Genomic DNA, 263,041 nt, shown 5'->3' on the forward strand with positions numbered 1-263,041 from the left:
CACCCAGTGAAAAAGTGGAGGGAGGGAGGGAAGGAAAGAAAGGACAAAAGAAAAAACGCAGTCATACTCTCCTTAAATGCTGGCTGGGCGCTTTGCCCTCGCCGCATCCGCACCCGTCCGTCTCGTGTCGGCCGCTCATCACGGGCGAAGGTTGGCTCCCCCCACGGCCGGTATTCGACGTTTGGACTCATCCTCCGCCTTGTGCCACTGCAAAAAGAAAAACGGCTCTGTTGCATGCGGTTCACTTCTGTGGACGTACTCATTACCTGTCTATTAAAGCTTGCTCCTATTTTAAGCTCCCTTCATTAATAGCGTATGCACACATGAATGTTTTTGTTTTCTTTTTATGTCTGTTCCTATATGAAGAATTCAATGCTTATAATTTCTTTCTTTGTCGTAAAGTGCTTTGAGCTGCATTTCTTGTATGAAAGGTGCTCTACAAATAAAGTTTTTTATTATTACCCTCTGGTCTCGCGGTCCTGTCCAGTCCCTCTCTGTGCAGGCACTCGTCCGATCCAGTGCCCCAGCAATCCTGAAAGGCAGACATATTGTGTTGGTTTTGGCAAGGGGAAAAATTCCCCCAACCTAGACTAAGGTAAGTTTGAATCAGGTAACTAGCGGCACGCACGGGCTGGCGCATGTCTCATACGGCCCTCCCGCATTGGAGCAATCCGGGTTATGAAATGTTTAACCCCTTACAAAAAGGGAGGGAGGGAGGAAGGGAGGGAGGGAGAGAGCGAGAGGAGATGAAAAGAGGCTTTGGTGCGCACTTAAGCGCAACCGGCCAGTTCCCCCTGAGTAGAGCTGGCTTGGCCCCGAGAGGAAAAAAAGAGGAAAACGTGACGTCACGGAGAGCGTCACGGAGAATCTCCTTGTCCTCGACACCGTCGACGACACTGGGACCCAGTCTGGCAGACATTATACCCTGGTATTCCACAAAGGGCAAGGTATAGCCACGTTCCACCCTGAGTGCACCAGGCCATGCAGGTACTGCCGGGCGCGTTGGAGAAAGAGAGCGAGAGAGAGCGAGAGAGAGAGCGAGAGCGAGAGCGTGAGAGAGAGCGAGAGAGAGAGCGAGAGAGAGAGCGAGAGAGAGAGAGAGAGAGAGAGAGAGAGAGAGAGAGAGAGGGAGGGGGGGCAGGGGGTGTCTACTTTGCCGATTCGTATCTAGAGGGTCACAGCAACCCAAATGCCCGTGCGTGCTACTAGTTACCCTATTCAAATAGACAGGGGTAGGGAAAGCACAAAAGAAAAACCAAAGTCATACTCCCCGAAACACTGGCTGCATCTGCACCCATCAGTCTCGTGTGGGCCGCTCGTCACGGGCCAAGGTCCGGGTCTGCTCCGGCCGGTGTTGGACTCGTCTTCCGCCTCGCACAAGTGCAAAAAGACAAACGGCACTCAGTTGCATGCGGCTCACTTGTGTCAACGTACTCATTACCTGCCCCCTCCCTGGTCTTGTGGGTGCAGCCCAGTCCCTCTCGGTGCAGGCTGGCCCTCGTCCCATCCGCCGCCCCGGCAACCCTGAACGGCAGACAAATAAGGAAATCAAATTAAAACCAACACTGTGTACACTACGCTTGCAGATTGGATTGCCATGTCACCGCCTCTGGCCAGCCTTGGCCAGTCGTGCATCAGGCTCCTCTTCAACACTTGGCGACTGCTTTCTTTGGGTGATTCCTTCCTTTGCACCCCGCTCACCAATCGCGGGTCTGGTGGCCTCCGTCCACCGGCTCTTCGTTTCATACATCGTCTCTTCCACCTAGCAAGACAAGCACAAAAGTCTCGCTGCGCCGTCGCTTGCGCTTGCAGTCGCTTGCGCTTGCAGTCGCTTGCGCAGTCGCTTGCGCAGTCGCTTGCGCAGTCGCTTGCGCAGTCGCTTGCGCAGTCGCTTGCGCTTGCCGGCGCTTGCCGTCGCTGCGCGGTCGCTTGCAGTCGCTTGCGCTTGCCGTCGCTTGCGCGGTCGCTTGCAGTCGCTTGCGCTTGCCGTCGCTTGCGCGGTCGCTTGCGCTTGCCGTCGCTGCGCGGTCGCTTGCGCTTGCCGTCGCTGCGCGGTCGCTTGCGCTTGCCGTCGCTGCGCGTTTGGCACTCAATGAGGGCTGCACAACATTTTGGAAAATCAATGATATGGCAGTATTGGGCCAGACCACTGCATTGAGGCAAGTTGTGCAAAATTCTTGGATGGAGGTTAACTATTTGATCGCAATGAGATCAGTTAGATGAGTTAACTTTAACTTACATCAATGACTTATCGTCTTAACTCATTACAAATAGTTAGGCAAGAAAGCATGTTTCATTTGAGACATGAAAATAAAAAATTCTTTGCTGTCTTAAAGTGCATGTCAATAACCTAGACCACCATATGGCAGTTTTCCAATACACGTGCAGCCCTACACACACGTCACCATTGGTGTCCAAATGGCAGCCTCGGGGCAACTTGATCAACACACCACACGACTGAACACGACACTGCTTTGTAGCACTAAATATCAATGGCAACATTTCGTGATTGATTTAATGAATTTGCGTCAAAGAATTCAGAATTTGTTTCAGTATGCAGCCCTCAAGCAGACATTGGGACACCGCTGGTGTAATTTAAATAAAAAAAAAAAAAAGAAAAAAAGAATCCATTTCACACGTTGAAGCTGCGCAGGTCGACGCCTCCAGGGAAGCGGGTCTCCCTCACAACTCGGCGACGTCAGAGCGATGCCACAGTGGTACGTTCACCTCTGATCAGATCGTGTCACATCCCGGTCGCCATCTGCAGAAAGAGAAACAAATGTTAGAAACACAAACAGCACCCCAAGTTGTCGGTCACTTGCTTACTTGATCCCAGCGGCTAGCTACGATTGGTGAGCATCGCCCGGTCGGGTCGGGCCGTGCGCCCCCCCCTTTCGCGTCCGGCCTGCAAATGGCAGAACATGCAATGAGTTGGGCGCTGCTCGCATCATTACGTCTTCCTCGTGGACCGGCTCGCCCAAACACCGCCCCCTACACCTAGAGAACAAAGGACACACAGCTTAGATCAAGCACGACAGTGGTTGGTTAGAAAAAGACACAAAATGTTACCGTCTCGCTCCAATGCTGCCCTACACCTAAGGGGAGAACAAAGAACGCAAGTACCACAGCGGTGGTAGGTTAGGGTTAGATGAAGTGCAACAGTGGCAGGTTAGAAAAAGACAAAATGGTACAAGTCAAATTGCAAAATTGGACATTCGGGATCGGCTCGCTCCAACGCCGCCCTACACCGATGGGGGAGAACAAAGAATGCAGCAAGTACAACAGTGGCAGGTTAGAAAAAGACAAAATGGTACACATCATATGGCAAAATTGAACATTCGGATCCACATCAAAGTTTCGTTTTGTCTCCGTCCACGTAACCACGTCCTCCCCCAAGTGAGCCGTCAATGGCAACAAAGCACAAGACAACGCTGGATCCAGACAAGCCACAACCACAGCACACCTCTTAAGCAAGACCAACCATCACAGCCCCAAACACTGGCCACACCTGCAACCTTTCCGTCGTGCACCCATAACCAAAGGCAACCACACTGCCCCCTCCTGGGCACATGATCCGCAAACGTCGACTTTTGCAGCGTGCTGCTTGATTCTTGACTTGATATAGCATTGCTCTTTTGGATAGGCCATTGCCCCTTTGGATAGGCCATTGCCCCTTTGGATAGGCCATTGCCCCTTTGGATAGGCCATTGCCCCTTTGGATAGGCCATTGCCCCTTTGGATAGGCCATTGCCCCTTTGGATAGGCCATTGCCCCTTTGGATAGGCCATTGCCCCTTTGGATAGGCCATTGCCCCTTTGGATAGGCCATTGCTCCTTTGGATAGGCCATTGCTCCTTTGGATAGGCCATTGCTCCTTTGGATAGGCCATTGCTCCTTTGGATAGGCCATTGCTCCTTTGGATAGGCCATTGCTCCTTTGGATAGGCCATTGCTCCTTTGGATAGGCCATTGCTCCTTTGGATAGGCCATTGCTCCTTTGGACAGGCCATTGCTCCTTTGGACAGGCCATTGCTCCTTTGGACAGGCCATTGCTCCTTTGGACAGGCCATTGCTCCTTTGGACAGGCCATTGCTCCTTTGGATAGGCCATTGCGCCTTTGGATAGGCCATTGCGCCTTTGGATAGGCCATTGTGCCTTTTCATATGGAATTATACTTTTCCCATTCGGCTCCTCTTGCAGCCTACAAAAACACACAGCCATTAATTGTGTGCTGGGAAGCTAAAACTCGACAACCATTGTGTGTTGGGAAGCACAAACTCACCTGATTTAGGACTACTCTTCCTCAGTGTCCTCAACATCACTGAAAGGGCTCCTTTAAGAGCCTCCTGCTTGCTTTGTATAGAGGGATGCTGGCTGGGCGGCCTTTTTAAGTGCTACAAAAGACAAGCAAATTATTGCAACAAAAATAGACATTGAGTAGAGTGCCAATGGCATGATTTTTTTGACCAACAATTATCCATACTAGGAGTTTTACATTTGAAAAAAATTATTATATTGTAGTAAGTTACGATAATTGATCAAAATTGTAGTTAATATTTTAATTTGATACATTCTAAGTAGAGTTTTACATTTGAAAAAATATAGAATCATTACATTGTGGTAAATTACAAGAATTATTAAAGATTATAATTCGTATTTTAATTTCATCATCTACAACTCACCTCACATTGGACAGATGATCCAGGTTGGCGGCGCTGCGTCCAAAAGGGGAGAAAATAACCCACGCAAATGTTTGTTGCGTAACGGAACGAGCGGGCGGGCGCCATCTTTGAATGGATTTGGTCCGATTTGGACATGACGTAACACATACGTTGCATTCACCAGTTTGCATGACACGGAAATGGCACACGGATAATACAAAATAATAAAAAATGGTTTAGTTGACTAGAGTCAAACTAACATTTCCTATAGTCCGACAAACACGCGCTTATCGGCGGCGTCATTTGCGAACCTTCTACAGACAAACGAATGAAAAAATGCTGGCCAGCATTAAAAAAAACAACCGCGAAAGACATTTAAAATACCACCAAAACGCGCAACGACACGACGCAAAGTGGATTGTGGCGTGCCGTGCCGTGCCGAAACCTCAAGCACTCCCTAGACAGCGAAAATCCTGCAAGAAACAATAAATGGCATCGTAAGAAACTGCAAACATTTGCTCACGGGCTAAATGGCCTGCGGCCTACAATTTACCTCCAGGTGGACGTGACGTGGCCGAGTCACGAGTACGACAAACAAAACAAACAAAAAAGGCTTGTGAGAAAAGGCAACAAAGCATGCCAATCGTGCAACAAACACGGACGGCGTCCGTCGTGAAAAACGGCAGGAGACGACAAACATTTGCTAGCATGCTCGCTTACCTGAGAAACCAAACGTCCGCCACGCGCTCGGTGGCACCTGCATATGATAACTCCCCTTGAGCGAGCACACCTGCCTTCAATTGACCTAAAGACCTGACGTCACATCCGTCGATTCAAATCTTCTTCTCCTGATCGTCCAACGGCGCTCGGCACACTGACGCCACCGGGTGGTCGCCTGTCATGGTGACTACTGTGGAAAGGGTGGCTTCGGATGAATGACTATCCGTTGAAACTTTGAACACCCAACATGTTTGGATGGAGGATACCCTATCAATAGGACCAAATCTCCTTTTGTTTCCGAGCAGGCTCTGGTCGAGTGGTTAACGCCATTGCCTTCAATCAAATGAAAATATTTGTATCGATAGTTCATCCTAATATGAATTGTTCTTGCAAAAATTCTGCCGCCGTTGCAGTGCTCCCGTGGACTCAGTTTCAATTCGGTTGTTAAGAGACACCACAACGTTGCACAGAGACAATTCTTGAGTCATAGCAAATCAATGATTTTCAAACGGGTCCAAACAAGTTTTTCCGTCATGGCTACAAAGATCTTTAGATCTTTTCGTTCACTCTCGTTCACTGAAAACATTCGTTCTTTTGAACCCATCGTTCACTCACGAGCCAACACTACACTGCAGTCGTGATACACACACACACACGCACACACACACACACACACACACACACACACACACACGCACACACACACACACACACACACACAATGATACGACAAACACGATGATGCGACTTTTCACGCACCTGCACTTAACGAGGGAATATTGGAAAACTTGTTGGAACGCGGCCCCGAGGACTGGCGCTTGACACGTGTAACCTTTGACCATGATATTTCCCTAATAAAGTGGCCTGTTATTAGGTACACTTGAAAATGGCGGTGTACCTAATGGAGTGTCCGTGTGATTCCCTCGTTAAGCGCACCTGCGTGAAAAGTTTTAGCTCCTGCGGAACGTGAAAGTGACCAAAAACTTTTCACGCAGGTGCGCTTAATGAGGGAATAACATGGACACTCCATTAGGTACACCGCCATTTTCAAGTATACCTAACAACAAGCCACTTTATTATCTTGGAAAACATGTTGGAATGCGGCCCCGAGGACTAGAGCTTGACACCTGTGACCTTTGACCATGATATTTCCCTAATAAAGTGGCCTGTTATTAGGTACACTTGAAAATGGCGGTGTTCCTAATGGAGTGTCCGTGTGATTCCCTCATTAAGCGCACCTGCGTGAAACGTTTTAGCTCCTGCGGAACGTGAAAGTGACCAAAAACCTTTCACGCAGGAGCGCCTAACGAGGGAATAACATGGACACTCCATTAGGTACACCGCCATTTTCAAGTGTACCTAATAACAGGCCACTTTATTATCTTGGAAAACATGTTGGAATGCGGCCCCGAGGACTAGAGTTTGACACGTGTGACCTTTGACCATGATATTTCCCTAATAAAGTGGCCTGTTATTAGGTGCACTTGAAAATGGCGGCATACCTAATGGAGTGTCCGTGTGATTCCCTCATTAAGTGCAGGTGCGTGAAAAGTTTTAGCTCCTGCGGAACGTGAAAGGAGCTAAAACTTTTCTCGCAGGTGCGATTAACGAGGGTAACTTGGAAAACATATTGGAACGCGGCCCCTCGAGGACTTGAGGACAACACCCCTGGTTTAAGTGAAAGGTGTCACACCCGCCCTCACCCCCACTTTCTGATTGGCTGTTTGATCTGTGACGTCACACGGACACTTCATTTGGTACACTACCATTTTCACGTGTACCTAATAACTATGCATTTTTTGGACGTGTCAAGAATGTGTAGTTGACTACTTGCTCTTTATTTTGGAAGACACCAACACATGTTACAGAACGTAAAAGACATATACATATTGTCATACAAAGCAATTAACCAAATGTCAGATTTGTTTTCATGCCGAAAAAAATAAAAACAAAGAATAAAACACCAGACAAGTTTTAACAGCTTTTAATGTTTATTAAAATAATAATAACAAAAGTAAATTGCAAACCAGCAATCTAACATAAATGTTTATTAAAATAATAATAATAAAAGTAAATTTCAAACCAGCAATCTAACGTGAAATTAGAGTAGATATATTGGATAACAATATTTAGGCGTATTATGCATACACGTTATTTTCAGTGTTATAAAATCAAGATTACCCAAAGAGAAGCATAATCTCCCCGTTTTTGCATAACGGCGCATGCAATGAAGTAAGCATAAAACGTGCATAAAAGAAGTGGTGTTTCAGTGAGTGGTTCTTTCTTTCCTTGGCAAATCGAGATCCTGGCATCCATAGTTCACGCCAGGAGGGAGACGACGCAACACCTTCGAGGACTGATCCGTTGATGCACGGGGGGAAGGAAGGCAGTTCACCCATCAAGTCGTTCGCAAACGAGAAAGTCAGGATTCCTCCCCTCACTGATCCGTCGGTCTCGTGATGAACTGGAAATGCAAATCACTCACTCACTGACTCGTTCACGCACAAACGCGTTCCGTTGGTAAACGGGAAATGCAATTCACGACTCGTTTGTAAACAGGAAGTTACGTCATTTTCTTCTTTGTTTTGTTTTACGGCGAGGTGGCACCAGCTTCAATGCGCATTACTGACGGCTACTGGTTGAAGTCATATGAACTAACCCTAACCCCCCCAAATGTATGTTTATTATCAGATGTCGCCTGAGCTGTGATTGTTTTTCCAACCACCTCAGATCAAATTTGTCAAATGGAGGTGGGGCCGTACAGGCCCAGGATTCAGGCCGCCGCCCGCCAGCTTGTTGGGCAGCTTGACGGAAGGGCGAGAAGACTTGCGGCTTTGCCACGGACGGCGAGGCCGGCCGGGAGCTGCGATCGAGACGAGGAGCCAGCCGATGGAGGAGAGGGACGGCGTGGCGAGGGAAGCATGCCTGCTACATACCTTGAAGGGGTGCTCCACACTCGTCTACAATCCTCAATGGAATATTAGCAGGGGAAAACCAATCATAAGACACAAGATATGCAACATCTTAATATAGCTACAAGATATATTGTGTTTTTATGATTGAATATCTTGCTTAATTAGCTGGGTGGCAAAACGCTCGCTCTTATTTCACTGATGTTTTAAGATGTGTAGACTTTCTTTAGTCACCGCATAGAACAAAGGGCAAAACATTTAGTGACTTTTTTTAATAAAACAAAGTCCCTCATAGTGACTCCTTAATATAGGTAACATAACTGGTGACTTTTATGAGGCCCTATAGAAACTGTATTCATGTATACAAAAGAAAACAAGGGTCAAGTTTTTACCTTTTATTTCTCAAGACCACATTTGAACATTTGAAGCTGACCAAACCTAAACATCTTCAGCCTTCCATCAAAATGAATGGATCAAACGGAAACCAGTATTTTTTTTTTTTTACAGCAAAATGAGCAAATCTTAAGCTCTACGTGGAGGGGGGGGGGGGGGGGGGGGAGGGGGGGGGATGAGCCATGCCCCGCCAACATTTTACATTATTCAAAAGTTTAAAAAAAAAAATCATCAGAAAGAAGTAGGACGTCACCTGACACACCGAAATAAACTACAAGTATTGTTTTCCTTCTAAGAGGTATTAATAAATGCAAGTGGAAAAGGGGAGATTGTTTTGAAAAAAAAAAAGAAAAAAAAAAAAGGAAAGGGTGAAGTCTGCCTACCACTTTTGGTATTTCGGGTGAGGTCCGACCGATGTCGAAACCCCTCCAAACACATATTCGATTAACCACAACGACTCATCCAACTATGAGATCACCAGAGACACGAAAACCAATGGAGTCATATTTTCCTCCCTCTTTAAAAATGTATGTTCTTGATTTGATATAAGCAAGCCACTACGCATATGTGGATCACCTTGTTTATAAGCTGCGACGTGCCAGGATCCAAGTGAGGCTGGGGTGACCTCCTCTTCTTCCTCCAATTGATATCTCCTGTTGGACAAACATGGTCATAAAATGGAATGTTAGTAAAAGAGACCAGCGACGGCTTTTCAAGAAAACAACTGGCTCAGCAATAACAGAAAGAACATGGCACAAAAAAAAAAAAAAAAAATTACAAAGTTCCTCTGACGCGCCTTGTCATCATGGTTTGCCTGAAAATGCTCACCGACTGTCTACAAAGTTGGACGCCGCTTTGAAATGACATCATTTTTGTAGTTATGGAAGTGAACAGATGTGACAAACACATGATTCAATGACGTCTCTCTCCAAAAAGTTGATGATGAAAGCTAAACAACATACAGATTGACAATCTTGGCAACAGCATTGACAAAAGGATGTGGGTAGAGAAAGGAGTACCTGGGGTGAGTACCTGCACACTTTGACAGTCAGAGAGTATCCTTCATTTTTAATTTGCCCTTTTCACATGTGGTCTCGCTCACAACACCAACGCTGTGAGGTGTGGAAGTCAGCTGCAAATTATGCCATAAACCCTAGCCTCCAGTTAGTAAGGTACGTTGTCCGTGAAAGGCTCCTAGAACTACCCCAACCAACCACCACCATCAGCCCACCCCGCAAAACACACACTGCAAAGCATTGTCAGGCACATGAAGGAATTGCATGGCATTTGCTGGTCTGTGAGTGTGTTTCTATTTATTATTTAAAAAATAAAAAAAATCATCCCACCTAAGGGTACATATAAACACACGTTTAGCCAATTGTAAACTATGTCGAATCAATACTGCCAAATTGGTGGAAAATGACAGGAAGGAAGGTGAACTGGATAATGTCATCTTTTATTCCAGCTCCTTTAGACATCTCGAAAAGCAATACAAAACGAGGGGTACCTCTGGGCATGTTTGCTCAGGGCTACACTGGCCTTTCCCTCTTGGCTTGCTTTGTGTGAATGCTTTCTACCTTCTTCCCATTCATCGGGCCTAGTTCTTCGTCTTCAGTGCATACTTATGATGCAAAAACAGGATATGGTACATCAGACACACATTTTCAGCGTTGAAGTGAATGCAAAGAAGGAGGCAGGGAGGGAGGCAGGGAGGGAGGCAGGGAGGGAGGGAGAGTGTGTGAAGGGTTTGGGGAGTCAGGGGGCGAGGAGAAGGACACACTTACCTGAGTCTGATCTGAGGTCCTATCAGATCAGTTTTAATTGGACTGAGTGTCACCTTCAGAAAGGAGGAGCTCTTGCTGGCCGTTAAGGAGAGGCGGGGAAGCCGAGGCAGGAGCCTCCGCCCCCGCCTCCATCGGCTCCGCATCGGTGGAAGCCTTGACGGCGGCTGCTTCGCCGTTAGAGTTCTTGTCTTTCTTGGAGTTGCTGCTCTTCTCCTCTGACGTCTTACGTTCTGGAAAAAAGAAAAGCATCACCGTCATTGGCGTCGATCATTTGAAATAAAAGAGTTACGTCACGTGCCATCACCTCTTTCTTTCGATGAGCGCTCTTTGTCTCTCTCCCTGTCTTTGTCTCTCTCTCTGTCCCTGTCCCTCTCCTTATCTCTCTCCCTGTCTCGGTCCCTGCTGCGGCTGCGCTGGCGATGAGATCGGCGCTCAGAGCTTCGCGACCTCCTCCGGTCGCGGCTGCGGGAGCGTCGCTTCCGGTCAGGGTGGTCACGGCTGCGTCTCCTGTCCCTGTCCCTCTCTCTTTCTCTCTCTCTCTCCCTCTCTCGATCTCGGCTTCTGCGGAAGAAGAAAATGTCGGTTTTGCCGGACGTATTAAACAGCAAAGAGACCTGACTCTTGAGTGTACAATTTGGGTTACCTGCTCCGTCTGCGCTCACGATCCCGGTCTTTGTCTCTGCTCCTGGACCTCCGACGATCCCGGGAGCGACTTCTTTTCCTATCTGACGCTCGGCTGGAGTGGCGGCTGTTAGATTGGCTTCGCCGTGCCCGCCGATCTCGATCCCGGTCCCTGTCACGTTCTCTGTCCCTGTCGCGCTCCTTCTCACGTTCGCGCTCCTTCTCCTTTTCTTTCTCGCGTTCTTTCTCCTTTTCCTCCTCTTCTTTGCGCTTTTTTTCTCGTTCCTCCTTCTCACGCTCTTCTCGGTCTTTCTTAACGGCCGGGTTTTCCCCCTGTGGGTCCTCTGAGCGACGTCGTATTTTCTCCTAGTGGAAGTCAAACAGAGTTCATTCCAAAACGCGATCGGTGATAAGTATGAACTATGTGCATGATGTTACTTCCCATAATCTGCCAAATTGTGGCCAGATTACCTTGAGCTCCTCGACAGTGGATTTGATCTTGGCGTAGCCCATATGCTGCTTTCCCATCAAGTGGTCATCCACCCGAGACTGAGCGTCACCCACAATCAGGAAGGCTCCGCACACCTCGCACACTTCCATCTGTTTCTCCTGGGCTGCAAAGCTCTCGATTGTCTGAATGGAAAGACAGAGGATAACATGTCGTATTTTGTTGAACAAAATCCAACATTGTCCCTTCAACTACGATAAAAGAGACAGTAGACGTCGGCCGACGAGGCTCAGTTAGATGGCTCACCGACGGATTGGCGCTGAGCAGTTCCCTCTCCTCCTTGAGCTGCTCAACCAGCTTCATCATTCCTTGCGCCTCCTCCACACGGCCCTCCGAGCCCAGCTCCTCAATCTACGCAAAACAAAGTACAATGCTAAATCAGCCGCGCGAGTGAAAAAGAAAAGAACAGCATCACTTTCAACCAACCTGTACGACTAAATCTTCAATCTTCTCTGTCAGAACCTGAGCCTTCTCCTCATTCTTTCCTACTGGAGCAGGAGGTTGCTGTGAAGAAGAAACCAACCGTACCTTAGCAGCGAATGATAATAACTCTGGCTATAATTTGCACATTTACAAAGACAAAACAAACCCCTGCATTCTGCTGAGCTTGGGAAAGTGCAAGTCGAGCGTGCCCTCGACGAATTCGCCGTTCCACTTCGGCCAGGAGCGACTGGAGATAGCGCAGAAAATCCCGCTCATATCCCTCCTTCATGTAACGTGAGCTCTTTTCATATCTGAACAACACACACAAAAATAAAGGACACAATATTAATAACTAGCAGGTAAAGGAAAAGACATTGCACAATATTTTAAGACACAGGACGCAATGCTTACACTTTGCGAAGATTTTCGTCGTGGATTTTCTCACAAGGGCCTTCGAAAAGAAAATGGAAATTGTTAATCAGTGACAGTTCGATTGTCATTGTTGCGATTGTACACATCAATTAGAGCTTGTCCTACCCAAATCTGAGCGTGTGTTTGTAAATAATTCCGCTGGACAGAAGCCACACAGATAATATCGACATACCTAGAAACACATATGAGACATATTATTTCAAGGTCAACAAATTATAGCCCGAGTTATCGATCTCGACAGGTGAGCTAAATTTAAGTGAAACATATTTTCGGGTTAAGGGTTCCGATCTATTCGCAATGCATGCAAACGATGCCTCATTGTGAGGTCCATCATTCGCAGGCTAACAATGGTTCAACGTGTGTGGTTTCATTTATGGCACTGTGGGCCACCGATATTCAATCGAGTGCATATTTACGATTGTTTTATGGAACAATTGCACGAATAACAAATATTCAAAGACTTCAACAACGCGATTATGCTCCGCAAACAAACGTTCAGTTACGTTAGCGACGTGCACACGAGGCTAAAATTAGCCAAAAATGCTATCTTACGCTCTCGTCGTCCCATTTGACGTTACATCTCTTCTCGTCAGGGGCCAAATTTCTGTCTCGGCCCATTAACTCATCGAGCAACTGAGCTGCGGAAAGCATTTTGCTCAGCTTGGAAGTATTGGCGTTAAACGCAACAATATATAGCGGAGCTGCAGTTCACACCATCCCAAAGCGCTCAAAGTACATTGAAACAAAATGGCAGCTACGGTGACGTCACTCCTGACGAACATCCGAAAGTGAATTCGACTTTTGACCCGGAAATGCAACTGCAGAACAATGGAAATGCACACATACATCATAAAGTTAGTTTGTATGGCCATTATGATAGTGCACTTTATTTATTATACACGCAACATACATAAATCCCCCCTTGTTTTTTTTTTTTCATTTTTGTGGTCACGTTTTGCTTTATCGATTTGATTTATTTATAGTTTATTTCAACCCATGTCAAAATAGAAATTACATTTTGGGTTTTTTTGCTACTGTTTTGAATCAAGGGGGCATATCTTTAAAAGGTGTGCTCTTGTATGTATCTTGGTATGTACTCTTTTTAGCAGCATTTCAGTCAATTGGCCACATTCAAGATGACGGACGTACTGCCGTATTGCAGTAAGAGATCAAGGCGCTCAATGCGGTCTGAGTAGTCGTTGTAACGTCCAAAAGTGTCCCCCGCGATGTGGCGGTGCTTGTGGCAACCCGCACCGAAGGAACGCAGACAGCGCCTCCAAGATTGCCTGGAAATCGGGTGTTGACTGTAACAGTACAAACGGAACCGAATGCAAACGAAGAAGCGACTTCTGTAATCCCAAAGAATCTGGCGGCTAAATCGCATGAGCGGAAGCAGTTTGTTATCACCACCCAAGATTAGCACCAAAGATTGCAGTGCTGTCACCGAGTCAAGCTAGCAAGCACAGTAGTTCATATTTAGCCCGGTGGACTGGTTAATGCTGTTTGGCCAATATTGCTCGTCAGGCTAACTCATGAGGTTTTAGTTTCTCTCATGAACTCTGAAATCTGTGCAAACATGTCCACCATTTCGTTGGATAAAGAACTCCAGGAGCGACTGAGAGAGGCGTCTGCAATCGGGGACATCGACGAAGTGCGGACATTGGTTGAGAGTGGAGTAAACGTCAATTCACAAAACGAAATCAACGGATGGTAAGTTTAAGCATCAGGTTCAGTGACGTCACAAGCCACCAAATCTGTTTGCCTTCACTTATTGTAAAGAACAGACAACTTCAAGAAGTTGCTTGGTGAGTTACATGGCTTTGTGATATCCAATTAGGGGAATCACGGTTTAATCCTTAGGTGCTGCCTGTCGAAAATCCCTTTAGTGCTTCATCTAGGGCTTCAAACAAAAGCAAAACAGTGAACAAACAAAATATGAGCAGGCACTGCGCATTGCCAATGATGAATGTGTCTTATTTGTTTTAGAAACACTTACTGTCATTTGAGTCTGCTCCTCGCAGATGATGTTTTTGGCATCTTGTCTTGAATCTCACCAGGACTTGCCTGCATTGGGCATGCAAGCGAAACCATAAGCAGATCGTGTCCTACTTACTTAGTAGCGGTGCAGACAAAGACATCCTCACAGCTAAGGAAGAGCTGGCCTCACAGCTCACATCCAAACCGGAGATCAAACGGCTTTTGGGAGGTAAACCACAGTGGCTGTCATTGTTTTTGACTGGAACATTTTGAGGCCGAACACAGACAAACGCTCTTTTCCTCCTTCTGCCTACAGTCGAAGTGGAGGACGTGCCCGAAGTCAAGGAACCCGAGTTGCCAATCATCCCCAACTATTTGTCCAATCCTCCCTTCTTATACTCAAAGATGGATAACAAGATGGAGCTCCTCCTTTCTCAGCACCTGGCACAAAACGGATCCACGGAACACACCGAGTCCATGGACAGCACTTCGGCTCCACTCTCTCCAACTGGGCACTTTAAGACCTCGCAGAGCCTGCCGTCTGACGACCCTGTTCCACCCACAAACTCCGTCGCTCACAGCCAAGTTCAGAGCCGGGAATTTGTTCCGGCGGCCGAGCAAAACGGCGCGCCGCCCGGTTTGGCCAACCACACGGTCGTAAACTGCACCGTGCCCGTGGATCTGTCGGTGGAGCCGCATCTCGTCAACCACGCCGTGCAGCACAACGGAAGCGTGCGCTCGCCCCCTCTGGCCTCACCCGGCCCGGGTTTGGCTTGCGGCAACGGCGCTCAGGTCCAAGCTCCGGTGACCAACCCCAACCCGGCAGTGAGCAGACAGCAATCCGTCCCGCAGCAGATCGGCTACAGTCAAGCGGGTGGACCTTTGCCGGCCTTCCAGCCGTTCTTCTTCACGAGCACCTTCCCCGTCAATGTGCAAGGTGAGGGTAAAGTGACTGACAATATTTGGACCATAGCACTGAACGAGTGTCCCCACCTCTCTGTAGAATTAGTACTGAAGGTGCGCATCCAGAACCCAAACGCCCGTGAGAATGACTTCATCGAGGTGGAACTGGATCGCCAGGAGCTCACCTATCGTTCTCTGCTGAGGGTCTGCTGCCGTGAATTGGACATCAGCTCTGAGCACGTGGAGAAGATCCGCAAGCTACCAAACACCATGTTGAGAAAGGTAACGGGCATTTGAGTCAAATGTTTGCTGTTGTCAAATGCGCTGTACGTGATTTTTTTCCCCCCCTCCAGGACAAGGATGTCGCCCGGCTGCAGGACTTTCAGGAACTGGAGGTTGTGCTGGAGAAATCCGAGGGCTTGTCCTTGTTCTCCGGGCCGGGGGGTCTGACCGACAGACCCTGCTACAACATGACGGCCTCGCGCCTCACCTACTAGACACCCCGCCTCCCAGATTTCCCTGCTTGGTTCGTTTCCAGTTCTCGAGCTCTTTGTCCTGATCCGGGCCCTTTCGCTGCTTTGGTGTTCCTAACTTGTCGTCAGAGATGACGAGAGATGACGTACGTGGGCCCCTTCTCTCCTCCGCCTTGTGCCAAGGCTCCAGGGGAACCACCACAACAACAGGCGGGTGGGTCGGTCGGGGGCATTAGCTGGTCTTCCTGGGGTTTCTGCAATAGCCTTATATGGACATGTGCATCTACAAGCAAGTTGTCACGCACTATTTGCTAAGCCGACCGTAGGCTGGAAGATGTTCCAGCTTGCTTACACACCTTCGCACATGCTGTCGCTTCAACCTTGGTGTCTTGGAGTCGCTGGGATGAATGGGTGGTCGGTCGCTTTTAACTGCTGTCTGCACACAATGTGGAAAAGAAAACTTTGAGTCATTTTACTTTCCCACCTGTATCAATTGAAGTTTGTTTTCAAATCCCAGATACCTCACCACCTCTTTTTTTTTGTTTTTGTTTGAAGTTACTATATCAGTAATGAGGCCGGGCAACTCCTTGACTAACAAGGTAAAGGCCGCACGTGATTCTACCTTGGATGTTGCAACTTTCTTTGTACGCTACAAGGAAGTGTGCTCACAACTAAGCTTATTTCACCTGCTGGTGAGCAAACTACGGAATCTCTCTGCATCACAAATGAATGCAGCTCAACAAGTTTGTTTGTTGGCTCAAGTGGAGAGGAATGAAAGTTCTTTTTTTTTTTTTTTTCAACGACAAAATGGGGTGTTGCCTCCTTATTGCACACCTTTTTCAATGCCTGTTTTTTTTTTGTTTCGAACGGTAGCTTTATGAGATAACACAAGTCTTTTTGACCTAACTAACCTAAAACTGCACTAACAAGCTGACGTTTAATATCGTTTTTTGTCCTCTGTTAAGAGCCTTGTGTCAAATGGAAATGTTAATGCTGCTCTTCTATGTACCATCGTGTTCCATTTGCTGACAGTGGTCCCACAATCAAAAGGTTTCTTAGCAAGTTCTAACCGTTTACTTTTCAAAGGTATACCAGAAGCTCTTACTTTATGAAATATATTTTTTATTAACAAGCATAGTTTTGGTTGCTTTTGTTTTTAACCAAATAGGCCTGTTGTGTTTGTGTCAAAAACGTTAATTGCCAGAAGTTCATGTTCACGCACGGTGTGAAAGAAAGTGCAATGAGACAATGTTAAAGACTTTACGAAGACGCGGCTAGACAGGGTGAGAGCGTCGTGTTTAAAAATGAATGAGTTTATGGCTCATGTTTGCTTCTGTGAAAAGGAGACTAACACTATCGGTGGCTTTGTTTAGTGCTCTAGACTTAAAGCAGAATACAGTTTGACTTAACCTATGCATCCAGAGTCTGATATTTTTATAAAAGATGTGTCCTGTTGTACTTGCAGAAATAATCGTAGGCACTGTTGAAGGTTTTCTTTTGTTTTGTTTTTTTAGTTTTCTTCTGGAGACCTGTTTATGTTCTTTGATAAAGCATGGTGAATGACCTCATCTCTTGTCTGGCTCCATCATGATTCGAACACACTTGTCCCGTCTGACATGAGATAACAGCCTCTGACACCGTTGAAATGTAACATTAAAAACACTAGAGGACGCTAGAGTCAATATTTTGTTTTCTTTGCTATATTAGACTACACTATGACACCACCTGGGCGCCAAAACTTGGCTAGTTTTGTTTTTCCCCTTCCCCACATCCAGCTGTACATTGTTATGTGACCCAGGTTTGCACAACAAGCCACTGTAGTACATTTTGTTATGAGCCAAAACATCAAGCCCCTTTGTTCTGTTCCCTTTCTGATGTAAAGAATATAAACAAGCACCGAGTTGTGGTTGGACTCGTACGCCTTGCGTATCTGTGACGCCTCTTGAATGAATGAATACAACAAAGTCCCATGTGGTGAGCAGATGTTCAGGCAAAGCAAACCAAGGAGCACCAATACTACATCAGCTCCAGGGACAGTGCAGGGATAAACCACGTTTACGATATACTGTACTGTGTGCTCTTCAGCTTGAGAGGACTGTCAATGTTCGAAAGTGATCAATTCAATCATCTTTCGTTTAACTCATGTCATTAAAAGCAGAAGCATAAGACTTCCTGTTGTTCTTTCAAATTGAGTCTTCAAGTTTGTTGCTGTCAGCATTGGAATGACAGCCACTATAATTGAAAGCACGCAATAGAGTTGTTACAATACAGGCGCTTTGACCGTATGACGTTTTTGATAGTCGTTCTTAAAAAAACATCATACTGAGGCCAGTAAGGGTACATTTCATTTGTATGCATCGATCAAGCGGTATTTTGCGTCTAGACGTGTGGAATGGGCTTAAGGCCCCGCTGTGGCTGGACACCTTTGTTCTCCGGTGGGACACACATAATGAGCTTAAGATAAACAGCCCCTCATTGTTTTAAAGAAACTCTCGTCGCGCCTCTGCGGTGGGCAGCAGAGACTGTAGGTAGTAGCTCACGAGAAGATTTGAAAATTAGCACAGCTTTCCTGCAGCACTTTGAATGAATTTCTTTGTTTCAAACATGTAAACTATACATCAATCAATCAAATGAAGACCAAATAATCACGCATAATAGGAAGTTCAACGCATGCCCGTGTGTGTTCAGAACTGGACGGAGACTATGCAGGTCCAGCCTGAAACACATTGGGCCTCTTTTGGCTCAGCAGGGACCCAGTTTGGGAAGAACAGATTCCAGTCGCGCGCGCGCGCGCACACACACACACACACACACACACACACACACGTAGAACATAGTTGGCTTTTAGTGTTCCGCTAAAGACAGACTGGCTTTTGAGGTCAGCAAACAGAAGACTATCACTGTTTGGAATACCACCAAATGTGTTTGAAGGGAACATTCTCACATTGTGCTGGTATCATTTTTTGTACAATCAAGCACTAAGTCGTCATTCTATTCTATTCTATTAAGTACAGCCTGCCGAGAAAAGTGCGTTTAGCGCCATCGTCTGGTGTAGAGAGAGATGACAGAATGAGTCAAGCCTTCGCGGTACAATTATTTTGACCGCAGTCTAAACACTTGTAAAGAAAGGCGACAACTGCAGCTCGTGGGTTGAGTTGGTTATATTTAACACGTATCAAATTCAAAATATGTCCTATTTTTTCCTAGAGAAGTGACTTCAATTTAATAACAGAGAATTATTAACTCTGATTTGATGTGGCTGTGCGGTTAAGTGAAATGATATGCTGGGCTGTACTACCCAATTAAGAGTTCGTTTTTTTTGACGTTAAAATAAATCAACTAATTTACAAGGGAAGCCTTTCCTTTTTTTAATTCACATTGTAGACTATGTGTTTGCGGCTTGCATGCGAAGGGTTAAGGCGTCCAGTGTGCGTGTGCGCAGGTGTCTCGCTGGAGCCTGCAAACGTGCAGAATTAAGTTGATCCCAACTGTAAGTCACTCACCCACTCGGTTGGCTGGCTGGCTGGCTCTTGGCGCCCCAGTAATTGATGGCGTTAGATCTTGGAGTGGTTCGCACGCAGCAGCGCTAATCTCCCTGCTGGCCATATTGAGCGTATAGTGCGTGCGTGCGTGCGTGCGTGCGTCAGGCAGGCAGGCAGGCAGGCTGGCTGGGCGAGCAACTTACATGACTTCCTAGCTTCCGTCTACTTTGCACTATTGGACAATTTGCTTTCGGAGCTTTTTTCACCGCCGTGGGATTTCTTGTTCGCTTCTTCTAAGGGTTGAATCTGCCGCGCTGTTACGCACGCTATGTGGTGGATGCTGTTTCCGCGATGGATTTGGTTTCTTTGGGGCTATTTGTACACTTTTGTGCTCTATATGGACAGGGTGGGGGCGATGCCGATGTCCGTGGCTAAAGTGGTGTATTCTCACGCGGGTCTGTGCCCCAATGAGCTCAACCCCAACCTGTGGGTGGATGCCATGAGCACCTGTATCCGCGAGTGTGAATCCGACCAGGTGAGTAGATCTCATCCATCTATCTATATTACTATTATCATTTTTAAGAAAGTGAAAATAGCAACAGTGGTCGATATGCTGCTGTAAAATTAGTTCACGGTGGAAAGTACATTTTAATCTGAAGGGTGCAACGCGTCATTGGTTACTAACTTGTTTGTCAAAGTCAAACATTTTTAGGGCGATCAAGAAATATACGTTAACTGTATACAGCAGCAGCAGCAACAACAAAAGAACACCCCAGTACTGTCAGACCCCAAGCCCATATGAGCTTTAGAGAGTCGACGTACACCCCAAACTGGTTGCCAGTCAAACTCAGGGCACATAAAGGCCATTCGCACCTATGGTCAATTTAGAGCCATCGATGAGCCCAATGTGCACGGACGGAAGCCAGAGGAGCCCCGCGAGCACATGAAAAGTCCACTGTGGAAGGCATGAGCCAAGATTGTAACCCGGAACCTTGCCACTGACAAGAAATCCTATTTCTCCTGCTCTTTGCAGGACTGCGAGACATTTGAGAAGTGCTGCCTCAACGTATGCGGCAACAAGAGCTGCGTGGCGGCGCGCTACATTGACATCAAGGGCAACAAGGGGCCCATCGGAATGCCCAAAGGAGCCACCTGCGACAAGTTCATGTGCTCCCAGCAAGGTTCCGAGTGCGACATCTGGGACGGGCAGCCCGTGTGTAAGTGCCGGGACCGCTGCGAGCGAGAGCCCCACTTCACGTGCGCCTCTGACGGCATGACTTACTACAACAAGTGTTACATGGACGCCGAGGCGTGCTCCAAGGGTATCTCCATCTCTGAGGTCACCTGCAGGTAACATGTTAAGTATTTTCAATCTTTTTCAATCGCTCACTTTTGATCAGGTGATGTATTCCAAATCCAAACTTGATTTTCTTTTTTTTTGGGGGGGGGGACAATTTTTACACGGCACAGAGAATTCCCGTTTTGACTCGCTCATCAACTCTCCTACAGGTACCACCTGACGTGGCCAAACACCAGTCCCATCCCGGCCGAAACAACTCTCCGCCCGACCACGGCTCTTCAGACCACCCTTCCGGCGGACATCCAGACGCCCAGCATACACAGAGGCCCCGGCGTCCAGCAGCAGCAGGCCGTGTTTGTGGGCGAGACGGCCAACTTCCTGTGCGAGGTGACCGGGAAGCCGCCCCCGGAAATCACCTGGGAGAAGCAACTGAAGGGCAAAGACAACGTGGTCATGCGTCCCAATCACGTCCAAGGCAACGTGGTGGTCACCAACATCGGCCAGCTGGTCGTTTATAACGCGCAGCTTCAAGACGCCGGCATCTATACGTGCACGGCCAAAAACGTGGGGGGAAGTGTATCTTCTCACTTCCCTTTGGCAGTCATCAAGAGAGAGGCGAGGGGGAAAGAAGCCCGAGGAAACCATACGAATCTGCCTTTCCCGCCTGCAGAGTGTCTGAAAAGTCCCAACACGGACGACTGCGGAGAGGAAAGCATAAGCTGGTACTACGAATCCAGCCGCAACAACTGCTTCACCTTCACTTACGGCCAGTGCGATAAGAACCGCAACCATTTTGACGCCTACGACAGCTGCATGCTGTCATGCGGGGGGGAGCTGGCGGCCCCTTGCAGCCTGCCCAGCCTCCAGGGGCCGTGCAAGGCCTACCAACATCGGTGGGCCTACAGCCAGGCCCTGGACAAGTGTCAGTCTTTCGTCTACGGGGGCTGCGGCGGCAACCAGAACAACTTTGAGTCCAAAGAGGCCTGCGAAAGCATGTGCCCCTTTCCCAAGAACCACAACTGCAAGGCGTGTAAGCCTCGAAGTAAGATGGTGGCCAGCTTCTGCAGGAGCGACTTTGTCATCCTGGCGCGGGTCACCGAACTGACGGAGGAGCAGGAGTCGGGTCACGCTCTCATGACGGTGGAGGAGATCCTGAAGGATGACAAGATGGGGCTCAGGTTCTTCGGCAAAGAACCCTTGGAGGTGACCCTCCTGAACATGGACTGGAAGTGCCCCTGCCCAAACATCACCGTGGCCGAGAGTCAGCTCATCGTCATGGGGGAGGTCCACAACGGGATGGCCGTGCTGCAGCCGGACAGCTTCGTGGGCTCCTCCAGCGCCCGCAAGGTCCGCAAGCTTCGCGAGATCTCCGGCAAGAGGAGCTGCGCTTTATTTAAGGAGTCGCCCGGCACCCCATAGAGAAGGCGTCGAGCCCTCTGATGTCGGTCGGACTGGATCTTCTCACAGGAGCCAATTGTGAAATCAAAGACTGAAAATGTGATCAGATCCCAGACAGCGTTTGGTAGAATTCAAATGTGACGAAATTGACATTAGAGTCCGTCCGTCTTTAACTTTAGCCTCCTAATAACTAATACGTGTTGTTCTGTCCATATTTTATGCGGCTGTGACACCTCCGTTTTGTCGACCAGAATCAATAAGCTTTCGGGTTCCTGTCAGGTGGAATCATTTACAAAATACTCTATATTTATTTTATTTCGAATAGTCTACAGTAGACGGAATCGTATCTAGCATTCCATGTTATCGTTGACACGGAACGCCGATGAATGAATAAAGATGATTTTAAGACGGCATTACGGGTCCTTGCCATTTTGAACGAACGTTTGACTGTGAAGGCAGTTGGCGCTCCGCCGCAGATTGACACACAAGCACACAAACCGGGCCTTGTCTGGCCTCCAAATCTGAAGCGGGTCACATTCCAGCCCAGCCCAGCCCAGCCCAGCTGTGGAGGCCCCGTGGAGCGAGCTGTGTGTTGTGTTGTGTCTGGGTTTGGCTTTGGGGCCCTCGCATTGCACACACCCCACTGGCCATCCTTTGGCCTTTCATGTGCAAGAGGCCGGCCAGGGTGAAGGGGAAAAGACGGATGGATGTTGGCTGGCTGGCTGGCTGATTTACTCCCTTTGGGCCACGTTTAGGAGAAGAGAAAGGAAACTCAACTGGTTGAAACTCAACAAGGAGCTCTGTATTTGGATTGCTGGCTGTCCTTTGTAATATTGAGCCAAGACGTCGTGGGGGACCAGATGAGCTCATTACAAGTCGCCAACAAAACAAACGGAAAGCAGCGTAATCTCCCCTGTCTCATCTTTGAATATTTAGCCCCTTCCCCCCTCCCTCCCTCCCTCCCTCCCCCGCCTTTACTACGTCCCACGCACTCACCCGTCTACCCTCTTAGCTCGTCAGAAAGCCAGCCTCCGGCGACGACCTCTGACCCGCCTAATGAAAATGAGGCCGCCCAGAGAAGGGCCACTTTCATTCGAGCTGCTGACAAGTGAGTGGCTAAGCTCCACACAAACCCCTTGATGCTCAACTCCTGGCTGACTTCATCACCAAGTTCACATGAAGACCACCAGCTAGGCCAAGCCAGACAGACCAGAATAACGAGCGTGACAAGTGCAGACGGAATGCCCTCGGTGACACCCAATGGAGGAGGAACTTGGACTTTGAAGGTCATTCTTGATACACAGAAGCAAGTGGCGTCATGAATACTACAAATGAGGGATTGATATTGTATTCCGATACTCGATTGTGTAAAGTTGTTTTGTTTTTGCTTGATCGAGTATCCAAAAGCTTACCATCCTACAGCCACGCTTGAAAAAATATAAATAACTGCAACGTGCAATGTTGTCCGCTAGAGGGCAGCATTTTACATCAGTTCGACTGAGGGCAGCGCAATATAAGGCAAAAAGTAAGTTACAGCTTACTCATTGACTTGGGTGAAGATTAAACAAGTAGTTTTGACACTTGCAATTCGGAGTTGAGAAATGAATAAGAAGAAAGATCCATTAGAATATTCAAATCTGGGAACTTCAATTGTTCCTCGTATTCGTTCATATTCTGGCCTCACTGGAGTTTGAAAGTAGCATCCGGTCTCAACCAGGCCTTTCCTCATTGAACCAAAGCGTGCAGTCCCTCCCTCTAAATAGAATTCTTTCTGCTCTCGGCACAATGACCTCACAGGTCCTGTTGCCGTGGCAGCAGCTAGACAGATTGGACCTCCTCCCTCTTTGGGAAATGCTATGAAGCTCCGCGGACGCTGGAGGGAGTCCCAACTTAAAGGTTGAGTCTAGAACTAGTCAGCGAGTCTCCTCCAAGGTCAGTTTGGACAGACGCACACACAAAAAAAGGATCTTTTTGAGCTAGATTGCTTTTACAGCGTCCACTATAAAAACGGGTGAAGGCGAGCGAAGACTTCGACACATATGTGTGTGCCGACTCGCACTTGGAACACAATTCTGGGTTTAGAGGAAGAAGCTGACAACTATTGTGGGTTCTTTGTAGTCTTGTGAAACCAGTTCAGCGCAAATCAAGCTCGTCTGTTGCACACGCTGATCTAATCTGAGCACATCATGGGGTCATGTACATTTTCCAATGACATTTCTGCATTAACATAATGATTATCAGCAGCGTTAAATTGTGGCGGGGGCGCTGTTGATGCCCGTGACCTTTGGGTCGAACATTTCATGACTCAGATGTCCTCTGGGGATGTCAGGCTTCTTTGTTTACATTCTAAATAGAATAGTGAGCGCCGTGGGAACAGGTCTGTTAGATGCCGGAGCCTTTTTTAAAAGGGAGTACGGCGTCACTGCTCATCACGTGAAATGGAAGGGAATGCCTGCCCTGCGCCTCTCCCTCAAACACATTACTAGCTCGTCTGCCTATTTTTGGATTGCGGTCAGGCTTGTGCGTCATGAGAGTATGAAAATCATTCATTGTTTTCACGGTGCGTTGCGGAGAGCTTGGTCGCATGCTTGCATGACGACCGGACCTGTTTCTTATGATGAGAAATGAAGCTTACTGTGGTGTGTAGCAGCAGTCAATTAGTTGCAAGCTTTGTTTGGAGAGAGGGTGCGACGCCTGATGAGCGATCAACAGGTAAGTGGGAAGATTAATCGCTGGGGTGTACAGATGGCTCGCTCTCTGTGAGGGCCCACGTGTGTTTATATGAGCGGGCAGCCAAGCAAATGCCGCTAAGCTGACCTCGGCCGAAAGCCTCACGTGCGGCTCATGTGTGTGCGCGCGCACGTTTGTGCATTCAACCTGAGCAGCTTCGGCAGCATCACATGACATTTGACCTCTGGCCTTTCCAGCTCAACTCATTTTGAATACATTTTTAGTCAGAGATACCCTGAAACGTTTCTAGATAGGTTTTTCCCTGATTCCCAATCTGCCATTGTTTTTTTTCTTTAGCACATTTGGTTTTGCTACTCTAATAATAATAATAATACCATAACAATGTGCAATACCAATGATTTAGGAATGAAGCAAGAAAGCATGAGAGACAGACATGAAATTAGCATTTAAAATATAGTTTCAGGGTCACATCTCTAATTCAAATGTTCTTCTTATTAAAAAGGTATACGGAAATAAGTATACTTCCGGAAGCCCTGAGGGACTGACGGACGAACGAACAAACGGAGCAGAGCCCACGCTTATTAACGAGGTCCAGAAGCGGGCAGCACCTGCCGACTGACCATTAAGGAGGCTGCTTGAATAAGACTGGCGCCGCTGCTGCTACTGCATTGGGGAATCACAATGAAAGCTAGCCCGAGGACATCACTACGCCTGATCTGTTGCCATAACAACTGCAGCTCCAGCCGGACGGAGCACGGTGAAAAAGTTGCTGAATTCACTCTGGGATTTAAAGCACGAGTGACAGACATCTTAAACATCCATCGCGTACAAGGCCATGCAAAAGTATGAAGCGTAACAAAACACAACTATATTTCCCACCACATAATGCATGACTAGTTTTTATGACTGAAACACAAACAATCATAATGCGAGTGTGCATACATGGCAGCTGTGAACGACCCCCCACTCCTTTTTTTTTTTAGCTTACTTGTGGACACGCACAACAGAGGCCCACACTCCTCCTCATTTTACATACAGTGCAGTGCTGTCTATACTTTGCCAAGAAACAAATACTCAAGGGTGACATAAGCTCCAGCTATAGAAACAAAAGAACATTACACGTTATGCAAGTAGCACTCAGTAATATTTTCAATTTGCCGAGCAGAGAAGCGTGAGTCAAAGCAACCTTATTTCCATAAGTATTTGTGAGCGTGGCACGTCGGAGGCAGATTATTCATTTTTTTTTTAATTTTGGGTTATAATGAATCTAATTTCATTGCCCTGTATTTGTTTTTGTCCACATTATTCTTATTATTTGTTTGCGTTCTAATGAGACCATCCACTCCCCTATCCTAAAAGCTATAATGGTACGATCCAGGAAACGTCCTGCTAACATACAGATGGGCAAGCTTCACCCTCGGTAGGGGGGGTCCTACATAGCGAGCGCCGTTCCTATTGCAAGGGTGCAAACAGACATAGACGGGATCATTACGATGATATCACATTGCGTCACAATTCATTTTCGAGTCCAGTCCCATGATGTTCCAAAGCGAGTACTCGGGATGGGTCGGTCTTTTCCCGTTTGCGGCAGAACCAACCCGTGGCTGGGGTATTAGGTGCAACTCTTTTTTTGGACTCCTAATCAATAGAGGTTGTTAGGGCCTCTCTCTGTCTCCATTCCATTGTAATGCAGCACAGAGCAGTGCACACACGGCTTTGACAAAGCCTGCTTGTACTCTTGCAAACCTTGAGCTGGAAGCCTTTGCGGCTAAAGTCTATGACCTCACTCATTCTCTTTTTATTTGGACCCACAAAAGCATACGAGGGGAAGGTTCACCGTCGTCGTCGTCCGTGCGGGAATACAATTATATTTACGGGCGTAAGATAGTGTTCTGCGGCAGGCTCACAAAGTGACTACGCTCCAATTAAGGTTGTCACAATGCTAATGGCCTTGGTACGGCTCGGCTAAAGCGGCAAAGCCGTGAAGCGTAGTACGTATACGCGGTTAGCAACAAATCGACTATTAAATGAAGCTGTCAGTTTGTCACCATCAAGACTAGAAGAACAGAACAGAAGTGGGCTTTCGCAATAATGCCTCTGTATGAGTGCGTATTGGTGCGTGCGTGTGTGTTTGTGTTTGGATGTGTGAGCCTGCTGAGCCAGGCCTCTCATTATGTGCAATGTAATCTGAGCTTTTGGGGCCCGCTCAGGCCCACCGATTGAAGTACACGGTGGTCGAGCACTGGTGCCCCCCCCCCAGCCCCCCCGCACTGTCTTTCCTGTGCTTTCACTCTGCTTAGCTCGGCAACTCTGATTATGAAGCCAAGAGGGTGGGGTGGACCTTTATTATGGAGGTGTGGTGGAGGTTTGGTTGGATCGGAGGTGAGAGGGTTGCAACTACACTACGCTAAGTTACATTTCAAGTTACATAAAGCCGCATATTAGCCAGGACGCATAAAGGCGCAATTTAAAGGTGGACGTGAGTGAGCCCTACTAATAGACATATTTGGAAATACTTAGCTTAGCATGTTAGCACATAACATATAGGTACTAAACTTTGTCGACATAACAACTGTACACGCAAAATGCAAAGTTTGATGATGAAGATGTATGCGAGCGCTTCTGGGTTTAATCTAAAGGAGCATTTGAAGTATATTTTTATATCATTCGTGGCTTTGGGTAGCTAAGAGGCATCTTGAAAGGTGACCTTGTTTCGCTTTAGCACAACTGGGTCTGTCTTGCACAGAAGTGAGCGTTTGCATGTTGCCTGCCTATTATATTGCGCAACGTGTCACGTGGCTAAGAGGAGGGGGGGGGGGGCTGCTTGTTGTACCCCAGGGGAACTCGCCACCTCTTTTCGCGAGCTCCCGTGTTCACGCTCTTTCCGCAACGTGTAATTGGAGGGGTGACTCAGTGCGAGCGAATTATTAATTTGTTGCCGCTCGGCTCGCTGCGGTTTTACTTCAAAAGCGGCGGCGTGAGAGACTTTTTGAGCGCTGTTTGCTTTGTTTATTTTCCTCAATCCTTTGGCTGCGTTTAAATGGAGCCATTGTTGAATTCCAATTGGGATTTGATGGCGTTTCATATTGTCTTGCTTTCCTCCTCACCACACCTCGGAACTGGCGTGTGTCTGTGTGAGTGCGGGCGGGCGGCAGTTGGCAAAGCGGGTTGTTTGTGAGTCAGCTGAATCTCTTTCACTTGGCACAGCGTGACATTTAAGGGAGAGAGGGGCAGGAGCCTGGCTCATGACACAAGCAAAGCAGAGCAGGGCCAGCGCTCCACAACTCTTGATGGCTTTTGCTACCCAATCGATCAATGTTAAAGCATTTCTTGTACTTTCAGGTGATGGCGCTCACATACTATCATCAATGTTGTGGTCATGATAAACATTAGATTTGTACAAAGGTAGACAGAATACACTCAGAGGCATATATTCTTTATCCTCTTGCAGAACAGCACTAATCACCATTATAGTACACTTAAATGGTAAAAATCAAGTGTGACTTTCCTATCTGCACACACTCCAATTGTTTCCCATCTGCCACTTTAGGTGCTTGCATCAGTGTGTCCATCTGTTCACCTTTCCCCGCACTGACTGAAGCTGTCTGCCTGCATTTCTTCACTCAGATGACTCCCAGGCACCAAAACGCAACATATCTGGACCACGACAAATGACGAGTGAACGTGCTCACGCGTTGCATGAGAGGATGTGAGTGAAACTTTCCGGATGTGAGAGAAAATGCTATTTTTATGTGTTGGCCAGCATTCCTGCCTGCCTGCCTGCGTGCCTGCGTGCGTGCATGCGTGCACCTTTGTTTGTTTGCCTCTTCACAGCTGTGGACACAAGTGAAAGCCAAACCACATGCAGCATATTTTCTTTCTCTGGGTTATTTTCTTCATCCTCCCTGACAATAGGGTAGCTGATGATTTGCACGCTACTATTTTTAGGAGAATATACAGGCTCATCTAACCTTACTGCAGCTGGAAAGGGAATTTGAGAGGAGCTGAGGAGAGGCGGGGGTACTGGGGATCCAGTGTGCGTGTGTGTGTGTGTGTGTGTGTCCTCCGGGTAGATCATGTCAGATGGGTTTGACCTGCTTCTTCTTTTTTTTTTTGTGTAAATGTTGTGCAATGTCTTGTGAAATGTTACAGCCGCAGAGGTTTGCTCTCTTAAAGATCAGGAAAAACCCCGATTCAAGTTGTCACTCTGGCCTTTTGTTTAGAAAAGCATAATAAGAAATAAAAATAAAAATGATCATAAAGTCTATAAAAGGATATCAAATGTATGGATTGAGTGCTAATTGTTGTTATCGTCAGGAACACAGTGCTCTTGACCTGTGTCCCTGTTGTCCCTTGCCTGCTTTTCAATATCCTTTTAAAGTGGTTGGCTGCAAGCTATATCAGTATTTCTCCAGGGACAAGCACTCCTGATGCTAGTAGGTGGTTAAGAGGTGAGGGAGAAGGAGCTGCCATCGATTTCTGCCATGCATGAAAACAATTCGGGCCACTCGCAGGCTGCTCAATTGTGGTCGAAACCAATCAGCAAAACCCAACGTTGGGGATAAAGGTTATCTTGTCATATGTTGTGCTTATTTTATGCGCAAAAGAAGCTCATGAAAGATTGGATTATTGGACAAAGAATCAGTGTGACGTGATGTTTGCTCGTTTGCCACCTACTGCTTTTTATGACCCCCCTCCCCAACACACACACACACACACACCTAAAATTAGTCAAAGTTTTAAAAAAGGGATCCATAATTTTGTCTAATGACACCCAAGTACACGCATCAAACAAATAAATAGCCTATAATTAGTGTCTGTGGTTTCCTTGCGTAGGAGGGGATTCTACCAAATGATCATCCTTGTGTTCTGGTTCAGCGAGAAGCCTGCGGTCTCGAGGCGACGTCGCTCGCATATGTTTCTATTTTGCGCTGCGTCAGCCTCAACCCGACCATTAGCACGTCTCGTGCGCGGCTGTCCGACCGCCGCCGATACGATTGCAGGGAGGGAAGGAAGGAAGACAGCCTAGCAACAGCATTACATTTTCATCTGGTGTTTACAAGCTGACGTCAGGTCTGATAATGGAAGTCTTTTTGTTTTTGTTTTTTTGCAATGCAATATTTGAGGTTTTGCCTGCAGCCCAACTATTGCACCCTCTCTCTCACCATCTGCTTTATTCAAAGCACTCGTCCCAGCGAGCTGCTGACGTCTGCAGTCGAGCTGGAGCGTGGCCAACAGCGCCACTAAATCAAACCCATTTCCAATAAGATGCACGCGCATATGAAACTGACATGCTTCCACATAACACCCCGTCAGCTAAATGCTACTCATAACCAGTCCAAAACAACTGCAAACTTTATTTTTTTTTCTTTTTCTTTTCCAAATGTGCATGCAAAGGAACCCCGTCAAGGAGGAAATGAAAGCAATCTGCCACCTTTGATACAATCTGAAAGGCCGCGTGTCCACTTGGCCTGCTCCTCCGTACTGTTTACATAAAAGACATCCATCTGTTCTTTTCCCTCTTTTTATCCTTCGCACGTGGCCTGCTGTTTGGCCAAAATCCGCTCTTAAAAACACAATCAGCAGTCAACAAGACACACCAATGGCTCCATATTTTTGGACGAGATTCATCAGGATGAAGCTTTCCTGTTCTCATTAGATTGAGGTTTTGCAGGCAGGCAAGGCAGGAAATGAACAAGGACAAGGTGTCACTGTTGGTAACCTCCCTCTTAGGGCCCCACACAAGCGGCGGCTGCTGCTGCTGCTGCTGCTGCTGCTTGCTGATACTGGTCCATATCAAGGACCCAAATGTAACCCGATGCTACAATGACACGGGCGGATTTCAAGAGCCCCCTTCTGGGGCTCCTTGCTGACAGGCTTGAGTGTGTCACGAGTGTGGCAGCTCCACCCTTATTTGCTGAAATAAAGGCCGCCTCTCAACTGGATACAAGACATTCTTTGCACTTAAGTGACTACATCCTCCCAGCTAAGAATAATGACCATATTATGAGGAGCCAGCGAGCCAGCCAGCCGGCCGGCCAGCGCACGTCTTAACGTGTATAAGAAGCACATTGCAATGGCAGAAGTCGCCCTTCTCCTTATTTGGATCCGAGCGACTCCAATATTCCTCCGACAGAACTCAATCACACCGCCCGATGGATGTTTTTCGGGCCGACTGCGAACCGCTAGCACGATGAACAAGTGTGGAAATAGAAATGAGATAGAGCATGCTGCTGTGTCGCTGCGTGGCCATGCATGGAGAGGAAGCTACCTGCAGCTTTTCTTTTTTTTTTCTCTCTTTTTCCACTCTCCAGTAGTGTGGGTGTGCGTGAGAGGCATTCAAGGCATTGAGCAGCAGGATCATTCCTTCTTATCCACAGATGTTCCACTAAAGTGCTCTGTGGAGGCTGTTAACATGTGCCACCGCTGTGAAAGTATGATTGAGTGAAAAGCAGCAAACACGTGCATTTGCTTCGTTTATATTATGATTCAAAGAGCTTGAAATCCAAACGGACTTATTTTTAACATTTATAAAATAGAATCTAACCCAAACTTTGGTTCATTGATGGTGTTCCTAAGTATTGTGGACTCATCAGAGCATCCTACGCACACAGCGAGCGTGCCTGCCTACACACACACACACACACACACACACACGGAACGGAGTAGCTTGAAGCATCTTGCATTTTGTGTGGGAGAGCAGTGACATCATTTAATCCACCGGCAATCTGTGTGCAAAGCAAACATTTGCGGATAAATACACCAGCGTGTTGTTCGACCATGATGCATCTTCGGTTTCATTCCGATCTCAATCGCACAAAAAGATATTATTGTTCAAAAGGACTAAAAGTGCGAGCTGCGAGGAAACAAAATCCGTCCGAAGCCACAAAGTCCCAAGATTGTGTGAAAAATGGAGAAATGGGCTCTTTCCATTTCAAACGAAAGCAAGCGAAAGGACCTGAAGCGTCACACCGTGAGCACATGCACTTCAATCAATGGCTCCGCTCTCCAGCAGCAAGTGTGCGTCATACGCCAATGGCCTGGCTCCAATCTAATGTGCTCTATTTAAGTGGGCCTAATAGTCACACTGCACGGTAGCTTTTCCCTATCCAAAAACACGCAAAGGTGACTGAGCAAAAGAGACCACATACTTCCTTTCGTTCTGAATGAACGCTTGTGTTCATGACAGTCAAGAAACGTCATCGACAACCAGTAGAATTTGGGACAAATTGGTGTATTTTTTACTACCATGTGTGTTTTGTTCTCCTCATAAAGTCGCTGACATCTGCTGCTTCAGGCAACTTTGATGACTAATCTCTTTTTCTTTTCGTCTTTCGTTTCTACGCAAACACCGAGTCACGTTTTTACTGTCAATGGCAATAAAATTCGATTTGCACATTTGCTTATGTAAATTGCCATTGAAATAGTTACAAGCAGCAATGAAACTTGCAATATTTCCCTCAATACATTTGACAAAGTAAAGTAGCAGGACACAACTCCAGTTTTGAACATTTTCTGAAGCTTTGGTCCAAAGTGAAACGACTAAGGACTGTGCTTGGGCTTGCGCACGAGCGTCCCGGGAAGCTTTCTTGTGGAGATAGCTGAAATTCCAGAGCCTCGCATTTGCTGTTCCAGCTGTGGCGACATTCCCTGAACACTTTCACAAAAGAGATCCAATCACAGGCTCTGGCCCAGGTTGCTGCTTGTGCTCTCACTCTATCATTTTCCAATCCAATAACCCCAGTCAATCTTCATAGCAGGTCTCAAGGACACAAAAAGTCACATCCTCACTGAGCAAATTCTCGTCCACATTATTAACACAAGCAAGGAAACCATTTCAAGAGAAGTCGGACATTTCTCGGCCCAGCCGCTTGACTCTCTCTCCCGTAAGGGAAGTGCAAATATTATTCATGGAGCCTTCAAAGCATTCTGAGGTATGTGTCAGGTAAATCCAACTTGACTCTAAGTAGACAGAGGAAAGGTGTTTCAGAAGCATCAACTGGAGAGAAAACTTTGCCGTGACGTACGTACGTGAAAGATAGTGCGGATGGATTAAAGAGTTGCAGGGAGAAACTTTCAATGGCTTTTTGTCTTTCTGCTGAGAAATGGAATTCAAGTGCAATGGCGGATCAAAGTATCGCCATCTTAACACGTTAACAACAAGCTAGCAGCTCGCCAATGAGCTGCCGGTTAGCAGTAATGTTGGTGGCCTACTGGACAGTCTTCGTTTCCTCAAGCATTCTTGTTGAGGCTGATCACAATTTGTTGTTATAGTTATGATGCTATTAAGGTAGCAGCAGTTGCTAACGTCAATGCACTTTTGAGCAGTCTTTTTCTTTTCACACATCAATCTCGCATGTAAATCCAGACTTGGAGTACATTTGCCACCTGTGTCATCTTCAACAAAAGTGCACGCTTCTATTCTGTCCACGCACGGTGCGCACAATTTAGCAATGCTCGCTATCGTGGCTGCAAATCAGCCTCTTGTGAGCATGAAGCTTGTGAGGGACAACAAAAGACTCCTTTGTTGCTGCACCGTCCTATCTCCTTCTTTCTTTCAACACACACACACACACACACACACTTCGAAGTGATGGATAGCAGGTGCCCCCCCCCCCCCTTTACCTTCTTTCCCCCCACCAGCGGCACCGGTGCCACTGATCTGCAGATTGCACTGCACTGATTAATTCCCGCATGGCAAGCGGTGTTTCATGTCACTTGGAAACTACTGAAAGTATCTCCTTTCCCGGAGAAGTTAATAGCAGAGGGGTGGGAACACAATGGTCTTTGTAGACTGTTGAGAAGTTCAAAAATATGATATTTTAGCTACAACTAATGGTACCATAGACACAGTATGGCCAAAGAGTCTTAATGATTTCAGCGCTGATCAAGCCCAACCCCGGGTTGCTTTTGAAAAAGACTTTTGCCCTTGTCGCCTTTCTTGGGAGCTCAGCAGCAGGTATGGGAGTGGCGTGCTAGCTTGATAGCGCTGGAGGCCAAAAATGAGTCAAGTGTAGACTAGAGGTAAAAGTTAGGGTGGGGGAGACCGCAAAGTCTGTACTGTATTTGTTTTTCGGTTCCCTCTGCGGATAAGATCATCTGCAGTTTAAAGGGCTGGGCGCGCACTAACACACACACACACCCACACCCCCGCACGCACGCACACACACACACACCGACACGGGTGTCTGCTGGGGAAATATTTGAGTGTACAGAGCAAAGCAGACAACTCCCACAATGCCTCATAAATGTTAAATAGAGAAAGTACAAGGAGATAAAGCGGACGTGTAATGCATCTAAAATAAGCGGAAAAGCGCTTTCCAAGTCATCACTGTTTGGAATCTCATGCCTCCATCTGCATATACTAATGCCAGTTTGCAGCTCCAGGGGGGGAATTCAAATTGCATATTTGAAGGGATGCAAAAGTGTTTGTGCCCACCGGCCATTACTGGTGTGTTCCAACTGGGTGTGAGCAACTGTTTGAAACTGTGTCAACACCCCGAGCTCCTCGTCGGACTCGTCGGGCAATGCGCTTTATCATTTGCTCGAAAATAAAAGAGGTCTAATATCCCCAGCCAAGGAGCCAACGGATCCTCCTATAGTTTCTCCTGTGCAGTACAGATAAGGTGTGGTGAAGTCATGTTAATAGCAAAGCAACATTCCCGCCAGCTTATCGTTGCTCAATCAGCTCTGCCATGCTTCCAGAAATAGATGGGCTGAGCTGAAAGCCAAGGCAGGCCAATGAAAAGCCATTAAGTGCTTTTCTTTTTTTTTTTTTTGCTGAGGAGGGTAACATTACCATAAAGTCTTGTCAGCTGGCACCCACCACCAGCGCCATTGAGCTGCAACGTCTTTTTATGGGAGGCGAAGGGCAGACTGGCAGCCTGGCACAAGATTTGCCTTCTCCTCATTTCTATCTTTAGTGCGTGGATGTTCATCTATATCATCCTGGCTAAAATGACGTATGTCAATTTGAAGGAAATAGATTTGGAGGTGAAGGGTCACAAGGCCTTTTGCAATCAGTCCGCTCTGACGGTTGTCTCAAATGAGTCAAAGTCAAAGTCAGCTTTATGATTTACTTGATGTCGGAAAGAACATTCCCATGGAAATGAATTGTTGTTTTTGTCATTAGCAGTCTCGCCACATAAGTTGCCTCAGATTCCGCGGAATTTCAAATGACACGTTAAAAGGACACAAAGAGGTTTCCTTTGAACTATAAATGACTGCTTTGGCTTTTAACGCTTTGATTTCTTTGAGATGATGGCCAAATCCCAAAATCAAAGATTGCCACTGTAGCATATCAATGGAGACATGCCTCCCTCGTGCTGGGGAAAAATACTGCTCAATACACTTCTCGACTTTTTCTTAGATTTTCAACTCAAGTCTCCTGAGAATACAGTCAGATGCAGCGGAGGACATGACCTGCTTATTAAATCCAGAGTAATATACTTATTTTCGCCCGTCTCGTACTTATCGAAGGACTTTTCACGGAGCAGTCAGTGAAGGAAAATTTTCCAAGTTATTACATAACAGCGCTCGACTCACGTACACATGCGCTCCGGTCGCTATCTTTGGCCAAAGGACACGACCGGTGAAGTCGATAACCGTAATCGGGTTACATTACTATGAGAACGTACACTTTCAATCATGTAATTGTCATATGTATAAAAGTAAAGGCCTCGGCTCCATAGATAAGGTACTGCAAAAAAAAAAAAAAAGAGTGCAAAAAGCAGCGGGGAAGCATTCAAGACATTTGAAGCCTGACCTTCCCCTGAGACATTCACCCCGATGATGATAAACAAACACACACTCTGTTGTGCACACAGTATCAGCACACAAACACTCACGGTGAACTTTACAGAGCACTATCAGCACCACCCCCCACCTTCGTAAGGGTATCAGGGGACACGCAGACAGTCAAGTGACGATGAGGCGGCCCCCAGAGGGATCATGATACACCACGAGGGTTATTTTAGTCTCGAACATTTGGAGATATGCGGCGACGGCACAAACGGGATGCTCTCAAAGGTTGCGGCTTTTCATTGAAATTCTCCGCAGTGTTTCTTTGAGTGCAACAACACAGGCACTTTTATGAACAAGGTGTCCTCAAAGCCTTTGGAGCTTGTTATCCATTTACAAGGCACAGTGTTCCAAATCACTGGGTGAATTGGAACGAGCCGCTTGCCCAGAACATTTCAATTCCGTTTTGCTACTTTGGCAAACAGTCCTTCTCTTTGTCAACATTGGAATATTTGGGCTTTTTGTTCATTTAAAGGAAAAGTCAAGCGAAAGAATGGCTTCAATGTGTCCGCGCGAGTCTTAACACGGCATCCGGATGAATATTGCATTTACGGACTATGAATGAAGCAGCCAAATGAAGCCATTTTTTCAGCCCGCTCGGGGGCGGCCATTTTGCCACTTGCTGTCGACTAAAAATGATGTCACAGTAGCTCAAGGCTCCGAGCGCAACCAAGAATGACTCGATTGTTTGGATTTGGTCACGTGATGTTTGCAAGAAGAGTCGTTGGGCACTGTGATGTCATTCTCAGTGGACAGCAAGTAACAAGATGGCCGCCCCCTGACATGGATTCAAATGGGTTGATTTTGCTGTTCTAATGTTTGATCATTTCAAATGTACGTTTGTGAACTTTGTCTCTCACTAACGCTGCAGTCAACTGAATATTTGATGATGATAAGTGGTGCCTAAAAGCTCCCAAGCGCTTGGAACTAAAATGTGGCTTGGACATCCCCACAAAGACCCAAGTGAACCAGCTGTTATTTTCAAGCCTTTTAATACAAACTTAATAAACTATCAGTCCCTGTTAACATGTAAGACACTGACTCCGAATACTTTGTTATACCGTTTTGTTTTATCAAGTATTGCACAATGTAGGTACAAAATTAATATACGATTACATTTTGTCCATAATATAGCAAAAATCTTTTTTTTTTTTTACTCTTAACAGAAAATACAACTATGTGTTTTTCCCCCCAAAATCAAATATTCTTAAATCCCACCACTACGGAATAATCTGTACACAGTCTTTAGAATAGTCAATGTCTTTTTTGAAAGATGGATTCATTTTTTATTATATAATTTCAATAAAAAAAGAAAACAAAGTTGCTGCAGCCATCACAGATCACTGGAGTAGTAAAAAGATATAAATGCAATACCGTGTCGTAGAAACAATAGATACTCTGATATTTTACAAACTCTGTACTAAATTAAATTATACAATTAGAAAAAAGACCAGAAAATCCCACTTAGCTTTGCCAAATTCTTGAAGGATTGGCAATGTCCAGTTCTGTCAAAATACTGAAAGAGGCCATGACTCGTGGTGAAGTTTGTTTGTTTTTTTTGTCTTTTTCGTTTAAATATATCTCAAACAGTAACATAAAAAAATAGTTTGTGCTTGGTTGGCAAATGAAATAACAATAATGCAAGTTGAAGTTTTGGATAACCAAGCTCGGACATCTCGTACAACAAGCGTCACCACTGAGGGGAGGTAAAAAGAAAAGTTGTAACTCGAGGGGGCAAAGTCGTTCACCCTCGGGCTCGTATTCTTAAGACTTGTGACTGAGATCTTATAGCCGACCGACGCTGTCACTTCTCCTTTTAACCTTGACATTCGCTTCGCTTCTCTTCTCCTTTTTTTTTTTTCCTTTTTGTTTTTCTAAATGTGCATTTGAAGTTTGAGACCTCCTCCTCCTCCTCCTGCTCCTCCTGCTCCTGCTAGCGGTCACATTATCTGGTCGTTAGTACTAGCTCAGGGTACTAGTTGGCCATGACTGGCTGGAATTGCTGGTTAGAATGCTGCATGTTGCTCAAGCTGAAATTCAAGCCGTCCATCAGGGACTTGTCGTTAAGGCCGCCGTAGGCCGCAAACACGTCGAAGGCGTTGCCGTACGGAAGCGGGCCCGGGCCCAGACCCAGCGAGCTGTCGGCCGGGAAGAGGGCGCTCTGGCCGCTCAGGCCCTGCAGGCTGGGGAACACAAACTCCTTGGCGTTGGGGGACAGGGCCGAGGGCTTGGCCTGCTGCTGCTGCTGCGTTCCCAGGCCCAGTCCGTAGAGCGAGTGCATGGAGGTGGAGATGGCTTTCTGCTTCAGGAGCGTGTTCACATTGAGGCCCAGGTTGGTGGGCGAGGTGCGCGCCGCCTTGCCGCCAGCGCCGGCATTAGTGCCGTTGTTGTTGCCGTTGCGCCCGCTGCTCTTCATCTTGGTGGAGCCGAACTTGGTGGCGGCGAAGGTGGCGGTGGTGAAGGTTAAAGGCTGCGTGCAGCGGGGCATGAAAGTGGGGCTGACCGCCGCCGAGTGGCCGAAAGGAGGGGAGGGCGAGCTGGAGCCCGGCGAGGTGCCGCCCATGGGCTCGTTGATGGGCATGAAGACCTGCGCGTCCGGATTGAAACTGTTCTTGATCTCCTTGTCCAGGTCCAGCCCCCCTGCGCTGGCCGCGCTCTCGTTGCTGTCGTCGACGTACAGCACTTTGACGGGGCCCTTCTCCCCAATCTGGTAGGACACCTCGTAAGGGTCGATCCAAACGCTGAGGTCCTGGGGAAGGTTGTGGCGGACGTCGTTGATGTCCAGCCCGCTCTCTTTGGCTGCCTTCTCCACCACGGGGTCCACCTTCTCCCCTACGTGGATGCACCTGAAGCCCGAGCCCTTGTACGGCTTGTCCGGGTACCAGTGTCCCTCGTATTTCTGCTTCAGCTGCCGCTCCAGCTCCTCGCCGAAGATGTTCACCCGCCGTCTGGGCAGCTTGTTGTACAGGTACGAGATGATGAAGTTGAGAGCTACTTGGATTTCAAGCTGCATAGCTAACTGCTGAGGTTGACCAGGTAAGCGGAGACCGGGCGCGCGTGAGTGACAATGGCTCGACTGGCTCGGTTTTGTTTAGCCGTGGTTGACAACGCGGGTGCGCTTCAGGCAAAATGGCCGATGGGACCAAAGTGTGGGCTCGCTCGATCGTGTTCCAAGGGCAAAAGTGCTGGATTTGAAGAACTTTCTTTCCGCACAGTGTGAAACTTTCTGGAAAGGAAAAGAAAGGCATACAACTGTGAGTCAGATTAAAGATTGATGAAAAAAAAATTGAATACAAATTAATGGGAATTCAAATGCATGATACAATCCTCCGTGAAAACAAAAAAGCAGGACATAGAATTGACTGAGTCAATAATGTCTATCCAATGAGTGTGCGGCTATCTGCAACACCCAAAACAATGGCTGCACCCGTCTACCTACACAAACAGCAAAAAGCAAATACGTCCTCTCATTTGACAAATACTGTCTTGAATATAAGCGTGCAAAGGATTTTAATCCGCTAATCGACATTTTAAAAAAAGGCTTGGTCAACGGAGGCACACAGAAACTCATCTTTTTGTTGTTGTACTCAAATATTTGTCTCCTTGGAAGGGAGGGCGGGGAAAAAAAACGCCGTCACGGAACCAGCCCCCTTTGTGGTAAATGTACAGCAAAGTATTGCGAAATGACACATTCTGCCTTATCAGCTTAGCAAAGTTCGAGCAATACGCTTACAATAGTGGCGATCTTCTGGCTTTCATCGATCTCATTTACGAGTGGGAGAAAATCGCGCCGACAGACGACAATTTCTATTCCCCAACGCGTCATTCGAAAGCTATCATAAAGAAAGACATCGTTTTGCAGAACAAACTAGGAGTCGCACCATCTAAGCCCACACCCATACAAACGAACCTTTAACTTTCGTGGACTGACGCAGCAAATCAGCTTAGTAAGAGTTAACAGAGCTTTCAGCACGTCAAGCAGCCAAAATAAAGCCTCAAGAGCAGCTAAACGTAACGCGTTACCACCAGGGCTGAAAATACTCACTTTGGTTGAAAAATCTCGATTACAAGGATTCTCAGTAGTTCTCGAGTACTGCTAGTGCAAATAGTGAACAAAGTACTGATACTTTCTTCACCTATAATATATTAAGATTTTTTTCTTAAAAAAAAAAGGTATTCCGGTAGATGAAAAATGTCTGAGAATTGCCGATTGCTTGAGTTTCTGGGTGTGAAGGTGATTTCGAGCGTTTTTCAGCAGGCTAGGCGGAGTAGCTCCCTCCTTCTCGGGAGTTCTGCGACTTCGACTCCGCCTGGCTGATGACCGCCCTTATTTATAGAGTTCCTCCGCCATGGGCACGAGGTAGGCGGTGATACGGTTACAGAGGTCAAAACAATATAGGTGGCTTCGGTTGGCTGGAAACGCAAGTCCCGCCCACAGAGTAGCGCCCGTATCGTTTGTCCATTGGTCGATGCGCGCTATCAATCTAGAGACATTTGATTCCGCGAAATGGGAGGGACGCCTGTGACGAGTGCTTACGTCAGAGATAAGGCAGGGCTGCTGACAGCAAATGGTTCACATGCCGAAGCGATGCCGTCAAGCGCTACATTTTAAGAATAAAAACAAAAATAGGACAATAAGGAGCGCTTACCTGTTTTCTCTTCACGTGCCGTTGCCACAGTTGCTTGTGAAGGGATTGCGCTTGAGTGGAGATTCCCTGCTGCTGAACAATCGTCCCAAAGCGAGCAGCAGCAAAGTGGCTGCGTGGGTGGTGTCGAACGCAATGTGGAAAACACCGCCGTGATTGGTCCAAAACGGGGCAGGATCCCTATAGTGAGTGGCGAGCCCGTATCCAAGGTGCTGATGTAGTCTGCTGACGTCACGCTCGGGCTCCACGCAAGCCGCTGTTGCCAAATTTAAAGAGCACCAACATACGCAGGGAGCCCCCCATATATACACACACACACACCGTATATGTATATGTATATACATTCGTGGCGTTATGTCATCGTTTTACAAAGTCGCTCACTAGGTTACTTTCCGTAAGTCAACCATGCCACATGAATCCACATCATGTGACCTGTGGAGTACAATACCGAAAGTGCGCGCAATCTTGTTTACTCTCTTTTGGTGCCGTGAAGGCTCCTACATTTGTAGCTTTGAACCTTGAGCCACAACTCAGGGTTGGATTCATGCATAGGCGTGCACGGACCGAAGCCCGGACGGGGGCCCACTCGCACAGCGGGGCCTCCGAATGGCCTTTGAAAACAACATGCGTACTGTGTATCGGTTGGAAAAACAGAGCCAGTGGCCCATAAAGCCCATTGGATAGACTTGGAAAGTTAATTTTGTCAATTACAATCATTAGAAGGTGGACGGCTACATACAGCGTATCCTCGTGGTCTTGACTCTTATTAATTTATTCTTAGTACAGACCAATAGTAAGAATGTTCTTCAGGCGACCGAAATTGATTTCTATGAAATCATTGTAACTTTAATGTACTCCATGTTTTCAACAATATTCACCAGTCATTCCTATTCCTAATTCAGAACAGCCTGCATACGTTTTTTTTCCCTTTCTCTTTTTTTAATAGTCAATGTTGTGTGTCATGCCTGCCGATGGGCAGGGTGGACTTTCAGACATTCTTGAAGCACTTAGTTGTGCCGAGCACGGTCATGTGCCGGTTGCAAAGCTGCGAATACATGCGAAAAAGTTTCCCATGCAAAGCGCAGCGGGGCTCACCGATGATAGACCGGGCAGTAGGCAGGCCAGCACCCAAAGATTAGAAGGTTTGAGAAAGCCCCGTGGATTCAGATTAGAGTGCAAGTTAGCGCTCATGCGGCTCCGCGGCTTGTTTTGACTGTAAACAGCTCAGCCCAACTTAATACTATATGGAGTGTCCTCTAGGGCCAAAGTCAAAACTGCCACTTTACATTCTGTGCTGATGCTGGTGCTTTTTTTAAGCACCGCAGTATACAATCTGCGTGTATGCATGCCTGTGGTATTTACAGTTCTAAAAGACAGATATCAAGTGACGGAGAAAGGTCAGCAGCCATAACAAGGCACGCTAAGACTGCTTGCTATATTGTCTTAGGGCGTAATCCCCAAACGTATCCTTCAGTCCGGTGCCAGTTCTGTCACTTGTCTTTACCGAGAAGCGGAGACTGACTCGCATCGCACAGATGGGAGGGTACTCTGAATGTTTTTTGTTTTTTTTTAAATGTACAACTTTGGTCTAGAGGAATAACTATGCTAATATTACATAAGCAGCACCGTGGCGAATGCGCAGTGTCCACATATAGGCCGAGAGGTGCCAGGAAGAAAAATGAAGGCGAGCTGACTGTCAGTTTGTTTTTGAAAGACTATTCAAAGACTTGTTTGTCTGCGAGGCGTTATCAAGCAAACAGACGAGGAGCAGCTGACACACATGCAGATTCTCACACGCTGTTTCCAGCGTTTGCCTCCCCTCCTCCCTCGCTCTCCTCCAATCCCGTTGGCGCCGCAATCCTCGCCCGCCCTCCCTCCCTCCCTCCCTCTCGCAGCTCAGACGGAGAGCCTTTGACGTCACGCCGTGTTATTACTTAACACAAGTCTGCACAGCGCCCGGGGCAGCAGCGCGTAATACACAGATGCCTGCCTGCCTGCCTGCCTGCCTGCCTGCCTGGCTGCCTGGCTGCCTGGCTGCCTGGCTGCCTGCCTGCCTGCCTGCCTGGCTTTCCCTTTGAAGAATAAATGAGGTAGAGTCCGTCCGGAATGAGGAAAGGCAGCGGGAATGCTGTTAGCACAGCAACTAATGCATTTACACTCAAGTGACAAGCCTATAACTGTTGCTAATAATAAACACGACGGCAGGAAGGTTTTTCTGTTTGGCCACAAACGGATTATAGTGCAGGAACAACTCAAATACATTCATATCATAGGACAGACACCGAGGCACATATTTTCTATTAGAAAAATCGCAAGTATTTTACTTTAATGGTGCTACTGCTGCCATCTAGCAGTAAGGCGTATAATTGCTTTACCTGTCACTGTACGTCACAAGCATAAATAGGTGAACAAAATCAAATGACTGTTAAATGTTGGCACAACTGACAAAATACTTGCTCCGGATACAAATGGAACATTTTGGGGGGCCAGGGGAAAAGGGAAATAAGTAGAAAAATATTCAAGACTGAATATGGATTATGACGTTTACTGTAAAAAAAAAAAATACAATAAAAGGGAGATATGCTACAGGTAGGTCATGCACAAACAAAAGCGCCTGGATGGGCACGATAAGACAAGTAGCTGATATCTCTCAGGACAGTATGTTCCCGTTGGTCACATGCGCACTTCATTCTACACTTGGCTTGATTGTGTTGCTCCCACCATTAGTCCCAGTCAAAGCCAATAGGCTTTGCGAGCAAGGCCAAAGAGGCACAAGGCTTGTCAATTGCACTGCCGTGCTTGTGGAAATACACACGTACAAACACACACACACACACACACACACACACACACACACACACACACACACTTTCTCCACCACTGGCCTTTTTGCCCGTAAACTGTCTCCAGTGACAAAACGCCTTCCTTCTCCTGTGCCTCAAGGACATAGAAGGGAATCCATTTGGTAATGAGACGTAGATGGAAAGATGAGACAAAGTATATTTGATGATCTGTGCATGACAAGACTGGAGCCATCACTATGTTCACTATTTGTTATTCCACCATGAGAGACAAAAACCACAGCAAGCATCATCATGGTTTAAATAGAAGCGTAATTAGTCCCACATGAGGGAAACGTTTCCTCGACTCCGGATGAGTCTTGACACCTCAAGTTTACGATCTAAATAGTAAACAGAGCCGAGGCCCGAGCACACACTGTCTCATCAATTACTGTCTGGGGTTTACTGCAGCTCCGGCTGGCAAATTGTGTCGAGCTTTGCAAAACAAAACGCAGCGCAATGCATTGAAAATAGCCATAGGAAAATAAACAGGACGCAGATCGTGAGTGTCGAGAGATTTACATTAAAGGTGAACTCGCTTCAACCGCGGCTACCAGATGTCTGGGAAGCAAAAGAAAACAGCTCGGAAGGAAGGAAGGAAGGAAGGAAGGAAGGAAGGAAGGAAGGAAGGAAGGAAGGAAGGAAGGAAGGAAGGAAGGAAGGAAGGAAGGAAGGAAGGAAGGAAGGAAGGAAAGAAGGAAGGAAGGAAGGAAGGAAGGAAGGAAGGAAGGAAGGAAGGAAGGAAAGAAGGAAGGAAGGAAGGAAGGAAGGAAGGAAGGAAGGAAGGAAGGAAGGAAGGAAGGAAGGAAGGAAGGAAGGAAGGAAGGAAGGAAGGAAGGAAGGAAGGAAGGAAATCACTTCAAACTAACTGTGTAAAAAAAGTGACCCATTAAGATTCACACAGAGAAATTAAAAGCAAACAGTAGGCCGATAGGTCGCTTGACAAATGAGAGGGTGGATCGATGGAGACAGTAAGATGGAGGAAAGAAACTGAACTAAATAACCTGCTTTATGGAACAGAAAGCAACATTTCAGCGTCCGTGTCTGGGGGATGAAGAAGAAAAAAAAGAAAAAAAAAATCACTCACTGGCATTCCCAAACACATTCAGACGTCCTGAATATGTAATTGCATCCAGCTGCACGGAACCCTCGGACGTGCTACTTTCAAGCGTTCAATAGATAATCTCGTCCTCATCCAAATGAGATTCCTGCTCTCTAAACTACAAAGAAAGTGTTTTCTTCCACAGCGCATTGTCACAAGAAAGCAGCTGCATCTCATCCATTCATCATTTATGCATTTCACATCCAGCACGACGCTGGAACATATATTGCTCATGGCAAGATCGGGGATGATCAATGGAAGGAAGGAGAGGAAGAATTGATATATGAAAACCAACGATCATGAATGGATGAATGACGGACTAAGTGGACCAGTCGATGCCGGGCTGACAGCTCAATCTGGAAGGGTGGATGGATGGATGGATGGATGGATGGATGGATGGATGGATGGATGGATGGATGGATGGATGGATGGATGGATGGATGGATGGATGGATGGATGGATGGATGGATGGATGGATGGATGGATGGATGAAATGGCAAATATGGAAGGAAACAGAAATAAAGAAGCAGAAGGGAGGAAGGAAAGATGATGGATGGAGCGGTCGGCTTGACGAATGTAACGCATGGACGTTAGTTAAAGGGGGAAAAATGACGAAAAGATGACAAATGGCTAAGGATGCGCGGATCGATGGAGGCGCCATGGATGCATGTTGAGTGGGCGTTCAAGCTGTGTATCATCCATGCATGTCCAAATAAAAACCCAGCATGATCTGATTTAACATGGAAAGACTGACTGCAGGGTCATCAAAGATTTACATGACCGCTGAGCACGTCTGCTGCTCACAGAGATAAGGGCGGGCCGTTGTGCAGGTTCATATTCCACATCCACATCGGCAGCACGGTGACAGTGAAAACTTCCTGTCCCCCGCCATGCACACGACCCGACTCGAAATCACGTCGTCTCGCTCACCAATAAGAACACCAATATGCTTGACCTTTGCCTTCCGTTCATGTCAACCGTGGTTCTCCTTGACTGAAATACGAGACATGTCCCGAAAGCGACAATTTCCTGGAGGAATTGTGCAAGGACGGCGATCCGAAGTGAGATGGCTTTCCATATCTCCAAGTATATGACAAGCCTTTATCTGTGGCTGCAAACACTTTGCCCCCCACACTGCGTGGATGTATGGATGTACTATGTACGTGTATGTAGCACATCAAATTCACAGTCCATAAAGCGCCCGCTCCGCTGCGGGCCTTCCAGACATGCTGTCTCGGTACGCTTGGTGTTAATATCGGTGTTTGTGTGTGCCGCTGCTCCTTCAGACGTCCAGCTGCCTTATCTTCGAGTCATGTGCAATCATAGTAACACACACATGATCAGCGGTAACTGACTCCTCGCAGCTATACCTGTTTTGGAAACAGATATGGTATCATGGAGGACTTGATGCATAGCTAAAATGAGTTCAGCACATTATCCTTTTCTTTATTTAGAGTCTGTCCTGCAGAGCGTGCGAGGTGAGCCAATATCACATCGCCGCGGTCCAGCGCTCACGTTTGACTTGTGCGTTAATGAGCAACTTGCGGATCACGCAAAGTCAGCTGCTGTAAATCGTGCACCTGTGTATCTTTGATTTGCTTAACTTGGTCTGTTCTATTCTTGTTGACAACGTTTTGTCAAACGACAAAGTCGCTGGTCAGATCTTAGGGGCAACTGATGTCAATGCAAACTTAGCAAATAACCGGAGGCCCAAAACAGATCAAGCCTCTCGCGCGCCTCATGAAAAACACGGCTACAATACTTCAAACCAAAGCAATCGTCTTTTCCTTCATCTTTTGAAGAGGAAGCACCCAGCCGCTCACTACTCTTCACACTTAACGTATTTGAAGGCCAAACTCAGCCAGACAGTCTTCTTTGATTCTTTGTGAAAGGCAAACGGCATCCCCCGAATATCTACCGTGTCAGTGTCATCTATTCTCCCTTGACCTTTGACTTACTGTACCTATCTATCGCCTCACATAGACACAAATCAGCTTTTGACATAACGGTGTCAGAGATTGTATATTTGGACCGGCGATGATTGGCAGAGCCAGGAGTGTGTGACAAGGTCTGGAAGAATTCAGAGAAATCCAAGGAGAGTCACGCACATACCAATTTGAGGTGCAACAAACAGTGGAAGGTTGGGGGCAACACAACATTCGACTAGCTAAGCGACGAGCAATTGCTACTCCTCATATCAAAATCATAAAATGCATCAATAAACACTCGGAACTCCATTCCCAAAGAATACATTTGCGTCATGCTAACTGTAATGCGTTTTGTTTTGCTTTGCTTTGCGTGGGTTTCCCTGCACTTGTCCTTAAAGCTCAATTCAAATGACGCCGCTGCCAGGAACACACAGTTCACGCGCACTCTCTGATATTTGACGCCCACCTCAGACACGGAAGTGATGAACAGGGTGCTACGACTGACAACAGCCTTCCTCGGCGTTACACGCCGTCCCATCCCATCCCATCCCATCCAGTCCCATCCCGTCCCGTCCCATCCCATCCCGTCCCGTCCCCCCTTCTGTCACATTGCAACTGTTGTTTTGCTTTCACCTCCGCATAAAGTCCCAGTGAGTGCGCAGTTCTTCACTCGCAGTCACCATGGGAACAACGACAATCGAGTCACACGGGGAGGATGAGTGATGAGTGAGCAGACAAGTAGGGGGGGTATCTTGTTTGGTAACGCCACGTTTTCATCCAAAACGTTGCGTCTCCCATCTTCACAATCTGTACTTTCCTCAATCTGTATTTTGCTCCGAGTGCAACAGATGAAGGCCAAACTATGTCTAGAATTGCAAATATACGACTCCTCGGAGAGCAAGCCTCCACGGTCGCCAACGTCCCCAATCCAAATCTGATGAAAATAAGATTTCTGCTTAGCATGCAAAATCGGATCCCCTGTTGTTTTTCCAGTTGAACTCCAAACAGATTTGACTCTTTGCTTTGGAGTCCAAGAAAAAAGGTTGCATAAATGTCTTACTGTATGGAATGAATTAGAGATGGCCCACTTATGACTTTCAACCAGAGGCTCAAAAGTGCTCGCTCAACATATCGCATGCCCGTGTGGACCGACTGCCATTGATCAACCTCTCTCTCCTCTCGCTTGCTCGCGCATATTCGCTTATTATATAAGGGCAAAGGTTTATTTTTAGAGAGCGCGATACGGCGACTCGCCCCGAGGCCTTTGCTGGATCTATCAGATGTGAGAAGGACAACATCTGGATGGCGGTGGCTTCACCATCAGGGCTGGGAATACTTTGTACAAGGGACACCTTGACGCTTTCCGACCAGAGCAGACCAGACACAAGCCACTATTTGCATTATACAAATCATACAAATCCACTGCGGATGTTTCTCAATTTCAAAATCAGCACACCATCATCCCCCCGTAACAAGTCCACATCCTTGTTTTTTTTAATTTCCTTGTTTGTTTCTATGCAAAGCCGAGCGCCGCGCCACGCCACGTCACGGAGCGGTCATCCAGAGTGCAGGTCAGCGCGACTGCACAAATGTGTTATGTCACTGCGACAAACACGAAGCGGGTTAGCAATATTTTGGTCACAACAGTCTGGAACTTGCAAAAACAAACTAGGGATGAAGACAGAGGAGCGGCGCAGAACGCAAATGTCTGCTCAGAGCTTGGAATTGAAGGGATCGAAATAGCATTGAACTCTTACAGTGACAGTAAATTCAATTAAAAGACTTTCCTTTTTTTGCCAATCAAAATAGGCAAACTATTGCCAAGCTGCAAATATTCTCACTTTTGTTGCTTTGGGCCAGGAGAGGAAAAGGCCTCCGAGACGAGCAACGATATGAACGCTCGCAGAGGCGGATAATTGAGGTGATGCGCAGCCAAGGGTCATGTGAACACATTCCAGTCATTAAAAACTTTTGGATTGGAACTATAGTATGTATGAACTCTTCAACCTAATTGCTTTTTCTGTCTCAGTGTCTTGCTCGGGGTTCAGACAAACAAGTGCCGAAAAAAAATCTATTTGGCCAAGATACAATAACGGTTAAAGAAAAAGTGTTTGTGGGTCCATCCTGTGTCGTTCTAACCTTACGCCCTGCCCTCCCCAGTGTGGTTGGGTCCCACCCCCTTGTCAAATGGCAGCCCGACTGGCGGGCCCACCTCGCCCCGCCCCGCCCCTCCCCTCCCCTTACTGCACCACTCAATAGCCTCCTTGTTCCCAGCTAGTGTCCTAGAAGTGACGCTTCGTGGCGGCGACAGCATTTTCAAATGTGCTCCTTTGTGCATAAGCATGCGAAGATGCAAGTGAAAGGCCACACAACTGTGCAACTATAGAGGAGGAGGAGGAGGAGGAGGAGGAGGAGGAGGAGGAGGAGAGGTCATCGCTAGTTGACCGACTGCAGTCCTACAAACATGGAAAAGCACTAGCGGCAGCAAAGATAGGATGAGGAACACGAGAGGGGGAGCCGCTGGAAAAATCATTAGGTGAGCTCAGAGGGTTGCTTCTGATCACTTACTGGAAAAGAAGTCAGGGACCGCACTTAAAAGACAAACGCCGACGCAAATGCAAAACTCCGCCAGCATTAATGTCACGGTTAAAATGCAATGAAATGAACAGTTGAAAGGAGTTTTTGTAAATCGGGCCCTTAGCCTAGAAAATAGCTACTAAAAAAGCACAGGAAATGTATGCCATTAATTTAATGGAAACAGTTAGAGGTGCACCCATTTCTGTCACAGTATAACTAAGTAGCGTCCAGAAAGGAACAGCTGCCTGAGTTTAGCGTGGAACAGCCTGGAACAACCTGGAACAGCCTGGAACATGGCCTGAACGCCGTGCCCTCTCATGCGAGAACATTCGCCAAGTTACTCACAAATGTTCTGGATAAATTCCATATTTTTTTTGCCTCGTTGTTATTCCCAGTGTACGTAACTGTCAAGAATCCAAAATACTTTGGGGGTCCAAACAAAACTATGTACACCCTGCAGATGAACTTGTACGGCTAAAGTCATGTGGCTCACCTCCAACTTGTCCCACATCCACACACACACACGTATAAAGATTCGATCAATAGAAAACTGAGCTATATTGCTAAAAATAAGTGACGAGAGGCAAGCAGCTGAGAGATGACTTCTGAGGGCTGGAAATTGGAAAAAAAAAAGGAGGTCAACGTTAACGGTGGCGATTACTGAACTGACAGCACAATCTCACATTTCCACGGATGATTTTACATGCCAGTCCACACGGACGGACGGGCAACACACGGAAGCTTTGATGTACTGCCGAAATGTGAAACTCAAATTTCCTTGCGGCAGTGTCGGATAAAGCCTTAGCCTCAGTGTTACTGAATCCGTGGCTATTTCTGGAGAAAACACACTTGCATACGCTACAGCTATGGATCCATCTAAAATAGTCAATACTGCAATGCTGCAAGTCAATCTGTCGGTGTAGCTATCTAGCAAGCTAGCTTTCTCGCGATCATGTTGTCGGTGTCCACGTACACCTGACCGGTGTAGCATGAAGTCTTCACTTACGGTCTTGTTGGAGTCACATAAAGTGCTCAAAGTGTGATCTAACACTTTTGTGTAGTCTTTCCAAAGACATCATTGCGCCATGGAGATGAAATGTAAGCTAAAGTGCAGAGCAGCCATTATTGCTTTTAGTATCTTCCACGCCGCTTCCCATAAAACTGGACAGGGACCAAAGTGGAAAGGCAGATGATCCGAAAACAACGAAAGGATGGAGGAGTTGGAAAAGTGTCGAGTCATGAGTGCCCTCTAGGAATTGCGTACACATAATCGATACGACCGAGAAGGCTTCAGGCAGCAAATTGCAACCGGGGCCAGTCAGAGTCTGCTGAACCAGGATTCGAAATAACCACGTAGAGGATACAAACTATTTCTAAAGGTTGCATAAAGCGCAACCTACGATGAATAGAAATGGAATGACGGCTGCGTGCAATATTGTTTGCTTGGTGTGCTGGGAAATCAGCTTTGTGTATCTTGGAGACACTGCTTCGGTTTGTCAAATGGTGGTTTCCATGGTTCCAATTTGACACAAAGGTAGTGTGAAATCATGGCTCACATGAAAATGTGTGTCATCTATCTGTGCTGTCAATTGGACACATCTGAGGAGCATCTATACATACTACGTAGGCTATTTTGTTTCTTTTTTTGGAAGTAGCTATACCTTTAGCATTTTGTTTCCAACGACTGTACTTTTACATTATGGATTAGAATGACAAAAACTAGGACTCGGCTCGGCGGCCATTTTGTTTCTGAAGTATATCTTTTTACTGAGAGTATTTATTTTCCAACAACTGTACTTTGACAATCCGGATTAAAATAATCAGATTCTGGACTCGATAGGTGTTTGCTGATCTAAATCATTGGAGTTTGCGGCGTGCTGAAAGTGTTGCAAGCGTGATGTGTCACGTGTTGCACTTTTCACTCACTTCCTCCAGTCATGTTGCAACTTTTCTCGTATCTGACCTCTAATGTCAGAGTGGATGCGGCCTGGCTCGAGGGCAACGTCAAGTGCCAGCTTGAGTGTTTACCAAGCAAATAACAAGCCCGGCCGGGTGCACGCTGCTCCTCAGGCGTACTCGGAGAGCACCAGAGTCCGAAAGTTAATATGCTAAAGAGTAGAACGGCCCGAAACGCCAGTTAACAAAGCAAGCGAGACTGATTAGGTAGGGACATTGAGTCATCGATTGAATTAGTCCAGGCAAAAATAAGGACACGCGTGTGTCGGGGTTGAGCCGCCCTGCACCTCACATCCTGTCTAATCAGATATTCCACGTGTGTGAAAGATGTCAAGATGTTGTGTTTGGATTAGGTGTCAAAGCGGCCTCTGCATCGACACTGCAAAGAATTCCTATTGGAGTTGCATTCGATAGCTTGCTCAAATTTCGATAAGGAGCCCAGTGTTGGCAACCTGAGGGTGGGTACCTTTGAGGAGGTAAAGCAAATGTTTGGCAAGGAATCACTTGGGAGACTTTTTGGACTTTATAATTAATTCTGAAGTCTGCCGCTGCCGAAAACTTAAAGCCCTGAGGGGTTCATTTGCATTTGCCTGTCTTGGTTTTCCCGCCTGCTGCCCGTGCTGTGATGTCTTTGCGGAATTAAAATCGCTCCAACAGGTTTTTCTTCCAATGGAAACGTGGCATGTTTGACTGACTGATTAAATATTGGCGTTGCCATTTTGAGGCTTCTGTCTGCAGTTTCATCCATTTGCGGTGGATTCATGTTCAACTTCCATCCATCCGTTGAGTATCATGGCTGAGCTCGAGCCTATTCCAGCAGGATTTGGGTTAGTTGTCGTAACTAAATATAATGATGAAAACCAAGTGTAAATATTTTGCAGCGTGGCCATTATTTCCTTCCTGTTTATGCACAAGTCCTATTAGCGTGATTATTTGAAGTTTTTACGGCTGACGCAAACCAACAGAAGCACCCAAATAAACCATGTAATGTGTATCAAGTGCGGATTGAAATGTTCCCTGCATGTGTGTGCGTGCTCAGCAGTTGCTGTTACTGCCTGAACTATTAACGTCCACGCTTACTTAATGAATGATTTACAGTGTGAGCGTGAGAGGAGGTGTCAACACCCAAAGCAGATGTTCTGGGAAATGACGGCCGGTGTTCAACATCCCAGCAATATTTTCAAGGACAAAATGTTCACTCTGCATTACGAGAGAATCTATTAAAAGGTGAACTATCGTATGAGAAAGCCTGCAGCGGAGTCTGCCAAAAAGGGCAGCGTGTCGTCGTAACTCTGGAAAAGAGGACGTGAGCCGCCGGTGTGAGGGTGGACAGAGTGACGCTTGTTTCTTGCTTTCACATCTTCATTTGTGTGCGTTTGCCTGCAGTTAAATACACACAGTGACAGAACGCCCCTGCCCGCCCGTAAAAAAGCTTGCGTGCTATTCATGTTTTGCTCACCGTGCCGGTCGCTCGGCCAAATTCCTCTAAATAAATACGTTCTCCGGCCTCAATGCATACACAAATACATCCTGTTTTTTGACCCTTTTTTTGTGTGACAAGGATTGCTCAATCCATGCACAGGACATTTGGTGATCATCTTTATTCTAATCCACCAGCAGTTGTAACAGTTTGTCATTCCGACAGAGCAGAATGTTTTGTATTGTGTTCTGTTTGTACCTGCAATAAGTGACTAAAGTCTTTGGACCAGGATGTACCCTGTTAGTCTGCCTGTGTACACTTTACAGTAACTGTTTGGGGAGAAAGCAGTGGCAGTCTGTTGCCGGGTAGAAGTACGTCTCCACCCCACGCCGCCATTGGCCGATGCCTCTCGGAGGCTCCGCCATCTGTTACAAACGGGCTTGGAAAGCGGGCCAGCAAAGAGGCTAAGTGACCAGGTGGATGTGATTTGTCGGTGGCTCAAACAACAGAACGGGAGCCATCGTGTAAGTTCCGTGCAAGTTTTCAAAGTCATCTCCGTTTTTCCTCTCTACGCTCACACCAGCTCTGTCAAAGTTGGCGGTAGCGTTCAAGATTTGCCCCAGAGGACAGACACGTTCTCAACAGTGAGGATAGCTAGACGGATTACGTGATCCAATAAAAAGCACTTGGAAATTGCAATTCCCTCAGAAATGCAATATGCTGAGACTTGCTGGAGCCAACAGGACAACTAATGCAGGGGAGGAGGCGGCGGCGGCGACAGCGGCGGCGGCGGCGGCGTGACCGAGGGGTGCTCGAGCTACCCCAGGAATACCCCAAACAAATTTGTCATCTGATATGTTTAGTTGGCCAAACTTGTCATCAATCTGTGGTTGAGAGTAGTCGGTGATATAAAATGAGGGGTCTCTTGGTACCAACAAACTAAAGACTTGGACCAATCTGGAATAGCAAACATGCTGGATCAGGGACTCCATTACTCCTCAACTCAGATGTCTGTTGACTTCGTGAGCACACTCACCTCACCAGAGGGGTGGATGTCCCTGCCAAAGTAAGTCATTCAATGTCTGGAATCTTTAACCGAGATTTGGACCTTTGCTAACTCGCCATCGAACGCGAGCGTTCTCAGCAGATGTCGTGAGCCGCTTTAGCACGTTGAGCATATTCAAGCGTTTGCTTGCGCTGCGCCAGCTGGAATAGAAACACGAAAGCAGGTGTCGCTTACACCGCCGCTTGACACGTCCAAATGTTCTGCGACAGGTGTAAAATGCGGGCAGCCGTTCAGGGGCGCCGAGCAAGCCGACAGCAGCCCGAGTCGGCAAAAACCGGAGCGCACCCGGTCGTGGGGTTGCGTAAGGGAACCTTCCCTCAAAGTGCACGCACGGGGTGGGTCCTTTTGGGACGGGTCGGCTGCATTGGACACCATCCGCCCCGCCGCCGCCGCCGCCCATCCAGCCACAAAGGAGCTCGCTTTCATCCTAATCCCTCGCCATCTCGCTCTGTAATTAGTTGGCAGGGATGCGTGTGTTGTATCACAGGCAAACTGGAGGGAGGCTGTTTGTTGATGCCATCCCAAATTCTGATCCCTCCGAATCAGGACATTTTGATTCCAAGAGCTGATAATCCTCTTACATCATGCCATAAACAGCCCGCCTTTCTTTTTCAAAGATGCGCTTTGACTACGTTTCTTTCACGAAGCAACAAGCAAAGCAATTTCCTGTCTTGTATCATAGCAGAGGTAAGAATTGGCACCAGAATCAAAGCCAATCCGCTCTAGGCCTTTGCTACTCAGCCATACAGCCAGAGCGAACAAAAATGATATTTTAATTATCTGTGTCCCAAAAAGGGTTTTGTCGAGTTTCTTTGTAAAGGGAAAAAGAGCAATTGTTGAGATAGAACAGTTTCCGAGAACAAGCTGCCCGACTCCAAATAGCCTTTTTTTGTGTCCGGTCTGTTCAATGAAGCCATCGACATCGACTTACTTTCTGGATTCAAAGTATCCGAATCAAGAGTCGTAGAATGGACACAGGTACGAAAAAAATGAGAGGTACCTTTATGAAAGCACAAAAGTACTTCATGAATCCAACCATTTTTGCCCCCCGAAACTGATGAATAAAATGTAATTTCTTCATTTGTAACGACACAGCAAACAGTCAATACTTGTTCGCAATACACCTTTGAAATTATAAACTGACTCATACGATCAGATCATAAAAGTGACTTGTTGATTTTGCGAGAAAAGCCCGTACGTTCATCTTTGTCACGATCGGAGAGCAAACGTCATTTTGCCACATTTGCGTTGATAGCTCTCACGTGGATAAACATGCTAATCCTCATTTTGCTGTCAGGGAAATCTCAGCAAGCGGCCGGCTTGCCAAACAAGACTGTGTAAATGCAAGTTGTTCCCTGCTGATGCTTCTTCTGCCTCTCTCGCTCTCCAAATGGATGACGGCCAAAGTGCTCAGCATCCCCAACACACACACACACACACACAGCCAGGATGCAATATAAATAACGTCACCTGGAGAGCGACCTTCTGCTCGGCATCCAGGCAACAAAGCCAGAATGTAAAAGTGTCTGAAGCATCACGGTGGAGATGCAATCACTCTGGGTGAAGACAGAGGCAGGCAGGAAGCTTGCACAGCTCGAACTAAACGCATCACCTTTATCAGCCTAATGCCGAGCGAAGCACGCCATGAGGACGCGCCGATAACACCGCCAGCGCCAGAAAAGAAATTGCGCACGTCGCCCCGAGATGCGGCAGAAAAATCGCATGAAAATTCAAACGAGTCAAGAAGGGACACACATCCAGATGAACTTTGACCTCTGCTACCTCAGGCTTCTTAGAGTGGAAAGCATCAGTGAAGCCGGCCCCTCCCTCCGGAAAATACTTCATGTGTTACAATCTGAGCCAGTAATTGAAGGTTTGGATTTCGATATGAAACAAAGGTAAATAAATCTGGCTTTCTCTGTGTATCGTGTCGAAAACAGTCGAGAAAAACATCGGGGGGGGGGGGGGGGATTCTCAGCCGTCCACGACGAGCTGGGTCAAAGCTTTACAAGGGTCACCGCTGTGTTATCAGAGGTCAGACAGAGCAGGCCGTCCGGGTTCCGTGACCACACCGGTACACTTTGGCCCCGCCCTGGCAGTGAGACGCACAAGCGCCGCCCTTTGCCCTCCATCTGCCGCCATTCTCAAAGCGAGGAAACACAGAGAACGCACGGAGACGGAAAAATATGTCGAGCGGGGAAAAATAAACAGAGCCGCTGAAAGAAACAGGACAAATGATAAAAAGATTCCCAGGAAAAAAGTTTGCTGTTGGGGCAACATGAGCCACCCTCTTCATGTCCAAACACAAGTGACCTGAATCAACATGGCTGCATCCTCATGTCAGAAAAATACACATTAAGGTCACAGGCTCGATCGCTTTTGCCATTTTTTTTTCTCTTGATTGACATTCGGCTGTGCTATCTGATGGCAATCTGTCATTTTTTTTTTTTTATGACTCAATCTGAGGAAGTGGCTCTTTCCATTTTGTTTGGTTACTGCTCTGCATCAAACTTCTTCATTCACACAGTAAGACAAAGTCTTTAGTATCATGCTTAAGAGGATTAAAAAGGAACCGAGAGGGACTCCCGTCTTCCAATTGCAATCATTCTAATTTAACACGCAAGTGATGTTAGCCACCCAGTGAAAATCCGACTGCTGGAGAGTCCACTAATTTCATCCCGCTGTGAGTTCGGGTGGGCATGGGAGTGATGGAGTTGCTGGATGTGAACCAGAGTGGACATAGATCACATCCCCATGCTGTCTGCACTCCAACTCTGATTCATATTCCAGTCATAAAGCAGCCAGGGGCATTTTCAGACAGCAGCGGTATAAATCCCACTGCCACTACCGCCACCACCGCTCGTGGAAATAAAAAGTGCTGCATACTCAAACACAATTCATCAAAGGCTCCTGTACAATCTTCTGACTTGTCTCTTTCTATTTGGGGCCGAAGCGCTCACCAAAAGTTTCGGCCGTCGTGTTTTTGCATCGCCGTCCGGTCAGGGCGTCTGCTCTGAGCCGACATGCTGACCTTGGCGTTATTAGGGCGTGTCCGTGCAATCTTTTAGCCTCGCGTCGTAAAGCATACGCTGCTCTGACACCGCTGGGTGCAAGAGTTATGAGGCGCTGTAAAAACTAGTTTAAAAAAAAAAAAAAAAAGATCAAAACACAGGCTAGGGTGCACTGACTAACTGCACGCTGGCATCACCTTCCAACTATCGCATACACAAACTCATTATTCACCGACAGTCGGAACTTCAAGAAGTCCAACACGAGTCGTGGCGTAACGCTGGTCTCCAATTTGTAAACGTTTGGATGAGCGAGAATCGACAGACCAAGGTGCAACAAAAAAGTCGAGCGGAAAGCAAAACACACATGCAGGGTGGGATGAAAGTGAAATCAATCATACAATAATACTCTTACATCATCCCTGCAAGCATTTGCAGCCATTTGTGTTCTAACCTACTTGCGAGTCTTACACAACAGTGCATCAATTCCCAAATAGCTAAAAATGATGATTCCAAAACTCTTTTCATCAGCCAGGCTATTCCTATTTTTATTCCTGGATGGGAAAATGCTCATTGCGGAGCGTTTCAGCTCATTTTAGCTTTCTTAATGAAGCACCGGCAGGAAGGTATAATCACAGGTAATTAAGAGGGCAACCTGGCCGTGACCCCGCGCGGCCAATCGGAGAACCGCCGCCGCTCTTTTCAGGGTTGAACCGGCATAAAACTGGACTGAAAATATGGCTTTATTTTCAGATGGCAGCTGTGCTTTGCCGTGTGCGTGCGTGCACGGAGGCAAGGAAATAGAAAGAGGGGAGAGGATACTGTTTGGGATTCACAAAGAGTGCAAGTGAAGGAAGAAAGGAAGAGCCAAATCCACTTCTTACTCGGCGGTTGATCACGGCTAATCTGAGGATGGAGCTTAGTTAGCCGCTAATAGCTCTTCATTTTGACACCTCCCCAAACGCTCGCAGGCCGACAAGTCCGAGTTTTAATGGCGCCAGATGAACCAAAGAGCTCTGGCGATGACGTAAAATACAGAAGAAGCATTGTTCAGCAAATGTGTACAAAAATCAAATCCTGATTACGTCTTAAAAATTTTCAATTGACAAATTTCAGGGCAATTTCAGGGGTGAACATTGAAGGTCACGTGTCACTGGGATTCATTGGGTCATGAGGGAACTGCGCACCAGTGGGCAGTATTTGATTTGATTTTTCTACCATTCTCCACTGGCCGGCCTATCAAGGAATGAGCGAATGAATACTGCGACCTTTTTGCGTTCACGGCCAAAGAATCAAAATACACTCAACTCATAATGTGAACTACCTCCATCTGTCCAAATATGGTCAAGGACATCTTTTTTTCCCTCCCATAAATCCACACTATTCATCTGTCCTCACATCATCTGACATTTTTCCGCATGAACCTATTCAAAGCATTCTTTTAATTCTGGAAAGATTTCCATTCGCCAGTGTTTCTGTCAACGCCTCCTGCAAGCCTCAATCTCCTCTCTTGCTCCCTTTCCCTCCTTTGTCCAACACCAAAAATAACTCCTTATTCCTCTTGTATAATAAGCTGGAAGTAACTTTGGTAGCACCTAACTGACCTCAATCCTCTCCCCCTCTGGGTCACTGTCCCACCCGACCGAGGAGTTCTTGTGAATCTTTGCGCCAATCCGACATATTCTTAGCCCCTGTGGCGAGTTGGGCTCGACGTGGTGATAATCCTCGCTATTCATACCCGAGCCAACTCTTACAAGATCCACTAAAGCTGCTGGCAAGGATGTGACGGGACAAATTAGCTGGACAGCGAACGCACCTTACTTAGTGAAGGAGCTGCCTTAGCCACATTGTTCACATACTAATCATGATTGCTAGTCGAAAGTTATTTTTGACATTGTGATTTTTGTAGAGGAGTGCCAGAACTTGAGATTTCTGGATTAAAGGTGAAGCCTCTTCAAAAATCAAGAAGCCCAATTACCGTCGAATCATCTTTAGCGGATAACCACACTAGAATGCTGATAAAAGTTTTTTTTTTTATTTGACCTAAGATGCCTTACATATCTGGCCGCTGACATCAACAGACTTAATTGGGCTCTTGCTTTTGTACAGTACGGCAAAGTACCCTTTGAAACCGCCCTCGTAAATTAAGATTTGAAGTTTGACCTCAGCTATTCCGAGAAGTTTACAAGAATAACGTCTGAATCGATTCTGATTTTGAACAACACATACGTACGTATATGTGTCATTAGTTTTCTTTTCGGCAAGACCGAGCGCTCTTTTGTAAATATCGGGAGTCATTCCAGATGATTAGCTTCCTTGATCAATAGTCCGTCAACGCTTCAAGACGAATAATTGATAAGTGTGTCGGGAATCGACGTCACAATCGTCTGTCCGTCAACCTTCCCATTGATGAAGACGGACCGACGAAAGCGATTTGTTCGTCCGGCATGGATTCCGACAAATTTAAAGAGAGCGCAGATGTTTGCTTGTCACTTCCATCCAAGGTCAACCATCCTTCGGGATGACGCTACGCTTGGTACATGCTCTAACTCGGGATGAAACGGAATCCAATTATTCTTCCATATTCGGCGCAGCTCGTGATCTGTCATTGTGCTCTATTGATTTCCAGTCCATCATCCATCTTATCTTTGCCATCCCATTAAAGCGCCCGATGCCCTCGTAAAGACCAAGGCGATACGTCACATAAAACAGGGAGGCCCGTGCGAGCGAGCGAACACTTCTGAAATCTGCTAGTTCCTCCTAGAGAATGATGTTCTTGCCAAAAAAAAAAAATTCCAGAGGTCAGAGAGCTCCGCCACTGAAAGTCAACCTTGGCAAAAGATTAATAAATGTAATTCCTTTGTGTCCTCCCCTGTGCGCCTTTGTTGGCGAGAGACAACAACGAAAGAAAAGGCGGAGTTCATTTTGCTTTGTCATTCATCAGATAGTAAACCAGGTGCCTAAAAATCCAGTCTAAGTCGACTTTCCCTTGGAGGTACATAGCACATTGCGTGATTAGGACTGCTCTCTAAAAAAAAAAAAAAATAAAAATAAAAAGCTTGCCATCATTTGATATGTTGACAACCAAATACTGGTCAGGTGTTACTTCCTAATCACTCTGAATTGCTAAGTAAGGGTCCCCAACTAAAGATAAAATGACTCATAGCGAATGAGTCATTTGCTATTTTGCTGGTCTCGTTATTGTGAGGAAAAGCACTTGCATTACCTTGACATGATAATGGCAAGAACGAGCCAGCCGCTTATCTGACTATGGGGCCTGCAAGGACGCACATCACGCCAGGAAGGCTGAACACAAGATGATGGACTGCACTCTCCTTCACGCTGACATCACCGTGAACCTCTTTGATTGAGCAAACACACCGCTCCACCGCGCCGTCAACACGGACATTGGCATTGTGTCACGATTCCGATCATTGCCGGAAGTACAATACTCGGCGGTAAACACGGCTATCGAATTGTATCTCAAAAGACGGCGGCAGCGCACGTGTACCTAATGTTGTGGCCGGCGATGGCCAGAAAAGGCGAGCGTCGTGAATAGAATTGAAGCTGGAGGCCGCGTTCAAGGACAGACGCTAAATTAGTTGCTCTTATAAAGGAACACATTTGCATTTTAATGAGCCATCTCATGGCGGTGACTGAGGGAGGAGATCTTTTCACATTCCATTTCTCATGTGGCCATGCAGCAGAAACATAGATGAGCCCGCCGCACACACTTGCTGGAAAAAGACTTGCACTTGAAGTATTTATGTTACGACTTCACGGCTGATGCTATATTGAAATGCAAATAGCGTAACAGCACTCGCTTGACATCAGCAGCTACTGTAATGGCATCCTGCCCATCAAATGTCAGAACATTCTTTACGCTTTCAAACTGGACACACTCAAATGAGAAATTCAGAATCCTGCTTTCAAAGGATGTCGTATGTAAAAGCTCGCATGGCACTGAGAAATACAAACTTATCAAGTCATTGCTGCTGTTTACAAAAGGAGAGGATATAAAAGTGAGCCGATCCACGGCCAAAAGCCAAAAGTGTCCCTTCCTTCGGGGAGGAAAACGGCTGCCGGCGCCACCAATCATAAAAGTGAAAAGCTGTCCATCCAAAAACACGAAGCCGGGGAGGGCAACAACAGCGGAGGGAGGGAGGGCCCACGTCATCAGCGAAGGGGTAGCGAGACCCCGAGGGACGGGGAGGATAAATATAAAGGAGCGCGGCGGGCGAGGTCCGTGGCTAACGTTACAGCGCGTCTCTCGGCTGCTCGTGGCCTGGCCTTGCCTGGCCTGGACGCCTGTCATGCTTCTGGCCGGTGATGTCACCCAGACTGCAGAGAAGCTCCCTCGCGCATCCCATAATAGACGCGCTCACACAAACAAGAGCCGCAAAGGGCACACAGGAACACGCGCATGCTTCGTACGCCCAATCGATTCAATGTATTCATACGCTTTGGCCCGATAGGGAAGCGATTAGTATTTCAAAGGCCACTTCGGTGGGAATGACGACAAAGACTCAATATGAGAGCTGGAGTGCAAATGAGTAACTCATTTTAAGCGTGTGCTCAAAAAGTACATTTGTGTTTGTGTACAAGGTGTGCATTGCATTTCTTATTACAGTAAAAAAAAAAAGATAAGGATGTTCAATAGCACTATTTTTTAGACCGATAGCAGTACAAGTACCGGCACTCAAATCTTGAGTAGTCACCGAGACCGATATCGATGACAGATACCACAAGTACTTTGGATACACACAAAAAACAATGACAGATCATTTGCATGAAATGAATGGCAATTTTCTATTCTTCTCATGTCTAAACAAGTCCAAAGATCATTTTTGACACTTACCTTAGGGACTGCTTTTTTTACCCAGAAAAATATGCCTAATGCTAACAAACAGGTGTTGGTGCACTGTATCCAAATGAAATCATTTCTCTATTGCAAGTAGCTCAACATTTAAATAATTGCTGGTTTCCTCACAGCCGATAAGTGTTACGCTTCCCTTTCATAGGAGACACTGAAATGGGTCTTACCTTGCCTCCTGGACTTCTGTTCTTTGGCTACTTTTGTAGCTACGCATGGAGGACAAAATATGACAAACAGGATCTTGCCGGTCTTCAACAGCGCAGTGATCTACACCATCACAAACAAGAATAATGAATATATTGTTGTTTAATTAGAATGAAACAGATAGAAGCAGAACTATCTTAATTAAAATCAGCAAATAAAATGGAACAAATTTCTTTGGAAATGAACGTTACACTTGTTATGCATCTCACTAGCAAACGTTTTGGCAGAAGAAGAGAAAAACACTTTAAAAATAGGAAGGGACAGAAGACGATCATTCATATCGACGTGATAGCTTGCGCACGGTGTCACATTTATTTGTCCCTGCTTTCAACCCCGCTTCAGCCTCCTCAGCACTTTGGTCAGGGGCTAAAAATAGACACGTGGACGCACATAGGCCGCCGCTGCCGCTGCCACCGCCGCCATGGCACCCGTATTGTCTCTCTCCCAACCTCTGTTTACTGAGAAGTAACAAACATTTGAGTTTGTTGCTTTGCCTGCAGGCCTTTTTTTCTTTTTCTTTTCAACGTGCTCACGGCGTGCTGCAAATATCCCAACACGCTTTGTTGTACTGTCTCGGAAAGTGCTTAGGCCAGCCCGTTGGTCACTGTGAAATAGTGCACACCTCTGTGGGAGACCAAGGCCACTCTCACTGAGACTAAAGAAGGCTTTTAAATCACATGTGATCATGCATTGTGTCCGTACATACATTACAGGCACAGGCACAGCCACACCCACACGAAGGAAGCAGAACACAAAGACACGCATGCACTCAATTTCCATCCCATCCTCTTCTTGCAAGAGTTATGTCATTAATTCAAAGCCTTGAAAACACATTCTCTCCTCTATCTCTCTTTTGCCAGATGTCTCTGGTGGATTAAAACATTCCTCTGCGTTGGTGACACAATAGCAGCTGTCGGCTTGCCTCCAAACACTCAACGGCTGAGAAAAATGCAGAAAAGATGGTGGAATAAAGTTTGTGCATCGAAGCAGATAGAAGGGAGGAGGGGGGAAAACACACAGCTAATTCAAGTTCAGGTAATTCAACCATCAGGACTCACCTGCTTTCTAACTTTGGTCCCGTGACATTTGCAAAATGAGCCCTTCGGCACAGTGATGTCATTTGTGGTCGGCAACGAGAGGCAGGACGAGACAAAATGGCCGCCCCTGAAATAGACAGACATAAACAGACAAAAATCTAAGTAAACCTCCGACGTGGAAGCAGGGCAATTTAGTCAAGAGCTAAACATTGATTGATTTGACTTTTTCATGTCTGTCATTTGCTGAGGCTGAAAGACCTTTACCATGCTACTTTGAGACATTTTCTTTGTCATTTTTGAAGGATTCAGCCTCAGTTTCCATCATATGTAGGGAGTAAAGGGTAAAAAGTTGCCAGAAACAACTTGCGAGGGGAGACTTTGGAGAGCACAAAGCAGATGTCTCCTTATCTCTGCCATATTTTTCACTTTACTGGCAAGCCTTTCGTCTTTTTTAGACTTGATGGGCTCTCAGCATTCACCGCCAGCCAAGCAAATAATCCCAAACAAGATTGAATGGGCAGCTTTGAGTGAGGTGTTTTTAAATGGAAACCATCTTGAAAAGGCATTGTTGTTGTTATGTTTATGAAACAGCCCTGTCGCTGGCTGGCTTCTCTCCTACGAAGGGCACCTTTTTGCAGATAACAGAGACAGGTGACACCTTGCTCCTAGCACAGGACAAAGAAATCATCCTGAATAAAGTGACATATCGTTATGAATGCGTAACTACAATAACTTATGAAGGACAGACACCGAGGAGGCTATCTCGGGCGGATGTTATACAACAACGGAACCTGCACATACTGTCTGGCTCATCGCATGAACAAAAGCCATCAGTTTCATTGTGAAGTACATCTTTTTTTGCTACCAATCCCAGCTTTGGCACAGGAAGTTGGGTTTTTTTTGCAGCATGTCAGCTGTAAAGCATTACAATCCTGGCATGTTGTGTTCTCAGAATCCCCTGTATGGGCGACATCATACTGTGTGACGTCAAAAGCCTCAGCGTGTGAGCGTGCGTGGGTGGGTGCATCAGCCCCCGCATGCTTTAAGCAGAGGGGGGCGGGTGACGAGAGCTGGAGGAAAAGTGAGGAGGCGGAAGAAGGGCTTTATGCTGTGATGTAATTTCATGGATTTTTTTTTTCCTTCATTTGGTGATGTTGCATCTAACCTAAGCCTGAGCCACACCGTCCCCTAACGTTTAAAGAAAGTATAGCAGCAACAATAATGAACACCCAGGAAGTTGCTACCCAGGTTCCTCACCAACCAAGCCTGATAGTAGCATAAGACCAGGGTTTAGGCAAACAATTGTACAGCTGCAGATGTTGTCAAATGTGATTTATAAATAAAGTTGTATTGTATTGTATAAGATACCTTTGGGGAAGTACACCAAAAAAATATCATATGTGGATTTTAAGCAGTTTGAAATATGTATTGGACACTTTTTCAAATAAATGCATGAAATGACAGCAGACAACATACAAGCAGTAAAAATTGTGAGCTTGCTGACACGATTGGATGTTTGCGTTTTATGAGCATTTCATGAGGTTATTTTATGACCATCGCTTAGCAACATGATTCGGTTAGCAAGCTGACTGTTACTGTTCAACAAATCTGTTCTATTTCAAACTCCTGAAAGGTGCGAAATAATGCTGGAAAGAGATCAGACACTTTCAACCATTCAGTCTATTCAAAAAGGTGATAAATAAAAGAGGGGACAACGGCAAGATCTTGGTGAAATTGAATTTAATAGATTGTTAAAAATAAGGCTATGATGTTCACTTAGCAAACACTGACCAAGAGGAGAACTGTCATGGCATTTTGAGATTCCCCCCCCCCCCGATGTAAAATACACATTAACACTACAGGACGCAACGCACGCACACACATGGACGGCCAAATGCAGTTTGCATCCAAACTCACAAGCACATTTCCTCACACACACACACACACACACAGTCACTCACATCCACCCTACTCAAAATGGTGGCACTAAAGAGCCAATAACATTGCAGTGTTGTCTTAAAAAACATGCATAGCTTAGTACATTGATGTCAAAACGTTTTGTTACTGTTGGCAAAATGTGATCTTGTGACTTGCTAAATATTCAAATGAAAAATAAAATGTTTTTTGTTTTTTTACTGCTTTAAAATGAACAATCATGTAAACTCATTGCACTGCATTATTCACAATAGTCCGGTTTGATAAAAAGTTACATTCGGAACCAAGGTAGGCTCTGTTAAAAACGTAAATAAATATTGGAATGGTAAAAACGCAAGATAATGTCATTATTTTGAATGCCGGCAAAGGACAGAAGACCAGACTCGGCCTGACCTTTTCAGACATTAAAACTATTCCTGCAAGCATCGGATGCCTAAAGCAAACACCACAATAATGCCCTGACGGAGGGAACCGTGTTGCACACTAGTCTCTTTAGTGACGTGTGCATTTCCACTAGAAGGTGCCACATTCAAATAATACACTCAGTCAAAATGTCCTATTCAAGTTGACACAATTAAGCACGCAGACCTTTTTAAATATTCAAAACGATTAAATTCCTTTCCACCTTTGTCCTTCAGTCATCATTTGGTTATTGGGATGACACCTTATCGGCACGCAGAGCAGTTGTGTTTGTTTGTTTGTTTGTTTGTTTGTCCAAGCAAATATGTCATCTAGTCTATCGCCGCCATAAAGTGCCCGTGAGTGAAAGAGGAATGGAAAGCACCAAGATTGTGGCACTTTTACCCTCGCCCAAACGAAAAGATACAGTCAGTTGACTGTGACGGAGAATTGTGAACAAAGCTAAACTGACAGACACACGCACACACAGACACACACAGACACACACACACACCTGAGCTCTCACACAGAGATGTGGTAAAATGCCAAGAGGCTTAACATGTATAATATAAAATAATAGGTCAGATAAAATCCAGAAGTTCCCTTCTCCCTTACTTCCCGTGTCGGCAGAAACACGAAACGTGTCGTCCGTGGTGAAATGATGCCCGCAGTTGATCTCATGAAAATGTCCACACCAGCTGTGTGCAACAGCGTTTCCAAGCTCGGGAGCACGTGGATGCATTGTTTAACTTAGCAAACATCCCTACTGACCTTAAACTGTACAAAAAAATACGGATACAAAATAATTGTTTTGTTTTTTTTACAAAGTAGTGAATGACTCAAGAATCCTATCCAATTAAAAAAGGAAGTTGCGCATGCGGGCTGAGGGCGGTGGACGTTGTGATGGGCGCTTAATCGAGAGAGGTGGCCACCTGCCATACGATGAGGTGACTTCGCTCGGCTTTGGTGGGCGTCGACTGTTGGCCCGACGTGGGCTCGGACGTGGCGTCCAGCTCTCCGTTCTCGTCACCTGAAGTGTCAAAATTGGGGATCCGCGCGCAGGATGGAGGGGAGGGGAGTGGAGGGGATGACGCGTTAAAGCAGAGGTTTTCCATTTTCCAAGGACCGCCAAGTCGCGACGCACTTTTACACACGTTAAGAAATAGCATGACTCCTTCTTGTGACTGACGCTCAGAAGCTCCAGAATCACAAGGCTAGAAGACACGATATGTAGCGCGCATTTTTCTTGCTGGTATCGCAGGAGCGGAAAGGATCCGTTGGCCTCGTCGACTCTCATTTCGCAGGCATCTCCTTGCCGCATTAACGCAGTCGCTCGCGGTCGTGCGCAGTTTGCAGCTCCCCTTTCGGACGCACCGTTTAAAGACGCAAAATCAGCCGCCGCACATTGTTGAACTCATCGATTAGCAAAGACTCCGCCTTTTCGCAGAGGCAAAGCTGGGTACCATCAGATTTCGTATCTCTCCGCGTGAGCAAGCGAGTCTGTGCTTGCTTCAGCACGTGCAAGCAAACCTTTAGTAAATCAAGCCCTAAGTGTCTTATCTTGGTCGGTGCCAAGGTGTCTGATTAAGTTTGGTTTCTGGTGGATTCATGCTTTGCTAAGCATTTGCTGCACTGAGAGTAACGTAATGATCAGAGTGCTCTTTACCGTTCCTTGAGCTTATATAAGGTCAAATTTTTATTTTATTTTATTTTTTTAAAAATCAATACAACCCTACTGAGTTAAACATGTGTCATTTGAATGTTTTTTTGAAGTACCTTTGAACATCTTTGACATGCACCTACCGCTGTGTGCGGTCGTCATTGTACTCACCCATTCTGAAGTCAATGTAGCCTTCTCCTCCACTCATCACAAGGTACGTTTTGGGCTCCGACGCGGCCGTGTCCGAAGATTCAGACGGAGGGTCGTCAGAGCCCGAATCGGCACTTCCGGGAGGTGGCATTGCCTGACCTGCCGAGAAGAAAATGTTAGAAGAAATGCTCACAGCAGATTTTCGTAGGAGTCCATTTAAAATCTCAACTACTGCCAGTGAGTTTCGCCGGCCGTCTCAGCGCTTGACGCTCACCTGGCACGGTGACAAAGAATTTGACAGCGTCTCGATGTCCATGGAAACAGAGCTGGGCGTGCGCCATGGAGCAGTACGGCACGAAGCTCGCTGGCAACGCGCCCTCTGCGCCGTCGTCACTGTAGACCCGCACGGCGCTGCCGGGCCAATTTGGCACCGTCGCTAATGTCTTGTTGGCTGAAAGATAAGAGAGAACTTGTCAAACTACTTCGTATTGATCTGGCTTGCACGTCGTCGCATAGGAAGAATAAGTAAGGAGGGCCAAAGAAAAGCAGCGCTTGACGCACGTGTTGCTGAACAAACACGTTTCCATCCCTCTCTCGCTTTGAGACAAGCCCAACGGATTCCAAATTGGACGCTTGAACGCACAGTGTGGCTGCAAAGCCGGTAGCCATGGTAACCCAGTCATCTCGTATTCAAGAAGCCTCGGTCGGGAGCAACAATTGTTGCATTTAGAGCAGCCCGACACAGGATGTATGCTCACTTTGATTCAGAGGAGAGCAATAAATGAGAGTAAGCGTGTGCGGGGGCACGGACGGGCACAACGTTACGCAATATGCATTCAAGTGTATTGTGCCAGAGTAGAATGAAGATGTGAAGCCGTGTTAGGGAGTACAACGCTAAGGAAAGGAGACTGACTGCAATTTCTTACCTTCAGACAGCGGGATGGAAATGATGACGCCGTTCCCAGTCCCCACCCAGAGTCGGCTGCAGGACACCACTAAAGCTGTGATTCTCACAAAGGAGAAACCCAGTTTACCCGTACCTGCAAAGCACATTGAGTTTCCGTTTGCTCCGTAACCAGGGAAGGTGACCGGACGCACGGACGGACGGACAGACGGGTTGGTCTACCGAGCATTTTGCTGACATAGGGCTCAATGTCCACGTCCTGGAGGTGCTGGAAGGTGTGGGCGTGAAACAATCGCAGTGTGGAATCCAGTCGGATGGACACCCAGATGCCATCGCCGACCCAAGCCAGCTGCCGAACCTGACTCTCCTTGCGTGGGTGCGCGTCAAACGACTTCTGCTCGGTCGAGACAAATGCAAATGTGACATTTGGCGATGACTTTTATGTGTCGCGCGGGAGGCTTTGATTTTGCCGCTAAATATGCTTGACCTCTATCCTCATGGCTTTGGGCTGGATGACGTAGATTTTGTTCCTGTAGCCACACCACACCTTATCGTGGACTACGGTCATGCAGCGGATTGAGTGGTGGGGTCGTCCCAGATCCAACAGGTGGTAGTTGGTAAGGTCCCACTGACCGCCTGAATAGGACGTACGAAAGAAAGGAAGACTAAAAATCGACTCTTAGTTCAACGCTTCGGGAATCGGTACGTCGATTCGCGTAAAAACAGACTCACCGATGCCTCTGTGGAAAATTGCTAAGGTTCCATCCGCCAGCGCGACCAGGACTCTGCCTTTCACGTGCCTGTATGAAGAAGGCACCTTTGGTTCTTCATGTTTGCGCGTGCCCTCACACAAGCAGCTGTGTACTCACACTATGCCGAGGATGGAATCTTTGAGCTTGATGGCGTGAAGACACTTCCTCCATCGCGCCACAGATGAGTGGACATAGAGACTTGAGGAAGACAAAGATCAAACTCTACGACTCAGGATTCTGTCAACAGTTAGTACACGGCGCCCTCTACTGGATATGATGTTACCAACTCACCATCCATTCTGAGCTCCCAACCACATGGTGGGAAGGGCGCTGCTCATCCTCTTGACTTCCTGGGATGAGGGCTCAGAGTCATCGGGCATGCTGGTGGCAGAGCCGCTGGATCGCAAAGAGCAGATAAGTCAAACGTGGAAGGGTTGTTCTCTTTCCATTCTGCCAGGCACCACAGTTGCAGAATGTTGCGTACGGGTCACCTTTGTCCGGCAGAAATGGACTCGTCGGGCCCCACCCCGAGCGGGTCGGTGAAAACGTGCTCCGTGTAGATTCCGGCCTGGTTTGGCTCCGGTCCCTGGTCCTCCTCTCCTTCTTCGTTGCCGCCGGCGTTTGCCTCAGTTGCTTCTGTCGCCTCTTCGGCGGTGGGAACCTCGGCCGGGCTTGTCTGCCTGGACAGTTGGGCTGAGGCGGACATTGCGGAACTGTTTTTCCATCTTGTCGCGGCACCAATGCATTTAGGAGACTGTTGCCAAGTACCCGAGGCAGGGATGGCGCTGTGCTCCGCCGGCTGCTCCAGACCACCCGTGCTGGCTGTCTGGGGGATGGCGGTGGCGCCCTCAGCTGCCAGGGCGCCGTCGCTGCCCGTCGAACCCACGCTGGCCACGCTGCCGGCCAAGGATACCACATCGCCCTGATTTGCATCCACGTCTTGAGGGACTTCCTCACCTGCTGGATAATCGGACTCTGACACGCCTGGAAAAGAATATCAAATAAAACATACTCAACGACTTTGTCTCCAAATACATGTGTGCATGGTAGCATTCTGGCCGCGCTAAAAAGATGAGTAGTAAAAACCAAGACTTACCTGGCACACTGGCGATGCAAACCACGTGGGTGTTGCAGGCGTAGAAGGTATCGACGAGGTCAGACGGCTGCGCGGCATCCACCACTAAGACTTTGGTGGAGGAGTGGGTGCTGGTGCACACCCACACCCGACTAGACAATTCATCCTGAAGGATCAGCTCCTCAACTTTCTCTTGATCCTGACAAGGTAGGCAAAAACTTGTTATAGGGATTTACTGGACCTACCAGGAGGGGAAACACAAACACGGCTGGGAGCAACTAATCTTTAAATCCCGATCTCTGACCTTGTTTTCTTGCTCCAAATGGTCCAGGCTACTCTGAGATCCCTTCATCTGCTTTGCAGGCTCAAACGGCTGTGAGGCTTTCCCTCCGGAGAGGTTGACGCCGGCCGCACACCACAACTGGGAAACCCAAGGGGATCGATCGGCACGATGTTGTGCGTTCCAGTCGACTCGTCTGGATACATTACCTTCATAGAAGCGTCTTTCTGTTCCAATGGTCTCAAATAGACGGGCACGGGTAGATTAATTTTGGTCTCCGTTTGTCCGCCGTTTGCTCCCTGTCACAGCGTCACAAAAGAGTTGAAGGACAGACACGCTCACGCTTTCATCTCCTTCGACATCCTACCTTGAACTTGCTCGGCAGGCTCCAGCCGTGCGCTGTCACCCGACCGTCCTCCTTTTGCATGTGAGCTTTGACCTGCCTGTACTGGGCTCGCTTTTGCTCTTTGCGCGACGGGGAACTGCACTGGTCTTTTCTAGATGATTCGCAAAGGGAGAAAATGCCTCTCGGTATACAAGGAATCTTTAAGCTGTACAGATCAGTCTTAGTCAAAATGAAGTGAAAGAACGCTCTCGAGTGCTTTACTCACTCTTCGTTGAGGAAGTCGAACGTTTTGGACTTCTCTGTGGGGAACTGGGAGAACGTGCTGCTCCGTTTCACCATGCTGCACGGAGCGTTGTATTTCACGTTGGACTGGGGCTCCATTTTCTTGATGGCCGGGGTGCTGGAGGAGGAACTGAAAAGCCTGCTGAAGCTGACGACGGGGAAGCCACACGGCCGAGAGGGAAACAGAGCCACCGAGAGCGAAGAATGCAGGGGGGGGGGGGGGGGACAAAGCAACAGGTGGTCACCCAACAACCAGCAAAGATCACTTTCCTGTCACTGTACTACGGACGGCCAAGCATGCTGGGAGGATGAGACAACCTTACACCAGCAATACCAACTTGGACTACAGAGAATAATTGAATTAGCCTATTTGATTATAAATAGTCCAGAATATGCATTTTTAATGCCCATAATTTCCCCAACAGACACATTTCTCAGCACTTTGTTTTATATGGATGCGACCGTATCTAATTTGTCACATATCATTTTTTTCAAACTAATTTATATAAAAAAAAAAAAAAAAAGTGTCAACCCAACAATTTTCTTGGGGATCTTAAAAAAAAATAATAATGCCAGGTTAACTCAATTTGTGGCGGGAGACCACTAGCAGTTAATATGGGATATTGTCTCAAAGTATAGCTCAGATGACCCATATGTTGCCTGTTTAAAGTTCTCTCCTGTGAGCAAACAGCAGGAAAACACCCAAAATGGAAAATAGCAAGCAGGAGACGGCGGGAGGAAACAAAGTACGTGTACGAAAGGTAACGTGAGCAGTTTGTCATGGAAAGACGGCTGCAGTTGCATATTGTGGATGATGCTGATGATATACGTTCAAGTTTGTAACAGGGTTAGGCAGGGGGTTTGACTTCAGGTTTGACTGGGAGAGGATTTACAGAACCACTTTTACCTAATGCTGTCAATTCAAAAGCAAATCCCGAAGAAGATAAGAGAAAAATGTAGTCCAGTAATTGCAAAGAAAACGGACCAACAAATGGAAAATTGGAAAAGGACTCACAACTGCCAGATGCTGGATTTCTTCTTCTCTGCGAGAGACGGATTTTCCCTGGAGGCCCTGAACACAACATCACCTTTGAGCATGTCGACGCACGGGAAAGAACCACCTGAAATTGCACTCCTTTGTTTTGTCATCTCCTTACCGGATCATCTCCGTCCACCGCACGGCTTCCTGGAGCTCCATCAATCTCTCCTTGTACTGATTCCTTTCCATCAACACTCGGGCCATTTCCACCCTGGTGAAGCGTTTCCTCTGGGCTGTCGGGACGTCGCTCTGTGGCAGCCATTGCAAACCACAAACAAGCATTTAGAGAACCTTGAATGCGTGAAGTAGTCCAAGTTTAGCTCTGCCCAGTAAATGACTCACGTCTTCTTCTTCTTTTGTTTTCTGCAGCACCTCCTCTATCTCAAGTCGCACTCTGCAAAGCAGCATTACAAAGTGACTATCTCGAAAACCAACTGAACTGCTTCGATTGTTGCTTTACAATTGTGCGCTCTGCTCTGCTTACTTTTTGAGTTCCTCCTCCAACTCTCGGTTTTTCTCCTCCATTTTTGCCTTGGCCTGCTGCACGGCCTCCAGCTCGCTCTGGAGCATCTCCTTCTCGCACGTCAACTCGTCCACTTTCAAGATCAAGTCTTTGTTCACCACATTCAGGGCATTCCTGCGGGGGAGCGTTTTAGTCAACAAACATCGTTTCCAATTGGACAGAACAAGGCAAGTGAGTTCAGCAGAGAACATTTTAGAATGCTTTTTGCACTTACTTTCTCTCAAGCAGCTGCGAGTTCTCCTGAATGAGATTTTCCACTTCCCGGCCCATACCTTGAGAGAAAGAGAAAAAAAAAAAAACACAGCATATTGGAATCTTATTTTTGATACACAATTTCCCAGCAAGCCAAAGTACTACTTTAGCACTACGTATTTAAAGGCAACACATTCAAACAAAACTAATTGCCATTTGTCATGCTAAGCTTTTTCAAAACTAGAAGCAGCAAACACACAAGCTGGTGCACATGTGCAGCACGCGGCATCACATGACTGGCAGGCTAAGGATGGATTGAGCGGGTGCGGTCTTACCAATCAAACTAAGGTCTGAGAAAACCATGCAATCCCAGCCAGGTGGAAAGAATAAGCAGGAGAGAAGGGGGAAAAAAAGAAATGCAGATATTGTTTGAGACACTGGAATGATTGAAATGATGATGTTTCTTTGCTGAGCAAATATCAATAAAGGTTGTCTTTATGTGGCTAGTTTACATTTGGAAGAGAATAGCAATCAAGGGGAAGATCACAAATTGGATTTTCAAGCTGTAAAGAAAAAAGTTAGAGCATCTTTATATGATTCCTCACCAAACGCCTCCATGCATCCAACTAAACGTCAGATTGGCTTATAGAAGTCAATCGATCTTGGCTGGCTAAGAAAAGCTAAAGCTAAGTATGAAATCATGATGAGTATGACACTGTGAGCTGCCGCTGCGGCGTTTGCAGGAGGGACATGACATAAAAGAACGGTTGGTTTCGAGGTCATACACACCAGAGTACTCCACTGGGAATATGGACAAAAGCGGGGGGGATGAGACATGGAGGAGAAAGAGAGGTGGCGTTAACACAGGCAGATGCTTCAATGAGCCGGACCCAAGCCAGCTGTGAAACATTGCGGCAAACTCCAGGTGTTGCTGCCAATTTCAAAATCCAAAGTTGGACACCTACAACATTAGTTATACGTGGATTCAGTTCCAGCCATTTTACATCCCAAAAAAAAAGTACTAAGTACCTGGGATTGAATGTGCGGAGTCTGAAAAGACAAAAATATGTCTTTGGGAGTGCATAACTTGTATAGTTAAGAAATATATAAGTATGTTTGGAAAGGTACAGTACAACCAAGAATATATTATAGCTATTTTTTGTAGGCTAGAACGGCAAGATTTAAGATGGGTCCTAAAAGTACAATAACATTTAATAAATGAACACTTGCCTTCATTTTTTGGTACATTTGGTACATTCAGTTGAAAATGTTCTATAGTCTCGTCCCATAAAAGAAAATGTGCAACTTCACCATGGAGCCGTCACTCACCCAGCAGGTCGGCGCCTTCATCCACATCCCCGATTAGCCCTGTGCCTGCAGACGACAGCTCTTCAAACAGCGAGTCCGTGTTGCGGTCAAACGCCATATTTTCAATGCCTTTGGTCGGAGTGCTGAGGGGAAATGAAGCAAAGCAGGAGGGGGAGAGAGATATATATATATATGTGTCTGGTCAAAATGCACTTGATCAAATCTCAATTAGATGTTGGCTTGCTACCTGCAGCCCTTATGGCCCGTCAGATCCATGTCCAGCTCGGGTGTGGACTCAATTATGTCCTGCACGTCTGAGCTGTCTTCATTATCGGGTAAACCTAAATGAGACGCGATTCACCGACGTCAATAACGAACAGACGGTGCATAAAAAAAAAAAAATAATAATAATTCTGTGACAAATAAAAGGGTCTTTTACCAACTGATACGGATCTGGTCCCGGGTGCCGCTTGTACCTCTGCGCTCTTACTGTTCCCATCGTCCCTCCCAATATCCGAGGCCGTGGTGGACATGGGAGTGGCAGATTTAGAGCCAGTGAAGTCTGACATCTCATCCTGTAAAGAATGGAATTTTATTTCAGCCAAATTCATTCTCAAAAATGTTCTTTAAGGTAAAAGGCTCAGCCGGCCGGATGAGAGACGTAATAGATGGTTTACAGGATCACAAGTACTTAGATTACAACATCGAACGCTTATGTTGTAAACTTTGTTGGCATTAGCTCAAGAAAACACCTTTGGTTTTTGGGGAAGTGGAACTCATAAACGCAAGGGAGAAAGAAATGTCAAAGAAGATATTGACCATGAAGGGGTGGGGCTTGTTCGCAAACAGCTTCCAAAATGACACTCAGCTTTATGTCACCGTACAAAGATGACATCACATAACTACAACGAAAGCGACGCTCAGATGAACGCACATCACAAACGAGGCACACGAAATTCAAGACAACAACGAGTCATAGTCAAATGCTACGAGCACACAACATTCAATAAATAAAGGCTGGCATATTTTCAAATGAGTGACGTCATAGCTGGGTCAGCTCCAACAACACAGAAAGGTCAAACTAAAGACAATAAATGAACATGCGCTTTGAATCCAAACGATGAGAACCCAGATGCAATCGCGTTGTTCGTGACTTGAACAGATGAATCGTTATCAATTTGGCCACTCTAAATTCCTCACAACGCGTTTGCATGGAGCGCCATCAACGGCAGGCGATCTGTGAAGCGATGCTGCCTGAAAGCACACCAAACCACTACAATAGCCAACACACCAACAAACAAACAAAGCGTTGCCTGGGGCAGACGCGTGGCAGCCGGGCGGGCGGGCGGGCGGTTGTGTCCACGCTCGCCATCGCCCGCATTCATTCAACTACCTTGCAGTCGTCAGCCAGTGAACTCCCCCAAGTAGAGTCTTGCACACTCTTGCCCCCCCTTTCCCTTGGGGAGGTGGCAAAGTCCTGCTGCTTGGGGGGGGAGAGTAAGATTGAAGCTCATGTGTGCCTTCAGCAGAAACGCAAACGCCCCAGAGCAAGTGTGCATGTGGGTGAAGTTTTCCATCTTTGTGCAAGTACAAGGCAGAATAGGAATAGCGTGCCTTGACTGAACTGTTTGGTTTGTGCCATGACTACACTCAAACCCAAATGACTCACATCAACGTTTAACCAGTGAATGATTGGAAATGCCATTTATCTGTTACAGAGAGAAAATAAATGGTGCTACAAGTGCTGAACAATCTTGGGGGCGGGGGAGTCGTTTTCCTCATATTGTGGTGATTTATTATTACATTTAAAAAAATAGAATTTCAATTAATCAAGGGGTTGGTGTTAATTCAATCTCACCCCTTTCATGAAGCTCAATACATGCTGTCTGCCTTTCAAAGCTCAGCGAGGTCGAAAAGGCCAAGATGCAACATGGAGCAGACGGCAGCGCTGATTACATAAGGGAGAATTATACTCTGGCCCAGCGTGCCTCTCCAGCAGCGCTTGGCTGCCGGTCACACGGCAAGCGTAACTCCCATCATGCGCTGTACTGTCCCACTTGTCGTGAAATTACAGAAGACCTCGCCGCTATCCCCCAACAGTTTGCTTAGGTAGCTGGCAAAGTGAAAATGACATTAGCACATCACTGTGATATGTTGGCTCATGAGACTGCTTTGCATATTCATGGCCGCTTTAAAAGCGGATGTCTGAAAATAGAGAGGTCTTTGACGGCAGCTCACGTGACGGTGAGCACGCCTAATCAAAGGCTCTCTATTTTTTAGGTGACCGAAAATGCCAAACGCTTTTGCTAATGTGTGCGTGTCACCCACCTGGAGGCTGGTGTTGGAGCGAGTGTGTGTCGTGTCGCTGAACCTCCAGCCCTCTGCGCTCGGCGTCACTGCACGGGCGTGTTGGTCCGCGATGAGCGGAGCGCTCCCAGCCGATGATGGGAAGATGCCCAAAGAAAGGGGGCGCTCTCTCCTGCCAAGTGAGGGAAATGTTTAATAGAAACACAACTCAACTGTAAAAAGTAAAAAAAAAAACTTACCGGAGTCGCCCCGCACCGCTCGGTTCAGACGCCTCGCTACTTTGCTGCATTTTGATTCGCTCGACATGCTCCATGTAATTATGGATCATCTGCAAAAGTCAGCACCAGCCAAGTTAGGACTGACCTCATCCAGTCTTGCCTTTACTCCTTCCCCATGCACGTACTTCTGTGTGCCTCTGATGGAGGGAGTTGTATTCCTTCTTGAGGTCCACCTCTCGCTCTTCTAACCTGCCGACTAAACAAAAAGGCACGAAACATTGTTGGTCTACACAGAGCGCAAAGAATGTACTAAAATGAGATTTGGTTGACAGCTATGACTCAACAAATGAAAATAGATAAATAGCTGGTGCGGAAGCAAAGGAGCCAATTTCATGTTATTTTTTTCCGAGAGCGAATTTAACGGCGAGTTACTATTTATTGGTTTGGCAGAACTCACTTAGCCCAAATTTGTCAGCAAAGGAGGCTTTCGCTTTACGAGTTGAGTGAATCAACACTTTTCCACACTATAAAATATTCCTTAATCCGCCAACAAGACGAGGCGGTGATGCAGTGCCGCATTAGGATGGGAATAACATAAATCCCGTAATCCAATTACAGTGCTTCCCTGAAATCTGCGCAAAAGTGTGTGTGTGTGTGCATGTGTGTGCGCATGGAGAAATGAGGCAGAGATTTTTCTAAAAATATACATTATTGGCCCCTTTTATTTTAAAGGGTCATTCTTAGTGCTTACTCTGGTCAGCGTGGTTCTTAATCTTGAGTTCGAGTTGCCTCGAGTGGGACTCCATTCTGTCCACATGGTTCTGCAGATCCTTCTTCTCCTGTTCATGTGTGTCCTCAAACTCGATGAACTTCTACTCTCATACGCACGCACGCACGCACGCACACACACACACACACACAGACACACTCCATCAGGTGGCTCATTTTGACACACAAAAAAATCAGCAACCAATAATGATGCATTGGAAATTGCAGGAATTCAGTGACAAATTGAGATTTACTGATACATCTGCATGACTATTTTTTTTCCACGCTTCCATAAATAGTAGGAAAACAAGACAAATGTTGATGCTCTCTTCCATCAAATGATGGACCCAAATTGCCGAATGAAATCTCGACTGAGTCGCACAGCAGGAAGTGGAAGAATTAAAGAAAGCATGCACAGTTTCTCAGTCCATCACAGCACATCACTTAAAATGACAAAAAAAAGGAAACAAGTTGTGCTGCTCCCGGGATTTCTGCTGATTACTGTCAAAGGATCACATGACCTGGAAGTAATGCCGCCCCCCCACTCACAGTGCATATTATGACAGTTACTTACAAAAATAAATATATGTTTGGCTGTGGCTAATTTTGGATCAACACTTGGGCGGACTACTTAATTTGAATCTCGGTTCAGTATATTTGAGGTGATTCTTGGTGAAAAAGTTGAGCTTCTTGAAGGGGAGGAGATTGATTGTCATCAGAAATGCCGCTGAAAATTCAAAGTGAACTGACATGAATGAAGATGCTTCGTCAGCAGCGTCTTTTCCTTGAGTCCAGCTCTTCAGTGATGGCCTAACTGCTGAGTCACACCAGTCCAGGACCGTCTCACAGGGTTCTGACGTGGTGCCTTGACTGACTTGCCGTGAGACTAACAGGTGCATCGGGTTGACAATCAGACGTGCAACGACCGCACCGTGCCGTGCCACGAAACGCGCGCACTTTATAGCGAGCGAGCGAGCGAGTTAGCATCGCTACATTAGCATGATATCCGCAAGAACGCGGGAGTGGTGCCCCTGTCAAGTGCCTTTTAATTCCCAGCTAAGCTAACAAAGGTTAGCATCATAAAAGAAGCACAAAATGTCTTCACCTCCTCCGCGTGTTTCCTGAGCGCTTTCTCGCGCTCGTACTGGGTGATGAGCTGCTCGTTGTCCTCCTTGAGCAGCTCCAGCTCCACTTCGTGCTCCTGGTTCTCGGCGAACACCGAGTCGAGGTTTTCCAGGACGGCCACCACCAGCGGCATGAGCTCCTTGACCACGTCCTCGTCATATTTTCCTATGAGCCTCTCGAACTCGCGGTAAATAGAGTTAGCCAGGCCCGATACCCGCTCAGACATCATCGCTGATGTTCCCGGGTCGTCCTGGTACACAACTCCGTCTTCCAGCTCCATTCTTATTTTGCAGTCCTCTCCGTATTATCCAAACTGGAGTGTTTGTAGAGCCCTATTCCAGTTTCCCAGCCACTATGACGACATTTACGCTCTTCTTGGATGAAGTGGACACACCGAGAACATTACTCGACCGGACCGGACCGGACCCGTTACGATGCAGGCAGGAGACGACGTGGATGTCTTCCTCTTCCCCCCCCCCCGCCCCCCTCTTGTCCCATGATGCCTTCAGGAACTCCCCCACAAGCTTCGCTCTTCCAGAAATCAAGAGCACAAACGTTCAACGCCCTCTCCCTCCTCGGGATGAATCACGTTTGCCTACAAAATTCAACATGAATCCACAATTCGTTTGAGTGTTGTGTATTAGAAATATGTATGGTTAATATTTTTCGTGTCAGACGATTTTTGAGCTCCATATGTGAACCAAGAGGAATTCTTGTACTTAAACGAATTGCTATTTTCACCAATCATTTTTACGTAGTGCAGCTGAAGTTCCCGTCGTTCATACCGATTCCAGATGTAAGTGAATGCACCATTACAACAGCTGAGTTGTTGACGAGATCACGCCATGACGTCACGATAATGTCAGTCATATTTTTCACTTTAGCGTCTTCGGTTATTTGTACTATATTTTATCTAAACACCCCTTTTATTGTGTACCTTTTTTCAGTTTAATAAAAATGGACACATTTGCTGTTTATAACTGCACACGTTTATTCTTGGACAGAATCATAGCACTTACAATTGTATTCTAAATACACATTTCATCACTTACATGCTTTCCCACTAACTGATTAATCATTTATTCGTCATCTGCAATGCCGCATCCAAACATGCCAAATGCATAGACCTTAGCATTTGCAACGTTTACCTTACCAAATACACCCACCGCTGGGAAGGGTGATGGGCATCAAGTTCCCAGTTTGGAGCACTTTATAATCGCTTATGAATGTAGATTTGCTTGTGGCAGTTTGGACAATGATGCACCGCATCTTTGCAGGAGTCCACGCAGAATGGTATACAGCAGCAGAGAAAACACCTGATGCAGGAAACAAAAAAAGTCATGTTCAGTGGGGAAAGTGACATCGTAAGTGTATCAATCTCGTTGGGCATCATTCGCTTTTGTGCAAATCCTCTCTTTACCCAAAGAAGGCGAGGCATCCGCAGATGGCCCACGCCATCAGGCCTGCCTGACGCTCTACGTGGGTGACCACTGTCTGCTGACACTGGGGGCATACGGTTTCTCCAGGGCTATCTTGCAAGGAAGGTGTTACCACCAGGTGAGTCACTGTCATTGAAAAAGAATACAACACAATTATATAATATAGAATAAAACACCGTGACTTTATCGTCATCGTGGCTTTTTATCTTTGAAAAATAATACCCATCATAAAATTTCTATTGAAATATGCACATGCAATTTCATTTCAAACAAAAATTCTTGGGAAAAGAAGGTACAAGCACAAGTGGTGGTTCTTGAATGAATCTTTTACCGCAACGGCACAAATCGGCCAGCAGAGGGCACTAAATGTCGATCACGTGTTTCATGTCACGTCATTGGCATTGACATATCAGGTAATCATATTTAGGAGCGATTTTGAACATGATTATCTCACTTGACACATTGGAGTGAAGAACACTTTTGCGTGTGGTGTAGCCAACAATACGCTGTGACTAAATTCCTCAATTCCTCTGACTCAAGGTGCATCCCAAATTGTGATTGTGCACTATGAAGACGACAAAGGTTCATTGTGATGCACACGGGCACTATTCTGTAGGTCACTTTAGAAGCACACTGACTTCCTCATGCCTGATGCATTCATTTGCATTGTGCACACGTGTCCTGACAAATTCTGAATTTGACTGATTTGTTTAGAGTTTGTACTGGGTATGATATTTAAATGTGAAAAATGGGGGTATGCACCATGTATGTACACCTCTGTATGACATGTATTAGCTCACCTGAGGCTGTGGTAGATGGACCTGGAGTCGCAGCGAGAGCAGCACATGACGTATGGAAACACAAGAAAACAAGACAGTGTTAGGCTATACATGACATAAGTCCGGAGTTCGGAACCTTCAGATCAAGATTCTCAGACTGAGCATCATATTAAGCTGTCCACAGACCTCCTTGGTATCCAACAGGTGGAGGAGGTCCTGCATTCATGGGCGGGTACAATCCAGGAGGGGGCGGCGCTGTACCCCCATAGGCCATGGGCGGGCCAGGGTAGGGTGGGGCTGATTCTTGTCCGAGGTGCCCTTTTTCCATCTTGAGAAGTCTTTCACAGATAAGAAACAAGTGCAGAGAAAGCAGTCAGACCGTTTTGAATTGCTTTGGAAATTTTGATAAATGAAGTAATCATGTTTTATGAGTCACCTCCCGGCAAACAAAAGCATTGGAGGCATGAATTCTATATAAATATTAGCGGCAGTGGTTTAGCTAACAGATGTATCGTCAATATTTGGAGTTCATAGCAATCGAGAGAAAAATGAAAAACAATTATGGGACGATTGTGGGTGTGATGATTGCGTTTATTTCAAAATCAAAACAGGCTCGGATGCATCATAAGAATGATAAAATAGGATGATATATGTGATGTAAGAATCATAAACGAATTAAGATGGATTCTAAGTTGGCCTTATGATACAGTATCTCCAAGGAGCTCATAAAGTATGTCCAATACTCATTTTTCTTTTGATACAGTGTGAGCTCCTAAAGTATGCGTAATGCTCATTTGTCGAGGATACGACTCACAACGACGGTATTCCTTCCCAACACGGCAAACAATTTCCTTGTAAATGATACTTTGAAGACGTTCTAACGTCAAGGCTTATGTAGAAAGGCATGTTGCGGTAGCGCTGATAAATAAAGACTTACGTCCCCTTCTTTAAATTGTGCACACAGAAGTGAAAAGCATAGGGCAAGCGCTGACATTTGTCACTTCTGCATGGTGTTTTTCTGAGCCCAGTGAAGCCTTTGATTCTAATGTACCATTTCATGTTTTACGACAAGCCGCGTAAGGATTATGATTTTATGGTGACCTGATAAATGCAATAGTCCGAGTCCATGCTCAAAGGGTCACGGAGCCAGAGCACTTGGGCAATAGTTTGATTAGAAGGGAGAGGCATGGCTTATGCTTGAAAGCTGCGATCATGTTCCCTGGCAAAACTCCAAATTGGATAGTGGTCCAACCGTTGCTCATTCCCGCTCAGTCCCTGCTGACCATCACCATCAATCCATACAAAAGCATTTAGAGAAGCACAAGCCACTCAAGCATTCAAGCTCACCACAGACTAACTTGCACCACTGCCTCACCCTGTTTTCTACAACACGCCATCGAGATGACTCCAGCCAGCCATATACGTATGTTTGGACCGACTTGACATAGCGCGCAAAGAAGGATGCAATTTGGACCGCAAAGGAAAAAATAGAGTCATCAAAGCACTTTCCATGAAGTGAGAGAAGAAGCAAAAATTGAAGTTTCACACAACAGGGACATATTGGCGCTTTACATTTTTGGGAATATGCCATAAAACATGATTGACTTACCTGTGACTTTGGACACCAGTAAAGAGAGCGAGAAGCTTCCTCAATGTCTGCTTGACTTGAAGAGGCGAGAGCACAAACTCAAGATGCAATCAGCGCTTCACTCTATAGAAAAGACCAGGAGAGGATGTATTATGTCAAGTGGTTCAAATGTAACTCCGCCCCCCCTCCCATGTGACATTCATTGGGAAAGTGTTTGTATATCAGTTGCACTTCTCCTGAACATGTGACAGAAAATCTCATGAGAGTCACTTCGGGACCAGCAAGAGGTCACACAAGTGAATCCCGTGAGAATGACATGAACTGATTAGCACACATTCGGGACAAAAAATCCAAACTTCAAAAATGCACAAATTGCTCTCACAGGTATGCGAGATCAAAGTTGACTTTTTTTTCCCACTCGCTTTGGTATAGCTCTAATATCATTTATTTATTGATTTATTTATTCTCGTTACAAGTAGTGATTTTAGGGCGTTCATGCGTATGACCGCTAGAGGTCAGTGTAATACAATAAAAAATGCTACACGAGCGTTCAACCAAAACATTTTGTTGACGTGGATAATTAATCCATATCAAAGACACTAGTCACTGCATTTCCACATTGACCGATACAACAATGTCTACTGTTGATTGTTGACACGTCAAAAACACTTACATTTGTAAGCAATGTGCCAGGATTGACATAAGTACTACATACACCAAACTATTATTGGTTACTGTAGACTAGAGGAATAAAAAGTGTCCAATCACAGGGCACAAATAGACAAGTGCACTGCACTACAACACCATGCAGTCAGTTTACAGTCATGTGATGAAAGTGTGTGAGTGTGTGGGTGGGTGTGCGCCTTCATTACATGGAAGAAAAAAAAATGGTGCATCAAAACATAAAGTGAGATCAAAGGACTCTGCATAAATATTGTCCTGCCTGCTTTTCTCTACAGAGGACATGTATCTCACTGCACTCTCTTCAGTTCCCTGAAGAGCGAGCACCAGGGAAACTGAAGTCATCATCAAGCCTTATCAGATCAAAAGATGACGCCTGCTGCATTTCTATTGCATTGTATCGATCCAACTGTTGCAGCTGCAGCAAGATAACATTGAAAAAGACGGAAGGATGCGGTGGGCTGTAGGCGTGGGGAAGTCAGAGAGAGGAAGTCATAAGTGAAAGAAACTAAAGAGGGGAGAGACAGCAGCGACAAAGCAAAAACAAGAACAAATCACTCCCCTACAGTGGAATTTTAAAGTGATTTAGCAAATGGACTGTATCTTGCTTTATGTGATGCAGGTCAACGTATAGTTAAGGTGTAGATACAAAGTACATGGACAGCTTATCTCTACATCCTCCCTTCTTCGACAATACAAAAGTTCACATTCCATTGTTCCTGTTAAACATTTGCATCAATGAGCTAGCGGCTGCTAATGCCAACACACCACCCAAAAAGATTTGGCAGGGAGACAAGCTGCGTCACACTGACTTTTTCTTGACACAACCGCCACTCACTATATTGATAAGCAAACAGAAGCCATCACCTAGGCAAATATTGGATTTGAATTTGTCATTTGTAGCGCGCATGCGCGTTGATGCTCGGACCTTAAATGGGTGCAGGCAACGGAGAGGGAGTGGCAGAAAGCGTCGTGCTTGCTGCAGATGTTGGGGCGGCAGTCGCGGGATGACACCTTGCCTCTGAAGCTGTTAGTGAGCGGACGGACGGAAGATCTATTGGAGAAGTCGCTATGGTGACGCTTGACCTCAGGGCGCTGACGGCGCCAGTGGGCATCGTGAGGATACTGGCGGTGATCTGCACCTGCATCTCCTTCAGCCTGATGGCGTCATTCGGACACGTGCCGGACTCCTTCTGGACGTGGTGCTTGTTCACATGGGGCTTCTGCTTCGCCGTCACCCTCCAAGTCCTCTTCCTGGAGTTGTTCAGCGTCAACGCTAAGCTGCCTATTTCCTGGGATGACTTCACCACTGCCTTCGCCATGTTGGCCACGCTCATGGTGTTTGTCCCTTTTTTTTTTTCTTTCTTTCTTTCTTTTAAATCTGTGATTCCGATCTTAAGCCTTGCAGTCAGTGACTTGTTGCATACGGTTGGTCTGGCCTAGGGTGAACATTGCGGTGATGAATGTCAGCTTGAATGCAAGTTCAGTCACATGTATGGAAGTTGAACAACAGGTGTGGGCAAAGGCCACATGTGGGCCCGTTGCAAAATGAATTGCCCACTCCTGACCTTGCTCACTGATAACACTTTTTTCCCCCAACGGGGTGCTTCTGATCACTGATCCCGTTTGACTTGTTTAGCCCAAAATGAGATCTTATTCACAGACATAGTATCTTTGTTCAAATACATGTTGCTTTGTTAGACGGCAGAAGGTACTGATCCATTTTCTTCTTTCCCAGGTGCTGAGCGCATCCATCATCTTCGCCAACTTCTTCACCTGCTCTTCGTGTTCCCAACCGATTGCCGCTTGCGTCTTCTCCTTCCTGGCCTTTATCCTCTACGCCACCGAGGTGGGCTTGACCCGGGCCAAACCCGGGGAGATCAGCGGTTTTCTGTCAACAGTGCCGGGTCTCCTGAAGGTGCTGGAAGCCTACGTGGCCTGCATCATCTTTGTGTGCTTGCGGTACACCCCATACGACCATTTCCCGGGGCTCCAGTGGTGCGTGGCCGTCTACTCCATTTGCTTCATTTTTGCGCTCCTCGTCATCATCTTCACCATAGGCCGACTTCTTGCCGTCTTTCCGGTGCCGTTTGATAAAGTTCTTATTGTTTGTAACGTGCTGGCCGTTCTGATGTACATCACCGCCGTGGTGGTGTGGCCCTACTACGGCTTGAAGGACAACCCCCGGCCGAGCATCTGCGATCGGTTTCCAAATTCATGCGGGTGGAATTTGTTGGTGGTAATCACTTTCATGACCTGCGTCAACCTAATTGCTTACATTGTTGATACATTTTACTCCTTCCGGCTGGTCTTCTTTATGAGTAGAAACTAAAGTGGAGTTTTCTCTAAAGGTATCCAGCTGATTTCGAATGAATGATATCAAGCCGCAAATGGCCTTTCTTGGCATATTTTCCACGATTTGATGTAACGTTGTTAGCGCGCTGTTAGCGCTTTCACTCTTAACTCAGCCGTTCATGTTGACATGTGATGTAAAGTATGCAGCAAATGAATAAAAATGCTTTTTTTTTGGTGCCAGTGGACAGTGAGTGATGATAGCCGTGAATGAGTTATTCATTAAAGTGACACAAAGCGACACGCCCGCCCTTCACATTTCAAAGTCTGCTTGCTTGGGTGTGCATACTTTCAAGCGCACGTGGTAGCCATATTGCTTCCACACTCACAATAGGTTTGGTGTCTATTCAGGCTTGCAATAAAGTAATCAACTGAGTAAAAAAAAAAGAAGTCAAGAACATTCTGGAGAAAGTAGGTGGGTCATTCATTATCAATATACAGACTTCATGAAATTAAACTATGGCCAAAATAATATCGGTTTTATTTTAGGTTGATGACAAAGCCACTATTATGACAGGGTATACATAATTGTGATAATTGGCTGATTAATTAAAAAGTGATAACAAATCAATAGCAATTACAACAAGAAATAAAATCCATTTAGTCATTTAAAAGTCTCAAATCTTCCAGCTAAGCCATGAAATCATTCCTCCATTAGCAATGATCTGACTTCAAAAAGTTGGAGCTTTATTATTTGGTTTTGCGCACTTACGGTTTGGTCTTCGAACGCGTGTTAATATTGACAAATCAATTCGACTCCATTGTCAGTGTTCATTTTGCCTTAATGATGCTACATCAATACATCTTCATTAATAATTCATATTTGATCCTTTTGTATAATGAATTCTAATAACCGCACTGATAACATTGCACAGTTGGAAGCAGGCAGAAGCTTCAAATATTGCAGATTTAGACTTTTTTTTCACCTGGGTTGTAATAGTTTGGGATTTTTCATTATAGTTAGTTTCTATTCCACTTGAATTTTGCATGTAGTAGTTAGTTTTAATTCGTTTTGAATAGCAGGTTGTTGTTATTATTATTATTATTTTTTAAATACTTTGCTGTAGTTTAGTTTTAGCATTCCTTTTTGTTTTTTTAGATATATAAATGGAGTATTTGTGATGTTGACTATTTGAATTGTGCAAATGCTTTTTCCCATTTTAGGTTAGCTCTAATAGCCGAACTTAGCACAGGTCTTGCTGCGACTGCATGGATCCTTTCCTCTCACGATCCCTCTTGGGCTTGAGAAGTCATTGTTCCTGTTTTCCAGCCCACGGGGCCACTCTGTAGAAGATAAGCCTCCCAATGAGGCAAAGAGGGCAAAGTCCAGCACGAGTGTGTCTCCACGAGGCCTTGATAAGAAGCAGCGCAGGTCCAATCAGCAATGACAGCTCGCTCGGGGCCATAAAGCGCACACTCCAATCAAGGATGCTGCGCACGTCGCTTTTCCAGAAGAGACATCGAGAGTTTCTCGCCAACGCGGATGTCAGAGAGATGGAGTGAGCGGAGGGGAGGGGAGGGTCTTTTGTGAGGTGACTGCCGTTTGCCGGACGGAGCAGCCATGACCCACGTGGACCTTCGCGCTGTGACCCAGCCGCTGGGCATCCTGCGCTTGATGGCCAGCGTCCTCACGTGTATGGCTTTCAGTCTGGTGGCATCGGTGGGCCACGTGCCCTCTCCTTACTGGGCCTGGTGCATGTTCACCTGGTGCTTCTGCTTCTTCTTCACCTTCCTCATCGTCCTCCTGGAGTTCACCACCTTCAGCGGCAAGTTGCCTTTCGCCTGGGATGACTTCACCACCGCCTTCGCCGTGCTGGCCAGCATCATGTGCTTGGCCGCCTCCGTCATCTACCCGACGTTTTTCACCTGCCACGTCTGCTACAGGCAGATGGGCGCTTCCGTGGTGTCCTGGGTGTGTTTCGGGGTCTACGTGGCCGAGGTGACTCTCAATCGCCTTCGGCCCGGCGGCCAGATCCGTGGCTTCCTCTCCACGGCGCCGGGAATGATGAAGATGCTGGAGACTTTCCTGGCCTGTCTCATCTTCACGTCTCTGGAGGAACGTCAGTACAGCGGCACTCCTGCACTGCAGTGGTGCGTGGCGGCCTACTCCTTGTGCTTCAGCTTGGCCGTGCTCATCATCCTGCTGAGTGTGGCGCAGCTGACCTCCTCCTTATTTCCCTTTTTCGACAAGCTAGTGATCGCCTATGACATTTTAGCGTGTGCCGCGTACGCGACGGCCGTGGTCATCTGGCCGCTTTTTAGTTTCCGCGACAACGGGAGACCGCCCGACTGCGGCTACCTGTGCTCGTGGGATAAACTGGTGATGGTCAGCGTCATGACAATCCTCAACTTGTGTGTTTACATCCTGGATGCGGTCTACTCCGTACGGCTCGTGTTGTGCGGCAGCACGGAGTGAAGCTAACATTTGCGTCCTGTGCTTGATGGGACTTTTAGATCACTTTGTATGTATACAAAATCTTTGTTTCGTCCTCATTTGTTCATTCTCATTTCATTATGAAATAAGTGGAAGTCATCGGAGAACATTTGGAGCTCGTTGGTTTTCGTGTAGTTAATGATTCAAATTCTATCACTCCCATAAAAAGAGAACTAAATAGCATGTGGAACTTTGGATCCCGGTACAACGAAAAGGCTCAACAGAGCAATGACGTCACTTTATTACCATCATAAATGCTGCATAACTCTGATTATGGGTGTGACATGATGTTGCCAAGGAATCTTCTGACACTAACTTGCAACTTAATAAAAAAAATACTAATAAATTGCGGAGCGATCAGAATACTTTTCTTTTTTATAACGGCACACTTAAGCCAAGTGTCACGGCAACGTTTTGAATTAAAAATGTTGGAATGTAAAAGACGTCAACAATTAGTCTTACTTTCCAATTAGAAAGCCATCACAGTGAAACATGGTTAAATGTTAAATATGATAATCGAGACAACAAACGATACAACAGCCCAGTGGTGATGAAATACTCTTATCAGCAGCTCTCTGTTCAGATCGAAACGTTAGCATCCTCAATAAAACTAACGTGTGGGAGGAAGAGGATATAGTTTGTTCTCTATTTTTAGTTTCATATGCTTTCATAAGCTCCAGTCGTTAGAAGTTGCCAAAGGATTGCAAAGTGTGAAGAGAGACAATCATTAAATGTACTCACGTGACTTCCTGTTGACTCCAATATAAAAGAGCTGTAAAACAAGTGTGGGAAAAATAAAAAGTTAGGATCGAAATGCAAATATGGCGTTTTACAAAAAGACACTCACATGAGAAAATTCCCCCAAAAGGTGTTCACCGAGATTTGAATGATGTTCACTATATTTTATTGGACAATTTCTGGACTAGCATTTAAGTGAACCTGGGTCAAACTCAAGCAAGGATCCTGTTTTTTTGGTTTTTTTAATTCTTTGTCGTGCGTCAGTGAGGCTTGTTCAAGTCAATATGCCTTTGCTCTGCTGTGATTTGGATTGCACAGGGGACAGTGAAATGTCACTCACCGGCTGACAGATACAACCTACTACTAACTCCACTACGGCGGAAAGAAATGAAATGGACAATATTCGATTTGGATGCTCTCTTCAGCTTGATTGTGAATGTTAGGGGCTGTTTTTGTCCAAAGCCTAAAATAACCGCACACTTCAGTTCAGACTGGACGCTAATGACGATGCACCTCCAGGGCTGTTTGTGCCAACTTGTATCAGTCCTATTTAAATGTGGATGATGTCTTGTGCTAATGATGCTCTTTTAAAAGCTCAGCACATCATGCATGCGCCCAAAAGGTTTGGTTCACTTTCTGCCGTGCCGTGCCGTGCCGTGCGATAAGGGAGCGAGTGACGCCACCATCGTCTTTTGCCAATTGGACGTGCTATTGAGATGACCTTATTTGTACTTTTCAAGTCGTTGTACTAAGCCTGTGATTCAGATAATGTGGTTAAAGTGCAAAGTGGGGCGGAGGGGACCAAAAAAAAAGCTTGCAAGCGACATTGTGGTTAGCCTTTCGTTTTGAGTGTCTACGTGCAAAACAAGTTGATTTGATGAGACACTTCACTGGATCCTTCTGGAATATGGGAATAGATGACGCTCAGAAGGCAGCATGCTGGCAACACTGGCGCGGGCCACGTCCTCTGCAAAGCTAAATACGTTTGCCAAAAAATCATTTCTCTTCAATACATTGAATTGAGGGGAATTTAGCAACATGAACTATTTTCTCCTGCTTTTGAAAGGCTGCTGTTACTTGAATTCTTGTGTTCTTGAACCAAAATGGTCCTTCAACGAACACGCCTTTTTGAGACGTGGCCGTTGTGCGCGATCCATTGTAAATGAGCCATATCATCAGCCACTATGTGCTGTTTGCCTTGCCCTGCGGGACACATTTCTATACACAGCTGTGTGTGTGTTTACTTACAACCTGGTCCGAGTGTGGAGCAGCCAAACAGGTCTTTTCAAAAGACGTCAGCAACTGACCATTGTCAACAAAACATATGCTCACCGTGGAAAATACAGAAAGCCTGTCCTCATTTGACGCTAATTTCCCTGGTCTTCATAAACTATCTTCACACTCTCCGTCCCGAGGGCTCTTATTGTGACTCTCCATCACGACACACACATGCACACACCCACACGCATGCATAAGCGCAGTTCTTCATATTTGTTTCTAGACGTCGTACAAGGTTGGCCTGAAAAGCGATTTAGAAATTGGGATCAAATGTGTGCTTTGCCGCTGTTGAGCTGCGACTGGAGATACACCCACCTATGGGTGGGACTTTGGCAACCAAAGGAGGGGTGACATTTTCCTCACATAAATAAATACTCACCGTGCATCCATCCTCGACGGGCTTCCAACACGGTGTCTGTGGTCTCCGGAGAGAAGCTTCCAAAGCCACCTGCACGACGGGGCAAAGTTCACCCTCATGTTTAGATGGCGGGAGGAGCGTGCTGACGGTCACAAAGATGACTCTTCAAAGCGCGCTGGAAGGTTCTTGTCTTTGACCTTGAAAGAAATTCCAAGACTGTTTTGATGCTGAGAAAGCACGGCGGCATCACTCCAGATAGCGGCGTGGAGAAGATGAGGAGCACGGTCACAGGTAGGATACGGCCCGTCCTCACCAACTACATTATGACACAAAAAGGAAATCGGGATGCATCAAGAGGCAAGTTCTGCCACTTGTGGAATCAAAACCACTTGTGCAGGATTGACAAACCATGGTGCTCATGTGAGAGAGATGAAGATGAAATAGGAACAGTGGTCAATTCAAAACGAAGATGAGCATTTGAATCCCACCATCTCATTTCTCAAAACATGTGTGCTATGTTGGGACTTTCGACATTCAACTTACATGGCTGAATGGCTTTTTGCATTTTGATCAAGTTTGACCAAAGACTTCCTTGATGCATTCCGTTGGGTGTTGCTGTATTTTTCCTAACCAAACTGAAAAGATTGTGTCAAGTGTTGATAATGTACTAGACGTTTTTCCGTTGCCTGCACTTCCTTTGAATTTGTCAAGACAAAAGAGGGCCTCAGGCTCAATGGAGATAGATGTAGCCGTAGAGAGCTGTCCAAATGTGCTGGCCCAAGATGTAGCCTGAAGCAAACATGCTGTTTGTTTTCTCAACAAGGCACTGCGGGCTGCGGGCTGCACGTCACTCCTGTTTTTGGAGCGCGCTTCACTGAATCTTTACATCAAACCAGTTATTGTATTGGTGAAACAGCTCTCGACAGCCCCAGGTTGCAAAAAGTGACAGCTACCATTTATCAAATTAGTCGAGGTCACTCGTGGCGGGGGAGTACATGGCAATTTAGGACCATTCCTTGGAGCAGAGGCGGCTAACGGGACTGACTGGACATCAGAACGGCGTATTGTTTGATTTGGTTTCTATTTGCCGCGGTGGGAGCAAAGGAGCTCCAAAACGTATCCGCATCACAAATTCAAGACAGGGCACTCTTGTTCTCCACCATTGTTGCTTTTTGTTAGCATGTGACTCATGCGTTGACTGTAGCAGGATTGTAGCAAAACGTCGTGTCATGTTTACACATCGTGCGGATAATGACTTGAAATGCGTCTTTACTATCTTGCTATCTTGTTCCCCTAAAAGCTCTCACCAACTCTAATCCATTTGGATAACCCTGCCCAAAGATGGCCGACTACAATAGCACAGTGTCTGAGGAGGCCGCCTCGGTGGACACGTCTTTCCCTCAGCACCGCAACGGCAGCATGTCCGACGAGACGGAGCCGCTGCCGTTCCGTGTAGTCACGGGGCTGGTCTACAGCGTGGTCTTCATCGTGGGCCTCTTGGGCAACTCCTTGGCCATCTTCGTGGTGATCCGCTACACCAAGATGAAGACGGTGACCAACCTGTACATCCTGAATTTAGCCGTGGCCGACGAACTCTACATCTTGGGAATCCCCTTTTTGGCCACCAACAGCGTGCTCTACTACTGGCCCTACGGGGATTTTTTCTGCAAGGTGTGCATGACCGCCGACGCCATGAGCCAGTTCATGTCCACGTTCTGCCTGACGGTGATGAGCATCGATCGCTATCTAGCGGTGGTTCATCCCATCCGCAGCGTCGGGTGGAGGAGGCAGCAGGTGGCCAGGATTTTCAGCGCCGTGCTGTGGCTGCTGTCGTTTCTGGTGGTGCTGCCGGTCACCGTCTACTCGCACGTACAGGAGGGCTTCGACACCTGCAACATCACGTGGCCCGAGATGCAGAACTGGTGGTCCGTGGTCTTCATTCTCTACACATCCATCCTCGGCTTCTTTGGACCGCTCTTGATCATTAGCATCTGCTACTTGCTGATTGTTATCAAGGTACTGCATCGAGGTCTCCCGGCCTTTTCCCAGGGCTTCTCCGTTCGGTCAACGGATTGTCTTTGTTTTCTCCAGGTGAGGTCAGCCGGCGCTCGTGCGGGTGTGACCAAGCGCCGTAAGTCAGAGCGCAAGGTGACCCGCATGGTGGTGATCATCGTCCTGGTCTTTGTACTTTGTTGGATGCCCTTCTTCACCACCAACATCGTCAACCTGGTGCACATCATCCCCGAGAACAACGCCACAGCGGCCGTCTACTTCTTCTTAGTCATCCTGACTTACGTCAACTCCTGCGCCAACCCGATCCTCTACGGCTTCCTCTCAGACAAATTCCGCCAGAGCTTCCGGGAGGTGCTCTGTTTCCACAAAGCCCAGAACGTTCCATCTGCCGCACACACCGACAACCACCTGCCTCTTTTCCCGGCCAGGAATCCCAACCACAATGGAGACATTCACAACAGCCAGGTAAGATGAGCAGCCTCAAAGGTTTTGTCAGATAATGCGGAACCAAGGTTCCCTGTGTGTGTTGACAGGCTGTCCGGATGGAGGCTGCTGCTGCTGCTGCTGCTGCTGCTGCTGCTGCTGCTGCTGCTGCTGCAAAACCTGACAATGACTCCTCAAATGGCTTGAATGGTCAATCAAAGCTGTGAGATGACGCAACACAAACAAAAGTGCCGCCCGCCGTTTAGCATTCGACCGCTCTTTAGCTTTAATTCATTGGATTAAGATTAGATTTGGATTCATCAATCAATCGTTCAATCAATAAATGGAATTCATCCATGACCGAGAGCAGTATTTTTGTATGATGTTCATTTTTCTTTTTTTCCCCGGTGTTTCTGATTGAGAAATACATAATACTGCAGTCAGTGTGTGATGCCCTCCTCCCAAAAAATAAGAGTCATAGTCACTGCCTAACAGTCCAAAAACAAACTCCTCAACTTAATTCGACACAAAACCTTGGCACCGAGATGCGACAAGGAGGCACCAAAGCACTACGTTTGTCTCAATGAAGATACCGGCCTGAATGAACAAACGAACGGTTTTGCCGACTGCATAATGTGCATATTTTGCCATCATCAGAAGTCATTCACAATGTTTCCTTGAAGAAATTCTTCACTAGAAGGAACCATTGGCAGAAATCCGCTGTTCTTTTCGCCCTTTTTTTAGTTTTCTTCTTTTACTTGTAGATGTGACCTGATGTCCTGAAGCAAAATTATCCATCAGTGAGAACCTTGTCCCCTGATAATTGTCATTAAAGAGGCATTGTTTGGCCTGAAAGCATGGCGCTCTTTTGTTTTGGATCACGAATGAACAAGTGTGCTCAAGGCAAAGCAACAGCTTGGCTTAAGTTGTTGCTGTTGCCGTTAAAAATACCACTGATGAGAAATGCACTTTACTCATCGCGTGCATGATGGTGTGCTTTTATGTTTACCGTACGATGAAACTAAATGAACTGACAATGTACGTATAAGCTGTCAATTTTGCTCCTCTGGTGGTCGTTAGGAGAAAAACAGGTTTGCTCTGCCCCCCCCCCCCCTCCCCCGGTTGTCAGGGTAACAAATGAGACTGAACTTTCCACCTTCGCTGGAGGAAGCTGGTGAAATGTTGCATTTCAATTAAAACAGTAGCCATAGGTCAAATTGATGATTACAGTTAGTTTAAGGATCACATCTCATTTTAGATTGAAATACTCAATTTTGCGTTCCCTGGCTTTTGATTTTTTTTTCCCCCCCCATAAATCTGTTGTGGTCCATGTACTTGTTGGTATCCGTGCTGAATAGTGTTGTGTTATATTTGTTGGTCCAATTTATGCTATGATGCATTTTTTGGTCTTGACACCAATTGTGAGTAAATTGAGACCGAGGCAACATTGTTTCAGTATAACCTTTGTCCTTGGCTCAAATAAAGGTTGTAGAACACTGGTCTGTTGTTTGTTTGCTTGTTTTTGCTTGTCCCCTGATACAGGTCTGTTTAGTTGTGAGGTCAAACATTTCAAGTGGTTTAAACGTCCTGGCACTAGTGGTACGCTGGTTCTCTCTAGTGGCAACTGAGAGGAACCACTGGCGACCTTCCATCAGTTTCATAACATTATTTGATTTTGAAAGGAAGTGTTATCTTCAAACGATGCATAATGCTGCACTGACTTACGATAATATGTTTTTTTAGGCAATATTTGGCAAAGAACCGCTGTTGTTAAAAAACAACAACTTGTTTTTACTTGAACGTGGTATGTTTTCTGCCACACGGAGGCAGTGTTGCACTCTTTGGTGCTTTGCGATGGAGGGGGTGGGTGGTGCTGAGGGCCCCACATGGGCTGTTGTCACGGTTAGACGTCGAGGGAAAAAGTTAGAGCTCACTTGTGCATGAACATCCATCATGTTGCATTGGAACCGCCGAGGATCACATTTTGGAATTGCACACTCCGCCTTCTCTGCTGTTATCCTCTCTGTGGATTGGAACACTTCTGAAGCGTTGCTTTGACTGTCGCAAGCGTGCGTGCGTGCGTAAATTGGCAGGTATGCCTTCTGCCTACTCTTGAAGCGGCAATTTTTCCAATCAGCTGAACTCTGCAAAAGGATTACAAGCACGAGCGGACATGGCGAGCGAGAGGAAACCGAGGCTTTGCGTCATGACAAAGGGGGAGCAAGGCTACGGCTTTCACTTGCACGGTGAGAAAGGCAAGACGGGCCAGTTCATCCGCAAAGTGGAGCCCGACTCGTCTGCAGAGGCGGCGGGCTTGCGCGCGGGGGACCGTGTGGTTGCGGTCAACGGGGTCAACGTGGAGAGAGAGACGCACCACCAGGTACACATTGTTTTGGAACACCTAATATATATGTAAAGAAGGTGTGTGTGGCGAAAATAAACATTGCCTGTACAACGGATTGCGCAATTTGGGCTCCGATTCTCAAGATTCTCATGCTCAAATGTCAAGAACTAATCCAAGCAAGAAACGAAGCACACGTGCTTCATTTATGCATGCGATGATAGGACGGGTGGGCCAGCATGTGACCCCCGTGCCCTGAGTCTGACACAGGTGATTGCTTCCGTCTCGAACAATGCATTTTGGTGCATGTGACTTAAGAGCCCTCCCTCCAAGTCCATGAAAGTTAGCGTTCACAAACCTGTTGATCAGGACTGTTGTGTGAAAATGCCTTAAGAGTCATTCCGGAAAGAGGCGTCACTCGCTTATGACGATGGACGTGACAAAGTTGTGCCGCTCGTGCAGTCGGAAGATTGCAACATACTGCAGATACGTCCGTGTAGAATTCCTGCAGCCAAAAGGTGGCCATCATTGCACTTTGTCTCTCTCCCTTTCCTCAAGGTGGTAGAGCGAATTAAGGCTGTGGAAAATGAGACCAGATTACTGGTGGTGGACCAGGAGACGCACGATTACCTGCGTAACCTGCGCCTCACCGCCACCGAGGAGATGGCCATCCCGGGAGAGGAGCCGCCTCCCCCGTTCTCCCCCCCGGACCCGACCTCCCCCGGCAAGGACAAGCCTGAGGGCGGGAGGAACGGCTCTGCCATGGTGGAGTCCATGTTGCAGAGGAGTACGAGTTGCCAGGTGCCCAAACACACCAGGAGGCTGCCATCATTGGCTTCCAAGAAGGTAAACACGAATTACAGTCACACGTATCTGCAATTATGCACCACAGGGTGGGTAACTCCAAAGGTTCTTGTTTGTCCACAAAGTGAACATCAGGACACCCATAAAAAAAAAACAAAAAAAAAAAAAACGTTTTTTTCTCCTAATACCGTTTTACTACTCCTATTCCCATTTAAACTCATTCAAACAAAATGTGGACTCCGTATTTGACAGAAAATGACAGAGGGTCGTCACTGTCCAATATTTTTGGAATGGATTATTCCATCAATTAATCGGATACGATTTTATTTGCGTTTTAGAAATGTTTTCCCCAATTGTTGTTTGGTAACCAATTCCGTTTCTTAATCAAGTGTGTATTTGGTTTCAAAAAGTAAACAACTTCTTGAGGAAATGATTTAACAAGTGTATGGCTTTTCCTGAGTTGATGCGAGCGCTTCAAATGGTTTCAAATGTTGAAAATGGTGATGCGTGTATCTTACTTTGGTTTATCCACATCCAGCTGACGCGCCGCTTTACGACCGACGAGCTTGCATGCAAATCCTCTGAGTGGCCAGAAGGCTTTTTGGAACGTCTTCCAGATGTTTTGTTCCAAGAGGTCAGCAAACTAGGAAGTTCAGACAATGTGACCTTCAAAAAAAAAAAAGGGGGGGGGGGAACATTTGATGTTAATTCTGCAAAAGAGGAAATGGGCCCAAATGCATCTTTGTCACTCACACAAAGGTTTCCAGCTAGAAAATGCAACATGCTTTTCCACAACACGTGTTCTCACTTAGATGTTCATACGTGACAAAGAGACATCCCCTAAATTCCTCCCAGCTTATCAGTTATATCCGGAATGTGGTTTCCTTTTGCGACCTGTGGAGAGGAATCCCGACCAGTCACCTCAGGGTAATTCTCAACAAAATATAGCTTACAACTTTTAAAGAATGAACGGAAGAAAGGTTTAACCACATCTTAAGGCTTGTCATTGTATCAATTTAGCTGCACAATGGCTCCATCGATGCCGCTTAAAAAGAAATATTCGACCATCTGTTTATGCTGACGCAGCACATTTTGTCTCATGCATGATTGCTAAAACGTCCGTGTGTCGCTTTCTCCAAAGAACCTCTTTTTACCTGCCAACGAGTGTAAAACAACGCAAGCCGTATATAATGCAAACCGATAACATGCACGCTCAGCAAATGTTCCTGGCGCTTAGATCGAAGGTGCTCTTGCAAACATCTTGTGACGTTTTGCCGAAATTTGTTCCACTCCTGATCTCCTTTGCCAGATTTGTTTCAAGTGAAACAGGATGCTTGCTGCTAGGGGCATATTGTTCCGAATCGCAATTAAACACGCTGGAAAGAATGTTGACATTTGTTAAAAGCCACACGTTAAGTAGAAAAGCGTGCTCCGAGATTTTGCGTGATTCATCCGGACAATGTGGTCATCATCGCTTCATCAATAACCAGCAGGAAGTCCATTTCTTTCCAAGACATACACACGCTCCCATGTCATAACACCACTTAAGGAGGTTCCTTGAGCTAAAAGTAGTCCTTTGCCGCCATCTCGTGGGATCAAATGTCAAGGAACTGGCTTGAAGTGAGTTGAGTCGTTTCATTCGGTTAACAATAGCGCTTTGGCGCCATCACAATATGCAATTCGAAAAGGTTTTTGTGTTGCTGCTACACGTGCCTGCCTCATGATGATTTTAAAATACGTCCGGTTGTGTAGCGTGCACAACAAAAAGATAAATGCTGGGATCTAGCCTGGCTGCTCTAACATGATGATAGACCGCTAATGTCGGGTTGCTATGGCAACATCAGAGATGCTGATGTCCTTATTCCAAGCCAGTGTGCCATTGATACGATTTGAAGCCGTTTTTATAAAGAAATAAAGAAATACAAATGATTACTTTAAATGTGGATGATTATATGAGCTGCCCACACAACGTGACATTGTAGAATGATTTAGCGGTCTATACTGAAAATCATATCACCTCATCTGGTGCGGAAATACACGTTGCGCCCGCTGCCGCACAGCGAGAAAACAAACTTGCTGACGGGCAAAGTGACGCCATGGAACGTCTGCCAACTACTGATAACAAGGGTGTGAACATGTGCATGACGTCAAAACGACGGGTGGGGACTGCATACAAAAAAACATTTTTCAAGAGGGACGGCCGCTGAAAATATTGCCAGTTGCATTGGCCTGATCCCCTTCAAATAACAACAGAGAGGCGACTGCCAATTTGAAAAGCGCCGGCCGACCGACCGTGTAAACAACATGTAGGCTCGGTCAGGTCAGTCAGTGTGCTCTACAAAGAGATTTATTTCATCAAGAGCTCAGGAGGCGGCGTAAGGCCGAGCTGTTCCACAAACAAGGCTTCTCATGTTCTCTGGCTCTCCCAAGCGCCTTCTTTCCAATCCCCCTCTTTGTTCATGCTTTTCTGCTCTTCTCCATCCATCCATCCATCCATCCATCCATCCATCCATCCATCCATCCATCCATCCATCCATCCATCCATCCATCCATCCATCCATCCATCCATCCATCCATCCATCCATCCATCCGTCATTTCCTCACGGACCCCTCTGCAATTGACCTTGTGCGAGCCAGTTCCATTTTCTTTTCGAGCTGAGCAACACCGACAGCAGCAAGAGAGCAAAACAACTTGATTGAAGAAAAGCTTTTCCATTTAAGAGCCGCGTCGTATCGGTACGGTTTGACCCGTCGGCGCTCAGTTGACAAGTTCCCCGACTGTTGCTACGGCAACCCACGGTGACATTTTGCCCAGTGCGCTGGCTGGCTGGCACCGCTACTGTTGCTTTCTCTCTCTCTCGCGCGCGTTAAGATGAGCAATGCAATTCTTGCGGTACTTTTAATGACAGTGAACTTTCCAGTAAGTCGCTCGCAGCCAGCAGCTTCGCTAATAATGATTCATGGAAATGTCAACACGAGGAAATATAAGGTGCTTTTTTTAGCCTTTTGTGTAACAACTTAATTAGAATCATTCCACAATAAGTCTATAATTGTATTAATATGACTGTCGTTCAAGTGTTAATTCGATACAGGGGCACCTGGACTCATGAGCGGATTGACTTTTTCGAGGTACAAGCCGTCGCTAGGACTTTGTTAGGAATAAATAAAGTTATATTGCTGTTGTGGGGGGGGCACACTTCCTATCAGATGTAGTTATTTGAAATATGGACAAATAGATCCAAATGTCTGACATCTAGCGGTTATGGGTGACATTACAACTTTAAGCTACCACTTGATATTTACAGTTTGACACCCACGGATGGATTTTTTAAATTTTACATTTGGGAATTTCCCCTGTGCTCAAAGGACCTTGCGGATAAAATGAATGTTCCTCTCAATGGGGATATTTCGATACAACCAGATATTGAGAAACGGAGTAACCCAGGGATCTTATTCAGGGTTTTGCGCTTTTTCACATGGCCGTGCGCAACCCAAATCTTTGTAATATTCTGCTTTTGAAACACGGACAATGAGTTGGCGTTTGTACTTGGGCAATCCCCGGCCGGCATTCAACCGCAACCATTTCACAAGATGAGAGTTCTATAATGTTCTTAATTGGGCCTTAAGTAACTGGAAAAACTGGCCAATTAGCGCGAGGATTGATGCCCGCGGGGTTGACTTGACTTGCCGCAGCTAATTGTCACAGCGCAACACCAACACGTCTGCTATTCTGGACCGTGAAACTCTTACATCACAAGGAATGATTCAACAGAAGCAACACTGACTTGAAAACAGAGAAAAAGAGAAAAGCTGATGGTGTTTTTACCAACCGCGTTAAATAGTTGGGAGCTATACAAGAGTGTTGGGAGGATTGGGCACGAGTATTGCTGACAGTTCCATTTTTTGAAATGTACTGATAGTGTCTTGGAATTACAATGGCATTATTTTTCAAAGGCCAGTCAGTCAAGGAGAACATGAATGGATGGACCATAGCAGCTGCTTTCATCGACTTGTGCATCGGAATGCCTGAGACAATTGACAACATGTCTGCTGGGATACATTGTGGTCTTCGTGCTTTGTTTTTAATCGAAACGGCATGTACAGCAGACACGGACGGAGACAGACAAAAAAAAACTCACGTCTGACATGTTTACCCAGAAAGAAACAAGAGGCTCATTGTGACATGAAGTCAAAGGAATTTCGGGGATGAAAAGACATCCCGTGTACGCTTGAATTGCACGTGTGCGCTTGTTTTGAGTCATGCTGCATTGGAAATCAGCTTTTTTCCAATCACCTCAAAGTCTTCCTAACCCTAAGCAGATAACCAGCTGTTTGTTTTCCCAAAGTTCTGCTGACAACATGGGAACGCAACATGTGAAAAAACACTGGAAGGAGGCCATGTATCGGACACCAAGTTTTGCTCTTTGCAACCAATCACAGCACGGCAAAATACGGTGAGCCGACTCGTAGCTAACATCTGCCAGCACGACTGACTCCGAAGTCACACGACATTATCCGTGACTTTGAATGCGTGCGGCATTAGATTTTTTCATTTTGGCTTCGCTGAAGCCGAGCGCTCGGGATGATGTTTAGTCCGTCTGGCCCCTGACCTATCTCACAAATCATGACGTCCACCGAACACGGTTACGGCATCGCGTTTCAATCTCCCCGTTGGGGGTCCGTTGCCCGGGCGCAAATGGCACGCCATTCTCTTTTCAGTCCCGGATCTAACCTGATGAAAGATGGCGAGCGAGACCTCGGGGGGTGATCGGTGGGGTGCTGCGAGTCGTGCACGCGGGGCAGACTGAGGTTACATCGGCTCGCCCCCACCCCCGGCCCCCCGACCTAATAACTCCCAGCTGCGCAGTGTTTATCCAAGTGGAGTTCCATTTCTTTTCCCCCTCTGGAAAGTTCTGTCGGGTTGCCCAATCTCTCAATTGTGCTGTCTTCAATTGCTCTTCTCAACCCTCCTGTGATGATGTTCACCTCCCACGCACTGACTCTCGCTCCCTCCTCGCCGTTTTCCTTCCTGCGCTCCACGTTTCTGCAATTTGTTCTCCGATTCCCACTTTTCCAAACACAAAAGACTTGATATTGCTTTTCTCCTGTGGAAGATCCAGCTCTGTTTCCCACTTCTGGCAAGGCAGCGCGCTTCCAGTCAGGAGGGACAATCCGAGGGGCTCAAATGGAACCATATGTCACCATATTTGCTGCTGCTGCTGCTGCTGCTGCTGCTGCTGCTGTTTTGCATTTGCGATAAGCCCGCAGGAAGTTTTAGCTTTTGGGGATAAGACGGCAACTTTCCAAGCGAATCACTTGAGGAACATTTCCACCGAGCAGAAAATCCAGTAATATCGCTCGTATCATTGGTGATGGGGAGGGGAGGGGAGGGGAGGGGAGGGGAGGGGGGAGTGATATCATCCTGCACTTATTTGTGTAGGCGGCAGATCAGTGTGATGATGTGGTCACAATTATACAACAACCATCCTCCATGCTGGGAGTCTTGGCAGTGATATGCTGCAAATGGACACTCGCTGCATGGCAGCATGCAATCCTTGTAAAAGTGTGCGATTCGACTGTTTCAGGAGGTTTCCGTCCGCGCCGCGGCCCCCACCCAGGCTCAGTCCCGATCGCGGCTCCACGGCGACCCCACCGAGCTGGCGCCGCGTCTGTGCCACTTGGTGCGCGCCGACACGGGCTACGGCTTCAACCTCCACAGTCATCGGTCCAGGCCGGGCCAGTACATCCGCTCGTTGGACACGGGCTCGCCTGCCGACCAGGCTGGCCTTCGACCTCAGGATAGAATCGTTGAGGTATGAAGAGCTTCTCGCAAATGTCCAACCGCAAATATTCAAAGACTCAATCATTTTGAGTCGAACCAAAAGTTTCGGCATGGGTCCCATTCTCGCACGGAGCTAACTTTAGCCCCGCCCCCAAATAGAGAGCTCATTAAACAAAGGAAACGTAACACGTGACCGACCACTTGATCACGTTTACGCAGTCTCATTGAAGAGAGTCTCCGCAAGGGGGAGCAAATCCCCGAAGAACCTCATTCCTTATTAAAAAATACGACCAAGAGGAAGAAAACAAAATGCTAACATTTATAAAAATGCCCGCTTGGTTATGAAAGTCATTATGACATGTCTATCGTCACCATTCTCATCATCAAACCAAACTGCAGGGAACGAACAATAAAAGGCAAAGAGCTCCGATTGCTGCGCAGCTTACAAGAGCTCGGCCGAGCGCACGGCTTATTGAAAGCAGATGTTAGCCCGTGCGCACAGCGTTTAAAGCAATTACAAGTTCTGGGGTCACGCCTGCGTCTGCCAACAAGACCTGAGATCTGGATTTGCTCTGCACTGTATCAATGTGCAGATGGAGGGGGGTCAGGTGGTGTATATAACATTTTTGGGGCTCATAAATCAGCCTCATGAAAGAAGTTGACAGGAGAAGTAATGCAAAGGACCGACTTGAACTGGCCATTTCCCCACTAAAAGGGAAAAAGGATACTAATTTGCCCACCATGCAAAAGGAATGGATTGCGCATGGTCCTTAAAGCGAAATATCGCTCGTTATTTTTGCAGGGATGCAACATGGCTCTAGCAAGGACTTTCATGTTGTGTGTATTAAGCCGTCACATCAAAGTTGATCGATTGTAAGAAAGTGCTTTGACTCTCCCAGCATTCTCATGACCTCTCAGGGTTCAAAAAGTCGTATTTTTACACGACATTATACTGGGAGGGCAGTTGCATTTTCAGGATTTAAGGGCTTCATTGAAACTGCAATCGTCTCATTTGCAGGCAAAGTACAAATAGTTTGATTAAAAACAAATTGATTTACAAATACAAAGCAGCAGGCAAAATGCAGAGGAGCGAGTGGGGGGGGGGGACATTGAGCAGATGGATGTCACCTCTTCATTTGGATGGTGACTCTCTCCCTTTCACACACGTACGAAAGGGCTGCTCAGGTGTTTCCCTGGAGAAGCAGCCCCGTTGCAACAGCACATATTAATTATCCCCGAGAACAGAGTGCATTGTCATGTGTGGGATGCAGCGTTAATGAAGGCCTGCAAAACACGACACCTGTTATTCAACTCGTGACCAAGATGCTCCTTGATTCTATTAGCAGTGCAAATTGATAAATGAACAACTTGCGCCTCCCCCCTCCCCCTATTTACCTTATTTATCCTGAAAGACCAGTTCCGTTTGTCAATATATTTTATGCAGGCCGTGCACAAATTTAGGTCCTCCTCAGGACAAAGACATCCGAAACCAGGCGGGAAACTAAGGCGAGCCATTAATCATTTATGTACATGGCTAACTGCGCATGTTGTCAAACTACCTGACACAGGGAGGCTCAGGTCTAGACGCAGCCACAGGCGCACCCAACCCGCATTCGGAGGTCAATGGCGCCCATGCGCGTACTGCAATCAATCAATCAATCAATCCAATATCCATACAGCACCACGTTTTGTATTAGAAAGTGTGAAACGCACCAGGTAAGAAGAGAAAACAAAAGCCTCCCACACGCCACACCATACACTCCAGCTCAGTCCTATGTGTAGTTTGACAGTAAGTTGAACTACTACGCCCCCTACTGGGTTAGTAAGAAGGTGCGGGGGGGGAAAACAGATTGCTTGATCTGTTTCTCCCCTTTCCAACATTTTGCTTGTTAGGTAAACGGCGTGAACATCGAGGGCATGCGCCACTCCGAGGTGGTGGCCTTCATTAAAAAAGGAGGCGACGAGACCTGGCTGCTGGTGGTGGATCCCGACGCCGACGAATACTTTAAGATGAAGGGCATCGTCCCCACCGTCGGCCACGTGAAAGGTAAAAGGTCACCGTTTGATTGCGAGCCACGTGCTCTGATATGTATCTGCTGTCACAGATTACGACGGTCCCTCCATCTCCAACGGATCTCACAGCCCTCTCGTGAACGGCAGCTCCACCTCACATTCCATCAGGTCAACCGCCTCGGACCAGAGTAACTACGGCAAGGGCCCGCAGGTGGGTGCGGTCGTCGGCTCTGCCCCGATATCGGCTTTGTCACTCCCAACTTTGTTTGCACGGTTCTTTAGCCGGCTGGCGACGAGCGAGCTCGATTTTCGGACCCGTTCGCCGAGATCGGCCTGAGCGCCACGGCGGCTGAGGAAAAGCGGAAGCTCCACGCCAAAGAGAAGAGGCGGGCGCCGCAGATGGACTGGATGAAGAAATACGAGCTCTTCAGTAATTTCTGAGGAGGGACAAACAAGCTAAAGATTGGATTGGAAGGAGCGACTCCAGACATCATTGTAGGATCATTCCTCTACTTTAGCGGACATCTTTTTATATTTAAATAAGCATCGTCATGGCAACATGGAGTTCACTGTGACAGAGTGCGCCGCCCTCCACCAGCAGAGGGCAGACTTGCACCACAAATACAACATCCTCTGCCGGAGCAATTTTCTTTTTTTTTTAAATTCATAATTTGCCCTATTTTACGGGGGGGGGGGGTTAAAAGCAAATAAGGCTGTTGCTAAAGGCGCCCTGCTATTGAAGACACAGTATTACTTTCAAACATATGTTTTTGAAGGAATTGTCCAATTTAAAGGTAACAAAGGCCTTTAACGTTATCACGGATGACCTCAAAACTACTTGGATATTATTTCGTATGAAGCCAGGATTATTTACAGTTTCTTAATGAATCATAAGAATGAGAAAATCTGAAGATATGAAGGAAAATGGCACCTATGAAAGGCTGAAAGAAGACTTTGGCTTTGTGACCTCACCACCATATTGTTTATTAGTTACTGTACATAAACTTGGTCCGTTCAAGTTCACAGTCGCAGAAGACACGTACGCAATAAAGGCCACTTTCACAATCCAGTTTGTTCCCTTCCTTGTTAAATATGTTTTGAAGTACGTGTGTGACTTAGCCTGACTTTTGTTGAACCGAATCTGCCAATGCAGCGAACAAAGGGAAGCCTGTCAATGAATGTCGTCTGAAGTCAGACGACGTCAGCTAGCTGGTCTCAGCTCAGCCATGCTTCCAAACTTCTATGAGGGATTATTTCATGCAGCTGTCATGCGCATGCCAATGTGTGACATTTCATGTGTTGACACCACTGCGTCTGAAGCGGAGCCGCTCGCTCGCACGCTGGAAAAACATTCCCGCTGCTTTCTTATATGACACAGAATTTTTTTTTCCTCTCCGATTGAATGTTTTTGTCGTCTGTCTGTCCTTGCACGTTTTGTCACTTCAGATGAGGATTAGGCCCCATCTTGTTCCCAGAATTCTCCAGCAGACAGCTGCTCGGCCGAGCCACATAAAGGTCAAAGATGTGTGCCATTGTCTGCTTTGCACAACACCGGTTTTGTTGCACAGCCCGACTTGGAGCTTTGTGGACAACAAGCCAAATGCTCTTTATTAGTGCCGCACTTGATATCTCAAACGCGCACCTGGCAAATGGATTTGGGGTTTGGATGAAACGTAAGCACAACCAATTCGAATCTGATTTGATGCCATGTGACAGATGAATAAAAATTCCCAAATGGGATTTTCCAGCCAGAGGCACAATCTGGATGTGATCTAGATGAAACTTGGTTTGGCTTCACACTTTCAGAGCCTGCAGACACAATCATTTCTTATTTTAATTTGGGGGGAGGGGGGGGGGGGGGGGGGGTCACACGGAAATAGCTCTTTTTTGTCGTTGTTTATGTGCCCTGCAGTTACCTGGAGACCGACCGCTTTGGGGGATATCCCAACAAAAGTCAAAAGTTGGACGGGGGAAAAACACGCCGATGAAACACAATCACTCCACTAGGTGGTGCATCTTCCTCATTTAGTTTCCAGGAAGTAGGCCAAACTGCTATTAGGGTTGTATGAGGGAGTGACCTTTCTGACAAGATTGAATCGGGCTACAATTTCGGCCAGTGCCAACACAGAGAGAGGGCACAAAAAGAAGGCCAGGTTGTTGTGCTGAAAAGCTCTTTTCATGCGTCTTTCTACGTTCTTCCTCAGTAGAGGTGGCAAACGTACTCTGTTGTCTTGTATTGGCTTAAGAAAACATCTTGCCTCTTATATGGAAAAATCACCGTTTTTTTCCCAACAAAGCGAGCTGGCGAGCAAAGCTAACTTTGTTCATAAAACTAGCCCTCTCTATTTGCCTTCATAAGCGTCCATCGGGAGCTACAAGGCTATTTATATTGTTTCCACACGCACACAAATGTGCACCGTTTTCAATTTTGCGCACCTGCCCCTTCAAAGATCTCCTCTCGGCCCTCGTTTGCTTCCCACCGCAGCTTCTCGGTATGTTCAAACCTCATAGTCCCACCCAAGATAGGGGCACCACCCATTGAGCAGTGCCAGGGCTGCCCAGGATGCAGTGCTGCCCGCAAAAAAGGAGGCCGGGGGGGGGGGGAGCGTCCCCATGACAACTGTATGTTTTTGTTAGCACGCGTGAGTCAGACAAGCAGTGAGTCAGAGTCAGGAGGAAACACACACACACACATTCATACTCCGACTTAGTCAAAGGGAAGCCAAGTAAGGACAGTTGCAACAATGTGCACGCAAAGAGCAAATGTGAGGGCACAAGGAACCGGTTGAGGTTATTTGTCCAAAGACAACACGGCAAACAAATTTCAACTTGATGAGTGCATTTTGGAAATAAAGGACAAAGGCCAAGGGCACGTGAGTGGGGCCCGTGTGCCCGTCCCACCCACACACACACACACACACACACACACACACACACACACACACGCACACGTGCACACACACACAGTTACGCCCGCTGTGAGCACACCTTGGCTCAAGCAGCCATTTATTGTGCGACGCCCACACATTCTACAAGCACCTGGTTTTGCTCAGCAAACAATGTGCCTATTTGATTTTGGAAAAGAACAACAAAGGCAAAGGGATAAAAAAAAAAGGTGTTAAGCTGAGTGAAGAGCAGGTCATGCTTTAAGATTGCAAAAGCAATGAGTAGCTTGGCAATTCGTCATGTTGAGCCGTGAGAACTTTTTTTTTTCCTTCTAGGGGCGCTGAGTGGCCTTTGGGCTTATGCAAGTATCGCAACAAGATAAAGACTTGGACACGCATTAATTGGTGACATTAGGCACGTCTGCACTTTCAAGACTCTCTCCAAGCTGATTTGAGGAAAGAAGACTCCAGCTTTGCCATACACGCACATAGTTGATGTCAAAATTAAAGTAGGGATTTTTTTTTTAATCATGTTGCAGTGGTTAACTTTTTTTACACTGTGTCATGGGAATCTGTTCAAAACTCTGTTGTTGTTGTTTTTTTTAATTGTTGTTAAGCGACAACATCAGCAGCAGTTAGGTTTGCCAGTACACTTTGTTAATCTCGGATATTTTTTCAAACAATTGCCCTTATCATCCGAAGTGGAAAATTGTTGAAAAAATTGGAACAAATTAGAGGACGGCCGATATCCCAGAATATCTTGTTTTCACGTTTTTTATTTGGCAGTTTTGCGGTTGTAATTGCAGTGGTATAAAGTAAGCATCAGAAATGTGCAGTTTGTATTCCGTTTTTAATAGCGTTCTCTGAACTAAGGGGTAGTTAAGATTTTTCTTTTTTTGAACATCTGCTTGATTTTTACTTAAGTGGGTCAAGGCCCGCAGAGCACAGGAAAATGCGGCTCCCATCTTACAAATTGTTTCCTTTTTAATCAACTAAATTGAGCCAAGCAGAGCGCAATATTGATGATCCATTTTGTGCTATCTAAGCAGATCCAATTTCACCTGCCTGCCCTCCAACGGCTGTTTTTACTGTGACTGTTCCAAGTCAAAGCCACACCTTGTTTCAGAACAAACTCTGGCTTTGTCCTCCCTCGCGCAGCAGGTGAGGAGCAGGCACCGCTGGCCGCTGGCTGAATTTCACGGCTATAACTTTAAGGGGGTGCGAATGACGAGGGTCAGGGGTCGCCATTAAAGCGGCTGGGAAACGGCGTCGACGGCTCACGCCGCAGCCGGCCGGGAAGCTGACGCCACGCGGTGCGGTGCGGAGCCGTAAAGTGCGTCAAGATCGGGGAGTGTGATTAACGGCGCCGAGGAAGTCACCCGCGGCCACGTGTCACGCCGACTGATGTCACCGGCCCAAACGGAGGAACAGAAACGCCATGTGGCCGCAGATAGACTTCCTCTCTTTCTGACCAACAAAAACGCATTGCACGTGACAGCCACAGTCAATTATCAGTAGCTATTATTCAACTGGATGTGCTTCCTCACATCGAAAAAAAATGTCTTTTTCCCACTCATGAATCCTCCTTTGCTTGGAACAACACGGCGAGCAGTCGTTTTCATCATCCAACCCTGCTGCGTGCGGCAAGTACCAGCGTTATCATCCTTGAAAACATGTGCCCACCGCCGCCACCGACACCGCCAGACCAAAGTCTCTGTGAAGTTTATCTGTTCCTAATTCTTTGCCCTCGCTCGGCTTGATTCATCTCTCGCCCTGATGATGAGCTCAGCGCCCGCCCGCCCGCCACACAATCCAGTTGGGTTTGTGTATCCTGGGAACTCATCTGTTCTCCGTGTTTCGGCACCCGCCAGACCCCCCCGATGGCCGCCAAGCTGGCCGGCCGCACGGGTGGTCGAGCGATTTAACGGATGATAGACAAAAAGGCAAACGGGAAGTTGGAAGGAAGGGGGACTGACGGACGGAAGGAAGGACGGATGAGAGCGGATCACCCTTGCGACCATTAGGAGTGTCAAAGATAGTTCCAAGACGGTGCTGTGGGGTTTCCCCACGACAAGAAAAGTCAGAACAATGGAAATTTCAAAAAGTACAAAGAGAGGATGGGCCAAGAAGAACAGACTGGATTTGTTTCCCCGAAGGTATTTTTCAATGTTTGCCTCCAGAAGGTCATTGCGCATCCATTGCAAATTTGGCCAGGATTCCTCCTCGTTGTAGAGCACCACAAAGTGCCCAATGCCATTTGGAATCACAGCCGAGCTAGCTGCAGACGTTCAGCAGAGTTAGCTGCTCGCAAAAGCCCGCGCGTGCACGCGGTTGCCTTTTGTCTGCCGAGTGTCACTTTACAGGTCGTGGAGTTGCAAACGTCAGAGTAGCACACGTTTGGGGAGTGGAAGACGACAAAAGGGCAGCGGCACACAAAAGCATGTGGTCTCATCTCCAGCGCCAAAAGTCAACAAGCCAGAAAAGGCCCCGAGGCCGGCCGACGACGAGCCAGAAGTTGCCGTGCGGCTTCAGGGTGGAGTTTGCAAAGGTGCTTCGACTATTTTTAGCACGCCCAGTGGGAGAGGGCGATATCAATTCGAGGGGTTTTTCCAGACCACTATATTTAGTGTCGGGATGTGTAGAAAAGAGAGAGCTGGCCGCTAGTCGTTCCGACGGAAGACGCATTGGCTCGGTCACCTGTTAACTCCCTTTCTGCAACATCAGTGGTTCTCTTGAACAGCCTGGCCACTGTATTCCCAATCTTATTACGGATGACTCAGCCGCTTGCGCAAAACACTGAAAACGGCACCGACCGCTTTCCGGCCAATCAGCCAACGAAGCAGACACCGCAAATCAGACACGCCATTTTTCCAAAGCGCGGCAAACATGGCCGACCCACCAGAGGAGAAAAGAGGAGAGTGAGGCGGGCAGCTGAAAAAGCAAGAGCGACACAGCCGTGCGGTCTCCCTCGCTGAGGATAATAGCATGCGCGCTGGCTCGGCCACACAAACGGGAGAGAGCCAGGCCGGGCCGGGCCGGGACGGGACGGGACGGGCCAGGCGAGCGAGCGAGCGAGCGCAGAGCCGCAGTGACGCCATTGTGGTTCCACAGTACTTCCTGTCTACCGCCACAGTGTTTGTATGTCTTGTCTCCACGGTAACTGCCAACACATAAATACCAGAGAGAGCAGAGCGCGCGCACCCACGAGACAGAGAGAAAGAATAAGGACAGCAATCAAAGTCAAGTGAGTCAAGTCAGTCAGCGCCTTGGAGACGGCTGGCGTGGCTGGCGCGGCTGGCGCGGCTGGCGCGGCGGCAACGTCCAATGCGTGCAAGATCTTTTTTGTGCACTTTATGACCCTGCCTGCCGCTCGCTTTGTGGTGAGCTGGCCGTATAAAAAGCAGCGGATGGGCATGTTCAGGGTGGAGTAGCCGAGGATGAGGAGGGAGCTGACAGTTGGAGGAGGGAAGGCCACCTACTAGCTGACAGCTTATTGGCCGGGGGAGGAATGAGAGGCTAAAGAGATGCTAACGAGCTCAACCCTGATTAAAAAAACAAAAAATTGGAAAGTGTTGACGTTTGTGGGACGGGTTCCGAATAAACACGTCATTTAAAAAAATGAGCCGAGTGAAATTTTCCTCCTATATGAGCAGGTCATTCGGCTCAAACGAAGGAACGCATTCCTCCATTACGATATTTCAAAGCGTTTCATCAGCCAGCCTGAAATAAGTGCCAAGATGGCTGCCGTATCGATGACTGGGAGGGGCGGCGCGCACCTCGCCTCGCCTCATCAGCTCCCACCGTAAGCTTCACTTTAGCATCTGCTATATGACATAGTGCTGGACTTACACAGTATGATTCAAATGACAAAAAAAAAGGTTTGCTCTCAAGTGGCGTATTTGGGATATGAGTCATTCCAAAGGAAAGAGGGGGGGGGGGGGGGGGACGATGGAATTACACGTCAGAATATGGCCTCTTTCAAATGTGGACAATACGTATTGGACATTTCATTTCAGCGTATACACAGACTGACTAAGTCTCAGCTTTTAACCTTCAAGTTTCCAGCGACGGGCTGGAACATTCAAAATTCACAAGCTTGAACTCTTTTTGGTGCAAATTGCACCGCGTTCCATGAACGTACACACGTGATCCATATCGGATATGTGCGTCACTTGAAATGTAGACGGAAATAGGCGGTCAAAGCCAAACGTGCGCGAGTCCAGCACTAAAAGGTCCGCAAATAGTTGACGTAGTAACAAACGCTGTCCAAAAAAAGGCTCCACCCCACGTCACCAGATGCTTGGCACCAGTCAGTCACACGCGCTTTTTTTTTTTCATGTTCTATCAAGAACGACTACAAACATTTCGTGATGCCAACGGATTCATTCAATGTTCATTAGGTGAAAAGTTCAAATGTAATATAGCTCGTAGCTTTTATTAGCTGCATCCCTCTTGGGGGTTGCCCTTCAAATAAAACATTTGATGCATAATTTGAGCTGACAGCACATAGCAACTGAGAGGAAGTGTTATTATTTTTATTTTATTTTTGTGCCCCAGACATTGCGGCCAAGAATAGTGCGGTACAATGACGCACTCGCTTGCTCGCGCACCACCGATATGGTCAGCTAGCTTATTAGCTCACCTGATTGGCCGACGCACTTGTATCCAAGCATACCAACTGAAAAATTAGGCCATTTGAACACTTTGTTTTGGTCGGGAAATTTAGACAATAACGCTCGGAGGGCATTGTTCAGTCTGAACTGTCTGTCGTCCGGCTAATCAAAGCGCCAACTGTCAAGTGTGCTGTCTGCGAGGCCAAATTAGAAGGGAGTGGAGTGGAGTGGAGTGTGCGCAGCGTGCCGCCGCCGTCCGGCTACAAAAGAAAATACACAAACTCATCAATAGTGCTTACTGCGCAAGGATAGCAACTGCTCGCTACGTCTCGTCAATACAATCAAGCAAACCAAAGTGGAATTTGTGTCAAAAGAAAGGGCTTTGCGGTCATGTGTCATCTGACTTGGCCTCAATGCATGTGTTGCTAAGAGACAAGTCAGTGTGTGTGCATGTGTGTGGAAGTGGAATGCGTGACGTCTGCAGGGGCGTAGTTGTCTGTGTGTGTAGGACTTTGTCGTTCTCACGCGCACACTTGCGCACAAAGGCTCCAAGGGGAAGTTGTAAAGTGGCTAATGGCGCCCCTCGCAAGATTTCAACGCATGTGCGTGTTTAGCGTAACGTCGCAATCATAGCAGGTGTCGATTAACCGATACGTCACAAAGCGCTGATTGTGTTACCCGTGAACAAATATTTAATCATTTGTCCGGGGCAAGGATCAGCAACGAGGTGCCTGCAGGTAAAAGGTAAGACCACGCGCGTCGCCCGTGGCTCTGCCCTAAAAATAGCTCACCGGTGAAATCAATACACAGACTCACTCTAAAGCCCTGTCCAAAAATGAGACATTGATCGTGAAATGGAACTTTTCACAACTCTTGAAGTCTATATGGACTCCAAGCATCTCATCATGTTTGTCTGTTGAACTTGTGCACATTTCCTGCCTGTCTCATTTATTAGCGGCTGTGTGGCCAATTAGCTCCCTGCCCCCTTTCCTGTGGGGGAGGAAAGCGGGGGGGGGGGTACTGCGAGACACACGGAAGGGGAGGTCCCTTCTCGTCTGACATCGTCATAAAGGAATCCCCTGGACTGGACCCAGACCCGCCCACTCGCTTACTCTCACCCCGTCTGGCTCCCAGACGCACTTGCGTTCACACACACTGCTGTCTGCGCTGCTCAAGGAAAAAGAGAGAGGGACTGGACGCTGGGGGGGGGGGGGCGAGCAAAAGAGAGAGCGAGAGAGAGAGAGAGAGAGGCTGACATCGCCACACCACCGGAGAGCAACGGGAGAGCAAAGACAGGAGTAACAATGTTCTCTCAGGTAGGTGCAGCATTGTTCCGAGGAGCCGGCCGGCCGCCCGCAGCTCTTTTACAAGCCTGCAAGTGTGTACACTTGACTTCCTGTTGCGTGTTGAACTGTGCGCCCTCCTCGCTGAGCGAGCGAGCGAGGGAGGTAGGCTGGCGTCATTTTTGCAAAGGCTGCAACCTGTTGATAGGGGCATTTCAGTCCTCATTCAAGTGCGCCGCTTTGCTCTCTCTCCTACGCTCCGACTTTGAAGCGTCTACATGACAAAGGTCAGACATCAATCGTTACTTTGAACGGGAGGCTTCCACGTCTGTCTGCCAGTTTGAGCTCCACCCTTGCCAATGACATCATTGGCTCTCCTCAACCTGTTTGTCCGCCTTCCTGCGCAACCGTCGGACGCGCGTCATCGTCCCGGCGGCACGGCTCAAAGTCGCTGTCGGGATGCGGCTGGAGCGGCTCAAACATTCCTCTCGTTGTTCCCAGGCCTCGTAGGATCTCAAAAGTCCATGAAAGGACATGACTTTTTTGGATGCTTTCTGGAGGCACCGCTCCACACCAAATTGGAGCTTATGAGAGCAACAATGGCCCATGTATCCCATCAGGGAAACATTTAGATGAACGCTAGGAAGGTACAATTCCTACGAGGAGGGAATGCAGAGATGGCAGCAGGAGAGGGAAAGGGATGGCGTAGTGGAATAAAAGCGTGCGTGAGAGCGAGCGAGCGCATGCGTGCGAGCGAGCGAGCGCGCGCACGTGTGGTTGATGGCAGCCGGGCGGCTGTGGACTAACTACAAGCCCGGTGGCGGTAACTGGCAAAGGATCGGGCCCAGGATAAAGTTACACGCGGCAGAACCGCGAGTTTGGGGCAGGGCCCGCTCGTGGTGCCCGGGAGATTTGGCAAAATCTTCATGTGGAATCGCCATAGCTGAATGTCACCCCGAGCGGCCCATCCCGCTGATTCCCTGCCAAGTGCGGCGTGGAACCCGGAGTCAGCCTTTGAATGTCACCGTCTCGGTAATAATTACACCCTCGCACGCAACATGAAATGAATACGCGCGCATACCCAGACACACAGTGTGTGCTGCTAAGCCGGCTCCAGGGTGTGGCGCGCCACCAAGGTGTGTGCGTGGGTGGCCTCAAAAATACACTCCTTGGTGAAGAAAAGCTCCGATGAGCCTTTCTACTGCTAAGTTCAACTTTGCAATCTTGTTCCATTAGCATTGTCAATATTAGCATGTGATATGATGAAAGCTGCGTCAAGCTGTTGCCGGCCCGGAGGTGCGAATGATGTCACGTCAGCGTGTGCGTATTGCTGCTATTCTAGGCTTTATGAGGCCAAGTCGGGAGCCGGCGAGCTAACGCGCATGCCATGTTTGCCCAGGGGCGCCGCTGACATAAGCGTGTTTGTTTATCGATAGTATGGCGTGCGGGCCGGCCGGATGACCGGCGGCGCGGGGCCTCTCTCTTGGATGCGCGTGCATTGGGAGAAGATAGGTGTTGAAACAACAAGGGCTTGGGAGCCAGCTGTCTCAACAGAGGCTTTTCCACTTAACCGTGTGCCCTTGTGCAAACGGCAAAGTCAACCCCGAAGAGGGGAGCGAGTCGCTGACAACGGCCGCGTGTGCCAATATCCTACCAAAGACGGTACGATACTCCGATTGACTCTTTTTAGGATCTTTTGCCGCCACTAGGTATGAACTAGGGAATATTCCAATATTCCACTTTCAGCAGCAAGATCAGTTATAGCAGCTTTTATTTGTTCAAAACAAAAAAAGGGGGCCTAATGGCGAATCCTGAGGCACTCCGCTCATTTGACTACAATCGGCTTAAAAGCTCCATTGTGCCACAAAGCAGGAAAAAGGAAAGCAGTCGTCGAATTGAAAAAACGGTTTTTTTCCACTGCCCTAGTTGCCCTTCATGTCAATTTTCCACTGAGGTACATTTCCTGGCCATCTTCCCTCCGTGAGACTCATTTTCCCTCTTCTACGCCTGGGGATGCACAACGTTGAACCTTATGATTACATCTAACCAGAAGAAACGTCCCGGTAGAGAGGAGCGCACGCACGCGCCAAAGAAACGGGACGGGCTCGAGCGTTTTGAGGTGAGCTGTTGGACAATGTGCGTCATCAGGAAGGGAAGGGAAGGGAAGGAGAGGAACGGAAAGGAAGGAAAGGAAGGGAACGAATGAGCCCATAGGCAAGAACAGCTGCGGGTTCGAAGCTGGGAAAAGCCACTGGAAAAATGACAAGGCAAAGAAAATGGCACCAGATGAGAGGATGGAGTGAGTGAGCGAGCGAGCGTTTGGGAGGAGTCGGCCGGACGATGCCTTTGATGGGCGTCGGACCTCAAATGACCCCGAGTTTATTTTCAAGCCGCTCATGAGGACGCTTTATGTCATCAAATACAAAAATAAAGATTCCGCTGCAAATGTTTTCCATAAAGTGTTGCATCCGAGTTCCCAAGTGGATCCAGCGTGTTGTTACTGCACTTTTTGTAGACATTGTAAACGCAGCATAATTAGCGGCTGCTTCTTACGTAAGGTTTTTCGGAATCCACACCAAAGTTGATCTTTTTTAAGCGCATGATCAATCAAAATGAAACTATTTTGGGGCCATGTTCTGCCTCCACTTTTCCGCAGATAAGAGCGTCCCCGCAGACAGCCTTTCATTTAGTTGGACTTTCCCCAAAGTGTCCTGCTGACTCATCGCTTGTACACGCACGCCGCTTGAAAAAGCAGCTCTTATCCAACGCAGGGCGGCGGGCGGGCTAGCACAATGCAGACTTCAGGGATGACCTTGTTTTTTTGTTTCGCTTACAGTAACCGAAAAAAGAAATAGCACGACCGACCGGCGCGTTTCAGACGATTTCTTAAAGCGCAAGCTCCGCCGTCGGATGAAAGAGCAAAGGCGACGTCTATTAGAGGGTGTGCCACTTGACTGGCCGCTTCCTTCGAAGCAAATTCTCCATTCTGTCATTGAAAAGCTATTTTTATAAGAGGACACGGGAAGTCTGGGAGTGGACGACAAACACACACACACACACGCGCGCACGCGCACGCACACAAGGACGCAGAGGCGAGCGCTACAAGGTAATGGTGACTGTTGTGTTGTGTTGTAGATGCGACCGCCACGACAATGACGACGCTACTTCCCGTCGCAAGCCGTCTCTGTTGACCAGGGGAATTCCCGGCAGAGTGATTTTGGAGACTAAAGACTGAATCACATTGCCAGGGATTTCCAATGGCTGGCATGAGGAACGCCACGGGCGCGCACACACACACAACACACAACACACACACACACACCTTTGTTCTGGCCGTGCGGCGACAGGACTTAGCGCACATGTGAACAGAATCTACCATGTTCACAGTGGTTAAGTTCTGTCGCCACAGGGCTGCGGACTACAAGGGGTCGGAGGTCACGGGTTACTATTGCATATTATTATTCTTGACCAAAATGACTCCAATGCTACAAATTGGTCTTTACATCAATAATTGTCTCCCCCCAGCCCATTCACATGCCACCCCAGAGCAGTTAAAGGAACATATCTGACATGGACACTACATTTTTCTGAGCGTTCACAAGACCATTAGAAGAACATCATTTTTATAGGGTTTCTCTACCATGTGTAACTATTTTCAATCATTGCAAAACACAGTATTGATGTTGAAAAAGATATCCCTCAGATTTATCTGAAGTAATTCTTTCTACATTATTTGCACGACTGGTTGCATGCTGCTGTCAAAGGCTGAGCTAGCTTTTGAAACAACTTCCTTTTGCTCACTCGAAACATCTCGTGGCCGTTTGTTTGAGAGTTGCGTGTGTACGGCGGCTGACTCACCCTTGTGTTATGACAATGTGGGGATGATGCGCTGCACCTAGCTTTATGGGAGCTGGTATAATGCCGTCTGCTAATAACCGTTAATCTGTTGAAAAAGCAAAAGGTCACCACTCTTGAAAGCACACATGTAAAAAAATATATATATATTTTGCATGAATCAATTAGTTTGATGTGAAAATAAATAGTGTTCGTCTAAACACCCTATTGGACCAGTCCCCTGTGCCTGCTGTGCTGATAATCAGTGTGTGACGTCGGCTGGCTCAGTTCAGCAGGAACAGGGGCCTGCACTCTCATTTCTCCCTTACAACTCAGATACATATACCAATATGTTCATTTGAAGTGACACTTTAAACTAGGACTTTTGTATTATTCATGTCTGCTTGATTACAGTGAATGAGGTCATTTGCACGTTGGAATAAATCTTTTTTGGACAATACGTGATTTGTAATGACTTCAGTTTCTCGCTGCACCAACCCGATTGGACCGGAATGAGACGTCAACCACTAATAAAAATTTCTTGTGTATTTGGCTTGAACACACACACGCACACACACATAGTCACGGCACTGTAGTCTATGGAATAGCAGATTTTAAAAATAGCTTAAATGTTTGGCTCACTCTCAGTAAAGCAATACTTACAACAACATCATACATTTCTCTACAGTATGAACATTTTGCAGTATTTACATGGATGGTCTTACAATTGAGTTTTCTTAATAAGCTATGGAAAAATGAAATGTGTAAGACAGTGGAATTGATTTTTTTTTTTTTTTTTTTGCCAGTAGACTCCCTCTACAGGTGTGAAGTGTAATATAGTTTCACAAAAATACCGTGACAAAGCATCTGCGAAGGTGGGGGTTGCCACGACAACCACGGAAACACAGCTCGATGATTGAGACTGTTATTGCGCAATAAATCATGGCATGACAACAGAGCACATCCAAACAACATTGTCTATATTCAAATCAGGAAATGATTAGTGCAGTGTTACATTTCAAAATACATAGCCAGAGTTGTACATTTTACAATACTTTATTTTACTATTTGGTGGATGTGTGAAATAAAATGAAAATCTATTACATCGTGTTTTAAAAAAACTATTATTCCGATGTCAATTATCGAGCTGTTTGTCCTTGCTGCCTTGCTATAGCAACAGTGTCACATGGGCCATTATGAGAGTAAAAAAATAAACTTCCTGTTTCTCAGCATGTGCCAGACGTTTTTTTCTTGGATTCCCTTTTCATATTTGAAAGTTTACCTTTGTGCCAGCCCCTCCCTTGATACACGCACACACCCTTGCACTTACTCACTTGGCCAATGAGTTTACAAAGTACTCGTTGCCGCGGTAATAACTGGTAAACACAGCCCAGATAAGACTTCAAGGTACAGTCATTCATCCTAATCTACAAATGACAGAGTTGCTACTCTTTCTCCCCGCTGACAACCATTTTGGATGGGAAAAGACAAAATTCTGACTGCAGCGTTAGTGTATGTCACATACACAGCAGCGCTGATTGTTCCCAAGTTTCTGTCTGCTCTATGCAGACGCCACACAACATTATCATAGCGTGACTCCAGCTCAGCGCTCGCACTGAAATCCAGTCTTAGCGCCATTGAGGGCCCCCTTCACCTGAATCGTATCCAATCCCAACGTCAACTTAAAACCACTAAATACCACCGAGGGGGCTGATGTTCCGACCAAGTCGAAGAAGAATTTAACATGCACACAAGGGCCCATAGCTGACCTCTCAGCCTTCTCTGTAGTCCTTCCATGACACATTAGAGTGGAACCAAAGTCGAGTCACAACAAGCTGTTCTGTCACGCTGCTTGACTTCCAATTTTGAAAGTAGGAAATCATGTTATATGATTCAATTTGTTCCAGGCTCATAAAACCTTTAATATTAGTACGCTCAAGTGTTTGAATTTAAACTTAACCACAGACTAATAGACTCTCTCGTTTTGGGTTCTATGGTTACCGTCGCTATGTGATGGCATCATTAAATAAAATTTAAAAAAATAAAAAAAAATCAAAGACACTTATTGAAGTGACGACTTGGCGGACTTGAACGTTTGATGATTGCGCTGCGCTGCGTTTGGCGGAAAAAAGGGTCACTTGATACATAAATGACCTGAATGGAAAAGATGTTGGAGTGGGAAAGGAACACCCAATTTTTTGTGCATGTGCGCGTGGAGCGCTTTAGGCTTTTTTGGGAAACTTGACTGTGGCCCACTTCCTATTCCATTGCTCATTGCCAAAAGCAAAAGAAGGGCAATATTGGCCAGCAACTTTGAACCACAATTAGGTTTTAGTTAACCTACGATAAAAGCCATTTTTTTAGCTATAACATAGAGAAACTATAGATGGGTTACAAAAACAATTTGAGGATATGGGAAGCGTAATTAGGCACAGGAAATATTATTGCCACAACATCAGACTGATTTATCACATTGGGAAATGGCTGGACTTGATTATGGGGCTGTTTCAGCACTGAGCGGATCTTAGGAGCTATGCTATGCTATGTATTGTGTCTGAACAAGTACAAATTCCAACATCAACAACGGCGTGGCGTGGCGTGGCGCTTCTGTCAGTTGGGAAATCCCGCCAAACAAGTCAGAAGACAGCGCTCACTTCCTTTTATTTAAAAGAGAAAGCTCCAAATTATGTCATGCGCGCTTACAGATTCTTTTAAGCAGCAAAATGAATACAAATTAACAGTTTTTGAACAAATGTGCATATATATATATATATATATATATATATATATATATATATATATATATATACACACACACACATATATATATATATATATATATATATATATATATATATATATATATATATATATATATATATATACATACATATATATATATGCACACACACGTATATATACACATGCACACAATATTATTGTATACCTTCCTCCCGATGTTAAAATTTAAAAATAATACTTTTCCTTACAATGATATAAAAGCAATTGCTTAATCATTTGTGTGCTTTGCAATTTCGCATTATGGTGATAGTTTACGTAATTTGGAAAAGCATCCACGCAGTTCATTGCTCAGTTGAATAATGAAATTGGAAAGTGAAATAAATAACAGTAGTTTTGGCCCGATGGGCGCATTGGTATTCATTCCCTAGCGTCTGCTGACACCCAACTGACGGTTTCTTTGGTTCATGCTGCAACGTGCGACTGTTATTCCAGCCGTCTAAATAAGAGTAATATAACTTGCCCTAACAAGTCAATATTGTTCGTGAAACCTAAGAAAGACCGTGCGGTCTCATTTCCACATGGCAGCACTGATTGTACAGGAATGCTGCGGTGCTTGAAAAAGTTACCCAGCATGAACCCTAAGTCCCCCCCACCCCACCCTCGGAAAAAGTGTTTAACTGTAATGAGACAGTAAAGTGCTTCTCAGCCTTCATTCAGTTTTCTTGCCTGCAGTCAGCTTGTCGGCATGGAGAGCGAAGGTCTCGGCCACAATCAGAGGGAAGACTAAAGAGGCATCGGCATACACCTAGAAACAAATAAAGCAAAAATTTAAAAAAAACATTCTTAGTGGAGCCGACAATGAGCCAATACTGCCACCTTGAGGACCAAATAATACTCATCCCAACTGAGTGGCATTTATTAGTTAGCTTGATCGGGAATGGCCTTGACAGCTGTGCTGCACGGGTCGATGGTTATTTCAAACAAACACTAACTAACATGCTATTGTAGGAATAAACACCTTGACAGGTTTGGCATCAGTTCTGATCTTGCCCCAGGACACGGCCTCATCTGGTCTGGCACCAGAGTCGGACCCGTCAAACTCCTGACCCGTGTTGACGTACACACAGTAATCGGCACCGTTTCTCTGTTGATGTGAAAGAAAACAAATTAGAAAGCTTGTAATCATGTGCGGTAACGGTTTGCTGAGAGACCAACCATGAGGTTGGCATTGGCTATATGATGCTTGACCAGCCCGCCTCCCAGAATGATCATCCCCGTCTTTTTGGCATACACGGCCTGGCTGTTCAGCCTGCGTATATCTAGAAAGGGCAAATTGTCAAATAAGGGCATAACCAAGGTTCCGACCGGCTTTGCTCTTTTACCCTCCACAATATCCAGTATGAGGCCAGGGTTCTTGTACGAGTGGAAGTAAAGCATGTCGCCAAGAGAGCCGTCTGTCAATGCTGGACTGAACACTGGAATGTTATTCTGGAGGAAAAGAAAAAAAATCCAATATACGATGTACGCACGCAAAGGAAATGCAAACATAATGGAATTCTCTTTGACTTTTTTAAATCCTCGTTTAAAATCCTACAAGTCAAGTATCTGGTGGAGCCATTGTTATTGTTCTAGCTATCCTGTAAGTGTATTTGTTTTGAAGTCAGTGGACTCACCTTATACGCCCAGTAGTAGACAGAGTCAGTATTATTGATCTCCTTGCCAAGCCGGTGGATCATTTTGGAAGGAGTCCAGCGGGTACCCTAAGTTTGAAATTGAAATGAGTAAGTCGTATAGCGCTAGTTAGTTAGGTGGCCCTATTCAACTTGCCTCTGTATTCTGTTCCAGCAACATCTGGTCCAGGATGGGTATGAGCCAGTCTTCAAACTTGCAGTAGTTATCATTGGGCACGAGAAGGTTCCCGATTCTTGAAGCACAGATGGTAGAGTGAGGAGGGGGGGCTGTCTATACTGGCAGACGCAATTGACTGAATACTAATTCCCTAACCAACCTGTTGATTCCTCTCAGACGAAGCTCCTTGCCAGGTAAGCTGAAGTCTCCGAGGTATGTGTTAGCCAGACACTTGATGAAGTCCTCCTCTATGCCTCCTGCTGTGGTCACAACCACATCAACCTACACAAGGGTCAACAAAACACGAGTCACTTTTAATGTTTGTCTGCAAGTCAACAGAAGCAGTTTGTGACAGCAAACGCACCATTTTGTGTTCTACCAAGTATCGGATGCTCTCCCTGACTCCAGAGCTGATGAGGTTTGAAGTGTATCCCAGGAAAATGGTGCAGCACGGGCGGGATGCCGTATCACCGGACTCATTATCGGCTTCAACGGAGGTCTCCACGCGTTTTTCAATCTAGGAGGAAATACAGAAATATCTCAGAGATCTTCTCCAACTATTACAAACATCTCTTAGAGGTAAATGAGTAATGATCCTCGAAAATGTGCAAGCTCTCACCATCTGGTTGATTTCTTGGATGGCCAAGCCCAGGCTACTAGCCTGAAAGCCTGTGGTTAGGTAGGACCTGAGCACTGCCTGGAGATCCACCCCCTGGTTAAAATCATAGCCTTTGATCTTCGGTAAATCCTCGGGGAGGTCGCTGCTGGCTTTAAGCACAGCCTCGAGAGCAACAGAAGGGGCCTTTTCTGCCATGTCTAATGGTGAAAAGTCAAACAGTTAGCAGCATGACAACTACAACTGGATGTTGTCTACGGTTAAGCTAACACAAGCTAGCGATAAAGCTATGCCCCAAACTACGGCTATAAGGCGGATATGAATGGAAAAAGGCGCAAACAATTTACAAACCTTGTAAGGGCGCTTGAAAATACCGTTCCTGTAAAGCAAAGGGCTTTCACAAATGTGTAACTATTCCGCTTTTGTTGCAAATGTAACATTTAAAAAACACCGCATGTACATGGAAGGGAGCAATGACGCCACTACGGTATGCGGAGAAGGACAAATATAGTCGGCTTCTTCGTTGAAAATTGTGTTTGTCAAACAGTCATCTAGCTCTTTAGCGCCCTCAAGCGTATGTGTTGGTACTCAACTCCCTGAACCAGTGCATTGTATGGAGCTCCTTATACGATTTTTATTGACTGCCTCTGCGCCCAAAATAAAATTCTATTAGTAATTGTAAGATGGACAGCGATTGACATTCACATTGTTGGAGTATACCTTGGAAAAATGTATTTTATTAAAGGCATATCAATGTTTAATCTTAAAAAAAAAAAAGGGATCTTTGTGACCTTTGCAGGCTGCCCTTTCAAGTAACCTTCAAAGGGCCTCTCAACCCCCACCCAACAGGGAATCACATTGTAGTGCAGGTCCAAAAGATAAGCTTTTCAGGCTACAGTCCTCTCAAGCAGTACACTTGGCTGTGTTTGCATCCCTTTTTCTTCTGCAGGACATCACGTCGATTCAGCAAGTCATCCTGAGGAAAATGAGTTGCAGTAACAGTCTCGCTCAGGTGCAAAAAGTGGTGGAGCAGCTTCGGCTGGAGGCAAGCATGGAGAGGATTAAGGTACGTCCGCTTGTTTTTGGCAGATACAAGTTGCCATTTAAGCATCGGTGTCTGTCTACCTCCGTCCTAGATCTCCCTCACAGCAGGAGACCTGGTCCAGTATTGCCAGGAGCACAAGCGCAGCGATCCTCTCCTCACCGGCATCGCTGCCTCTTCCAACCCGTTCAAAGATAAGAAGTCCTGCGTGCTGCTTTGAGACGACGCACTCAGCGGGAGATTTGGCCGTCATTTGACATGAACTTCAAAATCTGTAGCGTGCTTGTGTAGCCTGATCGGCATCATTTCATTGGAATGCTCTGTAAGTGAAACCCTTTTCTGAAAATGGTATTGTATTGTAATAGTTTCACACTGAGAAAAAAAAACCCATCCATCTTGAATACTGTGTAAAATGATTTGTTGTTCATTTCATAAGTTGAAACTCATCAAGTAGCTTCACTACACACGCGGTGACATACTTTATGATTTTATTGACATCATTTTTTATTTGAGCTTGTCGTTTTTTAAATGCTGAGCACATCTTATGTTCCCAATTTATTGGTCAAAAGTCATTCTTTTTGGGCCTCCAGATGTCCACACACATATCCCTTGAGGCGACAGCCAGGACTCCAGCCTCCACGCTCAGCTGGCGGAAGGGAAAAAACAGGCAAAATATCATACATTCACCAAATGGCAGCAGAGTGGATCGTGTTGAACGTCGACGCCATAGAAGTAGCCAAGTCGTGCATTTAACTCACCCCACAGACTCCTTCTTGGTGGCGCAAGGTGCATATTGTCTTTGGGGGCCCGCAGGGGATGTGCACCTGCGGCCAGGTGGCAAAAGTGACATGAACAACAATCATCGATCCATTCAAGGTTCACGACACATTACCTTGACGGTAAAATCAGAGGAGCAAGTGTAGAGGCTTCCAGGGGACTTGTGAATGCCCGTGACCTTAGCCGTGTGGCCCACATCGAAGTGTGCCAGGTGCTTCCAGACCCCCTGCTGCATGGAAAAACAGTGGAGCGTGCCCCCGATGTCGCCTCCCCAAATCTCGCCGTCACTGTAGCTCATCGAATACAGGTAAGAGCGCAGCTGAAAATACAAAAAGGCAGACAAGTGGAGTTGCTTTCTGTCACAGGAGCACCATTTCCACGGTGCGCTTACACTTACCCGAACTTTATACACGCTTTTGTCCGCCCTGCGATCGTGTACGACCAAAGAGCGATCTCGGCTGGCCGAAATGATGTGCTTGTCGTCGGCCGCCAGACAAAAGACGGCGGAGCTGTGCTGTCGCAGGGTCCTCACCAAGGGAACGCCGGCTTGGAGTCAAATAAAAGAGACCGTCTTGCTGAATTTGGACGGACGGAATGGAGCGAAGGCGTCTGTCTCACCTCGAGGGTCATACATGTGTATCTTGTCATTCAATGTTCCGGCCAGCAAGACATCTGGCAGATAGGACAGGCAGGTGACGGCAGCTTCGGTCCTGATCACTCCCTTCTCCGCCCCACCGGCCCGGAGGTCCCACAACTTGACGGTGCTGTCGAAGCCCCCCGAAGCCAGAAGGGGTCCCTGAGATGCCAAACTCCACACCCAGCCCTGATGGGTGTTGAAGTGGCCCTGGCCTCTCAACGTGTGCATCAACATATGACCGGAGTCCGCCTGCAGATTCCAAAGTTTAACATCCCGATCTCTGGAGCCCGTGGCGCAAACGGCCCCCCGGCCCCCTATTAAGAGGACCGTGTCCACTTGCGCGATGTGGCCCGAAAGGAGGGTGACGCATTCTAAGGCTGGCGGCGGACTCGCACTTCTGGGGGGTTGCCGCTCTTTTTCTGCAAGTCCCGCATTGCCCTGAAAGCCGGGCTGAAGCAAATCTTGTTCGTGATCAGGATGGTCAAATAAAAAGCGATCCCCATCTTCCTCTATCATGGGTTGTGGACCATCGTCCAATCTTCCCTCCGGCACTTCCCTCAATTGGGCCTCATGCACAACAGGCGGCAGTTGAGCACCCATTTCTTCAAGAAACACCCCTTCGTCATCATCATAAGCCGCCATCTGCTCTAGCTCCATAAGAGCCGCTGCATCGGCCACTCCATCCGGTTGGCCATTTTGCAAGTCCCTTCGGTCTCGCGGGTCGGCATCAGCTCGAGGCTCCTTGGTCACGACCTGCGCTACTTTGGTCCAGCGGGTGATCAGTGTCTCCATTTCCAAGCAAGCAAAAGGCCAATCGAAATCCTCCCTTGGCCTCACTGGAAAGCTAGCTTCTGTCCCGATGAGTCTGCGTGCCCGCAGCTGCCAGGTAGTTTTGTCCTTCCCGACATTGCTCAAAGCATTACATACCTGCAAAGATAAGATTTGTGCTCAGATACACCATCAAATCTTTTGGTTGCTTCAGTGTCAAAAAGTAGACGGAGGGATGAAGATGACTCACTCACCTTTGGCAGCACAGAGATGACACAGTGAGCAGGAAGGTGTGAGGCAATGTGGGTTACCATTTCCCATGGCAAAGACAACAAGCCGCTGACCTCAGGGCATGCAGCGGCATTAGGAGGACTGGAGGGAATTTATTCCAAAAATCATTTGTTATTTACTACACAGCTTGTATCTTTATTCATAGATCTGTGCCAGTGTGAGAACAATCACATCAGCCTGGCTGAACTACATGGAAGAATGCAACTTTACTTACATTTAGCGCATAAACCTGTGTTGCCAGCTAACCTAAAAAAGTCCACAGTAGGTTATATTCCGAAGTAAGATGAGGTCGAATCGTTTCACTTTACACAAACAGTATTTGATTGTGTCATCTTGCTTTTAGTGGTTGTGTGTGCGTGGTTTTAGAGTGTAAAGAGTCTTGGGTTCAATACAGTTGTTTTTTTATTCATTTGTTTATTTCGGCATGTACATGATCAACATTTCACAGGACTCGAAAAGGGAAGCGGTTGAAGCAATTTGGTTGCATTGGGTCATTTTGACATCATTCTAATCGGTAGTTGCAGTCTTACCTTTGCAGCTCTGCACTTGCGGCTTCACTATTAACAAAGTCGTGACATTGTCCACTTTGTTCTCCATCGTTAGCGGTTGCAGCCCCTTTGTTTATCCTAGCGTCATCCATAGCCGAAGCAGCATTATACATGCCCAACAAAGCTACACTCATCACTTCTTTTGCTGATTGCATAGCCGGCCAGCCGGCAATGCTATCTTACACAGAATAGCAACACAAATCACCGAAGCATAAATCCAAAAAGGCAATTCTTAGTTGAAATATTGAAAACACCTCCCATTAGATCTCATATTATGGGAACGTCAAATCGAATCAAACAATCAACATTCAAAACGATGTCATCACGCCTTTAACTGATGGCAACTTCTTACACGACACAAAAGCGAAAATCATCCGATTGACATGTACAAAGAACGTAGTAGTGTACCAATCAGCTGTTTAGTAGATGTGGGCGAACTACAAGTTGGCGGCGCCACTTCCGGGTGCAGCGCTACGTCATCAACGTGCGCAATGAAAAACATGCTTCCGCGCACTTCGATTTTGGCCATTGTACTACAGTATACCCCGTACCTTATTTTTCCATCAAGCTCCACTGGCCAGGTTTTTCTCTTTAGTGTTCAAAAGTATTTAACTATAGACAGAGGAGTTACTTTCTCCAGGGAGAAAGAAACCCCCAACACACTTCATTTCAATTCTATGCACAAAATAATTGAGACCGTGTAATAGAAAACTTTTATTTTCCCCCTTTGACAAAATTAAAAAGGAGTACATCAGCAGACATCCCACCTGCACCACAGTTAAACAAAAAGGGAGGTGAAAGTCGCCAGCCTTGATATCATATTTAAACAAAGTTATGAATCAGATGTCTTCCCTAAGGTATGCGCCCAGCCCAGACTCTGTCAACCACAACATCAAATTTGATGCAATTAAATGGTCCACTATAAAATAGTTCTTTAAATGAAAAGAATAAAAAGAAAAAAAACTTTTGAAGTCCAAAAAAACATTTGTGCACAGACCGCACAAAAAACATAAAATAAATTAAAATACCACAAGCACAAAAATAAAAAAAATCTTCACGTATTACAATATGCAAGAAAACTCCTGCCTTAATTCTTGCCTAGAAAATGAACAAGCATTGTCATTAGTGAGCATATTGTATTTCAGCAGCTTTAAATGAGCCAATGCGATTGTGCTACAAAAGGTCATGCCGAAAACATCGAAGTCATAAACTAAATGAATAAAGCTAGCTAATACTCAGGGACACAATGTGATAGTTACATTTTCCTTAACTGGCAGGCAAATGTTGAATGGCAGTGGCCACACAATTTTTTTTTTTCCCCCTTCCCTGACCGACTATGCCCGGCACATAACCTTAGGGTAGGGCTGGTGCAAAATAACATGGAAGCAAAACACCCCACAGGCTAAAAGCCATACACATTCTTCCAATACAATCGTCCACTATGGACAACGGCTAGAAGACAAAGCTGGAGAAAGATGGCCCGAGCCAGCTATCCAGTGTCGGGTTGAACGATTGAGATCAGTGTATTTCCAGCCGGAACGTACGTACACAGTGTCAACAGGCTAATGGAATAACATGTCAGCTGTCAATTACCAGCTGACGCAAGAGCTGGAACATTACCCCATTAGTTCAGCATCATATTGCCATCAGCAAAGCTCTTAAGCGAGAGTCCCTCCTCAAAGGAAGGGCTGCATTGGAAAGGAAAATTGGAACGCATGCAAGGTTCATGACATCTTTGTAATGACTGCCATTTGCCTCCAAAAAATGGATTGAAGGGGGAAGTTTTTTTTACACAAAGCTGCACTGGGATGAAAAATACTGAAGTAGTCCCTCCTCTTCAATTTTAGAAGCTAAATTATTATGACTATGTTAAGAGGCCTCAAGTATAGCCTTTTTTTTTTTTAATTGGACTAACAATCCCGACAGGTTTATAATCTCCCTCAGGAAATTCTAGAATTCTTACAAAAGGAAAAAAAAAGTGCATTTATATCAGTAAGAACCTACATATTCTCGACGGCTTATCTCTTTCATTATGTCCATTTTGAAAGTTGACGTTTTGACAGAAGCAGCAGCAGAATCCTTAACCTGCCTACAGTATTTCAGCTCTTTGAATAATTCGTGGTACCCCCCCATTTGAACATTAAGGATGACAAATGTGGGAGAAACAAAACTAGCATCTTCATTGCTATACATCAGGGGCCTCCTTATTCTGACCACACAAGTCTTTCATTCAACATGCAATCGGATGATAGATGGACAGATGACGAGAGGAAAAGGCCCTGCACACCAAAGGGTTTCTTTTCTGCATGATTTCCTGCAACTATTGATGCACATTTCCTGCATTCTTACATGAGAAAAGCGTGTTTTCTTTAGCCTCTGGCTAAGCCCAGAGGTGGCGCCCCTCACTTTTAACACACACATGAATGCACTGTGCATTCATTCGGATCGATTGGGACGACGGCACCCTATGCTGATTTGAATGTACCGAGAAGACGAGCCCCGCCGCCCCTCAACGCTATTGTGACTGAATCGAATGGAGGCGAGGGGGCCTCCCCTTTTACCACCAACTAACTTGAATCCCTGTGGTGCTGCTATCGGTGAATGTCACTTTTGAGCGTGTTGGATTTAGCGAGGCGTGAAATCCAAGAGGTATACGTACATCCCTAAATTTACCCTCCCTCCTCCCGCCCGCCCACCCTCCCTCCCTCCCTCACAGAGACACAGGGAAAGGTGGGGAGGGGACCCTCTGCCACGTGAAGGCCCGTCACGTCCCTCCACATCGTCCCTCCCTGCTACGCTGGGCAGTGCAATGAGTCCCCTGGTAACCCCCCCCATGTTCACCTAAAGGAGACAAAAAAAAAAAAAAGTCAAACATGGAGACTAAATGCTTTTCGTTGCTTTTTCAATGAGCAAACGTACCGAACGGGTCAGCATCCAGTGTGGACTTGTTAGACGCCGTAGCATGCCGACAGACGCTCCTTCAACAATGGAGGGAACTGCTCTGAAAACTGCTGCCAGTTATCTTGACCCACCTGGTCTTTGAAGCCGTGCAGGATCTAGCGAAGGGAGGAAGGAGGTCTATGCTCAATAAAGTTAGACCCACACAAATTTGAACTTCAGGTCCATGAATAGCTCAAATGTTGAGAATTCCTAGGAAAAAAAACGTTTCTGGGGCAGCTCTTCCGCACTTCTCAGATTAAAAAGGTCATCCGCAGAGTGTGTCAGATTTCGAATGTCTTAGAAGTGATCATCACAGTGTGACGAGCGCACCCGAGACGCATCAAATCGTTTCAATTCAAACAATTGACGTCACTAACCTTATAAAACATGTCCCTCAGGTCATCCTTTGGGTTGACCCAGGAGGCCACAGCATCACAAAAGAAAATGAAGTCCTGAACACAAAGAGCTTGCTTTTATTATCAAGGGGTCATAAGATGAAGCTGCTCGGTGATCACGTCAGCTCACCTGCACAACACCGGCCGGGTTGACGCCAATCATCACGCAGATCCCACGGAAGGCTGAATCTTTCTCTTCGTTATCCCTGATATTCCTCAGCGATGTGCACCTGGCAAGACAAAAATCAAAATTCACATGAATTCAGGCTGACCGGGTCTTCAAAGTTAGGCTCAACCAACATTGTGATGCAGAATGATAAGTTAACATTTGGGGGAGTTTAAATGATTTTGAAGAAGGGAAAAAAAAAGACCATGACTCACCATGGCCTAATGAAATGTTGAAGCTGTGGCGCCACTTCCTGAGGACAGACATAACCCAGTCTGCCTATTGTAATGGCTGCACACGAAGGACAAAAGTATTCAGAATATCATTGCTTAAATCAAAAAAGAGAAATACTTCACAATTCACGTGCATACCCGTGTTTTCCAGCAGGGTCTTTGGCGTGTTGGGTCGATTGATGATCTCCACCAGGTGGGGCAAAACCACTCCAACGTAAAGCTGCATTTCTGCACCTGGAGAGAAGAAAAGGACAAAAACACATGAGCAACCTTCTCTATGATATGGCATGGCAAACATGGCGCCTGCCATCAACTTCTCCACTTACCCATTTGCATGGCAATTTCCCCAATGGCCCAGGTGGCGTTGTTACACACCGAAATAAACTCTGGGTTCAGATTGAGGCTGAGGATGGGCATAAACTCAGCTGGAAACAAGACACACCCAAAAAATGGTTTACAATAACCAAAGTGTGGTGGTGGTGGTGGTGTCATGAGTTTTGAAAAAGACTCACCAATGCAAGGTTTCACATGCATGAAGCAGACCTTTGTCAAATCTCCCAAGAGAGCAAAGGAGCTTTGCCTCACTTCTGGCATTGTATCCTGCAACACAAATATCTCATTAGCGCTCGTCTAAATGCAGGCTTAGGGTTTGTCCGATCTGAGCATCAACATCCAAGACACACACAAAAAACAAAACACGCTTGCCCATCTGTACCTGCATGCACTGGAAAAGCAGCGTCATGATATTAGACCGGGCTACGAGTTGCTCCACGTGACTTCCCAGACCTTCAGCCAGGCCACTGAGTAGATCCAGGGCCACGATCATGAAATCCTTATCAGGGGCCTCATACTGGTCTGGGTGCTGGTTGTACATCTGCAAAGGTCACACCTCGGTATAAATGTCTGGGTTAAACAAGGAGAGAGAGAGAGGGAGAGAGACAGAGAGAGAGAAGAAAAAATGGCCTCCTCACCATAGCCTGAGCTAAAGTCTTCTGGACAAGCGTGACGCAACGCTGGTAAACAGGTTCGCAGTACGGCAGGAAGCCACTCTGAAGTGCCGTGGCGACTGAAGACAAACACTGGCAGAAAAAGGACAGGTTGCCGTGTCACATTTTCTAATCAAAACCTTGTATTGAATTTGGGAAGATTTACCTCCAAAAGAGGGAAAAGATCCTTGTCCTCATCCTTGAGCTCATTCCACTTTGCGATGAGAGGGGGCATCAGCTTTTGAATATACTCCTGAAAGAAGAAGAAAAAAATGCTGAAACACCTCAACGAATGAACGTGCGGAAAATCTTTCAGTACTTACGGGCTGATTAAGGTGGTGGCCCACCGAGTCTGCAAGTGTTCCAATGGCATCGTAGAGGATGAGGAGATTCTTGTGCTGGTACTTTCCAAACGCAAAGACCAGCGTGTCCAAGATGAAGCTTAAATATGGGACAAGCTCTGTGCATGCCTCCTCTTCTAAGGTGGCAAACGCGCTATGGTGAAAACAAAGATGGAGGACAACAACAACAACATGACTAGTCTAATCTATGGCACAGAAATGACTCTACCAGTCAACGAATGATTTGATAAAAAATGATGTGGATCAGAACAAAATATGGGAACAAAATGTATCACTGTTATTCAATGAGCTGGGTGGGTCATCATTTCCACGTGAGGAAGCCACGCGGGAGATGCTCACCTGCAGGCGGCTTCTTGGACCCGCTTGTTGGAGTCCAGGATGCACTTAAGAAGCTCCGTCATGAGGGGCTTGAGGTAGGAGTCGGGGGGCTGGGAGACCACCCAATGCGCGTAACGACTGAGGGTCCAGCAGGCGATGGAGCGCACCAGGGCCTTCTTGTCACTCAGACACTGGATAAGGTGCGGGATCAGCTCGGGCAGGTAAGGTACCATGCCTTGCATGCAGCCTGGGGAAGCACAAAGACAATTATTTCCCCGCCGGGCGAGTCCATTTTGCTTCCACGGATCTTACCTTCGGCGATGGCGCCCAATACGAGGATGCCGGATTCCTTGACGACCCAGTCGGGATGGAAGAGCAAACCCTTCAGGAGCGGCAGCAGGTGGGGCAGTAGCTCATCTCGAAACACGTTGGCAAGCACGTCCAACGCTGCCGCCGAACACTTTCCTGCGCATCCAAATCGATTCCTGTCATCATTCTACCGAGAAGATTTGGAAGCAGCCTTCAAAGAACATTTCATTTAACAGGATGCGTCTCCATTGGCTAAGAGGGGACAAAATGTGCGCTAGCTTTAGCGCTAGCCATTGTAAGGTCCCAATGGATGCAGGTCTGGAAAATCTGGATCAGAACATTTAGGAACAAAATGTTTCATTTTTTTAATCAATGAGCTGGGTTTTTCATCACTTCCAGATATGAAGACCTTATTTCCAAAGTCTACAACTCCTGGTCGATATGTTGGTTTTTTTTGGCCGCATTTCTACTCACGCAGATTCCAGTCAGACAGCGTGTCGTCGTCATCATCGTCGTCGTCGTCGTCTTCGATGTCCTCGCTGTCGCCTCCCTCTAAACCTTCGTGCTGCAAGGTGACCGTCCGCGACTTGTGGAAACGTGGCTTGATGTCCTGATCGCTGTCTGGTACGGCCTCGTCTTCCTCCACGTCTCCCTGGTCAAAACATAGAGCCACTTGAGACCAATTCAATTCTATCAGCTGCTTAAACAAGACTAGATTTAGTTTACAAAACACTGTCCAGTACTTTTAACGGACCAGGAAAACAACTCACCTTCAACAGTATGATATCTATCTCGGAATACTTCATCCCATTCACCAAGATCGGCGTGAGTCTACATGAAGATGTGGGGGAGGGAAAAGTCAAAACGAAAATCTCACAAACGGATCAATCTAATGAGTGTTTTTAAGACAACTGCAATAAATGTTTGTTACTCACTGCACCAGGTGTCCTGACAGCATCTCCTTGCAGATGGGCTGCTCCGCAAGAGTCAACCAAAACTCGCAGGCTTCCAGAGCGACGTTCTCATCTGGGTCTTGTGTGCGCTGCAGCATGTACTGCAAGAGAAGACATGAGAAAACATGTTGGCAACTACGGCAGCACAGCTCAAACAAGGTTCTGGCACTGAGCTGCAGCAAATCTGGATCAGAAGTTTAGGAACTTAAGGTATCATTGTGAATCAATGAGCTGGGTGTGTCATCATGTCCAGATGAGCTACAAATGAGGTCGAAAAGCTTCAGCGTTGAATGAGCTGCGCTTGGTTCCCTTACCTGGATGATGCTGTGCATGTGGGGGATGAGCCGATCGATGCGGACCTCCAGAAGCATGACCAGAGCTCGGCAAACGTTCTTTCTGACTTCGGAGTCCTCGTCTGCTGCCAGCGCAAAGAGGCTCTAATGAGGTGAAGTGCAGGTGGGAAAACAAACATCTGTCAGTCAAAAAAAGAAGAAGAATCCATTTTGGCATCCAAACACCAACCTCGATGAAGGTGTCAATGTTGTTCATGAGGGCCTGTGCTCTGCCAATGATGAACTGGTTGACACAAGCTATGGCGTGGGACCTGCACACACCACAACATTCATTTGAATGCAATTTATTATACCGGAAGATAAAGCAGTATAGCTTTCCGCCTTGTACCTAATTTTGGGGTTGCAGTGCTTGAAGAACTGAAGGAATTTGGGTATCATGATGTTGAGCGGTCTGTTCAAAGCGTCGCTGTCCAGCAGCTCCGACGAGTCCTCGCAGATCTTCTGCAGTGCTCCGAACGAGCCCTGAGACACGGACGCAAAGAAATTGAGCCCGCTGATCGAATTTTCATCATCTTTTCTGAGAATACGATGTACCTCGCATGTATTGTAGTCCTCCGAGTTGAGCAGGTTGCAGAGCTGGGGCAAGAGCTCAGGCCACGACTGCAGCTCTCCCTTGGAGGAAATGGTTGTAATCAAGATGCCTAGAAGACAAAGCGCGGGGAGGATTTTAGTCCCGGGTGGAAGCACGAGAGAGTTCGCGGAGGGCTGCCGGCATCTCTGGATCAGACAGTATGAGTAGAAAAACCTTCACAGGTAGTCAGGTTGACGATATGCATCACCTCCATCGGGCGGCAAAGAGCGTGCGTGATGAGATGAGAGCGACACTCACCGATGGTGGCGCGGATGAGGGGCGAGGGGTCGCCAATGTTGTTGACGCATTCCCGCTTGATGAAGTCGGCAACGGTTGGCGGGAAGTTCTGGTAATGGGCCTTAACATTGTTCTTCAGAATCAGACCGCTGAGAGAGCGGGTCGGCTCGTCTGTTGAGAAGCAAGGGTTCCAGATACGCGACACACTTTGAAGGTAGTATTATGTATAAAAAAAGGGTGCAAGATCAATTGGAGTTTTTATTTTCAAAAAAATATAAATCGCTTTTTAGTGGCTTACCTTCACTTTTGAGTCTTGTAAGGACAAAGATGAGATAGTTGTTGAAATCAGGGAACTGGTTCAGTTGTTCAAGTTTCTAGATTAGCGGTTAAGGATCAAATATTTGATTATTTTAACTTTTATTTGATAATGATCATTTAAAGATCCATATTGAGCAACAGCAATTCTTCACGGAACTCCCATTTTCCATCAATTTTCCAACATTCAGAGACAAAATGTGTGTGGAACCAATGTTTTGTTTGCGTGTGACAAAGACAGGATACTTCTTGGACGGCTCTTTGCGTTGCTGTGTCGGGTGATTGCGAGTCCTTAAGCAGCTGGAGGACCTGCTGGAGTCCCTGCTCATCTGGCTGCCACTCCATCCTGTGCACATTCATTTGCTCTTATGAACTTCTTGTAATAACACATAGCGAAGAGGGTAAGGGGGGGTCGTGAAGAAGTAGTCTTGAGATCAGACAGTATGAGTACAAAGACCATCAGTGAGAGTCAGTTGTATGTCATGCATCATTTCCCAACAAAACGGAGAAAATGTGTGTTGACAACAGTGATGGGAAATGTGTACTTTATTTTTTATTCACAAAGACGAATTGAATCGGGACTTCTATGTTTATTTTAAACACATTTCTGTACTTGTACTCCAGTGTTTTTGCCATTCCTGGCTAAATTACCGGCTCTAAATCAACTTTGGGAAGAGGCTAGAGGCCCAAAACGAGTGTATTAAATAACACGAGCGGTTAAAATCTACAAGCAGGCTTAATCCTTCAAGTTAATCCAATCCCAACCCCCACGCCACCCGCGCAATCATTTCAATGCATTTCATCTACGAATGCGTTTACGTATAAACACATTGAGATCCAAACCCTTCGAGTGTAATACGAGATGATGTGGGAAGTGTAAGCGTTGATTGATGGTCCCGCGTTCGACGCTTTGGCTGACAAAACGTGAGGCTAAAAGTCAGCTAACTTGGCTACGTAGCAGGGCCGTCGTGACTAATTTGGATCTTTAGTGAAAATTAATCGTCACAGATGTGGAACGGCTACAGCAAATCAACTCACACGAAAACAACAATAAACTATTGTGTCGATGGTGTGTTCCGCTTGACATTACATAAAGAGAAAAGAGTCCGCTAAGGAAATTGCCCTTCCAGCTCGGGCCTGGTCGAATGGAAAGTTTCAAGGCATCGTGCTCACATGTGACGGCCACGAATAAAATAGGATCACAACACTAACCCGAACAAAGACGCCCAACACAATTACTGTTACCATGTAAACAACTCGAATAGGTTAATTAAGCGCAGTTAAGGCGTTGATGTCAGCTAATATTAGTTGCAAACTTGTTGAACACGTTGCGCAAGGTGGTGCTAATGCTAAAGCTAGCACACGAGCTAATGCGTTACAAAAAGAAGTGAAAAAAACTTCAGCCAACACAAATGCGCTCCTTACTACCGAGATAACAAACCTATCGCAACACTTTATGTGTTTCAATCAAAATCTTACGGTACCATACGTACAATATTGACTTTTCGTTGATTTATTAATGCAGGGCCGCTCTTCGACCGTCCCTCGTAGCGGTTCTTGTTCAAATGAGCACGTTGACTGAAAGTGACTCCTGACGGCTTCCGTTTGGGCATTTTCAAGCGCAGTGATCATTCGAACAGCAACAACGACACCACCAAATAATGTATACAATAGGGACCCTGTTATTAATTAAATTATTTGTACCCATAATTTGTTCTAAAATATCCACTTATTGTAAAACGGCATCACAGAGTTGTACTAAATTGATTTGATAACCATGTCCAAATTCTATTCAGTTAACAAAACGCCTACACATGTCGACAAACTCTAATCGTTTAATTTATTCTTCCCAAGGTTTCCAGGTTTCACAAATTAGAGTGACGGTATCTTATTTCAACATTTTCCCTCGGCGTTAAGATGATATACAACTTGTGAAAGTCGGACTTATTTGAACACGTACACGGTTGGCGCATGCGCATTTGAAAAAGAACGTGTTTACGATTTGCGTTCGGGCGACATCATATCGCTCGTTTTCGGAAAAGCAGGGCATCGCCGACTCGTAACGACAAAACAAACAATTGTCTCCCGCCTGCTCGCTTTGTCAGCGCAACGTCAGGATCATGTTTACATCCCAGACGTCGTCATTCCAAGATTCCATTGACGTGGAGGAGAAAGATGACTTTGAAAGCGAGGAAATCGCAACCTACGGCCAGAAGACTCTGTTGAACTGCTATTATGCCATTTATCTCTATGAAGGCACGAGGTAACGAGCATTGTTGCATTTCTTAGCATCATTCATTGTTTGTTCTTTGGGTCTACTCGTTATCCATCTATCTCTGGTCTCATGGTGGCATTATAGTTGAACATTGTATTCCTTCCTCACCTGCAAGCACCATATGTGCAAAGTTGATGGTAAAAGTGCATATTGTCATAGATCGGAGGCTCCCGAGGAAAATGTGGCTTGGAACCAGAGACGCACAGACTCCACAACCAGTCAGGAGGACTTTAGGTAACCCAGGAGCAGTGTGCCCCGTCTGTGCCAGCCGCCGCTGCCGCCATCTCGCTTTCTTCTCTCCCTTTTTGTGCACATCCGCAGGCTGCCTCGGGGAGCAATATTACATTTATTATCATCCCATTGTCCCTTCCTCAGCAATCATTGGCTTCTGATGTCATCATGATCATAATAATAATAAGGTTCCCCGCTCCTGATGCAGGTCATACATTAAATTCCACTGTGCTTTCTCCATCTGCTTCCTGTTCAGTGGCTTCCCAGTTCTTCACGGCCCATTCATTCCACGCATGTACCGTACTGACCGCTGCGCCTTCCGCCTTCCAGCTTGACTCTGATCGACAGCAGCCTTCCCGTCGAGGCGGAACCCGAGCTTCGCACGTACATCGCGAGGAGGCTGAACAAAGGAGCCCTGCTGGGAGGGATGGGCAATATCGCCACGGTGGAACTCAGCCTCCCGGAGCAGGCAGTGGGCTGCTACTGCTGCCTTCTGGAGCAGGAACGATCTCCGGACCAACCCGACGCCGACGGCAACGGACACGTCATCTGCTTCTTGGGAGGCTCCGAAAAAGGACTCAACTTATATCCTTTTGTGGTCCTTATCGGCATGTCACATCTTCGCTCATCTTGCCGCCGTGTTCCTTGACTGGCTGCACGTATAGGCTGGAGCTCGATAAGTACGTTCAAGGCTTGCGCAGCAGTCTGCAAACGCCCGAGGTACAGATAAAGCCATTTGAATGATTCTTTTGTCGTCGTATAAGTGTACTGTACGTATCTGTTTGCGACAGCTCCAAAATCTGGAGACGGAGCTACGTCCCTATTTGAGTCGCTGGTACGAAGAGTCTGTCATGCACATTTACCGTGTGGTGCAGTTGGTCCAGAGCAACATCAGCTTCTTGCTGCACGCCGTAAGTGTCACGGCCATGAGATGTGGTAGGTTTGATTGAAAACATGACTAAAGCAGATTCACTCACCTTCATCCAGGCTCTGAGTCACAATCACGTGGAGGTCACCAATGCGGACGACAGGACAAAGACGGACGTGTCCCGGTGAGAGGCCTCGTTTTCCCTGCGGTTCGAGCATGTTGTAACGTCACGTTCGTTCAGGTTCATCAAAGCCGCCAGTTTGCAGGGCCTGTCGCAGCAAGACACCACGGCGGCCTCCCTCTGCAAGGCCATGTCAGAGGACGCGCATTCCCACCTGACCCTGGACTGCGCCGTCACGCCGCCCACCTTCACCAACACCGGTAAGTCAACCTGGCGCGTCGGCGGAGGCGTCAAAATATCGTGTGGATTTTGCATTCCAGTCAATAACCGCTTCTGCGAGGACTGGAGTCAAGCCTTTTTGAACGCCGCCGAAAGGGCCAACCCCTTCCTCCTCAGACAGATCCTGGAGAACTTCAAACTGAAGGTGGGAGGAGAACACACCGGTTACCGGAGGAAGCAACTCATGCCCGTCACGTTGTCTTGGCAGGCCATCCAGGACATGAACAGCCTGAAGCGCTTTGTGCGTCAGGCCGAGATGAGCCACTACGCTCTGTTTCGCTGCTGCCAGTTCCTGCAGGGCTGCGGCAACGGCGACGTGCTCCTGCAGAACGCCCGGGCCGAGCACAGCGACCTGCCCGAAGCCTGCCGCATCGTCACCGTCCTCGAGGAGTTCATCAGAGAGCAGTCGCTGAGCTGAATGCTGCTCTCATACTTCCCTTCTTGTTTCCTGACATTTTAAGTACATTTTGGAAGGAGAGTAGTCAAATGTATAGTGATCCACTTGTGAAGCTCCAATTATGGTTGGTATAGGTGAGTTTTAGTGTATATACTTTATGACCAAACACTTGTAACTGACACACATAATGAAATCATGAATTGATTCCTTGTTCAAATATCATTGTCTAAAATTTCATTTCTATTTAATATCTATGTACGATGAATTATGCAGATGATTGAACACACTACTAATATTGTATACAGGGTGTCCCAAAAATGTGATATTATTTCAAGTTTTGCTCAAATGATTGCTCACATGATGTCTGACCAACTTTAAAGCTATTTTGAAGAATTTAAAACAGTTTCCACTTTCCAGGAGTCTTACTGTTTGTGAAATGATTGTGTAAACATCCTATTTTTAACACTTGTATCCAATTTCTGTTCAAGTTGGGAACGCTTTTAAGGGTAACATTAGTTCAATTGTGATTGAAAAGTGATTACGTGTACTGTGACTCGAAACTGTGCATTGTAAAGTACGTACTGTATGTATGTGTGTGTACGTAATGCGCACATCTTGTATTGTTCTTTCCAAGACGACAAACACGTCCATGGGTGTAAATGCAATTTATTCATATATTTAAAATCATTTCTTTGACTTGTGAAATTAGCCGCCATTTGACCCAATTATACACAAAGTTGTGAAAGATTGGAGTGTGTGCGTGTGTACGTGGAAGGGGGACTTGGCTATTAGTTATTCTAACAAATGACAAGTACATACAGAGCTAGTTGCAAACCAAGACAAGTTAAAAACAGCAAGGAAATAGCCTTGAGAGCGCTAAATACAAAAATACAAGAAAAATATATTTGTAGCATGTGAACAGGTTGACACGTTTATAAATTAAATCCAAATAAACGGCTGCGTAACATCCATGAGTGTTAAAATGAAGTTTGTTTGGACCCCACTAGATGGTGCAAGAGGCCACCAGGTCATTGCTAAAACCTTTTTCAGGACTACATCCAGACTATACTGCATATACCCATCTATTAACACACTCAAGTCCCTTTGTGTTTGCCTCAATTTGACCTGAGAAAAAAAAACAAAACTAAAAACAAACACGGACACAATGTCTGTGTCTGAGAATTGACTGGTAGGCATTCGCAAGTTGCATTTGACTTCAACCCCCACAAACAAAAACAGGATTGACACTTGATGATTAAATGCATATAAAATGGTTTCTTACTAGGAAAGGATGAATGTGGCGGGATCAAGCAGGCGGTAACCCGGTCGGTCGCACGGGTGACGACGGGACGGGACGGGACGGGACGAGAACCACGGCGGGAAAGAGGATGCAGACGTCTGCCGCCGCCGCCGCCGCCGGCGTCCCATCACCGTTGTTTGAGCAGCGCTCTGTACATGGCGAAGCCCAGCACGGCAAACACGGTGGCGCCTACGCTGGCCCGCAACCAGAACGTGGAGTTCTTCAGGTCTGCTTGCGCCATGTGCCTGGTGAGACGGCAACACAGACCAGGTTGATGACAACTGTAAAAGTAATACACATTCACTTCTGCATCTACAAAATATACATCTGGGAAAATGTCTTGCGCTTCACTACACAGTGGGGAAACAGCAACAAACACAAGATTTTGCTTTGTATGATTTATCATGCAGCTAATGAAACCTACCATTTACCATTTCAAGCACGTATTTCAAATATGACACAAGGGCGCACACTATGGGGCGGGGCGTCTAAGAAGCCGCCATCACGACACCTCTGCAGCTGCTCCACAACTAGACAGAAGGAGTGCGACTACGCCCAAACAAAAGATATGGCTCGACATGATCAACCTGTTGTGAACGACCCTGCGCAGTTGGGCCTTAATGGTGCGCAGCAACTCCATCTTGAGGAGGTTCTGACACAGGCAATAGGTGCACTTGTTGCAGGCGCACATGCAGCGGAGACGGGCGTGGCTGCGGGGGCAAGAACACACACACACACACACGAAAATGCGTGTACGCGCATGCAAAACAGACAACAGGCGTAAAACACGTGCAAACGGGATGGAGGAGACCTTAGAGCAGAGGAGGGATGCTTTTTTTTTTTTTTTTTTTTAAAAAAGAACATCTGTGTTGGCTGCCGGCTTAAATAACACAGAGTCAATCAGAAGCCAAATTGATTGTAGGTAAGTAAGCCATTTAGTTCACTCCACCGCGTTCAGACAACACCATTTCCGGAAAGCTCAAATGCGATTCCGAGGGCTTGAGCGGCTTAGGGCCGGTTAATCTGCTCGGAAAGCTGATCTCATGAGAGCCTTTTGAAGGAGTTAAGACACCCTCAAAGATCTACAAAGTCCATTGAAGGCTCCGGTCGGGTACTCACGGGTACATGGCCATGGTGGTGATCCTGGTGTAGAGGTCTTTGCTGGGGGCCTCGGTGGTGTTGCACGTAAACGGCTGGGGCGGGTGGAGCTTGTGTTTGCGGCAAAACTCCTGCGGCGAAAGGCTATACTGCTGCCGCGCTTCGTGCAGGTCCGATTTGGCGGCTATCACCACGCACGGGGTCTTGCTGTCGATCAGGTATTGCTGTCGCACGCACGCAAACCACATTTGCACTTTATCACCGTTGGTCGAAAAGTGCAAAACCGACCGAGTGTGTCGCACCTTGTAGATTTTGGCGCAGTATTCAAAAGAACGCGGATTGCCGACGTCGTAGACCAGGCAGACCACATCGCAAGCGAGGTCCACTTCTGACATGAACTCGAAATCTGGCATCATCTCATGGAGCTGGAAGGAGATTTGGGGAAAAGCAAACGTGGTCAACTTCACTCTAGAGCTCTTCTCAAATTTACGACACTCAGGATGGACACGTACGGAAAGTCTGAAACGTTGCACCGACCGAGCAAATCGTTTCGAAGCAATTGAAAAGTCACCTACCAGCAGGTACTTCTCTTGACCATACACATAGGTTGTGCTGATGGCGTAGAGGGACTTGTGATCTTCTCGAATCCGCCTCTGTCGCTATGGTGACAAAAACAAAACCCATAAGAATCAAATGACTGCTAACGCGCTAGCTCGCCGGTGGCCTTTCCGAGGGCTAAATTCATTTGTCGATTGCATTCGTGGACCGACCTGAAGGTTCTTTCCCAGGAAGGCCTGCAAGAAGCCGCTCTTCCCGCTAGCTCGGGCGCCGAGGACATTGCAGCGGAACACACTGCGCTGGGTCTGTTTCTTCTGTAGATCGATGCGTTTGTTTCGTGTCACTGAAAACCAAAAGCAGACATATATTAATGATTCTCATTCAGATTTTCTTTTTTTTTTTGCATCGACTACCTGTGATCGCAGCGGCTTGGGACTCCTGCTCGTAGATGATGGAATAGCCCAGATAACCCAAATACTCCAAACTCCGCTGGACATCCAAATACGTCGTTAACCTGCGAGGCAGTTGGACGTGAGTTTTTGTAAACACAAAACTATAAAAAAAAAAAAAACTCACGTCCACTGGGAGAGGTATCCTTGGTATGTGATCCATCCCTCCTCATTAGTGCACACTGTGTGGTTGACGTCCGGACCCCACGGCATGTAGGGAAATACTTTGAACAGGTCTTTCACCTCCTCTGGCGATAGCGCACAATCTCGGTCCTGAAGACACACACCTCGACGGTCTTAATCTGAGAACAACATGTCGAGACATTGTCGCACTCACTTTGTCGTGCTTGTCAAAGACGCTCTGAAGAAAGAGGTAAGCGTTGTGGTTTAGCTCCGTGGTGCAGTCAGGAGGTATCTTGACTCTGAAAGAGGGAGAAATTGTGAGCCACACTGCCTCAAAGGAACTTGACGTTTTTCAGGGACTTACACAGGGAAGAGATATTCCTGCGTGAGCTCCAGGTCGTCGTCGTAACCAAACCTCCTGAGCACGGTCCAGGTGGTCTCGTGTCGGCCGCGCTGTATGAAAAGAGTGTGCAGGAACAAGAAGCCTGAAATGAAAGAGACGAGAAGAGGAGCTCAGCAAACAATTCCTCTCGTATTAGCATCGAGCAACGACGTCCAACCTTTAAGCGTGAGCCCGTTATCCTTCACTCCATCGGCCATGTTTCTCCTGACTACATTTTTAACATCCTCTAAGGCCTGGGACGCCAGTGGCGTGTTGAAGCACGTTCTCTACATCCAAAAAATAAGATAATCATCACAACTATGTAGCGATACGATGTCAGCATGACGCCGGAAACTGCAGTATTTGAAATACAATGCAAATGCAATACGATAACGGATTACCTGAAAGAAATTGAGCTCGTTGTCATTCAGGATGCCGTCGTTGTCCAGGTCGGACACTTTAAAGATTCTGGTTAAAGCCTTGATGCAAGAAGACTTCAGCTGTAAGACAGATAAACACGCACATGTCTATATCGAAAATTCCAAGAGCAAAATATCTCCATCGGCAAAATTGCAACACTCACCTCCTTTTCTTCTGGACAGTACAGAGGTCCTGTCGGGTGGAGAACTGCCTTCTGGGCGTAGTAGAACAACTCGGAGATGTTCTTCAGATTTTTGGCCGAGCACTACGAGGGGAGAAAAGGAGCATCCACTTTATTATTGGCGGTGAGAAATGGCAGGCACGGCATGCCTGTTTAGATAAATTGCCACATGATGGAGTGTCCAAACTATTTCCACTTCTAAGTGGCCACACTTGTGTCCTGTCCTGTTCTGTCCTCCCTTCTTTCTACTTTGGCTTTGCAGCTAATCTAACACCCTGGCCCGTCGCTCGTCTCGTAAATAAGGTTCACGTCGCCGAACAAAAACCAGACTCCCTCACATTCCCAAGCCTCAATGATATCAATCCATTTAATGTCGGGGCGCAAACAAGGTCAGAAGCCTGTGAGCAACTGATTGGGCTTGACTCGCATATTTGTAGCTGTCTCAAGTACAGGTTCTTCTTGTCATACACGACTTGCCATGCTTGTCAAGCATGCTCAATTATATATTTGGAGCCGAGTCGTGTTTTTCCATTCAAATAGGCATTGTAATTATGACGATTGCACAGTGGGCGCGTTCCGACCTCCAAATGAGTGGGTCTTCATCTGGTCATGTTATCTTACCTCGACACACGTCTCAATGTCCTGGTATTGATTCATAATAGGCAGGATGGTCTCCATGCTGCTGTGCTCCACCAGGTCAGACTTGTTGCCCACAAGGATCAATGGTACCCTGGGGAGAAAAAAAATAAACGTATATACACGTCACAAGCACCAATGCACTGCCATGTTAAACCTAATGACCACCATTTAAAACATGATTTAGCTATAAGTATAAGTTCATATACAATCATGTATACAATGTATGCAACAATACGATCATATTTTTTAGTATTTGGGTGAAAAACACCTTAAACGGAGTGCAACTACAAGTAAAACACGCACCTGCTGTCTTTGTCTATTCTGTCATTGATAAGGGGAATCCAGTGGCTTGTCACCTGGGAGAAAAATAATATGTATAGAAAAATAAATCAGCATTTACATAGTTAACAGTGCTTATTTTTAGAATGTCAGATTTAACAGTAAATAAATGCGCTTGTAGTGGCTCTAATTAGGTTTGCTTCAGGGTTACTAATACTACGATGCGTTTCCATTGTTCGAAACACACCCAGCCCAAATCAACAACAGCCGCAGCGGCAGCGGCAGCGGCAGGATCTTGGCTCACCTTTTCAATTGACTTCTTGTTGTTGACCGAGTACACGATGCAGATAACATTTGCCTGTGGAAAATAGTCCAAATCAGCCTGGCATTTATGGAGGGAAAACACTGCAAACTGTTGAAAGAAGTTATTGAACAAAATACAACGTCATAGAAATGAAACTCACTTTAGATATTTCTTGATATAGCTGCTCATCTGACTGCTCTGCTTCTGAAAGATGTAAACAAACAAGAAAGGTGTTTTTCCATGTTGGAGCAGACCAGACAGCAAACAAACAAACAAGCAAGCCAGTACCCGAGTAATCCACAATGTGTGTGGGGACCCTCTCTGGGGTGACGTCTGCGGGGATGGTGATTTCCTCAGCTCGCAGAGGAACCTGACATGTTGGACAAAACAAACTAGCATCAACAAACAACAACGAATCCATTTATTCAACCAAGATTTGCATGTATAAATGATCACCTCATCAGGAAACTCCTCACTGACCAGAGACATGATCAGTGACGTCTTCCCCACCTTGGCTGTGCAGATGTAAAAAAATATATATCAAATACCTTCCATCAACAAAATGGATGTATTGAATGTCATTTAGAATCATCGCTTGATCTTTTGTTTCAGGTGGCAAACCATAGATCCTAAACATACTCTGATAGCGGATGATGAGCAATCTATATTTGTAGAGCTTCTTTTTGTTTGTTGCCATGCATCAATCAAAGTGGGATAGTGAAGTGCTAGCCATTAGCCTCCTCGCTAGCACACAGCATAAGCGGATAAAGCGCTTTGCAGCCGAGCCACAACACACTCGCTACTTACGTTCCCCGACGAGCAGTATCCTCACGTCCTTCCTCATGTTCAAACAAGTTTTTAATCCAGAATAAGGGACAGTCTATTGCTTCATGAAGTCCCCTCGTTGGCTGTCACTTCTTCGGTAGTTGCTCTTACGTCAGGCCCAGCTACTGTCAAACTGGGCGCCTGCCTTTGTAGGACAAAACGGACGGTGGCTTTTTGGTGTCGCTCTTCCAATTCTTCACACGTTACGGAACAGAGGACACTTTCTGAGCTCAGTGCTATTGCATTGGAAAAATAGACGACCGCTATGCGCCACGATTTCTGAATGGAATTCACGTTTTCGGCGCTTCCATAGTACTTGGCAGTTGGGGAGCACGCCTGACCTCCACTACCCGGCGGCAAAGACGGCAAGTCAGCATAGGACAAACTTCATGTGGTGTTATAAAACGTGGAATGCTGCCCTCAGGTGTCACAAAAGTGAACTGCGCGTGTTTCGCAAAGGCTACAGTGCAGCCTTGACGATAGCAAATGACTGAGCTATAAAATAAGGAAATAGTTGGAAAAATTGATTGTCAGAAGTATGTGTGTATATAGTCCAAAATCAATTGAAGTCCTCAATAAAAACGATTACAATTGTCATTTCAACAGTAACAAAGTCATTTCATGGCACAGTGCAGATGAGCATTCCGATGTTGTTGCTGTCTAACTCAAATCCTGCTTTCCAATTTTCATCGCTTATTCCTGATGTTGGTTTCAGCTGCAAAGACAAAGAAACAAAAAGAATGACCATTTGCCGACACTTGTGCTCCCAATTGCCAAGTTGCCATTCTTACTAGTATAATCCTGTGGTGTCATAGGCCTGGACATGACCTGTCTGAGTGAGTCCAGCCACTCTCTTTGCTCACTCTCACGCTCGCACATGAAGACAAATTGCCGTTCGGGTGTTTCCACCATGAGGCCGAACTTCCACTTGTTTCCACGGGCGTGCTTTGGGACGCAATCCCTAACGGAGTAGCTGTCGCGTTCTGTGCCAAGGAAGATGACCCCCAACTCCTCAGCATCCTTACATTCACAACGACGTTCAGACGATGGACTTGACCACAAGATAATACAAGCGTTTGTGTTTGTTCTCACCAAGCGGCCTTTGAAGTAGAGCAACTTCCTATTTTGGGAATCCAAAATGAACCACCTCTTTTTGAATGGTTCCTTTTGCTGGTCAAAATAGCATGAACATCTCCAATACAATACTACATGCAAACGGCTTATGCAGTTGGAGTGGAACAACTTACCGACGGCCCTGTTTTTTCCATATATCCCTCTTTAAGGTAGTTTGGTGTTATATTTGGTATCAGCTGACAATGACAGTTCGAGATTCTCACTTCATACATATACGTACTTCTTACATCTGATCAGAGTTCATCATTGAAAAGGTGTTGGGTGCTTACGTCGGCGTCTGTCCCGGTCGGGTACGCCGTCTTGAGGTATGCATAGCGAGCGGCACGAAGGGCGTTGTACCATGTGACTATTTCCTTGAACGCAAAAGAAACCCAGCAGCGCCAAAGTAAATGAGAATAGGGAAGGGAAAAAATTCAGATGATCAAGCAGTCCCACCTCAGGACTTTCATGATACACAAAAAGGCTCCTGGTGTGGTCGTTGTCCAGGTAAGTAATCTGCATCCCATGGGGATGCCCAATCTTCTCTGGCTGAAATGTTACATTCAAGTGCTTGATAGAAATGAGCGCTTTTGGACCTTTGGACTCCTAGAGAAAAGAAAGACATGCCACGTCCGTTTTGGTGGTCAAAATACTCGAGCGAGCGCTATTTGCAAGCCAACTCACATTGTCCTTGTTGTAGTAAGCCAGCGTGAATTCCCTCTCAGACAAGACAAACTTTCTTTTGAGAAACTGTGTGTTCTCCTTGCCTTTCTTCCATAGCATGCCTTCATAGAAGCCTGGAATCAAATGAAAAGAGAAACTTCAACCCGACGAGGACAGTTCATGGCTGATTCATGGGGAGCAGAGGGGAGCAAACAACACCTGTGCTATAAGACGGAGGTGGATACTTGGTCTCGCCTGTGAATTCCAATCGTTCGTATTTGGCTCGTATCCACTGCTCTCTTAACACTCTAGGGGTTTCGACAAACACACATGAGGCACTTAGAAGCTGTATTTGCAAGCTCAAAGGTTTCTTCGAGCTGATCCCAAACCTCCCGTTCACTCAATGTGACCGAGAAATAGATGACGTGGGCTCAATCCCGATATTTTCGTTTTGGATATTGAAAATAAAAACCTACTCACGCACAGTCAGTCTGCTGTGGCCGGTAGTAGTAAGGAGGAAGTGCTTTTTCATACAAAGCTCTGGCTCGAGCATTGCCACTGGATTTCATCAACTTCCAAGGCACAGCAAAATAAACACTGTTAGAGAACTGTTAGGTACTCCAACTGGTTTTTTTCTTCTAAACATTTGTAAAGTATCACGCGTGTTTCTACCTCTACAAGCTCATCTTCCCAGTAGTCAAGCTTTATGGACTTTACCCGACTGGACAGGTTACGGTGGATACCGGAACAGTTCAGACAGATAAACAAGCCCAACTTGTAAGACGCCCAGTCGGGATCTGCCGGAGATGAAAAGGTTACATAGCAGTTGGTGTTCTCGACAAATCACCACCAGGAGAACGTCTGAGTCGAGCCTCACCGGGCACGCCGCAATCTGCACAAAGTCCGTTCTCGGGCAGCTTCACCAGCTCCAGTAAGATCCTCTTGTTTCGCTCCCAGTTTGCCATGGCGCTCCACAGTACGGCTTACGGGCGGCGCCCTCGAAAAGAACCATGTTGCCTACATAGTTTCACAAGCGGCCAAATCCAATAAACACAAGGTCTAAAACAAAATGTGGAACTGGCGAGGTGTGGTTAATGTCACAACACAAGGCAAGCGCTTCCTCTTCACTGCACTGATAGTAAGTGCTTCTTTTTTTTTCTCTCACACTCATATACACGAACAGGAGGACACCTTCTAAAAAAAAAGACATTTATTCACTCAAAACACAATCCCAATGTGAAAGTGTCCAAATGTAGAAAAAATGTAAAAATCTGATTAAGTGCCTTCAAAGGGAAGGCCACTCGGTCCATGATTGGGGCCCTCTACACATCGATTTCATACTATTTTTTCACACAACAAATTACAGATTCCTACTTGCTCTGAAAAGCCAATAGAAAACCATTTTCCAAAAGCAAAGTCAAGAACATATCATTGCTACCGAGTATAACGACGCTTTACACAAACACGCTGCTGAAGTGACGGACAAAGATGTGATGAGTGAGCTCACACCACTTTAATGCGGGTTACCAATGGAGTTGGCGTTCAAAGGCCAGCAGACAACCCACTGCACCCTCGGGCCGCCTGACTGTGAACTGTGAAAATAAAGTCAGTGTCACCACAAGTGGATGTAGCGTTTTCTCCCAGGATTAGGGGAAGTCTCGGGAAAGGTATTGGAGAGTATTCTTGTGGAGACCCAGATGGATGGAGTCCAGGTAGTGCAGGAACCTGACGGAAGAACAGATCACACTTTTATTCATAGCCCTGAGTGAGTGGCTGCCTGAAGACCCCCCCCCCAAAAAAAACACGCTTACCCACGTCCTATCATGCTTACCGTCGTTTCACCTTGCCTCGTTCCTTAATCTTCTCAGACCTGCAGATGGTGCGCAGGGCAGGCATGTAGTCCACAGCAGTTGCAGATCTGTTGCCCAGCGCGCCAAATGTGCTGCAAGCCAAACTCTCCATAACATCTCTTCTCCTCTGCATTATTCTGGAAGTCAACGACACGCTCATTTTCTGATTGGAGAAGGTTCACACAAAGAAAGGTTTTGTGGCTGTATGATGGACTCACTGCGGCTGACAGAGGTTGCTCTGAGTGAAGCTGTATTGTTGACAATGAGCAGCCACAGGGAGGGTGAGTTCCGCCACAGCATCTCGGGCCAGCTGCGCCTCCAGCCGCCGGGCTCGCTCCCAGGCCTCGGCCGCAGAGCGCCGACACTTGTGGAAGCTCAGGGCCTCCACGGCGCTCCGGATCTCCAGCGCACGCTCGCCTACCGCCCAGCTCCACGTGTCGGGCTCAACTCTGGACTCGTCGGTCATTCCGTCCTTCAGAGCCGCCGTGACTCGGGAAGGACCGTCTCCGTAATGAACGAGCGCGGAGTCCATATCGGACATAGTGTCGAAAAAGTCACTTAGGGATTGTAGACATTGGGAGACAGGAAGACTCTTTAGATGTTCCGCAGGAGTCAGCGCTTTCCTTTTGACCCTTTGTGGAACTCGTCTTTCAGCGGGTTCCTCTTTGGCCCGAGGTCCCTCTTGCCGCTTGCAGAGCGAGAGGAAGCTCTCCTCGGAGTCAGAGTCTGAGTGCAGTCCATCCAGGTCAGGTAGGACGCGTTTCTTCTTGTTCCTCTTCTTTCCGCGGGGCACTTTAAATGGACTGTCGTCATCTGAGCAATCGGCCGATTCGGACGTCAGCCTCGCGTGGGAAGGTGTGATTTCAGAGGGGGCCTCCGCTTTGTAGGTGGGGATCAGCGTCGTGTGTGGTAAAGGTAAGAGGGTCTCCATGTTGGAGTAGAGCAAGTGAACTCCTTGGCGAGTGCTCTCCATTAGTAGCTCCCACAAAGCCGTCTCATGCGTCTCAATCTGGTGATGCAAAATATACCGTCATTACCCAATGACTGCCGCCGCATACTGAACCGCTAGAACACACGTGATTCCTTTTAGTATCATATTCATGGTGCGGTTTACCCGAAGCAAGTCCCAAACATCTCTCTCGGGTTCAATATTCAGCAGGCCCAGCCGGCTCTCCGTGCAGCCGCTTTCACGTGGAGGTCGAGGACACGTCTCTGCCGCTTCACCGCTGCTGTCACCCTCGGGTTCATTTCCTAATTTCAACAACACATAACGGCAGTCATTTGATAGAAGCCGTGGATATAGTAATTGACACGGGTGCCCGCACTTACCGCACGCGTCGGCGTTGCCTGAGGGTGATGCGAGGCGACGCCCGCCGGCGCTCCGGGTCCAGCATTGCAGCTGCAGCAGGCTCTGGCGGATGTCGCAGCCATTGAGTCGGAGCAGCGCGTCGACGTCACGCTGATCGGTTCTCGTGTCCTCGGCCAGACACAACAGACGCAGGTAGCTGCTCGCGTCCAGCTGAGACAGGAGAGACGGTGAGGCGCAATTTAAGCATGCGGTGAACGAATCCCCCGATGAGGTCGCCGCTCACCAAAGAGGGACTTTTGAAATGGATCTCTTCAAAGTTGCCATCAAACATGGTGCGGAACGCGGGATCTGTAAACCATTCAACATCTCGTCAAAATGTGCGGGTCTACTACCCGTCGCGGCCTCCGTGTTTCGACGAACCGCTGGTGGTGAGGATGACCGGTCTCTTTGTGGTGCTCATGAAGGTCTTGATGGCGGCGAGAAAGCCGGCATCTTCGTCAAAGATAACATCCACTTCTTCAAACAGGATGAGCGAGGTGGCCGTCCTCTTGCTCTGCTCCTCGGAAGCCGAGGCTGATTTGACCGCGCTGTCTTTTTGTTTTCTGGTGTCCTCCTGCGGCTTGACTTTCTTTTGCTCAACCCGCGTAGCGCTCTGCGCTTCCTTGCCGGCGGGTCGGCTCATTTTGAAGAAGTTAGCTAAAGTGGTCGGAGCCGGGCCTCCTCGTTTGGCACCTCTCGGGGAGTTGGGCGCTTTCCTGGGAGATGAGACCACCTTGCGAGGAGAGTTTGGCTTCCCTGGATGAAAAGGACATGAAGTGACTTGAGATGACTCTTTCTCTGGATAATTGTACGTACTTGGAGAGGATCCATGCTTGCCGGCGCTGCTGCTGCCGCTGCCGTAGCTGTTAAAGTATGCCGGCTTGTTGGCGTTGACTCCTTGACTGTCCACCTGGTGCGACTGAGTGGCCTCCTTCAGCTGGGACAGAATTAGACGGCCGCTCCGCTGAGAAGAAGCGTTCACCTCAAACACCTTGGAGGAGCAGACCGAAATGTCACGGAAAGCTCCACGGGCACCCACAGGACAGATGAAGCGGTTTGTCATTTTCTGACCTTAAAAGCCAACTCCTGAGCACAGGCGTAGACTGAGGCGGTCTTTCCTATTCCCTTGGGTCCTGTAATTAGGACGGTATTGCACAAGGAGTCTTCGGCAAACAGGGGGTCCTCGTCGCCACCGTCCCAGTCAGAATCTGCAACAAAGGAAATATGCAGACATTCATTTCATCAAAGTCGATTTTGGCAAATTAAGACTTATTTTTCTTTCAATGACACACCGATGCTGTCTTCCTCTTGTGTCTTTTCTTTCTGCTTATTTCTCTCTTCCCTGTCTGCACGGAGCTTCCATTCCTTCAGCCAACTGCGCAAAAACAAAAATAGGCACCGAAGAAGTAAGCGGGTTATTTCGACGTAAAAAAGCCATTTTGGTTGTTTACCTGTGCAGCTTCAGCACTGAGGCTTTGTTACCGACGATGTCGCCGGAGCACTGCGGCTGATATTTTTCCGTCCACAGCACATCCTCCTTGGCCTCGACTGGGGGAAAACGCAAAAGTTGTCCTTTGATTTCATTGGGGGTCACAAAAGCCAAGAGGCCCGACATTATGTCGTCACTCACCTTTCTTGTCAGTTTCCACACACAAGTCATGGAGCGCAATTCCAGGATCGTCATCTCCCGACGAAGGCTTGTCTTTCGCCTTATTTGTCAGTCGGAGTCTCTGGGCTCGTTTGGCGCGGCCTCCCTTCTTTGGCTCCAGAGTGTTTTCTTCATCATGGGCAGCCCGCTGTTTCTTAGCGACTTTGGCCACCTTGTCGTCCATCCTCTTCCTCTTCCCTCCCACGGGCTCAGGCGAGGACCGAGTGCTCGCAGCCTCTGTGTCAAGTCAGTAAAACACCATGGTTGTTGGTTTTTTTGATTCAAAAATCATTTCCAAGCAAAAAATTCATAGTTTGAGATTTTTAGATAACATTCCCTCTGTTTTTGTGTAACTGACTACACGCCAGACTTACCTAAGTGGTGTTGGTGATCAGCACGTCGGGCCAAGAAGCGAGGCAGGAACGTCTTACCAGGGAAGAGAGGGTTCGCGGCCACGACCTCGTCCATCAGAAGCTGACGAACTTTGTCAGACATCTCAAGCCTCCAACCCGAACCCTGGAGCAGGAAGCAAAAGCATAATTCACACAATAGTAGATGACCAGCCACAGCGGGCAGGGCTAATTATCCATAAAAAGGCTTCGAAAAGCTCAACCTACTCGTTGACAAAAGACTCCACGTTCTGCTTTTGTCCTCATGCCCAAGGGGCCGTTTAGAGGTAGATAGGGCTCAGGAACTTGGATGGAAAGCTCATTGAGATGGCACAGTTGGGGAGACTCGGGCCAGGGTAGACTCCATAGAGGACAATCTGTTGTTGGGAGGAAAGAAAAAAAAAAAACATTGATCAATTTGAGAGAACACATCCATAAAAGTAAAAAAAAGAAAGATTTGAAAGCCAACCTGCAGGTATTTGCATGACGTGGAGCACCGGTTGGAAAGAGGCACAGGAACGTGTGTACGTCTCTTTGGTGGCAGCAGCCTTAGCCATCTGCTTCTTGAAGGACTCAGGCAGGCCACTCTTGAGAAACTCTCGGCGAGCCCTGAACTGCTCATCGTCTTGAGAGTTTTCGGAGCCCTCCTGGCTGCTTTCGTCAAAGATGGAAATCACAGAAGACGACTTGCGAGCGCTCTTCTCCAGGCCTGCCAAGGAAGCTTTCCCAAGGACAATACAGAAGCATTCAGGGACTGATTGAACGGATAAACATGAAATGCGTCAAACGATACCTGAGGGAGCTTTGGTGGCTTTGCCCAGCACCTCATTTAGATTGCGTAGAGACTTAGTCTTAGTCTGACTTTTTTGTGATTCCATCTGAGGTGAAGCAGATAGAGAACAAAATCAAGATTTCTAGGTGCCATAATCAATTCCTCCATGTTGTCCTCATGAAAGTCGCAGATGACTCTTGTTGGAAAATCGTACCTCATCTTCAGAGTAACTCGTCAAGATGGAAGCCTTGGTCCTTACCGAACGCCTCAAGGCGCTCTTACTCTCCACAGCGTCTTTCTTAATCTGTTGAACGGCTTTGGCTTTCGCCACCAGTTTCTTGGCCTTCTTGTGTTTTGTGGAGTTAGCCGATGCCTTGAAAGAAACAAAACAGTATGAGCATCCCGATAGCTTTTGTCTATTAACGTAGCTGAATTATAATAATTCATATTTTACTCACATGACAAGCCAAAGGAGGATTTTTGTCACCTGCAGATACATTTCGCTGAAGTCTTCTCAATTTTATCCTGATGGAACATATTGGCTCATGATTGTCAAATGTGCGTCAATATTAAATGCTAATCTGATTCACGTGTTACCTGATTGGAGACTCTTCACCGTCAGGTGGAGAGATAATCTCGACTTCGTAGACTCCATGTTTGGACTTGCGTTGTGTTTTGGAGGGTGATAAATAATGAGAATCCTTCAAACTATCCACTTTGCTAACAGAAGTTGTTTTGGAGGTTTTAGAGGCTGGCCGGACGACAGCCTCTCTTTGAGACCTCGTCAAAGTTGCGATAGAAGGATTTGAAGAAGCGTAGGGCTCCTCTTGAACGCCATCATTTGAGATTGTGACTTTGATTGCGGCTTTCCTACATTTTCTTTTTGATTTTATAACCATTGTGTTTTCCTGAAAATCATTTTCCTCTTCATCTTTCTCTATCGGTTGTTTTTGTTTGGCCTGGTTCTTGGCCAGCTTTGCTTTGGACCCATCCAGGCCAGGTTGTTTGAAGGCCGCCATGAACTGTTTTCTCTCAACGTCAGGACACAAGGGTATGGATTCACTCCCAAGCACAGCCAGGTCAAGATCCTCCTCTTCAAGAACCACATTGGATTTGCGTTTGGCTGTGTGAGGAGGTGACGCTTCCTTTGTAAGACGGTTCGCAGCCTTTCTCCTGTTCATTTGCAATGCTCCACTTCTCTCGGGCTTTGAGATGGTGTGCATTTGAGCCTGAACGAAGATGGTTGGAGGTGAGACTTGGAGAGAGCCGTCTGTAGACGGAACATCTGCTTTAGGTTTAGAGGTGTCCGACTGGTGAGTGTCCATTTCATCAGCCTCTTGAGGTATATTTTTGTCTTCACATTGCACACCGGTCCTTTTTTCTTCACCCTTGACCTCGCTCTGACTGCGTAAAAAATCCTCAAAGGAGATCATGACTGTGTCGCTCTTCGACTCAGTGTCTTCATTAACCTCCGTGCGGACAGCACAAGACTTTTCTGCGCTTTCCAGCTCGGATTCAAAGTGATTTTCCTTCTTATGTTTATTCTTTCTTGAGTTGTGTACAGCTTTTGTTTTCACCTTAGTTTTTGCATGTACAACCGGAGATGAGGCACTATCGGTTGATTCATCTAGTTCAGGTCGGGCATCTTGCCCACATTTCGAGGCACTTTTGTGAGGTTCATCTTTTTGAGCCTGCTTAACAAGCTGACAAGTGTTGCTCTCCATCGATCGATTAGAGCTATAGGCATCGGCGCTAATCTGGGCTAGCAAAGCAGCTGTATCACTCCCGAGGACAGCGCAGACATTTTGGCAATCTGTCGCCAAGTTGGATTCTTTCACAATAAAGGAGCTTGCCTCATCATTTGATATAACAGTTTCCAGATCTACAAGTTTACGTGCAGCTTTAGTTGTCTTTCTCCTCCGTTTGCGAGACAGCTGATTCACACCTACATCTGGGCTGGTGTGTTTTTCTGAAGACTTCTGAGCATTCCCTTTAGGATGTTCTGAGGGACTGGTCAGAGGTGCACGGCTAAAATAGTCCATGATGTTATTGGAGCGAGGAGGTGAGAAGGGCTTCTCCACAACTTTGGCCACAGGGGAGAAATAGCTGGTGATTGTCTTGACAACAGCACTGCCGCCATCTTTGCTAGATTTCTTGCAAGGCTGTAAACATTAGGGAATGGGAAAGTGAGGGTTAAATATGTGACACGTACCGTGTAATAGCTACTATATACAGATATGTTGCTTGAATGTGAAAATACCTGCGTGTCAAAATCTTCTATGACAGATGCCATTGCCACAACACCAGCCATTCTCAATAAGGACCTGAGGCAAGAAGTAACAATCATTACAAGAAGGCGATACTTCAGCTAAAACTATCTATCAGTTTATACAAATGGCATTTGTGAGGAAGCAATTAGCTTGCTGATTAATTTGACATCACCCACATAGAATAGCACCAATGACACTGTGAAGCTCTACAGCTAAGTAATAATCAAGTAACAACACATTATTATTGCCAATACAGAGCCCAACACTTGCTGCGTGTTTCATAGTGCCACACTGGTAATATTCTTGGCCAAAACACTTACCGAATACAGGAAGACTTCGGAAACTACCCCAAGCTGCTTTCCTGTTTACGTGTCCGTGTCGACAGCAAAATAATCAGAGACCTCACATCTATTTGTTGCTAGCATAAATGTCATCTACGGGCGAAAACAAGCTAGCAAAGTCAAACGGAGAGAAACTTTGCCACTCGACAGTTCCCCAAACTGGTACGCACATCCTGCGAGCGTCGCCTTCGGTTGTAAGAACATGAGGTATAAGTGCTGAATTTGCGTTTTCCAAAAGGCCCACGTTTTAAGTAGAAAAACACATTATTCCATATGAGTATTTCAAAAACGCGCCAGTTGTTGAGACGCAAGGGCGCCAACAAGACGTGACCTTTTGCGTCGACGAATTCAACCAATCAGAGGAGAGAGCACAATTTCGCCATGTTTTGCCGTCACTTGACCAAATCAAAAATGGCGCCGCTCGGTGACTTTTGTGTGTCCGTAAAATGACAGCGACTTCTAGCGTCTGTGGAGGCGCAAGTACATTATTGTCATAGATTCATATTCATGACTGTGTATTCATTGTTGACACTGCAGTGTTTCTCCAAAACTAATAATGACCATATATGACCAAGCTCTCAAAAAGTTGGAATTGTTGTGCTTAATCTAAACATTGAGAAAAAAAAAACATTTAAACAAGAATTCAAATGAAATGGATTGCACCAGAATGTTAAATGAATAGTGTGCCTAAAAAAATTTAAAATAGATCATCAAGATTAAGTGCATACATTTCTCAAATGATGACACTTATCAACTTTAAAATTGCAATGACAGAACTTTTACGTTTGTGTTCATTTGTGGTTTCTGATGCAGTGCATTGGTCTATGCTGCAGCAAAAAAGTACCCCCAGGAAGTCTCAGCTGCAAGTCTGCCACGCAGATTTAAGTAGATACTGCTGAAATGTATTTGAACTTACTCCAAATTCAGAATGCATTCGCAGAGGTGAATTTCGGAGAAAACAAGAGAAGAAATGCAATTTTAAAAAGTCTTTAATTAATATATTTCAAATTAAACATCTGAATTGCATTCTACCACCTCCAAAGGCACAGTCATACTTAAAGTAGACCAAATCCATAAAACACTGCCACTGAACAGCTTTAGTTTACTGACTTTGTATTATTATAAGAAACAATGCACTTTAAAAAAGACTTAACATTTTACTCAACAATGACTTTTTTTCATCCAAAGAATGGTGTGATATGTAATCAGCCGGCATATCGATTTGGACTCCCTAAAAATAATAGAGGCGCTGGTTTGAGGCTTCAAACAGCCCTTAAAAACAAGTCGGCCGACATTGCGGTGACTAAAAAGTCAAAGCGACTCCAACAGTGGCATATCATAATTAACCAATCGTTACTGACAGTGTTTACGAAGATGGGTTTGTGAAGCAAAACAAAGCCGTTGGCGGGAATGCATCAATGCGGTGGAGGACAGAGCAGAGTCGCCGTCACAACGCCCTCGGAAACCGCAGGCGAGGCAGGGGTGTCAAAGTGTGACATCTGCACCTCCCGATTTAAAACACAATGGAAAAACATCTCAAGAGAATTGCGTTCGATCATGTAAGGTAAGACAATATGTGCAAAGAGGCTCGGTCTTAGCCTGCGTGCGGATAAGTCTTCAGATATGACTTGCGACGGACAGAAAGTAGAAAAAAAAAATTCACACAAGGGTTGTCTACAATGTGTGACATCACAGCACCTTACACTGCACAACAGGTTCACTTAGTGACAATAAAACTCAAAAAATGGAAAATGAATAGCGGGATACATCACTGTTCTTACTCAGGCACAGGAAAATCATTTCAAACCAGGATCGAACAAAAACGGATTGGCACAGACAGAAATAAAAACATCATGAAATGAGAGGAGAACATTTCCCAGCGCCACATCATGTTTTCAAATCAAACAGGAATGACGCACTTGAAAGAAACATATGACACACACTGGAGACCTTTGCAGCAACACCAGAGTCCTTCCCCCAAAGCTGTGCCTTTGTCTGTACAGCAGCTGTGACAGGCACAAATGTCTCTTTACAGTCCTGCAGTACAGGAAGTGACCAAATTGCCTGCAGGTGAAAACCGTGTCGTGATTCACAAAAACACAATCAGACACTTGGACGTGATCTCATTGTTCACTCAAACAGACTGAGAGCACACTGGACTGTCTCTGTCACACACAATTAAGAGAAACACCCTCATAATCCCCACACACTGGACTAAAAAAAAAAAAAAATAGAAAGAAATGGCAGACATTAAGAGCTCAAGGTCCAGTTTTACACACTGCTTGACCTCAAGTTACCTTTGCAGATACACACAGCACAGTGGGTTCAACGATTGTTCCATGAGCAGTGACATTTGGAGCTAAAACTGTCACTCGGTTCACCAACAGGAGACAGCTAATGTTCCGTCGATGCAGTGACTGGGGAAAAATGGCCTCATAAAAATCTACACAAGTGAAGGTCAAATGCACACTGCATCTTTTTTCTATCGAGGGATTTGTTTCTTACGATCCATTATGTGTTAATTTAATCCATCAAACAAGTGTGTGTATGTGCGTGTGTGTGTGTGTGTGTGTGTGCGTGCGTGCGTGTGCGTACGTGCATTAACCAGCGAGAGACAAAGTAAGCAGGACAGACTGTAGCAAAACTGTTCACAACATTTACAATAGCTGCTGTATCTACACGTGTCTTCTTTTTGTTCTTCCTTGACGTCGATTAGTTGTCAGGCGGTCCTGTGGTGAAGAGGACCCTCTGGTCCGTTCTGGCCAGCTTGGCGGGGGGCTCCAGAGATTCGTCACCCAACACCACGCCGTCTGAGGGCAAGGACAGCTCCTGACCTTCCTCATCGCTTTCCTCCTCCTCGTCCTCTTCTTCTTCTGAAGCACGAGAGTAAAAAAAGTTTCTTAGGGCATGTTTGACATGTTCGCTGCCGTATATGAGCGCCATTACCTTTCTCGCCATCCAGCATGTTTAGACTTCGTCCTAAACTGGCAAACTAAGCAGACGATGAAAGTTAGGATGTACTAAATATGATGATGATGATGATGATGATTTGCGTGCGGATGCTTACCTCTCCCATGACAGCAATCGGGGTCTCGCCTTTAGCCTGGGCTACTCGATGCTCTATCAGGTAGTACATGTACTCGTCATACAAAAGGCGAATCAGGTGAAAGGAGCCAAAACTGGCAGCGCTTCGCAGGGTGAGGTCCCGAATCACCATGGAACTGGAGAACAGGTGAGATGGATGAATTCAGCAAATGCTCACGTGCGGGTTGTGCCGCGGCCAGCCGGCCGGTGGGCGCACCTGTAAAAGGACCACTTGAGCAGGAACAGCTTGGCCGCCTTAGGGAAGGCAGCGCTGTGTTGGTGAGGTTTTAACACCTGGGAAACCACGCCATCCAGCCAGGCAGCCCACTGCTCCAAGGAATTCTGCTGCTGGAGGGTCAACTTAAAGTCCTGCTCCAGTCGTTGCACGACGCGGTCTTCGCAGCGGCACACCCACGAAGCCTGCTCCTGCACGGGACGAAGAAGGCGAGCAGCCGTCGGTACGGGCTTTGACCCGGTGCCGGCCGGCCGGCCGCCCGCGCGCGCTGGCGGCATTAAGAAAGCACGCCGACCTGAACGTTGGCAAAGTCGACACGGTTGAGGTCGGAGAGCATTTGGTTGATCTGGGCTGTGTTTTGGAGGACGGCGCGAGCCGCCTGGGCCAGGTGGTTCAGACTGGTGTAGCGACGCAGGGTCTGGGCAAACGCATTGGCTGACGTCACCTAGCACCACAAGAAAAGTGACGTTAGCGATGCTGTCACAAGAAGCCACGTTTCAATTTGAGCAGTCACGTACCTTGATGCGGACCATTTCCTCGGGAATGTTCATCATGGCGTTGGTCAGCCAGCTTTCCAGGCTTTTGGCAAAGTTACGGATGGCTTGAGTTAAGGCACCTGAGGGCAGGGGGGAAATGCGAAACGTAAAGACGACAACCACATGTTCTTAAATGCGTGAGATTCCTTCTTTGGACATTTCTTACTGGGAATTGGCCTGAGGACATCAGGGATGAGGATCTCCACCAGGCCCTGATAGAGGCTGTTGTCACAGTCACGGCTCCAGCGCAGCACCGGGTCATACTTGCACAGCAGCACCAGGCAGGACTTGGGCAGACGTTTTTCCGATTCATCGTGACTGGGAACACACGGACGGACGGAGCTTTCCTTAATGTTTCCATTTCTATTTCTCCACTTGTCGGAGAGAGAGCATTTTCAAACATGGGTCAGGTTCCGATGGCCTAGTGAAAAACGGGCATCATTTCAGGAGAAATGTGAACCACTCACACAGCCAGTGTGCCATCTCCAGCTTGACTCTGACTGAACCTCCAGAAGCTTTTCCAAAGGGTCTCCACTAGGGTAAATTGAAGATTGACCATCACGTCCAGTACGGCCTGAGAAGAGAGAGAGAAAAAAAAACAATCAGAGCGCATCTTAGCTAAGATTTGATCATGTCTTGACCACAAAGTTATGAAATCATTTCATGTGTTGGGACCAGCTAAGCCGATTGGTCTCACTTCATTACCTCACAGTGTTCTCTGTAGAGCAGCTGAAAGCTCTTTATGTGATCCAGTTCAATACCCTCGGGCAGGGACTTCCCCTGGAGGTCGATATCTGGGAACTCGGGAAGTGTTCTGCTTGCGTCTGACCAAAGGAAAACTCAATTAGAGAAAGGGACTGAGGGAGGGAGGGACTGAGGGAGGGAGGCTGATTTGCCAAAGAAAATAACCAACCAAGGAACTGCTGGTACTGCTGAACCTGAGTGCTGATGTCCACCTGTCCAGAAGCCTGCTGCTGAAGTTGCTGCTGTCCAGCTCCTGAAGCTGTCCCATTGGTCATTCCCTCCACTTTATGCACAGGCTTCAACCTGATTGGACCAGAAGAAAGCGAGACAATACAGGCCCAATCATAATGACCCAAACAAAACAAACAATATGTGTGTACCTCTGTTTTTGAGAGAAGGGCTGCTGCCTCATAGCCAGATGCTGCTGATCTTCCATTAGGCGGAGAAGAGAAGAGCCTGCCTTGATTCTTAGACCATAGTAGTGGTATTTAGAATTGCCCCTGTCCAGAAAAAGAAAAAGTCACAAATCCAGTCTGTATTGGAAAGTAGAAAGCTCCTCACGCAGTCTTACCGCGTGCCCAGGCGTCGTGTCCGTAGTCCCATGAAAACAGATCGGATGAGTTTCCCGAAAGAGGCGGCGTTAACCGGCTCGAGCTTCTGCTCCTGGCAATGCAGCAGATAGTGGCAGTAGAGGGTCGAGCGCGGCAGACTGACTCCTTCGGCAGTTTCGTAGTTGTCCAGCAACCACTGTACCTGACCGGCAGGCAGGCAGGCGGCCGGGCGGGGGGCGGGGGGAGGGAAACAAACGCAGGAGGCTGATGCAGTGAGCAAAGCCGTCAGAACATCAACAAACACTAGTCACAAAAAAGTTGGGTGGATTTGGATCATGACCCAAATGGCCCAACATCCCCTGCCTTTAGTGAGTAGCGCACACACACGCTTTTCCAATATAGACACGTATTTCCGATTTGATATCGAGACAGAAAACACTTTAAGTTTGCAAATGAAAACACAAATACTTTGGTGTGCGTGCGTGCGTGCGTGCCGTGGCTTACAACATTGGTATGCAATGGATTCATGACCTGGAATACTGATGGAATGTCTGCCAGACCAAAGTTGCTCACCGTTATTAAACGGAATTCTGTATGATTGGGAATGGCAAATATAGTTTCGGGGCATTTCAGGCAAATGAAAGGCGCCCCTTTCCGCTAGCACATGCACTGCAATGGTGTGACAGCAATGAGGTCATGATTTGGCTTTCTTCAAAATGGAAATCACAGTTAAAAATCTGGTTCCGCTTCAAGAGCCTCAAACGGGTTGTTTGGCAGCGGGTGCTATTCCAATTCTCTTGCGCTCGTGCCATTTTTAATTGTGCTTTCCACTTGCCCACGTCGGGCGGCGCGGATGAAAAGAGAGAGAATGAAAAGAAATTCCTTGGCTCGGAGCCTCCGCATACCTTCTTGTCTGCCGACGGCACGCTACTCTCCTCGCCCTCCGTTATACTCACAGTGGCCGGGGAGGCGCGGGCGGTGTGGGAGTAGCTCTGACTGTTGCCGGCTGAGCCGCCGTTGCTGCTGCTGCTGCCGCTGCCGCTGCTGCCGCTGCTGCCGCTGCCCAACATGTAACCGCCCTGGATCACATAACTTCCCGCGGCGCCGCCATTAGCGCCTGTCCCATCCCCTGACCCGTTTGCGGTACCGCCGGCGGGGACCACCGTGGTCCCGCCCCCTGTCGCACCGCCGGGCTGAGCCACAAACATGGACACGGCTCCTGTCGTGCCGGTGGTCACGGAGACGGTGAGAGGCGTACCGGGGGTGGAGGCCTGAGAGCCCGGGGTGGGCTGACCTTCGTAATACTGGCCGGCAGCGCTCTGAGCGTACAGGGCCGTGTCGGTGTAAGGGAAGGTGCCGGAACGACTGGATGGGAGAGTCGCATGAATGTTAGCCCCGCGACGAGAGAAAGTGGGAAAAGTGCGGAAGTCATTCTAACATAGTGCTGGTGGTGTAGTTGGCGTCTCCTCCTTCCACATACTGCACCTGGTTGGTGTAGACATGTTGCACCTGTACTGGTGCAAGCTGCTGTTGAACCTACACAAACACAAAGGAACAAACAGTTCAAGATGAATAAAAGTCCCGAGCAACTACTCATCGGCCAAATCGGCAAATATCCGCCTGATGTGTGTGTGTTTTTTTTTAAACGCATTACAACATGTAATTCATATCCTAAGAGACCAAAACGCAATAGTGCTATCTCGCTGGTGTCTCTGACCTACTTGGTATCAGCAGGCAGCTGGTGAGCCAGAAGAATGGCTGCTTACTGTGAATGTTGTCCACTGGGATCTAGATGACTTTGCCAGAGTGCAGTGGGCTGCCTCTGAGGCCTATACGCTGGCTGTCCTACACTGCCTGATGCCTTTCTTCTGTAGAATCTGCTCTCTGACTAATGTTGCCACTCCACTGCTAGAAAGGAGCTAGATGCCACCACCATGGCGTGGATGATGTCTTGATAAGTCACAATACAAAGGAGCCCCTCACTGTCACAGCTGATTTGCAATTGTCAATCATATTACGGTATGACCTTACCTCAGGGCTGATATGAACTGGTTGTAGACTGGCGACATTGAGCTGTGTGCCGGGCTCAGTCTTGGCTATCTGCGAGGTGGCCTGGACCACCGACCTCTGCGCAAACAAAGATATGAGGAGCTTGCAAGAGACAACACGCAAAAAGTCTTTTGTTTACCTGCTGGACTGTTTGGACCTGCTGAACGACCTGCGTGGGAACTCCGGTCTGCACCACAGCTGGAGGGGAGCTGGAGTCGGAGACACTGTCGCTCGAGTGAAGGGAGCCCTCTGCAGGAAGAATGACAAGCGGTACCGTTTTTGCATTGGTTTTTTTAGGCCGCTCGCTGATTCGCAATACTCTAAGAGTCTCGGCCTATGCTGAACACAGACAGACAGACAGACAGACAGACAGAGCTAAAGGTTGTGACGCATTACCTGTCACTGTAACAACAATGTACTGAGGAGCACTTTGGCCATTCCCAGACTGCGTGGGGGAGCCTTGGATTTCCGCGGTTACGTAATGCGTCTGCGCCGGCTGGGTCGGAGCCGGGGCCTGGGTTTGACTGCCGCCACTGGGCTTCTGAGTCCCGCTGGAAGCGGCTTGTTCGGTCTGGGCTGTTGGGGTGACAACGGTGGGGGTGACCACAGCGGTCTGAATCTCAGCCAGGAACTGGGGGGCGGTTGCCGAGGCGGAGTTGGCGTCGGGAGGTCCAGATGTGACAACGGTCCCTTGTGGCGGGGCTGGTGGCTGGATCTCGCCGACGTAGCCCGTGGTGGCCATTATACTGGCTGGGTGATCACCCTGGAAGCAGGAAAAGGAAAATTCCTTTATCTTAGGGATATTTACGGGCCGCGGGGGGTTCAATTCTGCATGAACAAGTATGCTCAACACAGACAACACAACGCCTCTTTTCCTTTGAGTGGCATCAAAAAAAAAAAAAAAATCAATAATAGTCGTTTAGTCTAGAATGCAATTTGCCAAATACAAGAGGGAACACAGGCAATGGGAGCTATTATGATATTACCTTTCCACATCAAGTCCCTTCAAATCAGGCATTTGACATGAAAGTGGCAGGCAGTTGGAGTAGTTTTCCTATTTGTTCCCTGGATGAAATGATGATTGCGAAAAACTGCTTGCCAGTTAATGATACTGCTGCTAATGTGGAAGCCACAAGTGAGATGGAGCATTAGTGTCTTATTACCTGTAATGTGATCACACAGCCCCTTGACTGTGGTACAAGGTAGCAAAATAAATATGATACGTTGCTCTGGTATAGGAAGAAAACAAATTCAAACATTTTGAGACAGGATAGGAGCTTTGCTTAAGAAAATGTATGCGTAAAGTGAGTCGAGATCCTGGTTATTTCACTGGAAATGTACTTTTTGTGACATTTTTGTTTGGAGGTGTGCCATGATATATTCTTTAATGTCAAGTATCTTCCTCCTTGGCTCAATTAAGAGTTAGACAACACGGACACGAGTGACTCGGCCCAAAAGTGGTTTGAAACTCCACAGCAGGCCACTGTTTGATCATCGATTTGTATTGAGTGCGGCAAGGCAAACGACAGCATTCGTTCCATCAAATGTTTGACTGAAAAGAAAAATGAGTATTTTATATTCTAACGAAGAATACGTGACACCCACGCAGACGCTCCCCTCTTGCCACGCCTCTTCAATCGTCAATGTCCGCCACATGCCCTAGCTGGCTACCTCTGTCGATTAGTACGAGTATCTAAACCAAAGACAGCACGATCGTTTCCCTATTTCAACACGATCGCATTTATTGTTCGCACGTTCTTCGAATCCTAAATGGGCATTTCTTTGTGTATCTGACGCTTTTGTGTAGCGACGCTGTTGAATCCGCGTTGTGGGAAAAGGGCGAATATAACTAGGAAGTCGATCTAGAACGCCGTGGGGGCATGAAACAACTGGAGCCAGGTGTGGCGTGACTCTACTGACGCCTCGAATTCCCCCAACAGTGCACCCGAGCGCCTCAACAACCGCCATTTTGTAACTGTTACCTTTCGCTTTTGACATCGCCATAACAACGGCCCGCAGCATCCGTGGCTGCGTCGTCACTGCAGGCAGACTGACAAGTCAAAAGACGAGTGGGCGCAAATGGCCACACTCCGGGAAGCCACGCGATACATAATCGCCATTACGGTTAGTTTGCAGAGTAATATTAGAATCCAGCTGCCTGACAGAAACAAGGGTTAAAAAAAAAAAAAAAAAGAAGCTCGCTGCATAATGGACGCAAAATATTCCATGTGTGCCACGGGCTTCACCTGTGATTCCACGTGTGTATTTCCCGGCGTTAAAAGCTCTTCTTTTAAATTTTGAGCCGATTCAGTCGTTGTTGTTGTTGATTCTCGTTGCCGGGTTCTTGTCGCCAGGGCTACCGTGGCTATGGCGCTTCGTCCTCACCAGGGCAACTGTTGCTACCCACCCCGCTCCCGTTCCCGTTCCTCCCCCCATGCGTGCCCTCTGATTGGCCGGCTACGACCAAATGTTCTTAAAGTGACAGTAAGAAGACATTTTTCCGACAAAGCCCAACACGCCCAGTTTTCTGAGCGTCCCCAGTAGATGCAAGTGATGTAAATGCTTGTAAAATATATTTAGCTTCATTGCAAATGATTCATCTTTTTTCAAAATATTTTGGAGCAAACAAAAAAGAAGACCCTTTGACTGCCATGACTGGATCAATAGTCTTGGAATGACATCAAGAAAAACAACATCTTTCAGCATATTTGATCCTTTACATTAACCTATCGCTTAACATGTGAAACTTATCACATTAAAACTTTCGAACATGAAACCTATTACGTTAAAAGATGAAATTTAGACAAATGATATTCGGGAACTTCAGTTGTTACACTCAATATGAAACACACCAAGTTGTCCAGAGGTGTGAGTGATTATTTGGGTCATGCAATTGATTGGCAGCCAGTCCAGAATGTGCCCTGCCTCATCTGGGTTCGACCTCAGCTAACCTGCAACCCCAGCGATGACAAGCAGTAGGGATAGAAAATGGATGGGTGCAGGAACACCTGCCTATTTAGTTGGTTATATTAATGCACAGATATGAAGGCATTAACTGCAGGTGACATTTATGAGTTTTTTTCAAATGAATGTCATCATTAAAATGCCATTTACTTGCCATTGTCATATTAATTACAAATTCATCACACTTTTGTAATTTTCCAAATGAATGACCTTTGACTAGTGGCTTCACAGATAAAATGGGTTTCATTTTTGCGTGACTCAGAACTAGAGTTGCATGTTATCGGACTTTGAAAATGTCACCGGTAATGGCTCTGTTCTCTCTGCTCACCTTTGTGTTAAAGAAATGGCAGGATTAGCAAAAACACAGGGTGGGAATGTGGAAGTCGTACAAATTGGTATTGGTGGTTTAACGTGGCAGGATAATACCATACAAAGGCAATTGTGATTTTGGTTTAATGTACTTCATTATTATAGTGACGTTGGTGAACATACACCTTTAATAGTGATATTTATTTGTGGTTACGTAGGTATTGTATTAACATCGGAAGGATTTTGAATCTGAATTTTAATAACTAAACCCTAAAAGGATCTAGATTCAAGTATTAAGTGAGAGGGGCATATACACTCACCTACCACAATATTAGGTGACAGTATCATGAAATTCAACACAAGAGCACTTTATGAATGTGAAATTATATGATTTCAAAACATTAATATTTTAGTGATTATGTTGTTAAAATCATTTGACTTTTATACGCGATCATTGTGATTCTTTCAATATACCGACAATTCAGGATGATAGCTTGCTTTACGCTATTAACTCGGGGGACAATAAAAGTTCCACAAATGACAACAAAAGTGACTAAAGCACTTCAGGTGCCTCTGACCTTTGGTCCGCTTTTTATTCTTCATAAAGGTCTCGGACTGTATCTCCATTTCAAATCTGTCAGGGGATCCTGCATGCGCAATATGCATGTCCGCCTTACTTCAGAGAGCTTTATAAAGCCCGCTTGGGTCAGTGGCATAGTCAAAGCCGTTGCAGACAGGGAGGGACACAGGAACCTAATTGCGGCACAACAGAAGTAATTGGCCCTCTCTGCTTTGATTTCCTTAGGGTACTATGTGGAAAGTTGTGCTTCTGGCGCTATGTCTGCTTGCAAATGAAGTTCAGCCTATGGACCATCCAATTTACGGCGTCAAGCTCTGTGGTCGGGAGTTCATCCGATCGGTCATCTTCACTTGTGGCGGCTCACGATGGAGACGCTCGCTCAGAACTTCAGGTGAGACAGTATCCTTGTCTATTATGCAAAGGAATTTTGTCATTTCCAATTGTAGTGACATGGATGGCACTTGTCGAATTCCTTCCAAACTCATCTTTTGCTCTTTACTGCAGCAGAAGACCTATTCGACTCCTATCAAGAGTCTTCGGAGGAATTGAGTCAAAATCCTGTGATGGAGACTATACTCCACAGAAACAGAGCTCTTGATTTCACATCAAATGAAAACCAAGACGGAATCTTCAGCCGTCCAGCTCGTTCTTTTATCACCGAAGAGATTCTCGAAGCCCTGAGGAAGGCGGATCGCAAGGGCCGGGAAGTGGTTTTGGGTCTTTCCAATGCGTGCTGCAAGTGGGGCTGCAGCAAGAGTGAAATCAGTTCCCTTTGCTGATTTTCCATACACTTATGTCGTTGTATATTCTTGAAATTAAACACACACACCTATGTATGCACTCATTTTTTCCTCATGAACGTTTGGTTATATTGTATCAGTGTGAAAGCATCAAAACTGAGCTGTTTTCATTTGTCAGATGAATGGACCGATTGTAACGGAATGATGTCATTATAGCACCAAATATTTGCGTGGGAAAACATTTATCCTTGAAGGGTCGTCGACTATAAGAACGTGAAGGTACGGACTTCCGTAAACACGTAGCTGTCTATATCACGTGGTGGTTACGTCATCAATATGCTAACGGGCGAGGGCGGTCCATTGGTCCATTGTTTCCGCTCAAGACGCGAGACATCGCGACAACCAACATACGCTTGACGGAAAGCGAGCTCACGCACATCTGGGTTCTCATCGGAGATGAGGTACGACGCTACTATATTCATACATCATACTTATTCATCACGCGTATTCTGATTTTAGACTGAAACTTCCAAAGTATAGTCACTGAACGTCTCCACCGAGCAAGTTTTGGTTTTCGATTAGGGTAACCGGAATTGTAAAGTGATGTCATGGGGGGGCGGGGGGAAGATAACGCACTTAAAAATGTTACCTTTTCGACACGTGCTGTGTAAAAAGATCAATAAAATATCACATTTCAGCGACACTAAGTTGCTTTGTGCCTGTAAAATCCGCTCTGCCAGTCATCAATTTGGTCAAGACTTGCTTAAATGAAGAACTGGAAGTACACTAACCAAACTTTGGAAAAGGAAATGAGAAAATGCTGTGCTTAGTATGCACATTTAGCGCTGATTGAACTCTGTTTAGTATTAAGATAAAAATGATTAACTTAGAGAAAATAACAAGTATAACCACCACGATGCTGTAATAGTCACATTCTACCTTGAGTTGTGTAGCAGTGTGCTTAACCACTTGCTATGGTGTAAACGAGTCTCTTTGCAACAATCAAATACTACATTGAAAAAGTTAAGAAGTATTTGATTACTATTTTGATTTTTGTCCAGCAACTAATTGTGCTGCGTGTTAATCGAGGCATAATCGATAATAATGCATGCTTGTAAATATATTTCCACACAATACACGTACCTGTGCCTTCTCAAGTTGTGACAGCACATCCCGGATCTGCCCAAGGCCTGCCAAGTCAGTGAAACCTCTGGCTGACAGAATACCTCCTTTTGACATACACAAAAAACACAGTTTCAGTAAGCAAAATTCTTGTTGACACGACTATTAGATATTTACTATTTGATGAGTAACAGCAGAGTATCAATGTGTTTATTTTGACAGGCAGATGAGGGCTTGATCCAACTGTAATGGCTCCAAGATGGCTTTTCTCAATCTTAATAGTCAACATGGCCATTTCTTTTGCTGCTGCAGGTAGGCTCTTTTGCGACTCCCCCCACCCCCCACACACACTTAAGCTTGTAGCTCGTATTGAAACAAATGTGCTGTGAAAAAAATCATATACCGTCTGCTCATTTCCTGTTAGTGCCCGGCAGAGCTCTATTTTCTGCTGCTTGGCAACTTTGAACTTTTTATTTTTTTTTAAAACTTACTCTTTTGGGTTCGTTAGGTCCTCCAGAGCCCCCTTCCAAACCCAAGTGCCACATTCCATGTCATGACAGCTGCGGGGTTGATATTTACTGTCGTTGGAATCACAGAACCGATCCTCTGACAAAGTCCAGTCTCCACTGGAAAACAGCAGACGGCAGGTAAGAGCAACATGACGCTGCTGACCAGTGAATGACAGAGGTGGAGAAAGTTACCCCAAATATCCTCTCCAGAGAGGAATTTGTAGATACCGGGGCCAGTTTGAGCGGGATGATCGGCCGGGAATACTTTTCCATGAACAGTGAACTTCAAGTTTGGGTGAAGGCTCAGAACAAACACGGTTCGGCCAAATCTCAAGTGGCTGTTTTTGACACAGGAGACATTAGTGAGTCCTGGAAATATACTTACTGCCTAAATAATGACAGTAGTTCTTTTTAGTTGACATTTTTCGGTCTTCTCTCTGCCTTTAGTGAAGCCGTCGGCTCCTGTAATTTCATCCAGCCCCCAAGATCCTTTGGAGATATCCTGGAGTTCCATCTGCGATGAGCCGCACCTCTCTTTGGGAGGGTGTGATGTGCAATTTCGGACTCAAGCAGAAAAACGCTGGCATGAGGTGTAACTTTCAATGGCTGCAAATCCTCGTGGATTTTCTAAATAGTAGATTTTCAGGGGTTAGGTGCAAATCGAAATATTTGCTCACCCAGCAATGCGTATTACTTTTGGTGTAGGAAGAAATCGAAGCGCAAGGCAGCTTCGACTTTGACGGCCTGGTGGAGCCTGGCATCGTGTATGAAATTCAGGTTCGCTGTTCCTGTGCCACGGGCTTGAGCAGTGACTGGAGTGCAATTCACAGAATCTGCCTTGAAACAGGTAAGCCTACCCCTGAGGGAGGTGGTTTCAAAGTCACCATTTCCAAAAATTCACTCGTCTAATGGTTGGAGCACACCTGGGTTTCTTTTAGCCCCCACTGGACAGGTAGATGTATGGAAGGACTGCGGCGTGCCTGCCACAAATTTGGACTGCGTTATGACCTGGAAGGTAGGCAACACAGAATTTAGTCATTGTAATAATTATAGGTGTGTTCTTACACAACAGAGAATATAATTCCATATAGTCATAGGTCTTGCCTCATGCGACATTATCCCCCCTCCCCTCCCCTCCCCTACCTAGAAGCTTCCTCTATCGCAGGCCTGCGGCCACATTCTGGGCTACGAAGTCAAGCTGTTCTCCAAACACGGCACCACTGTACTAATGAATATTTCCGACGCTGAGCCGAGGGACCGCTTGGTGTGCGACGGACCGCATTGCCATCTCGACTCCTCTCTAAAGAACATATCGTCGGCCGCTATATCAGCCTACAACGCCCATGGTGCTACTCTGCCCGCTTACATCACAATTCCAACAACGTCAGGTATCACTTGACCAGATTGTCAAAAAATGTCTGCTGTAGCTAATGCTCTTCTCTGATGAGGATTTTTTTTTAGGCCAAGTGACAAGCGAGCCCCCTATCGATGTCAGGATGAATATGGCGAACCTCACCGTCTCGTGGGATCTTCCATCTCATCTCCCTGATGCCGAATCATTTCAGGAATATGTGGTGCAATACAAACAAGCAGGAAGTCCTCTGGGCAAAGGATTTGATTGGATCAGAGTCAATCAAAGCTGTACTACGGTTACATTCACAGGTTGGTTTTCTTTGGCTACTTTTGACGCTAATGTCATTGCTACATAGTTGAAAAAGTCAACACTTGGATTGTCATCATGGCCTTTGAGTGCGTTTCCCCTTTACAGGTCATTTTGAAAAATACAGAGCCTACCAGGTGTCACTGATCGCTGTTACGAGCAATCAAGAAAGCCATCTTATTTCATCTGCGATTGGATACTCTTGTCATGGAAGTAGGTATCCATCCATACATTCCGTTATTATTCCCTCCTAAAAATACGTAGTCACGAGGAATGAACTCTTTTCAGTTCCCGCCAAAGTGCGTTCGTTTAAAGTCATTTCCATCGCTGCGACGCATGCCACACTGTTTTGGGAGCCTGCAGTGCTGACGCAGCAGAACGGGCGGATCCTCTATTACCAAATCGGCGTTCATGGACAAATGGGTAAAGTGCAAAGGTGCAATCTTTAGAATCAAATGATCCTTGACCTGATTTCAAGCAATCTACTTTGCTTTACAGCCGTGTACAACGTGAGCGCTTCCGACCAGAGAGAAAATAAGACGTTTGAGCTGGCCGATCTCAAGCCTAATCAGGAGTGTCAAGTGTGGATCAAGGCTGTGACTGAAGCTGGGCCAGGAGCCAACGCCACCACCAGTTTCATCACAAGGCAACCTGAGCATCTTGTGTTGCAATCAAAATGTAACCGTTTTCTCACAATGAGCCTTCCGATAGAAAACAAATACATAGTGTATATTTCTCATCATCCATCCCCTTCTTTCTATTTGTCAGCACACATATTTGCCCTCCTGCTCTGTCTCTTGGTCATAATATGCTGTCTTGCTTTATACAGGTGAGCTCACTTCATTTTGTCTGAGGCTAATGCTTGTTCCCGTTTCAACGTCATGAACATAACATGCTTGTATGACAGTTTGCATAAAGGATCGAGCAAGACGTGTCCGTGTATAAACGAGAACGTACCGGATCCGTACAATAGCACCATCTTCCGGATGCTCCAGTATCAGGTGAGTTGGATTCTATCACAGCAAAGGCTAGAACAGAAAATGTCTTAACTAACTGTGTGACTGCAGGCCAAGCCGGCCAATGAGGCCTTGGCTTGGATCAGCGCCCCCATCTATGAAGCACATCCTACCATGTCTACCTTAGAGATAGTGGTCACCCAGCCACCTGTATGTGAACACAAGTGCCTCCCTGAAGAGCACACAAAACTAGCAGGATGTACAAGGCAAAGACAACGCGGCAAAGAGCAGTACAGCAAAATGGTTGACTCGCCAGAGGAGGCAAAGTATTTAAGCGGAGTGGATGCGGTTCAGGATGATGCTGGGAGTTCATCAGAAGAGGAACAAGACGCCTCGGGATATGAACAGCACTTCATGCCAACAGAGGCCGAAATACTCAATACTTGATATTAGGTGTGATGACTTTTGACTAATTGTTGACATTTTCAATTTGATGGCATTGCAATGGCCCGAACTGTTAGAAATGATTGGTTCTTTCTATGACCTCTTTTATACGTACAAATGAACAGTATTGGGTGTTTTTAATGCTGAATGAGGTTGCCAAGATTTCATGAGTAATATCTGCTGAATCAGTCTATTTTTTTTTCCATTCAACCGACTGTATACAAATAAGAACATGTGATATTAACTCCATACACATGACTGAATGCACATTTAAAGAGCGTGGATTCTGCTGTACCGCTTATGAGTATTTTGATGTCCTATTTTTCACTCTATATGGCACTTTTCTATTTTCTTATATGAATTGTCATTTCAAAGTGTACATCGGTGGATGGAGTAAACATTTTTGAAGCAATAGCTGCAGTCTATATGCAGTAATGATCATAACTTGATATCAATAGAGGTAGTATATGACACTGAGTTGAATAAAGAAACGATTTGAAATATGCAATTCAATCTCTATAGATTTATTCTAATAGGGCTCCCGTGAGGTATTAGTAACTTTGCTTTGCTTGGGGAGGGGACTACAGTATCATATACAACATAAGCAAAGGTGCCTTGTCACTCACCTGCGTCAATCAAGGCACTTTATCCTTTCCACGCCAAATTTTGCTGATGTCCAATTTGGAAGAATGCAGGCTCCACGTCATCTACCTGCAGGGACTGCATGGTGCTTTTTCTTCCATGTAGCAGAATGCGTCCAGTGAGTCAAGAAGTTGCAGCCGCAAGCTGCAATTGGAAACAGGATGTAAGGACACAGTTTAAAAACTGGGTTTAAAGTAAGAGTTGCCCATTGGTCACGATACCTAACATGACGGCTCCTCTTCATTTCACAGACTGACCGGAAGATGGCGATAGCGTAGCGCCGGAAAGACGATGAGGTGGTTTGCAACGTTGCAGATTCACTTTGGTCTCTATGCAATTTCCAGGGAAGCAAAAGCTGTCTTCACCCAACATGCATGCTTTTGGAATAGTGAGGGACGACGAAACCAAACAGATCTTTGTGAGAATAACTATTTTATTGACAACCTTGTTGCTTGCCTACTTTTTGGGCAGAATCACAAGTGGGCCAAGACTGATAACATCACACACCTTGGTACCTGCGAAAGAAGGAAATGGCGTCAATACATTTCTTCGCTACAGAGGCTTTCTTTGCATTTTACCATCAAGTTTGAGATGCTTGTGGGAATATTGTCTGCAGGTGTCGTCACAGCAATGGCACACGTCAGGGCTCCCGTCAACATTTTCCCATCTGACGGAGAAAGGACTTTGAGCACATTCACACAAACGCGCTCAGGGCGCTTACCTTGTATTCATATAAGTGCAAGCCTTGTTGACAGGGCTGCTCCTCCACATATCAGAGGTGACTTTCAGCCGGCATGTTAGAAAAAGCTGAAAAAAGAAAATGTTGGAGAGGTCTATGGTGACATTTCAGTTGAAGCAACTCACAGTGTTTCTTTCATCTCGGTTAAAGAGGAAAGCATCCAGCTGCAGCCGCAGAACATCCGCCCTGGTCCTGGACAGGAAGCGTGCTCTTGATCCTGGCTGTTTTGAGTCGGCGAGACACCTGAGAGAACGGGAGAGAGACAACTTTGACATCAGCGGACCTCCTTGAGACTTTGCTTCTTACCCGTTGTTCTCAATGAGGAAGTATCGCGGCACGGATGATGCCTCTGGGCTCAGCGTTGCCACGCAGCTGTCAACGAAGAGCCGTCTGGGCTCCGGACCGGGATTGGTGTAGGACGCCTCCATGTTGAGCATGTCTCCCAAGTAGAAGACACTGGACAGCCTCAGTCTTGTCCAGTCATCTACCAAAGACACAAAGCTGAACACGCAACGTAAACACAAACGTAGCCGCCGCTGCTCTCACCAGACATCAGCTTCAAGGAGAAGTCCGAGGTTGCTGACGGGCTCTTGCGAGATGTCGCGAGGATCTGAAGGGGCGCCTGAGGAGGACTGCTCACAATGTGTGTCCTGTACAAACAGAATAGAATACACGCTTACAATAGAAGACGGATTTGAATACATTTCTGGTACTTTGAGCAGAAATGCAGAGTTGGACAATAATTAGTCCTAGTGTTCATTGAAGCGTACACGACAATATGTAGGAGAGTCACTATTGTTACCTTTTGTAGTGACAAGACACGGGAACGACACTTTGGCTCTTCCTTGTGACGTCGTGGTGATAGGGAGCAGGTGAAAAGGTCAGCTGGTTTGAGTAGATCAAGGAGTCTTCAGATATCTGCAAATGGAAAAGATTTTTTGGGCACATAGGCTCTGTTCCAATGACGTAGAGGCAAAAGTGTCAGGTTAGTAAAAAAAAAAAACCCAGGATGTTTTCACACCACAGGGGCCATTGTGAAAATAAACTGCAGTCCTGTAAATAGAACGCCTCAAGCCACATGTGACTGCCAACATTAAACTGGTAGAAAAAAAAAGAAAGTACACATTTAGTCCTTTTATCTGGCCCTCGGTATGCGTGTGAGATACTTACTGTTAGCTGGGTGCCACATTGCTGGAGTCCAGCCTTGATAACCAGCTCAGAGTCACTAGCAGCAAAAGCCTGACACTCTCCGAGGCCCAAATACTCCTCGCCCAGGAAAAGCTCCTCTGGAGATATGGTCGGTCCATACATGTCAGTCTTCACCTGGATGATCATTGACGACGGCGTGCACGTCACCAGCACGGGAGGCAACGGGTTGGATGGGCTTTCGCTGGTTTTGTCAGTATCGACCGCAACCACGGGGGACTTGTACTCCCTCCCGTCTTTGTCAATCACGGGTCCTTCCTTCAAAGTCCGAATGGCCACGCAAGACGACAGGAGCAGCGAGAGACAGAAGAAGGCCGCCGGCATTGTGTTTGCTGCTAATGCGTGCCGACCAACAGAGGCAAACATTCGTCGTTCTCCTGTTAGCGGAACCAGCGTGCCAGTCCAATTAATACAAAGGTCACCTGAGATAGGCAGCTGTAAGCAATTATCAATTGATTTGTTGGCACTTGATTGGCTGGAGACCATTTTGGGGCGGAGCCCACCTCTATTGAGGAGCTTCCCTGAATGCCATCTTGTCGCATCTATGGGCAATTCTAAAAATGTAAAAAACAAAACGAGTCACTTGGCAGGGCTCATGGCTCAATCGCAAAGCCCTCATTTCCTCACACTCAATCATGTCGGTCAATGTTTACCCACGGGGTTTCCCAACTTCAGTCATGTGACTGACATCACATGATCAAATGAAGGAAACTCAAAATGCTTCATTTCAGAATCAGCAGTGTTACATTCTACTATTAGAGAAGCAATGCTAACACGTTAACATGATATAAAAAGGAAGGCACTAACAATTTGGAAGCATTTAGTGCTGGTGTTGCTTGGCAGAACTTATTGGGCTCAAGCACAACTGCCCCACAGACCAAATCAATTCTGACACCATTCAAAACAAATCAAGTTTGATTGCAACTTTTATTATCTCTTTGACTCCTTCATAGATTTGTCAGAGGCATCAGTCAAGTTGGAGACAGAGGTGAAGTCCACCTCAGGATGCGCAGTCAAGTCGTCATGTCCACTTGGCAGGGTGGGTGCTGGCTCAAGGACTTTACTTTCTTCATCATCGTCATACTCATCATCTGCACCAGAAAAGAGATTAAGAACCAGTTCTTCCATTTTAAAGCATCTCTTGTACCTTTCAGGTCTTTTTCACTTGTGCCGTCAACAAAGTGGACGTTTTCGTCAGAGGTGAGGTCATCCTGGTGCAGGTCTTCAGTGAACAGGCCAGGAATGATCCCTTTCTCCGGTTCTAAAGCAGGACGTGCAGCTTGAGCAGAGATAGAAGTTCCTTCCGGAGAGCGGCACTCACCTTTCAAACGCTTGAGGCCGCTCAGCCAATGGCTGCCGTACAGAGTAGGCCTCTTAATCTTTTGAAGCACTGGCGGCAGCTGCTCTTCAGGAATAGTCCAACTTTTCTGCTTGGGCAGAACCAACACAGGACCAACTTTGGCCTGATGCTCCCACCCTGGTCGAAGAAAAAATAAATAAATAAATACAAATTAAATTACGGTTGGTTGCAAAGTGAGACATTGAAACTTACCAGCGGCAGGATGTTTGCTCTTTAATTGAGCTTGTGGTTTCGCTGGCTTGCCGAAACCACGAGGACCAAACTTGGCAGGCTGACTGTGAGCATTGGCAACTTTGCTTTGACTTTGGCAATAGCCGCACAGGTAGTCGTTGCCGTCAACCGAACGCCACCTGGCAATACAAATGGACTAGGATGAAGCGCTTCTTGAAAAGATTGTTGCTTTGCAATGTACAAAACGGAAGCAAACACTTGCCTCCCGTTGACAAAAGTACACGCTTTGTTGGGCGCTTCCGTATCGTGGACGGGCACCGCGTTCAGGAGGCACGTGATGTAAAGCTATCGAAGACAAGTGGCGGGCGGCCATTTTACAGCCTGCCGACGCACAGTTCAAAAGGAGGCAACGGCTCACCTCTCCTCTGTCTTCGTCGTGGAACCTGAAGGCATCAATCACCAATTGCAGCTTATCATCTTGTGTCCTCGCCAAGAAGCGAGCTTTGGAAGACTGAAGCTTGGAATCCAACAAGCACCTGTTCAATACAACTTGTCGTTTAGATCGCAGACTAAATAAGGTCCACAGCATTGCGATTTGGATTTCTCACCCGTCTTCAATGAAAACATATCTGGGCACAGAGTGGATGTTTGGCTGCAGCGTGGCCACGCAGCTGCTCAGGAACACTCGCAGGCCCACGTGATGGCCCCGGCGGACCGAGGCCTCCAGGAAAATTGGCTCGCCCAGGTGGTACACATTGGCGCTCCTCTCGTACTGCCAATTGTCTGACCCCCCAAAATAAAAGAAAGACATTTGAGGAGGCTATCAAAAGGGAAGCCATGACAGATGCGTACTTGTCATGAGTCGGAGTTTAAAGTCCAGAGTTTCCACTGCAGCTTGTGTGGCCATGAAGGGGATCCAGGTGGGCAGGATGGAAGAACTGGACAGACTGTAGCGCCTAAACACCAACACGACATTTCAATCACTTCATAGCAACACATCACGCACACGCGCACGCTTCCTTACCTGGCGTAGTGACACTCGATTGGAACGACCGCCCCGTCCATTCGGATCAGGCCGTCGGGCGAGGGTGCCGGAGTGTAGATGAGCAGGTTGGTGTAGACCAGAGACACGTCAGTCATCTGTGGACACAACATTGCTCAGACAAATTGGGATCCTTTCAGAAACACCGACCCAATATCTTACCCAATATTTGGTGCCGCAGTCCAGAAGCCCAACCACTATTTTGTACTCCTGATCGGAGGACGGCGCGGCGCCGCAACGGGTGTTTTCACGCGCCGCAGTTCCGAGGCGCACCTCGGAACTGTGGACCGGCATCCCCGCGCCAAACAGGTCGGCTTGAATCAGGATCTCCAAGGAGTCCGGATGGCAGGTCACCCGCACCGTGTTGAGGGGCCGCCGCTGGTCCGCCGGAACCCGTTCGGGCTCTTTATGGTGATAATCCAACAGATTCTTTTTGGAGAAGAGAAGGTCAAGGCTAGCCAGCGCGGAGGTCACACCTGATAAGACGAGAACGAGGAGTAAAGGCGCCATTGCTGCGGCCTCTGGACACAAACACTCTGCCTGCACCGAGACCTGCCGACTTGAACAATCCTCACCTGGGAACCTTTTTATTAGGTCATGTGACCGTGGAACTGCACACCTGAGTCCTATCAGCCACTCAAGGTGCACACACACACACACACACACACACACACGCGCACACACACACACACACATCTATGCCTGGAATAACTCTCTGATAATAATAATAATAATAATAGTAAAATGATAAAACTGTACAAAACATGGCTGTCATTTTACGTCAGGACTAGTACAATAATTCACTTATTCATTCATTGTGAAATAGATCATTTGAGTAGTGAAAAGCAATGAAGAACATTAGGAAAATAATAATTCATCTAACTATTAAGTGTGAAAGCCAACAGTGAAGGTACATAAGAATAATAAGAGTGGCTTGCTTCCGGCCGCGATGTTTCTTCCTGCTTTGTGGCAAAGAACAACATAAAGTGAGCTCAGGATGTGGTGGGAGGCTCATTGTGACTAAGCTTTAGTTGGAAGATGATGAAGACCGACATCGTGTTTTATCTTGTGGCTCTTTGGCTCTTGGAGGGTAAGAACGAGCCGCATTTTAAATTCAGTGCCAGATTTTGGCTTATGTCATTTTGTGTGTGTGTGTGTGCGTGTGCAGTCCATGCAGATGTGAGCTTCGTGCAGCTGGTAGAAAAGCGATCTCTGGAGCTCTCGTGCCCCCTTCAGCAGGAAGGCGGCAACCTGACCCCTCTCCACCTGTACCACCGCCAAGGCTCCGCTCAGCGCACCCTTCTGTCCCTGGGTCCAGGGGGCCAGCTCAAACTGGACCGCGACTACAAGAGCCGCCTGAACGTTTCGGGCGGGTGGAACTCGTCAGCGCTCAAGGTGAACCTGTCGCACTTGAAGCAAAGCGACTCGGGAATGTACGTGTGTGAAAACCCGGCCGAGGGCCTTTCTGCCACTCAGCTCTTCTTGCTGGTTGAGGCCTCAGGTAAGCACGATGTTCCTTTTCATAGTTGCAGAGGTCCAATTGGGCATGAATTCACCCAGCGAGTTTGTTTGCGCAGGGTGTCAGTGCTCTCCCTCCTACGCCCCTCTGCTCATGGCCATCTTTTCCACGACGGTCTTCCTTTTTATCTTGCTCTTGTGGCTTGCTCTGGGAGATTGTGTGAGTAGGCCCAAAGAATAATCACCAAAAAGGGGACTCACTCTAGTTGTGTTATAGCCAAGTGAAATATTTCTGTTTTTAGGCGAAGGCCGATTGTCCTCCTCCCACCGGGCCGGCTGCTGTTCCTATTTATGAGGAAATGAGCAGGAAGGAGGAAAACTCCGGAGTCCCCCCGAACAACCAGGAAGCCCTGGAGGAGGAGCTCACCTCTCCATTGCATGCTAACACCCTTTTGAGACAGTCGCAGGAAAACTACTATGCCTGTCCCAGGCACATCAAGCTCAAAGCCTGAATGGAAAAAGAACAAATCCTTTTGAAACAGCCGAGAAAAATCGCTATTTTATTAATATCTGAAAGAAGCTCCATAGTTCATGAAAACATTTGTTTTTCGGTGCATGTCGTTTGAACAATCACATTCTATGAGAAGAAGGTATACACAGAGAAAAATCAAAATAAAACATTACAAGCCACTGACTTTGAAAATCAATAAATCTCAGTACAGACATTTTTTTTCTCTTAATACCCCCCCACGGAAAAAGCAGCCCTAATTCCAAACACCCACTGAACCCCCCCCCCCCCCTTTGAAAAAACAAAAACAAATCCTCATAAAAACCTTGAGGGTGACAGGCTGGAATCCCACAGTGCTAAAGAGTGAGACGCTCATTGGTTTATAGGAATACACAGCATGGCGATGTGACGCTAGGTCGATCGATATTCAAATGAACAATACGCATACTGGACCCCCCCACCCCCCCAATAAATCAACCACGCCAGTGTAGGCCATGAAATGGCCATCCTCCGACCCTTGTGCATAGTTTCGTGTTCCTTTACAACCAGCTCCTCGTTTTCACAAACATCCTTTGCCGTGCGAACAAATGTTCTGCAAAAACTCATCTTTTCATGAGCCACACACACACACACGAATAAAAAAAAAAAAAAAAAAAAGGTAAGAGAGTAATGCACAACGCTCCTGATTCAGTCAGGATGGGACCTCAAGAAAAAAAACACTAAACAGCATTTTGCATCTTATTCACTGTCTTTTTTTTTTTAAACAATCCACATTTTCTGTTTTGAAATGTAAAGCAATTTTAATATATAGATTTTCATATAGATATATAAAGCACTCCATAGTCATTTAAAGTCCATTATTTGGTTATTACGTAACTGCTACGGATTTAGAAACGACTGGTATTTGCTCCTCCTTCTCCAAATCCATAACTTTCAGTGCTTAGATGGTTCGTAATAATATTTGTCATCAAAATGTACATTAAAATGATGTGGAGTTGGTACTCTGGAACCCTGGCCTTCCTGAGACGAGATCCACTTTTTCAGGTGTGCAAGATAGTGAGCAATTGTCTTTTTTTTTTTTTCCATTGTTGTTTTGTTTTGTATAAAGTCAAAAATATAGAGAATCAACCAAAAAAACAACATACAGGCTTTTCAGATAGTCCAACAGATACACAACACTGTTCGATCCCAGAGTTCTTAAAGTAACACGAGAAATCGCCATTCTCGGTTGCACTTTGAAAAATGGAAGCATTTGTCCTCTTTTTTTGTTGTCATTTTTATCCTTTTTTTTTTTTTTAAAACACCGTTCCCCCCTGACATTCCCATCGTTTAATTCTTTTGGAAGTCCAGAAGGAAACAAAAGTGTTTTGTAAACTGTCAGTGGCCCGGCGTTTACGATGAAATGAAATGTGAGAAAGAGAAAAAATAAAATAAAAATAATAATAGGTAGGCACCTCAGACAGCAGAAGTTCTTCTACCCCCCACCAAACATCTATGGCCACAGATACCTTTTTTTTTGTGTCCTTTTCTTTTTATACATACGTCTGGATTTTTTTCTTCTTTTCTGTTTTAACGAGTTGCGTCAGGAATATCCCAGGAATGGTGCCACAAAAGATATTTTCTAATTCACAGCCTTCTCTGCCAGGAACTGTCAGATGCTCAGACCTCTTCTCACACACTCAAGTGCAAAATATAGTTTGTTACACAAGTCCTGGAACTTTTCAGACACCCCGTCGTCTGAAAATTGGTGCAATACTCAACGACCCATACTTTCCTTGGATTATTGTCCACAATGAAAGCCACTAAAGGTAGATAAACATTACATTGAAGACAAAACAACATACGCACACATCTTTTTTTTTCAGTTTTTTTTTTTTTTTTGTAGTCCTTGAGTAAACACGTACACGAGAACTGTCCCCCTCGGGTACTTGTGTCATGTCGTTGGGTTTAGCTGGATGAGGACACTCAGTGCAACGCTCGCTAGAGAGGCTAGAGTCACAACAATACTGAGTTTACGAACAAAATGGCCGACATGCTCGCACTGGCCTACACTACAAGCAGCCTTGTGCAAACACTCCCACACAACACACATACACACGTTTGTTTTGTCTTTTCAAAGTCAATCCTTTTCAACAATTCTTGATTTGGAAACAAAAAAACAAACTAGAAAACGTGTTCACATTACATTATTGGCGCTTCTTTTGATTCAAGTATTTGTTGTTATTATTTTTCTATTCTTCTGATATGTTGATGATCTCTTCAATGTTGGGGAGGGTACAAGGGGCCACACACACACACACACACACACACACACACACACACACACACACGCACACACACACGCACACACACACACACACACACACACACACACACACACACATACCCGTGACGTGTGTAAACTAGCATGTGCATATTCCACCCAGGCATTTGTTTAAAGTAGGGCTAGGGAACCCTGTCAGATTTTTTTCAGCCATGTTAATTGTAGAAACAGAAACTTCTTCGAAAAAGCCCCCAACCGAACAGACAAAAATCATAACATTGGTTGAATGACATGAAACGGTTGCCCACCCCTGCTTCAAATTGAGCGTTGCGTAGCCGATTCTTAGCCAGCCCATTTGTCTGATCAATGATTGAGACGCTTCATTTTGTTTGTTTGTTCCAGTCACCGTTGAGTTCGTGCAACTAACTTTTCATTAAAAAAAACAAAAAAAAAAAACAAGAGCACATTTGACCTCCGACACAAGAGGGGGATTAAGTGGGGGGGAAAGTGGGCGGGGCTCTCAGTGCTGGTGCTGGGCCGAGAATTCCAAGGCGCATCTGAGACCAAACCGCAAATCCCGCTCACCCGCTCTAACTGTCCCGTTCCTTGATTCAAATCCAGTGTGGAGTAAAAATGCACACATACACACCAAAGAAAGAAAAAAACAAAAAAAAACAACAACACAGGCATTAGTGATTGTTTTGTTGAATGATCAGTCTAAAAAGTGACTCAAAAAGAGACAGAGAAAACACACATAAAACCAATGAAATAATAAAAGACATTTAAGACTTGGTACCGAACTTGAGATGTGTTCCTGTTTCAAGCTGGCGCCACCCTCAGGCTGGAGGACCAAATTGCTCCAGCGTGAGCTTGAGAAGGCGACAGCTTGCAGAAAAACAGGAGACACACCTCAGATTTGGAGTGCACAGCTCTAAAACATTTTTTGTAGTTTTCTTTTATGTTTATGCAAAAAAAAGATCCTGTTTTTTGGTTTTTAAAAGAGATGTACCCGATGTGTCCCATAAACAGTGCACAGACACATAACTGCCTTCTCATGATGAAAAAAAGAGCAGCATGGGCTCCTCCTCCTCCTCCCACCATGAAGTGAGGAGGTGTCGTCACATGATCATGATATTTGGATGTCAGTTGGCACGAGTCTGAAGAAGGTTCTCAAGCGCGAGTGGGCGTCCAGGTGGTCTTTTTGACGGGAAGCTGCCTTGGTAGTAAAGGTGGCAAATGGAGTGGTGACGTTTGGCAGACGGAGAGGGATGGGTGGGGGCGGGGCTTGTCAATGGCTGCGAGTTCACACCTCCTTGTTCTTTGCATAGAAATGGCAGGCTGCGTCTCAGTGGAGGTGGCTCCAAGTAGAACTGAGTGCTCCCAGAGGTGAAACATAAAGCACCAGTGTGTGGCGGAGTGTGCGTGCGTGCGTGCGTGCGTGATATGGTGAGGGAGGACCCCCCCACCCCCACTCACCCAACCACCCACCCACCCACTCATCCTCGCTGGACGGACACAGGAAGCGGGCTCACGTGTTTACAAGTGGTCCGTTTCGATGGGAGTGAGGGGCTGAACACTGCATAAAGCCATGATATCATCAATCCGCAATGAAACAAACAGTAACAGCAAACAACAGTAACATGTGATTTATATAATAAAAACAAACAAAAAATGCCTCCATCTCAGAGTGGAAGTTGCTGAGGGCAGCAGTAGTAGTAGTTATAGAAGTAGTAGTAGTTGTAGTTGTAGTAGAATAGTAGTAATACACGGAATACAGGCAGGCTGCTCTCGGACTGGAGGAAGAGAAGGGAAATTGGGGGCGGCGGAGGAGACGGAGGGAGGCAGTTGAGGTCTGCTTGCAGAGTGCAAGCAGGGAGGCAGGCAGGCAGGCAGGCACTCAGCGGCCACGCCAGGACGCCGGCTGGCTGGCCTCCCATGACGCCAGTACAACACGCCTCTCCAGAAAGCAAGGCGGAGAGGAAAAAAAAAACTAAAAAAAAAACTCCCGGCTGCCCCCTCCCACCATCATTCTCCTGCTACCATGTTCATTCTGGGCCCCCACGGACATCTTCACATTCGTGTTAAGTTTGAAGTCAGTCATTGAAGGGGGCGGGGCACAGTGGGATGGGCGGGGCACAGTGGGATGGGCGGGGCAAACTCCTCTTAAGTGCTATGACAGACCAGGTCTTTTGCATGGACTTCATTCATTTGGGCAAAACGAGAGGACAAAGAAGGGGGGGGGGGGGGGATAGTAAAAACAGGTGTCTTGTTTTGGTTTGATGCCTTCTCTTTACACACACACACACACGTTGGCAGCCAGAGGGCTTGACAGTATTTAGTGGCAGTCTGCGGTGCTGCAGGTTGTGGTTCTTTTCTCCATCAGTCGGGAGCATGGACGGAAGGAAGGAAGGAAGGAAGGGACAGTCTGTTGTGGCTTATATTGCACGTCGGTGGGGGGGGTACACACACACACACACACACACTTTTTGTCTTCTTCCTGTCTTGAGGTGCAGTGAAAAGGTCAGACTGCCGGTTGAAGTGCATGGTCATTATAATAGCAGTGGTTCATTTTGTTAGTCTGTCACATGTACCCAAGGTGAATAAGTCTGGGGGGGGAGAGAGAAAAAAAAAAAGCATTTTTGAAATTTCTTTGCAATGCTTCCGGAAGGAAAACTAACTGCACTACAAAAATAAATGGCTTGAACAAGGCGAACGCAAGTTGCATCATTCCCTTTGAGAGCGTTCATGTGTGTGTGTGTGTGTGTGGCTCTGCGCTGTTTGTAGAAGTGTAGCAAGCGCTCGACTGACTGGCTCAGAGATAAGGGGCTGTGTGCAAGGGTCCGCCCGTCCGTCCGTCCGTCCGTATGCGGGGCGGGAACGAGGTTAAGGCCAATATTAGTGCTGCGAGTCAGCCGAAGAGTACAACCAGCAGAGGAGAGGCTGTGATTGACGCCGTTTTTGTTTTGGACTTTGGGAATGACGCCTCGTCGCGGGTCTCTGAGGTGCGGTACGATTGCCTCGGGAAGGCAGAGAGGGATTAAGCGGAGTTCAAGATGTGTAAGAAAGTGTTTTTCTTGAAATGAGTGAAAGACATCTTCCTGGGTCTCCAAGTGCGACTTGGCAGAACTGTAACTTGACAACGACGACGACGACGACGACAAGAAGAAGCAGAGGAAGGCGACAAAGTGGAGCGGCGGGCGAGGATATGAACTCCTCTCACCTTCACGCTGATTATCTCCATATTGATTTTTTTTTTGTCTTCAAGGTTTTTGCTCCGTTGTCCTTACATGGACTCCCCGCTCAGCAGGTCTCCGGGCAGCAGCGTATTGATGGGGCTGGGGCTCCCCATGACCCGAGCCTCCTCTCCACTAGGGGGCCCCCACAGGCTGGAATACTGCTGCACACCGCCCCACAGCAGCTCTCCGCCCGCCTTTGAGCCTCCGTTGTTGTTGTTCCAGTGGGGCGCGTGTCCGATGGGGTGAGAGGCTCCCGAGCCGGAGCCGCCCATCCTGCTCTGATTGGCGGCGCCCGGAGCGGCCTGCCAGCTGGTGGTCCCGCCCAGCGACTGGCCCTGTGCAAAGAAGCGATTGACTTCCTCTTCTCCGGCAAACTCGGCCAGGATGGTGGTGTTCCCCAGCACGCACCTGGACGCAGACACAGCAATGAGAACACGACGGGGCGATGGCCTGGGAGCTGACCCGTCATACGTACATGTGCAGGGACTTCTGAGCCTTGGCAGCTTCGTCCTTGGAGCTGTAGCGCACCACAGCGTTGCCCTGTGTCAGGTTGAGGTGGAATGTGATGAGTGGGCCGTGCTGCATGCACAGCGTGCGCAGAGTCGAACCGTCAATCTGCCGCAGAGGGGGGGGGGTCAATGGTGCATAGGGGGGGGGGTCAACGGTGCCCCACCTCTGCATGCGTCCAGCGCTCTTACCTGTGGGGTCAGGTTCCTCAGAACCAACCAGCTACTGGTCCTGCTGGCGCTGTCTGTACTCCACGTGGTGCCCGCTGCAAGTGAAGAAAGAGCACGTGTCACTGAGCAGAAGGAGAAGTAGCTGCTTCTTCTTTTTCTTCTTCTTCTTGAGGCTCGCCGACCCACCCGTGGTGTAAGAGCTGCTCCAGCCTTGGGAGAGACCCAGAGAGTTCCCCCCCCACGTGGAGGACGACTTGGCGTTTGTCAGGCCGGGCGGCGGGCGGGAGGGGGCCGCGGAGCTGCTCCGGGGTCCCTGCGGCACTTTCCACATGTCGTGGGAAAGCGAAGCTTGACTGTGCGACACGGGACCCGGCGACCAAGTGGATTTCATCTCGGACAGTTTACCTACGCGCCGACACAACCGCAAGGAAGGAGACAAGGAAAAGAAGGACAAGAGCTCGCTCAGGCATCAATGGCACTTATCGTAGTCGAGTACGTCGTCAACACGTGGAGTTCTGAGCTCCTCGAAAGGGGTTTCCATGCTAATAGCTTTCCAGGGCAAAAGCACAACTAACTGTCGAAACGTAAGCAAGTTAGTCATGTAGCAACTTTGCCTTCCACCAGATGCAACCTGCTTGCTCATGCAAACTCAAACAATGAATGCGACAAGGAGGAGGAGGAGGAGGAGGAGGAGGGTCACCAACACCACGGGGGGCGGCAAGCTGGCAAAATGGAAACTCCGTCTAATGTGACCTATTTAATCAGGTGAAATGACGGGAGGATCATGGTGTTTTTTATTACGAGAAGGGAAAGGACAGCATTGGTTTGCATTTGGGGGCGGGGTTTATCCGTGTACCTGTTTCGTCCATCTCCGGGGACGACAGACTGAACGAGCTAGTGTAGGCACTGACTGACCAATCAGAGGAGGGAGGCAGAGCCTCGTTCTGAGATGAAGTGGGGGAAGAGCCTGAGCCCGGCCCGGCCCGCCCCGCCCAGCCCAGCCAGCGCACAGACAAAAGGAAAAAGAAAAAGCAGCAGAGAGAAAATGCCATGAAAGAAAAGCAGACAAGGAATGGTGAAGAGAAGTGAAGAAGCAGAGCAGGCAAAATCCAAATGAAAAATGACAATTCGGCCCCATTTCAAAAGGACTCTCACCCGCACTTCGGTCTCGCAGCAGGTAGCGGTTGACATCTTGGATGTTAGTGTTGATGGTGGGACCGCTGGGGACGCTGCCCGGCGTCATGTTGGGGTCCGTCTCTGGGTCGATATTCTGGAGACCCTTCCAGGGCACGCCTGGGCAGAACTCTGCAAAAGTCCAAGTTGAAATGCCGCTGCCGCCGCCGCCATTCTTTCTGCCACGGCAGGCAACGCGCGCCAGACATTGTCGTACCCGGCGGCCAGTTGATGTTTGTCCCGTTGGCCATCTTGTCGCCGCTGCTCCCCTTCCCCTGCGGCCCCCAGCTGTCGGGGGCCACAAGGGGGCTGCCGGGGGACTCGGAGCTGGACATCAGGTTATAAGGACTGTAAGAGTCATCCAGTTGAGCAGCCTTGCCAGGCGCACCCAGGTTGGTACCTAGAAGGTGGAACACCGAGTTGGCTCAAAGTTGGCGGCTATGCTTTCGCCTCGCTCCTCACCGTGTTTGGGTTCCAAGGGGGAGGAGCTTCCAGAGAGGCTTTCCATCGTGTTGGGGTGCGTCCACTGCGAAAGGCGCGACTGGGGCTGGGGTGGATCCTTGGCGGACATGGCCACCTCCGCGCAGTTTACATTCAGGTTTGGATTCAGTCCAGCTGGGTTTGACAAAGACACACGCACAATTGATTTGCATTCATCTCAAGGAGCAACGCACCTTTGGGCAATCAATCCACCTACAGAGCGAATACGGGCTGTAAGGGTTTGGAGAAGACTGCGGCGGCTCTTTGGTCTGCAGGTCGGGAAGGCCCGGCGCCTGGAGGTGGCCCGGAAACGAGTCCAGGTTGCTTTTGGTCCCGCCGTGATGTAGGCCCGCGTGGGAGTGGGGAGGAGGCTGCTGCTGCTGCTGCTGCTGCTGCTGTTGCTGCTGCTGCTTGATGAGCAGCGCCTGGGCCAGCTGCCGTTGGTGCTGTTGGATCTGCTGCTGCATGTTATTGATTGTACGTGCAACCTGGAAGGAGAACGATGCTCAAGAACGGTGTTTCAAAGCATCCCAGCCGTTGACACGAAAAACATTTGAGGGAGGATGAGCCAAGCGGGAACTCACTTGCTGCTCTTGTTGTCGAATGGGTCCAGAAACGTTGCGCTGGGCCTGTAACATCTGCTGCTGAATTTGTAAACGCTGGTAAGCCTGCAAGTCAACCAGATGTCCCATTTGAAGGAGTCTCAGAAGACATGTTGAAAATGGCGAGGAGTCAGGACGCCACTCACCAGTTGCAGCTGGTAGAGTTGATTCAGAAGAGTCATATGTTGAGGATTTATTGGCGAGGTTAAAAGTGCAGGATTCAGACCGATATTTTTTGCTGCAAACTGTAAGAGCTGTGCTTGAACCTGTTGGGTGGATAGACAGCGCGGTGTGGGGAAAAAGCCTTTGAAAGCTTTGGCCGCCGCCGCCATGGACCTACCTGAGGGGAGAGAAACTGAGGCACTTGAGCGCGTAGACTCGGCTGCTGAGAGGAGCCGAGAGGCGGCACTGGCGGCTGAGGAGGCGCTGGCTGAGGCATGGCCCGGGCTTGTGCTGCTCCACCACCAAACATTCCACTCTGCATTTGCTGAACAGACGACCCGACCCGACCCGTTAGCGTTTCACATCCGACGTCGCCACCGACGACCGACTCACTTTGTCCAAGAAGGGCGAGCGGGGATCCGTGGAGGCTTCTTTGGAGAGATGTGGAGGTCGAGGACAGCTCATGGGTTTGTTGAGAAGCCCGTTGTTGTAGTCGTGTCCGGCGGCCATCCCCATTCCCCGCTTGTCCAGTTCCGTCTTCTTCTCCAGCAGGGCGCTCATGGCCTGGTCCAGGTTCATGTTGTTGCTCTTTAAAGCCTCCTCCGCCGGATCCCGCTGAGAAGCAAATCGCAAACAGAAGATACATTTTTCAATGACAAAATGGGAATCCCGATTGGATAGCAAAGAAAAAATCCTTACCGGGAAGCCCATGTCTGTCAGCTGTTTGATAAGACGATTCATAATCCAGCTATCTTCTGGCTTCCCTGGAACTTTGACCTGGAATGACAGAACATCAAACAGAAGTCAAACACACTCTTGGTTCGACGCTTTGCAAAAAGGTCCTCATGCCTTTTGCGACATCTTTTTGGCTGCGTTTCCCCAAGAGTTGCCGGAGGTGTTGCCCTCCTGGGAAGCAGTGCTGTTCCACATGTCTCCGTCGTCCGCATCCCACTGACCTCCTGAGAGGAGCAACTCTTCACCTCCGCCTCCCCATCCATCTTGCATAGGTTTGGAGGCTGGGGATGAAAAAACAAACAGGCGTGCTAAAAACGGGCCTTGCAATATTTTCTGGGCCACTAGGGGGCAGGGTAGGTTTGTGGAAAAAGTCGCGCTTGGCCGTAAACAGTCGATGATGACCTTGACGCATCTTGAGAGAACCCTCCAGCAGGAACAATAACAACATGCAGGACAGTAACATTAAAAAAAAAAAAACGTCAGTTGGGTTCATAATTTTACCGGGTTTGCAAGATGCGGCTGTCATAGCTGGGTTCCCCCTGCTGTAGTTGTCTGGGTTGCCATCGCCCCAGCCCGTGGGGCCCCCGATGGGCTTTCCCCAGGCAGATGTACCCTTGTCCACGTTGACTGTTGAATGTGCACTTTCCCCCCAGGAGCTTTCTGCTTTGCTGTGAGAGCTGGAAAGTTCTCCCCAGCCTGGTGGTGGACGCAGAAAGATCATAGTAAACACATTTTCTGTCAGGACCGACCCGAGTGGTTTTATTCATGACCTCCTGGATCGCGCGCTCTCTTTTTTTTTGCATTCAGAGAAAAGCCACTTGCCAAGCAATTCATCTTTTTATCAATGTATTCATTTTGTGTTTGGTTAAACAGGTGAACAGGAGGGGAAGTCGGTCATTTAAGAACTGGCACAGCGGCAGCCTGGTCATTCTTGGCACGATGATGGAGGAGGTAGCGGTGCCAGGGGGAGATTAGCGCAGGAAGAGAGCCTATGCTGAAGGCTAGCTTCATTTTCACTTGGATGGACCCGACCAAAAAAAACGTTCTGCTCTTTCCAAAAGCCATGAGCTACACATGTAGAAAACATGTGTCGTTGTGCAATATCAAGTGTCAAACATCAGGGGCGCTCTCCCAAACATGCTTCAACTGGGGACTTTCTCCCCTCAACACAGATGGCAGCCAGTCTGGCAGCCAGTCAGCCAGTCAGCCACATCTCATCATTTTCATTTTTCAAAAGGCGCTTTTGTAAACACCATTCCTCTACTTCCTTTGCTCACCACGAGGTTAGCCAGGCACACACACACACACACACACACACACACACAAGATGAAGGCAGCTGATATTGTGTCATGTGACCAGCCTCGCTGAGATTGGACTGCACTGCTTATCTCGTTTGGGTAGCTAATTAGATGTAAAAGGGGCCAGCAGCAAGGTCAAGATTTGACCTTTAAGTCCATCAACAGCTTGGAGCTTAAGAGCGTGCTGCCCTAACTAACTCACCAGCTTGGGTTTGACTTCAAATTAGAAGTGAAACGAGAATCTGGACCCAAGAAATGAACGTCTGCTTCATCATCCACGTTTGCTTTCGAAGCATCAATTTGGTTAGGAAAACAGAAGGGGAGTTCCTTCGCTAAATTTGCCCGTGTCAAAATCATGATGTCATGGTCTTACCTTGCGCAATCATGGGCCCCCTGTTGTGAGATGAGCCCGACTGGTGCTGCAAAACGGGATCCATGGGTCCGCTGCCGCCGCCGCCGCCACCGCCGCCAGTGGGCCCTAGGTTTTGGGAATTTGGCCCGTGAGCGTGTAAAGGTGCAGGTGGTCCTTGGTAGGCGTGATTGTGGGGATGAGCGCCAGCGTTATTGCCTCCAGCGCTAGCTTTAGCTTGAGCTGGATTGTTTCTGTCCCACAGATTGACGGATTTGTTGTAGGTACCAGGATCGCCCCAGGCCGAGGTCCCGTCGTCTATCTCCATCTTGCGTCGGATGGACGGCGGCGAGGGTTCTTCCCAACCCGTGGCTTCGGCCGACGACTCGGCTTTGCCGCCGGTCCAGCCCTGCTTGACTGAGGCCGAGCCGCTCCAAGAGCCGACGGCTCCCGCCGCGCCGGCGGGTCCGTCCTGAGATTTTGCCACCCAGCCCTGGGGAGGGCCGCCGGGGCGCGGAGTAACGGGCTCTCCCCAGCCCGCTTTGCCCCCGGCACCTGTGGCGCCTTGCATTCCCCCCCAGCCTCGAGGACTTTCCTTCCAGCCCCCTGCGTCTCCGTCCCAGGAAGAGTTGCTTGGATTCTTTTTCCTCTCTTCGGGTTCTCCCCAGTCATTTGCAGAGTTGCTCACTGCGCTATTGCCCCAGCTGTGGGAGGCTTTAGGTTGCTCTCCCCAGTTCTGGCTGGTCGGCTTGCCGTGAGACTCCTCCCACCCCGACGACCTCTCGTCAGCCCAAGACTGATTCTTGGGGATAGCGGAGGCGGGCACACCTTTCGGCAGGTTTCCCCAGCCACCTGGGCCGCTCGGGGGCTTAACGGTGTTGGGTTGATCTCCCCAGCCGGGGCTGGGATGGTTGCTAGCAGCAGCAGCAGCAGCAGCAGCAGCAGCAGCAGCAGCTGCAGCTGTATTTCCTCCCCAACCCGAAGCTCCCTCGCTTTTGCTCCCGGTGTCAGTTCTTTGCGGGGGACCCATGTGAGTATTGCAAGGCCCCTGGGCTTCGGGACCACTTTGAGAGTCCCAGGATTCGCTGGCAATGTCATTCTTGCTTTTAGTATTGTCCATGTCCCAGGACGTGTGCTGGCGGACGGGGGTCTGCCCCCATCCCGTATTACATAAGACCCTGGGGTCGAGATCCTGGGCAGGCAAGAGAGGAGCGGGGGTATCTTGGGATGAATGCTGTTTGGATCGGGGATGTCCTTCCGTGCTGTCGCCGCTTCCTTCGCTGGCAGCGGTCGTGCTCGCCGCTCGGTTCCAAGAGCCGCTCTGCGCCGCTGGGTCCTGGGGAGGCGAGCTGGGGCCATCCCAGCCCGTTTGGGCGTCTTCACTTTGCTTCTTGGCCCAGTCTCCGCCGGACTGTTCGCCCCAGGCTCCGGGAGTCCCCGACCCGCTTCCAGCCTGGCCCCAGCCGGAGTCCCAGCCGGACTCTTTAGAGGACGGCGGCGCCTTGGAGTCACCGTCGAGGCCCCATCCCGAAGATGCGCCGTCTTCTCCGTTGACCTGCTTGGCCCCCATTGGAGGCGGGCCCGCGGATGCATTGCCCCAACTGGGCAGGTGGCGGGCGGGACTCGCTTGTTCCGGCTTATTTGTGTGATTTGGTCCGTCAGGTTTAAGGTTCTGAGGTTCTGAACTGAAAGACACATTCGTGGATGGCGAAGGGTGTGACTCTGACGCGTCAGAGGTCATGATGCTACCCCAGGCACTGCCAATGCCCGAGGAGTTACTGTTAGCGTTGGCTCCGGTATAGGTGCTGGTCTGGCTTGACGGCGGCGGCGGCGGGCCAGTGGGATTACAGAAGTTTGGAGTGGATTGAGGGGGTGAAATGACGTTGGCTCCCCCTGAGCTGCCTGCCCCTGCCGCATCGTGGCCCAACACGGGCCACGCCGACGGGTTAGCGTTAGGGTTCAAGTTCAAGTTACAGTTGGAGGATGGCGAAGAGCCCCATCCTCTGCTGCCGTCATTTTTCCCTTCACCGCCGGCGGACGACTGAGACGGTCCGGACCCGGAGCCCCAGCGATTGGCTGCAACCTGGCTTGAGTGCATGTTGGTTCCAGTATGATTGGCAGGGCTGAGTCCAGCGTTGGCCTTACTGCTGAGGTGGTTGACAGGGAAGTGGCCCGTCTGGCTATTGGCCCCCGTGGCCATCGTCGGATGACAACCCCAATCGCTATTATTACTACAACTACTACTACTGTCGGTACTACAAGTGCTACTGTTGCTGGTCATGTGACCGGGCTCAGTGTCCAAAGAGCATCTTCCTTGACGGGCCTTGTTCTGGCTGAGCGTAATTGAAGGCCAAGCCTCCGTGTCCTTCTGGTCAATGATCAGTTGATCGCCGCAGCTCGTATTAGCGCAGGTTGCAGCGCTCCTGTCGGCTGGCAGGTGCCCCCAAAGGGGATTCTCATACTGGGTTCCCGGGCTGCTCTGTGGGGGCAGTTCTGGAGAGAAGCACAAAAAAAAAAAAAAAAAAAAAGGGGTTTCAACTTAGGTACGCCCACATAGAACGTGAAATACCATGGCAACGTAACAAGTCCACTTCTATTCTTAATTGCAAGCTCGATGACTGAAAAACATGAGACAGACTTCGTTTCCATCACAAACAGCTGTCGTACGCTTCAAAACAAATTAGACTTGATCCGTAAATATGCATGTTTAACCAAGAGGATGAAACATCTGATTCATTGGCTGGTTTTTGTTTTTGAAATTGCAGCAGCAAATATATCATTTTTGTCATTCGAAAAATATTTCAAAAAATAAACGGTGAACATGTTTAAATAAAAAACTGCTTTGACAATTCAAAGTCATACGCTATTCTTTTCTCTTGGACCGCTTCCACCACGCTGATGCAAATACAAGTGCGGTGTGTGCATTGATCAGCACCCCGACCGACGCCACATCATCAATCAATTGAAGATTCTTTCTTTCTATCTATCTCACCTTTCTACTGTGCGACTGTTTACATGCGTCCTCGGCGAGTTAAGCTCGCGTGCAAACGGGGAGCCTTCGCGGCAATCGCATTGCACTGAGCATTTGCCTTTAATTCCGGCTTACTTTTTAACGCTTGCAAACTAAAGTAGGAAGGAAGGAAGGAAGAAAGGAAGGAAGGAAGGAAGGAGGAGAGAAAGCAGCGCCAGAGTGAGGCCAAAAGGGGCCACTGTGCTTGTGACACGCAGCGCCGAGAAGCGCAGCGCCGAGCAGCACAGCGTAGTGCAGCGCAACGCAACGCAACGCAGCCTTTCTCCAGCGTCACTCCACTAAGAGGAGCGGGACCGACCGCCATTTTCTCAGTCCTGAATTTGAGCCAAAAAGGCTGGGAGCTGAGCTACCGTCTCTGCCTGCCTGCCTGCCTGCCTGCCTGCAACGTGTAAAAGCATGCAAGCACGCCTGCTTCGCCTCGCTTGCTCGCAACGACATTTGCGGAGGAGCGCAGCGCAAGTGTGCCCACAACGCACTGCCGCTGCAAAAAGAACTGCACAGCAAGCAAGCAAGCAAGCAAGGAGCAAAGGAAAGGACGAGCGCGAGCTCCGCCGCGCTCCCCGCGCCCAAATACTACCTGTGGAGAGGTGCCTCCCGACCATCGTGCAAGGAACTAGCTTTTGTGCGACACGGGGACCATCCTTGTCTCAATATGTCTGCTTGCCTCACCGAGCGTCTGAAATGCTGCCAAGAAGTTGCACAGCTCTTGCGCGGCATGAGACACCCCCCTCTCCCTCCCTCCCTTCCTTCCTCACCCCACATGCTCCCTCCCTCCCTCCCTCCCTCCAACATTGCTTTGGCTGGGTCTCGCCGACCGACTCAATCTATTGCCCCCCACCCCACTGGCTTTATTTATATCATGCTCTATTCCTATCCCGACGACGGATACGCTCCCTCGCTGGAAATGGAAGCCCTAAAGAGAAAGCAGGCTGGGGGAGGGGAGGGGACGGCACAGTCCAAGTCATGTGGACGGAGGGAGGGAGGGAGCAGTATTGTTGGTGGCTGGTTGGATGGATGGAGCGCCAAGCACTCAAATGGCATGAGGAGGTAAAACAAAACAAAAGCGGGGCTCTTCTAAACACAGCCTCGGATCTTTTAACCTTTCACTAAATGCCACCAAATATTTAACCGAGACCACCCACTCACTCATTGTGCAATTAGCACCGGCGTGCACAATTGCAAACCTCTTGAATAACCACGTGCAACCGGCATGACGTCATGATAATAAAGGTTTATTCTTAATTAACATAGACCAGCCACTGTTGCAGCTATAACGAGCTGCTCTGGCAATTGTTGGATTAAAATAAGCAAGTTCATGTGGATCTGGACTCAAACATGTCCCTGGAGAAGCGTCAAAGCAGAGCAACGCAACAGAGGATGACGTGCTTGTCAATTAATGGAAGGCATGGAGGAAACAGGAGAAGCAGGAGCTGAGAGCTTGGCAACGGGGAGAAAAGAAAAAAAAATGTCAGCGGCTCCCCGGATCAAGGCTGCCATTGTGCACGAGTGATACCAGTGCCCACGCACCACAACACAATACATCAATGTTTGGTGGAAAACAGTGGTGCTATGCTGGAGGTTCTGCCCACTGAACCTCATGATTGTGCAGATGGAAGGGAGAGAGGCTCCGGACTGTGAGTGACATTCAGTGAAAACTGTTTGCATGAAAAATAAGTCCAAAACAAATGAATGAAATCAATAATACATGTTATTAGAAAAAAAGAGTTGTATTAAAATAATCCCAATTCTCATTTTATAATTATGCAGCCCTTGTCTGCCGAAATCAGATCAATAGCAAAGACAAGAGATGACGTCTGCGAGATGCTCGTTGAGTGACGGAAGGAGGAGGTGATCCAGGAGGGATGTGCGGCCCTCACTCAGATGGACTGATCCCGGCCGGCTTAATGAAGTCCCCCGCGGACCGGATGCTTTGGAGCTCATCTGAGCTGAGCCGAGCCGAGCCGAGCCGAGCTGAGCATGCATGCTGCCAGCCAGCCAGCACAACAACACCTCAGGAAACAAAAAAGTGCTTCCTAATTGAGGCAAATCAAACAAATAGCTCAATAACCAGCAGAGTGACAGGAGAGGCATGCATTTTTCCAAGTTCACATGCATGTTGTCATGTTTTCCATTCCCCTCCCCCCCGAAAGGATAAACCAGGTCAAGGGCTTTCTCCAACATGCCAGTCTTAAAATAGCTGCCTCTCACACGCCGCCGCCACCGCCTCCTCCTCCTCCTCTCCATCAAAGAGCCTCGGGATACAGAGTGCGAGCCGAGCCAATGGCAACGCAGCGACTCTGTCGGAATAATGGCAAAGCCGACAGACATACATGTAGCGCGGACTAATCCCCGCTCGCCCGTGGCCAGCTACACGCTACGTGCTGCGATGCTGTTTGTGAAGGAGGAGGCGGGGCTAGTTTGCGGCCCAGATAGCAAACATCAAGCGCCGTTCTTAACGGAGAGTCGATGTTTAATCACATCAGAAGGGAATCCCCGACGCTCCGGCGTCATCACAAGAGCACATCGACTCCATCCGTCTTCTACAGGAGAAGACCTTTTTTGTTGATGTCGGCAAAGCAAAGCAAAGGAAAGGATCGCCGTGCGTTCAGCCACTGCTGACACAGAGCACTAGTGAAAGGACAACCGGGGAGGCCTATCGAACAGGGGAGGGAGGGAGGGAGGGAGGGAGGGAGGGAGGGAGGGAGGGAGGGAGGGAGGGAGGGAGGGAGGGAGGGAGGGAGGGAGGGGAGGAGACAAGCGCTAGCTTTTACCGTAAGCCGTGACTCACTCCAGCCCACAGCGCTGGACCTCTGCCACGCTCGCCTCGCTCCACCAATCTTTCTCTTCCTTGGGCTTTCGAGTGATGCCAAACCAGGCCCAGCGAGATGTCCGGCCAACTAGCTAGCTCCGTACAAGCCTCTTCCCCCCAAAACAGGAAATAGTCCACAAAGTGTGGGAGGAGGAGGAGGAGGAGGTGCGGGTGCGGGATAAGCGTCTGATTGCCACGGAGATGGAGCTGCTTTGGTCAAAGCGTGGACGGAAAACGCCCCAGAATGGATGGGCTTCACACTCCGGAAGGAAAAGACACAAACGTGCCAGCTGCGCTGACTCTGCCTTGTTTCTTCCGAGTGAAAATAAAACTGCGGTGTTGAAACACCTTGAGCAGAAGAAAGCTCTGCTTACCTGTGGGCAGGTTTGCAGAGGAGGACTCCAGGTGGCCGGCGGCGGCGGCAGCGAGCGGCAGGGTCCCGGGCGGGAGCGGCTGGCCCCTCTTCAGCAGCTGCTTGTGCTCGTGCTGGCGGAAGCGCGGGGGCACCTCTCTGGCCGGGTGACGCTGCTGCTGCTGCTGCTGCTGCTGCTGCTGCTGCTGCTGCTGCTGCGAGGAGCTCTGAGGAGGCTGCTGGCAAGCGGCGCCGGGGGCGCGCTTGCCATCGCCGCTGCTCGGGGGTACGGGCGGGACAGGAGGGACGGGCTCGAGCTTGGCGGAGTCCGGCACTGTTTGCACAGAAAAGCAGAGGCGCTGCTAACCATCTGACAGCACATCTATCTTATGGTGGTAACAATTCAATAGCGAACGATGAGTGAGAAGAGGTACGAGGTCAGGAGGTCAAATAGGATTATCTTCTGGCAGGTCACAGAGTGGGTCACATGGATTATGGCCATTGAGCACCATGGCTAATGGACACATTACATAATATGGACGATGGTAAACTCGAATGTAAACAGACAGTCGGTCATAAAGCAGCGTCCACGTTGTGCCCGAGGAGATTATTGGATGTAAATTGAGCCAACGGGGATGTTTTCCCCTCCCTGCCTCCCTCCCTTTTTTCTTGGTGCTGATAAACGACAGGCGTAAAATAAACACTTTGAAATGAGTGAGGAAGAGCGGCGCTCTGCCATTGGCTCAGCTTCCAAGTGTGCGCATTGAAGCAATGAATAACTCACACACACCAGGCCTGCCCCAACACACACAAACAAAAGCGTTATGCAACGCTGAGGCCCACACTGAGGGGAGCACAGGATACCGGCCGCCCGGCCGGCCGGCCAGCCAGCAGCCACTGGTTAATGTAGTTGCATTTTGTCGGTCGGAGAGTGTGTATTTGTGTCGTATCAGTCGGTGCCCCCCGGTGGGCTATAACCTTGGAATGATCCGGTTACCCGTGCATCTGGCGGCTGAAGCGTCTCATCAGATGTCATTGCCCCCCCCCCCCCCCCCACTCGCTCTGATTCACTATTTGGACGCTCTCCTCACAGAAGGCGAGACGGACTGCCACTTCTACGTAAAAGCTCGCTTTAATCAAATTTATGGAGGCTGATTTTACACCGTCGAGACTCTGACGCGTGACGTCGATTCTTCTGGAAGCTTTGGGGGAAGGGGAAAGTGGGGCCAGCTGCTCTCCCAGCCAATCACAGAGGAGAAATAAAATGAAGGCAGGCGGGCGGGAGGGAGGGAGCGAGCGAGCGAGCGAGCGAGAGCCAGCCAGCGAGCGGATCCACGGGAACGGAGGGAACGAGGTACAGCAAGCCATGAAAAGAAGAGACGCCGCCCCCTCTGCGAACGCCGCTGCAAGCTCCAGTCTCACTGGCGGAAACCAGCTTAGGTGGAAAATCCGCTTACAATTAGAACGCTACTTGCCTACAGAACGCCACGTTGCTGTCCAGTCTTGTCTCAAAAGAAGCAAACCGCTGCGTCAAAAGAATGTCAGACGGGTGTGATCGCACAAAACAAAAACAAAAAATCATTTGAAAGTCCCCCGAGGACAGCCCTCTGTCAAAAGTCACCTTCTCCGACAGCCTATTTGCAAAACAGCATCGTGGGTCGGCTGTGCGGGCGCACGGGAGAATTCCCGCTTCATCAAAAATGCACATCAAACGGCGGCGGCGGCCTGCAGGCTATGCGCGCCTCACACGGACGAACGAGGCTTCCTCATTTCCCACTTGAAAGGGCTTGGGAATATTTTGGATAGGAAAGATGATAGCGTGCTCGGCAGGCTGTTTAAGACGTCAAACTCCTGCTTTTGTTTGAACAACAGCTGTCGTCAAATTCTCCACGCTTACGCTCAACTAGCAATTTGCTTAGTCAGTATTGATCCTGGCTCAGCTTAAAGCCAAAAGCACTTAGCGTGCGGATTGGCGACACGTCCGACCGCACGAGCGCTTCCGCCTAAAGCGCTGTCCGTCCACGCTTCCCTTCGTCGAGGGGGAGCGGGCAGACGCGTTGAAACTTCCGCAAACTTTGCTTAGTGAGTGATTAGGAGCTTCCCAAAGCTGAGCTTCCCAAAGCTGAGTTTTTAATCTGCAAAGCCAAGGCCGCAAGTATACGTACGCTGTTGCGTTGATCATTTTGGGGGCTATGCTTCAGTTGGGAATCGGGGGAGCTAATGTTACTAATATTGCTAATTGGACATTACAATCATCTGACAACGATAGTGCAGATTGGATTACCTTGGCTTCTAAAGCTGTGAATTCTAAATGAGTAGAAAAAGGTCGCAAGAAGTGAATCAAAGTGTGTACATTGGTGCGATCATCACAATGTCTTTGGGGCTTGGGAAATGAGAGCACCGCGCCACGTCGCGTCTCACCACAGAGACGATTAAAATGCTTAATTAGAAACGAATGAATGTGAAACTGTAGTTAAGGAAGACGGCAACGGCCCCGGCCCCGCCCCGGCCCGGCCCGGCCCTAGCCCCGGCGCTGCACCGTCTGACAGCAAACTCGGCCGGGCTGTTCATCAAATAGCGGCGACGCAAACGACCGTGATTACAAAGATTGGGAAATTCAATGAAAAACAAAGGACTGACGGCTGTGTTGATCAACCAACGTGATCTACGGACATTTTCATCATCCTTTCAAAACCACCAAGCCAAAGATGGATGGAGGTTCAAGCCACTAAAATAGTCATTTAAAAACCGAGAGATGCGGCTATTATGTTAAAGAGGTGGCGATCGTGTCACTTTTGGAACAGGCTAACTATAAACTAGCAGCTTGTTGGATCTGCTCTCGGCAAAGGTTATACCGCCTATTTTTGCCCCCCCCCCAAAAAAAAATCACAAAATATTCAGCCAAAACATGCTCAACTGGGAATAGAAACAACATGGCCGCCCAAAAACCGGCGACGTGGATTGAACTAAAACCAGCCGAGCGGTGTGGTTTGTTCAAAGAGTGTCCAGACTATTTTCTACAACTTTGGCAAGGAAAGCGGCCATCCTGGGCAAGCTTAACCGTATTTAGAAATGCTTGCGCACCAGGAAGTAGCGTGGTCCAAGTCATCGTGTTGAAGGTTTTAAAATTCAGTTTCGCTAAACCTGTTCTGATGTGGGGTTTTTTTTTGGGAGGGTTGGGGGGCGCTCCGCTGCAATATGCTTGCAAAGAACTATACAGTCCAAGCAGGCTCTTTGAAGATCATAAGAGACGGCCAACGGCGCTGAGCAAGAAAAATGTGAGGTTTGTAACTGTTGCCGGTCACCCGGGGACAAGCGACTCCGACTTGGTGTCGCACACAAACACACACACACAGACGGGTCGGGTCGGTGGATCCCACAATGGGCCCCCTCAGGCAAACAGGAAACCAGAGTGTGTGTGCTCCGTTCAGTCTCTTTCTTTTCCTCGCTAGCTTTTTTTCTCTCTCTTCGTACTCAACCAGAGACATGGGTGGTTCTTTCACTTCACTTGCAACACTAGAAGCACAACAAGTCATTCCATCTTTCGGCTCCTTCCTGCTGGCTGGCTGGCTGGCTGGCTGGCTGGGTCCCAGGGTGCGGGCACGTTCTGTTACTATGGCGGCGCTCAGGGTATCTGTTTATTCAGACTCCACAAGATCCCTGGGCTCCTAATTAGCTCCCTCCCTCCCTCCCTCCCTCCCTTCCCTGGATGCTGCGCACCAACATCATATCATAGACTCATTAGGTCGCAGACGGACTTTTCTCTACAATGTGATCTTCTGTTGCTATGAAATCACCTCATGGCGTTCGTTAGTGAATGGATTTGCGCTTCTCCTCAAACTTCATTGAGTTCCATTTCAAGCGAACCCACGCATAGTGACAGCAACTCGTCACTCGGCCTTGGTCACGTCATCCATTTGTCAACGTCGCTTTGACTTTTGTTAAAATACAGACAACTACAATTTTTTTGTTGTTGATATGATTCAGCATCAACTCACCTTTGGTTGTCTGTTCAGTGTCCTGAAAAGAAGAGGATGAAAGTATATTGAAAGACAAACAAGGGCTCATAATATATTATCATTTCCAAGTGTGTTTCGAAAAAACAAAAAAGGTTGATTGACAGCCGTCAGTCAGTCTGATTGTCAGTTGCACGGAAAGAGAGGGCTCACCCACCTTTCTGGAAGCAACTTCCTTCTTGTTCTTCTCTTCTGGCCTTTTCTTTTTCTTCTCTTCCATCAAACGGTTCTCGTATACTTGTATTTGCGGCTTCTTCTCTCAGCTGAAAAATCAGAAGACGTTGGAATCATTTCAAAGCCTTCATCACCTTTGCCCCTATCTAGGATATGCCATCAGCTCTGGGCTCAATCGCTTTGAATCTGCTTGTGTGTTTAAAAAGACGTAAAGGAGGTCACAGCGATGGGCTGGTGGTCCGTTTACGTTGGCGGCTCTACCGTGCCGATCGCTCGGCGGCCGGCCGACGAGCTGAGCATTGTCGTGCCCCATCAGAACAATGGGATAACAGCAGGCGCTCGCCGGGAGGCCGAAGGCCGGCGCAATCGGAACAGAAAAATGCAGCGGCCGAGGGCGGCCTCATGACAGGAGGCAGAGTGGGGGGGCAGAATGGGGGGGGGGGGGACGTGCACAAGGCAAAACGTGCGTCTGTTGAATGTCTGTCATTCCTGTGAAGATGGAAAGGCTTCTGTCTGTCTCTTCAGCGTTTGATAGGGTCGCTTCCGTTGCACGTGTGGGGGAGGGGCGAGCCACAGCAGGCAGGCAGGCAGGCAGGCGCTGGCTCGGCGTGGTGCCAGAAATGCCGAAGCTGCAGACCAAGCAAGAGCCTGCCTGGCAAACCTTTTAGAGGAACGTTTAGCGGCAGCTGCAGATGCAACGGTGCAATTCTGCTCAAACAAAGACTCAAAGCGAGCTCCTAGCCGGCTAAACTAGCATCAAGCAATTGTGAACAGAGGCAACCTCTCTAATGCCTTCTGACAAGCAGGAAAGGAAAGGAAGGAAAGGAAAGGAAAGGAAAGGAAAGGAAAGGAAAGGAAAGGAAAGGAAAGGAAAGGAAAGGAAAGGAAAGGAAAGGAAAGGAAAGGAAAGGAAAGGAAAGGAAAGGAAAGGAAAGGAAAGGAAAGGAAAGGAAAGGAAAGGAAAGGAAAGGAAAGGAAAGGAAAGGAAAGGAAAGGAAAGGAAAGGAAAGGAAAGGAAAGGAAAGGAAAGGAAAGGAAAGAAAGAAAGAAAGAAAGAAAGAAAGCGCTCCAAACAAAAGCCTCGAGGCTAACTTGATGGAGCGCACCATCAGATGGCGTCATGGAAGCATATTTGGACAATGTGTCATTGTTGATACACGTGTCGCTATCTTACAAGGACAGTCCCTGTCCCTGTACCTGACCCGACCGACCCAGCCGACCCAAGCGTACTTGTCGTTTGTTGGAAAAAGGGAAGTGGCTTTGATTTGGAAGACAGCAATAGTGTGCCCTTGAGAGCGTGGAAGGTCACGCTGACCACTCAAGAAAGGATCTGAGCGCCGACACCAAAACCCAGCAAGACTGGCAGCAGGGCACGGCACGGCACGGCACACCCCTCGGTCTTGCGCTCTCTGCCCGACCTAAGCTCCAGACTAATCGAAGTATTTCGAGGTCTGTTGGCGTTCTGGGGCCCCGCCCTCCCTCGGCGCCTCTCCGTGAATACACTTGGCTCGGAGGGCCCCGCGACTTGGCCTCTCCATACCGACCCGCTTTCAACTCTCTGTTTGCCTTTTGCGGCCGCCTTTTCCGAACCCCCCAAATTGGGAAGTGCGCCACATTAGCAAAGCAGCGGCTGACGTCAGCCGGGCGGGCCTTTGCGAGCATCCGGGTGCTGCCGCCGACTTGCCGATTGACTGGGAATGTTGCGAGGGACGACGATGATGAAGATTCTAGGTCTTGAATCTTCATCAGCATTTTAGGGACAACTTTGAAGGTTTATTTGTTATGACAGTTTCAAATGTAATCTAGTATTATATTTAGTAACATATATATCAACAAAGGGTCAGGTTGAGCAACAGGTGGAATTTTTTTCTGAAACATCAGAGCTATAAATTAGTCCGTATTGTGCATGCTTTTAGAAGTCTAACTTATGTGAAAACCTTAAAAACCTGACGCGTAAGGAAAATAGATAAAAAATAATAATAATGCGTTTAGGACACATAAAACGATCTCGGATTCAGATTTGCTTTTGACCTGTGTTATTGGTAGTCAATAACAGTATAACTGGCCTATAAGAAAGATAAACAAAATTACAAGGACAATATCGTTTCATTGGTTAAAGGCCTCTCAAGTACAATATTGCTATCTATATAAGTGGCCTATAACAAAGATAAGCAAAATGACATCGTTTCATTGGTTAATGGCCTGTCAAGTACAACATTGCTATCTGTAATGGTGTTTTTTTTCTTTCTTTCTTAACATGTCTGCAGAGCATGCACAACGAACTCCACACAGTAAGGCCGGCCTTAGATTTCAACCCAGGGAGACCCATGACGAGCTCATCGCGCTGCCTGATCATCAAATCTCACAATTTATGGAGCGCGAAAGTGTCGAGCCAACCCGCATGAAAAGTCGAGTCGTCGGAAACGAGACTCGAACTCGCAACCTCACAACTGCGATGGCGACGTGCTAAGCACTCGCTCTGCGTGGCTTTTATCTCGAGTTGATTGCACTGCTTAAAAAAAAAAAAAGAGAAAAAGTTGAAGCAGAGTGTCACTGTCAATGCATGTAAACACACGACGTCCTTGAATCGTATCAAGTGTGCAACGAACGGAGTCAGGCGCAAACTGCAAAATTGGCCGCTCCAGCTCGAAAAGAATGAAAGAGCGCTCATTTGGACTGCATGTCAAAAGTGGGCTGCATTGGAAACATTCTTGCATGATCGCTGACGTATTCAGCCGAGGAATTCCGCATTTTGCACGGGCCAAAAGCCATTTGTGGACACAAGCTCGTATTGAATGGAAGGAAAAAACAGCCTACCGTCGAAGCGTTCAGTCGTGCTTCCTTCTCCTCGTCGTCGTCGTTGTCGGCGGCGACGGCGGCGGCGGCGGTGGAGCCTGTGCAGCCATTTTGTAGTGAGTGACCGATCCGAGCAGCACCACACTTGAAGCTGTATGTGTGTGTGTGTGTGGGGGGGGGGGTCGAAGGCGGAGCTTGGCCTCACACGTGACCTTCAATAACAAAACAAACTCGCTGGTCCCACTCGTCAAGGCTCCACCCCCACCACCCGGGCGTTGCCATGACAACTGCAGCCCCCTTCATCACTCTCTTCTGGGCTCTGGGTGGGGGGGGGAAGGGGGGATGCGCTTCTAGCCGGCGTGTACTTGTTGTCGACCCTTTTTTTTTTTTTACACGATGGGGGAGGGAGTGCGCATGCGCGTGAGACGTGCAGAAGCAACGAGCTCGTGGGATAAACACTGACGCGTCACCGGCGCAACATGAGACATGTACTGATACTTTAGACCACACGAGGACGCTATTTTCAAGGAATGTTTTGTGTGTGGGGGGGTGTTATCATACTATATTCTACTAAATTCCCAAAGGCTATTTTACACTTTATTATTCTATTAAACAAACATTAAACATGTTAAGTCAAGGACAGAACAAGAAAACTTTCCTGATTCAACATCAGGAAAATTCACTGCCACTCAAAGCTGCTTTAATATTGAAACATTATACAGTATATCTGATATATGTTCAAGGAGGCTTACGGCACCAGCCTTGATTAAAAACATCAATCACTATTAGGGAGTAATTTAGTGATTCAAATTGAAAAACAAAGTATCACACAAAATATGTTTTTGTGGTTTGACAACTGCCATATTTGCCGACGTATTACTTAAGGATATGCAAGATTTCACCGCAAAACTTAAAACGGCATTTCTCACCGATGAATGCAAATGTATGCAGGAACTTTTCCCTTTTCTTCAAGCCCCATTAATCACACGACACCCTAGATTTATCTTTCGATACTGTGGAGGTGCTCAGGAAGCACGCAGCAAATGCTTTTCAACTGAGTACAGGTAACACATTTATGCCATTTCCATTCAATTGAAGTGGGAAAGATTTTTTAAACGTGAACGTGATTAAAAAGCAGAGCGATCCTCGTTATGTTGGGGCAATTATCAGGCCATCTGTACATACAGTATGCGTCACGGCCATACGGAAGATGGTGTCACCAACATCTGGATAATCACCAAGATCTCAAGATGGTGGCTAAACACAATTATTCTGCCTACAAGATGATAGAGCGTGAGCAGGGAAGCGAGAGGAGAGGCGGGGAGACACTAATCAGGCGCCGAGGCCATGCATCTCCAGCAAGACGGTTGGTTATAAATAACCCTGCTGCGTGAAATCTTGCACTTTTACACGCAACTCCATATGGGCCAGCTTCTTCAGCGCTTGGCAAACATTTGTGTTCGCATCAAGCCACTGACCCTGACAAAAATTCCTGTCATGATGACAATTTCACCATTTCAATAAAGCTGATTCGGATATCCATCCAGGACATAATGAGTCTTATCTAGACACTCAGCCCAACCATATTTCCATATTTGTCTTGATGACGTGCACAGGAAACAGGTAAGCAGCAGTGACAAAGACGTTTTGTTGCCATCAGAAAAAGAATAACGTGCGTGCGTTCATAAAAATCCGCGTTAAAGGGAGTGCATTAATCCCAAACATGTTTGTGGGATTAACACCATAATAAGGTTATTATTGCTGCACCCTCCCTGCACGTGTCAGAGTGATGAATGACTCCTTCCTGCCGGTGACCTCCAAAGTGGCATCGGTGGAGAACGCTGCCTGGATGCCTCATTGGTCCGCTGCTGGCGAGGAAAGTGCTCAGGCAGAACTGGCCTCTGTGGCGCTAATCGCAAATGTAATCACGCTGGCTGGGCTGCTCGCAGGCTGGACGAGAGTCGCTTGTCAGGAACATGCATTCAATGTACTGCATGCATTCAGCGTGCAGGCATGTGAGGAGTTTCCTTGCGCTCCAATGTTTTAAAAAGGCTGCAAGAAAGGCGCTGACGTTTTTGATATCCACTCGCGTAATGCTAACACAGTGCAAAAATGCCATAGATGGGCTCATGGATATTTGAACACAAATGGTGGAGCAACACATGTATACAGGATTTTTTTTTCTTAAATTCTGTATGATTGTGCTATACCGCCCCCAAGTGACCAACTCTAATTCATTCTGTTTTAGTTATTTCATGAAATTTAGTTAACTATAATCACCTCGGTCCAGTGGTGCCGCGACACACGAGAGACCAACGGAATGAATTGAACTCTTGTCTCAAGGCCTAGATGTACTTCGATGGCCAAGTATTTACAGTACGAACAATAAAAGTGACCGCTTAAATTCTCCCGTCGACTCCCCAGTGTGCTTCTGCCACCGACACGTGCGTGTAAATTATACATGGACGTACTATTATGCACATTGCAAAGCGGCAATGCGGTGATGAATATGAGCTCTTCGCTGGAGAGATAGAGAATCTCGCATGTAGGCCGTGGCATCAATCTTCCTGTCAGCGCCGACGCAAGCTCTATTCTACGCCCGGCCCATCGTAAACACATTTATAATTCAAGAATTACCATTTTTTCCCACTTAATTATTCAGCAGGTCTTAATTATCCCCACAGATAATCTATTCCAGGGTCGTGGGAAATGAGACGAGGATGTTTGGAGAGGACGGGAGGCTTTTGGGAGAAGTGAATCGGATGAAGGAGCAAAAGAGAAGACAACGGCGAGTCTATTTAGATGAATGGGACAATACAAGGTGAGCGTGATGAATGACAATAAGCGCCCGAGAAGACGGCGCATACCTAAGTAGCGGCCATAAGACTCCTGATCACTGTCTTGTGTCTGAGAAGGAAGGCAAAGACGCTTGCTCCTTCAATGCAATGAAAAGTAGGAAAAAGCAAGATGGACTTACTGCTTTAAAGTGCTGCTCTGTAAATCACTTCAAAGTGGCTCAGATTAGATTATGTCTTTTTTTTCTCCGACACTGACATTGGTGATTGCAAAAGACGCATGGGGGGGCAGCTGGGGTGGTCCTGCTTAACTTTCCTCTCTAATCCCACATATTGATCCACGCGCCGTGCCAGAGGCGTGATCAATACAGGCAATAAAAGTAAAGCCGGCAGACTCTCTGGGGAGGCGGCACACGGAGCCTGAGGCGGGCCAATGCGTGTGCGTGTGTGTGTGTGTGTGTGTGTGCAACTCAGTGTGTTTGTTTACATCACACACATCAGTCAAGTGGACAGCTCGTGTGCGTGCGTGCGTGCGTGCGTGCGTGCGTGGTGAGAGGCTCCCTTGGGACTCTCAACACCAGCGTATAATGGGTCGGACAATGCTCATATTATGGAACCATGCATCTAAAATTGTATTTTGATTTCCTCCTCAGTTAGACGTACGGACTGGCACGACATGAAAAGCCGTCACGTTAAAGCGCAGCAGAGTGACGGCGCAAAAGCCCGAGTTAACGTGACAAATGCGGAGCTCCGGCCGGCGCTCATGACAGGATTGCGCTTCATTAAGCCATAAAAGGAGGGGGGGGGGGGGGGTCTCTTTGTGACGTGACCTTTAAGTTGCTGGGGCATCAACTGACAGTGAGCCCAAGTTTCGAATGGCATATTGGAAATATGGGATATTGCTTTGGCTTTTTTTCCCAAAACTGTGATGAGAGCAAATGCTGTGAGGTCAAAAGGTCAAGACCTCAGACAGACCAACCCAGACATGACCTTTCTAATCAATAGGTCTTCCCCATGCAATCATCACGGACAGTTTTTTTTTCTTTCAAGAGCAGAGCAAAAAATATGCTCTTGGGAAAATGGCGAAAGGATGATAAACAAGGAGGTTATTTATAAAGCACAGATCAATAGCCATTGCATTTTTTATTTATTTGGGAGAGCGCTCGGTGCATGTGTTGCAAATTGAGACGGAGGGGGATTTGAACGCAATTATTCCTTCGGGTAATTTAACAACACAAGCGCACGAGAAAGTCTATTTGGTCACGTCTCTCTGCTGAATGATTTCAATCGATTGGATTTAGATCTCCTGGTGGCAGAGTTACAGTCAACACAAAAGTCCACAGCAAATATTTAAAAGGAGAAAAAGACCACAACACTATTTGAGATGATGTTCCTAATAATGTGACGCTTGGTGCGAAAGCACCAAACAATCGTGGAAGATGATCACGAATGAGGACGTTACAAAACGTCAATTTGTGAGTCATGCTTTTTGATGCCTTTTGATATTAAAGAGTCTCTCTCTCTCTCTCTCTCTCTCTCTCTCTCACACACACACACACACACACACACACACACACACACACACACGCACACACACACACACACACACACACACACACACACACACACACACACACACACACACACACACACACACACACTGGCAAGGATCACCCCAACCGACCTGTTCAGCATTCCCGCGTCGTAGCTTCCAGCCCGGCGGGATCATCCATCTCCATTTCCCCGTCCCGTCACATCACGTCTGGAGCAGCGGCTCAGCCTTCCCTTCATCAAGGTAATTACAAAGAGCACAATCATCTAGTTGCCCGAGACACTTTGAAAACAGACACAGTGAGTGACCATCGGCAGCTCCTCCAAACACGTCTGCCCGGCCGGCTGTGACCTGAGCAAAAATAGACGTGCGTTCATCATTTCATAAAGCGCATTGCTGGAAAAGAAAAGAATCAATGAGGTTGCAAATCTCTGCTAGCGTCATTTTTAGCCGCAAAACCTTCAATGACCTGAATGATGGAATGAAATATGAATAGAATAGTTGGAAAAGTTCATGGATTTAGGCCAAAATGATCAAGTCATGAAGTATTAAGCGGCATTAATAGGTTAAGATAAACAAGGACGCTAATTGCATTTAAACACTTGTCACTTGTTCACCCGTCAAATGAAAAAAATGAAGCAATCCAAGCACGTCCCTACCCCTCCCTCCCTCCCTCCCTCCCTCGCAGGCAGGCAGGCCAAGGGAGGAAAATTGCTGGTTGATTTCGCTCTGGCTGACAATAGCCGGATAATTAAAAGGCCGCCATTTCATATTCATGACTAATTAGGTAAACAAGACGGCAGCTCCAAAATGGGCACAACACCTTGAGTGCGTGCGTGGAAGGTTCATCTTTCCAAGTGGGCCTGCCATATTTTCCAACACCTCAGCCTATCATCTGATGAATAGTTGTCAACCTAGAAAATGGAATGTTTTGGACTCTTCTTCTATTTTCGATGGTTTGCACGGCCGACTGATTTTCTAAAGTCCACAATTGGCTCTCATTAGACAGTGCAAGTGTCCCTAATGAAGTGCATACTCCCAAACGCTGAAGGACGCTGATTTACACTACTTTTCACATTAAGGAGCACCAGAGGGGAGGGGAGGGGAGGGGAGGGCAGGGGAGGGGAGATGGCCGTCTCCCTATAGAATTAGCGTGCGCGTGCAGAAGTCCACTATATACGACTGGATCCAATTGTGCAGCCATGGGGAAAATTAAATTCTTATTACGTGACCCTCCTCCCTAACCTGCTCCTCCATCGCCTCGTTTTATTTCTCCTTAGTACTTTTTTTCCCCCTTTTCCCTCCATGACTGTAAAGCTGCGAGGTGTCGGCTTGTATACGTTTCCTTTCTGTCCGTGTAGTCTCCAAATGGTGGGGTACCTTTGTCACCGTTCCACATTCAGCCACGTACGTTGTCCTAATTACGCTGCCTCTTTTCCCTCGGCTAATTGAATTTGCAGCTGACTTTTAATTAATAGCAAAGCTAATTTACATAAAGTTGAACAAATCGCATACGGCGCCCTGGAGCAGGCTGGCGCAGAGCCGAGAGAGAGGACGGAAAATGACATGGGGGGGGGGGGGGGGAGTTGCAAGTCTTTGCAGACAAAGGAGAGAGAGAGAGAGAGAGAGAGAGAGAGAGAGAGAGAGAGAGAGAGAGAGAGAGAGAGAGAGAGAGAGAGAGAAAGAAAAAGAGAAAAAGAGAAAGAGAGAGAGAAAGAGAAAGAGAAAGAGAAAGAGAAAGAGAGAGAGACAGAGAGAGAGAGAGAGACAGAGAGAGAGAGAGAGGGAAAGGGAAAGCAGATGGTGCAAGGAGAAGACAAATGGGGGCCAAAACCTTTGTGCATGAAAATGAGGATGCAAGCGCGTGTGCGCAACATGATCTCGTGCACGCGTCTCCGCCACATTTATCTCCTCTGTCATGCAGGTTGAAAACTTCCAGTGATCATAGAAACGCTGGCTAATTGCTGACACGCTCACAATGGCTCGCTCACAAAGTCAAGTGCTACGATTTACAAGGTACACTGCCATTTGCATTTAGAAAGCGTGAAACCCAATCACGTGTTGACTTCCGCTCGTCTCCTACTTGAGATCCAAACATGGAAGAAGTGTTCATCAGAGCGGCACTGACCTTGCTTGCGGCAGGCGGGCGGCCAGCGCTGCCATATTGCTTTGGAAGGCTAATCTTGTAAGTGCTTAATGACATGCCAATTAAAAAACACTCCACTATGACAATTACTTCTGCAAACAAATGAACTCACCCGGTCCGCAGACGCTTCAGGCCAAGACCAATGCAGAAAGAGAAATCGAGCTGCTTTTTTTTTTTTTTGAAGGCCATGGATTAGACAGTGTTGGGGGGGGGGGGAGGAAAAAAAACGTGGTGCATAATTACAACAATCTTTATTTCTTAAAATAAGATAAAGGACACTTTGTTATCAATAATACAGGTAAAAAAAAAACCCAGAAAGAATACACAAGAATATGACAGCAGGGTGGAAGGAAGCAAGAATGAAAGTGGCATAGACGCTCGCTAAATTGACTCAAATGGGCTTGATGTGTGTTTAAGACCAATGGGAGCGTGTTTAAATGCAGGCAACGCTGCATCCTAAACATCCTCCGATAAATAAGGCTCCGTCCACTGAGCCTCGCACAACTGTTTTGGAAATGATGTGAAGAAATGGACCAACAATATTCACATTTGACATGGCGGGTGCATAAATACGTAGTCACTCTTATGAAATCTTTTTCCGAGAATAAAAACAGTGGCACTTTGAACTCAGAATTCAAACGACACCAAGGCCCCAATGTCCATGTTTAACACGAAGCCACGTGTAACCAAAGCAGAAACGCATTTTGGGGCAGGAAATGAGCGCAATGCAAACATATGTGCCATTTTTTTCGTGCACCCAAAGACGACCTTACGAGACACGCGGTGCAGATAGATAAAAAGGAGGAGGATTAGTTTGGAGTGTCAGCTCCTTTTTGGCACTTGGAGTGAATCCATAAGGATTGTTGGTGTTAAAAAAAAAAAACGAAGTAAAAGTTGCAGCAACTGTGGGTAGGAAAAAGAAAAAAAAAAAAAAAAAGACATCATCTCACTCTTGTTGTCCACCGCTGTAGGAAAAAGTCACCGGAAGCAAACGACCGCCACTCTCGGCAGGCTGGCTTGTTTCTGTATGGAAAGGGGCAACGTTTTTAAGAATAAGGGACTTGAGTCTTGAATCGGGTCGGTTCTAGATCTCGTGGGTGGTGAGGTGATGGTCGGGCACGCCGTTGCTGTGAGTCATGGCCGTGTTGTTCTCGTTGAGGCGCCTCACGCGGTACACTTCGTAGTGGATGCTGCTGGTGATGTCCTTAATGTTCTGCATGTGGGTTCTGGAAAGGGGCAAGAGGTGACATCAGCGTGTGGCGGGCGGGCGGGCGGGCGGAGCTGGAAACGTGAGCGTATGGAATATTGGCTCACCTGATGAGTAGATCCCGCAAATAGGCAAACTCGCAGTGGGCTATGTTTTCCACTGATGGAGAAAAACATTCATTAGTAACTCAACAAAAATCCACTTTAAAAAAAAAAAAAGCTGGTCAAGACGCAACACATTTTGGACTGAATCGTGTATGCTTGGGTTTTTTTTTCTCCCCAACTTCATCGATGGACATCTCCACGCACGTAGCGATAAGGCTAATTGCGTCTGCTGCACGTGTCGACACAGCGGGAAATGAAACTTCCTCTCGGAGACGTTTGGTAGAGGGACGCTGCATATCATTAAGACTACAAGTGAAAATGACTGTTAACCAGCACGCACGCCTCTTTATTATATTCTTATTATGAAGAACGGCAGCAACGGCACTCATGAGGCCCGCGTCAGCTGCAGAGCGCGTGACGCCACTTTTAAAACGCCTTCTGGATTTTTCTGTCTTGCCCTCTGACATTGCAGCCTTTTAGCAAAAGCGGTACCTTCAATGGTTCCCCACTTGGTCTTCCTCCCCAGCAACCTCCTGCCGTTGACTTGGTATTCTTGATCGCTGCCCACGACGGCAAACGGAATCATCTCCTGCGCACGTGGGCAAGATGTCAAATGGCGGCACTCTGAGGAACACTTTGAAAAGCGTCAGGTGCTCACCCTGATCTTCTCGTTGATCGTCCGGTCCTCGGCGTCCTCGTCAAACTCTTTCTGAGGGTAGATGTCGATCCCGTTGGCTCGCAGCTCTTCCCTGATCTGCTCCGGTGGGCGAACACGTTACACTTTGAAAAGCGGCAATGGAGCGTCTGTGGACGTTACCTTCTTTTTAAAGAAGTCCCGCTCCTCTAAGGTGAGCGTATCCGCTTTGGCAATAACCGGAACGATGTTGACCACCTTACTGAGACGCCTCATGAACTCCACGTCCAGAGGCCGCAGACTAGGTAGAAAGGAGACAGTCAAGTAAATGAATATGCAGTACACACATGCTCCAGCAGAGGTCAGACACGTTCGTGACCTACTTTTCTCTCATGATGAGTGTGTGTGTGCGTGTGTGTGTGTGTGGAGGACTAGTGAGGCCGTTTAAGGCGCTCCTGCAGTGAATGGCAGCAGCTCGGCTAATAGCGCGACAACGCACAATCGCAACGTGCCAAATTGAGTGTGCGCATCCCAGACGCACTCTCAGCCTGTCTCTTTCCATTCGACCGACACAGGGCTGCTGCTGGTTTGCCCATGTGACAATCTCCAACAGCATCTTCAGCTGTCACGACGCTTGTACGCGGTACACCCGCACAGCCAATTACGCGATGAATACACGAGATTATTGTGCATGCACAGCCAGCCCCACACAGTAAGCGAATGGATGAGAACCAGATGTGTCTTCCTCGAAGCCATCCAGCAACGGCTGCTGCAGGTTTCCCTCCGCGTGGGATATGTCGGGAAATATGTGTGTGTGCGCGCTTCAAAAAAAAAAAAATAAAACGCTCCACACTGATTGACACAGGAAATGTGCTGACAAGTAAGGTAAGCCTCCAAGCGCATTAGCTCTGTGGTGCATTTTCAAATTCAAAGCATGTGCGCTTGTGTCGCTATTAGCATATTTATGCTAGGGCATGCCCCCCCCCCCCTCACCAGTGTCCAGTCGGCGGGATGAAGTATATGCAACAGTGGACTCTGGAGTCCGGGATCCTCTTCTTCCTGTTAATGTTTATCTCCTCCTGCAGATACGCCTCGTACTGGTCGTTAATAAATTTCATGATGGGCTGCCAGCTGGAGGGGAAAGAGAAAAAATCTGAGATTGTCGTCTCAGGAGAAGAAAAAGAAACCGAAACTGAAATGTACCAGTTCTCATTGTTGATCTGATCTCCAAAGCCAGGCGTGTCAATAACCGTCAGCTTCATTCTCACTCCCTTCTCCTCGATATCTGCACAAACAAGACAAGGTGAGCGGATGCTTTAAGGTGGCTTCAAATTGTCAGTCTACCGTGACTGATGGATTTGATTTCAATGGTCTTGGGGATCTTCTCCTGGGCGGTGGCCATCACAGACTTGCGACTGACTTTGGACTTGAACAGCGTGTTCATCAGAGTCGACTTGCCCAGGCCACTTTGTCCTGCGTGCAAATACAAAAAGCCACATGAATGGAGAAAGTGGCCATTTCCCCCGACTGAGGCCGTATGTTTGCCTCCGCAAAGTTCAGACGAGACATTCAAAATGGCCGTGTTTGTAGTTTGCCTGCACGTGATTACAGTAATAATGCCTCTGTCTGCATGCTGATTACGGTTCTTTTTGACAGATCTTGATTAGAGAGCAAAAGCAACAGACTCAAATTCTGACTGCTGCTGGATGACAGTCGACACGTTCGCCTTGACTGAGCGCCGCAAACCATTTAAGAGCGAGCGAGCGAGCGACGTCCGTCTCTTACCTACAACCATGATGTTGAGCTCAAAGCCTTGCTTCATGGCCTTCCTCCTCATCTGCTCCAAGATGGCGTCAATCCCCACGTAAGTGAAGTCCACCACCGGGCCCGTGGGCGCTCGGTCGCTGTACGCCGCCACCGCGGCGTCGGGCACCGCCGTGTCCGTCATGGCGCTGCTGCTGATGCTGCTGCTGCTGCTGCCGCTGCTGGTGCTGGTGGTGTAGCCGCAAATCACTTCTGAGCCTACAAAGAGAAACCCCATTTCGTTTCATTCATTGGGAGCAGAAAATGGAAGCCGTGCGTATCGTTAAGAGTTTTATGGAGAACATCTGGAAGATGCTCCATTTCCAAGACACGTGCAGGTCTGCTCTTGATACCGGCAAAAAAAAAAGAAACAACCTAGTAATCTGTCGAGCAGCAGACGACGTTAAATATAATGAACGGCTTCGGAGGCGTCCACAAAAGACTGCATCATCGACCTGCGGAGACACTTTTACTATCCGTATCAGGTCAGCAAATTTACAGCAAATGGTCAGCTGATGTGAGCTGTAAACATTTTCATTGATTTCAAAATATCAACGCGGCCTGGCGCTCCTCAATACTGTCAAGCCCAAAGCGTTTGTCCGTCCGCTCAATTCGGCATCACTCAGGGACTTGTATTGCATTGGTTCCTTGGTGTGTCCGTCCCGCAGCTCGCTTTCCATGGCCTCCAGCGCCACTTCCTTCCCCATCCTGTTCCAGCAGTCAGTCAGCAATTTAAGGTGACTTACTGCCCTCTGCGCCACACCTCCTGCATTCCTCTCTCTCTCTCTCGAGAGAGAGAGAGAGATCTGCTGCTGTCTTTCAAGCTCACTCTTTCTTCTCGAAGCAGAAGGAGGGGGGGGGGGGGCTCTCCTCCCGGCAGTCGTACATTTGGTTTACGATCAACCTGTTCCAAAATGTAAAACTTTTTTCCCATGTTTTTGAGCTTTGATGCTTTCTACCGCTACAAAGAAAATGGTAATAAAACACTTGAGACACAATATGAGCATTAAAAAAAAAAAATCTCTTAACTAGCAACCCATGGTGTAGTTCGGCAAGTACAGATAGCAGGTTTTAGGTTTCGAGTACTCCTGGAGACTACCGATTCTAGCTAGCGATACTTTTACTGGTTATTAGGCTTGAAACAAATTGACTGGTTGTACACACATGACATGGTTGTGAGCCAGTTGCACCAGGTGTCTGGAGCAGGACCCCAATGTTGAGCAGAACATGACAAGTGTTTGGCCCTGCCCTGCCCTGGTGCTTTACCATCTGCTGGATGTTATTTGCACGGCTGCTTCGTCAAACAGGCATGACAGCGGACCGACCACACACGCTACAGGAACACCACAGAAATTGAGTGTTAGGTTAGCATTGCCCAGTGGGTTCTAGTCAATGAAATTGCCTCATTGGTACAGTACATCAGAGCTACCTGCCAATTTTTGATTGGCAAAAAATTGGCCACATTGGCTAAAAGTGACTTTCTGAAGCCACGTAATCATTCCGGATGATTCATCGGCTGACCACGCACGATCAAAAGCGAGTAAGCAGAGTCGGAAGATTACCTCAGCGCCCCTCCTCCCCCCCAAACGCATCTGCAAGATAACCTTTATAGCTTTCATTGCATTGATATCACTCATCTTTCGTTTCTGAAGGGATTTCCCCTGGATCGGATTCGCTTATGGGATGGCTGGCATTGTTTCCTTTGTTTCCGTTAAAAAAAAAAAAAAAAAAAGCAACAGCATAATAACAGTCGAAAAACAGGATGAGTCATCGCTGATACTGTTTTCAATTACAGGCACCACAGCATTTTCTCTCTTGCTTCAATTCCAGGAGGATTGGCTTGCATTGCTTTTTTTCTTGTTGTTGCAAATTTGGCTCGGCCTTCTGCTGTGCCGCAAAGGCATTTTGGGGGGGAATAGCGCAGAGTAGGAAGGCAAACTGATGTTCGGAGGACGATAAGCCAGAGACAGATAAGGGAAGCAAAACGGAAGAGAGTCGTTGAGCGGCAGAGAGGAGAAAAAAAAGAGGACTAAAAAAAAACAACAACATACGAGCAGATGCAATCCTGCTAAATGTTTTCTCGCAGATGCGGTCAAAGCAACTGAGCCGCGCGCCCAATATGTTGATTTGGGCAGCGTTGGTGAGCAGGTCAAAGGTCACTGCAGGGCCTACAATGAGTCACGCATGTCCTTTTATGACAAACTGTTGGCAGCTTGATCTTTTGCGCAAACCACATCTGAAGGGAGGAATGGAGACAAAAGGCTGAACCAGCGTCGACAGTAGTCAGGGATTGAAATCCGACATGAACTCCAAGCTATCCTAAAAGTTGATTGAATCTTTTAAGTAGGCTGTTTTCTCCAAAGTAGAGCCATGTCAAACACCCATTAGTCGACAAAGCCACTAAATGGGTCCTTTGGATCTTTACTCTGCTCTAAAATGTTTTTTATGGGCTCGCTTTCTAAACACGGCGTCGTGGTCGGTCCTTTATTTATTTTCCCAAAGCCTCGTCTCATCTGAACCCGGCTACATTTGTTTCCATTGAGATCCAGACGTTTCCCAGCAAATATGCTTCAAGTCACCGCAAACATTAGCATCTGCTAATGCCTTGCTAACCCTAACCCCCTGTTTTGATGGTCAACAAGCAGTTGATTCGTTTCAAGTTACTCTCCGATAGGGACTGCAAAATACCATTCGAGTGACCCCAAGTGAGCCAGAGTTCAAGGGTCAAAGGGTATCGGTGGAGTGGTGGCATGGAATCTAACCTCAAAGGGCCATTTATCAATCTTGGCTGGCTGACATCATGCAGACGTGCACAAAAGGTGACCTTCTCAGCGTCCCATCAAAGAGTGGCGAAAGGCCAGCGGCCCAACAATGCGGACGTGCTGCCGCCGCTGAGGCAAACCAGAGACGGCGGGCCAAAACACTCAAGCAACAGCAAAGCGCTCGCTCAGGTCACATTGTGGCGCCGTTGACAACAGGGATGGAATTTGCTCAATTGCGAGGAATCAATTGATTCATGGCGTCAGACTGCAGTATTCTGCTGCAACCAGCAGAGGCGCTCTTTGGTCCATGTCACCTAGTTTGCGATCTTAAAAAAAGAACATGCCGTGTTATGGGCACCTGACATTACTTGCCTCCATATGACACTCAGATAAAAAAATTGCCGATTCATTTCCGTGTCGGAATGCTAACGCTAGCAACTCTCCGTTCGTTTCAATGACATTATACCAGATACTACTTTATTCTGCTATCGCTACGTTTGTCTTGACCGTAGACGACAACAACAATAAAGTTCTTGAATGACTTAAAGCATTTAAAAAGTATAACTATGAAGACAATGTGAAAAATGCAAAAGTTAAGAAAAAAATGATCTGACCTGACCCCCCCATGTAGGTAGCTCCACACACCCCCTATGTAGCTATGCGTGCTTGTTAAGTGATCTGGTAATGGATCACCATGAGAACAGGAACAGCGTGTAGCTAAGACTAGTCAATTGAGAAGACAAGCGGGAGCTGAAGCACAATGGAATGCCTGCCTCGGTATTCATGCAACAATAATGTCCACACCAAACTTCATCGCCACTGATAAAAGCTCTTGCATGATCTTTTCCTTCCAGACATTCATCCACACAAGGTCAGTCAAAGCCCAATGATCCTCCTGTGAAGCATGAAGAAAAAGCAAGACTTACCGTGTGTGAAAGCCTTGTCCCTCCCTGGCTGGCTGGCTGGCTGGCTGGCTGGCTGGCTGTCGTGCAGCGCTCGCTCACTCGCTCGCTCGTAAGAGGCCTCTAACTCTTGTGTGAATGTGGAAGCTGGCCGCTGGCCCCGCCTACCCTGGCTTGTCATGTGAACCAAGATGCAACAGGAGACAGACACTTCCTTTATCTAGCCCCCAAAGGGGCAAACTTGAACTGCGCCGGCCCGAGCGGCTTGCATGGACAACTTAGGTCGAAACGCTCCATGCGTCGACACACACCGACGCCAATTCATCGTTTTGATCCCGATTCTTCTCACATCAAAGCGCTCAGATCCCAGGAGCACACTTTGGCGCGCCGTTGCCATGACACCAGAACAAACAGCAGATTAAAGCTTCACCACCTTTGGAACTTGCTTGTTTGACTCGAAGGAGCAAGCCAATGAGCACGCCTGGGAAGGAGCCAGCGTCGTCCAAGCTCTGGATGGTCGGTGATCCAAAGAGTTTTGGGGCAACCGGGCCGGCGGCCCCGTCCATCTTTGTAAGACACGTGATGTAACATGATGAATTCATGACACGCTTGCTTTGTTTGACAGTCCACTGCGAACCCGTGATGGGCCTGGATCGTAGCGAGTGAAAGTGCACAAATGTGAAGAGATTTCAGGCCACCCTTAAAAGGTACAGTTTGAATTCATGCAGGCAATATTTCGCTTGCTCTGAATGAGACGTGCGCATAGCGTGCTTGGGAATATCAAATAAGTTCATAACAGCGTATCGAAGATCATTTTGTGGTGCCCGTGCGAAACAAGTGGGAAGGGACCACAGAAAAAAACAAAAGCAAGCGCATCACGTTGGTGGAAAAGCACATTGTTCAACTAGAATGCTGCACTGGCAATAAATATGCTTTCATAAATGCCAGGTGTTGATGGTATATAATACAACATCACCCCCTGCTGGTTGCTGAAGAAAATGCAACAATGAATACACACGCACACACGCACACGCACACGCGTGATATGTCGTGAGCAGAATGGCCGATATTCATCAGGCTAACCGTGTTATTTCCTCATTTCAGAGTGCAAATGACAAGGTGATGTCATAGTCCGAAATATGGCTATGTTTAAGCAATCCCACTCGCTTCCAAATTCATGAGAAAGGAAAGTGAAAGTAAACTGTTTGTCTGGCGCAGTGCCCAGTTTCAATTCTCAGATAATAGTAACAGGAGGAGCTTTAAAGCAGTTCAAAGAGCAACAGAGCTCAGAAAGGAAAGAGGACAGGACGAGACGAGACGAGACGAGACGAGACGAGACGACAGCCTCGGTCGGTAAGAGCCGCCCGTTTGTCTTTTTCAATTGACATGACGGGCCACTACGTTCGACAACAACGTTCTTTGGTGTCAGATGACATTGGCAGCTATTTCGTGTCAGCCAACTCCTTATTCTGCGGCACGTGTAAAGTCAATGGCTAACTCAGACTTTCTTTGGAACCGTTCCAGGTTTGCATTTGACAATCGACAACACGAGCGAGCCATTGATTGAAAAGGAGCAAGATGAAGGTGTCGGGAGGACTGGCGCTCTGGTGCGCCGCCGCTCTGCTTCTTTGCATGCCCGCCGCCGTCCGCTGCGCCGTTCAGAGGCTCAACTCTATCGACGATTTGAAAAGAGTCAACTTTGGCCAAGCGGTGCCCAAACACAGCCTGCTGCTGCTCCACTGGTTCGCCAACGACGTCGACATCGACAACAACGACGTCGTACGACTCACCTTCGACCCCGACCAGGGAATCTACGGTTCGCATCACTACGGAAACTACGAGGGGCTTTTGAACCCGCTGCCTCGGGGAGACTTCCGATACCGCTACTACACCGTCGGCAATGTCAACCGAGGCCAATCGGATCTTCCCCGTTACGTCCTCGAGCCGCCCGACCCCGAGTACAGGGAAAGAGGAAACAGAGGCCGGATCGTATTCCGAGTGAGGGATCAAGACCAGACCGTAGACCAAGTTTACCTCACGCAGCATTACGGAAACTCGCACGAGACACGTTACGATCCCGCCTACACCTACCAGATCACCGGCAACCTGCTCAGGCAAATCAGAGCGTTTGCAGTGGGAGCGCAGCAACGCAACCTCTTGACGACGCTCGCAGAAGACTTTGGAAGCCACATTGACCATTCGCAGTTACGCCGCCTCATGATCACATGGAGTGACCTGGCTTGCCTGGGACTGCTCTTGTACATGATCGTGGAGGAGAAACACTTGAAAAGAAAGCCGCCGCCGCCGCCGCCTCATTGCGTCGTCGACACTCCGGACCACGCGGGAAGCCATCGTCCCGATCCGCAACGCTGGCCAGGACTACGTCGTCGAGACGACGTTGGACTTCAAGTGACAACTGGGAAAAATGGAAGAGCTAGGATTCTTTGGGGGGGTGTCCCCACAAACCACCTTACGGAAGGTGCCATGGTGGTACTGTATAAGGACAATAACAGCCTTGAAGCCATGTTCTCAAAAGTGATCCGTAGCGATTGGGGCTCCGTCGACACCTCGGTACGCCTCAATGGCGGCCTCCAGGCCCGCCTCCACAAGACAAAAACAAAGTGGTGTTTGTGGACAACAGCGGCCGAGGAGATCTGCAGAGGAGGCCAGTTTGCCAATCCAGACAAAGTCCCCTTACGTGGCCACCAGGCAAGTCTCCAACTGTTTGTGAAGGACGGCAAGGCTTGCGCTCGCTTGTTTGTCGACAAGTCATTCGCAAATTGGAAAACGGAGTTTAGCAAGTCCTGGGTGGCCTTCTACGCCAACCCACTGAAATCCACTGAAGATTACGAATGGTGGCAGTGGCAGTGGGCTACAAAATTCAAAGCGGCGCCCAACGCTCTCGACGACTTCCACGATGTTTACGAGTATCACTCCAATCTGACCGTGGCCCCGGGAATCCAAGCTCGATTTATTCTCAGAAATCACGCGGTGTTGGCTAAAACATTAGCCTGGCAGTGATCATCGCAAACTGCAAAGACTTGATGAATGTCGGAAAAAAGCACTTTTTTTTTAGCTGTATCAATCTGCTGTAATTGCTGTCCATCTCTTTTCTAGCATGTTTTTTTCCCATTCGTTTTTTGCCAGATGTCAAGTGAACAAATAAAAATTCAAATAATGACCACATTGTGACTTTCAATTGATTTAACACGGGGGCATGAAAGGGTCAATGAGTCATCATCATGAAACCTACTCAAAGTATCATTTGAAAGCCCTATCTGTTTGCATAGCGACCAAAAAAAAAAAACAGGTATTGCTTGAATTAGAATGAAGGACTTGGGTAACTAGGTTAAGGTATCATTAGCAGTGTATAAATAGAACCTGCTTGCACAAGGTAGTTCAAAGAGTGGCTACAAAAGGCTTTTGTGTGATATTGAAATATGGCCTATTGGAAATCTTTACCAAATTTTCCACCATCTTACAATACCATTTGTTTCCATGTTTCTTTCCATTCACAAGCATAAGCAAGTAGGAAGTCAGAAGAGCCCGATGTCTTGGAACTTTTTCTTTTCACCCACATGGACATAGTTTTTTGGTTGGCCAGCCCATCGCTGTTATTTGATCTATTTGAGGAAACGGACGGTCAGAAACCCTGCCTACGAGTGTAAAATGGAGGCGTTAACAATGTTTTATGGCTTCCAGATTTGGAATGTATCACCTCTTGGCCGCTTGTGCTGCCTGCCTGCCTGCCTGCCTGCTTGCTTGCTTGCAACACAACAAGTCCGCCCGCTACAGCTGGAGCCCAGATAGCGGCACAAAAATGACTCATTCAAACGGAGAAAGCCAACAAAAAACAAACAAAAAAAAAAAAAAGAGTCAAATGTCTAGCCCAAACACCAACTACAACCAACATTGGACCATTGTTCAATTTGAAGTCATGCCTGCTGGCAACAGAAGATACCAAACACATTTTGTCCACACGGTGGTGCTAAAGGACAGCTGAAATTGTCACAACACTACACTCCTAAGGCTGCAAAGCAAAGATGCCTTTCGAATGACAACGTAACAAGAGGTATGAGGGACATAGAAAAGTGCTTTTGAGTTACTCACGCTCTGTAGGTGGAGTCGTCATGGGGGTGTCTGGCAGCCAGTCCACCCTGCTCCTGCTGCTGCCGTCAGCCAGGCAGGGCAGAGGCGCACTGGGCGCAGGAGGTGGCAGGTGGTTGTTGTTGTTCTCCACTCCTGCGTCTGCTTGTCTGAAGCTGGGAATCTCAGGCCTCCGGGTCACCTCCACCGTGCCCAAGGTGGACGACGGCGGCGGCGGCTGCTGCTGCTGCTGCTGCTGCTGCTCCGCTCTTCTCTGAGGCGGCTCGGGGATCCGAGAGACGGGCGCGACGGACGAGGGCTGGGAGTCCACCCTCCTGGGAGGCGCGGGTGGCTCGTTGGCTCGCCTGCTTGCGGAACCGGAGACGGGATTGGGGGAGCCGTCAGGCGGGGTGCTCCGACTGCCCAGGCTCGCCTCGGGTCGCCTGAGGCCAAAACGAGTGATGCCGGCACTGGGCGAGTTGTCGATCTGCTTGGAGGAGACCTCGATGGAGATTTCCGTGCGGCGAGAAGACGCCGCCGCTGCCGCGTCGGGGTTGCGGGCCCCCGATAACTCCATACGCCTCATGCCCGTTTTGGGGGAGCGTGGATTGGAGGCGTCGGCGGAGGGAGATGATTTGGGGGAGTAGTAGTCAGAGTTGCGGGAACCAAGGTCATAACTCCTCTGGCTGGACGTGGAGGAGAGCGATGAGCGGAGGGGATTGTTGGCGGTGCGACGGGACAGAGGCGAGTGGTGCGTGGATGAATCCGTTTCCTCCACTTCAAATGACCGTTTCAGAGCTGGAAAACAAAATAGTTCTGGTTAGCCAGGAAACAAAGGGCTAACATTGGCTTGAACCCATCCCACCAGAAATATGCACAAAAGCTCAACAAAGCAAAGCAAAGATCATCTAAAAACGATATGTTCGGCAGGGCCGGCCGGAAACACTTGTATTTGGGCCTCCAACAGAGAGAAGGGAGAATCCTTCACTTTGCGCAAATGGAAACCACCCAGACCACAAACGAAAGGAACAAAAGTGCGAGCAAAATGAATATATAGCACCTCCGTAGTGCAACGCATTTTTTTGGGGGGGGGGGGGGGTCCAACTTCAACAGCCGCCCTCTGTTAAAGCAAACCTGAGATCACAAACGCGAAGCTCACCTCTCTTGACACGCTTCAAATAAGTCGACAGCATTGCGCTGGAAATTCGAAGATTGGCACACTCTCGTCCAAATAACAAGAAACGCCAATGTCAACCGACCGACCGAACGGACGGTTGGAACTCTCGCAAATCTAAAAATTGCACCAAAAATCATACAGGGGGGACATTTATGTCGCTGCGTACACCTGTTGATCAGGTTGCGCATGCGCAGACGTCGCCTGGCTTGCGCGCCTCCGCTGTTCGTTGAAATAATGATGTCGTTCAAAGATTGTCAAAAGTACTCTGCATATATTCTTTCTTGACGTATTTATAGTGTACTGCATATTTATGCACATTAAGAGAAGACCTTTGACGGACTTTATTTTATTAGTAAAAATGCCACGAGTGAAGTGGAGAGGTTTTGTTACAAATGAAAATGTTTCCAAATGCGCTCTGTAGCCACAGTTTGCTCGGTGACAGATGTGAGGGTGACACCTGGCTTGCCTCCACCGCAGCAATAATTCTCTGTCTTAAATAAATAGGCAGCCTACGCAGGCAGCCGTCTCCGGGCCTCTCGGCACCAGCATGGGAGAAGATGTTCTTCCTGGAATATTTGCTCTTTTCCCAGGGCTTCTGGGCTTGATGTTAGTAAGCGAGTGAGTCAGCAGAGAAGCAGCTGGGTCACCGTATTCAAAAAGACAAAAAAAACCTGTGTGTGAATCCGCAGCATTATCTGCTCATGATATGATCCGAATTTCCAATCATCGACCAGATATGTCTCATTGACGCCAACCAAAGCTGATTTAAAAATGGAACCTTACGCAACATGTTGCCATCTTTGACATTGTTCTAATTCCCTGTGGGACTTTATAGTATCTTATATAGTGAATGCATTGTCCGTTGTAAACAAGAAGAAGAAGAAGAAGAGTGGCAAGCCTTTAGCATGGACTGTTTGACCAAGACTGTGCTATAATCACATGTTTGCCTGCTGTTGAGCTAACTGTGGTGAGTCTGCTGTGCCATGACTGAAAGCTAACACGCCGAACGAGGGAGGGAGACACTTGTCAGCTGTATGCGTGTGCTGGCGTGCGTGCACACGCGTGTTTAAACACAGCTGGAGAGCAAGGTTAAACACTGCAGATGAGGTTGAGGCGGGCTCACGCTGCTTTGTGTGTACACCAGAGCTGCCTGCGCTCATGCCTGTTCCACTTGTGCGCACTAGACGTACTGTAAACGTGCTTGCAGACTGCACCAAATAGGGAGCCAAGCGGGATTCCGTTATTCTACCAAAACATCTTCAGGAAAACTCGATTGCAGGATGTTGTGTAGGAGATCCCACCCTTGGCTAAATCAGACCAACAAGTGAGGAGGTCGTATGTCAATGTTGCTTGCGCCATCCGCACAAGTGGCGTCACCGAGAGGAAAGGTGCCTTGGCTGCACGGCGAGTGGAACGCCACCCGATAAGGACGGACGGACGGACGGACGGACGGAGATGCCCCGCGAAGGCCTCACTTACTCTAGCCTCAGCGCTTTCTCCCCCTTTGCGGTTTCACCATAAGACCAAGCTCAATAATGGAGGACAAACTTCTGCAAATGTTCCCATCTTCTGTTTTTGGCTCGCAACAGCACCACTCAATGGTTTTTCCATTGTTAACAAACATGTTCACTATGCTTATAAAAAGAGGGAAGTGTCAAAGCTTCCCTGCATTCAAACAATAAACAAAGACTTCTCTCTCGCTCGCTCGCTCGCTCGCTCGCAGACCGGAATGATAGAGAGCGAGGTGGCAAATGCATGGTCCACTTGTTATGAAAGTAGAGCGGGTATTTTCAGCAGTCAGCCCTTGTATGGGATCTGCTCCGACACCAAACTCTTGCAAGTGGAGAAATGGAGCTCCGGTGGAATTTCCTCTCCCTGAGCCGACGAGTCTCCCAAAAGCAAGAAGGAAAGAGATAAGTGGCAGCTGCAGCGACAAAAGAAATCAATCCAAGCCAGATGTCTGCTTGCTGCCGGGCGCCGCCATTGTGCTGCCCTGTATGAGCTGCGTGCGCTCTTCTCGCACGGCTCAAATTCATGAGTCAGCACGCAAAGAAGCCCATCCAGGGGAAGTACACACTTCACTGACAACAACACTGGCCCATTATGTGTCACGAGACTAAAAGCATGATTTTAAACCGCACGCCCAACATGCCACCACCGCAGTTGGCCTCGCTTGTTTTTCTCCAGGACGCCATTCATCTTTCCGCTCAGTTACGTTTTAGCGAGAACCGGCGTTGACGGAGAAGCCGCCCCCGACAGGTGTGGCGAGGAAGGACGGGAGGTAGATGCTGGAGGCGGGCGCAACAGTCAACTTGTTGACGATGGACAAGCTGCTGAGAGAGGAAGAAGGGATGGATGGATGGATGGATGGATAGGCAGATGATGAGGAAGGCTGAAGTGATGAAAACAAAGAGGAGGGGAGGGGCTGCCGACCAGGTGTTCCCCCCACGCCGGCCAGATCCAAAGTTTACTTTTCTAATATAATGAAGAAGAGTTATTCCATATTTAGAACCCCCCCCCCACACACACACACATTTTAAGATGGAAGCTGCTCCAGTCTTACGTCATTTCAAATTGTGCAACATGGGCGTGAAGTTTGAGCTGGTGAGTCATCACATCAAATCAAGAAAACACCACAAAGGTGGCCGCCAAACAGCTGGGGCTGCGCTTTTTCAAAATCATACCCCAATCATCATTCGCAATTGTTTTGTTGAGGAGCAAATTCGGAACCGTCCTAGCTCCATTGAATGCACCGGCAATTTGGGAGCTATTACACGAAGGAAAAAGATCCTACAAAAGCGTTTCCAGAGGTCAAAAAGACATTCATGTCAATTGGTCATCAAGTATAAATGCTACCAAAGCGCTATTTTTAAGGGGAGCAGCCCAGTGATAATCATAGGAAAGAAAGCAGCAGCAGCAGCAGCATCCATCCATCCATCCATCCATCTATCTATCCATCCCATGTTGTGAGTCAGGTCCCCTGAGGAGAAAGGCTGATTGCAGCCTTTTTTTTTCTCTTGCAGCTACAACTTCACAACAGCATTAACAAACACTTTGAGCGCGCATTTCCCCTTCCACCGACCACAAGCACACATTTTCCAAATGCAGTCCAGTCCCAATCGCTCATGTGGAAAACATCGCAGCCAGAAAGCAAGAACGCAACTAACCTTCAAAGTCTGATATGATGCCCTCCAAGTGAGCGTTGACGGTGGAATCAGACATTTTTTTTCCGGGGGAGTGTGTTTATCATGCGAGGGTTCCCTTTCACCCAGCAAGGAAACGTCGTCCAGAGGAGCGCTCCAGATTTTAAACAAATCCCAAATTTGGAATCCGACGCAAGGGACAGCGGGAGGAGCGAGCGAGGGAGGGAAGAAAAGAAAACAGCAGATCCAAGCTCAAGTCTCTCTTCTCTCACTCTGCTCACGTACGTAGTTTTTTCACAACTTCTTTAGCCTCCCCTTCCTTTTCCTCCCTCCCTCCCACTTGCACGGTTTATTCACAGGCTTGCTTCCTGTGGTCACATGACTCAAAGCTCCTCTTGTCAGCTGATGGAGCAGATGTTGATCTGCAGCTTTTCATCAGTGGCATCCATGGCCGCTAAAGCAGCAGCAGCAGCAGCAGCGGCGGCAGCAGCAGCAGCAGCAGCAGCAGCAGCACTTTTGGAGGTCGAGGAGCGCCCACCACTTGCCTGCAACGTGTCTCATCATTGGAATCTTGCACGATGGTCAAGCTCACTGCCAACACACTGCTTACATTGGAAGCAGTGTGTAGTCTATTTACTCATCATAAACACAGAAGGGCCTCGGAGCGTGCAGATTTATGAGCCAAAAAGTACCGACATTAGCAAAAAGACAACTTGCATCCCATTTGTCTGCCACTGGACCGTGCAAAAAAGAAAAGTCATCTGCGCTGATCTTTCCGGCCACACATATGGCTGGCTGGACCATCTACACTTGAAGTGAGCCAGATGTCAGTTGTTTGGCACAGCTTAAATTGGCGCCTGAATTCACCAAACTAAATAAGCTTCTGTTCAACTCATTCTAGAAATCCTTCTGACTTAAAAGACAATTTCCGCCATTTATGTTTCCTGCAGGGGTCAGCACGACGCTTCCAAATAATCCTTGTTGCTACGGGCAACCGTGTTGTACCCGAAAGCCATCTCCGCCATAATGAAAATGGAGAATCCCACTCTGGGACACACCCTCATCCCACCAAATGCATAAGATCATCTGCGCGCAAGTCGGCGGGCGACATGTGACCCCGGCGGGATGACTCGATGGGCCCGGCAACTGACTCTCCTCCTTTTAAGCGCCCACACAGACAGGCGAGTTGGTGACGAGGCCACTTCCTTCCACTGCGTGTCCTCCCTCGCAAGCCCAGACTGGGTTAATCCAATCTGCTGTAACAAGTGTCACACTGGAACAACTACTAGAAAGTTTTGTTTTTTCCTATTCCAACATAGAAGGTTGTTTCTCCTTGTGCATGTACGTTTGTACTTCAAATGATATTTGACTGGTGGTATGGAAAGCATTCGACATGCATATTGGGCAAGCTACCGCACTTTCAGTCAATTCACGTTGCAAGCGGAAAATGTACACAAAAATGGCAAAATACGGGAGATAGCCGAGAGGATGGACAATGACATTTTGGCCAATTGAATCAGTTACACACATGAAGTCTGACAACATTTGCTTTCGATGAAAGACAAAATGTACAGTAGTGTACAGCTGGTGGTGTTCTGTTGCGCTGAACGGATCAATATATAGAAATGGACGGACGCCAGGCTGAGCACGGCTGTCGCTTGCAAATGCCAAATGGGCACGGCCGGCACGCAAAGTCCGTTCATGCCGCTAACTATCAAATAAACAAATGGCAATGGAGAGAAGTTGCGTTTCCACACACGCACACACACACACAAGTCAGGGATTTTTGCTTTCATGGCAACGCTCATAATAAGACAGCAAAGCTGGCTTGTTTCCACTGAGGAGACGGAGGACGAAGACAGGAAGCTGAAGGATAGATGGATAGATGGATGAATAGATGGATAGATAGATAGATAGATAGATAGATAGATAGATAGATAGATAGATAGATAGATAGATAGATAGATAGATAGATAGATAGATAGATAGATAGATAGATAGATAGATAGATAGATAGATAGATAGATAGATAGATAGATAGATAGATAGATAGATAGATAGATAGATAGATAGATAGATAGATAGATAGATAGATAGATAGATAGATAGCAAAACATCACATTGCCCAGCAGTACGTTGTCCATTCAATTATAGCCAAAACTATGCACACAAAAAAGCTTTAAGACATTTTTGCATCTTGACGTGTTCCAAAATGTTGATCCACGTCGACTTGTTCTTCGAGATCTAATAATGTGCTGTATTTTGCCACTTCTGCTGATGAATGTCAGTGGAAAGTATTCCAATGACGAAGTGGCCCAACCGCATGAGTGCATGCACAGCTGGACTGACAGCAGCTGCATTTTTTATACATACAAAATGTGCAATCGCAGCAGCAGCAGCAGCAGCAGCAGCACGCGCGAGCTAGCTAGCTTTGTGCTTCTTCATCAAACGCAGCACCTGTTGGCAACATGAAGCCGCCCTGCCCTGCCTTACACCCTCCCCTCCCTCCCTCCCTCGCTCGGCGCGCGGAGACGATTATCAATGGGACTCTCTTCTTTTCTATTTTTCCCCCGCCTCCACCTCTCCGCCGGGTAATAACTTCACGGATGGAGTCGACAAGGCAGCGTTACAGTTCTTTGTTAGCCTCACATATTGTTCTACTCAGCTCATCGCCATGGCGACGAGCAAAACACATCCCTGGGCTCCAGGAAGCCACACGGCTGCAGAGTTCAGCCGCTTGGACAGAAACCAATTCAGGGGAGGAATTCAAATGACACATTTTCAATCAAATTCACTGATGGCCTTTTCTCGCACTTGGGCCTTTGGGTCAGCTGCAGATTAGCCAGAAGGAAGGCACGGGAAAGGATATACACTTGAAGATACGCAGAAATAATAGGACTATACTTTGTGATGATTCGCCAAGTGGATGACATATTATCACGTTCTGTGTCCAATTTAGAGCAACACGAGCAGTCATTTGGGGGTCACATTTCTGCCCGTGTGGTGAGATAAATCTTCTTTGCTCCTGTTTTTTGAATTTGCGTCAATTCCTGGGGAAAGTGTCTGGCTCCTTGCGACTGAGTGGAGCGGCTCTCTCGTTGTCGTTGTTGTTGGGGTTTTTTTTGCATTATACATGGCATTGTAAATTGTAGCCACTTGAAATAAAATACACAGTATTTATTGTTGGTTTCTTTCATTTTACTTGATTAATTTTATTTCACTCTTAATTGCATTCATTTATTTTAGGACTAGAAGTCATTCAATCGTATTGGTGTACCTAAAAATTTGGCCCTGAGTGTGGAATGACACACGCATGCTGCTGCAGACGCTTTTGGACCACTTCCACTCAACTCATTCTTCCCTCTCGATGACTACAACTTCCATGACCACTAAATAACACGGATGACAAAGTCCATTTAGCAGGCTTTTGTGTGCGTGTGAATCTTAGTGGAGTCTTATTTGCAAGGCGGGCTGACTCAGGCTTTCTACATCCTGTTGGCCAGAGAGAAGCGAGTGACCCGCAGAGCCACGAGGGACAAGAGTAGTACTGTTCAAACACCACTCTTTCCTGTTCATGGTTGAAACTGCCGCAAAAAGCCCCAAAGAGCAAGAGGGAGAGACATAGCCTAGACAGAAAACTTCTGGGAGATAATACATGTATCCCTCTGTCTGTTAAGCCTGCACAGCCCCCCGCCCCCCCCGAAAGAAAGCATGCAGTCAGTCAGCAAAGAGGACAGAATGAGACAATGGAAAAAAAACAGAGAGTGGAAAGTATTGCGGCGCAGAGAGACACCGGAAAGCGCTCAATGACGACGTCGTTGACTCCGGTGAGTGAAGAAACATGTGTCCTACCTGAGAATTTGTCCCCCTCCATAACCAGATCACTCCCTCCAAAGCCACATGTAGCGTCTGCACTTTGACTCCACTCTCGCTCTAGCTCTCACTCCCTCCCCGTCTTTTTTTGGACTTCCCTTCCTCCCTCCTTCCCTCCCTCCCTCCCTCCCTCCCTCCCTCCCTCCCCTCCTCTGCTGCGCTCGGTCCTCTCCCCGCTTTGATTCCTTCAATGTGACGACACGGCCCATGTGCAGGTCATATGTTGCTCCCTTCAGATGCTGCCGTGGAAAGACTGAAGCAGCATTGTGTCCGTTGCAAGCATGTGACGGGCTATTTTTGCAAGGCCCTTCCCTTCATGACACTTCCCTGCCATGCATCGCGTGTCAAATGATATGAAAGCGATTGCTCCGATAAGAGACAGCGAAAGAGAACACGGCGGTGACACTTGACCCCTTTGCACATCCCTCACACTGTGTTGGAGGTCAGAGGTCACGTGGCGAGCGCCGAGTGAGACATCAAACGGAGTGCAAATAGCGAAAATAATGAAATGTTCCCCAACTACTCACCAATTCATGTTTTTTTCCCCCAAATTATTTGCTGTAAAACCCTGTCTAAGAGAAAAGTAGGTCTTTGGAGCCATCTTGTGGCATCTTGGTGTATATGAACATTTGTTGACATGAGGGTGGTAGTTTCTTCCACACAACCTGTCTAATAGAAATAGCGCTTGGGCACATTGGTTGTTTCGGTACATTGTTTTTGTAAATAACATGGAAAGTATTGTCGTCGAAACACTTAAACATGCCGTTTTGTTGAGCGTGCATTTGTATGAGACGGGGTGGGGGGGGGGGGGAAATCAAGTGTGGCGCAGTTCATATGTTTTCAAAGACTTTTTATGACACAAGGCTTTCTTTCATCATGTGGGAAAATGCACCAAGCAAAGATGCGCTGCATTTTGGCGACCTCTTGTGGTCAACACCTGAAAGTAGCTGGCTGTCATTGGCATGTGTCCACGTGTTTATATTGACTTGTCTTTTCATGTGGCCATTTTAACTGGTCCACGGGAGGCAAATATGTGAGTGTGCTGGCATGCCATAATATGCTCGCTCACTTGGCAGACAGCTACCTTGAAGCATTTCCCGGCAACATGCGCTCGTCAAATGCACAAAAGATAATAACCAGAAAGTAATTCATGACGGGAACCGTCCACGTACGAGGCCATTAAACACAACATGGGACATCGTAATGACCGTGATGTCATTTTCACACGTACACACACACACCTACCGATCAGCGGTGACACACACACGAGCACGATTCATTTATATGTATGTTGGCCCATTAGCCATCAGGTGTTTATGGGATGAGTTCACATCCTGCACATGGCAACGTGTGTATTTCACTTGTTCTTTCCTCTTCGCTGTGCTGATGCCGCACACACAAAAGTAGCTTCTCTGCAAAGACCACATGTCTTAGCCGCATCTTTAGTGTATGCGCCAAACGATACAAAACACAAAAATGCGTCACCAAATGAGAAATGATAATAATAAGGAGAAGAAAGCACGGCAGGCAGCACTTACCAGGGCTGAGGATGTCTTTGTCTGTCCTCCTTGATCGCGCGCTGGTCGACCGTCCTGTGAATACACAAGAAAAGTCATTTCCCTGCATTCTATCCTTTAGGGGCAATTACCCCCCCAAAAAAGATGAGTCAGTAGGCCCTCCTAGATGGTACATCTGAAGAATAGGCCAAAAGATTCCCACACTCAAAGCATCCAATTGAAAGCCTTCCCCAAAGAGTCATCCGTAAATATCGTCTCGTTGTGGAGTTGACAGCACGCGGCTGCAGCCACAAATACCACCGTGCCAATACTTTACTAGTCTTCTTGCGCCTGGCTAGGCTTATTTGCGCATCAAAGCAAAGCGCCGCCATGGTTGCCGCTCTAATTCCAACATGTGTTGATAAGGTGTTGTTTTGGCACCAAAGTGATGTAACACACCTCCATGCCGGCGCTGAGAGCAAAGTACCGACAGCTCAATATGTTTCTGTCTGTCAAACGTGCGCGTGGAAATGAGTGGCACCTCGCTATGTATTTCACTTTGCATGCTTGCGTGCGTGCGTGAGCAGAAAGACTTTGCTCACCTGCTCGGTCTTGTCTGAAGCGACATAAACACAAATCCGGGCAAACACACACTTAGCGCAACTTCAAGTCATGTCCCGCCAAGGGAATGGATGGATGGATGACTGGTTCCCCTCGAAATGGATTTGCAAAGCTCTCGGTTGGTTCTATTTGCCCAATGACAATGTGATGTAAAACGGAGGTCAGTGGAGTCACATGAGAGGCACAAAAGAGGCAGTGTTCCAACTTGCAGAAAAACACACAGGCAGGCATATTTTCAACATGAATGAACGCCTGCCTGTGTGCCATTGCTCGGGGCCTGCCTCACCTGTTTGATGTCCATTCTTGCGTGCGGATGTGTAGCACATCAGCATCCACTTCGCTACATAGCTGACTAGCTTTCAACTTGGAGACACAGCAACAACAACTATTGCAAGGAATGAGCTCGCTGCTAGCATTCCTGCATCCCCTTAATTGCAATTGCGAGCTATTGCAATTGCAAGCTAGTATAATAAGAAAAGAGCAGATGAGAGTTTATAAGAGTGTCTGTGGTGTGTGTGCATGTGCGTATATGCGTATGTGTGCATGGCCTGGACAAACATGTCAAGCGCTAAGTGATTGGCCTCAGATGACGAGTGAAGATAAACAGAGGGGACGGGCTGCAGCACTTAGTCGCACTTGAAATACAAAAGCACTCACTCACATTCTGCACACACACACGTACACATCTTGTGAATGAAGGCAAAGCAGCAAAGAATGGAGGAGTGCCTTGTCATCACGCATGCTGACATTTTTTTTTTATACAGTATTTTAATGCAGTACAATTTTCTTCATGTTTTTTCAGACACTATGTTTACCGGTACGCCGCAAACATTTCACAACAGCGCTCGCAAATGAGGCGAGTGCAGACGACAAGCGTGCGTGACACAAAGCGAGACGGGCTGAAAGGTCGCACGCGTGCACGCACGCACGCACGCACGCACAGCCCATTTGTCAAGGTTGTTTTTACATGTCGACCTGGATGCATTCCTAATGAGTGAGAACCACACCAAAACAAACCCAACAACGCACATGCACATGAGCTAACTAGCGGTAGCTTAGCCAGCAATGTTTTTTTTCAAAGACTCATTCACTGCCAATGACGGCTATAGACGTCAAATATCAGGCCATTGATGGCTATAGACGTCAAATATCAATTTGAATTGGACTGGCAGATAATGAGTTAGTGCACGCTCAATGATGCGTGGCTAGTAACTCTTGTTGCTTGTAGCTCCACCTAGCTAGCTAGCTTGCTCGCGAGCAGATTGTGTACACAGACGAGGAAGGCTTTCATCCTTGACTCTGAACTCCACTGCTGCACACACCTTTCTGTACACTACAAACACAAGGCGTCTAAAAATATGCGAATCGAGAATAGTAATAAAGCAGCCAATAAAACAACGTGGACAAGGCAGATAAGGATCGGACTTCCTTTTCAAGTCACTTAAGACGTCCACCGAGCTTTATGAGTGTGCACCTCCCTCCGGAAGCGTGCGCTTGTTCACAAAGTGATTTCAACATGCTTTTAACCAAGGTAAAATAGCGCACCTAGTTTCAAGTAAACAATCTCGTTCCTACTCTGAAAGCCTGCGGGTGCATCCCTCTTGTAATACACACATGTAAGATGTGAATGCACGTGTCTGTCCTGCCGTAGATCAGAACCCGCCATTATCTTTTTACGGGCTCCCTCTGGGCTTGGAGCCAACCTATAACTATCCGTGTAAAGCTGCGGCCGCATTCTTTGCTGCTAATAATAAACACACGAGGTGGAAAAAGGCTCCACAAATGATTATAGTATTCACATGGCATCATTTTAAATGGAGGTGAACTGAAATCATTTTAATCTCTCTTTAATCGCTTTAAATGGAGGTGTTTTAACCATTTTGCTTATTTGATAGGGGCAGAGTGATCATGGCGTGCACCATCATTTCTATCTGCATGTCCAATGCATTCCATCATTCTATTATCCACGAGCGAGTCAAGTTGAAGGTTAGGCCATCCATCCGTCCATCCGTCCATCCGTCCATCCATCCATCCATCCATCCATCCATCCATCCATCCGTCCGTCCGTCCGTCCGTCCGTCCGTCCGTCCGTCCGTCCGTCCGTCCTTCGGTCCGTCCGTCCGTCCGTCCGTCCGTCCATCCATCCATCCATCCATCCATCCATCCATCCATCCATCCATCCACCCATCCATCCACCCATCCATCCATCCATCCATCCATCCATCCATCCATCCATCCATCCATCCATCCATCCATCCATCGGCATGTGGAGCCAGATGACAGGGCAAATACTGCAAGTGTGTCGCAACATCCTTTTATAGCTTGACTTTCATGTTCCCATATAACAATAGCTTTGGGCTCCCACTTCAAGTGTTGTATAAACAGCCCTAACGTTAGACAAGAAGGAGGCTTTTGCCGTCCACCTGGAGGTGCATGTTCATGTTTGTGTGGAGTGGAGCGGAACAGAAAAGCACATACCACCAGTGTTTGGGAAATAGGTACTCGGAGTGTTTGTGTGCATGCACGTGTGTGTGGAGTAGGTAAGTCCTGTATACACATTGACCCAAAGCATGGGGAGGGGCTGTGGAATCATTCGTGCAATTGCAACCGAGATAAAGAATTGCATTTTAGATATAGGCTGCAGGAAGTGGAAAAGGGGAAATCGGCTAGAGCAGCTGATCAGGTTGCTGCTCTACTCTATTGACTGCCACGTTGCGATTACAATTGCGCAAAAAGGAATGTGGCACCTGCACACACATAGCACAACACACACACAAGGAGGAGGAAGGAGAAAGAGTTGGCATGAGCCAACTTGCACTTGGCTCCAATGGAAAAGTGTCAAACGCTCGATTGCACAAAGACTCTGGGAAGAGGAGCCCGAGGAGTGCGGCATTCCACACGATAGACCTTGTGTACATTGGACTGAGTCGGAGCTTAGCTGGAGTAGGAGGAGGAGGTCAATGAGGCTCAGCGGATGGGCGCGAGATGAGGCAGGGGGAGGAGGAGCAGGAGGAGGAGGAGGAGGAGGAGGAGGACGAGGGCTGGCTGATAAGAAAAGGTGAGGAGGCGGAAGATGGATGTCTGAATCAGGATGGGCGTGCGTGCGTGCAGACTTTGTGGCACTTGTCGTGACTGACAAGGTCGTTTTGTTGTTGCGAGCTTTCATTCTTAATCCTGGAAACTTTTCACTCTTATGACGTGTAGCCGTCCAATACTCAAGTTAATTGTATTTACTGCCATCTAGTGGACGAGCGTTTCATTGTTCGTTAGCATCGAATAATGATAATCGCCGTAAAAGCGGATATTGTTGGGAGTAGTTGGTCGAAATAGATTTTTTTTTTTAATGGAAAAAATATATATACTTGACACTGTGCCCCAATTCATCACTTGAATAAATAAAGAGTATTTATAACTTTTAAAACCTCGGGAACAAAACAACAGGTGACCCAACTTAGCAGTTGAGTTGTGAACGCCTCGACTCAAATAACACTCCCACTTAGTGGCTGTTCTTATCTTGTGTAGTGGGTGCTAGAGTTTCTCTAAAGCTGCCTGCCCTTCATCGAAAGAGAAAGCATTTTGAACAAAGCGCTCCATTTCGAGTTTGCAAATCAACAAAAGAGATGAAAGAAACTAAAACAAAAGAAACAGATGATGCCTATTACTTTCTGCAGCTGGCTTAAATAAATCAAGTTTAGCGGCTGCACTGGTGAGCAGGCATGATGACTTTTGCTAAGCTAAACTTTACATTCCATCGTAAAAGCCGGTCAACGTTTCAATACCAATCTGGGGTAAATCAGGGAGTGGGGGGAAAAAAAACAACGGACAATAATAATAACAACAACATAACGTCAGCAGCGGTGTCATCGTCACACGTTTACCTGTGTATAAAGATTTCTTCATGGTGGCAGGCGGTTCCTCCAGAAATCTGTGAGATGAAAAAATGTTTGTTTTTTTACAATCTTCTTCCCTCCTGACTTCAATTGGACCGTGTTAAGATGCCAAGCGTATTCCAGTCCACTGCAAGCCTCTCGGGAGCGAGAAGAAAAGAAAGGAAAAGAAAAAGACAGACGGTAATGGACACAATCACACCTGCGCTCCTGCGTCATGACGCACGCACGCACGCCCATGCGGCAGATGCAGGAGTGGTTTGGCTCCCCATACGTTCAGCTTTTCCATGTTTAGGAGCCTCACCTTTGGTAGTTCATCCGTCCATTCAACATGTCAATAAAAGACAAGATGTGATTAGCATGCAGATGTGTTGGAAGAAAAAGACATGGGTGTGTGTGTGTGTGTGTTGTGTCAACATTCACCTGTTTCCAGTCACACTGACTGAGGGGCCTTTACTTCCATTTCAAGGGCAAAACAAAAGCGTTTGGAGTTATTTCAAGGATTACAGTCTCGCTCCACCACTGCAGGTACAGATCAAATGAATGGCGGGAAAGGTTTGTCACACCTCTGACTGTATCCAAGCTCAAAACAACTTGAAATGAGTTGAGTCACATCTTCATTTGACTGCCAGCATCTGGCTGCTGATTATCTCTTACAAAAGGGACGTATCTCGCCCTCAAATTGTCATTTGCCGTTTCCTGTTACAAGTTATGGCAGGCTGCAGCTAGCCTGCGCACAATGCGCGTTTGTGGTATTTATGTTTTTTGGCCCCTCGGCTGTGAAGAGCGAGCGAGCGGGGGAGCGAGCGGGGGTCTTGGTTTCCGCTTGCTCAACTCAAGACGTTGTTGTTATTGTAACACTTAACCCACCAGCTTCAACACTTGGCCACGGCCCGGGCAGAAAATTCACAGCTTGTAGCCACAAAAAGTGCTGCAAACGAGACGAGAGGTCGCTTTGGTGACATTTCAAAGTTGACGCCAAAGCGGCCACCTTCTTTTGTCCGCACGGTCGTTTGCAGCAGCCTTCACTCAACATTCAGCAGACATACGGTAACTGGGCTGATTTTGCACTCCGTAGCAGATGTCTGCAACATTTTGCGGGACTGACTCATCGCCTAAGGCGTCCACAAAAGCCTATATGTACTTTCAAGTCAAATGTGCACGTTAGAAAAATAATGCTCTTTTGATTGGCAAGAAATCATTTCTTCAAAGAATGATGTGAACACTCTTTTGCTCCCCAAATACTAGGTAATACTTCACTTTTAATTGTCAATTGCCCTTGTGCAACAATAGTGTCTATTAAAAGTTTACACCCCCCTGCTCAATTGGATCGCAATTGCGCATTTCAACTTTGAACCCCTGATCAAATGTCCTGTAAGCGTATGAAGGACCCTTTTAGCAGCCAATACAAGTACATACAGAATATTGTTTTATTTCAGAGAAAATGTCAAATGTTTGTGATTGGAGTTAATCAATAGAGTAACCCTAACAAAAAAATTCAACATTTGATTTCCTTCTTTTTTAAGGTTTGAATGCAGAAAGATGCCCACAAAGATTACAGGGTGATAAATCACAAGCATCTGACAGGTCTTGCATTAAGTTCACTGAGTCATTGTTCAACATTTGGAATGTTCCTGAGTGAGGTACAGTACAGTATCAGTCATAAATGGAGTCTTTTTTTTTTCCCCCGTACCTAATGAAATGCACAAGCAAGTTTTGCCATTGACTTCTTTGTTTTTTTAAACAGGGCGTCTTTCAGCTCGCAGTGTTCCACGCATGTCCTCGTAGACATCATTGGTGTGCCGTGGCCTATATTCGGCGCGCCACTTTTTGATCTGAAATGGGAGCAACACGCGTCGTTTGGAACTAGGCTAAAGTGAACCACGCAATTCATGGAAGCATGAATCCTACATACACACATTTTACGAGTCTAGTGAGTTTGTGTCTCCTAAAACAACAAACATTTGCGTTGAAACTACTCGCGGCAGCAAAATATTTGTCGAACGCACGCACCTTGGGTATGCTCCATAGGAGGAAGGCGACAAAGACTCCAAATAGCACAGCAGTCGAAACCACAACAAGCCCCACAAGTAGATTTTGGTTTCCATTGTCACACTGCTGCTCATCTATTATCCATACACACATTGGAAATCAAATGTATTTAGGCAGCCGGCCAGCCGGCCGGCCCAATCGTCGTGACGCTCACCTCTAATGGCCAGCACGGCCGGGATGCGCTGGTCAAAGACTTGATGTTCTGAAAATGCGTTGTCAAACCGCTCGTGGACACACCAGTACAAGCCGGTGTCTTCTGAGGTCAGGTTCCAGATGAGCACGTCTACATTTAACAAGTCTCCCTCTGCCCGGAGCCTACCGCGGAAATTCTGAGCGATGGTGGTGTTTTGGGGCGTCTTACTGACAACGGGAATATCCTTCTCCGGGCCTTTAAACAAAGTCACCAGCGTTATCGGGAGCGGTTGAGAAAGCTTGCATTGGATGGACGCAGATCCGCCGACGGGCCTCCACGTCACGCCGTTGTCCTCCACTGAGACACACACAAAAGAATGAGATTGGTAATCATGAGGTTCCATTCGCATCTCAGATGTGAGTCTTACCTGTTTGAGTTGTGCAGAACAAGCACAGGACGGAGAGGAGAGCCAAGCACGCGGCAGACATGTTCAGCGGAGGGAGCTCGCAAGCTGCACTAACAAATGCATCCGCCCACATCACAGCAGCAACAACATCCTCTCACCTTTTGAACACGTCAGGCAAAAAACGGGATCTCCCCTATTCGCGCTTGCAAACTCGTCTTACAAATACAATACAATAATCAACACAAACTCGAGATTGATGTCCAGCCTCCACGTAGGAACCTTTCGGACAGGAAGGGAAATTTGCCATACAGGCAGACAAATATTTGCGTGATGGCAGATAAAAGGTTTCGCACAGAAGCTCTCACAAATTGCCAGAATGCAACATTTGGGCGACACCATCCCGCAGGCGTACGCCCGCCTCATCCTCCTCGCCTTCTCCATCTTGACTCAAGTCTCCCACCTCTTGGAGTTCTCCTTGAGGCACGGGACCGACGTCCATCAGCACGTTGTGGAGGACGCAGGCGCTCAACGCCACCGCCCTCGCTTGCTTGTAATTCCCCACGTCCAGCCGCCGGAGTCTTCGGAATCGTCCCGTCAGGTCCGCCACGGCCCTGTCCAGAATATGAAAGTGTGGCTCCAGCGCGGCGTTGAAGCGCCGCTCCCTCGTCCCGCCTCGTCCCGGGTAGGGCGTCAAAACGCGAGCCGAGAGCGGATATCCGGCGCGGGCCACCAGCACCGAGTCCGGAGGCATCAGGTGAGATTCCCACTGGAGTCGAGAGGCGAGCGCGCCGCCTCGGTCCGAGTCCCGGCTGTTCCCGATGCGGCAGTGGATGAAGCGTCCCGTGCGGTCGCACACCAATTCGAGATGGAGCCAAGAGGAGGGCCGCTCTTCCGTCTTCTTGGGCCTCTTCGAGGCTTCCGGCTCACCGCGGTCTTTCCGCGACGGCATCCGGATGGGGATACGAGCGTGCCCCAAGACTCCCAGCACCCGAGGGAGGCGCCGGCCTTGTGCTGCCCGCTCTTCAGAGAAAGGGAAGAGAACAGCCTCGACCTCGTCACCTGCGGCGGACAAAAACATCCAAATCACCATGGGCCGGAGACAGCAAGGTTGCTTTCCGCTATCTGACCTAGGGGCCAACGGATATGGTCATGCTGCAGCGTGTTGATACGCTGGCAGAAGAAGAAAAAGATGCGGTGGATGTTGCCTTTCTCCAAACGGTACAGGCTGGACAGAGTGCGGTAGCTGACATGGCTGGACAGCAGGCTGAGACACAGCGGGACTGTCTGGGACAGCGACAGTCGGGCACGGCCCGCTACACGGCTTCGGGATTGGGCGTTCCGCAGGAGGGCTGTCACAGTCTGAGTGAGGAAGGATCATGGAAGACGACGAGATCGCATGGCACTTTGCTATGATATGCTGTGATGAGGCGCGCGCGCGCTCGCTCGCCCGCCCGCTCGCTCACCTCGACTGCCTCGTCGTCCCCCCGCCCCTCTTCTGCCACTTCCTCCCCGGTACTGGAGGATGCAGCGGCGGTGGCGTCGTCATTCCTTGGCGGAGGTTCACTTGTTTGCTTGACTTTGTGGATCAGGTCCGCCTCCAGCATGTCCTCCACGGCCTGGTCCAGCCGCTGGTCGAGCTCGGCGGTGGATAGAGGCTGCCAGTCCCGCTCCAGCAGGTCCAGGACAGCGCGGCATGCGGCGAGGACACAGCCGTCGGTGTCCATTTGTTCGGAAAATGTTGGACTGGAAAGCTGTCTTTGCTCGTTCACACATTGAGATTGCTTTCAAAAGAAACACTCAACTCACCCACCCACTCACTCACTCCTCACTCCTGCGCCGTAGCGTTAGCCACGTGGCTAAATGCTAACCGATGCGGCGTTCGGGGACAGCACAAAGTGGGGGAATTACGAGTATTAATGCAGTAAACAGTGGGCTGTGTATTCAGGGACATTTCAATTTTAACTTTAGACAGTGGCCCAAAGTTGATCAAATTCCAACATGCAGCCACCATATAGTTGCACATTTACTTTTCAAGTGTTTATTTCTTTGTTTTAACTCGAGGAAAAAAATCTGCATGAATGTATAAATAGTATACAAGCAAAAAAACAAAAATTTGATCTGTTAAGATTGTGGGGTAAACAATGGGGCTCAAACGGGGACAACAAGCGTACATTTCTTTAGTCTAAATATCTCCAGCCTGCTGATGAAACGGGATAATAATTTGTGCCAAAGAAAGGGGTGAATCCCTAATAGTTGAATCAACACAAACATAAAAGCGTAAAAAGGTCTCTCCTGCTCGACGCTGTCATTGAAGCCACTAAATTAACCCCAAAAATAAAATAAACAAAGCACACGCTCACAGTGAAGTAAGGCAGCTTAACGACAGCTCCAACAGAAAGAATCATTAAATAGGAGGTACAATGCTTGCTTGCTTGCTTGCTTGCTTGCTTGGTGTTGAGCAGTGTTAACAGCGACCAGTCAGGGCTGTGACAACGTTTTCTAGCATGCACACAAACGCACCGCTCGCTCGCTCGCTCGCTCATACAATAAAAACAACAAGCCGTCTTTTTGCTTCTGTCCAGTTGAAGATCTTGTCGTCCGTCCACTTCCCCAAATTCTCCCCGCCCTCACCCCCGCCCGTGGATTTCCTGCGTGCCCCCCTCCCTCACTGAACGGCTTGCTCATTGGCTGTGCTGCCCGAGTCCTGCGGCTTCATGACGTCCGGGAGCTCAGGGGGGGTGGAGAAGGGCTCCATCCTCAGCTGCTCAAATGAATCATCTGTAGGGAAGACAAGTGTGTGTGGGGGGGAAGACTTAAGACCACCACGCAGGCACGCACACAAATATTGACGACAACGTTTTTACCGCCGAGCCGGAAAGCCAAGCCCACGGTGCCGGGGGACTGAGGCCGCGCCGTCTGGTTGGTGAAGCCACAGTTTCCGAGCGTCTGAGTGTCGTCCAGCTCCGTGTCATCCTGGACAAAGTAGAATTAAGTGTCACCTAGTCATGAACACTTTGTGTTTCTCCACCAAATATCCTAGAAATGAAAGTTGTCTTTCTATCTTGGTGAGTTTACCTTGTAGAGCCTTTGGTCCTCTGGTGGCCGCTTGAGGATGCCTTCCACAATACGCTTCAGCTCGTATACCGAGGTGGACTCTTTGGCGTCGGTGAAGATGGTCGTCTTGTGACGCCGGATCATTAGGAACACATCCTGGCGGACACGAGACAAGATATCGAACCTCATTCGTGATGCATTTTCTTTGGCTTTCTTGTCTATCCGTCGCACGAAATGGAGCTTCCAATCGAAAAACAAGATCCCACACAAATAAATGCGGACTTGCAAAACCTACACGAAGCCAGCAGGTGGCAGTATTTCACGCCAAACCTTACCGCTCCAGTAATAGTTTGAATTCTAGTTTTCATTTGGTAAATGGATATCCTTTCATTATTTACAGCGATTTTAATATGATATACTAGTAGGACATGTATAAAACATTGATTTTCAATCTCAAAACATTTCTTTTAAAACATTTAGTACAAGCAATACATTATTTTGCGTTACAATAAACAGTGTCGGATTTCGTAGAAATGTTTGCTCTTATAGGTGACACGTAATATACAAATACTTAGTACATATCTTAATGTAAATAAAATGCGAATAAGAACTTTAGATAGTAAAATCACGCGATTAAAGTTAGACTATATCAAAGTTAACGCTAATTAGCTTAGCACGAAGCTAACGCCGTGTACTCGGCAACTCGATAGGGACAACTTCACCAGCGGCAGCTATTCGATCATACAGCATTGTGGAGCGTAATTGTATCAACAATAAAAAGCGCTTGGATAAAAAAAAATATCGAAATATATGTCGTTTGATGGACTACAGGCGTTACTAAGTGGATCGTGACGAGCTAAAACGCTATTATAGCTTAGCCACTTGAACACACACAACAAGCTAAATTTAAAGCAGCTGTTAATCTCAAGATCCTTTTTCAAACATCTCGACTCTGCGTTATGTGGCTTTTAATGCCTCGCTGGTCAAATCGTGTTATCAACAAAACACTGTTTGTTTAAAAGAAAGCGCTAACTAAGCTGACAACTTGAGCTAGCTAGTTTGTTGTGTTTGGCGATGATTACATTTGTACACTTGTGCAGAATCGGCTCTGTACGCCAAGACGCTTTTACGAAGCATTCTCACTAAGGAGTGATTCATCAATAAAGCCATGATGAATCTTATTAATAAGTGTCCAACAATGAGAGGCTACCGGTCGGTTAGCCAAACAAAGCCGGGCTTCTTGTGGAAGTCGGCTGGCTTGATGCTGGGTGACACACACACACACACACACACACACACACTCGCATCTTTGACGTGATTTTCAAAACACATCAGAAACATTCACCGCCTGACCAAGAGTTGTTTTGCCATCGAAGCTATTATCGTGATCAGCAAGTGTTTCAATTCACTCACCATGTCTAGCGGTCGATTGCACAGTGAGGGGAAGAAAAGGGAGGAAAAAAAACCGCCTCAACTGCACAGCGACAGCTGATGCGGCGTTCAAACTCTCAGCTCGCCCGTCGGAATTTCCAAGTTACCCCCCAACACCCCCCCACCCCCCACCCCCGGCCACGGGGCGTCTTTGTCAACACCTCCCGGAGGAATCCCGGCGCCCTTTGAGGATGTCAATCGGTACTCAAAACTACTACCGGTTGATGTCAAAGTATCAATATGAACTCAGTGTCACATGTAGAAAAGCGATCTCGTCCATAATCCGTTACGTCATGAACGTAACCCGCGCATTTATGGACAAAGTATGCGGCTTCATTTCTGTGACGTCAGACGCGCTCCGTTTTCTTTCCATGATGAAATGTTTGTCACGCGTCTCAACGTAGAAGCCCTGTACCTCACTGCTTTTTGAAAACATCATTTTAGTGCATATTCACTGAGGCTTTGTTTCATACAGCGTTTGGCGAACGTGCAGTTTGAACTACAGCCAGTAGGTGGCAGCGGTTTGCCAGTTTACAATCCATAATAAAGATGGGCCATTCTCAACCTGACCTCAAATAAAAATGAATAACTCGACTTGTTTCGAAATTCAGTTTTTTATTTTTTTAACAACAGTAACTTCATTAACTAATTAACAAATAAGTCAAACGTGTGCAATGGTTGATGCTCCATTTTGCACCAGGAAAGCGCTTTCTTGGATTTGTGCATCTGTGTACTGGGAGACAAGAGAGAAGACGTTTTAAGAGCATTTCAAAACAAATCTTCGATATTAAAACTTACAGGAGGCTCTAGTGGAGAGTGGACGAGTTGTGAATCACAGCAGCAGAGCAATGCAAAGGGCCTCTCTTTGGTGAGAGAATGTTCTTGGAAGCATAGAGCAAACACTTTTGCTGGAAGGAAGACGTCCCAGTCGGCTGCATGCTCATCCACCAGGTCGCTCAGCATGCTGGGAGCCAACACCATACAAATAAATAAACATGGCTCAACCATCTGTAAAGTAGTGTTTCGCTTCAAATAAACGTCCTTCATTAGTGAGAAACAAAATGCATCAAACACTTTCCCTTCAGAAACGACCACTTGATACTGGCACTATCGATATCGCAATCTCTCAAACTCGTGTACCTAATGTTGTGTTCACTGATAACAAACCTGTCAATCATATGCTGTGTGTTGAGATCAACAGCGCCGGTTTGCGGATGCTGTAGCACGAGCGCCACGTCGTTTTTCAGCTGGTTGATGAGTTCCTGATTGATCTGACATCACGCAGGATGTCATTACTCCGCTTCACTGTCAAGATGTCACACCTTTACATCACTCACCTGGCCAATGACTTCACAGGGGAGCCTGGAGAGGATCCGCACGGGTAAGCCAAAGTGGCCCAGGGCGTCTGCGACGTGCTTGGCGACGTGCGTGGGCAGATCGGACGGCACGGCCGCAGCCTCCACCCACTTGGAGTAGTAGTCGCTCAGCGTCACCAAGTACTTGTTGCCGCTGAGCGTCGTAGGGAGAGGACCTCGTACGTCCAAGCCCAGCCACTGCCACGCCGCAGTCACCTGACACCACCCGATCACAGTCAACTTAAAGATGACATTATATACTAATCAATTAAATAGACTCACCTCGATCATCTTTTGAGGATTTAGACCATCTGTCTATTGCGGAGACATCAATGCATTAGTTTGAATGGAATGCAGGTCATTGCGTTGTCAGGGCATTAAAACACTTAACTCTCACCTAATCGATTACTAAAACACTTAACTCTCACCTAATAGATTACTTAGCTTGATTACTAATCGAGATTAAATGCCCTGGGAAAAGTGACAATGTACGTATAAGGTGAAAAACATCTGCCAAGGCTTTTTGTCAATTGAAGAAACATAAACAAACCTTGGTGGAGGTCCTCATCACATTTGTGTCAGGTGCCCACTGAACGTCCTGTTGAGAACAAAATAAAAATGGATCAAACTTAAGTCATAGAAGTGGGAGTAGTCACATTGGATCTAGAAATCATCACTGTCAAAAAAGCGTTTGGGCGTGGTGGTGATGATGATGATCATCATGTGTGGTGACCTGCTTGGCGCAGTAATCTCCATGAAAGAAATGCGGCAAGGACGTGATCTTGATGAGGTTCGGGTCCATGATGATCCTCCACCTGACCGCCGTTTCTTCCTGCACCTCCTCCGCATCCATGTCGGCATCCATGAACGCTTCTTCGTCCGGCACGTCATGGCTCGTGGTCGTCGAGGCTGCGGCACAAGTCGTCTGCCAGGCTCTGGAGCTCACTTGCTGCCACAGTGGAGACAAGGAACAATGTTGAATCCAAGCCTGATTGACGCCACATTTGCTTAAGTAACAGTCAAGTTTACCTTTTTTCTTCTTCCTCTTGGGATACTGGCTTTCTACGGGAGGAGTCACAATATTCATTTGAAAAACATGACTTTAGTCAACCATTAAAGACAATCCGACCGGTTTTAGCAGACATACTTGTCGACAAGAACAATCTGGTATTTTAGTATTTCACGGAGCTTCATGACCTTTTTAAAAGTGTCGTCATATGCATTATACAGTGGAGGCATAGTTGTGGACATTCTCATATAATTGATGCCTGTTGTAAATGCAATCTTTACTCAACAAACCTTGGTTTTGCTCGCTTCATCTTGAGGCAGGAATATGGTGGGCACGGCATCTTCCCGAAGCTGGACACACTTGCCACTTCGGTCCAGGTGTTGCTCCTCAAAGTGTTTGCTACACAGCACAGAAAAGCGAGAAGGTGTCCAGTCCTTCCACTTCATATTGGCCAGCCATTTCTTCAGCCGTCGCTCATTGCACAGTGGGAACCTACAAAACACAGTTGTCACAGCTAACTAAAAGAAGATTTGAGGTGAAATCAGAAACGATCAGATAACGAACACACTTGAAATACTTCTCGTCAGTGTCCTCGGAGCTTTCACACCCGTACGCACACTTATAACGGCCCATTTAGAACAAAACTTTACTACACAAATGTTGAAATTGGTTTTTGTTTTGTTGGCACGACGCGGCAAGCTAGCTGTCCACTATATCCGCTTTTCAAATTAAGACTAACACAGGCTTTCAGTCAGACGTGATGATTCTATTTATATTTTGAGACATTAATCCATCTATATTATAAAGCCGATTAAAAGGAGATAACGTTAGTCATCAAATCCAAATGTATTTTTCGATATAGCATAGATTTTGTTTTGGAGGGGTGGGCAGAAAACGTATCCTGGCAGATGGGGTCGTTTTCTTCTTCGTCGTTTTACGTAGGGGTATTTCAGAAATGACACCCCCTATGGGTCAAAAGTATAACATGGCCACCCTGTTCACCGTTGGAGTAAATGAATTTTCACAGACACATTTTGTGAAAAATATGAACCAAAAAATTTTTTTTATTAAAAACTGACGTCCCTGTGAATCATATGAGTTTGATTTCATTTGTCTGACACACTGAGATATTTGCGGGTGTTATCTGATTTTTGGCTTCCACTCGAGCCGCCACTCGTCCCAGTCCAGCAGCGTTCTCGTCACATCCCACCCGGCGGCTTCCAAACCTGTCAATCAAACCCATCATCTTATCAAACACCCTGTACACGCCTGTTTCTAACTCTCATGTCAACCCACCTTTGTGAAAAGCATCAAACTCGGTGTCCATCAACTTGTAACTCTTGTGCACCATTTGCGACAAACCTTCATGTTGTCTCGATGGACTCGACGCATCGCTGAGCCAAATGGCTTGACACGTGGCTCTGATTTCATCTCGTGTGTGTGCGTGCGCTGCCAAACACACGCGTACGCAGCCTGAAAGCGCAGGAATGTACAGATGTAAACGGTGCCCTCGATTGACAGCGACTGTTTTGTACCGTTTGTGATGCCCAGCAGGAATGGTGCATCTTTTCTCATCAAAGCCAAACGTAACTCCTCCGGGCTAAGGAAGAAAAAAGGTGTCACGTTGTATTATACAAATATTTCAAATTCAAAAGCCCCCAAATGAACAAATATGCGTCAGAAGAAATATTGAGGGTCACCTTTGGACAACTTCCTGAAGCCTCACACCAAGTTTGATAGGTAAGGTTTTCCTAAACTCTGGGCAATAACATATAATTATCCTTTAAGCAACGATGTAAAAATACGGAGCCACCAATCCCGCTTCTTATACCCAAAAAGACAGGTTCCTGCCGATTGGCTTCCGTTGGCGTCAGGACGCGTCCGTCGCGGAGGAAGCGCCGCAGCGCGATGCTGAGCCGCTCCTCGTTCAGCGTTTCCATGACCACCGAACGCACCGCCTTATAGTTGGCAAACAGGTGGAGGGTGGTGAAGAGGAAGAAGAGGCTGATGGTTAATCTGGCGGATAGAAATCATCAACCAATAAATATCTTCATCCGGATTACAACTGGACATTTAGCACTTACGCTGGGTTGTCCGTGACGAGCGGAATGAGGATCAAACTGACCAGGAGTCCGGCCAGATTCACCAAAGTCTCCTGGAATGCCATTTTGTTTCAAACATTCAATAGGTTGCAAATTACAGATTTTTTTTCTTTAGGACCCTTCCAAGCACCTGACTGCCGTCTTTGGCGGAGATGTCGGCCATGTTGTCTCGACGAGCTTGATGGACGGTCAGGGCAGCTCTGGTGGCTCCGCCCGCTACGCCCACCACAGCCTGAAGAGGTAAGAAAAGTAGAAACACATTTCACACTCATAAATCAAACGGTCACAGCCATTTGACATTCTCGACCTAGTATATACCTTGAAAAGGCCTGACGTGCACGCAATTAAGGTGAACCAGGCCGGGAAGAACGGTGCCAGTATTTCCATGAACATGGCGACGTCATTGAGAATGTCTGCAAAAAGCCTTGACAAACATTGAGACAGACTGTCTTAGTCGGTCGGGGAGATCATAATAAAACATTTGAGTCCTGAGCATACCTCCATTTCTTGGCCTCAGAGTCCAACTTGTTCCTAAAACAGACGCAGTATTAACAAAGATTAGCCTCGTCCTTTTTCCACCTCTGACTGAAACATTTACCCTTTTAACCAGGCAAAGACGATCCTTCCCAACATGCTGGTTCCATCTAAGAGGAGACACATTACGATTGAAAGGTGTCAATACGATACAAGCCTTGTATTGACCTCTTAGCAGCCAGGTGACCGTGGCCGCAGCTACTGTGGCTTCCTGGTTTCCCACACCGACGCCTCTGAGGGACGCCTGGGTGGCCAGTGTTCCTGACAGAGAGCTCGAGAAGGCCTGAGGAGATGGAGGGTGATGTTGATCATGGATCACAATTTCGCTAGCAATACGAATAAATGTGTACCTGCACAGTATCCCAAAACTGGTACTGCAAGTAGTCTCCACTCACACTCTCTGGATAGCCTTGAGGCAGAAATACGCTCTGAATGGAATAAAGGAAAAATGAAGAAGTCAAGCCAGATGTCATAAAACTATCGAATTCTCGTGAGGCTTCCGTACTTTAAAAAGCCCCCAAAACGAATTTCCTCTCGTTTCATCTTCCCTGCCGTCCCTTCTCCTCTCCATGGTTCCGTTCTTTGCAACATAGTGCCACGACTCGCCACTGCCGTACCTCTCGGTGGCTAAAAGAGCACCGCAGTCCTCCATTTCTGCAATGTCCAATTTTATGTCACGCGATATATAGCCCGAAACGATAACCACGAGTTGCTTTGCTAAACACAGTAAATTCAACTAGATTATTTTATTGTCATGCAGCAATATGACAAGATTCCTTGAGTCTTTAACTTGTTTACGACACAAGATCGCCACATCGGGAAGCTTCTTTTCCCCCTACCGTGTTTTCTTCCGCATTTTATTACGTGAAGCTTCCTGATTGGTGCGTTGAAGATCGGGGCGAGGCTTTGATGACGTCACTAGACCGCGGTCACCAATGAAATGAACAAGTAAAACAAATACTATATACATATTATGGTTTATTACTCATCACAAATGTCATCATTTTCATCAATTAAATACATCACGTCAATGTGAGGGAATGAATTCAATTAGCTAGAACATCGTCAATTAATTCACTTTCACCAGAGTGAGAGTGATTTGTAAACTCAAAAACACACATTAAAAAAAAAAAAAAAAAAAAAAGACCAACAGCCTTGTAAATATTTTCATGTGTGTCACTCGTTTTCCAGATCAGAAATGCATAAAGGACCCAACGGAAATGCACTTCTTCTTTTCAAGTCCACACCTGGTAACCATGGTGACATATTGCGAAATTGACGTCCAGTTATAGTTTGCATAGAAGCGTTCAGGGTCAACGCTACGTGTGTGCGCATGGGATTAGGAGTGTGTTGGCATGGGAGGGAGGACACGTTAGGTACACAAAAATCCTTCACGACAACAAGAACAATTACAACAAGAGGACGATGACGAAAAGGGAGTCAGTGTTGCTCGTCCTGCCTGCACTGATGGGCCGTTGTCATGGCAACGAGTTAAGAGTCCACAGATACATCACGAGAAGCAGGAAGTAAAGAGCTTCCGCTCCCAAAACTTTCCAGAACTTGACACGGATAAATGATGACGTGCAACAACCTTCCAGTCAACCAGGCGTCCGACAACTCTCTTAGAAAAATAATAACATTAATATTAATAATCATTATATACTATATTTGATTAAATTAACCACTTTATACATAAATACATCAAAAGGTGAGAGGTTAATGCTACGTGGGCACAATGGCCACCTCACGCTCAAGTAAAAAAAAAAAAAAAAAAAAAAAAAATGTGGGGAAACCTGCCCAGAAATAAACTTGACAGGAAATATTTTTCCAAACTACGACAAGTGCAAAGATTATCCTTCATTGTCTTCCGATCACATTCTGACACTTGGATAAATAAAATGCATATTAGTTTTTAAGTAACACTCGTTGGTCTAATTTTTACAAAGGAGGATCAAGGACACACTCACAAGAAAAAAATATATACTACGAGAAGTCTTTCCTGTCTTCAAAGAAAAGAAAAGAATGCATATTTTTAAAAGACATAAATGAGGGAAAACCTAGGCTAAAGTCAGATTTTTACTAGAATAAAGTCCTTCATTTTGATCGGCAAAAAACAGAAGCCAATAAAAAAAAGGGGGGGGGGGGGAGTCATTTTTGAGTTGTAAGTTGTAAAGAAAAACATTGCGATCATACTGCACAATGTACAATGAGGATACATTTGTATTTTTAATCTCAAAGAATGACACTTGCATTATTTTGACTTCTCACTTTAAAAAAAAAAAAAGAGTATTCTCATGGCACATGAGTTTTCTATGCCACGTGTCCCTAATCCTCCAAGGTGCACATCCAACACTGCTGTTGAATGAATCTACCCATGAAATACCTCTTTCAGGCGTAAGCACTGAGGCCTAAACTACAAACTATTAGATTGTATTTTTAAAAAGTCCCACTCGTTTGATTGAGTTAAAAACACACAAAAAGCACCACTACAGGGTTCCAATACTCTCCATCACCAGCAGGGGGAGGAGGCCCGCACACCGCAGTAACGCAACGCTACTAAGGCACGCTCGCAATACAACAGCCAATAAATAGCTCGGTGGTTGGTTTTCCGGAGACTGGATGTGATCATCAACCAACTGAACGTCTTTGGAGGCGGTGCTTTGATTCTAATTATTACTATGTACATCTTCTGTGGTTTGTCATTGTTAAAATAATCAAGTTATTATGATAAAAGCGGAGCGAGCGAGAGATGGCATCCTCGCCTGTTTGACAGATGGATGCTGCCCCATCCAGGAAGTCTTTTAGCTTCTTAGCATAATTGTCACAAGAGTCACAAAAATGTTAATGTGCTTGGGAATTTTTTTTAGCATCTCAGTCATCCGGGTGAAAGCAAATGGACTGAATTGTTATTTTGGCCGTTTTCCTTCAAAAATGACTTTGACAATTGTGCTACGAGGCTAACACTTTTAATCCGTCTCCAAAGAAAACCCAATTGCTTACTCAGCCTCCTTTTTCTTTTCATGCTCCGACGAGGTGGAATCTCTGGCTGCGGCGGCCGCCCCGTTTTTGCCATGGTCCGGCCCCGGTCCCGCCGCACCTTTGTCCTTCTTTTTTCCCGCCTTCTTCTTCTCTTTCTCCATACGCTCCTTCTCCTTCTTGAGTCTCTCCTTCTCGGCCTTGTCCTTGTCCTTCTTTTCCTTCAGCCGCTTCTTCTCATCCTCACGCTCCTTCTTTTTGTCTTCCTTGCTCTTCTTCTTCTTGCGGCCGTCCTCCTCCACTCGGGGAGGCGGCGGCGTGGCCGGCGGCGTGGCCGGCGGGGACTCGGCCGCCCCCTTGTTGCTGCCGTCGTCGGCGCCCGGCATCAGGGGCGTGTTGTTGGCGGTGGGTGAGGGGATGGTGGGTGTGATCTGCTCCGAGACCACCCTCGGGGAGGGAGATAAAGCGTTGGGCGTCGGTGCGCTTTGACCGCTTCGTGGAGCAGTCCCCACGAGGGGGCTCTGGACTTGTGGCGCCCTTTGCGCCGCCCCAGGAGGAATGGGCGGCTTCTGACTGCCGGCGGCTGGGGGAGATTGCGGCCGTGCGCCCTCAGAAAAGGAGGGCCCCGAAAAGGAGGGCCCCGAAAAGGAGCTCTTCTTGCCGGGCGAGTGGAATGGGTTTCTGGACTTGCGGAAGCCCGGGAGCGAGAGCAGGGAGGACGACGCCCGCAGGGGGCCCGGCGGCGGGACGCTGCTGGCCAGAAAGGAAAAGCTGCCTCCTGAGCTGATGGCGGCGGCGCGACGCTTGTGTTCAAAGATGGCTCGGGTGCCGTGCAGGCGGCGGCCTGGCTGGTGAGTCAGCTCCCCTCGGGACTCGCGCCATTTCCTCACCTGAACGGTGCACTCGCGTTCAATCAGCGCCTCCGTCACCTGGAGAAGGATCACCTGGATGACAAGAGAAGAAGCCTTTGAGAGAAAGAAGAGGACTGAGACAGTGGGTGTCTGCTGTGCATATTTTGGCCACCAGAGGGCAGTAAAATACAAAGATAGATTGTGTTGTGTTGTGTTGTGTTCTGTTCTGTTGGGTTGGCATCTGCCAATGGTCAGAAAGGTACTGGCTGTGTTTCCAGTCAAGAAAAACCCTGCAAAGAGGAACTCCGCACCTCCTGCACCAGGCTATCCTCCCCGATGGTGTCTGGCGAGATGCCCCTGAGCCGCTCCATGGTTTCGTACATGCCCTGCACCTCGCGCAGTTTGTCCACCGAGCCCAACATCTGCTTGAGCAGCACCAGGCCCACGCGGAAAATGATTTTCACACCTAGACGATGCCATCAAATTCCACAAAGTTAAAAAAAAATCTGTAAGCACACAAGCAGCAGCTTGCACCATAGGAATACAATGTTAAATGTATCAAGGCGACTCATACTTGGTACCTTCGCAGAAGAACATGTCCCATACGCGCAGCACGCAGGCCCAAGGCAGCGTGCGCGAGAAGATGCACATGAACCACTCGGTCATGTAGAGGATGGGGTCGATCTTGAACTTCTTCAGGTGTCTGTAAGCCATGGGACACGTGCGGCGCAGCAGCGAGAAAAAGATCTCGCCGTCCAGCTGGATGGCTTCCTGAAGGGGGGGGGGGCATGACATAACATGACAACGAGTCGGCAAAAGAAGACAGAAGACGACCTTGAGGTTTTCGACAAACTCACCAGCCCGGCACTGTAGTAGCCCGGGAGATACTTCTCGCAGATCTGCACCAGGCACCAGAAGGCTTGCTGGGGATCACAAGCGCACACATGCATCGCTGTCGGTCATCTTGTGACGAGGCGCACGGCGGGAATAGGTCCGAAATCATCCAGAACGCTGACTAACCTCGGCGGGCATGTGCATGAGGAGCACGGCAGCCACGGGAGCCTGCGCCTGGCAGTAGCCCTCGTCAGGTCGGTAGATGGTGTAGGCCTTCAAAATGCGGTAGAGATCTTGTTGCCTGGCGACCCGCAATATTGTCAACGGCGCGAGGCACAAGCAAGCAAGCAATCAATCAAGCGGGTTGCCTTCGATTCTGACCCGTGGCCTCCGCGCGCGGCAAACATCTCGTGGAAGGGAAACTGCCTGTGAAGATCTTTCTCGATGATGTCCAACCACTTGGCCTCTCCCGGCTCTCGCTCCAGCTCCTGCGCGCAAGGCAAAAGCATTCAGTAGTTTCAGAAGCGCTTCCGACGGCACAAAGGAAGTCGATACAAAGGCCCGGCCGGGGAGATGACTCCAGCTCTGACAGGCGGGATTAGGTGGCGCGATAAGGAGCTTATGGCTTCCTGCGCCCCGCAGACGCCTCCACCGCAACTTCCTTTTACCAGCCTGTCACTGTGACACACGGAAGTCCAACTCGGTGGCGCCGTTTTCCCTTCTAACGCACTTTCTATGGCGAGCGTAGAGCCGTGATTAGATTGCGAAATGGAGTTGTCACCACACGCTCTTATTGCTGACTGTGCAGTCCTTTGGGCCGTCCGTGCGTGTGCTTTTGGTGATTCATGACACGGTGTATTCTACGGTACCTCAAACTTGCCAGGGTTGGCATCCAGCAGCTCCTGGCTGTTGGACAGCAGCTGCCAGGCTTTGGAGCGGAGAGATGACGGGATCCCTTTGCGGCAGCGCATCTTTATCTGCGACGTGACGGAAGCGCACCATGGGCATGATTTTCACTTTACTAACGTTAGCATCGCTCGCTATCGTTATCCAGATGGCTCCCGTGACAACTTCAAGTGTACCTTCTGGAAGCGATGTTTGACCCACTTGTCCCAGTTGTTGAACATGTCCAGCCATTTCATCTCCCTCTGTCGGGCCACCTCCACTCGCACGTCCTTGTCGCTGAAACAACCAACGATACAGCGACAGCACAATGACACGATAGCCCATACGAGCGTGCGGAGGAGAAATGAGCTAATGGAGAGGGCCGCCGAGAGCTTCTGACATCGAGGTCGGTGCATGGGAATGAGTCACAAACACGCAGCAGCATGTGAGTCACAGCAAAGGCAGGTTCATAAGGAAGTTTAGAGCAGCAGGAAAAAGATGGCGAGGCAAAGCGATGACGCCAACGAGCGCATCCATTGCCACCGAGCCACTCGGGGACAGAAAATCGGAGCGTGTCACCCAGACACACGCGCAATACTTTGGTAAAAGTTGAACTGACCTCCCCTCGCTGAACTGGTTGCCGCCCAGGAAGCCGTACTTGTCGGTGCGCCTCACCGCCAAGCCGTTGATCTCCGAGTCGGAGCCCAGCGAACTGCCGTCGTCCCCGATGCCCGACAGCGACTCCAGCGTCCCGGACATCAAGCTAGCGGACTCCAGGTAGCTGAGGGTGTCGGGGGCCGGCCGCTGGGCGCCCGGCGGGGGAAAGCTGGGCTCTTGGATGAGCGGCATTGTGGGGCTGGAGTGCCCCGCCCTTGGTGGCGGGGTGCAGGGTGGGGCGGGTTCTTGAATGAGCGGCACTGTGGGGCCGGGGTGAGGTACCGGGGGACTGGGGTGAGGCGGGCTACAGGGCGGCTGTGCTTTGATGGGACTTTGAGGCTTTGGGTACACAGGCGGGGGAGGACTCTTGGGGGCTTGCTGTGGTTTCTGCGCCACTGGTGCAGCGACTGGGGGTGCCGTGACTTCGGGTGCCGCGCCTGGGGGAGCCGCGACTGGGGGAGCCGCGACTGGGGGAGCCGCGACTGGGGGTGCCGCGACTGGGGGTGTCGCGACTGGGAGTGCCGCGACTGGGGGTGCCGCGACTGGGGGAGCAGCGACTGGGGGAGCAGCGACTGGGGGTGCCGCGACTGGGGGTGCCACGACTGGGGGTGCCACCACTGGGAGTGCCGCGACTGGGGGTGCCACGACTGGGGGTGCCGCGACTGGGGGTGCCGCGACTGGGGGTGCCGCGATAAGGGGTCCTGCAACCGGGGGAGCCGCAACCGGGGGAGCCGCGACCGGGGGCACCACAGGGACATCATTCGTAGCAGGGGGAGGAGGGTTGTGGGTGATGTGCACGCTGGGGTAAAGGTTAGGACCCGGAGTGAGGTCAGGGGAAGGGGATGCCTGTTGCGGCACATCTGCTTCAACGGGAGCATCGGGCCCCGGCACTTCCTCTTTCTGGGGGGTGTCGCCAGATGACAAACCCTGCGGCGGTGGTGTCAACGGCACAGCGGGAGTGTTTCGGATTAAATTCACGTCATTGCAGAGAGAAGATTTGGATGCCGCTGATGAGGCAGAAGGAGCGTGGCCGTCAACCAAGGTGGGCGGCGGCGACGATAAGGCGGAAAGTTCGGCCATGTTGTGACGAGATCTCTCCTGCAACATGGGTGCACAATTTGCAACAATGAATTGGCGAATAAACATCAAGCGATCATACCAACTGTCTTAAGTCAAGATCGCAAATAAAATGATTACACTGTTACGACATTTGCACTGTTTTGTTACATTGTCAACGAGTGACACAGCACAGGCGTAGTATGACTTCTTGTTCTGCAACAAATTACTTCTGATCTTTAGTTTTTTTGACTACAGATCATTTGTTGATTTCTATGATGCAAGCAAGTTGGCATTTTTCAAACTGGCTGTAAGAGCGATAGCATTCAATATTCATAACTGGCAAGAGGAGTGATTGCATTCATCATGTGACACACATTGTGCAAGGCTGAAGACTTATTTTTCCTGGATTTCTTGCATTTTTTCCTGGTCTTTCTGTTTATTTCCATTGTACAAGACGTGGGTGGGTTTCACGAATAACTGGAGTCAGGAGGGTGTGCATTCATCATGGAACGCACATGTCCAAGGGTGCCATTTATTGATTTATTGATTGATTGATGTTTATCATAGTATTTGTATCTACTGTACACAAATGATGAGCAACAAATTCAATGAAATGATTACCTGTTCACCTACATACACGCTCTCAAATCAGATAGTAAGTTGTACTCTCAAACATAACAATACAACAATACATGCCAGGCATCACTTCCTCTTATGCAAGGCAAGATCTTATAAATAGAAAGGATGTAATGAGTAATTCCACTTTGTAGCAGACTGCCTGCCAGTGCCAGTGCACTGCGCAAGTTGCATGACCAGAGTAACATCTTCTGCACGGGTGCACTTAAATTAATCATGCGTGTCAAGCGTTTCAAAATAACACAGCACTTATCACCAGGGCGCTGATCCGCTATTCTGCTGATCGTGCAGTGCAGTGCGGAGAGGAGCGGAGCCTACATGCTAAGCTAACAAACACTTTCAAAGGGGCCCCCCAGTGGGAGGTCTGGCCCCACAGCGAGAAAGATTTACGCGCGGCTAATTGGCTAACGCGCATCTACGTGCCAGGAGGCCCGGCCAGCCGGGCCGATCAGCCGGGCCGATCAGGTTCCGCGGCCTCGAAGACTCGGCTCGGCTCGCCCCGGTTTCTCGCTCGCTCGCTCGCCCGCCCCCCACCCCACGTCAAAAACTCAACTCACCCACGCCCGGCGTTGTCACTGCGATGGGTACGCCCGGGTGTCCAGAGGGTTCCTGGGCGCGCGTTGGCCCGCCACAGCGACGGCTCCTCCGCCAGGCTCCTCGGCGGAGAGGAAAGGAAAACTACGGGGAGGCGACACGCCGGAGCGATGGCGATGATGAGGACGCTCGGCGGCTGCGGGTGGTGATGGTGGTCGCGGGTGGTGTTGCGTTCGCCAGCTAGCTTAGCAGCTAGTTATTAGCTTCTCCTAGCAGCAGCAGCCGTCCGTCTGTGTTAGCATTGCTTGCTAGTCCGTGTTACCTCGTCGACCATTTCCCAAGAGCAACGTGCTCATCGGCTGTTTCTATTCCTACAGCCATACAAAGCGAAATAAACGACTTCTTTTGTTTAATTCATCCAAGTTAGGCAGCACGGGTACATCCTCTGCCAGCCGCCCGCATTTCCGACTGACAGCTCTGTACGTGCGCGTGTGCGTCTGCGGAGACGGGGACGCGCACGCAGCGCGCGTCGCGTCCCATCAAATGCGTTTTGGTTATTACATTAAAAAATTTCACCATGACAAGCCATCGGACGCTACAACAAATATTTGTTTTCAATGAAATACTTTTAAATCGCTAACTAACTTACGGAGAGCAGGCGGACCGATGACGTCATTACGCCACTATGCTGCACCTGATGGGTCTGATCGACAGACGGCGCCAAATTCTACCTATTTCAGCCAGTTGGCCGACTTTATATCCATCCATCCATCCATCCATCCATCCATCCATCCATCCATCCATCCAACATTGCTTATTTTTAAAGCAAAGCAGTTGATAATGAGGCTATTTTTTCATTCGCCAGGTCTTTGTCTATATTGTACTTATGTACTTTTATTATTTATATTGTATTAGATTAAAAAAAATAATGATAAAGCAGCTTTATGGGAGCTTATGATCAGGGGATGCTTTGAGAATAATTGTCAATTTTTGGCTATGTGAAGCCCTTTGAGACTGTTTGTGATTTAGGGCTATACAAATAAACTTGACTTGACTTGACTTGACTTTATTTCTGATATATAAAGTTTGGGGTTTAAATCTGGGCTACAGCATTGAATATAATGTGGCTGGTCTCTCCACATATTGTTGTGAAGCATGTACATGTTGTGATGGTCTCCATGGAAAAACCTCCGAATGAAACCAAAGAGAAGGCGTGCCTGCTAACCAACACTAAGAGGGAACTCCCAAAGACGAAGGGCCAAGAACATGGAATCCCAAAAGAAACGAGACACACCAAACACAATGAATTAAATATATTAAATCAACTTTATTTGAGACTTAAAAAGTCAAACTGTTACTTGGGAAAAATAGAATTTCTTAAATTAAGAAGTGCAAAATAATATAATAATCTCATATGAAAAGACATGTGGCCGTTGCTTGCAAATTGTTTTTACATTTGTCATACATGTTAATCATTATAATCAATTTGATATCTTCAAAATACAACACAAAAACGTTGAAAAATAACAGGGTCCCGTCTTGTAATCCCACAGTTTGCTATTGTCGAATTGTGTGACTCCACGGACACATCAAACTTGACTGAAATACTCCACAGGCAAGCGTTTAGTGTTTAAGTTACTATTTTCACGCAGTGGCATATTACCATCGTCGCCACCCTGTGGATGGGAAGATACTTGGAGAATCTTTATGGCCACATTTCAGTCTTCTTCAACACGGAGCACCGAGGCCTGTGTGTTTGTTTCTGTTTACCAAACTCGATCAAGTGAAGGATGAATCTTTGGTGTTTTATTGCCCCCTGTTAATCTGAGGTCCAAAATACTGTAGCGGCACGATGGGGGGGGGGGGGGGGGTGCATTAGGTGTTTTTTGGGTCCTCCAGGGGGAAGGTGTCCACCCATTTCTGAGTGCGCTCCCGACACTGGTCCCAGTCGTACAGCGGGCGGTACTGGAAGTGGCGCAGCGCTTTGTCCGTGCCCACGGTGAAGGACGTGATGGCCACGGCCAGGGTGTAGCTGTTGAGGAGGGGCGCAAAGTTGCAGAAGGGCGTCAGGAGCCAGCGCAGGACGTCGTTGAGCACGGCCAGGAACCACAGCAGCGGCAGCGGCATGCGCACGCGGCGGAACTTGAAGGTGGACAGGAAGAGCATGTTGAAGTTCTCGTAGCTCTTGTAGGGCGAGTCGTCGTAGCAGAAGAAGGCCTCGCCGCCCACCGTCTGCGGACGCTCGCGCAGGGCCCGGGCGGCCAGCACGTGCATCCACGCCACGTTGCCTGCGCAGAGCACGGACGTCGTTAGCTGGGCCAGCTTAGTCATTTCAATCACTTCACAGACAGACAGACAGACAGACAGACGACGACGCGCGTTGGCTATAGGAATAGAAGAGTCGCCAGACTTTGCGGTCGCGACGTTGAACGTTCTCCGCGACCCGGCGTGTCTTTTCCGAGACTCACCGACGTAGACTCGGCCGTGCTCGGTGGTGTCGGGGACGCCGCCGATGATCAGGCCTCCCCTTTGGACGGCCAGCTTGTAGAAGTCTTTGATGAGCTCGTGGCCCTCGCCGTAGATGCCCGTGGGCCTCAAAGAGCACGTGTGCAAAGGCTCACCATTCCGCACCTAGTGAGTCATATTTGGGTTCGAGTTCAGCGGCCAGAAAGATCAACTTTGCTAGGCGTGAGTGACAATTGATGACTCATCATATCAAAGAGAAAAAAACGGAACCATTCTCAGGTGCTACCTTGGTTCCATTGGCTTCGAGGACCATCTTTTCGGCCTTGGCCTTGCTCTTGGGGTAAGCCATGGTGTGCTTCACTTGATAGGGTGTGTCTTCATTCCCCCTACATAGACACACGAACGAGTCATTCCAAATGAGTGTTTGGACTTAATCTGAAACCACGAAGAAAAAGGAGTTGCCCATGAGTCACTTCTCAGTCTTGGATATTTTGATTTCTGCCTAATTCGTGAGGAAACCAGGATGAGCATTTAAGCCCATTAAGGCTGTCAAGTTCTATGCTCGCAGAATGGTTGCGCAACACAAGTGACCTGCCAGACACGCTGGAAAGAAACATCACGGTGGAAAAAAGAAGTCAGTCACATAGCTGACTCGGGGAATAATAAACAGGGTAAAAAAACATTTCAGTACTGCTCTCTTGAGGAACCAACTGAGAGGAAAAAAGATACACATCACTTTGAGGCGGAATTAGTTTGGTCCACTTCTCTTGCCATCATGACAGGAACTGTGTACGTCAAAATGGATCATTGTCCTTGAGTCAACAAGCTCAGATCAGTTCATATCTGATGCCAGAGTTCACCACAAACATGGTGCATCATCAGCATTTAGCCGTTATGCTGCACGCAAATGGAACGAGCAGAAGTGAAATCAGACCCAAGGGTTCAAAAACATGCTTTTACCCGAGTTTGACAACATTTGAAATACAGCCACAATGGGTCAGCAACGTGATTGGCTCAAAGGTTCTACCTGACAAAGGGTTCCCTGTTCATGTTGGGTCCGATCACTTCCATGCTGCTGGTGTACAGGAGACTGCAGATGTTGTTGTCCACGCACGCGTTAATCACATTCTCCGTTCCTGACAGAGGAAAAGAAAACTCTTGGTCAAGAGAGTGTGAAGCTGAATACGCGGGAACATGATTGAACCATGATAATGAACGGCTTAGCACACTTACATGCGAGGGAAACTATTTCAAAAATGCAACAACAACAAAACCACAGAGTCATCCCCACCTAAAAGTTACTCATTGCGTCCAACATTGCTATTTCCTTCCAGTACTGTGAATAAAGTTCCTAAAAGTAGATTTGGGAGAGTTTTTCCAGCGCTGCAACATGTTAAGCTCTCCGGTACGTGGCCAGTAAGAGCAATAACGAAGAAAACAAAAAACAAATCAAACAAAAAGCGACCAGTGCATCACGTTGCGTTCAGGCGCTCGCGCTAGGATCGGAATTGTCAACGTTTTCGATCCTGCAGAAAATGACAGCGGCGGAATGTCCTTTTCTTCCACCAAATTGAATTGGAGTTTGAGTCATTCTCTCTGACGGCGGCAACGACGTGCCAGGAATTGACAGCATTGTGTGGAGGCTGTCGTGAAGATGTCAGCTGCCGTTCAATAGTAGCTGTCTCGCTAAACAAATATGCTGAGCATGACCTTTTGGGCAACAGAATGATGTCGTTTCGTGCTTGATTTTATGTGTCCTTGTGCATTTTAGTGTTGGAAAAGGCACAGGGCCAAGCTCCATGTGAACAATAACACGAGGAGACCCATGATGAAGCGGGTCGCTCAGTAGCTCTCACTTCTTATCACTGTGAAAGGTTTCGCAGTGGCTGGCCATCTTTGGAGTCTCAAAGTGAACAAGAACTAGTATCATATAGAACGATTGGTGCGACTTACCTGTGACATTGACGGCGTAGATGAGGGCTTCCGGGACCTTGTGCCACACATCCACCAGACTGGCGGTGTGGATGACCACGTGGGCGCCGCGGGATGCCTCCAGCACGCTGTCGTAGTCGGTGATGTCGCCCTGGATGATGGTCACCTTGGTCCGCCCTGAGGGACCAAACAGAAAGAACGAAAGGGACTGAGTGCTTCTCACGTCCTATGACAACAACAAAAAATCGGTGTGATGGATGATGGTTGGTGAGGCCCATGATGGGTGCGGTGCGGCGCGGTGCAATGGGTGTGGGCTGAGGTCTCTGGTTTCAGGGGGCCTCTAGCGTGTTTGCCGTTACACAATGAAAGCCTGAACAAAGCGTTTTTCCACATAGGCATCCCATCCCGTCCACATCAGTGGATTCTACACCTTGTCCACGCTGCAGTGACAGCGGAATGCCGCTTCTTGACAGATTTATCCGCTCAGCGCAGGGAAGCCAAGGTTGAACACGCCCACTAAACACACACATGCGCTATCCCGTTGACACAGGTGCTGACAGGCCAGGAAACGGCATGGGAGTGGAACATCCTGCACGAAGGGGATCTCGCAACACAGGCACCGTTTGGCTTATATTTAAAAAGGCTTATTTACAACTGGTGCGTCGATGTAAATAGCATGGAAATCATACCCCGCAAAATCTGTATTACGTCATGACAGTTGCAGGTTTGATTGGTCGCTGGCCCAAGGTTTAAAGGTCAGCTAGAGCAACTGGAGCAGGGAGTGCAAAGTGCAACGCTTGAAAACATGACAAGCCGGATTTTTAAATGATTATAATGGAAACGTGAGCTCATGTACATTTTATACTGAACAACGGAGCATGCGGCCCGCTCATAAAGAACAGAATTTGTTTTCAAGTGTCACCAAAATCAAGTTCATTTCAGCGTCATGCCTTTCCAAACGATTTGTTCGAATATTGAAATAAAGGCATTCAAAAGTCCACATTCCCTTCACTCTTACCGGTTCCGAGCGCACTGAGTCCTGGTTCCGTGTGTTTGTCAAATACTCGAACCTCTGCCACCGCCTCTCCCTCGTGGTCCAGCAGAAGTCGCAGCAGGTGCCGACCCAGGAAGCCGCAGCCCCCCGTCATAAGGTACACGAGCCCTGAGCGTCGCTCTGACATGGTGTGGTGACGTGCACTCGGCTTCTCGGTTCGACTGAGGATGATGGCAAGTACGAGGAGGAGGAGAGAAGTGAAGAGAAGAGCAGAGCAGGCAACAAGTTGCAGTAGCGGCAGCCAATCCGCACGACAGCTTTCGTGCTGCTTTTATGACCCCAGGACAGCCCGCCCCCCCCCGCGCTTCTTCTTTATTGGGCGAGGGGTGGGGCTGTAGAGGAATCTTGTAAAAATATGTATTTATGCATTCATTCATTCATTCATTCATTTATTCATTTATTTATGTATCATGAGAAATAAGAGTATACATTGGAATATCTCGATTATTGATTTATTCATATACATTTCTCTCGGATAATTGTCTTCTGCAGGATCGCTTTTTGTTCTCTACCATTTTTCATTGACTTGACTTACTTTTGTTGACTATTTTATGCATTTAGCGTTCAAATAGATGACATATTTACAGCACTGGGCTCTGGTCCATGTGCACAGATCATTGTCATATGTGTGTGGTTTGTGCATGTGCACGACTCGTGTGGCATGTGTGTTGTATTTTTACACCCCCGTTGTGGATAGCATCTAAAAATATTGCAACGTGCCACCGAAGAATATAGTTTTTTTTTGTTTGTTTTGTTTTCCCCACAAGCACGTGTAAGTATTTGAAATTCACAAAATGAATAAATGAATGAATGCATATTTGTTTAGGTTTGGGCTATTGGCTCCATATGGTACAGGGACTGTAGGTTGTCCACCAATCATACCGAGTATTTTGTTAAAAGTCTGACCCTAATCGAACGCCACGCAATGGAGGTGGAGATCGGGTCAAAGTTCACTGGTGTTGCAACATTTGAAGGGCAACAAGCAAAAGTTGAACTTGATGTTTGGTCTCAGCTACCAAAACAAGTCACATGTCAATGTTTAATGTCAGCATGGCAGTAATTGTTTTCCAATTCGACAAATGTCTGCGAGCCAGGCCGTCAGATCACAGCAAAGCCAATGAACTTCATAAGAGCCCATGGCATGGTTAGTGAGACTGGACCATTTCTCATTTGCCAAATAAGCAAATGTATAGAAACTTTTTGTCTAGTTTTCATTGTGCCAAGTTGTGTACTTTATTTTAAAAAAATCATTACTTTTGGACTTAAATCGATTTTTGAGTTGAATGCATACTTTTACATGAATTTTGACGTGAGCACGGTGTGTGAGAACGTTCGCTTGCCACAGACATGTTAAGACACTCGAGAAGGGTTGGTGAAATCACGGCAATCGAGCCTTTCTTTCAGACCGCATTTGCCGACAACATAGCCAAAGGCGTCATTACCTGTTTCACTCATTTAGGGTGACATTCCATAACTTCCTGTTGACATAACTGCAGCGCAGGTGCATCATGTCAAGACAGGAAGCGGTCACGTTCAACTGCTTTGTCTTCCCACACAGAGAAGCAAAACGTTTCTTTAAAAAATATTTTAATGCACCATTAATAAAGGGTCCAACGCATTAATACAAGATTGCAAATAATATTAAAACGAGGAAGAACCATACAAAATAAACGAGTTGAAGGTATGTACATGTGTCCTGGTGTGGATAGAGAGAACAAGGGACAGGGAGTGAGAGAGAGAGAGAGAGAGAGAGAGAGTCTATTTACAGCTCAGTGTGTTTCTACGAGAAACAAACACTTATTTACATCCATTTTCTTTTTTCATCACTTCAACCATGAAAGCAGAAAAAGACTTTTTGCTTTTGTCTTTTTGCTACTCGATAGAGACTTTGAACAAGTCGCCTTTTTTGAACTATCCCGCCTGCAAAAAAATAACCTCTAGTTGTCCCCCCCCTCCCATTTTTGTTTCTATAACCCAATGCAAAAAACGCGCCTGCTAAAAACACTTGTGCAAACACACGGCGACAACAAAACCGGCAGGGGATTTGGCGAGAGAAATAAAAAAACAAAAAAGGAAACAATGGAAACAGCACCAAAATAATATTTAAAAAAATAAAACAACAACAGCAACTAACTGTTTTGGTTTGGAAGTGGCAGATAAGTTGAGGATCCGGATAGCAGGGACGCTTATTTGAGATAACAGTAACATATAATACTATCCAAAACAATCCCAAAGCAAGGAGGAAGCTTGTAGAACAGAAGCGGAACGTGTGGGATTAAAAGTTTTAAAACCCTGAATTTGTGTTGACTTCCTTCCTTGTGCGTGCGTGCCTGCGTGCGTGCGTGCCTGCGTGGAACCACCAAAAGTGCGAGTGGCGGGGTGGCGAGCGACGGGAGCCTCAGTTGAGCGTGCCGCGACAGTTCTCGGTGCCGCACAAGCACGGGATCTTGTTCTCCTCCAGCGGGAACTTGTAGTCGTACGTGATCTCCTCGTTGACGGCGATGGCCTGCTTGGAGTAGATGACGATCTTCTTCTGGGACTCGATGGTGATCACTTTGGCGTAGCAGTTGGGCTGAAATGGAAAGAACTGCTCAGCAAAGGTTGCGTCAAACCTTTTCTCGTAACCGTATGTCGTCGTCGTCATCATCATCATCATCATCATCATCATCACATGAAGGCGAGTGTCTCCGCTCACAGTGCAGCAATGGTTGATAAAGCGGGCCAGGTTTCCACACTTGGTGGCGTCGATGATGGTGTCGTGGTCCACTCGGAACAAGTAGCTGCTGCCGATGCCCTGCTGGGCGTAGCGCTTCTCGCGGTTGTCCGCCACCATCTACGCACGCACGCACGCACGCACGCAAACGTTACATCTGGGCTGACTTTTGGGAGCGGCGCTACTCGGAAGCGGCTGGCTCACCTGTCTTATGTTCTGCCCCACGTACTCGATGACCATCTCGTCGGCAGCGATGGCCTCCATGGCGAAGAGACCCCACTCGTGGATTCTGCTGCGTCCGAATCGAAGCTTCTTCTTGCGGAACTAAATCGACACAAATATATCAAATGAAATCGAGTATAGAAATATAAAGACTACAACTGAAAGACAAATCGCTTTTTTTGAATGAAGTGGCGTGCATTTTTGTCACGCAAACTGTGTGCTCATTTCCTGCATGTGCTCACTCGCAGCGTTTGCGCAACATTGTCGCTACCCAAGTGACATTTGGAAGACGTCATGTGCATTGTGGCTGTCTGGAAACGGGGCCAGTTGCAGTGTGTGCGGTATTTGTCGAAAGTACCTTGAGCTGATTGAGCTTGAGCAGGTCAGAGTCCATGACGGCTGGCGTGCCGATGACGGTGAGGAGGCGCCGCTGCTCCGACCGGCGCTCTGAAAGCACGCGGTTGGTGCCCTAGAAGGAAGAAAAAAAGAAAAAAATCGGTGAGATTATCAGTGGCCTTGAACTGGAGGAACGCTCAAGAACCTTGACCTCCAGCCAAGGAATTCAGTGAACTTGTGAACAAACTGAAATCAGATAAGAGGGCTGAGAGATATATGACTCAAGTGAAAC

The 263,041-nt window shown here is 47.5% G+C and overlaps 35 protein-coding genes, 5 long non-coding RNA genes and 1 other non-coding gene across 75 annotated transcripts in view; 15 read left to right on the top strand and 26 right to left on the bottom strand.

The window, feature by feature from the left end:
* Positions 1-5,489, bottom strand: part of LOC148384617 (uncharacterized) — a 6,139-nt gene extending 650 nt beyond the window's left edge. Inside the window, exons 1-5 of one of the 3 annotated variants that reach the window (XR_015853475.1) lie at positions 5,380-5,489; positions 2,827-2,905; positions 1,442-2,761; positions 463-1,371; positions 1-207 (exon numbers count right to left, since the gene is read on the bottom strand). The exon at positions 1-207 is cut by the window's left edge and continues 650 nt beyond it. This is a non-coding gene — a long non-coding RNA (uncharacterized LOC148384617). Of the gene's footprint in view, positions 208-462; positions 1,372-1,441; positions 2,762-2,826; positions 3,726-5,379 lie in introns of those variants that run through there. The other 2 variants (XR_015853476.1, XR_015853474.1) reach the window with 2 other exon arrangements.
* A 3,182-nt stretch (positions 5,490-8,671) lies between these two features.
* On the bottom strand, positions 8,672-14,469 carry luc7l3 (LUC7-like 3 pre-mRNA splicing factor). 3 transcript variants are annotated; one of them, XM_088358780.1, is made up of 11 exons: positions 13,005-13,211; positions 12,558-12,624; positions 12,432-12,471; positions 12,187-12,331; positions 12,024-12,101; positions 11,844-11,948; positions 11,561-11,722; positions 11,112-11,455; positions 10,773-11,029; positions 10,469-10,698; positions 8,672-9,337 (listed from the first exon to the last, which is right to left on the bottom strand). In XM_088358780.1, exons 1-10 carry the CDS (start codon positions 13,101-13,103, stop codon positions 10,502-10,504), a joined length of 1,494 nt encoding a protein of 497 aa, XP_088214906.1. In that variant the 5' UTR covers positions 13,104-13,211; the 3' UTR covers positions 8,672-9,337; positions 10,469-10,501. The 3 variants fall into 3 exon arrangements, with proteins under 3 accessions (XP_088214906.1, XP_088214907.1, XP_088214905.1); XM_088358781.1 differs by lacking the exon at positions 13,005-13,211 and adding an exon at positions 14,449-14,469 and having other exon boundaries at positions 8,672-10,698; XM_088358779.1 differs by having other exon boundaries at positions 8,672-10,698.
* Positions 13,433-17,476, top strand: ankrd40 (ankyrin repeat domain 40). Its single transcript, XM_088358782.1, has 5 exons — positions 13,433-14,162; positions 14,510-14,658; positions 14,746-15,366; positions 15,433-15,614; positions 15,686-17,476. Exons 1-5 carry the CDS (start codon positions 14,005-14,007, stop codon positions 15,827-15,829), a joined length of 1,254 nt encoding a protein of 417 aa, XP_088214908.1. The 5' UTR covers positions 13,433-14,004; the 3' UTR covers positions 15,830-17,476.
* spag9a (sperm associated antigen 9a) lies at positions 14,620-77,890 on the bottom strand. 5 transcript variants are annotated; one of them, XR_015853548.1, is made up of 33 exons: positions 77,380-77,890; positions 76,258-76,378; positions 75,692-75,762; positions 75,528-75,616; positions 75,310-75,460; positions 74,375-74,461; positions 73,421-73,556; positions 73,229-73,322; positions 73,003-73,124; positions 72,009-72,023; positions 71,696-71,753; positions 71,443-71,595; positions 71,301-71,352; positions 71,077-71,207; positions 70,935-70,991; positions 69,903-70,067; positions 69,659-69,788; positions 69,501-69,590; positions 69,316-69,432; positions 69,033-69,210; positions 68,705-68,920; positions 68,428-68,629; positions 68,228-68,332; positions 68,054-68,134; positions 67,917-67,984; positions 67,672-67,820; positions 67,407-67,578; positions 67,207-67,320; positions 66,555-66,731; positions 66,302-66,439; positions 62,158-62,263; positions 61,063-61,162; positions 14,620-16,241 (listed from the first exon to the last, which is right to left on the bottom strand). XR_015853548.1 is itself a non-coding variant. In XM_088358771.1 (31 exons), the coding sequence occupies exons 1-31, from the start codon at positions 77,677-77,679 to the stop codon at positions 65,382-65,384; spliced, it is 3,858 nt and encodes a 1,285-aa protein (XP_088214897.1). In that variant the 5' UTR covers positions 77,680-77,890; the 3' UTR covers positions 63,860-65,381. The 5 variants fall into 5 exon arrangements, 2 of the variants coding, with proteins under 2 accessions (XP_088214897.1, XP_088214898.1); XR_015853549.1 differs by lacking the exons at positions 14,620-16,241; positions 74,375-74,461 and adding an exon at positions 43,672-45,434; XR_015853550.1 differs by lacking the exons at positions 14,620-16,241; positions 72,009-72,023; positions 74,375-74,461 and adding an exon at positions 43,672-45,434.
* Positions 19,282-22,398, top strand: wfikkn2a (info WAP, follistatin/kazal, immunoglobulin, kunitz and netrin domain containing 2a). Its single transcript, XM_088358777.1, has 3 exons — positions 19,282-19,822; positions 20,321-20,637; positions 20,797-22,398. The coding sequence occupies exons 1-3, from the start codon at positions 19,616-19,618 to the stop codon at positions 22,004-22,006; spliced, it is 1,734 nt and encodes a 577-aa protein (XP_088214903.1). The 5' UTR covers positions 19,282-19,615; the 3' UTR covers positions 22,007-22,398.
* On the top strand, positions 23,788-36,490 carry LOC148384622 (uncharacterized). 2 transcript variants are annotated; one of them, XR_015853552.1, is made up of 3 exons: positions 23,788-23,917; positions 25,179-25,519; positions 28,227-36,490. It is a non-coding gene; the product is annotated as an uncharacterized LOC148384622 (long non-coding RNA). The 2 variants fall into 2 exon arrangements; XR_015853551.1 differs by lacking the exon at positions 23,788-23,917 and adding an exon at positions 24,197-24,697.
* tob1a (transducer of ERBB2, 1a) lies at positions 36,737-39,791 on the bottom strand. Its single transcript, XM_088358790.1, has 2 exons — positions 39,522-39,791; positions 36,737-38,702 (listed from the first exon to the last, which is right to left on the bottom strand). The coding sequence occupies exon 2, from the start codon at positions 38,487-38,489 to the stop codon at positions 37,452-37,454; it is 1,038 nt and encodes a 345-aa protein (XP_088214916.1). The 5' UTR covers positions 38,490-38,702; positions 39,522-39,791; the 3' UTR covers positions 36,737-37,451.
* Positions 77,891-78,365: 475 nt separating the features above from the next.
* On the bottom strand, positions 78,366-115,152 carry LOC148384624 (LITAF domain-containing protein-like). 2 transcript variants are annotated; one of them, XM_088358796.1, is made up of 9 exons: positions 115,062-115,152; positions 95,146-95,293; positions 89,068-89,362; positions 87,414-87,444; positions 81,227-81,328; positions 79,804-79,955; positions 79,639-79,659; positions 78,820-78,964; positions 78,366-78,715 (listed from the first exon to the last, which is right to left on the bottom strand). In XM_088358796.1, the coding sequence occupies exons 6-9, from the start codon at positions 79,943-79,945 to the stop codon at positions 78,610-78,612; spliced, it is 414 nt and encodes a 137-aa protein (XP_088214922.1). In that variant the 5' UTR covers positions 79,946-79,955; positions 81,227-81,328; positions 87,414-87,444; positions 89,068-89,362; positions 95,146-95,293; positions 115,062-115,152; the 3' UTR covers positions 78,366-78,609. The 2 variants fall into 2 exon arrangements, with proteins under 2 accessions (XP_088214922.1, XP_088214923.1); XM_088358797.1 differs by lacking the exons at positions 95,146-95,293; positions 115,062-115,152 and having other exon boundaries at positions 89,068-89,136; positions 89,244-89,357.
* Positions 82,842-84,424, top strand: LOC148384625 (myeloid-associated differentiation marker). The gene is made up of 2 exons (XM_088358792.1): positions 82,842-83,224; positions 83,625-84,424. The coding sequence occupies exons 1-2, from the start codon at positions 82,958-82,960 to the stop codon at positions 84,216-84,218; spliced, it is 861 nt and encodes a 286-aa protein (XP_088214918.1). The 5' UTR covers positions 82,842-82,957; the 3' UTR covers positions 84,219-84,424.
* Positions 85,384-87,288, top strand: LOC148384626 (myeloid-associated differentiation marker-like). Its single transcript, XM_088358793.1, has one exon. The coding sequence runs from the start codon at positions 85,800-85,802 to the stop codon at positions 86,652-86,654; it is 855 nt and encodes a 284-aa protein (XP_088214919.1). The 5' UTR covers positions 85,384-85,799; the 3' UTR covers positions 86,655-87,288.
* LOC148384627 (somatostatin receptor type 5-like) lies at positions 88,851-92,981 on the top strand. The gene is made up of 4 exons (XM_088358783.1): positions 88,851-89,337; positions 90,347-91,062; positions 91,138-91,524; positions 91,593-92,981. The coding sequence occupies exons 2-4, from the start codon at positions 90,388-90,390 to the stop codon at positions 91,707-91,709; spliced, it is 1,179 nt and encodes a 392-aa protein (XP_088214909.1). The 5' UTR covers positions 88,851-89,337; positions 90,347-90,387; the 3' UTR covers positions 91,710-92,981.
* LOC148384628 (Na(+)/H(+) exchange regulatory cofactor NHE-RF2) lies at positions 93,380-103,491 on the top strand. Of its 2 annotated transcripts, XM_088358784.1 has the most exons (6): positions 93,380-93,862; positions 94,382-94,669; positions 100,213-100,440; positions 102,303-102,456; positions 102,515-102,633; positions 102,705-103,491. In XM_088358784.1, the coding sequence occupies exons 1-6, from the start codon at positions 93,656-93,658 to the stop codon at positions 102,861-102,863; spliced, it is 1,155 nt and encodes a 384-aa protein (XP_088214910.1). In that variant the 5' UTR covers positions 93,380-93,655; the 3' UTR covers positions 102,864-103,491. The 2 variants fall into 2 exon arrangements, with proteins under 2 accessions (XP_088214910.1, XP_088214911.1); XM_088358785.1 differs by lacking the exon at positions 100,213-100,440.
* Positions 111,033-115,497, top strand: LOC148384629 (uncharacterized). The gene is made up of 2 exons (XR_015853553.1): positions 111,033-111,236; positions 114,339-115,497. It is a non-coding gene; the product is annotated as an uncharacterized LOC148384629 (long non-coding RNA).
* On the bottom strand, positions 114,881-120,754 carry dhps (deoxyhypusine synthase). Of its 3 annotated transcripts, none has more exons than XM_088358789.1 (11): positions 120,595-120,754; positions 120,247-120,443; positions 119,992-120,144; positions 119,788-119,909; positions 119,607-119,703; positions 119,453-119,539; positions 119,162-119,267; positions 118,995-119,098; positions 118,798-118,923; positions 118,506-118,584; positions 114,881-115,146 (listed from the first exon to the last, which is right to left on the bottom strand). In XM_088358789.1, exons 2-11 carry the CDS (start codon positions 120,439-120,441, stop codon positions 115,142-115,144), a joined length of 1,074 nt encoding a protein of 357 aa, XP_088214915.1. In that variant the 5' UTR covers positions 120,442-120,443; positions 120,595-120,754; the 3' UTR covers positions 114,881-115,141. The 3 variants fall into 3 exon arrangements, with proteins under 3 accessions (XP_088214915.1, XP_088214913.1, XP_088214914.1); XM_088358787.1 differs by lacking the exon at positions 114,881-115,146 and adding an exon at positions 115,647-117,694; XM_088358788.1 differs by lacking the exon at positions 114,881-115,146 and having other exon boundaries at positions 117,921-118,584.
* Positions 120,755-121,087: 333 nt separating this feature from the next.
* On the top strand, positions 121,088-121,681 carry LOC148384631 (guanine nucleotide-binding protein G(I)/G(S)/G(O) subunit gamma-7-like). Its single transcript, XM_088358798.1, has 2 exons — positions 121,088-121,309; positions 121,380-121,681. Exons 1-2 carry the CDS (start codon positions 121,229-121,231, stop codon positions 121,503-121,505), a joined length of 207 nt encoding a protein of 68 aa, XP_088214924.1. The 5' UTR covers positions 121,088-121,228; the 3' UTR covers positions 121,506-121,681.
* A 75-nt stretch (positions 121,682-121,756) lies between these two features.
* fbxw9 (F-box and WD repeat domain containing 9) lies at positions 121,757-124,780 on the bottom strand. Its single transcript, XM_088358776.1, has 7 exons — positions 124,289-124,780; positions 123,722-123,839; positions 122,681-123,626; positions 122,460-122,608; positions 122,178-122,381; positions 122,044-122,109; positions 121,757-121,931 (listed from the first exon to the last, which is right to left on the bottom strand). The coding sequence occupies exons 1-7, from the start codon at positions 124,459-124,461 to the stop codon at positions 121,848-121,850; spliced, it is 1,740 nt and encodes a 579-aa protein (XP_088214902.1). The 5' UTR covers positions 124,462-124,780; the 3' UTR covers positions 121,757-121,847.
* Positions 124,781-125,007: 227 nt separating this feature from the next.
* Positions 125,008-134,366, bottom strand: LOC148384633 (transportin-2-like). Its single transcript, XM_088358773.1, has 25 exons — positions 133,938-134,366; positions 132,691-132,790; positions 132,428-132,503; positions 132,151-132,300; positions 131,856-131,962; positions 131,650-131,783; positions 131,491-131,572; positions 131,283-131,405; positions 130,951-131,069; positions 130,786-130,846; positions 130,490-130,667; positions 130,019-130,171; positions 129,728-129,953; positions 129,350-129,521; positions 129,193-129,279; positions 129,012-129,119; positions 128,756-128,914; positions 128,553-128,640; positions 128,367-128,465; positions 128,179-128,274; positions 128,023-128,098; positions 127,772-127,871; positions 127,624-127,698; positions 127,226-127,362; positions 125,008-127,147 (listed from the first exon to the last, which is right to left on the bottom strand). Exons 2-24 carry the CDS (start codon positions 132,787-132,789, stop codon positions 127,255-127,257), a joined length of 2,676 nt encoding a protein of 891 aa, XP_088214899.1. The 5' UTR covers position 132,790; positions 133,938-134,366; the 3' UTR covers positions 125,008-127,147; positions 127,226-127,254.
* LOC148384634 (small nucleolar RNA SNORD41) lies at positions 132,874-132,941 on the bottom strand. Its single transcript, XR_015853856.1, has one exon. It is a non-coding gene; the product is annotated as a small nucleolar RNA SNORD41 (small nucleolar RNA).
* Positions 134,367-134,418: 52 nt separating the features above from the next.
* c17h17orf75 (chromosome 17 C17orf75 homolog) lies at positions 134,419-137,362 on the top strand. Of its 2 annotated transcripts, XM_088358795.1 has the most exons (9): positions 134,419-134,707; positions 134,879-134,953; positions 135,281-135,535; positions 135,610-135,670; positions 135,742-135,861; positions 135,938-136,002; positions 136,060-136,199; positions 136,260-136,363; positions 136,427-137,362. In XM_088358795.1, exons 1-9 carry the CDS (start codon positions 134,565-134,567, stop codon positions 136,634-136,636), a joined length of 1,173 nt encoding a protein of 390 aa, XP_088214921.1. In that variant the 5' UTR covers positions 134,419-134,564; the 3' UTR covers positions 136,637-137,362. The 2 variants fall into 2 exon arrangements, with proteins under 2 accessions (XP_088214921.1, XP_088214920.1); XM_088358794.1 differs by lacking the exon at positions 134,419-134,707 and having other exon boundaries at positions 134,883-134,953; positions 135,207-135,670.
* Positions 137,264-143,543, bottom strand: rhot1a (ras homolog family member T1a). 2 transcript variants are annotated; one of them, XM_088358774.1, is made up of 20 exons: positions 143,156-143,543; positions 142,805-142,863; positions 142,637-142,718; positions 142,509-142,552; positions 142,349-142,402; positions 142,069-142,121; positions 141,748-141,856; positions 141,109-141,210; positions 140,927-141,025; positions 140,704-140,812; positions 140,508-140,628; positions 140,358-140,442; positions 140,148-140,293; positions 139,985-140,085; positions 139,784-139,914; positions 139,589-139,672; positions 139,316-139,438; positions 139,035-139,237; positions 138,503-138,625; positions 137,264-138,160 (listed from the first exon to the last, which is right to left on the bottom strand). In XM_088358774.1, the coding sequence occupies exons 1-20, from the start codon at positions 143,190-143,192 to the stop codon at positions 138,043-138,045; spliced, it is 1,983 nt and encodes a 660-aa protein (XP_088214900.1). In that variant the 5' UTR covers positions 143,193-143,543; the 3' UTR covers positions 137,264-138,042. The 2 variants fall into 2 exon arrangements, with proteins under 2 accessions (XP_088214900.1, XP_088214901.1); XM_088358775.1 differs by lacking the exon at positions 138,503-138,625.
* A 155-nt stretch (positions 143,544-143,698) lies between these two features.
* On the bottom strand, positions 143,699-146,046 carry adap2 (ArfGAP with dual PH domains 2). The gene is made up of 11 exons (XM_088358786.1): positions 145,827-146,046; positions 145,622-145,746; positions 145,430-145,521; positions 145,169-145,257; positions 144,971-145,083; positions 144,743-144,892; positions 144,577-144,660; positions 144,421-144,483; positions 144,266-144,343; positions 143,965-144,193; positions 143,699-143,888 (listed from the first exon to the last, which is right to left on the bottom strand). Exons 1-11 carry the CDS (start codon positions 145,912-145,914, stop codon positions 143,860-143,862), a joined length of 1,140 nt encoding a protein of 379 aa, XP_088214912.1. The 5' UTR covers positions 145,915-146,046; the 3' UTR covers positions 143,699-143,859.
* Positions 146,047-146,145: 99 nt separating this feature from the next.
* On the bottom strand, positions 146,146-153,920 carry atad5a (ATPase family AAA domain containing 5a). 2 transcript variants are annotated; one of them, XM_088358769.1, is made up of 21 exons: positions 153,547-153,920; positions 153,217-153,280; positions 151,554-153,118; positions 151,415-151,481; positions 151,171-151,329; positions 150,978-151,062; positions 150,654-150,905; positions 150,413-150,561; positions 150,170-150,311; positions 149,778-150,032; positions 149,599-149,695; positions 149,440-149,522; positions 149,219-149,355; positions 148,985-149,138; positions 148,529-148,903; positions 148,392-148,456; positions 148,129-148,318; positions 147,914-148,050; positions 147,018-147,808; positions 146,781-146,936; positions 146,146-146,674 (listed from the first exon to the last, which is right to left on the bottom strand). In XM_088358769.1, exons 2-21 carry the CDS (start codon positions 153,265-153,267, stop codon positions 146,596-146,598), a joined length of 4,989 nt encoding a protein of 1,662 aa, XP_088214895.1. In that variant the 5' UTR covers positions 153,268-153,280; positions 153,547-153,920; the 3' UTR covers positions 146,146-146,595. The 2 variants fall into 2 exon arrangements, with proteins under 2 accessions (XP_088214895.1, XP_088214894.1); XM_088358768.1 differs by having other exon boundaries at positions 148,964-149,138.
* Positions 153,921-154,538: 618 nt separating this feature from the next.
* Positions 154,539-166,572, bottom strand: rfx1a (regulatory factor X, 1a (influences HLA class II expression)). Of its 5 annotated transcripts, none has more exons than XM_088357912.1 (18): positions 166,503-166,572; positions 161,163-161,529; positions 160,906-161,015; positions 160,749-160,844; positions 160,156-160,253; positions 159,623-160,082; positions 158,738-158,919; positions 158,547-158,666; positions 158,336-158,469; positions 158,128-158,246; positions 157,890-157,996; positions 157,589-157,740; positions 157,405-157,502; positions 157,182-157,331; positions 156,869-157,077; positions 156,635-156,788; positions 156,514-156,559; positions 154,539-156,440 (listed from the first exon to the last, which is right to left on the bottom strand). In XM_088357912.1, exons 2-18 carry the CDS (start codon positions 161,506-161,508, stop codon positions 156,280-156,282), a joined length of 2,742 nt encoding a protein of 913 aa, XP_088214038.1. In that variant the 5' UTR covers positions 161,509-161,529; positions 166,503-166,572; the 3' UTR covers positions 154,539-156,279. The 5 variants fall into 5 exon arrangements, with proteins under 5 accessions (XP_088214038.1, XP_088214040.1, XP_088214039.1 ...); XM_088357914.1 differs by lacking the exon at positions 166,503-166,572 and adding an exon at positions 163,013-163,170 and having other exon boundaries at positions 158,738-158,913; positions 159,674-160,082; XM_088357913.1 differs by lacking the exon at positions 166,503-166,572 and adding an exon at positions 163,013-163,170 and having other exon boundaries at positions 159,674-160,082.
* rln3a (relaxin 3a) lies at positions 162,411-165,451 on the top strand. Of its 2 annotated transcripts, none has more exons than XM_088357917.1 (3): positions 162,411-162,890; positions 164,845-165,010; positions 165,124-165,451. In XM_088357917.1, the coding sequence occupies exons 1-3, from the start codon at positions 162,846-162,848 to the stop codon at positions 165,396-165,398; spliced, it is 486 nt and encodes a 161-aa protein (XP_088214043.1). In that variant the 5' UTR covers positions 162,411-162,845; the 3' UTR covers positions 165,399-165,451. The 2 variants fall into 2 exon arrangements, with proteins under 2 accessions (XP_088214043.1, XP_088214044.1); XM_088357918.1 differs by having other exon boundaries at positions 165,127-165,451.
* On the top strand, positions 165,689-170,558 carry il12rb2l (interleukin 12 receptor, beta 2a, like). 2 transcript variants are annotated; one of them, XM_088357915.1, is made up of 16 exons: positions 165,689-165,820; positions 166,518-166,618; positions 166,704-166,793; positions 166,990-167,128; positions 167,201-167,352; positions 167,438-167,580; positions 167,696-167,837; positions 167,929-168,005; positions 168,138-168,378; positions 168,452-168,652; positions 168,759-168,863; positions 168,939-169,073; positions 169,149-169,328; positions 169,419-169,479; positions 169,558-169,651; positions 169,718-170,558. In XM_088357915.1, exons 3-16 carry the CDS (start codon positions 166,730-166,732, stop codon positions 170,051-170,053), a joined length of 2,070 nt encoding a protein of 689 aa, XP_088214041.1. In that variant the 5' UTR covers positions 165,689-165,820; positions 166,518-166,618; positions 166,704-166,729; the 3' UTR covers positions 170,054-170,558. The 2 variants fall into 2 exon arrangements, with proteins under 2 accessions (XP_088214041.1, XP_088214042.1); XM_088357916.1 differs by having other exon boundaries at positions 168,141-168,378.
* On the bottom strand, positions 166,874-168,001 carry LOC148384642 (uncharacterized). Its single transcript, XR_015853394.1, has 3 exons — positions 167,914-168,001; positions 167,685-167,849; positions 166,874-167,617 (listed from the first exon to the last, which is right to left on the bottom strand). It is a non-coding gene; the product is annotated as an uncharacterized LOC148384642 (long non-coding RNA).
* A 549-nt stretch (positions 170,559-171,107) lies between the features above and the next one.
* Positions 171,108-173,047, bottom strand: LOC148384643 (zona pellucida sperm-binding protein 3-like). The gene is made up of 8 exons (XM_088358705.1): positions 172,602-173,047; positions 172,234-172,349; positions 171,978-172,081; positions 171,738-171,915; positions 171,557-171,674; positions 171,414-171,499; positions 171,271-171,359; positions 171,108-171,207 (listed from the first exon to the last, which is right to left on the bottom strand). Exons 1-8 carry the CDS (start codon positions 173,001-173,003, stop codon positions 171,149-171,151), a joined length of 1,152 nt encoding a protein of 383 aa, XP_088214831.1. The 5' UTR covers positions 173,004-173,047; the 3' UTR covers positions 171,108-171,148.
* A 498-nt stretch (positions 173,048-173,545) lies between these two features.
* LOC148384644 (zona pellucida sperm-binding protein 3-like) lies at positions 173,546-175,787 on the bottom strand. The gene is made up of 10 exons (XM_088357247.1): positions 175,373-175,787; positions 175,193-175,308; positions 175,021-175,124; positions 174,777-174,951; positions 174,587-174,704; positions 174,431-174,513; positions 174,190-174,347; positions 173,959-174,114; positions 173,785-173,898; positions 173,546-173,728 (listed from the first exon to the last, which is right to left on the bottom strand). The coding sequence occupies exons 1-10, from the start codon at positions 175,718-175,720 to the stop codon at positions 173,568-173,570; spliced, it is 1,533 nt and encodes a 510-aa protein (XP_088213373.1). The 5' UTR covers positions 175,721-175,787; the 3' UTR covers positions 173,546-173,567.
* A 390-nt stretch (positions 175,788-176,177) lies between these two features.
* LOC148384645 (uncharacterized) lies at positions 176,178-177,358 on the top strand. Its single transcript, XM_088357249.1, has 4 exons — positions 176,178-176,300; positions 176,379-176,711; positions 176,788-176,888; positions 176,971-177,358. The coding sequence occupies exons 1-4, from the start codon at positions 176,249-176,251 to the stop codon at positions 177,178-177,180; spliced, it is 696 nt and encodes a 231-aa protein (XP_088213375.1). The 5' UTR covers positions 176,178-176,248; the 3' UTR covers positions 177,181-177,358.
* Positions 177,200-201,496, bottom strand: tnrc6c1 (trinucleotide repeat containing adaptor 6C1). Its single transcript, XM_088357246.1, has 21 exons — positions 201,352-201,496; positions 198,518-198,623; positions 198,343-198,364; positions 194,367-194,678; positions 188,177-190,645; positions 187,006-187,200; positions 186,619-186,785; positions 186,469-186,546; positions 186,163-186,384; positions 185,948-186,094; positions 185,754-185,873; positions 185,590-185,673; positions 185,223-185,493; positions 184,988-185,140; positions 184,743-184,925; positions 184,508-184,657; positions 184,209-184,319; positions 183,539-183,757; positions 183,374-183,447; positions 183,151-183,290; positions 177,200-183,083 (listed from the first exon to the last, which is right to left on the bottom strand). Exons 2-21 carry the CDS (start codon positions 198,578-198,580, stop codon positions 182,723-182,725), a joined length of 5,541 nt encoding a protein of 1,846 aa, XP_088213372.1. The 5' UTR covers positions 198,581-198,623; positions 201,352-201,496; the 3' UTR covers positions 177,200-182,722.
* Positions 201,497-208,057: 6,561 nt separating this feature from the next.
* Positions 208,058-233,790, bottom strand: septin9a (septin 9a). 4 transcript variants are annotated; one of them, XM_088357097.1, is made up of 12 exons: positions 233,510-233,790; positions 229,053-229,106; positions 219,346-220,119; positions 211,554-211,790; positions 211,113-211,241; positions 210,972-211,053; positions 210,762-210,899; positions 209,952-210,069; positions 209,793-209,888; positions 209,627-209,723; positions 209,138-209,189; positions 208,058-209,049 (listed from the first exon to the last, which is right to left on the bottom strand). In XM_088357097.1, the coding sequence occupies exons 1-12, from the start codon at positions 233,529-233,531 to the stop codon at positions 208,908-208,910; spliced, it is 1,941 nt and encodes a 646-aa protein (XP_088213223.1). In that variant the 5' UTR covers positions 233,532-233,790; the 3' UTR covers positions 208,058-208,907. The 4 variants fall into 4 exon arrangements, with proteins under 4 accessions (XP_088213223.1, XP_088213226.1, XP_088213224.1 ...); XM_088357100.1 differs by lacking the exons at positions 229,053-229,106; positions 233,510-233,790 and adding an exon at positions 227,494-227,611; XM_088357098.1 differs by lacking the exons at positions 229,053-229,106; positions 233,510-233,790 and adding an exon at positions 223,666-223,929.
* On the top strand, positions 210,868-218,416 carry LOC148384648 (uncharacterized). 5 transcript variants are annotated; one of them, XM_088357101.1, is made up of 6 exons: positions 210,869-211,071; positions 211,425-211,632; positions 215,188-215,751; positions 215,861-215,942; positions 216,340-216,588; positions 216,760-218,416. In XM_088357101.1, the coding sequence occupies exon 6, from the start codon at positions 216,814-216,816 to the stop codon at positions 218,254-218,256; it is 1,443 nt and encodes a 480-aa protein (XP_088213227.1). In that variant the 5' UTR covers positions 210,869-211,071; positions 211,425-211,632; positions 215,188-215,751; positions 215,861-215,942; positions 216,340-216,588; positions 216,760-216,813; the 3' UTR covers positions 218,257-218,416. The 5 variants fall into 5 exon arrangements, with proteins under 5 accessions (XP_088213230.1, XP_088213231.1, XP_088213227.1 ...); XM_088357102.1 differs by having other exon boundaries at positions 216,454-216,588; XM_088357104.1 differs by lacking the exon at positions 216,340-216,588 and having other exon boundaries at positions 210,868-211,071.
* On the top strand, positions 223,586-225,530 carry LOC148384649 (uncharacterized). The gene is made up of 3 exons (XR_015853267.1): positions 223,586-223,922; positions 224,001-224,456; positions 224,592-225,530. It is a non-coding gene; the product is annotated as an uncharacterized LOC148384649 (long non-coding RNA).
* A 1,144-nt stretch (positions 233,791-234,934) lies between the features above and the next one.
* LOC148384650 (uncharacterized) lies at positions 234,935-236,279 on the bottom strand. Its single transcript, XM_088357107.1, has 4 exons — positions 236,131-236,279; positions 235,725-236,060; positions 235,532-235,644; positions 234,935-235,353 (listed from the first exon to the last, which is right to left on the bottom strand). Exons 1-4 carry the CDS (start codon positions 236,240-236,242, stop codon positions 235,258-235,260), a joined length of 657 nt encoding a protein of 218 aa, XP_088213233.1. The 5' UTR covers positions 236,243-236,279; the 3' UTR covers positions 234,935-235,257.
* Positions 236,280-236,470: 191 nt separating this feature from the next.
* On the bottom strand, positions 236,471-237,979 carry LOC148384651 (uncharacterized). Its single transcript, XM_088357106.1, has 3 exons — positions 237,573-237,979; positions 237,237-237,468; positions 236,471-237,168 (listed from the first exon to the last, which is right to left on the bottom strand). Exons 1-3 carry the CDS (start codon positions 237,831-237,833, stop codon positions 236,471-236,473), a joined length of 1,191 nt encoding a protein of 396 aa, XP_088213232.1. The 5' UTR covers positions 237,834-237,979.
* A 152-nt stretch (positions 237,980-238,131) lies between these two features.
* Positions 238,132-240,734, bottom strand: LOC148384652 (elongin-B-like). The gene is made up of 4 exons (XM_088357108.1): positions 240,577-240,734; positions 239,185-239,319; positions 238,974-239,082; positions 238,132-238,887 (listed from the first exon to the last, which is right to left on the bottom strand). The coding sequence occupies exons 1-4, from the start codon at positions 240,577-240,579 to the stop codon at positions 238,775-238,777; spliced, it is 360 nt and encodes a 119-aa protein (XP_088213234.1). The 5' UTR covers positions 240,580-240,734; the 3' UTR covers positions 238,132-238,774.
* Positions 240,735-241,189: 455 nt separating this feature from the next.
* On the bottom strand, positions 241,190-243,871 carry LOC148384653 (uncharacterized). The gene is made up of 10 exons (XM_088356914.1): positions 243,527-243,871; positions 243,249-243,450; positions 242,979-243,011; positions 242,683-242,898; positions 242,500-242,547; positions 242,232-242,264; positions 241,932-242,165; positions 241,762-241,865; positions 241,393-241,558; positions 241,190-241,327 (listed from the first exon to the last, which is right to left on the bottom strand). Exons 1-10 carry the CDS (start codon positions 243,589-243,591, stop codon positions 241,256-241,258), a joined length of 1,173 nt encoding a protein of 390 aa, XP_088213040.1. The 5' UTR covers positions 243,592-243,871; the 3' UTR covers positions 241,190-241,255.
* Positions 243,872-243,990: 119 nt separating this feature from the next.
* Positions 243,991-246,441, bottom strand: rusf1 (RUS family member 1). Its single transcript, XM_088356912.1, has 13 exons — positions 246,100-246,441; positions 245,945-246,022; positions 245,763-245,877; positions 245,659-245,704; positions 245,559-245,591; positions 245,379-245,484; positions 245,191-245,292; positions 245,043-245,113; positions 244,790-244,974; positions 244,659-244,716; positions 244,494-244,558; positions 244,255-244,431; positions 243,991-244,184 (listed from the first exon to the last, which is right to left on the bottom strand). Exons 1-13 carry the CDS (start codon positions 246,244-246,246, stop codon positions 244,099-244,101), a joined length of 1,269 nt encoding a protein of 422 aa, XP_088213038.1. The 5' UTR covers positions 246,247-246,441; the 3' UTR covers positions 243,991-244,098.
* Positions 246,442-246,552: 111 nt separating this feature from the next.
* Positions 246,553-254,551, bottom strand: tbc1d10b (TBC1 domain family, member 10b). 2 transcript variants are annotated; one of them, XM_088356911.1, is made up of 10 exons: positions 254,050-254,551; positions 251,760-252,895; positions 251,338-251,437; positions 251,125-251,232; positions 250,637-250,743; positions 250,442-250,556; positions 250,279-250,344; positions 250,003-250,192; positions 249,733-249,887; positions 246,553-249,514 (listed from the first exon to the last, which is right to left on the bottom strand). In XM_088356911.1, the coding sequence occupies exons 2-10, from the start codon at positions 252,875-252,877 to the stop codon at positions 248,591-248,593; spliced, it is 2,883 nt and encodes a 960-aa protein (XP_088213037.1). In that variant the 5' UTR covers positions 252,878-252,895; positions 254,050-254,551; the 3' UTR covers positions 246,553-248,590. The 2 variants fall into 2 exon arrangements, with proteins under 2 accessions (XP_088213037.1, XP_088213036.1); XM_088356910.1 differs by lacking the exon at positions 254,050-254,551 and having other exon boundaries at positions 251,760-252,904.
* Positions 254,552-255,333: 782 nt separating this feature from the next.
* On the bottom strand, positions 255,334-259,739 carry hsd3b7 (hydroxy-delta-5-steroid dehydrogenase, 3 beta- and steroid delta-isomerase). Its single transcript, XM_088356915.1, has 6 exons — positions 259,443-259,739; positions 258,446-258,601; positions 257,520-257,628; positions 256,779-256,878; positions 256,495-256,657; positions 255,334-256,314 (listed from the first exon to the last, which is right to left on the bottom strand). Exons 1-6 carry the CDS (start codon positions 259,603-259,605, stop codon positions 255,902-255,904), a joined length of 1,104 nt encoding a protein of 367 aa, XP_088213041.1. The 5' UTR covers positions 259,606-259,739; the 3' UTR covers positions 255,334-255,901.
* Positions 259,740-261,048: 1,309 nt separating this feature from the next.
* Positions 261,049-263,041, bottom strand: part of setd1a (SET domain containing 1A, histone lysine methyltransferase) — a 10,996-nt gene continuing 9,003 nt past the window's right edge. For all 5 annotated transcript variants that reach the window (XM_088356907.1, XM_088356909.1, XM_088356906.1 and 2 more), the window contains 4 exons: positions 262,772-262,882; positions 262,396-262,515; positions 262,174-262,311; positions 261,049-262,050 (listed from right to left, as the gene is read on the bottom strand). In XM_088356907.1, coding sequence (XP_088213033.1) covers positions 261,877-262,050; positions 262,174-262,311; positions 262,396-262,515; positions 262,772-262,882 — 543 coding nt within the window. In that variant the 3' untranslated portion in view covers positions 261,049-261,876. The remainder of the gene's footprint in view (positions 262,051-262,173; positions 262,312-262,395; positions 262,516-262,771; positions 262,883-263,041) is intronic.

Source organism: Syngnathus floridae, chromosome 17 (assembly GCF_059516105.1).
Source record: "Syngnathus floridae isolate MCC-2025c chromosome 17, RoL_Sflo_1.0, whole genome shotgun sequence".
NCBI lineage: Eukaryota > Metazoa > Chordata > Actinopteri > Syngnathiformes > Syngnathidae > Syngnathus > Syngnathus floridae.

Excerpts from the sequence above, each read along its gene's own strand:
- rfx1a (XM_088357912.1), bottom strand. The coding sequence starts at position 161,508 with ATGGCCACCACGGGCTACGTCGGCGAGATCCAGCCACCAGCCCCGCCA. Across the intron at positions 161,016-161,162 it reads CATTGTTGTTACAGTGACAG|AGGGCTCCCTTCACTCGAGC; the intron begins GTAATGCGTCAC and ends TTCTTCCTGCAG. Across the intron at positions 157,078-157,181 it reads TCGACTTTGCCAACGTTCAG|GAGCAGGCTTCGTGGGTGTG; the intron begins GTCGGCGTGCTT and ends CGTCCCGTGCAG.
- tnrc6c1 (XM_088357246.1), bottom strand. The coding sequence starts at position 198,580 with ATGGAAGAGAAGAAAAAGAAAAGGCCAGAAGAGAAGAACAAGAAGGAA. Across the intron at positions 194,679-198,342 it reads CACTGAACAGACAACCAAAG|TGCCGGACTCCGCCAAGCTC; the intron begins GTGAGTTGATGC and ends CTGTGCAAACAG. Across the intron at positions 184,926-184,987 it reads CCCCTTGGAACCCAAACACG|GTACCAACCTGGGTGCGCCT; the intron begins GTGAGGAGCGAG and ends TCCACCTTCTAG.
- LOC148384643 (XM_088358705.1), bottom strand. The coding sequence starts at position 173,003 with ATGTTTGCCTCTGTTGGTCGGCACGCATTAGCAGCAAACACAATGCCG. Across the intron at positions 171,675-171,737 it reads TTCCTCATTGAGAACAACGG|GTGTCTCGCCGACTCAAAAC; the intron begins GTAAGAAGCAAA and ends CCGTTCTCTCAG. Across the intron at positions 171,208-171,270 it reads CAAGCATCTCAAACTTGATG|GTACCAAGGTGTGTGATGTT; the intron begins GTAAAATGCAAA and ends CTTCTTTCGCAG.
- ankrd40 (XM_088358782.1), top strand. The coding sequence starts at position 14,005 with ATGAACTCTGAAATCTGTGCAAACATGTCCACCATTTCGTTGGATAAA. Across the intron at positions 15,367-15,432 it reads CTTCCCCGTCAATGTGCAAG|AATTAGTACTGAAGGTGCGC; the intron begins GTGAGGGTAAAG and ends ACCTCTCTGTAG. Across the intron at positions 15,615-15,685 it reads CAAACACCATGTTGAGAAAG|GACAAGGATGTCGCCCGGCT; the intron begins GTAACGGGCATT and ends CCCCCCCTCCAG.
- wfikkn2a (XM_088358777.1), top strand. The coding sequence starts at position 19,616 with ATGTGGTGGATGCTGTTTCCGCGATGGATTTGGTTTCTTTGGGGCTAT. Across the intron at positions 19,823-20,320 it reads GCGAGTGTGAATCCGACCAG|GACTGCGAGACATTTGAGAA; the intron begins GTGAGTAGATCT and ends TGCTCTTTGCAG. Across the intron at positions 20,638-20,796 it reads ATCTCTGAGGTCACCTGCAG|GTACCACCTGACGTGGCCAA; the intron begins GTAACATGTTAA and ends ACTCTCCTACAG.
- LOC148384648 (XM_088357105.1), top strand. The coding sequence starts at position 216,814 with ATGAAGGTGTCGGGAGGACTGGCGCTCTGGTGCGCCGCCGCTCTGCTT.
- LOC148384645 (XM_088357249.1), top strand. The coding sequence starts at position 176,249 with ATGATGAAGACCGACATCGTGTTTTATCTTGTGGCTCTTTGGCTCTTG. Across the intron at positions 176,712-176,787 it reads CTTGCTGGTTGAGGCCTCAG|GGTGTCAGTGCTCTCCCTCC; the intron begins GTAAGCACGATG and ends TTGTTTGCGCAG. Across the intron at positions 176,889-176,970 it reads GGCTTGCTCTGGGAGATTGT|GCGAAGGCCGATTGTCCTCC; the intron begins GTGAGTAGGCCC and ends TTCTGTTTTTAG.
- rhot1a (XM_088358774.1), bottom strand. The coding sequence starts at position 143,192 with ATGAGGAAGGACGTGAGGATACTGCTCGTCGGGGAAC. Across the intron at positions 140,294-140,357 it reads TCTTTGACAAGCACGACAAA|GACCGAGATTGTGCGCTATC; the intron begins GTGAGTGCGACA and ends GTGTGTCTTCAG. Across the intron at positions 138,626-139,034 it reads ACCACCATGGCCATGTACCC|CCACGCCCGTCTCCGCTGCA; the intron begins GTGAGTACCCGA and ends TTGCCCCCGCAG.
- rln3a (XM_088357917.1), top strand. The coding sequence starts at position 162,846 with ATGGCCACACTCCGGGAAGCCACGCGATACATAATCGCCATTACG. Across the intron at positions 162,891-164,844 it reads GATACATAATCGCCATTACG|GGTACTATGTGGAAAGTTGT; the intron begins GTTAGTTTGCAG and ends TGATTTCCTTAG. Across the intron at positions 165,011-165,123 it reads ACGCTCGCTCAGAACTTCAG|CAGAAGACCTATTCGACTCC; the intron begins GTGAGACAGTAT and ends TCTTTACTGCAG.
- LOC148384631 (XM_088358798.1), top strand. The coding sequence starts at position 121,229 with ATGAGTTGCAGTAACAGTCTCGCTCAGGTGCAAAAAGTGGTGGAGCAG. Across the intron at positions 121,310-121,379 it reads CAAGCATGGAGAGGATTAAG|ATCTCCCTCACAGCAGGAGA; the intron begins GTACGTCCGCTT and ends CCTCCGTCCTAG.
- LOC148384628 (XM_088358784.1), top strand. The coding sequence starts at position 93,656 with ATGGCGAGCGAGAGGAAACCGAGGCTTTGCGTCATGACAAAGGGGGAG. Across the intron at positions 94,670-100,212 it reads CATCATTGGCTTCCAAGAAG|GAGGTTTCCGTCCGCGCCGC; the intron begins GTAAACACGAAT and ends CGACTGTTTCAG. Across the intron at positions 102,634-102,704 it reads ACTACGGCAAGGGCCCGCAG|CCGGCTGGCGACGAGCGAGC; the intron begins GTGGGTGCGGTC and ends ACGGTTCTTTAG.
- LOC148384644 (XM_088357247.1), bottom strand. The coding sequence starts at position 175,720 with ATGGCGCCTTTACTCCTCGTTCTCGTCTTATCAGGTGTGACCTCCGCG. Across the intron at positions 175,309-175,372 it reads ACTGCGGCACCAAATATTGG|ATGACTGACGTGTCTCTGGT; the intron begins GTAAGATATTGG and ends TTGTGTCCACAG. Across the intron at positions 174,705-174,776 it reads TATGTTTTCATTGAAGACGG|GTGCTTGTTGGATTCCAAGC; the intron begins GTGAGAAATCCA and ends TGTATTGAACAG.
- rusf1 (XM_088356912.1), bottom strand. The coding sequence starts at position 246,246 with ATGGAGGACTGCGGTGCTCTTTTAGCCACCGAGAGGTACGGCAGTGGC. Across the intron at positions 245,114-245,190 it reads CCGCCAAAGACGGCAGTCAG|GAGACTTTGGTGAATCTGGC; the intron begins GTGCTTGGAAGG and ends ATGGCATTCCAG. Across the intron at positions 244,432-244,493 it reads CCTGCTGGGCATCACAAACG|GCTGCGTACGCGTGTGTTTG; the intron begins GTACAAAACAGT and ends CTGCGCTTTCAG.
- tob1a (XM_088358790.1), bottom strand. The coding sequence starts at position 38,489 with ATGCAGCTTGAAATCCAAGTAGCTCTCAACTTCATCATCTCGTACCTG.
- adap2 (XM_088358786.1), bottom strand. The coding sequence starts at position 145,914 with ATGGCAAACTGGGAGCGAAACAAGAGGATCTTACTGGAGCTGGTGAAG. Across the intron at positions 145,258-145,429 it reads CCACAGCAGACTGACTGTGC|AGTGTTAAGAGAGCAGTGGA; the intron begins GTGAGTAGGTTT and ends CGAAACCCCTAG. Across the intron at positions 144,194-144,265 it reads TCTACTTCAAAGGCCGCTTG|GATGCTGAGGAGTTGGGGGT; the intron begins GTGAGAACAAAC and ends TGTGAATGTAAG.
- LOC148384653 (XM_088356914.1), bottom strand. The coding sequence starts at position 243,591 with ATGGGCCGTTATAAGTGTGCGTACGGGTGTGAAAGCTCCGAGGACACT. Across the intron at positions 242,548-242,682 it reads GAGATTACTGCGCCAAGCAG|GACGTTCAGTGGGCACCTGA; the intron begins GTCACCACACAT and ends TGTTCTCAACAG. Across the intron at positions 241,328-241,392 it reads ACTCTCCACTAGAGCCTCCT|TACACAGATGCACAAATCCA; the intron begins GTAAGTTTTAAT and ends CTTGTCTCCCAG.
- fbxw9 (XM_088358776.1), bottom strand. The coding sequence starts at position 124,461 with ATGCAATCAGCAAAAGAAGTGATGAGTGTAGCTTTGTTGGGCATGTAT. Across the intron at positions 123,840-124,288 it reads GCAAGTGCAGAGCTGCAAAG|TCCTCCTAATGCCGCTGCAT; the intron begins GTAAGACTGCAA and ends AATTCCCTCCAG. Across the intron at positions 123,627-123,721 it reads TCATCTCTGTGCTGCCAAAG|GTATGTAATGCTTTGAGCAA; the intron begins GTGAGTGAGTCA and ends TTATCTTTGCAG.
- spag9a (XM_088358771.1), bottom strand. The coding sequence starts at position 77,679 with ATGGAGCTGGAAGACGGAGTTGTGTACCAGGACGACCCGGGAACATCA. Across the intron at positions 73,125-73,228 it reads ACGGGCCATAAGGGCTGCAG|CACTCCGACCAAAGGCATTG; the intron begins GTAGCAAGCCAA and ends ATTTCCCCTCAG. Across the intron at positions 68,630-68,704 it reads CAGCGCCATCCCTGCCTCGG|CCCAACTGTCCAGGCAGACA; the intron begins GTACTTGGCAAC and ends TGTCCGCCTCAG.
- LOC148384650 (XM_088357107.1), bottom strand. The coding sequence starts at position 236,242 with ATGTGGGCGGATGCATTTGTTAGTGCAGCTTGCGAGCTCCCTCCGCTG. Across the intron at positions 236,061-236,130 it reads GTTCTGCACAACTCAAACAG|TGGAGGACAACGGCGTGACG; the intron begins GTAAGACTCACA and ends TGTGTGTCTCAG. Across the intron at positions 235,645-235,724 it reads GGCCGTGCTGGCCATTAGAG|ATGAGCAGCAGTGTGACAAT; the intron begins GTGAGCGTCACG and ends TATGGATAATAG.
- atad5a (XM_088358768.1), bottom strand. The coding sequence starts at position 153,267 with ATGGCTGGTGTTGTGGCAATGGCATCTGTCATAGAAGATTTTGACACG. Across the intron at positions 150,562-150,653 it reads CGTCATGCAAATACCTGCAG|ATTGTCCTCTATGGAGTCTA; the intron begins GTTGGCTTTCAA and ends TCCCAACAACAG. Across the intron at positions 149,139-149,218 it reads CTCAGGAGTTGGCTTTTAAG|GTGTTTGAGGTGAACGCTTC; the intron begins GTCAGAAAATGA and ends TGCTCCTCCAAG.
- il12rb2l (XM_088357915.1), top strand. The coding sequence starts at position 166,730 with ATGGCTCCAAGATGGCTTTTCTCAATCTTAATAGTCAACATGGCCATT. Across the intron at positions 168,006-168,137 it reads ACTGCGTTATGACCTGGAAG|AAGCTTCCTCTATCGCAGGC; the intron begins GTAGGCAACACA and ends TCCCCTACCTAG. Across the intron at positions 168,653-168,758 it reads TACTACGGTTACATTCACAG|GTCATTTTGAAAAATACAGA; the intron begins GTTGGTTTTCTT and ends TCCCCTTTACAG.
- LOC148384625 (XM_088358792.1), top strand. The coding sequence starts at position 82,958 with ATGGTGACGCTTGACCTCAGGGCGCTGACGGCGCCAGTGGGCATCGTG. Across the intron at positions 83,225-83,624 it reads CCATGTTGGCCACGCTCATG|GTGCTGAGCGCATCCATCAT; the intron begins GTGTTTGTCCCT and ends CTTCTTTCCCAG.
- tbc1d10b (XM_088356910.1), bottom strand. The coding sequence starts at position 252,904 with ATGTTGCAGGAGAGATCTCGTCACAACATGGCCGAACTTTCCGCCTTA. Across the intron at positions 251,233-251,337 it reads TCAAACATCGCTTCCAGAAG|ATAAAGATGCGCTGCCGCAA; the intron begins GTACACTTGAAG and ends GTCACGTCGCAG. Across the intron at positions 250,744-251,124 it reads CCAACCCTGGCAAGTTTGAG|GAGCTGGAGCGAGAGCCGGG; the intron begins GTACCGTAGAAT and ends CCTTGCGCGCAG.
- LOC148384627 (XM_088358783.1), top strand. The coding sequence starts at position 90,388 with ATGGCCGACTACAATAGCACAGTGTCTGAGGAGGCCGCCTCGGTGGAC. Across the intron at positions 91,063-91,137 it reads ACTTGCTGATTGTTATCAAG|GTGAGGTCAGCCGGCGCTCG; the intron begins GTACTGCATCGA and ends TGTTTTCTCCAG. Across the intron at positions 91,525-91,592 it reads GAGACATTCACAACAGCCAG|GCTGTCCGGATGGAGGCTGC; the intron begins GTAAGATGAGCA and ends GTGTGTTGACAG.
- LOC148384633 (XM_088358773.1), bottom strand. The coding sequence starts at position 132,789 with ATGGAGTGGCAGCCAGATGAGCAGGGACTCCAGCAGGTCCTCCAGCTG. Across the intron at positions 131,406-131,490 it reads ACATTGACACCTTCATCGAG|AGCCTCTTTGCGCTGGCAGC; the intron begins GTTGGTGTTTGG and ends TCACCTCATTAG. Across the intron at positions 129,522-129,727 it reads GTCCAAGAAGCCGCCTGCAG|CGCGTTTGCCACCTTAGAAG; the intron begins GTGAGCATCTCC and ends TTTTCACCATAG.
- c17h17orf75 (XM_088358795.1), top strand. The coding sequence starts at position 134,565 with ATGTTTACATCCCAGACGTCGTCATTCCAAGATTCCATTGACGTGGAG. Across the intron at positions 135,536-135,609 it reads TCCGAAAAAGGACTCAACTT|GTATAGGCTGGAGCTCGATA; the intron begins ATATCCTTTTGT and ends GACTGGCTGCAC. Across the intron at positions 135,671-135,741 it reads GCAGTCTGCAAACGCCCGAG|CTCCAAAATCTGGAGACGGA; the intron begins GTACAGATAAAG and ends TGTTTGCGACAG.
- septin9a (XM_088357097.1), bottom strand. The coding sequence starts at position 233,531 with ATGAAGAAATCTTTATACACAG. Across the intron at positions 211,791-219,345 it reads GACGACTCCACCTACAGAGC|GCTCAGAAGTGATTTGCGGC; the intron begins GTGAGTAACTCA and ends TTCTCTTTGTAG. Across the intron at positions 210,900-210,971 it reads CAGATCAACAATGAGAACTG|CTGGCAGCCCATCATGAAAT; the intron begins GTACATTTCAGT and ends TTTCCCCTCCAG.
- hsd3b7 (XM_088356915.1), bottom strand. The coding sequence starts at position 259,605 with ATGTCAGAGCGACGCTCAGGGCTCGTGTACCTTATGACGGGGGGCTGC. Across the intron at positions 257,629-258,445 it reads CTACGCCGTCAATGTCACAG|GAACGGAGAATGTGATTAAC; the intron begins GTAAGTCGCACC and ends TTCCTCTGTCAG. Across the intron at positions 256,879-257,519 it reads AACAGGGAACCCTTTGTCAG|GGGGAATGAAGACACACCCT; the intron begins GTAGAACCTTTG and ends GTGTCTATGTAG.
- LOC148384626 (XM_088358793.1), top strand. The coding sequence starts at position 85,800 with ATGACCCACGTGGACCTTCGCGCTGTGACCCAGCCGCTGGGCATCCTG.
- luc7l3 (XM_088358780.1), bottom strand. The coding sequence starts at position 13,103 with ATGCTTTCCGCAGCTCAGTTGCTCGATGAGTTAATGGGCCGAGACAGA. Across the intron at positions 12,625-13,004 it reads TCAAATGGGACGACGAGAGC|GTATGTCGATATTATCTGTG; the intron begins GTAAGATAGCAT and ends ATGTGTTTCTAG. Across the intron at positions 12,472-12,557 it reads AAACACACGCTCAGATTTGG|GCCCTTGTGAGAAAATCCAC; the intron begins GTAGGACAAGCT and ends TTCTTTTCGAAG.
- LOC148384651 (XM_088357106.1), bottom strand. The coding sequence starts at position 237,833 with ATGGACACCGACGGCTGTGTCCTCGCCGCATGCCGCGCTGTCCTGGAC. Across the intron at positions 237,469-237,572 it reads GGGACGACGAGGCAGTCGAG|ACTGTGACAGCCCTCCTGCG; the intron begins GTGAGCGAGCGG and ends TTCCTCACTCAG. Across the intron at positions 237,169-237,236 it reads CCATATCCGTTGGCCCCTAG|GTGACGAGGTCGAGGCTGTT; the intron begins GTCAGATAGCGG and ends TGTCCGCCGCAG.
- LOC148384652 (XM_088357108.1), bottom strand. Across the intron at positions 239,083-239,184 it reads AGGACCAAAGGCTCTACAAG|GATGACACGGAGCTGGACGA; the intron begins GTAAACTCACCA and ends TACTTTGTCCAG. Across the intron at positions 238,888-238,973 it reads CTTGGCTTTCCGGCTCGGCG|ATGATTCATTTGAGCAGCTG; the intron begins GTAAAAACGTTG and ends TCTTCCCTACAG.
- dhps (XM_088358787.1), bottom strand. The coding sequence starts at position 120,441 with ATGGCAGAAAAGGCCCCTTCTGTTGCTCTCGAGGCTGTGCTTAAAGCC. Across the intron at positions 120,145-120,246 it reads TCCAAGAAATCAACCAGATG|ATTGAAAAACGCGTGGAGAC; the intron begins GTGAGAGCTTGC and ends ATTTCCTCCTAG. Across the intron at positions 118,585-118,797 it reads CTGATGCCAAACCTGTCAAG|GTGTATGCCGATGCCTCTTT; the intron begins GTGTTTATTCCT and ends ATTTGTTTCTAG.
- LOC148384624 (XM_088358796.1), bottom strand. The coding sequence starts at position 79,945 with ATGGAAAAAGGGCACCTCGGACAAGAATCAGCCCCACCCTACCCTGGC. Across the intron at positions 78,965-79,638 it reads TCCATCTACCACAGCCTCAG|TGACTCACCTGGTGGTAACA; the intron begins GTGAGCTAATAC and ends TTTCAATGACAG. Across the intron at positions 78,716-78,819 it reads GGATGCCTCGCCTTCTTTGG|GTGTTTTCTCTGCTGCTGTA; the intron begins GTAAAGAGAGGA and ends TTCCTGCATCAG.